General features: G+C 45.0%; 4 protein-coding genes across 17 annotated transcripts; all 4 read right to left on the reverse strand.

Annotated features, from left to right (window-relative positions):
* Positions 1 to 26,657: 26,657 nt before the first annotated feature.
* On the reverse strand, positions 26,658 to 59,148 carry DDN (dendrin). Of its 5 annotated transcripts, none has more exons than XM_075591236.1 (6): positions 58,994 to 59,148; positions 54,986 to 55,142; positions 48,294 to 48,442; positions 46,258 to 46,453; positions 28,991 to 32,898; positions 26,658 to 28,561 (listed from the first exon to the last, which is right to left on the reverse strand). In XM_075591236.1, exons 4-6 carry the CDS (start codon positions 46,443 to 46,445, stop codon positions 28,527 to 28,529), a joined length of 4,131 nt encoding a protein of 1,376 aa, XP_075447351.1. In that variant the 5' UTR covers positions 46,446 to 46,453; positions 48,294 to 48,442; positions 54,986 to 55,142; positions 58,994 to 59,148; the 3' UTR covers positions 26,658 to 28,526. The 5 variants fall into 5 exon arrangements, with proteins under 5 accessions (XP_075447351.1, XP_075447347.1, XP_075447348.1 ...); XM_075591232.1 differs by lacking the exon at positions 26,658 to 28,561 and adding an exon at positions 28,571 to 28,768; XM_075591233.1 differs by lacking the exon at positions 26,658 to 28,561 and adding an exon at positions 28,571 to 28,768 and having other exon boundaries at positions 54,906 to 55,142.
* Positions 59,149 to 60,806: 1,658 nt separating this feature from the next.
* PRKAG1 (protein kinase AMP-activated non-catalytic subunit gamma 1) lies at positions 60,807 to 75,019 on the reverse strand. 2 transcript variants are annotated; one of them, XM_075591239.1, is made up of 13 exons: positions 74,931 to 75,019; positions 71,346 to 71,400; positions 71,138 to 71,247; positions 70,870 to 70,951; positions 70,731 to 70,789; positions 70,270 to 70,315; positions 69,888 to 69,942; positions 69,540 to 69,666; positions 69,286 to 69,451; positions 68,887 to 68,924; positions 68,646 to 68,792; positions 61,880 to 61,973; positions 60,807 to 61,780 (listed from the first exon to the last, which is right to left on the reverse strand). In XM_075591239.1, the coding sequence occupies exons 1-13, from the start codon at positions 74,937 to 74,939 to the stop codon at positions 61,764 to 61,766; spliced, it is 1,005 nt and encodes a 334-aa protein (XP_075447354.1). In that variant the 5' UTR covers positions 74,940 to 75,019; the 3' UTR covers positions 60,807 to 61,763. The 2 variants fall into 2 exon arrangements, with proteins under 2 accessions (XP_075447354.1, XP_075447352.1); XM_075591237.1 differs by lacking the exon at positions 74,931 to 75,019 and adding an exon at positions 74,525 to 74,814.
* A 187-nt stretch (positions 75,020 to 75,206) lies between these two features.
* KMT2D (lysine methyltransferase 2D) lies at positions 75,207 to 155,695 on the reverse strand. Of its 9 annotated transcripts, XM_075591241.1 has the most exons (56): positions 155,124 to 155,695; positions 138,831 to 138,988; positions 135,903 to 135,989; positions 134,890 to 135,004; positions 133,815 to 134,026; positions 133,518 to 133,627; positions 133,278 to 133,440; positions 131,160 to 131,325; positions 129,216 to 129,330; positions 127,519 to 127,700; positions 126,798 to 126,961; positions 126,530 to 126,613; positions 125,555 to 126,417; positions 124,829 to 124,948; positions 123,035 to 123,148; positions 122,813 to 122,917; positions 121,543 to 121,724; positions 120,882 to 121,046; positions 120,656 to 120,765; positions 118,299 to 118,343; positions 117,550 to 117,804; positions 117,265 to 117,411; positions 117,027 to 117,143; positions 115,693 to 115,817; positions 113,535 to 113,688; positions 112,005 to 112,082; positions 111,210 to 111,329; positions 109,826 to 109,978; positions 109,468 to 109,531; positions 108,954 to 109,186; positions 108,547 to 108,620; positions 108,380 to 108,430; positions 105,554 to 107,323; positions 105,206 to 105,379; positions 104,461 to 104,609; positions 101,550 to 103,519; positions 99,907 to 100,030; positions 96,868 to 96,955; positions 96,463 to 96,532; positions 94,799 to 95,031; positions 89,496 to 94,331; positions 89,146 to 89,283; positions 88,486 to 88,653; positions 88,148 to 88,304; positions 87,610 to 87,682; positions 86,838 to 87,013; positions 86,246 to 86,400; positions 85,945 to 86,080; positions 85,145 to 85,278; positions 83,856 to 85,053; positions 82,499 to 82,635; positions 82,126 to 82,256; positions 79,124 to 79,409; positions 78,315 to 78,388; positions 78,106 to 78,214; positions 75,207 to 78,011 (listed from the first exon to the last, which is right to left on the reverse strand). In XM_075591241.1, exons 3-56 carry the CDS (start codon positions 135,949 to 135,951, stop codon positions 77,919 to 77,921), a joined length of 17,214 nt encoding a protein of 5,737 aa, XP_075447356.1. In that variant the 5' UTR covers positions 135,952 to 135,989; positions 138,831 to 138,988; positions 155,124 to 155,695; the 3' UTR covers positions 75,207 to 77,918. The 9 variants fall into 9 exon arrangements, with proteins under 9 accessions (XP_075447356.1, XP_075447358.1, XP_075447357.1 ...); XM_075591243.1 differs by lacking the exon at positions 138,831 to 138,988 and having other exon boundaries at positions 117,550 to 117,759; XM_075591242.1 differs by lacking the exon at positions 138,831 to 138,988 and having other exon boundaries at positions 112,005 to 112,079.
* Positions 155,696 to 211,218: 55,523 nt separating this feature from the next.
* RHEBL1 (RHEB like 1) lies at positions 211,219 to 216,027 on the reverse strand. Its single transcript, XM_075593403.1, has 8 exons — positions 215,764 to 216,027; positions 214,314 to 214,385; positions 214,160 to 214,227; positions 213,855 to 213,937; positions 213,563 to 213,619; positions 213,069 to 213,116; positions 212,891 to 212,975; positions 211,219 to 212,416 (listed from the first exon to the last, which is right to left on the reverse strand). Exons 1-8 carry the CDS (start codon positions 215,813 to 215,815, stop codon positions 212,327 to 212,329), a joined length of 555 nt encoding a protein of 184 aa, XP_075449518.1. The 5' UTR covers positions 215,816 to 216,027; the 3' UTR covers positions 211,219 to 212,326.
* Between the last annotated feature and the right edge of the window lie 72,331 nt (positions 216,028 to 288,358).

The raw sequence follows: 288,358 nt of genomic DNA on the forward strand, positions 1-288,358 counted from the left end.
TGACAGAATAACGTAATAAAAGGTGGCACCAGGTGAATGGATAAATTAAGTAGAGAAATGAACAATTCTGGTTTAGTGGCTTACACTTCAGGTCCACTTTTCCACACCAGCATGGTATTCTGCATTGTACTGGAGGAGTTATTATATCTAGTACAATGAAAATGAGGCCAGTTGGATGGGGGAGTCGGTGAGTCATTATGAGCTCCAGCCGCAATTAAAACCTTCTCCTGGGCTCCTGCTTTCTCATTATGGAGCGGCTCAGTGAGTAACGACACTGACTGGCACTGAGAGTTTGAAGCAGGGGAGCCTGGTTCAGCTCCCGGTGTTGGCTCCTTGTGACCTTGGGCAAGTCCCTTTATCTCCCTGTGCCTCAGGCACCAAAAACATAGATTGTAAGCTCCACGGGGCAGGGACCTGTGCCTGCAAAAATGTCTCTGTAAAGTGCTGCGTACAACTAGCAGCGCTATACAAGAACATGCTATTATTGCTATTATTATTATTATGTCACAGATGACACATGGTAATTGCTGCTGTGGTCGTGATAATGATTTGCAGATGCTATTTGTGATGTAATGAAATCCAGTAAATAAAAAGTAATGGTTCACAGTAGCAGCAAATTATATCTTATGTCGTTATGGGACTCGTTATGTATCGGTATCCCTTCATTATTGGTTAAGTCTATAACATGAAAAATACGGCGGGGAAACACACCAAATAGGGCATTTTGGACTGCAGAGGCCACCGTACCCACTCCACCAGGAACCAGAGCGGCTGACGCGAGACTGATGCAAGGCAACCCGGGATGCGAGTGAGAGACACAGAAAGGGGAAGCCGTGCACTCATGTACGCACACAGCAAGGAGCCGAGTCTGGAGTAGGCTTGGAGTGCGCCCAAAGTCACTCTCTGCTTTTGACCAGCGGGGAAAGTGTGAGTTGTCCTTTTCCTCCCTGTGTTGTTTGTCAATGAAAGTAAAATGTTAACGCACCATATTGCATGTATCTGTGGTTTCTTTTCTACATGAGGTTTTTCAAGGAGGAACCACTTCGGAGGATCATGTTCCATGGAGGTGCAGTATAAGTGATAGCAGTGTCTATTTCTATTCACTGGGATTATTGCACATTTATATTGCACTGTTTATATTCACATTCATTTTGCGCCACGAACACCGGTCTGTTTAGTTTAGTGTGTTTTGCGGTCTGGGTTACTGCAGGTGTTTAGGCTGCATCTGAGTTTGCTCACAAAATATAAATTTTATTTGTTTGCGCCTTACTTTGTTCTCTTTAGAGCAGTTTTTCCCTATCCCGGTAGCTTCCGATTTAACACGTTTAAGTGAGAAGTTATATCCACCATGAAATAGAATTTCTGTAACCAGTGAGGATCTGTTATCTCTGCATATTCAAGGCCTTTACCTTGCAGGAAAACCTTCACTTCCTCCAGACATCAGCACTTTACCTCTGGAAAGCCGTCGTACCTTGTTATGCAAGAGAAGATCAGCATACTGGCTGTTAACTTCTTGAAGAAACTCGCAAAACTGCCGATGATTGAGACCTCTTGCCATTGTCAACAAAATAATCTTCACAACTAAATCCATTACTTTTGATATCTCCTCCGGAAAGCTTTGTGCACAGAGTGCGTCTGGGTGTATTATGCAGCGAAATTAAATTACATCGTGCTCCATACATTTTTGAAGTAAAGAAACTAAACCCGTGTGTGTGTGTGTGCTCCCTTCATGCTCGGTGCCCCATCTGTAGCAATAGAAATGAAGCTGTTGATGTCAATTTCTTTTTGTTTCAAGCATTCAGTAACAGCAGATGCAATGTCTTCCCTCCGAGTTTGTCCTCTGAGAGGCAATAATGCCATCAATTCTTCTTGCGGTCCTTGAGAGTTAACATATCTGCCGAGGATGGCAACCTGTACAATGTCGTCCTCATCGCATGACTCATCGCAGGCAATAGAAAATCCTGGTGCTGAATTCATGTACAGTAATTAACCTGCTGGCTGCTTACACCTGTGGCCAGCTTCAGAGTTCTGCCTCTTACAGTCTTCGCACATACGGACATCTCTCTTATTATTTCATTTATTTATTTTTTAACTATTTCATTTTTGTTTATAAAATCGCTGAAAAGTTGCCTCCGATGTTTTAATGAAACATTCTTTCCGGTATTCTCCATGTAAATTCCTATCCGTATTCTCTGACGTCGTTGCGTGAGAATACCCTGCTGCCAACTCGAGATGACTTCACCCTCCGGGGGCTTTAACCCACTCTTAAAGCACTGATGATCTGGGAAAACAAAATGGTGGACGAGCTCGGAGGAAAGCAGTAATTGAGTGAGACAGTGAAGCTTTGTCAAAAACTGTTCTCCTGTTTATTGAAGGGTATACAGCCAGTTTATATAGCAAACTTGAGCATAGAAAAAAACACACATATGAGAACATACTTCCCCTTTTAATTTACAGTCTGTCTATCTCAGCAAAATAACAGTTAGACAGCATAGACAGTTTATAGTCTGGGAAGGGGCCTTAATACCGAACTTGGAGGCAGTTAAAGGAAATGTCAGTCTTTAGGACAGTATGTTGTGTAATGCATTCTTATGTAACTCATGCTCAATATGGCTGGGAACAAGTTCCTGTTTCTACAGGGCAAAAAATAAGTCTGAACAAATACAGTTCAGCTAGTGATAAGTGGGTGAGAGGTCATTTTCTCAGATCTGCCTAGAAGACACAATTACGTATGGCATATGTGGTTAGTTCCTGAGACTTAAATGTTAGTACAGAATGGTTATAGAAAAATGGTTATCTAGCAATCAAAATGGAGTCCCCCCTTATATGCACATTTTCAATCCCCCCTTTTGTCATGACAATGACAATTAACCTCTAGGATATGGGGGTCTCGTATTGGATTTGAATATTATCATAATCAAAGGTATCGGGACTCTAGTGGTAGTAGGTCCAGAGTCATGTATCATATTTGGGAAACTGTGAATGGGGGCATTAACGTTCAGTGATGCATATGTGTGATCAACTGACTTACCAAAAGGCATAATCATTTTACATAAAGATAAACACATTAATTTGCAACATGAAATAATAACAACTAATACTACAAATATGCAAACGATAAATATCAGTCCCATAACAATTCTCTTTCCCTCATTTTGTCATGGGTCCATAACCTAACAACTATTATATTGTTTTTGATATTGTTGATATACTTTGTCGTACTGAAATAGTGGTGCAGGTTTTGGGGGTCCGAAGAAAATAAAAATGTGATTGATGATGGAAAACTCTGCATTTTTGCACATATCTTGCAATGATACTGACAACAAATCTATATTACCTATGGGGTCATTAAATGCAATCATTGCAAGATATGAACAAAAATTAGTTCAATGCAGATTTTTACATCATCAATCACAAGAGAAACCCACGAGATTAAGACATTCATAAACTGTAATTCAACTTTCATCATCATCTAGTTGTTAACATGGGGCTGCGGGCAACAGTATGTCGGCAGGACCACCAGGTGTGTGAAAGTTAGAATCATGGAACACCTTCGGCTTATTGCAAAAAAGGACCAGAATCACCCTGTTCCAAAGCATGTTCAGCCTGCCCCAGGGGTAGCTAGATCTCTTTAAATTCCAGGGAATTGAGCAGGTCCCCTCCCTACCTGGAGGAGGTGACAGAACAAATGCATTAGATAGGCACAAAGCCTTTTGGATCTTTACCCTTAGAACCCTTACACCATTAGGGATAAATATTGATTGGGACCTAAGCCATTTTCTCTAATGTGGTTTTTGTTTCTTATAATACTTGATAGTCTGTGGACATGGTATAATGTTTCTGATTCCATTTAGGAATATGCTATTCTATTTCACCTTTTTGGGATTATATATGCACTATTGTTATTAACGTATGCATAAATATGTTTATCCCTCCTGATGTCCTGACTGTATATCATGCAATTTGTTTCCATGTGGTTTCTATTCTCATATTTCTATGTGATCCACTTTATAATTTTAACTGAGGTCACATTTATATCTACTATGTTCTGTGTATCATACACCAGTATACATAATGTAGAAATTATAATTAAATATCATGGGTTCATATTATCTGTACTATTTATATTACTTTCTTATTGAAAGAGTTCTATATTGTATAATGGTCTATGGTTAAAATGAAATTAAGGTTAGAACTATCCCGTCTTCTCTATAGATAACGTTATACAATTAGTATACGTAGAAGTTATCTTGTTTTTATATGTATACATTTAGATTAGACACCCTAATGAAAGTCCATGTATTCTGTTGGATTAATAAGTGGTGTATTTCATCACTTGTTGTTACCATACTCATATTAATGTATCATTATATGACTGTTATCTGTAGTATTTATACAGGGGGTTTGCATATTATTTACATAATTGCTTTTATATTCGTTTATTTGTTCATTATCTGCAGTTGCTTTTGTCTCTGTTTTCCAATGATTTTATGATTAAAGTTTGTTTTATTCTAAATTCATACCACCTGATCCGCTGGGCCAATGAGGATGCACGTTGCGTGGGCGTGACCCGTTTTGCAGTCGCACGCTGATGATGTCATGCTCTGCATCGCGGGGGAACAGGCAGGTATGTATAAAAATGCAAGCAGTTTACTTTTCCTTACACCATGATATAGTGCTCCGGCATGAAACGCGTAGTTGCGCTCATTTAGTCCTATTGCTGCTGAGCCTGCAATAAACTGATCTGCTTATTTGGAGTGTGTTTTTTCACTTTTACCAAGTTTGACTGTTGTTTGGCTGTGCTCTGCTACAAACTACATCTCTGGATTCTCACAACAACAGACTGCACGCCGTGGACGCTATCTGGATGCTCATGGATGTTGGCAGGTAATGGGCCATAGTGCCTGTATATATATATATATATATATATATCCTGTCAACAGATTCAATTTGCTTTACACATATACAAGCTTATATACCCGGTGTTGCCCGGGATTTCATGTCCAGGTGTACTGACGCAGTCGTGACGCAGGATGGAGATTCAAACCTGCACGGGTATGTAAGGGGGTTTGTGTGTTGCTGCTCACGCGGTGTGTGTCCCTCCTGCCCCTGGTACCGGTGGCTGGCTGCCCGCGCAGGGCGGGAGGTGGTAGCGGGGGGGGTTTCTTCCCAAGTGTCCCCATGGCTGGCTGCCGTGTTCCTGTAGCTGAGGGAATCCCCGGGATAAGGTGGGTACCCCAGCTAGTGCCAAAGCAGCCAGAGGATGCCCAGATGTGTGAATAGCAGTTGCTCAGCGGGGAAAGGCGGAGTACCAGGTCCGGAGATCAATGGCAGTCCTCTGGGATGCCACTTGTTCTGCCAGACCTGGTGGAGCCTGCCCAGGTGGCATTGAGATAGCCAGGGAATGGGGTGGCAGGCCTGCGCATGTCTCTTGGATATTTCGGACTTCCTGCTGACCCGGCTTTTCTAGTCGGCTTGGCTCTGATTGGTTGCTTGGGAAAGTTCCCACGCGTTGATTGGCTGCTCAGTTTTGTGAATGAAACTGAAAATACTATAAGAACCTGTGAGCCAATCAGATTTGGAGTTCCCAGTAGTAAGAGCGTAGGCGGGCTTTTCAAAGTTGCTTCTGTGTGTATAGCAGAGCAACCGGCTTCGATTTTGTGCCTGAAAAGCCTGCCCGCCAGAGTCTAAGTGCAGCTTTTTGGCACTAAGATCTCAGAAACGAACATAGCGGTCGCAGCTGGGATTTCATGCTGATTTGGGTTCCAGGAGATTTCGGGCCAAGTCCCGGTCAGGGTAAAACTCTCCCATAGAGTTCCCTGCACCTAGGAAAGTCTAGTTTTCAACCCCAGACCCCAAGTAAGTGTCTTTTTGTCTGTATTTTGTGTTCCATTTTGTGTAAGCGAATTTATGCCGAATAAATTTCAATTTATTTCATTACCTTGTTTTGCTCAATGAATGATCCCACTAAAAAGGTGTAAATAACCTGGTCTCCCGTGACAAACGCCCCCTCTTATAATATGTTGTGAAGTAACTAAGCAGGGGTATAGTCTCGTCCTTCTTCTGGAAGATGCAGAGCTGGTCATCTGGTCCAGGGTGACTCAGCACAGGTTAAGCTCCACCATTTTGTGCCTGGAGACAGTGACAATAGGCTAGGTATAAATAGGAGGGGGAAACGTCTAGATCCCTGGAGGAGAAACAGAGGAGGGGCCTCACTGGTAAATAGTGAGTACATAGTGATGTAAATAGGTATGATAGGGTAGGTGTCCCTTTTTCTTGTTTTGAAAGTAGGGAGGTGCCCTTATAGAGCCAGGCTGCTTAGTATGGGAGGGAGGAGAAGTACAGGCTCCCAGAAGGAAGCGAGCATTACAGAGGGCACAGGAGAAAGGGAGAGAGGTTGACTGGGGATGGGTATGAGGTTAGAGGGGTTTACACCACGATCAGTACAAGTTGCCTGTGGGAGGCAAGGACAGAGCATGTAGAAATACGACGGGGATCAGGATTGGGAGAAATCTTCCCAGTAGCAAAGGCAGAGAAGTATGGAAACAAAGCGGATGTGGGAGAAGGGGTGTGTTTTAGTGCAGGTTGTATAGCGGAGTGGCGTCAAAGGCACAGATAGGAAAGGAGTTCATGTGAGCAGAGAAGTGGAGAAGGAAGGAGAGATGGAGATATATGAATTTAGTAGAGTAATAATGAGAATGGCAGAAATAAAAGTATAGTTTGGAAAGAAGTGGGTATAGCAAATATAAATAGTAGAGGAGGTATGGCAGTGGTAGTAGTGCTAGTTTGGTGTTGAGAGCTGGGCACTGAAAATGACATAAGGAAAGGGTACATATACAATTTATGAATGGTGGTGCTCTAGAATGTTGATTGAAGTGTGCTGTGTCTTTAATAGAATATGTCCTACTTTATAATACAACACTCTGTTCAGCTCCAGAATCCAAGGCCAATAGGTGTGCTGTTGTCTATTTATTGTTCCACTTCATATTGTATGCCACAAAACAATTATTATATATACATACACACGCAGTGTGTGTGTGTGTGTGTGTGTGTGTGTGTGTGTGTGTGTGTGTGTGTGTGTGTGTGTGTGTGTGTATACTGTATACACAAACTGTCTTCTTACATACCACATCTTACTTGTGTCTCCTGTTTGTCTAGGTTACTGTCATAACAAATAGCAGCCTATTAAGCCTTATTTGTTCATTTTCATACAAGCCTGACATCATCCACTCTGTTATGTTGTCTCACTTCCCCTCCATATCCAAGGTAGTTAGATGCCATCTCTCTGCAATACAGTGTAGCCCCCTTTCCCTATGACTAAGGGAACTACGCATGCTGATTACCTGTGGCTCACAGAAGGCCTAAGCCTCCGCTGCTGGGAGCCTGGGGTGAGCTCTCGCCCTTCTCGGTACAGTGCCTCCACCTGATGAGAGATCCTAATATTGCAGCATAACCCCTCTCAGGAACCCATACAGTGATGAGTATTACACACACACAGTTAATAATAATAATAATAATAACAACAATACAATGTCCCCCAACACAATACCCACACAGTATTCACCACCCCAGTGGGGTTCCCCCAAAGTACTGAGGGTGCCCTGGGCACCTAAACACCCCGGTGTCCACAGAACAATGTCCACCCCAAAGTAGGTGGAGTAGCGCTACCCCTGTGTGAGCTCCAGCCGGAGTGGCTCCCTTAATATCTATTGTGTGGTCGCTGGTGAGGTCCCAGACCGCAGATCACCACAAAGCGTCCGTCCGACGTCACTACAGTACTAAGGGGAGGATCCCTACCTAGGGCCTTCCCTACAACACTGTTCTTTTTGTGGGGATGGGGACCTAACGGTCCTGCAGGGGAAGTCTGGCCTACTTCAGGAGCCACTGGCACCCGGACACTACCTTCTTCCTTGCCATCCCTGTCACGACTGAGCGCACGCTGTCTTCGCGCCAAAACCCCTTCTATCTCTCCTAAGGGATTCTGGGACTTTTAGTCCCTTGCGGAGCCGTTTCCTAAGATGGCCACCGCAAGAACTGACTGCGCATGCGCACGGACCTCACTGCGCATGCGCGAGCCCTAAGATGGCGGCATCCGCACACCGGGTACGCCGCGGAGTTCCGGCAGCATACGACCACCCAGCAGCCTCCCTCCCCACACCGGAGGTATGCGGGGAGCTCAGCTACAACTGTATTTAGTTCTCCCATACCCGATGAAGAACCCTGCAAGGTTCGAAAGCTTGTAACTTATCAACTATTTGTGGATATAAATCAAAGCTATCATACCCTTTATTGCCCTCTCCCACTTTCATTATTTTACTGTTATCAAATCTGAAGTCAATGATTGCCCTCTAGTGGCAGACTGATAAAACTGCATCCTCCTAAATGTGAGCATCATACAGTATGGGATTCCCAGGGCTGAACATCAATTTCCTTTGTTTCGTGAACTCTGGCCCCAAATCAACCTTAATTTCCTTATGAAACCAGGGGGGGGGGGAGTGAGGGGGGCACATTTCTTGTTATTTCTCTTGCACAATTTCAAGGATGTAAAGCTCTTTTTTTTTTTTAATACATTTTGGAGCTGGCACCTAAGGGTTTTTTACATTTGAACATAAATCTTCCTTTCCTGATGCAGACTGAGCATGCTGCAAATTGATAAGCCTGGAGCAGAGACTGAGACTTCCAAGGAGCTAGAATGTCATTTTGATTTGGTTTGATATGAATCATGTTTATGTATTATGACCTAGGGCTAAATCCTTCTTACTCCCGTGGCACAATTTACATTGAAGGTACCATTCTTGTATGCTTTCCAGAGGTCACACACAAGGTTGCAGTGGCATTAAAGCAGCAGACTGTGCTGCTCCCCCCTGTTCAAACACTTTTCTCTTTCACATTCATTATTTAAACGGGTGGTGTCCACAGTGGCAGAACAATAGCTAGTGGGGCTTGTGGTCATATAGTCAACCAATTTTTTTCTGTGAACGGGTTGGGGGGACATGGGTCTAAACCTATGCCTGCCCATGCCTAGTTCCACCTCTGTGTCTTGAATGCATAGACCCAGGAACCTCCCAGTTCAGGAGCTATTGCCTACAGAACTTTGTCTACCTAAGGACGGGTGATAAAAATGGGTTCCCACCTTCAGGTTGTCTGGCAGGCATACTGGGGGGGAAGAAATCCTGCTGCAGCAGTACAATAGGAAACCAACTACCTCACATTGAGCTGGGTTATTCCCTACAAATCTAGGACATTCTAATGAAAACTGGTTGGGAACGTGAGAGGTCCTGAATTGGAGGGTAGCTTCACTTTCCATGCTTTTACCAGAGTTCACCCATATGGAAGTTTATCATCAAAATGCTATTTTACTGCCCAGACCACCCCCCCAAATCTCACGGATTCCGCTCCTTGGAGGTTGACGTTTCTGGGTGGAAAGAGGGGGAATGAGAAAAAAGCCATAGATAAAGGAAAGCAGGTATCTTGGTCATTGTTACTTTATAAAAAGGTTACCTAGGAAAAAGTGAAGTAGTTGCTTATGCTCGCTGTGTAAGCCCCAGGCAGATTGCGTATCACAATTGATGCCATCAGAGGTGTCCATTCTTCACATTTGTAAGTCGGTAACCCTAATTCACATACTTGGTGCTTTAAAGCAGCGGTCGGTCCACGATGCTTATTTTTTTTCATATTATCTTAACTGGCGGGTCCCTCTGAGTTTATCTATGGTCCCCGGTTTCTAAGATTATCGGTTTTATACATCAGGATAAAAAATACTTGTCAGATGGACACGGGGTCAGCCCGGCCCAGTGGCCGGCAGCAAGCTGCTGCAGCATCCTCCGTCTTCGTCTATTGGGGGTCCTGCAGAATTGGAGGTTTCTGTCTCTCACGCTGGCACAAAAACATTAAAATATCTCAGAAATATTTGGGTGGGGCCCATTCAAAAGAAAAAAATACTGTGAAGTGGAGCCTGCCGCTTTAAGGGAGCATTGTTTGCGGCAGACTTGTGAACCAGTGAAAGGACTGAGACTTTGTGCAGTGATAGAGCGGTCTCTACATAGAATTCTACCGGGCAACAAGTATCAAATGCGGGTTCACATGTGCTCAATAACATCTGCAACCAAAATGTGTGTAATAAGGAAAGCAAAGAGTTATGGGAATGTGCATTTTATTTGCACGGTAGTGTACTTATTTAAAACAACTTTTATTAAACTTAGAGGTGTGTGTAATTATATATATATCCAAACAAGAGTGACCTAGGCACAAGTAAAAACAAGAAAAACAAACATAGGGTAATACGTTCAAACAATTTGTCTACTAGAGGGTACGATATGCACTTACAGCAGGTAGAATAAAATCAGGCCTTGTATCCACTCTGGGATCAGGAACAATGAATGAAGATCTGGAACAGCCAGCAGCAACTCATCTACAGGAACCGTATCCTCGTGTGAAGTATCACATATAGGAAGAGAAGTGGGACACATACATAGTGTAACACAGTTTATTGTAAAAATTAATAAAAAGACAATAAGTAAAATACTCACACTTTGTGAGTTTGGGTAAAAGCGTTTGAGAATTTAGAGCTTCTCACACTCATCAGGGGTAAGTATCCGTGGACTTATACACAGCTCCAGTAAACTCCTTACACAATGTCCTTAGAACCACATGTAATATTATTGCCAAACTTCCAGGGGTATGGAGTCATTTGTTTAGTCACTCCCAATGTTGTACAGAGCCTCTGAGAGCGGGGTACTATTACGGTTGTTGCAAAAACCCGTAGTTAAGGGCCTTGTGTCTCTATGACCGCACCTAATGTGCTGGTAGTACTCACGCTACTCCAGGGGTATGGTGGGGCGTTTTACCCCTTGATCGCTATCCGTCTTGTTGGTCTGTGGATCTCCCCGCATTCACTCACTGCTCCTCTCCTCCCTGGCCGTCCGCCTGCACGCGGCTGCGTGCTGACGTCACGTCTTCTCGCAAGATTACGTCTCCAAATCTCCCGGTCACTGTGTATGTCTGCGTCCTATACCAACTGATTAAAGACTTGTACCGAGCAGGTACACCGATAAAAATCACTGCCAGACAGCTAGAAATTGCTGGCTAGTCTCCCCAATGTCCTGTGTTCACTCTCACTGCTTCAAAAACCACGCCCTACGCGTTTCTCCTTTCGGCTTCGTCAGGGGCTGATCTCACTGTGTGTCCCTATTCCTGTGTAGATATACCCTCCTCCATTACGTGATTGGCTATCTAGTTGATTAGAAATTACAAAAAGCACCTCTCAATTGAAATTGTTAATTACATTGTACAGAAAAAAGTTTTCTATTGAGGAAAGGATTATGATCTGGAGTCATTAAGACTCTTGGGAGATACGGTAACATACAAACCATTGGAAAGTAATCCAACTGAGAAGTTCCAGATAGAACTGTTAGGATTACTAAATAGAGGTCTTAAAGATGGTATACTAAACAAAAGTGAGTGGGAATTTCTGTATATAGAATCTCCCAGAATTCCTATATTCTATTACTTGCCAAAGCTCCACAAGGATCCCATCCACCCACCAGGTCGTCCCATAGTGTCGGGAATTAAGGCCCTTACATCGAATCTATCTGGTTATATTGACCACTTCCTAAAGGAACCTGTAAGTAAGTTGAAATCATATCTAAAGGACACAATTCAGGTTCTCAATATTTTACAAGATATTGAGTGGAAGGATAATTATGTCTTAGTAACATGTGATGTGTGTTCGCTCTATACAGTAATCGACCATTTACAAGGGTGCACTGCTGTTAGAAATAATTTGACGAACAGTAAAATTCTGGAATCATCACAGGTAGATTTCATTGTAGACTGCATCGGTTTCATCTTGAGTCACAACTACATCTGGAATGATGACAAGTTCTATCTCCAGGTGAGGGGCACTGCCATGGGTACCAAGTTTGCGCCAAATTATGCAAATATCTTTATGGGTATGTGGGAGGACCAGTATATTTGGTTCAATCACGAGTTTGGCGCAAACTTGGTATCATGGCATCGTTATATAGACGATATCCTCCTGATTTGGGAGGGTAGCATAGATCTTTTGGAGGTGTTTCTAGCTGGATTAAATAATAATCCATATAATCTGAAGTTCACGACTAAGTACAGTAACAAACAGATCGAATTCCTAGATCTGCTTATCTACATAGAGGATGGACAGATCGAAACGAAAACATATATCAAAAGTGTTGACACCAATAACTTTTTATTGGGTAATAGCGGACATTCCGAAAAATGGATAAATAACATCCCATTGGGTCAGATGCAAAGAATTAGACGTAATTGCTCAAAAAAGCATGTATTTGACGAACAGGCGAAAGATCTAATGGTTAAGTTTGATGAAAGAAACTACAAAAAAGATACAGTAGAGGATGCATATAGAAAAGTCTCTTTGATGGATAGGGCAGAACTAATACAATATAAAACTAGAGATACAAAGAGGGGAGAAGAGGGTAAAACATCAATTCCATTTGTAACGAGATATAGTAACTCTGCTAGTGATATTAGGAGGATTGTTCACAAACATTGGGGCATTTTACATAAAGACCCTATGTTACAGCAGATTCTACCATCCAAACCGGAGATTATCTTTACTAGGGCAAGCAATATAAAACAAAGATTAGCACCCAGTTGTTTAAAAAAGGACAATGTGAAACCTGTCACTATAACTACAGGGTTTTTTAAATGTCAAATGTGTAAAGGTTGCAAACTTCATCCAAACTCATTAAAGAGTTACAAATCGATTAAGTCAGAAGTCACAAATGACACTTATGACATAAAAGACATGATCGATTGTAACTCAAGCTTTGTAGTTTATTTGTTGCAATGTCCTTGCAACAAACAATATATTGGGAGAACTACGAGAAAACTGAAAATCCGCATAGCGGAACATGTAAGAAACATAGAAAAGGGGTTACAACAACACAGTCTGTCAAAACACTTTAAAGATTTCCACGGCCAGGACCCTAAGGGTCTAAAATTTGTAGGTATTGAGAAAATTAGACCTAGCTGGAGAGGGGGTAACCCTGTGAACAAAATATCTAGACAGGAAACATACTGGATCTATGCCCTCAAAACACTAACTCCGCTAGGTCTCAATATTGACATAGACCTGGGATCTTTTCTAAGAGATTAAATAATATCTGCGTTAGATAATATCTGTGTTAAATATATGTCTTATATTGAGTACAGCATTCAAATCAGTAAAAAACAAAGTGGATTATAGTATGATAAAATTATCCCTCTCCCAAATATAAGATTATGATATGTAATCATACAACTATAAAGATGTGGTTAAACAACTTTTGGAAAATTAAAATTTTTAACTTGTGTGTAAGGTTTTTTATGTATTAGCAAGATAAATTCATATATGCATTGCCCTGAATAGAATATCTCCATTATATATGCCATGTAATAAATAAATTGCCTATCACCAGTTGGCAAATATGCAACCATTTGTAGATTCTGTTATAATACATATGTCATCATTATGTCAATATATTAAAAAAAAAAAAAAAAACGTCATTGTATTAAGGTTTGGTCTCAATCAAATACATTGGGCCTAAACGAAGTAACCCAAAGGTATCAAATTAATGAATGAATGTACGTTTATATTATCCTATTGGAAATGCCATTACAATGTACAGTAGTTACAATTAACGTAACGAGGTTTAAATTTACACCACCCCCCTATAAGTAACATATTGGAAATAAGTGGAATAATATATCCCATTTATAAATACTTATACAAAATTGACCAACATAAAGTATGAAAATGTAATATGGTATACAAATATATAGCCTCTCTAATGGAGGTATTTCTAAAAAATACTTAACTATAGTGAGTCCATCCAAACTGAAGGACCAAAATGGTTAATTAAATATACTTAATATCTATTGCTCCTTATCAAGTTCGAATTCAGATGTTTATGTATAATTGTAATGAAAGTAAATGTATATAGACTAACGCAATAATTGCTTTATTCATCAGTTGGTAACATACCTCAATGCATTTAAATTGCTGACAATAGTAAACGAATTAAACCTCAATAGAAAACTTTTTTCTGTACAATGTAATTAACAATTTCAATTGAGAGGTGCTTTTTGTAATTTCTAATCAACTAGATAGCCAATCACGTAATGGAGGAGGGTATATCTACACAGGAATAGGGACACACAGTGAGATCAGCCCCTGACGAAGCCGAAAGGAGAAACGCGTAGGGCGTGGTTTTTGAAGCAGTGAGAGTGAACACAGGACATTGGGGAGACTAGCCAGCAATTTCTAGCTGTCTGGCAGTGATTTTTATCGGTGTACCTGCTCGGTACAAGTCTTTAATCAGTTGGTATAGGACGCAGACATACACAGTGACCGGGAGATTTGGAGACGTAATCTCGCGAGAAGACGTGACGTCACCACGCAGCCGCGTGCAGGCGGATGGCCAGGGAGGAGAGGAGCAGTGAGTGAATGCGGGGAGATCCACAGACCAACAAGACGGATAGCGATCAAGGGGTAAAACGCCCCACCATACCCCTGGAGTAGCGTGAGTACTACCAGCACATTAGGTGCGGTCATAGAGACACAAGGCCCTTAACTACGGGTTTTTGCAACAACTGTAATAGTACCCCGCTCTCAGAGGCTCTGTACAACATTGGGAGTGACTAAACAAATGACTCCATACCCCTGGAAGTTTGGCAATAACATTACATGTGGTTCTAAGGACATTGTGTAAGGAGTTTACTGGAGCTGTGTATAAGTCCACGGATACTTACCCCTGATGAGTGTGAGAAGCTCTAAATTCTCAAACGCTTTTACCCAAACTCACAAAGTGTGAGTATTTTACTTATTGTCTTTTTATTAATTTTACAATAAACTGTGTTACACTATGTATGTGTCCCACTTCTCTTCCTATATGTGATACTTCACACGAGGATACGGTTCCTGTAGATGAGTTGCTGCTGGCTGTTCCAGATCTTCATTCATTGTTCCTGATCCCAGAGTGGATACAAGGCCTGATTTTATTCTACCTGCTGTAAGTGCATATCGTACCCTCTAGTAGACAAATTGTTTGAACGTATTACCCTATGTTTGTTTTTCTTGTTTTTACTTGCGCCTAGGTCACTCTTGTTTGGATATTCCTCTATACCAGCCCGTGGAGCGGTAGACCTTTTGGCTGCAGACTTAATCAGGGAAAGTTAGATTGTGAGGTAGTATACCCTCCTATATATGTGGTAAATATCAATATTAGTCTAATTGTGATTGCGCTTATTGTAGTTTTCTGTTTTTATATATATATATATATATATATATATAAATATCTGACCCCATACATAAAGAGGAGGGCATCACATGAAGAAATAGCAACTCCATATATAACCAATTCAACCTGTATAGTTCACTAGAAAATTATTTTTACTGTATTTCCCTCAATTATTCTCATATCAATGTATATCATATCTACACCCCACCCAGGGCACTCTACCCCAGCAGTGCGCAAACTGGGCGGCGTGAGATTGTCTGCAGGGGGGCGCAGGGTTTACAGAGGCCCAGCGCGCTTCCCGAAGGCACTTAATGTAAATGCCGGGGAAGCGGCAAAGGCCTCTGTAAACTGCCATGGCCACGTGACGTCATGTCGCCGGAGGTAAGAGGGTGGGGGGGGGGGGGGGGGGAGCATGGAGAGAGGGAAACAGCCGGCAGGGGGAGCGCAGGGAAAAAAAGATTGCGCTCCCCTGCACTACACTGCCTAAGCACTTAGTGATGACATTATGCATTTCCCTCCCTGCCCGGCTATAAGGGACTTTACATAGATGTCTGTGGTGTTGGCTTCTCCGGGTGCATTACCTTTGTATGGGGTACTGGTCAACGCAGGCTGAGCATATTTTCAGATGGTAAAGATGTGCGCCAGGAACGTTGTAGTTATTATACAAAAGAGTCAAAACAGTCTTTATTCACACCAAAATAAGTACAATTCTTCCTCAGATACATCAGTGCAATCCTGAGAAGGCACATTGCTTTTATATATTGCACGAGTCATGGATAACCATGCTTCTTGTAATAGCTTTAATCTCTATCTTTCCAGGATGCCAACAAGGGGTCCCCTTCCTCATTATGGTAAGATAGAGGGTCATTACTCTGTATCTTACTCTGCTCCCCATACATACAGGACTCGATTCTGGGGTAGCAGGTGGTGATTCCTTATACTTGCACTTAATTCTTTCAGGATCCAGCTGAAAGTACTGTCCTTGGTCATAACTCTTGTTGATCCTGACTTGAAGTTAGTCTCAGGGATACAGAGAGGACAACCCCTAAGGCAGGGGCGCACAAACTGAGGGGTGCAAGATTTTCTATGGGAGGGCATGGAGGTTGCAGAGGCCCCGCACTCTTCCCCAAGGCATTTAAATTAAATGCCGGGGGATCGTGTGAGGCCTCTGCAACTTCCCTTGCCTGGTCTTCGGCGATGCGTCACCATGGCAACACAGCGTCACATGACCCCGCGGCGTCATTTGATGCCAGACACAAGGTAAGGAGGGGGGGGCGCAGACAGAAAAGTGTGTGTACCCCTGCCCTAAGGGACCCTGATCCCCTCTTGGTTGAAAACTGTATTAGTCCAGCTTATTTTACCTTAATTATATACAATTGAGATCCTTCACTGTCCTGTCTCCACAGGATTTCACAGCTGGAATCCTCTTCCTCTCCTATTTATCACCTCTCGTTCACCCCCTGTCTCTGGGCAAGAAAGGGGCGGAGCTAAGTATCTGGCTGGTCATTGGTGAACACCTTACCTAGAGGGGCAGGTGTTTAGTATCCAACACCTTTTAACCCATATAGAATCCCCAACACAGGGGGGTTACACATAGATGCACAACTGACGCACATTTTGCGCACACAAAGCTGCCTCGAGTTGAAGCTGTGTGTGAGCGAAACACGTTGGGGGCGTGTCTATGTGTGCCCTTTATCAAGATGGCCAATGGGCAGCATTCTGCCTCATAGATCACCGCTACTAATCAGCTCACTGGCAGTTTCCAGTCTGGGTCCATTTTGCTAGTCACCACAGTTACATATCTCTTTAATTGTAGTCACCTAGAGGTAAGGCAGCAGCGACTGTGCACTGGGAGATCCCCAGATTAGACTATGTAATGCACAAATTAATTCACCACCACCCATTCCTCTAACGCTCCTCCTAATTGTTCTTTTCAACTTCACTCCATTTATCTATTTGATCTGGTATATACCCTGAACTTGAACCTCTCTTCTCCTAAACCTGACAATCTTGTCAAATCGTATGACTCTATGCTCTCCTCCTCACTAAATATATATATATATATATATATATATATATATATATGTAACGGGTATTCCACCCCACCCAATCGCATATATAGTGTGGGTGAGTAGAACATGCGGTGTTACCGGTGTGGTGCGTATACCTGCAGGCTCACAGGAGGTCTGAGCCTCCGCTAGTGAGAGCCTGGGGTGAATCCTCTGGAACGTATCTTCTTTCAGCGCCTCCACCTATGTAGGATTCTAGGGAAGTGTAGAATGACCCTACATAGGAACCCACTCAGAAACCACACACACAGTGATTATATAACTAATGACTTTACTAACAAATAATAATAACCTGTGTCCCTCTCACTAGGAGACACTAACAGTGACGTCTCGCAGGACTATCCCCCAACACTAGGTGATCCCACCCAGTGTCCCAAGAACCCCACCCAATGTCCCGTACTCCTACAGAGATAGTCAATGGGTGACTGCGCAGTCACTAAGAACCTCTAGGCCTGTTGGTGCACATATGATGGTATAATACCTGCCGAGCACTCCGGTGCTCGGGTCAGCAACAATCTTCTCAAACGTCTTCATCACACGTCTGATCCTCCAACCGAACTCCTTGCACTTGCGAACCGCCAGGGGCGATCCTATTCGTACGAAAGTCTCTGTGGACCCCAACGTGGGTCCAACCGCTCCACAGGAACAGCAGCAGCCGCTGTGTCCCTATCTATATAAGTGGTACTAACGTGACAGGAACCCTAACCTAGGGCCTGTCCCTGTAGTACAGCAACCTGTAGTGGCTTGGGGAACTCCTATGGCCGGCAGGGGGTAATGACCTTCCCACTCCCCTAACTACCCAAGTCCCTTCAGCCTCACTACTTTCTAACTAGTCCCAGCGCCTACAGCAGCAAGCTGTAGCTCACTGGAGGCTGCAGCCAACGTGCTGCGCAACAAGGTGCCTGCCTGTCAGACCTCACAGCACTGCCCGCTGTGACTCTGACAAGGCAGCACTCCAAACTAGGGTCCGCGTCCCTCTCTAGGACCTCCCTAAGCAGTTACCCACCCAACTAGTGGGGAGTTGGGGCCTACCTGGAGTGTAGGTACCTATATGGGGCAGAAGCTGCACTCGCTCCCCGCACCCTTCCTTCCCTACAGCTCCCTGACTCCAACTCTCTTAACTGCAGACTTCGTTTTCCAGCTCCCACTAATGTAAGTGGCAGGGTCCCTAACCTGAGGGCTGCCCCTGGCAACACTCACCTTACTGGGGAGCTGAGCTATCTCGGACCAAGGGGGTGCTGGCCTAATACAGGGGAGTCCCTCTCTCCTGCACCCTACCTCCTTCCCTTGTCTGTTCCTTCCTCTGACTGACTAACGTGCTCTTCTGCCCGCGAAATGTATCCACTTGCTTTCCTGGCAGTCCTGCAGCCCTATTGGCTTCTATGAAGCACCTGATGTGCTTGGCCCTAAGCCTCATGGGAATTGTAGTCCCGTGGAGGCTGTACTTACATTGGGGCCGCGTGCGCGCCTTTCCTGCACCTACACTAACCCCTAATGGCCGCCACAACCTCTCACTATCTATCCCTACTCTCGCGCGACTCTCCTGCGCCTTCCCTGCCCTCACGCAACTGTTCCCTGCCCTCGCGCGATCTTCTGCGCATGCGCGACTATCTCGGGCCGCCGGGGACACACTGCGCATGCGCGACACGGCGCAACATGGCGGCGCCCTATTCGCCCGGCTCCAGGAGCGCCGGGAGCCCTGAGACGCGCGTGCGGCCTTGGCAACCGGCCGCATGCATCCCCGGCAACCCCCGAGCCGGGACCTGACCGCCCTCTCCCCTGCCATCGCCGGACGGAGCCGCCATTGGACGCGGCGGCCCCCGCGATCGGCAGTCAGGTGAGGGGGGTGCTGGAGTGCTGGGGAGACCTGGCTACATATATATATATATATATATATATATATATATATGTAGAAGAAACACACAGCGCAAATCTAGACCGTTTGTTCCTGTGGGGAAAAATATACACACCACTATATAAAGCCAATGTTAAGAATGGGGTACATACCCTGGTTCACCTCTAACCCTACACACTGCAGCTAGTTTAGGTCTGCGGCTCCACAATCGCCGCCTTGGAGATCTGTAGAAGAGTGACCTAAGCGCAATTGGGACAAAGAGAGGAGAAAACACAAAAAGGGGGGATCATAGGGCAGTATATCTATAAATGCATAAATATTAGGGTGGTAAGATATATGCTTACACTGATCGGATAAGTAAGAGCCTGTAGTCCTCTCAGGGACTCACGAACGTAGCTGTATGCTGCTTGTCTGCAAACTGCTGGATCATCCGAAGTTTTTCTTTACAGGTAATCAGCTGCAGATACCTCAGATGCTCCTCGTCTCAGGAACTCAAGTCGCACTATGGGAGAATCTCACAAGAGGGGGGGGTGGGAGAAGGAGGGGGGGGGTGGGGAGGAAATAATGGAAGGGAACAAGATAGTGTAAAACCTTTTTTTAATCTAAAAGGACTATTAAAATTAGGTAATCAACTCACATTCTGTGAGACAATAACAGGCAGTAGAGAGTGTTTAGCGAGTCTCTCACACTCGTGTAGATTAGCCGGTTCCCAGTCCTCTCTGCAGTCTCTGCCACTTCCGTACCACGTGATCGAGCGTGGCGTGTGACGCTGCATGTGACGCGGCCCGGCTCTCGCGATATTACAGTCTGTCTATGCAGGGAATCAAATGCCGGAACTCCTCGTTCATTCAAACAGGCTCCTCGGCGTCTCTCTTTCACTGCTGCTAATCCAAGCTGGCCCTACGCGTTTCTCCCAGCGGGCTTCGTCAGGGGCTGCATAGACAAACTGTAATATCGCGAGAGCCGGGCCGCGTCACATGCAGCGTCACACGCCACGCTCGATCACGTGGTACGGAAGTGGCAGAGACTGCAGAGAGGACTGGGAACCAGCTAATCTACACGAGTGTGAGAGACTCGCTAAACACTCTCTACTGCCTGTTATTGTCTCACAGAATGTGAGTTGATTACCTAATTTTAATAGTCCTTTTAGATTAAAAAAAGGTTTTACACTATCTTGTTCCCTTCCATTATTTCCTCCCCTCCCCACCCCCCCCTCCTTCTCCCACCCCCCCCTCTTGTGAGATTCTCCCATAGTGCGACTTGAGTTCCTGAGACGAGGAGCATCTGAGGTATCTGCAGCTGATTACCTGTAAAGAAAAACTTCGGATGATCCAGCAGTTTGCAGACAAGCAGCTTACAGCTACGTTCGTGAGTCCCTGAGAGGACTACAGGCTCTTACTTATCCGATCAGTGTAAGCATATATCTTACCACCCTAATATTTATGCATTTATAGATATACTGCCCTATGATCCCCCCTTTTTGTGTTTTCTCTCCTCCTTGTCCCAATTGCGCTTAGGTCACTCTTCTACATATATATATATATAAAAAATATATAGAACAGCGCTAAAATGAACAAAATCTAATAAAAATTACTATTAAAGGACTTAAATATAACAGAAGGAACCTATAACACCCTAATCTTGTAAATAGAGAATTACCTGAACACAATAAAATATACTCAGTCCTTGTATAAAGTCCAAGCAAGAAATACAAAATAAATGTTCCAAAGTGGAGATTTGGGAGTTCGTGGCAGTGAAACTGATCCCAGAGATAATCTGTAAAAAGATAAATGGGAAGGGAAAAGAGAGGCGCGCTCTCCTAGTGTAATATTGCTTGGACAATTTATTACACTAATAAAATCAATTGTGGTTCAACTCACAAACAACGGCTGATAGCTCACAGCTTTGAGTATAATACTCAGACAGCCCCCAGCTCGCCTCAGTATACTCCTCACTGTCTCTCCGCATGTAGTTCGTGTTGTGCGTCTTCCGCTTTGCCAATGACCCGGAAGTGATGTCAATTCACACCCGGCGCAGTCCCAGGCACCGCTGTGGGTGGGATCGTGGCTGTAGCACTCAGATCACTCTCTCCAATCCACAGCCAGTCAAAAGGGTGATTCTGTATTGAATCTTGCGACACACGGTAATGCAGTGAGAGACGCCGCACTTCTGGAGACTTGGTCCATTTATCTATTTGATCTGGTATATACCCTGAACTTGAACCTCTCCTTCTCCTAAACCGGACAATCTTGTCAAATCGTATAACTCTATGCTCTCCTCCTCACTAAATATATATATATATTTATATATACAAGGTATCCCCTTGTATCCCCCTGAGGAAGGTCCCATTTTGGAGGACCGAAATGTTGGGTTTCTTGATGTACCACTATTTTCACCAAAACACTTTGTTAAGTTTTCTACAATTGAGTGCTGTCTCTTGCTTTACCAGACCTTGGAACGGTAACGTATGTCTATATATATATATATATACTATATATTTGTGAAAGTGTCCTATGTGTCCGGGTCTGTATGTGTCTCCCTGTGTCCCTCCCTGTGTCCCTAGCGGCAATCTCATTGGCTCCCTTGGCCCGCCCCCGCACACCTCTCATTGGCCGGACACACACATACACTCACACAGAGATACACACACACACACACACACACACACACGGAGACACACACAGGCAGGACACTGAGACACACACAAAGATACACACACACTGAGACACACACAGATACACACACACACACACACACACACACACACACACTGAGATACACAGACAGGACACACATATACAGACAGGACACACACACACACAAAGATACACACACACACACACACACACACACACACACACACACACACACACACACACACTGAGATACACAGACAGGACACAGATAGACAGACAGGACACACACACACACACCCACACACACACACCCTTCCCCCCCCCCTCTGTCCCCCCCCCCCCCCCATCACGTGCGCCGCCCTGCACCGGCTCCAGACGGAGGGGAAGCGCGGCCCTCCAACCCCAGCCGCTCCCTTACCTCCCCGGCGCTACCTCCCACTCAGGTAAGTCACTGCGCGTCCCGCCTCAGCCTCAGGTAAGTCACTGCGCGTCCCACCTCAGCCTCAGGTAAGGCACACCACTGCCAGTAACTCTCCTATTTCAGACGCGGGCCTCGCGCCTCAGGCCCACACAGGGCGCTTCCTGCCGCCGCCTGCACACGCCTCACTCAGCACATCGGGGGAAAGCGGGCGCCGGGGGGGGGGGGGGGGGAGCGCGAGTCACGGGTAACGGGGGGTGGGGCGAGTCACGGGGAACGAGGGAGCGACCACCCGCCGAACCAGCGGGGGGACGGACGCCCGGAGGGGGGGGCATGCACATACATAAATTATGACAATACATATGCCCACTGCTCTCCACCCCCTCCCCCACTCCCCTTTCTCCCCCCCCCACTCCCCTTTCTCCCCCCCACTCCCCTTTCTCCCCCCCCACTCCCCTTTCTCCCCCCCCACTCCCCTTTCTCCCCCCCCACTCCCCTTTCTCCCCCCCCACTCCCCTTTCTCCCCCCCCACTCCCCTTTCTCCCCCCCCACTCCCCTTTCTCCCCCCCCCACTCCCCTTTCTCCCCCCCCCACTCCCCTTTCTCCCCCCCCCACTCCCCTTTCTCCCCCCCCCACTCCCCTTTCTCCCCCCCCCACTCCCCTTTCTCCCACTCCCCTTTCTCCCCCCCCCACTCCCCTTTCTCCCCCCCCCCCTCCCCTTTCTCCCCCCCCCGCTCCCCTTTCTCCCCCCCCCGCTCCCCTTTCTCCCCCCCCCCGCTCCCCTTTCTCCCCCCCCCCGCTCCCCTTTCTCCCCCCCCCCGCTCCCCTTTCTCCCCCCCCCCGCTCCCCTTTCTCCCCCCCCCCGCTCCCCTTTCTCCCCCCCCCCGCTCCCCTTTCTCCCCCCCCCCGCTCCCCTTTCTCCCCCCCCCCGCTCCCCTTTCTCCCCCCCCCGCTCCCCTTTCTCCCCCCCCCCGCTCCCCTTTCTCCCCCCCCCCGCTCCCCTTTCTCCCCCCCCCCGCTCCCCTTTCTCCCCCCCCCCGCTCCCCTTTCTCCCCCCCCCGCTCCCCTTTCTCCCCCCCCCCGCTCCCCTTTCTCCCCCCCCCCGCTCCCCTTTCTCCCCCCCCCCGCTCCCCTTTCTCCCCCCCTCCGCTCCCCTTTCTCCCCCCCCCCGCTCCCCTTTCTCCCCCCCCCGCTCCCCTTTCTCCCCCCCCCGCTCCCCTTTCTCCCCCCCCCGCTCCCCTTTCTCCCCCCCCCGCTCCCCTTTCTCCCCCCCCCCGCTCCCCTTTCTCCCCCCCCCCGCTCCCCTTTCTCCCCCCCCCGCTCCCCTTTCTCCCCCCCCGCTCCCCTTTCTCCCCCCCCGCTCCCCTTTCTCCCCCCCCGCTCCCCTTTCTCCTCCCCCGCTCCCCTTTCCCCCCCCCCCGCTCCCCTTTCCCCCCCCCCGCTCCCCTTTCCCCCCCCCCCGCTCCCCTTTTCCCCCCGCCCTCCGCACCCTTTTTCCCCCGCCCTCCGCTCCCCTTTTTCCCCCGCCCTCCGCTCCCCTTTTTCCCCCACCCTCCGCTCCCCTTTTTCCCCCACCCTCCGCTCCCCTTTCCCCCCACCCTCCGCTCCCCTTTCCCCCCACCCTCCGCTCCCCTTTCCCCCCCCCTCCGCTCCCCTTTCCTGCCCCCCTCTGCTCCCCTTTCCTCCCCCCCTCCGCTCCCCTTTCCTCCCCCCCTCCGCTCCCCTTTCCTCCCCCCCTCCGCTCCCCTTTCCTTCCCCCCTCCGCTCCCCTTTCCTTCCCCCCCTCCGCTCCCCTTTCCCTCCCCCCCTCCGCTCCCCTTTCCCTCCCCCCCTCCGCTCCCCTTTCCCTCCCCCCTCCGCTCCCCTTTCCCTCCCCCCCTCCGCTCCCCTTTCCCCCCCCCTCCGCTCCCCTTTCCCCCCCCCCTCCGCTCCCCTTTCCCTCCCCCCTCCGCTCCCCTTTCCCCCCCCCACCCCCCTTCCCCCCTCCTCCCCCCCCTTCCCCACTCCCACCCCCCTCTCACCCCCTTCCCCCCTTCCCCCTCCCACCCCCTTCCCCCCTCCCAACCCCTTCCCCCCCCCTTCCCCCCCTCCCAACCCCTGCCTTCCCGCCTCTGCTTTCGCGCCCGCCCGCCTCTGCCTTTCACCCACCCTTACTCCGCCCACCTCTGCCTTTCACCCGCCGCCTCACAGCCGCTGCACGCACTCAACAGACACCCGCCACACTCGACACATACATGCCGCCACACACACCTGCTGCCTCCCGCCCCTACGCACCGACATCACTGACCCACCGCCTCACCCTAGCAGGACCCCCACTCACAGACAGCACTCACAACCCACGCGCCACCCGCCGCCTCACACCCTAGCAGGACCCCCACTCACAGACAGCACTCACAACCCACGCGCCACCCGCCGCCTCACACCCTAGCAGGACACACGCCTCACATTTTTACATCTGTTATGTCACCAAAATATACATTGTACTGTGGTGTTTACAATAAACCATTTTTAAACATCGTATTACATTTTCTTCCATCTTTCTTTTCAACATTATTATCCAACCTTTACAACAAATAGTCATCTATTGTTCCACGATTTATAAATAATACTACCTATTACGGATTTACATCCCGGGCAACGCCGGGTCTCTCAGCTAGTACATATATATATGCTCCTTGGTAACGTCACACCTGTGGTCTCTAACCTGTGGCCTTGGCTAAATTCACAAACACTTGCACGCACTCCTCCGAACATTTCTGCAGGAAATCTGATTTCTGATTTTAAACACTACACATTTTTTCTCTCCTATTTTAACTCTGCTCTCTAATGCCAAACACTACTTCTCCTTGCAAATCAACACTCACAAAACCAATCTTCCCTGTCCTTGCTCTGTGTCTGACCTGCCTTTTGCCTCAAAACTACTAGAACGTCTCATCTTTTCTTGTATGATCAACTTTTTAAATCCCCACGTCCTTCTAGACCCTCTGCAATCTGGCTTTCATACAGCTCACTCAACTGGGACTGCCCTCACTAAAGTAGCCAATTATCTCCATGAAGCAAAATCCCACGGTCATGTTCCCCTGCTTACCCTACTGTACTTGATCTCTCTGCTGCTTTACATACTGTTGATCACTCTTCTTCTTCAGAGTCTACACTCTCTTGGTACCAAAACAAAGATTTATCCTGGTTCTCCTACCACCTCTCCAACTGCTCCTTTTGCTGAACTGCCTTCGTCCCCTGTTGATGTTTCTCAGGGCTCTGTTCTAGGACCAGTTCTTTTCTCTCTCTCTCTCTACACATCCTATCACTTAGTTACTTCATCAAGTACTTAGGCTTTCGTATCACATCTGGGTAGATGATGCCCAGATATATCTAGCCACCCCCAACCTCATACCTGCAATCCAGTCCCAAGTCTCCGATTGCCTCCTGGCTATATCCTTGTGGATGGTGCTTTGCCATCTGAAAATGAATATGTCTAAAACCAAGCACCTCATATATTTCCACCTAAACCTGGCCCAATATCATTTTTTACCATCACAGTAAACGGAACCATCATCTATCCTGTCACTAAAGCATGTTGCATTGGTGTAGCATTTGACTCCTCCCTTGCACTAAAACCTGTCACTTCTTTCTCCGTAACATTGCCAAGAACTGCTCTTCCCTCTGTCACCTTGCTGCTGAAACACTAATGCATGTCCGTATCCTCCTGTCTGGATTATTGTAACCTAGTCCTAACATGTTTCCCTGCCTCACAACTTTCTCCTTTGCAATCTATCCAAAATGTTGCAGCTAGAATAGTTTCACATTCCCCCAGAACAGTCCCTGCTCATCTCCTCCACAAGTCCCTCTCCTGGCCCTCCCAACAAGTTCCGGATCACCTACAAAGTTCCCTTTCTTACATTCAACTCTCCACTCGTCTGCTCCTTCCTACATATCAGCTTTGATCTCTCGCTATGCCCACTGCACAGAACTGTCTCCTTTCATCTCTACTGCTGTCTGTCGCCTTTGTTTTTCAAGCACCTTCTCTCCCCACCTCTAAATCAAACCAAAAAACACGCCTTCTGAATGAAGCATTTCAATAGCCTGGACTCCTCACTGCTGCTTCAACCCCACAGTTGCACTTACCTGCAGTTCTCCTCTACCTGCTGTCTCTATGTCTCCTAACATATCACTTTAGCACTTAGATTGTAAACTCTGCGGGGAAGGGATTTTCTTTTTTAATATCTGATTTTGTTTGGTGCACTTCTTGTATTATACTTCTCTGTATTGTAAGTCTGTATTGTAAGTCATACATAGTTTGCAGAGACGCTATCTAAATAAAACTATACACACATACTGTACAAACACACACACACCCACACAAATGAAGAGACGTAAAGAACTAGTTTGAACTAATGCTGTTACATTTATTTGCGTCTACACATTTTTAGACTGTGCCATTACTGTTAAAATAAGGGATACGCAAATATTTAAAGATTTCTGGTAAAGGTCATTACTCTTACGTGGAAACCGGCCTATAAAATATTGGCAACACCTGACAATTACATCAGTTACTAATCTAATGTCAATTCCTTTCAGTTTAATCCACATGAACAATTAGTGACTGTGTCCTTACTGGGGAAAATTTTTTTTTTTTGTGATAAGGAAACATTAAAGGGCATGAACAATTGTTAACTTATTTGCATGTGATTGCTAAATATTTGCATTAATATGAAGTTTGTGTGTGGTCTTCTAATGTTTAATGTTATGTTTTCCCAATAGGAACTTTTGTGAGGTTTGCTACTTGTTGATTATTTTATTATTTTTTTAATTATGAGGTGACAGTGCTTACTATATGGGTTACATAGGGGTTATATAGGGATGGGGAGGGTGCAGTTTGGAACTAGGGCTATCACGAAAATTGGAGTTTTTCTTGGGAGCTTTATAATAATAATAATAATAATAGCATGTTCTTGTATAGCGCTGCTAATTGTACGCAGCGCTTTACAGAGACATTTTGCAGGCACAGGTCCCTGCCCCGTAGAGCTTACAATCTATATTTGTGGTGCCTGAGGCACAGGGAGATAAAGTGACTTGCCCAAGGTCACATGGAGCCAACACTGGGAATTGAACCAGGCTCCCCTGCAGCAATCTCAGTATCAGTCAGTGTCTGCTTTATCCAAGATAAGAGTCCAATGGCTGCCTCAAGACTCACACTTGACAGACCTGGGCAGGGAAGCGATTTTAGGGTTGTAGCCCTGTCTGACAGCCACCTTTGGTTGGAAATACCAGCCACTGAAAGTCTTTGTACAGCAAGTTAATTTGCTTCTTGGGCAGTTAGAAAAGCAGTGAGCAGGATGGGAACTCAGAAACCACCATGCTGGAACCTGGGCTCTGTAGCTAGGGCAGTGACACGCATGGGATTCCAAAGGTAATGTTACAATGTGGGCAACTTTAAGTGACAATAAAATACAATAAATCGGATGAAAATAAATACACCAAGGGGTGAACAACAGACATAAGGCACAAATCTAGCAGAGGCCAGGATAAATGCAATACTCTCAGGAATTTTAGGTTAAGCCCTTAACCTCCATTAACCACATTGGTCTTTTACAAACTTTTGTAGTGTCAAATGTGTTTAAAATGGCAACAAAGCATGCATTATTAAAGGGACCCATGTTATTCAATGGCCAGGAAAATGTGTTCTGTCACAGCCAACCGCAGGCTGTTTTAGCTTTTTGAAAAAAGTTAAAAAAATGAAAGCTTGAGTTTCAAATTGAGTACCAAAGTCTCAGCGTTTTCTCCTTCATTGATCAAATAAAAATCCCAAAGCATTGGGAATTATACCTATATAAGTGATTATTAAACACTATAATTATCTTACCACACAGTGTAAGTTATAGAAATCCCTATGAATGTAAGGAATAACAAAATATTCTAGTTATCAAAAGCTGCAAGGTTTCCCGTCAGTCCGGGAGGAATGCATCAGCGACAGACAGACCCCACTGTACTAAAGCGTACTAATGCTTACTAGGTTACATCTAAGCAGATGTTTGCTAGCGGTCTTATTTAGTCTGTATAGTAAAGTCAGGTGAGAAACCGCCAGCTTTATCAGTAGGGAATGAGAGCACAGTTCTTCCAGAGGTGCACACACTTCAACCAAATCCGTGAAGAAGATTGATACAGGGAGCAGATATTGTTCCATCATTAGAGGACGAGGTTCCTTCCAATCAGAGGAGTGTACAGTCACTGGGATGAGTGGGGACAGCAGTCTTTCAGTCAAACTACTACTCACCGTCGTTCTGACAGCAGAGACTCGTTGTAATCTAAAATTAAGCCAACATTCAGTTGATGCATTTGTAAAGCTATATGTAGAGAGAATGAGATTAGAGCATGTTACATCTACTGCTAGGTTACCCAAAATTCATTTCCCTCTCACCTCCTTTCTTCTGTCTCCTACTTGGGTCACGCAAGTGGTTTCTGGGTACTTAAATCAAAATCATTTTTTGCAGGGTAGTATTGGAAGTAATGATCTGCACATTAGACACAATCTGAATATTACAGCCAAACAGATTTGGAGTTTTAAAATAGTACTATTAGAAAAAACATCTCTGGCACAATCGTGTAGGCAGAGAATAACTGCCCTTTTTGCAATCCTGTCTAGAACCCTACTTCCCACGCTTTAATTTGTGTCCCTAGATAACCCCCTTTTGTAAACCTTGGGTACCTCTCTTATGTAAGTTAGTTCTCCTTACCTGCTGGGGCATCTAGAGTGTTGGTAATCATAGATGATATGATACCATCATTACTTGATGGGAAGAATTCTTGTTCTGTTCGGCTCAGCTCCTGAAGTATTTCATCAATACAGCTGTTCAAATCCAAGCTTCCTTCTTCCTGACGGTTTTCAAGGAGTTGGGCATTTCTGGACTGATCTACAATCTCATCAGGTTCTGAGGCGCCCACTGGGGATTCCTCAAGCACAAAGACCTGAGTGGTTCCTGCTACATCGCTTAGCCCATTCTCAACCTCAGCAGCTACCTGAAGACAGTGATGGTCCTCAGACATGGACATCTGCTCTTTTTTCTCACCCCTACATAGTATCACAGAGACCTCAGAGTCTGATGTGTCACAGCTACTAGAGGTCACGGCTTCCTCTTCCACACTCACTCCATGTCCTCCTGAACCAAGGTCAGACAAAGGCTTCTTTAGTTCATCCTCGTCTGTATCTGAGTCGGGGGCAGTATGGCGTCTAATACGGGAGACCGCCTCACGCAGGTCCTTGGCAAAGTAGTTGTGCCTCCTCATATATGATCTTACAGGGACCCCTGGTGAATTTGTCTGATCTGTTGGGGGGATCAGCACAGGCCTTCTTTGGGTACTGGGTGCCATGCAAGGAAGCTCAGACTCAAGGTGTTCAGTCAGATGTACAGATTTCTGACAATGTTCTGCACACTTGCTGCTGTTCATCTGCCCAGAATTTACCAGGAGATGGTCTCCATTCCCTTTAATTGCTCTGGCTTTATTCTCCTGATGGTAATCCAGCTTCTTCTCCTTGCCATTGTCATTGGAAATATTGGACTCTGTATCTTCCTCAGAAACACATGTTTGTCCTGCAATCTCTTCCCAAGGACAATCCTTTAGCTCTAACCTCTCAATGAGATGTACCCCAGATATTTGGTTGGTTGTTTCCCTGATACTTTCAGCGGCACTAGTAGGTATAGATGTTGTGTCTTCCAGCAGTTGCTCATTCATTGGTTGATGTTTCTTACAACCAGAATCATATCTTTCACATTGTGATTTTGTTGTCTCAGAGTTATTGCCCTTGCTTTCACTCTCCTTTGCCAGACATGCCTCTCCATCCCTCTTTGATGCAGTGAAGTCATTTGTATCCTGAACACTCCCAGAAAGGTTCTTCATGGTCCTATTTATTGCTATGAGTTCTAAACGTTCCCTCTCCATACTGGAGCTGTCATGGTCCTTTCCCTCACTAGTTACTTCTTCTACGGGAGAAAATATCATATTTTGTTCTGATTTCGAGTCATATTGATTTTCAGGCGGGTTGCTAACTAATGGAGTTAGGTTTCTTGGCTCCCTGTCACCTTCTGATAATGAGTACACTGCAGGTAAATCTTTATTTTCTAACATATTGCAAGAGGCTTCCTTACAGTTCTTGGGTTTATCTCCCCTGCAACCATTATAAGCCTCCATTAGTAAGTCTGCCTCCTTCTCCTGGGTCCAAAGCATCTGAGCTCCATTTACAGCTCCAGTGAATAATGTCTCGATCATCTCATGTTGCCCCTGAACTTCATTTAGTGAATCCAGTTCTGTTACAGAAAGCCCTAAAATACGCACTGCTCTTTCCTTCTGATTGGGAGCCTCTCGCTCAGTGGGCAGATGGGCACAATCCTGGGCTATGGAGCCATATCTTATCCTAGGGGGGCTCTTAGTCATTGTGTTTCTTAGGATAGACTTTGTTTGAGAAGAATGAAGGGATGTGTTCCTGTCTCTGACATTATTCTCATAATGCTCTGGAGTGGACGGCATATCCTCTTTAGTTAGTCCCTGTAGGGCTTGTGGATCAGATAAAAATGTAACATGCTCCATCCTTGGTGGAAAAATATACTCTGCCCTAACAACCACACAGGTTGCATCAATTACAAACATGCCCTCACTCTCTGTGGATGATGGCTGACATTTCTTTTGAGTTGTTTCTGTAAACTGGTCCTTTCTGGGAGCTGCATCATCCCATATTTTAGAAGGCTCCGGTATGCTGTATTTCACGCTTGGCTTCAGGCCAGCATGATGCCTCCAGTGACTTTGGTCATGGCCCCTGCCTTGTAATTTGCTAGCTTTCCCAGGCTCTCTCCACTTGGGGAAGATAGTGCCCTGTTGAGATGTTCTTTGTTTGGTAGAAATGACAGGCAGGGTTGTTTTCATTTGCAGATGTCTACCAGCCTTGAGAGTTTCCTGCGGAGCTATTCTGATCTGGTCACGTGGACCCTTTTTCCAGGGTAGTGTTTGGCTATAACTATCATGCCCCCCCTTACGTGAGATGGGGGCAGATTGGCTTTGGACTCTTGCATCTTTAGTAGAAATAACTCTTGGTGGTCTTCTCCATTCAATACCCTGCTCATCATTGTCAGGCTCTTCAGAATTTGTATACTCTGCCCGCATCTTTTTACCTGTGTATTGGAACTGGCCACTTGTATAGCTGAAACCCAACTCATGTGGCAGCTTTACCCCATGTGATACAATTGGGGAATGCAAAACATCAGAGGGGGAACAATATGGTTGGTCACCATTTGCGATATTCTTGTTCCTCTTGGTCATCTTTATTACTTCATTTCCTCCCTGGAGGCCTTTCTGACCTGTCCTAGGCAAAGTGTAACTATTCTGTGTCGCTGGGTCTCTCTGTTGAGGAATAGAGAAGGTCCCGTAAGTCAATTCACCTGTGTGGAAGTCTGAAGCTGCATGATCTTCCTGCCACAGTACGCCAGGCAGATTAGAGGTGATGGGAGGACTTCCTCCCTCTACAATATCATATATATGATCAAGGTATTTATCAGCTTCATGGACTTGTTGATGCCCCTGCCACTGGGAATGTAATCCTCCCCATGTGCTATATGCCCGAGAAAGATTTCTGTCCTGCCTTATGTTTTGGTAGGTTTGGAGATCATATATCTGCCTTTCCTCCCCTCCTTCTCTATCGTCTTTCAGATTAATGGCAGATGACAGGGTTAATTTGGAATTTCCTATGTGTTGCCAAGAAGATGGAGAGGAATTATCAAGATGCAGTCTGTATTTTTCATTGTCAGTCAATGGTACAACTTCACTTATGAACCTTTTGTTGGATCCTCTAAGGTGCATGTGTTTATCCCTTTTGATAGGGATGATACGATGTAGCGAGTTGTAAGGAGGGGGTGGAATGTAAGGTGGGGGTCCCCTTCTTTTCCTCTGTTGTGGCTCATTCTCCTTTGTTCCTTGCTGTTTGTGAACTCGATAACTTGTCAAGCTTTGCTCCACATTGATCTTGGTGGACCCCTCCTGAGGGTCCCGTATAGCCGCCACATCAGACACTCCCGGCTTGAGGTATTTCTGACTCTTGAACCACCATCTCCTCTTCTCTTGGGCTGGAGCTCCAATATTGATTTCTGCCGGCTTTGCTTTGGCTTGTTGTGGCTGTAACTGATTCAAGAGTGCCTTTGGTGTCTCTGACACTAGTTGAGCTTGCAATGCCTTAGGTGGCCGAGCCAAAGGTTCCCAGGCATCATGTTTTGCAACTTTCATTTTTTGTTCCCATGCATAGTCAGGCTCCCATCCTCCATACACCGTATCAGCTTCCATGTGCTTCCCTTTTCCCCGCTGCTTCCAGTTCCCAGAAGGGGAGAAGTTCACCAATTCTGCTTCTCTGAGCAACTTACGTCTTTTCCTTTCCTGCTCGCCAACATTTTTCCGTGTTCTCTCCTTTGTCCCCTCATAATTCCCTGCCTCAACTCTTGTATCAGTGCTCTGATCCATTCTCACCATCGTGTGACCTCTATCTCCATGTGGTTTGGAGGGGGTCCTGTTAGTAGAATCCTGCAGAACCAAACTCTGGGGAAGTCTGGAGCTAGACAGCAGTCTGTAGGGTGATAGGTCTCTGCTGGGCCCTCTGTCAACAAACCTAAAAAAACAAACAAATAAACTCTACTTAGGTTTCCGCCCTTTATTATGCAGGAACATATATATGGAGAACACAGATTTCCTCGGTTTATTTCTTGTGAACCTTTTACTTCTCATCTATATGGTTTCCCATCCTGTAAATTCCCTGTCACCGTTATTCTCCTACCACAGGACTTCCTTTCATCCTGCACTTAAAACAAATAAAAGTATAATAGCACCGTGCGTGCGGGATACCAGAAATCTGTATTTCTTTGTTCATAGTTAAAAAGGTTTATGCAATAAGAAAAAAAATATTATTTATTTTCAAAAGAAATCATTCCTACGGTTTACCCTCTTGTCTGCCAGAGACGTTAAGGGGTAAAGAGACTCTTTAAACTATAAGAAGGGCAGCCAAAGGGTTAACTGGTTCTACAGGCTATAAGAAGAAACTAAGACAAAATCACACCAATGTCAGTATACAAATATATATAGAAAGTACAGGAGGGCCCCGCTCGTACGGCGGGTTCCGTTCCAGGCCGCCGCCGTAAAGCGGAAATCGCCGTAAAGCGGAGCCCTCCTGTACTGTATTGTACCTTTGAAAACAGAGATGCAGAGCTGCAAACCGACTGTTTCACTGACAAATGGCATCTGACAAGGAGTTGCGCACGCGCTAAAACTGTTCCTTAGTGACAGCCGGATACTTTGTTGCTGTGCACGTCATGCCGAACTTAATGAATATGGGTATACATTGGGAACGCCGTATGAGCGGAACGCCGTAAAGCGGGGCCCTACAGCACAAACAATTCAAAAAAAATTTTTTAAACTAGTGTACAAGTTTAAAACTTACACTAATTTAAAAAAAAAAAATACATTTTTAAAGCGGACTCCAACCACGATCCGCAAACGGAAAGAAGATTCCGCTGTTGAAAGGCTATAAAAAGAAGAACTGGTATTACTGGTATTACTCCATAAAATCCAGTATCACACTTCAGCTACTAAATGAATGCTGGACTAGTCTGCCTACTTTGCCCGCACGTACTGTATGCACCTTCATCTTACAACTGCATGACCTGCTTGTGAGCAGAGTTAGAGCAAAGAGACAAATTCTGGTTCCAAGTTAACTATAGACAATGCCGAGTATAGGTATTCACACAAAACGTATATACATCTTCCTACTATTCTCACAGCTCGTAGAGCTGCAGTGCCACTTAGCAAATATCAGAGCTGCAATAAAGTGACCGCATTCAAACAAGATTTGATCAACAATGTAAGATATATATTATATATATGTGTGTGTAGATATATATATGTGTGTGTGTGTGTGTGTGTGCGTGTATATATGTGTGTGCGTTAAAAGGAGTGCAACTGGGCATGACCAAATGTATACAACAAAAGACAGAAAAGCCCAAAGCTACTTCCAATGTGACAAAAATACACAGTGAAATACTTATATATTCTCTTGAATAAGTGTAATTTAGTTAAACCCTTTGGCCAAAGCGTTATAAGCCTGCAGCCACATCAAGGCATGACCGTTAGCAGGTCCTAACACTGCCTGTGTAAATTCTTGCTGGTCATGGCTTCATGTGGCTCGCAGGCTTATAACGCTTTGGCCAAAGGGTTTAACTAAATTACCCTTATTCAAGAGAATATATAAGTATTTCACTGTGTATATTTGTCATTTTGGATGTAGCATTGGGCTTCTCTGTCTTTTGTTGAGGATATCGTAAACAAAGTAAATAAGGCCACTCTCCACTAGACTTGGTAAAAAAAACAGGACACATTTAATTCAAAACCAAATGTTTCGGCCCTAATATCAACATAAATGTATCTTGGTCAAGGTCCAATATTGGAGCCGAAACATCGATTTTGTATTAAATTTGTTCTGTTTCTTTAACCAAGTCCAGTGGAGTGCCTGCCGCCGTATACACAGTATATAGGCCTAATGCTAGCCTGGGGTAGGTGATGAAAATTGGAATCATCTTTCGGCAGTAGCCAGGTGTCTCCGGGTACTGGTGTACAGAGAATAGCAGGTGAATATGTAACTAGCCATGAATACCTCATTTGCCCACGCCGTGTTAAAACTAAAGCTGACATATTGCCACTGTAAAAAGCCCCTTACTCCTGCTTCAGCGATGGCGATGGCGAGATAAGGCTCTGGTGAATAGGTCAATAAATAAAATTGGCATTAAACACCGATAACATCAGCTTTTTCGTTTACCGACCTTTATTGAATGTAGGCTCATGAAAGGGAAGGCTGGTTGCACATGGGCTAACAGGATAATCAGCCCAGAATCTACACTTCTCCAGGACAAATAGGGCCAATAAAATATATTCTCATCCATTCAAATGTTTTACATGTAAAATATCACCGGGTGGGGGGGAAGGGGGGCAATTGCCCATTTATAGGTGCATAAGCCCCCCCCAAAAAAATTACCTATCTTGAAAGTGAGCCCAATGAGATAAAGATTATTGATTTTATTTTTATGATTTATTTTCCTAGTTTTTTACATTTTTATTTCCATTTTTTATTTAAAAAAAGGTCCAAAGCCTGCAGTGTGTGTGTGTTCAAATGGCCACTCCGGCTGTTAATTTCAACTTGCTCACCCCGTGTAGCAGCACAGGGTCGTTTTCCAGGGCCGCGTCAGAAAAGATGTCATCTTAATCTTCTCCAATAAAGTTCTGCGAGGTCTACTAATGTCACTAAATAAAGGATGTTAGCAGCCATGTTAAGTTAGATTTTGAACTCATTTTTTAGGAAAAAACACAATTTAGAAATTTTTTTACTGGGCATGGCAAAAAAGTAGAAGTGAAACTAGAGATGAAATCAGATTCAATATTGCATTACGCAGTGAAGCCAAGGGATGAGGTGTGTATGGTCGAATGCCAGGGGATGAGGGTGTGTATGGGAGTATAACTGGCCAGGGGGTGGGAGTATAACTGGCCAGGGGGTGGGAGTATAACTGGCCAGGGGGTGGGAGTATAACTGGCCAGGGGGTGGGAGTATAACTGGCCAGGGGGTGGGAGTATAACTGGCCAGGGGGTGGGAGTATAACTGGCCAGGGGGTGGGAGTATAACTGGCCAGGGGGTGGGAGTATAACTGGCCAGGGGGTGGGAGTATAACTGGCCAGGGGGTGGGAGTATAACTGACCAGTGGGTGGGAGTATAACTGGCCAGGGGGTGGGAGTATAACTGGCCAGGGGGTGAGGGTGTAACTGGCCAGGGGGTGGGGGTGTAACTGGCCAAGGGGTGGGGGTGTAACTGACCAGGGGGTGTAACTTTGCCAAGGGGTGGTGGTGTAACTGGCCAGGGACTGGGGGCGTAACTGGCCAGGGACTGGGGGCGTAACTGGCCAGGGACTGGGGGTGTAACTGGCCAGGAAGTGGGGGCGTAACTGGCCAGGAAGTGGGGGTGTAACTGGCCAGGAAGTGGGGGCGTAACTGGCCAGGAAGTGGGGGCGTAACTACAGGGAGGTAAGTGTTTTACTCGCCAGAGGGTAAATGTGTAAATGACCAGTGTCAGGGGTGAGTGTGTAAATGACCAGTGTCAGGGGTGAGTGTGTAAATGACCAGTGTCAGGGGTGAGTGTGTAAATGACCAGTGTCAGGGGTGAGTGTGTAAATGGCATGTGCCAGGGGTGAGTGTGTAAATGGCATGTGCCAGGGGTGAGTGTGTAAATGGCATGTGCCAGGGGGTGAGAGTTTGAAAGCCCCATTGTAAAGGTGGTGGTGGGTGGTGTGTAAATGGCCAGTGCCAGGGAATGTGTGTAAATGGCCAGTGCCAGGGAATGTGTGTAAATGGCCAGTGCCAGGAAATGTGTGTAAATGGCCAGTGCCAGGGAATGTGTGTAAATGGCCAGTGCCAGGGAATGTGTGTAAATGGCCAGTGCCAGGGGATGTTTAAGTGGCTAGTGGCAGGGGGTGGGTGTGCAAGTTGCGAGTGCCAGGGGGTGAGTGTTTAAATAGCAGTGCCATGGGGACTAAATGGCTGTGCCAGGGTGTGTAAATAGCCAGTTCCAGAGGGTGAGTGTGTAAATGACCAGTGCCATGGGGATGGGGATGTGTAAGTGGCTAGTGGCAGGGGGTGGGTGTGTAAGTTTTCAGTGCCAGGGGGGGGGGGTGTAAATGGCCAGTGCCAGGGGTTGAGTGTATAAATGACCAGTGCCAGGGTCTGTGTAACAGTTCAATGCCAGTGCGAGGGGGAAGTGTGTAAATAGCCCGTGACGGGGTAAGAATGTTTATAGCCTGTGCCAGGGGATGAACCCGTAAATGACCGGTGCCAGGGGATGAACCTGTAAATGACCGGTGCCAGGGGATGAACCTGTAAATGACCGGTGCCAGGGGATGAACCTGTAAATGACCGGTGCCAGGGGATGAACCTGTAAATGACCGGTGCCAGGGGATGAACCTGTAAATGACCGGTGCCAGGGGATGAACCTGTAAATGACCGGTGCCAGGGGGTGGATGTGGGAAGGTGTCAGTGCCGAGGTGCGTGAAAATGTCAGGGGAGGTGTAAATAGCATTACCACTAGGGTGGGTGTGTAAATGGCAGTGCCAGGGGGTGGCAGTAGTAGTGCAAGTGGTTGTAAATGGCAACAAATAAGTGTCAAAGGGAGTAAGTGGCAGTGCCAGGGGGAGTGTGTAAATGGCAGTACCAGTGGCGAGTCTGTACATGGGGGTGAGAGTGTACATGGCAGTGCCAGGTGGTGAGTGGGTACATGGGGGTGAGTGTGTACATGGCAGTGCCAGGTGGTGAGTGGGTACATGGGGGTGAGAGTGTACATGGCAGTGCCAGGTGGTGAGTGGGTACATGGGGGTGAGTGTGTACATGGGGGTGAGTGTGTACATGGCAGTGCCAGGTGGTGAGTGGGTACATGGGGCGAGTGTGTAACTGACAGTGCTAGAGAGTGAATGTGTGAATAATGCAAGGGATGTGGGAGGGATCAGTTGAGCAGCTACAGGTGTATCATATGATCACAGCTTAGGACTTTATTCCCACAATAGAAGTAGCAGTTAATGAGCTATAACCACACTGCAGTATTTTGGAAGCAGGCCCATAGTGTACCCTATTGGGGGAGCGGAAATATGGTATCCCAATGTTTATTTTAATTCTCACCTTCTGGTCTGTAGGTTTTTCTCCTCTCCTGAAGGAAGGTGAAAGTGACTTTCAGACCAGCTCTCATTCTATCCCTCCACCCAGTAAGAAATGCGTTTGATCTTTACTTCAAAAGGTGCAAACACATTAAAGTTTGCAAGTCCCACTTAATATGATACATCAGCATAGCAGTAAAGTGAAAGCACTCACCCATAAAATGCATTTTAACTAAAGATGCAGTCATTCCTGTGACCAGAATGGAGCGTTCAAAGGGTAAAATCACTGCGATTTTTTTAAAGTAAATAAGAAGCTGATAAAAAAATACTTATGTTTTTTGAAGGATATTGATTTTTATAGTATAAAATATGATGGCCATAGAGATAACCACCTTGGGCTATTCTGAATATCTTTACCATGTATTCCAAGAGATGCCTTGGGGAGTAGTGACGCGTTGGTGATATGTTTGAGGGTCTAAGGTCCCCGTACACTAAGCGCAGGAAATCCCTGGTGGGTCCGTGCATCAGATGGGCTCTCAAGTTCCAGACTGGTCAAGTCTCGTGGGGATGACAAGGCGACTCCTGAAACCCGTAAGTATCTGGCTGAAACTCCCACGGCAGTCTGTCTGTGTGAGTGGGGCTGCAGGGAGTCAGCCTGCTCTCTGTTTATCTTTTTGTAGCTATCCAAGTCAGTTTGCTCTGCAATTACTATATGAACACTAAGGCCTCGGGCATGGTCAGCGCTTAGGCGCTGACCCGTGCTGAGGTGCGCTGCTGCTCGGCACCTAGCCCCTGCAGCCGCAATGAGAGCGGCTTTAGCAGGGGCTCGCGCACGCGTCCGCACGCCTGCGGAAGCGTGTGTCTTAAGAAATCTTTCGTTTCTTCGCTTGCCCAATGAGGGCGAAACAGCTCAGTGACGTCACTGGCCCGCCCCCGGACACGCCCACGGACGGCGCGCGCTCTAAGGCCAGGGAAAGCACCGCTTTCCGTCAGCCTCAGCGCGCCTCCGCACGGCTTCAGTCTCTACGGACTAAGCCTTAGATTGTAAGCTCAAAGGGGCAGGGATTCCCATGTTTCTGATGTTATGTTTGTGGCTCGTATTGTATTATCATTTCCTTTATTGTGTTGTTTGTTTTCTAAAGGTCTGCGTATATTGTTGGTGCTATGTACATGTGAAAAAATGATATACAAAAATATGTACATACCAATGTATGAATAAGTGCATGCATGTATTTGCAAGGGTTTGAATTCACAGAAAGGTCTACCCTGTTTAAAATAAAACACAAACAAAATAAAGCAAAAACAAAAGCAAGGATGAGACACAAGCTTTGACTCCATTTCTCCTGGATTCAAGTCCGTGACGTTCAGTTTGGAACCTGCACATCCTTAGTATATACGGGTCGTGAAGCCCTTAAACATGTCTCTGTGAAGGTGACTCCGAAATCCCCTTTCGGAATGCATACTGTAGTTAAAATGGGTCTGAATCTGTGTAATTTATGCTTTATTTACCCTTTACTGCCAGGGGGCCAGCAACAAATTGCAGTTTTGTATATAGCTTGTGTAAGTCTGTCACTGCTAAACATTTATACAAGTTCACATTCGCTATTCAATTTTTTTTAATATATATATATATATCATTAAGTTATGGTGGGTAAAAAAAGTGACAAAAACCCTCCACTGCAAAGCATATAGCAAATGGAAATATTACTGTATGCTCATCTGCATGTGTTAGACAGGTCTGCAACCCCACCTTTCACTATTATCACCCAGCACACAGCACTTCCACTGCAGCAAGGGATTCTGGGAAATTACATGCAAATGAACTGCAAATGAGCACACAGTATACTTAACCAAGTATGGTAAAAACTATCCCTTGCTTAATTTTTGCATAGCCAGTATAACCAACCTCACACTGAGGAGACCCATTAAGGTCGAGACAGTCTGTCTGTGGGTGTGTTTGCTGGCTATGCATCTTAACCCTGGATGTGCTCAAAGCTATGACCATGCAGTTAGCTTAAGCCTATAGGGAACCATGTTTATGGTTTTGAAGCAAAAGGTGGCACTGTGTGCTCATTTGCATGTCATTTCCCAGAATCCAATGCTGCAGTGGAAGTATATATATTTTTTTCTTTTTAGCTTTTGAACTGAAATCTCCACAATTGGTGGGAAAATAACAACAAATCACAGCTAGTATTATAATCTACAGGCTATGCTCTCAACAAGCATATATTATTTGTCTAGGTTTACATTAACCCCTTCAGGGGTTTTGCCACCAATGTCACAAGGAGAACTGACACTAGGCTAAGAATCAGGTACACACTACAAAGGCACTGGCGTTACCACTGTCCTCCTCCTCTAGAAATGATTAAAGTACGCAGTTCCCTGTTTTGGTTTCTCTGAAATGAAGAGAAAATTAATTGTCAATCAAGTGTTTTACACAACCTCTAGCCCACCCCAGACCCTGTTTACACAACCTCTAGCCCACCCCAGACCCTGTTTACACAACCTCTAGCCCATCCCCGACTCTGTTAGGCATCATAGGGATATCACTAGAAATGTGCAAATTATTCACAGGCATTCGATTTGGTGCGAATGTCTGCATTAGGAGCCATTTATGTGTGTGAAACATTCGCAACCGAACTGAATCTTCGTTTTAACATCCGCCTATCGAATGTTATGGCATTTGGAAGAAAGAAAAAAAAAACGGGAGGGCAAAGCGAATAGGGTACAGGCCAATATTGGGTACATTCAGCCAAATGTTTCCATGCCACATTCAGGGTCGAATATTCGACTATGAATTGAATTCCGTTTAAGACACCACAAATCATTTTACACATTTGCCCACATATAGATTTCAATCAAAACTGAGTGAGGAACGTACACAGCACTACCATATCTTAGCTAAACTTCTCCATTAAAGAAATGCAGCTCTGTGTAAAATGTGTTAAACACCCAGATTTTACCCGTTTAACATGTCTCAATACCCTCCCCAAATTTATTTTAATTTTTTAATTCAACTCTCAATGCCATTTTAATGAGTTTTAATACACTGAGCATCTTTGTAACACTTTCCTGTTTGTGATCATTTATTGCCAATATTCCCAGCCGTTTAAGCTGCAAACTATAACAATAGATAATGTTACCGTAGTAATATAAGGATACATTGTAGCTGCTGAGTTACACTGACTAAAGGATTGATTGAAACTGAAAGGCAGCCATTTAGTGAACCCTGGAAAGCAAGTTATCAGATCACGGGATAACGAATCGATCGGCAGCTTAGGTAATTAGTTTTCATTAAAGGAAATCAAAGGCTGCATATATTAAAATAAAAATATATATATTATTTCTTTAGTGCCGCTTGGATCGCCTCTCTAAAACTATATGTATCTAGATGTACATATTTCATCGTGTCCATGTGTGTGAGACCCAAAAAGTGCTCCACGGCCTGTGTCCCACTGGCTGAAGCTCAGAACCGACAGCCGATTACAGCATTCTGTAGATCAATGACTGATTTGATAATTGATCAGTGGGGTATAACTTATGGGGAATGCATCACCACTTCCATTTTATGTATATAGGGAATTTATCACCACTTCCATTTTATGTATATAGGGAATGTATCACCACTTCCATTTTATGTATATAGGGAATGTATCACCACTTCCATTTTATGTATATAGGGAATGTATCACCACTTCCATTTTATGTATATATTTGCGTATACAAATAAATCCAGAAATAAAAGGCTTTCATTACGGAAATGACCGTTGCATATAATAAATTGCATGTGTTGCGGTGACATCATAGCAGGCGATCACTTACTCCTGTACCCCGCAGTGGCTGAGGAAGTAAAGAGTACCTACTGTAGTTCTGTGCGCTCAGTGTTGTAGGGTCTGTGTATCTGGCAGTTGTGCGTTTTGGTCCGGGGGTCAGAGGGAGGCACCTTTAAGATGCATTTAATACATTTACACATTTATAGACAGACCCCAAACGGGGCATAAAACAAAGAAAAATACAACACTATTTAAAATGCATTTTACCTTTAGTCAGGACACCTAGCTAAGGAGTAATTCATGTAGTAACCACAGATGACCAATAAATGAGTTATTTGCACATGTACAACTGCAGTGTTAGCTGGCATTTTTATTAGCCCCGGGAAATTAGATTTTATAAACCATATAACTGGGATTTAAAACCTAAAAAAAAAAAAAAAAGGGAAAAGTTCATTTGAATATAAGTGCTCCCGGAGATACTACCTTAAAAAAAAAAAGGAAACAACAGCAGGCCCCTCCACTCACGACTACATGTCCAAGTGGGCGGCAGCGGAACTAAGTATAGACATAGATAGAAAAGACTGGGAGGATATATGGGACGCAGCTTCAGGAACTTCCATCTGTACCACAACAAAAGAGAATATCTACAAAATCATGTTCCACTGGTATCTTACCCCAGTTAGATTGAAGCAAATCTACCCCCTGGTCTCAGATCTATGTTGGAGAGGCTGTGGACAGAGAGGAGACATGGCCCACATTTGGTGGTCATGCCCAAAAATCCAAAAATTTTGGCTTTCTATCCAAACTTTAATCCAAGAGGTAACTAGCCTCACATTAGCCCCAGATCCACTGACCTTCCTCCTGGGCAGGCCAATAGAGGAAATTGACCGCCCAGTAGGAAAATTAATCTCCTCCATTCTTACCGCGGCTAGGTGTGCTGTGGCATTCTCCTGGAAAAAGATCTCTCCCCCCTCCATTCAGGCGGTTAAGAGAAGAATAGACGACGTAATGCTTATGGAACGTCTGACGGCGTTTCTCAAAAGCAAGACTGCAAGTCACTACAAAATCTGGGAACCCTGGGAGATTCACTGACGCCCAAGAGAATCCGATAGGAGAAACTATGACCACCCAGACCACAGCCTGAAGGACGCCAGGGTCAGTGGCGCGGGGGAGGCTCACCCCCCCCCCCCCCTCCATCTCCATACCCACCCCTCCCCCCCTCTATCTGCCCCCCCCTCTCTTTTTCAGACCTCTCGCTCCCCTGGTCACCCGGTGACCCAGAGGTCGCGCCACTCTTGGCGGTACACTCCCCTCCAACATGGAAAATTTGAAAATCAAAGTGTATGAGGATACTGTGATGTGATATTTGCCTGTAAATTTGCCTGTTTCCTAATAAAAATGTTAAAAAAAAAAAAAAGGAAACTTTCTTTGTAATTATAATAAATATGGCATTTTGTGAATAATAGTTTTTCATATGGAATTAATGCAGCTGACTTTTGTCCACTGTAGCTCTTCAAACTACCATGTTATGTCAGATCTTTGTCGCCTGCCGACCAAAGCAGCATGTGTCTTCCCGGTTCCCCAATTCACGGCCTCCCTTCACAAAATAGGACATGGCTGTACCTTTCATTACTGAGATACTGCGCCCCTCATTATGTAACGGTCCTTAGCCTAATCACTCCTGTGTTACAAGTGCTAATGATCCTGTAACTTTTGAGGAACCGTTTGCAACACTAACATTTTGTCGTCAAAATGGCAGACAGAATCTATTGTATCAGCAAAATGATTTAAGGCGCAGAAAGGCAGTATGTGCGCAGAATGGCAGTATGTGCGCAGAAAGGCAGTATGTGCGCAGAAAGGCAGTACGTGCGCAGAATGGCAGTACGTGCGCAGAATGGCAGTACGTGCGCAGAATGGCAGTACGTGCGCAGAATGGCAGTATGTGCGCAAAATGGCAGTATGTGCGCAGAAAGGCAGTATGTGCGCAGAATGGCAGTACGTGCGCAGAATGGCAGTACGTGCGCAGAATGGCAGTACGTGTGCAGAATGGCAGTATGTGCGCAGAAAGGCAGTATGTGCGGAGAATGGCAGTATGTGCGCAGAAAGGCAGTATGTGCACAGAATGGCAGTACGTGCGCAGAAAGGTAGTATGTGCGCAGAATGGCAGTATGTGTGCAGAAAGGCAGTACGTGCGCAGAATGGCAGTACGTGCGCAGAAAGGCAGTATGTGCGCAGAATGGCAGTATGTGCGCAAAATGGCAGTATGTGCGCAGAAAGGCAGTATGTGCGCAGAATGGCAGTACGTGCGCAGAATGGCAGTACGTGCGCAGAATGGCAGTACGTGTGCAGAATGGCAGTATGTGCGCAGAAAGGCAGTACGTGCGCAGAAAGGCAGTATGTGCGCAGAATGGCAGTACGTGCGCAGAATGGCAGTACGTGCGCAGAAAGGCAGTATGTGCGCAGAATGGCAGTACGTGCGCAGAATGGCAGTACGTGCGCAGAAAGGCAGTATGTGCGCGGAATGGCAGTACGTGCGCAGAATGGCAGTACGTGCGCAGAAAGGCAGTATGTGCGCAGAATGGCAGTACGTGCGCAGAATGGCAGTACGTGCGCAGAAAGGCAGTATGTGCGCAGAATGGCAGTACGTGCGCAGAATGGCAGTACGTGCACAGAAAGGCAGTATGTGCGCAGAATGGCAGTACGTGCGCAGAATGGCAGTATGTGCGCAGAATGGCAGTATGTGCGCAGAAAGGCAGTATGTGCGCAGAAAGGCAGTACGTGCGCAGAATGGCAGTACGTGCGCAGAAAGGCAGTATGTGCGCAGAATGGCAGTACGTGCGCAGAATGGCATTACGTGCGCAGAAAGGCAGTATGTGCGCAGAATGGCAGTATGTGCGCAGAATGGCAGTACGTGCGCAGAATGGCAGTATGTGCGCAGAATGGCAGTATGTGCGCAGAAAGGCAGTATGTGCGCAGAAAGGCAGTATGTGCGCAGAATGGCAGTATGTGCGCAGAAAGGCAGTATGGCAGTATGTGCGCAGAATGGCAGTATGTGCGCAGAATGGTAGTATGTGCGCAGAATGGTAGTATGTGCGCAGAATGGCAGTATGTGCGCAGGTGGCAGTACGTGCGCAGAATGGCAGTACGTGCGCAGAATGGCAGTACGTGCGCAGAATGGCAGTACGTGCGCAGAATGGCAGTACGTGCGCAGAATGGCAGTACGTGCGCAGAATGGCAGTATGTGCGCAGAATGGCAGTACGTGCGCAGAATGGCAGTACGTGCGCAGAATGGCAGTACGCGCGCAGGATGGCAGTATGTGCGCAGAATGGCAGTACGTGCGCAGAATGGCAGTACGTGCGCAGAATGGCAGTACGTGCGCAAAATTGACAGCGACTCACAACAAAGCATTTTCACAAAATAGTTTTCGGAAACTTTTCACGTCATTCTGTTGACAAAATATTTTTGTGAAGCTTTTGTTGTAGACAGAATACTGCAGCATACTAACTATCTTGCTCCGGTTACATTATTACTATTATTACAGAACTCAAGTGGTAACTGCCCTGTGCCTGCCACGCCTGGATTACACGGCCTCCGCATCATGCAACGGATTTGTGTGGTAGAGCAGAAATGGTATATTGCTATTCACACAAGAACTGAAGGTCTAAACAACCATTCCTATATCTGTTTGCAATTAAGTTGAAGGTAATAATTACAGAACAGCAGAGTTAACGCAGCCGTTCTCACTGTACAGTTTATTATCTTTAACCTCGCTTTTATTTCTTTTTACAGGGTTGGGAATCAAGAAGTTTCCAGAGCTGAAATGCACTACAGGTGAAGGTGGCGCGTTGCAGTCTGCTTCAGGGGAAACAAAATGGCGTGTTTAAATGTGCAACGTTGCACAGGTCAATAGGGAGCCACTAAGTCATCCATTTTGACTTCAAATAGGGGGATTTCAATACCAAGAAGTACCAGCATGACCTTCACCAGTAAGTATCTTGGGAACCAGTGGTTAACTGGAGTTAAATTAGCACGGTTCAGCTCCGGGGCCCCCTACTTCCCAAATTGGTGATAAAAAAAAAAAATGGAGGGAGGATTGTGGCTTTAAGTGAAGCTGCTGCTTAAAGAAACCTGGCTACTGATTCACATAAACACATTCACCATTCTAAGTGACATATCATGTTTTGCAACTATCACTTTTGTATTAAAAGGTGTCCTTACAGTATACACTGTATAAATCAGTCCTATAATACATGGACTCCTCACCCTATAACTATCCTGTACCAACCTCTCAGAGTACACCAGAGAACCTCTTTCCCTGTAAACTGATCTACTCCTATGATGCTTATAATACAGGACCCCTCAACCAGTAGCTGTGCTGTATTTATCCCTCTTGTATCTCCTTGTGGCTATACTGTTTCTATCACTCCTGTATTAGAGAGACTCGTCCCTCACCTTATAACTTTCACTCTCCACATTTCTCCTAAAAACCCATAATAACCCCTATAGGATTCTACACTTACCTCCCAGGGACTGTGCCATACATCCCTCTCTCATCAGCCGGCCTCCTGGAAATATCCATGTACTTTCTGTAGGTTTCATAGTCTCTCCCTGGCAAAGTGCGATACTTAAGACGGGTGTCTGGGTTTCTCCTGGGAGCAGTGCTATACACCCACTCACCATCCAAGTCCATCCATCTGCGACTGTCCATCCCAATACCTGAAAAGAAAAGAAGAGACCAAATTCTGCAAGCTGTGCTGCACACACACGCTATGAACACGTCAACATCTCGCTACGGACGGGATTCACTGTAGACAATATTCTTCATGAGGAAAAACAACTACAACACAATACAGGCATACCCTGCATTAATGTACGCAATGGGACCGGAGCATGTATGTAAAGCGAAAATGTACTTAAAGTGAAGCACTACCTTTTCCCCACTTATTGATGCATGTACTGTACTGCAATCGTCATATCCGTGCATAACTGATGTAAATAACGCATTTGTAACAGGATCTATAGTCTCCCCGCTTGCACACAGAGTGTCCTTAAACCGGGGTAGTGTTGTTGCTTTTGGGACCAATTCAGTGAGAGGTTCATATGTGAGTGTTTGGCGATAATGGAGGAGACCCGCAGTACTCACTCCCCCAAAATAAAAATGCAATTAGAAATCTGTGCTACCACAGGATAGTGCGATAATCATTGTTTCTTTGATGCCAGAGAGGCTGGCAACGCATTACAAATCAACGGCTTGAAGGTGCAGTACCAAATGCAAAATAAAGCACAAACCCGCCCCCTCTCCCCCCTCCCAACAATAAACATAAATAAAAAATCATTCATATGTTTGCAACCATACAGTGTTTTACCACAGTAAGCACTTAGCAGCCCAAGTGACCAGTTAGGAATTGTAAACCAATAGTTAGCTGGCCCCTAAGCTCTATAAAAGAGTTAATGCAGCCCCTACTCTAACATGCTTCACACCAGGGGTGGCCAACTCCAATCCTCAGGAGATACCAACAGGTCAGGTTTTAAGGATATCCCTTCTGCAGCACAGGGGGCTCAATCAGTGGCTCAGTCATTTTGACTGCACCACGTGTGCTGAAGCAGGGATATCCTGAAAACCTGACCTGTTAGTAGCTCTGGAGGACTGGAGTTGGCTACACCTGCCTTACACTGACTCGCATGAACACCTCATAGGGACTTGTTAACCATGTCCCCAGGCAGTATAGCCAGAGTGCCAGTACCTGAACACGTCCCCCAGAGGAATTTGGGGAGAAACCAAAATGAGGTCTTTCCAGCTTCCATTGCATTGTTTAGAGGAGGAGAGAAATGAGAAACATGATGTCATTTTAGCCAACACAATTGACAGCAGATAAGGATCACTTTGCCCGCCAAGTCTGCACATTTGACATTCATGTTGCAAAGCCTTCATTTAGCATCCTTCATTACCATCCCTAATCTTATTAATACCCTTGATGTATTTGATCAGTTTCTTATCCTCTCTGCCCCCTATCTTCTCAAGGTGAACATGTTGAGATCTTTGAGTAATCCTTGATACCGACCACGTCCCATTTTCGACATCATAATAACAATATCAATAACACTATCACAAGGCAAAGGGTTTCAAGTATTACCAAGTATATCTCTGCCTCTCCTGGTGAATGATCCGTCACCTGCTTATTGCCTTCTGAGAGTGAACATTACACACACATGATCCATACATACTTTGCAGCAAACATGTGCATCTCCCTGCAATGTGTGATATGTGCTTCCCATGGGGGTGCCCCTGAACCTCATTCCCTGTTACACACAGCACATCCCACACGTCACCAACCTGCCAACTAACTCCAGGTGTTATAATTATCCAGTCCAGGTTTGGTAGTCCCATTTGCTTATAATAATAATAATAATAATAATAATAATAATAATAAAAGAGGAAGCCTGAGCTGGATCCCCATCACACTGGTGACCTGTGGATAGTTGACAGGTATGCCATGACCCCAGATGTGTGTGTAACACATCACATAGACTGACACGACCTACTGACTGCGCTCACCTTAGTTTTTGGATGCAGCCTGGGTTACTTTGTCAAGGTCGGACATGCAGTTTGGTGCACACCTCGTCACTGAGTCCACAGTATTATTCAGCCTCTGGTTATATCTGAGCTGTTGACCCTCCTCCGAGCTCAGGAATCCCAATTATTGCCTGTAAGATGAGAAAGGCAAACAACCAGGGTACTGCCTTCATTACACAGGTCAGCTGAGCACAAAGGCTCCTCCACATACACTAATGAGAAGTAGTGAGAGTATGTAAAAGGGGTATGAAAGATATTAACGTGAGACTATGGAGTCTGAAGAGATTTAAAATAAAAGGTTACATAGGCACTCCTTAAAAATAGTATGCACCAGCCACCATCATCGTCTTGCATGTCCTTGTTGTCTCATACAGTTTAAAGGTATGTTGTTCAAAGTTCCAGTAGCCCTGGTTGTCCTGGAGAAGCAGGTTTGTTGTAGGTTGTGACACCTTTAGCAAAGCAACATTAGGAGTTCTTCATAGATTCAATTGTAGTGTGAAGGTTTTTCGACAATCTCATTGGTTTCTTCTACAAACTCTGTTCACTATAATTTCATCTATGAAGAATTCTAATGTCGGTCCACTAAAAGGTATCACGACCTGCAACGAATCTACACCATAAAGGTATCAACTTTTTGAAAGTCAAAATAGTTACATAGTAGATGAGGTTGAAAAAAGACATACGTCCATCAAGTTCAACCTACAGTATGCTAAATTTAGACGACAGCTACTCTATCCTATATCCCTACTTACAGTATATTGATCCAGAGGAAGGCAAACAAAAACCCCAGTGACATATCATCCAATGATATCTCATAAAGGGAAAAATAAATTCCTTCCTAACTCCAAGAATTGGCAATCAGATAACCCCCTGGATCAACATCCTTCTCATGTTTATTTATTTGGTATATCCCTGTATACCTTTCCTTTCTAAAAAAAGATGTCCAACTTTTTTTTTTTAAACAAATCTATTGTATCTGTTATCACAGTCTCCATGGGTAATGAATTCCACATTTTAACTGCCCTTACTGTAAAGAACCCTTTCCTTTGTTGCTGGTGAAATCTACTTTTCTCCAACCTTAAAGGATGAATAGTTCTTTTGAAAGCTCCTTGTATTGTCCCCGAATATATGTGTATATAGTTATATCGTTTTACAATATAGATATCATATAGTTATACCCTATTAGACGCCTCTTTTCCAATGTAAACAAATTAATTTAGTTAGTCTCTCCTCATAAATCAGATTATCCATCCCCTTCATTCATTCTGTGGCTCTTCTCTGCACTCTCTCTAGTACAGCTCAACCCCCTTATAACGCTGTGCTTGGGGTCCAAAGAATCACATTGCGCTATATGCGGATCGCGTTAGGAATAATGTACAATTGTATGCATTGTACAAATAAAGTATTTAAGATACCAATAATCGTGTTGTAAAGTATTCATAAATACGAAAATTGGGAGCCACGCTTGCATCGCGTTATAAGCGGATTCGTGTTGTAACGGATCACGTTATAACGGGGTTGAGCTGTACCATAATGTCTTTTTTTTTTCTTTCAAACAATTTTTATTTCTTTTTTTGGATAACATGGGGGAAGGGTGTGGGTACAGAAAAAAAGAAGGATGAGGCGGGGAAGGGGGGTGCAGCCCCCACCATAATCAAAACAATAAAAAGTGATAATATCTTTAGTATAGTTTTAAGAACCGTAATAGTTATAGTCAGAAAGGAGAAATAATAAAAACAGACAACCACGGTGGGAGTGGGGGGAGGTCTGGGGGGTGTGATTGACAAGAGGTACCTTTGGTAATAGTCTTTTTATTTTTCCTGATTCATTGATTTTTGATATGGTTTAGTTTATAACTCTGACAACTTATCCATTATTCGCATACATTTTTTTTTATTATTACTTTTAGTATTTTCCAAATAGTTTAAATTTGTAAGTCTTGTAGTGACGCTGTGTTTTCTGGAAAAGCACTTAACTAGGGATTCCAGATTTTTTTTCCCCCAAATGTGTCCGTAGTATTATTCATAAATGCCGTCAATTTTTCCATTTCTAAAACATGTCGCACCTTCTCTTGGAAAACTTGATATGATGGTGTATTAATTTGCTTCCATTGAAGTGCTACTGTGCATCTGGCTGCTGTCAACAGGTGTGCGATAGATTTGTTTGTGGCATACGACACATTGGGCACTGGTTTCCCTGGGATCAATATTACGGGGTCCATTGGTACCAAACATATCAAACACCCTGGTGATCTTTCTTATAATTTTCCTCCAGAAGAGAACAACCTTTGGGCAGGTCGAGAATATATGAAATATTGTGCCTCTACAGCCACAATTTCTCCAGCACGTCGCACTCGCTCCCTGATAAATATGTGCAATCCTATCCGGTGTTAAATACCATCTCATCACCTATTTTCTTTGATAATGGGGCAAAGAGATGAGCTCGCCGCTGCCTCCCAGACCTCTGCCCAATCTTCTTTAGAAATCTCTGCTCCTATATCTTTTTCCCATTGAGTCATATAGGAGTGTTTTTCATTTTTGTCTCGAGAACAGAGTCTAGAATAGCGGTGCACAAACTGGGGGGCGCGACCCCCAGGGGGGCACGAGATTACCGGCGGGGGGGCGCAGGGTTTACAGAGGCCCTGCGCGCTTCCCGAAAGCACTTAAATTAAGTGCCGGGGGAGCTGCAGGGCGTCTGTAAACAATACTTACCTTGATTCAGCCGGCATCTGGAGACGCTTCGCCATGGCAATGCGACGGAGTCATGTGACGTCACGTTGCTATGGCAAAGTGACGTCATGATGCCCAGACGCCGTGAATCAGGTAAGAGGGAGGGGGGCGCACAGAGAGGAGGACATCTGGCAGGGGGGAGCAGGGATAAAAGTTTGCGCCCCCCTGGTCTAGAATACATATTTTATATCAACCCTCTTTGCTGCGTTTGTACTGTGCACCCTTCTTCAAATTTGGTTAATTGTGTATCCCCTTGCGGGAAAGATTTTGAGATGATAAAATGCCTGATTTGTGTGTATCTGAAACACTCAGAGTGGAATATTATATTTCTTTCGGATTTCTTCAAATGTATATATTTTTCCCTGAAACATAACATCTTTAATCCTAAGTATTCCTCTTAAGATCCAAATATTATTCCTACCCGGTATACATCCTGGGGGAAATTCCTCATTCCTCCATAGAGGGGTCATAAGTGAGGGTCGTCCCTTTAATCCCTTTCTTTTCTCCCAATTATCCCAAATATATAATGTAAATGTAATAAGCGGGTGACTGTATACCTCTTAAGGTCTATTCTTTTTATGGATCCACAGTAATGAATCTATATTCTGCGTCGGGATCTCATTTGCCTCAATTTCCAACCATTTAACCTCCTGGATGGGTCTATGCCAGACCGGTAAGTGTCTTAATTGTGCTGCGATAAAATATTTATTTAATACCGGCAAAGCTAGTCCACCTTCTGACCTTAAAGAACTAAGCACGGTTCTTTTTATTCTCGTTTTTTTCTTTCCCCAGTTAAAAGTATACATTTTACTTTGCATATCATTTAAAATTTTGGTTGGAATAGGGACTGGAAGGCTATGAAACAGATACAGTAATTTAGGAAGAGAATTAATCTTTACTGATATTATTCTGCCAATCCATGATATACAGTACTTATTCCACTCTTCCAGATCTCTCGTTATTGTCTGAAACAGTTTTGGGTAGTTGGCCTTATAAAGTTCTGAATGTCTAGCAGTCAGATACACCCCCAGATATTTGATACTATTTTCTACCCATTTAAATTGGAATATAGTTTTAGTAATTTTAATGTCCCTGTCTCTACTCCTAATGTCAGTGCCTCTGATATTGTGTGTTTAGCATATAATTTGAGAAAAAAATTGAATGTTAAAATCTCCTCAAATAGATTAGGAAGTGATGTCAGTGGTTTGGAAGTGTTAGTAAAATATCATCTGCGTAAAGAGCTATTTTATATTCTTTAGATTGTTTTGTCAGTCCTTTGATATTTGTATTAATAGAAATTTTATTTGCTAACGGTTCTAGACTCAGTGCAAATAATAACAGAGAGAATGGACAATCTTGTCTGGTCCCATTATTTATATTAATTACACCAGAGCTGGTCCCGGCCATCTTTAACGTTGCTCCTGGTTGGTTATAGAGCGCTTTAATACCATTTAGTATATTTCCCCTGATTCCATATTTCTCTAGGGTTGTAAACATATACGACCAGTCCACTCGGTCAAATGCTTTCTCGGCATCCAGTGAGATTAGTAGCGTAGGTATTTTTGATATATTTGCTAAATGTGTGAGATTTATTACTCTCCTTATATTATCGTCTGCTTGTCTCCCTAAAATAAATCCCACCTGATCTGGGTTGATTATTCTAGGTCAGTGGTGCGCAAACTAGGGGGTGCTAGATTTTCTGGCGGGTAGGGGGGGGCGCAGCAGTTATAGAGGTCCCACGCTCTCCCACCAGGCATTTAAATTAAATGCCAGGGGACCGCGTGAGGCTTCTATAACACGCTTAGCTTCCAGCACCGCGTCATCATGGTAACCTGGCGTCAGCGGGGTCATGTGATGTCACGTTACCATGGCAACATGACCCCGCATGTCATTTGACGCCGGTGCCAAGCAGGGGGGGGGGGGGGGTGGGGCGCAAGGCGTCGAGGAGAGCAGGCAGGGGTGCGCATGGGGAAAAGTTTGTGCACCCCTGCCCTAGGTAACAGTTTATTTAATCTTATTGCAATAATTTTACTATAAGTTTTAATATCGGTATTGATCAGTGAGATAGGTCTATAATTACTACAGCAATTATGATCCCTACCTGGTTTTGGAATCACAGAAATTTGTGCGCTCAACATTGAGGGAGGAATTTCTTTACCCTTCATGAAAGAGTTAAAAAGTTTTCCCAAAGAGGTTACTAAAAGTGCTTTGAATGTTTTATAATAATTATTTGAGAGTCCGCCTGGGCCAGGAGTCTTTGTATTTTTGAGTTCCTTAATCACTGCCAGTATCTCCTCTTGTGAAATCTCTGCATTTAATAAAAACACTATCCTCATCTCTCAGAGTTGGTAACTGACATGAGTCTAAATAAATGTCTAATTGTTGTTTAAATATACCTGGGTTTTGTTTATGTTTATTTTGTAAAATATACAAAGATGAGTAGTATGCTATAAATTCCTCCTCTATTACTTTTGGGTCAAATGACATTTCTCCATTTCTCATTTTAATTGATTTAATATTGGAGGAAATTTGGATCTCTCTCAGTTTCTGAGCCAATAGTCTGTCTGCTTTAATTACCTTTTTGGTAGAACAATTGTTTGGTCCATGTTAAAGCTTTTTCGGCTTTGTTAATTTGCAGAATTCTCAGATCACCACTTATTTTAAGTAATTGATCATTTGTACCTGTGGGGTTCTTTTTATAAATATCATCAGCCCTCTCTAGGTCTATTGAACATTTAATCAGTTTATACTCCATTTCCCTTCTTCTTCAAAGAAGCAATGGCAATAAACTTTCCCCTCGTACATGCTTTTTGTGCTTCCCAAATTGTTGAGAGCCATTTCCAGTGTATTGTTAATAGACAACAATTCTATTAAATGTGAGTTTATTTAGTTAATTACACCAAGATCTCTCAGAAGGGAGTCGTTAAGCTTCCACACGTCTCCCCCGCGTAGGATTGATATCTTTTCGTGCGCATGTTACAAGTGCGTGATCAGACCAGGTAATTGGATTGATCTTTCACTTCTTCACAGCTGGGATTAGGGGGTGTTCTATAAAAAAAGAATCTAACCTTGAGAATACTAGATGGGGTGCAGAGTTAAATGGATAGTCTCTATCCTTAGGGTATTGAATCCTCCATATATCCCAATAATACTATATATTGTATACATATCCTGGAACCAGGGTCACGTGTAGTGTATGAATGGCTCCAGTTAGCTTTAATTCATGTCTTCCCTCTTCCAAAGCACAAGTCCTTTTGTCTTTCTTAACTTTATTGAAGGAAAGTCATAGGATGAAAGGTACTTGCAGATGTAGTGTGGGTAGAGAGTGCTTCTCTGTCTGAAGTGCTGTGTATCAAGGTAAGACAGTGTAAAAACAGAAAGGCCTTGCCAAGGGTGTTAGCAGGCAGGTACTGTACTCACTCAGTGTCCTGGGTGGAAAGGAAGTACAGTATATGGCTTTCTGGGAACAGGTATAGTCTGAGGATGAGACTGTGAATACAGACAGGAGAGTAAGGGAAACTCAACTAAACCAGGGGGATTAAGGGGGTTGCCAAGACAACTGGAAGCCCAAATGCAACAAATGTATCGGTTCCACAGGAACTGTGTGTTTTCAGAGAAAATATACATGCAGCTGAAATAAGGAGCTGACAGGCAGAAGCTGCAAAGAGGGGGGGGGGGGGGGGGTAACAGAAATATGATTGCTAAATCTGTATCTTTAGGATTATGTATTTTCAGAGTCGTTTGGGGGGGGGGGGTTTGATTTATCTAGCTTTATATCGTAAACTACATTGAAATCTCCTGCCATAATTATTTTCCCTTCCGCAAACATTGATAATCTAGGGAAGACTGTCTCATAAAAATCTACCTGTTTCTCATTGGGGGTGTAAATATTAGCCTGTGTGACCATTGTGTTTCCCAATTTGCCCCCGAGGAACAAAAAACGACCTTCTTTGTCGGCGTGACTTTCCTCAAGAGCAAAATGGTACGACTTTCTGACCAGTACAGCCACTCCTCTCTTCTTCACCCGCGCCGATGCAAAGAAACTCGAAGAGAAGACTCGGTCGAAAAATCTGGGTTGATCCTGTTTCCTGAAATGAGTTTCCTGTATAAAAACAACATCCAACATTTGCTTATTAAAATCTTGCAAAGGTAACTTCCTTTTTCTGGGATTGTTTAAACCTTTAACATTTAGCGTACCTAGTTTTAACATATTAAAATTAAAACATATTTCCTAGCCATTTTTTGTTATTTTGTATGTGCACAGGGATTTTAATCTATTGTGCGAGTAGGCTCTGTCTTGCCTCGGGTGTATGAGGGAAGGGGTGGGGTAAGAGAAGAAAGTGGAAAAACAAAAACATATACTTATATATAACCACATTTACTTACATTTTTAAACTTACATAACCTAACCTACCCCTGTGGGAGTTTCGGAGAATAAAGTACAGTAATTTAGCCCTCAGAGATTGAATGAGGGCAGGGTTTCCCTTTTCTCTCTGTTCTCCAAAAAAGAAAGAGACGGAGGAGGTAAGAAGGGGTACGGATTGGGGCCCCGAATTAAAAAAAAAAAAAACACCACCAGGAAGTAACTTTTAGGGAGCTTCCAGAGCCCTTTTCTTCCCCGGATCAGGGTATTGGATGAGTTGCAGCTGGGGTTCGGCTCCGACGTCACTTAGCACGGAGGCCAGCTGGCCTTCCTCGTCTCCCGGCAAGGGAGGAAAAAAGATCCCGCGTGGGATCAGATATCTAGTCCTTTTCTTCATTCTTCGGGTGAATTCTTCTGTCTGGTAACACCTTTGGTGACGGGCCAGTGGTCATTTTTCAGATACTTTGTGGATACTCTCTCGGTCCTTTTGCTTGCTTCCTTTCTGGGTCCTCCCCTGTATCCAGACGGGTATCCGGGTAGATTTGCTGGGTGACTCCGCAGCCGGAGGCGATTTAGATCTTTGTATTAGACCCAATTTGATCAGTACTTTTTCTCCTTCCGGATCCTTCGCCATTATTGTTGAACCATTATACAAGATCACTAGCTTAAATGGGAAACTCCATTTATATCTGATAATTTATCTTTGATTGGTTATGTAGGGGTAAATGCACCTTTGCTGTTGCCATAGTGTATTCCCAAAAATCTGCATGTCTGGGAGGGAAGGAGACCCTTTTTTTAAATTTATCAACAATCCATGTTGAGATAATATATGAATGGCTAATGACATTATTTATTTATAAAATATTTTACCAGGAAGTAATACATTGAGAGTTACCTCTCGTTTTCAAGTATGTCCTGGGCACAGAGTAAACAAAATAATACATGGTTACAAATACAGTTACATAAATGAACAGGGTATACATTATATACAAGACATTGCATGCACAGTTAAAGAAAATATATATTATGAGCGTATGAAACAGTTACAGACCAGATTAAAGTGTGAGACAGCCTTAGATTTGAAAGAACTTAAGCTGGTGGTGGATATGAGAGTCTCTGGTAGGTTGTTCCAGTTTTGGGGTGCACGGAAGGAGAAGGAGGAACGTCCGGATACTTTGTTGAGTCTTGGGACCATGAATAGTCTTGTGGAGTCTGATCTCAGGTGATAGGTATGACATGTACTGGGGTGGGCTGGCCAGGGGGGAAATTGCCCCCTACTCCCGGGCCGGTCCTATTTCCAGCACAGCGGGCCGCTTGACTTTCATGCCTGCTGAAGGCCCGGCACGCGGCTGACAGCAGCCTCAGCCTGCAGCAGGAACGGAGTGAGCTGGGGCGGAGCTATATTGACAGCGTGCACAGGCAAACATACAGAGACAGCTAAGGACTTGGGGAGAGGTGGTCAGCCAGGGTTTGGGGACAAAGGTAAGAATGCAGATGGCGCAGGAGGGCTAAGGTAAGAAGCTTTGCCCTTGATGGGGGGGGGGATTAGACGTTTTTGGCACTTTTTTAAAAGTAGTCGGGACACCAGGACACAATGCCAAAAACCCGTACAATCCCGGAAAAAAACAGGACGTCTGGTCACCCTAGTATATAATAGGATGCAGCACACCAGGTCTTGGAGGAAAAAATATCAAAAGGTTTTTAAACATATCAACGTTTCAGCTCACTCTGGAGCTTTTTTCAAGACAGAAAGTCTCCAGAGTGAGTAGAAACGTTAATGTTTAAATATATTTGTTGTTCTTTTCTCCAAGCCCTGGTGTGCCAGCTTCCTATTACCCTTTTATACTTCCCTTTGCTGCAGTCTGCACCCCGGCAGTTCATTTAATTTTAGTGGAGGCCCACTACTACTTGCAAAATATGGCCTTAAGGGGTTAAATGTGTGAGCTCACACAGAGTAAAGCCCCTTCCCCATCACATGGTACTGGGGTGGCACAGCAGAAGTTAAACCCTGCCCCCTTCTGCCTGAATACAGTAGCATGTTAGACTATAAAGAGAGGGGGGGGGGGGGGAAGCTTCTGGAAGGCAGATCCCAGAGGGAGCTAAAAAAAAAAAACAAAGAGGGATAAATTAAGCAATCCCCATGTATAGGATCGGCTCTCCATCCCTTTTAATATCTTCAGTTAGGGAAAGTACCCCGTTTATCTAGATGTCCCATCAAGATGGTCTGGCATTACTACCAAGATATCCTTAGAGTCAGACTACGTCCAGAGATAGCTTCCCAAGCCGCGGCCCCCAAGTATAGTTGGAGCCACCCCACCAGTGGGTCCCTGACTGTCTCTCACCCAGCCCACATAGGTGGCAGGCAACCCTGAAATGAGGGGGGCTGACCACAGAGGGCGTAGTACTAGGCCCATAGGGGCCCCATGGATAGGGAGCACTACCAGTGCTATAGAGCTGAAGGATTCTATAGGCAGATCAAGGGATACAAAGCCTCAGCACCTTCCTAGCGGGCTGAGATGGGGGCAGCTTGGGAAGCCGCGCACACAGCACAGGCCAAAGACACTTTACTAGAAATACAAGAGGACCTCTGTATATTACATGGGACTGCACCTACCAGATAATAAACTGCTGTTTGAATTAATAAAGATCCTTGCACCCATCATTGTGTACCAACGCCCAGCCTGCACCCCGAGTAAGGTAATGCATCCTGAGCAGCACTAACACTGACACAAGGAGCCGGCAGGGAGGGTTACATACAGTATATACATGACGAATAGCAATACTTTTCAGAGCATAAAGCTTTTGAAAGTTTGTACTGTGTAATCATAAATCAGAGCATGGCACAAAATGTAGTAACGGTCAGTATACGCAGGGTAGTATTTTGGCGGTTGAAAGTGTGTAGATCTACTCCGTATCATTAGACAGAGCAACATGACTCCCACCTAAGTGTGGCTGCTCAAGAAGGCTTTGAAAGGGGACAATTCAGCACCTCATGCAGAGACATAGCCACCAACCGTACCTATTTAGGATGTACACGTTTAGGGTCCTGTAAGACTCATTGTACCTATTTAAACAGAACAGTGTGTGTGTGTGTGTGTGTGTGTGTGTGTGTGTGTGTGTGTGTGTGTGTGTGTGTGTGTGTGTGTGTGTGTGTGTGTGTGTGTGTGTCAAGCTGCAGGTTAGGGGACTTGAAAAATAATGGCTTGGAAGTTCCTCTATTAAGCAGCAATAGAGGAACTACAGTGGTATCAATATTTGTATGTGCATAGAGATGCAAGGTGATTTAGGGACCCAAAAGTATCGGGGGCATTTGCATACAAGAAGACTATTCTCATTACATTTACTTGCTGAGGGATACATTTACCTGCCCTAAGAGTGTGTGTGTGTGTGTCTAAATGTAAACATGTGGAGTGAGAAAGTGGCAAAGGAACCTGATAATAGCACGTAAAGCTCGCACCCTCCTCCCCCCCAGAAAGTAGAACCACCACTAGCCTGCAACCAGCAAAAATAGAGCGATAGAGGATCGAAAGTACAGTGATGAGCACCGACGCTCAGAAATGGGTCTCCTGAACACCTGCATATCATCTCACCTGCACACAGAGCTTTCAGATCACTGCTGCCAGCTCACTTAGATATGCTCCTCTCAACCACACTGTGTGTCTCACAGCTTTGCATGGGTCTCCACGCTGCTCTGGGTCTGTCCTCTTGTTGCTGCTCAGGACACTTCCCTCTTTTTACAAAATGCACTGAGCAGAACAAACAGGGATTTGGTAGCACAACAGCGGCTCATACTCAGCGAAATTCTGCTGACCCCTCACCCTAGCATAGCACAGAAAACAACTCCCATCTAATGTAATAGAAAGTGAGGGAAGGAGTGTGCTTGGAGTCAGAATGACTTAATATTTTCGTGTGAATATATATATATATATATATATATATATATACAGTTTTTTTTTTAGGGAAATAATAATTCAGCTTTATATCTATTTGTGGTAGAAAAGCATTATCCACGCCTAATTCGTATTCAAGCCCCATTCCCAATATGGAGTTTGAGAATCCGTTATAAAAAAAGGGGCAGAACTAAGTCATTGCACCCCCCCTCCACGCAATAACTATGTATTCACACATACACACCTGCACACATTTACACACAAGAAAAATACATATCTAGGCGTCAAAAAGACCTGGTAATACAGAATTTTGGTGATCAGTGGATTTGATTACAGGAGCTTGATATGCCGCTATTCAAAGTATAAACCCACCCATGCTGAATCCAACCCAAAACATCAGTCTTGCTTCTATACTTCTGGGATCTAAATCAGGTTCCAACATAATATTCCACTTCATGGAATCGCAATACCTTTCACATAACCTTTACTTAGCCAGGATCATAAAGACTAGTGGATCTGGTTCTCCGTTGGTCAGCATCATCATTTTCACACCCTTTTTTAAATCCCACCACTTAACTGGCTATAATACAGAGACTGAGGCAGACTCATTTAGTTTTACAAGGAAGATCGATTTGTTATATTCTTTGCAACCCTGTTATTCTGTTCCGAGTTCCTTCGCCGATTTGCGATGCGTTGCAGGAAGAGAAAGCGGTTTACACAAACCTATTCTGGGTTTATTCCAGTTCTCTTTTCCGTTCTGGGTGAGATCCGCAGCTTCATCACACGTCTTCTATACCTAGAACTATTTGATGTGAAATGTCCATCTTGCATAAACCAACAAGGAAGTCTCAAAAAGCAATTTGTGTATGGATTTCATTTTTGTGATCGAATGCCCAGATATCGGAAGCTATTTGCATTCCGGTCTATTTATTTTGCTGAGATTTTTGCATAAATGTTTGTTGATGTATCCTAGTATCTACCAACACTTTGTCTAGGGTTCTCAAATCACTCTAAACATAGATGTATAAATACATGTTTATAAAATATTTAACCAGGAAAAAATAAATTGAGACCCCTCATCCTGAATATGTGTGTATGTGTGTGTGTGTGTGTACACACACAGTGTATATTATATAAATATCTACACACAAATGCTTACATATCCAACCATGGTACACTGTCCTGTTCGCAAAGACACACTGGTTGTCGTGCATGTGGTAATTCAACGGGGACACAGGGCATAGGCCCAATTCAGTTAACTATTTGTTGCTGTAGGGGCAAAATAATTACTCATCCCACATGTGACCGATATCGGCTCTGCAAGATCTTCTTGTGAGGTGTTCCAAAAGGGGAGAGGAAATGCATGTTTCTTAGACCCGACCTTGGTTTCTTCAACACCCCATGTTGTTTACTTGTATATCAATCAGTATTGGAATTGCATGCACATTTTCCTATATCTGCAATACTTTACATCGCCAGCACAATATAGAATATAAATAACGTTCAAACTCAATGTAAGAAATGTGAGTTTTATTAATTTTACACAATTAGTTCACAAATTATGTCCCTTCCTTGTGAATCTGATAGACACGAGTAGTAAGTCAAATTCCTAGCTGCGTTGTGCCTCCGGTCACAGGAAATGGGGGTACGGTGAGAGGAATGGGACCAGAACTGCCCCACAACAGACAGTATCATATATATTAAAAAATAAAACTGGTATAAAAGTGACACGTGATACTTCAGTCGGCTCAGTGCAAAACACCCACACGGAAAATGTGTCGGGAGAAGGGATATGCCCCTGAGCCCAAACCTTAAACATGCAATGGGGCCTGTGCAGGAGGCACACAGAATTCCCACCTAACTAACAGAACAAGGCAGGAGAGGAGTAAAGACGAAGGCTGGGAACAGCCAGACTCATAGGCTGCATCATTCTTTCTGCCTCCTCTTGGCAATTCAAGCCCTTTCTTCTAGGGATGCTGGGAACCACTGCTGAAGCAGAGATGGTTTCAATGGTGCAATGTGCTGCGGAGCTTTAAAAGGTTTCTAGAGACCTAGATAAGCCCCCCAATGCTGAAGGCTTGGTCCTCTGAGGCTTGTTCCTCCCCTCCTCCTTTACTTGAATACAAAAGTCCCCACACTATATTTTTCAACTATTGTAGATCTCTCCCAGGATGCCTTAGTTTTGCAGGCAGTCTCTGGGGATGTTTTTGCTGAAGATTGTTTAGGGCGTTTCTCAATATTGCTAACGTTTCTGTAGGGATGTCTCTCTCTAGTGTAATACGTTTCGTGATCTCTATTGTCAGAAGACTTGGAGGATTTTGTTTCCTGTATTGCTGAAAGCATCGTGTGGTATCTCCATCTCTGAAGGTCTCTTGGGTGTCTTTGTAATGCTCAAGGTCTTGGTACAGTATGTTTCTCAGTATTGCAAGTAAGATGAGGTTTTGCAGTGATCTTGTGCAGCTTAAACCAGTCACAGACCCTTTTCATCTGGGGAAAAAATAAGTGGAAAAAAAACACCTATTCACTGAAATTGATTCTTCACAAAGACACCTCTAACTTCCCCCACCACAATAAGCCAACTCTCACCTCCACTAGTCATAACCAGCGCCTGCAGGATGTCTGAAAGGGAAACGATTCCTTTCGCTACATTATTCTCATCCACCACAACCAACCTGTGCACCTACAGAGAGAAGGAGAGAAACGTACGTCAGTTATACAAAAGGCTTTGGACAATTGTGTACTTCACTAAAGGTACTTCTTAACGAAGCCATAGTATCCCATGTCATCTTCAGAGGAGCCCATGACAACTTGTGCAAAATAAATATAAATATATATACACCCACCCACACCCACTACACACGGGGGGGGGGGGGTCTGGGTGCTAGGTTTCAGTCACAGATAACATTACTACAGTATATATGCACTGTTTGAGTTTCACCTTGCTGCTTTATTCAATGTACGATTGCCGGAAGAAGAGATCAGTGTATCTCGAAAGCTCGCACAAATTAAAGCATTTTGTTAGCCACAGAACGGTATCGTCTGTTCGTTTTTGATTATTAAAGCTCGGCTAACATGGTACCGATACCTCTACATACATACACGCACACACACAAATTATACATACATACATACATACATATATATCTATATATATACATACATATATATACACACACACACACACACACACACACACACACACACATATTATCAAATGATTGACCTGTCGACCAGAATATGGTTGATTTGCAGATTACGTTTGAATTGTTTTTTTTAATTCAGCCTCTAAATATACAATACGTGTTCACCTATGCACATAGGCAGCTATATACAGTTAGGTCCGGAAATAATTGGACAATGACACAATTTTCAAAATTTTGGTTCTGTACGCCAGTACAATAGATTTGAAATGAAACAACGAGATGCTATAGAAGTGCAGACTTTCAGCTTTAAATCCAGGGGTTGAACAAAAATATTGTATGAAACGTTTAGGAATTGGAACCATTTTCATACACAGTCCCCTTATTTCAGGGACTCAAATGTAATTGGACAAATTAACACGATCATAAATAAAATGTTCATTTTTAATACTTTGTCGAGAATCCTTTGCAGGCAATGACTGCTTGAAGTCTGGAACGCATGGACATCACCAAACACTGGGTTTCCTCCTTCGTGATGCTTTGCCAGGCCGTTACTGCAGCTGTCCTCAGTTGTTGTTTGTTCGTGGGTCTTTCTGCCTTAAGTTTTGTCTTCAGCAAGTGAAATGCATGCTCGATCGGGTTGAGATCAGGTGATTGACTCGGCCATTGCAGAATATTCCACTTCTTTGCCTTAAAAAACTGCTGGGTTCCTTTTGCAGTATGTTTTGGGTCATTGTCCATCTGTAAACTGAAGCGCCGTCCAATCAACTTCGCTGAATTTGGCTGAATCTGAGCAGACAATATATCCCTCTACACTTCAGAATTCATCCGGCTGCTTCTGTCTTCTGTCACATCATAACTAAACACTAGTGACCCAGTGCCATTGTAAGCCATGCATGCCCATGCCATCACACTGCCTCCACCGTATTTTACAGATGATGTGGTATGCTTAGGATCATGAGCCGTTCCAAGCCTTCTCCATACTTTTTTCTTCCCATCATTCTGATACAGATTGATCTTAGTTTCATCTGTCCAAAGAATGCTGTTCCAGAACTGGGCTGGCTTTTTTAGATATTGTTTGGCAAAGTCTAATCTGGCCTTTCTATCCTTGAGGCTTATGAATGGTTTGCACCTTGTGGTGAACCCTCTGTATTTGCACTCGTGAAGTCTTCTCTTTACGGTAGACTTGGATAATGATATGCCTACCTCCTGGAGAGTGTTCTTCACTTGGCTGGATGTTGTGAAGGGGTTTTTCTTTACCATGGAAAGGATCCTACGATTATCCACCACTGTTGTCTTCGTGAACGTCCAGGCCTTTTTGTGTTGCAGAGCTCACCAGTGTTTTCTTTTTTTCTCAGAATGTACCAAACTGTTGATTTGGCCACTCTTAATGTTCCTGCTTTCTCTCTGATGGATTTTCTTTTTTTTTTGCAGCCTAAGGATGCCCTGTTTCACTTGCATTGAGAGCTCCTTTGACCGCATGTTGTGGGTTCACAGCAACAGCTTCAAAATGCGAATGCCACACCTGGAATCAACTCCAGACCTTTTAGCTGCTTAATTAATGATGAAATAACAAAGGAATAGCCCACACCTGTCCATGAAACAGCTTTTGAGTCAATTGTCCAATTACTTTTGGTCCCTTGAAAAAGAGGGGGCTACATATTAAAGAGATGTAATTCCTAAACCCTTTCTCCAATTTGGATGTGAATACCCTCAAATTAAAGCTGATAGACCGCACTTTAAGCCCACATTCATTATTTAACTGTAACTTGACTTTATTTTGGTACACAGCCGAAATAACAAAACTTGTATCAGTGTCCAATTATTTCCGGACCTAACTGGATATTGCTAAATAGCTTACATAATATGCTATGGAGGTATGACATGCATAACAAATACCATACATCCTTATTCTATCATAGTCGGTCATTTGTGACACTACAGAGCATCTTCTTTCATTGCTCAATTTTTCTTCTATGTCCTGTATCTCTATGCACATGACAAATACACCTCCCGCAGACCTGTCACTCAGTCTAGTCGTGGGTCTTTAAATGCATCTCAGCAGTAGCCTTGGATATCTCTCATTAAACACAATGTCCTATTTGGGAGTTCTCACATCTCCACCAACGCCAAGACCCGCTGCACTTCCCCTATTAGTCATGAGCACTACCATCTATCTTGAAGCTTGAAGTCTATGTATTACATTCAACTCCTCCCTCTCCACTCATTTACTACATGATGTGGTACACTCCAAAAAACATGAGCTACCCCCCAATATAAATCTTTTAATTGGACTCCATGAATCACAACTTTCTCCAATACAACGTATTCAAAATACAACAACAAAAAACCCTCCAATGAAGCATTCAAACAGCCAGAATGATTACAAGGACTACTCTGCCGAAAGCACCTTATAGACCCCTCTTGGCCATGCACTGTAGATCCAATATGTTTACATTTATATAGAAGTCTTCTTTTTACATGGGGGAGGGATTGCATTTTCACCATGTGTATCATTCACACCGGATGCCCCTCTCTCTGTACTGTAGAACCATTTTCCACACAAGCAAAGCACAGCTGAACAGCATTATGGGCAGCTAAGTACAAGGGAAAATGGTCTCCTGTAAATATGATGTAGATCAGCGGTGCGCAAACTGGGGGGCGCAAGATTGTTTAGGGGGGGCACAGGCAGCCGACAGCGATTTTGCCAGGAGCAAAGAAAAAAAAGCCGTCTCTAGCGGCAATTTCTCTTTCGGCCATTAGGTGGCGCTGTGCTACACAGCTCCTGCAGCACCTCCTTGTTGCATCAGCGTGGTGAGAGTGTGACATGGGGAGGGGGGTGGGTGAGTGTGAGAGACATGGGCAGGGGGGTGTGAGAGTGGGACATGGTGAGGAGGGGTGAGTGTGAGTGGGACATGGGGAGGGGGGTGAGTGTGGGGGGGGTGAGTGTGTGACATGGGGAGGGGGGTGAGAGTGGGGGGTGAGAATGTGACATGGGGAGGGGTGTGAGTGACATGAGGAGGGGGGGGTGAAAGTGTGAGATGGGGGGTGAGAGTGTGACAGTGTGACATGGGGAGGGGGGTGAAAGAGCTACATAGGGGGGTGAAAGAGACATGGGGAGAGGGGCTGAAAGAGCTACATGGGGGAGTGAAAGACATGGGGAGAGGGGCTGAAAGAGATACATGGGGGGGTGAAAGACATGGGGAGAGGGGGTGAAAGAGAGACACTGGCGGGAGGGAGAGCGAGACACTGGCGGGAGGGAGAGCGAGACACTGGCGGGAGGGAGAGCGAGGCACTGGCGGGAGGGAGAGCGAGGCACTGGCGGGAGGGAGAGCGAGGCACTGGCGGGAGGGAGAGCGAGGCACTGGCGGGAGGGAGAGCGAGGCACTGGCGGGAGGGAGAGCGAGGCACTGGCGGGAGGGAGAGCGAGACACTGGCGGGAGGGAGAGCGAGACACTGGCGGGAGGGAGAGCGAGACACTGGCGGGAGGGAGAGCGAGACACTGGCGGGAGGGAGAGAGACACTGGCGGGAGGGAGAGAGACACTGGCGGGAGGGAGAGAGACACTGGCGGGAGGGAGAGAGACACTGGCGGGAGGGAGAGAGACACTGGCGGGAGGGAGACACTGGCGGGAGGGAGACACTGGCGGGAGGGAGAGAGACACTGGCAGGAGGGAGAGAGAGACACTGGCAGGAGGGAGAGAGAGACACTGGCGGGAGGGAGAGAGAGACACTGGAGGGAGGGAGAGAGACACACTGGCGGGAGACACAATGGCTGGATGGAGAGACAATGGCTGGAGGGAGAGACACAATGGCTGGAGGGAGAGTGTGAGAGAGACACTGGGGGGAGGGAGAGACACTAGGGGAGGGAGATAGAGAGAGACACACACTGGGGGGAGGGAAATCGAGAGTGGGGGGGGGAGGAGGGGGGCGAGACACTGAGGGGAGGTATAGAGGGACACTGGAGGGGGAGTGAGAAATACTGGGGGAGGGAGAGACTGGGAGAGGAGTGCGAGACTGTGGAAGAGGGGAGAGAGGTCCTAATGTGGCGGGAAGAGAGAGATTAATAATACAGCATAATTGGGGACGCTATTAGACAAATATCATAATATTTATTTTTAAGTGATGTAATTTGTGTTATAAATACTTTTTTTGTAGACACGTGGTGGGGACGTCACAAAGCTGGTTCGCCCTCATTGGCTGAACCAGCTCACGTGCGCTCACGTCATGTGATTTTGATTACATCAGGCAGGGGGGGCCCCGAGAAATTTCATGGATGAAAAGGGGGGCCCCTGCATAAAAAGTTTGCTCACCCCTGATGTAGATCATGCTTATTTTATGCTGGCAGAATTCAGTTCTCACCTCAATCAGAAGATCAAGAAAGAGATAGAGAAGGATACCCCCATCCTAAAGTGCACTCTGAATGTCCAACAACATAGCGCCTGAGAGCAGCTTAATGTAGCTTGGAGTTACCGAATACTACTGGTTATAACATTAAAATAGAACTTAAATACTTTTAAGAAGACGATAAAACACAATAACTATATCCAAGCTAAAAATGGGTGTGGGGTGGAACTAAATGCAATTGTTTGGCTTAGATGAGAATTGCACATTTACATGAAATGTATCTGAAAGTAACAATTCACTGATGGTGGTGATTATAGTTGGAAAAATGACCATGAATATAGCATTAGAGTTGTGATTTTTTGCTACTTTGAATCTCAGTGAGCAATGATCAACGACTCAGTGGTTATTCAGATGTACATGTATTATTCATGCTCAGATGTTCCCTGACATGCATGGGTTAATATCCGAATAGCATAGTGGGAGACTCGGCATTCTCTATAGTTTTTCTGCGGCTGTTTACAGAGCGTATATTAGATAATATCCATAGCTGTTTGCTGAACGCTGTGCAGCGAGATTAGATGTTATACCCGAAATGTAGCACCTGTCCGTGCAGCTTAAGCTCCGGGAACCCCCTACTTCCTGAGATACTTGCCTCCGAAGAAGGTGCCGGTAGCTGCTCTGGCTCAGCAAGCAGGGCTTTAACGTTTGAAGCTCTAGCATCTGTGACGGTACCAGTTCCTATTGACCCACAGGCGGGGAAATATCTGAAGATCGGACATATTGTGAACCCTGCTAGCTGAGAGCGGCTACCAGCACCTAATTCTCATGTAAGAATCTCCGGAAGCAGGGTGTCCCCCGGAGCAGAAATTAACAGGTTTAGCGCCGGAGACCCTGTTTCCACCCTATATATAAAAAACGTAATACGCAAAAAAATCCGCCGCCTTCAATTGCCTCTTAAACACGCAGGCAATTTCACACTTTCAAAAGAATAGAAGGACTGTATCCTTGAGGAATATAGTTCCAGAATTGAAAACAATAAGAATCGTATTTGATAATATGCAACTGCCTGGTAAGAGTTCTCACGCACAACTCAACTGCAGTTTCAAAGCTTGTGTTGCATTGATTATCTGATCTAATCTTTATTCTATGCACCAAAACGTTGTACACCTCATCGCTGTCTGATGGGGTCCTATCCAGTGGGACTATGCCCTTGCTAGAATGCCTTTTATGTCTCAGACTCATGATGTCATGTGATATTCATCTTGATTAAAAGTTGCAGTCTGTGCCTACTGACAATTGTTTTTGCATTTTCTATATATTTTTTTATTTTTTTTCCGAAATCTCTTGACCTTTTGAAGGCCATTTTTAGTTTTAAAATCTGATGCTTCGTTCAGAAGACATATATGCGTTCGAAATACTGTTCGAAGTGTCCGGGAAGTTAAAATATAGTTCAGGGGGCAAGATACTAACATTAAAGCAGTTAAACTCATCGGCTTCTCGAGAGGAATGCCAATTTAACTGAATAAATGCACAACAAGCGTTGAAACGGCATGTTAGATGTACGTGACTTCTTTGGATTTACATATGATGTGCTGGAGATTTCTGGATTCTCCATTTCTGATTGCATCTTAATTATTTTGTCTTGCTCAAACCTTCATTTTTTTGTGTCGTTGACAACATTGTTTTTGGTTGCTATGTGCAACCCTATATTTTTTTTCCTTTAACATAACATGCCTGCAACTTGCTAGGATTTGAAGTTGTACCACAAAATGCGTTGGGTTATAGCTGTGCTGCAAGTATGGAACTTGCAGACCGTACATGGAACAGCAATACATCTATCATTGTGTGAAGGTCACCTTCCCCATACCTCTGCTTCCACTAGCCGGTTGATAATGGTTTCAAGTGTTTCATGCTGGTAACATTTCAGCACACCTTCGAAGTAGTGAGAGCGATGGCCCAGAGCTTTAGTTACTGTGATATCCAAATTATTATAGGTCTTCTCAGCTGCTAAATTCTAAAAAAAAAAAACAACAAAGAAAAAGATGAATAAGATCTCCTGGCTTCTCATAATCCTCTGCAGAAGTGATGTAGACTAGACAAGTACTCACAATGACGTCAAACTTGGAGTAGATATCAACCACCCGCCCTGCAATGAGAAAGGGAAAATTGTGATAAAATGGGCGGGCGGGGGGGGGGGGGGGGTTGGAGTCTTCAAACTTACAACAAGGTCAAACTTTTCTGAAAGAAAAAAAGTGAAGGAGACAGAGAGACCGAGAGAAGGGTGGCACTGGGGCTCAGGCATGGCTTCTTGTATGTAGTAGGGCTGCCAACCGGATCTGAAAGTATAGAAAGGCCTCTTGGAATTGGGATGGTCAAAGAGCCACTTGTAGAGTAAATGCAGGATCATGTCTAAGGCTCCTGACAAGGGTTGGTCCCATCTTTGGGCAGGTGTCAGGAGGCAAAGTAGGACGCTGTGAATGCAGAAGGGAAGGGGCAGTGCTCCTCACCTGATTCATCCACAACCGGCAAAGCAGACACACCACGCTGTACAAAGGTGCCCAAGGCTACGTAGACCGGCGTGTTGGTATGAACCAGAGCGATGTTCTCATAAGTCCCGATGCCCAGCTCCTTTAGGGTTTGAGACACAAATTCTGGCTTGTCCAGCTCTGACATCTACAGACACACCAAGGAAAAGGGAGATAAGAGACTGTGGGTGAAATCAATGAGGGTGAAGGAGGCTGGAGGAGCATGCAAAACTCACAAAAAGTTTAAGGAACTTGAGGATGCGTTTGTGTGTCAAGATGTAAAGGGTGTTCCCGGAGTCTGGAGCGATAACCGGCAGACGGTGAATTCGGTTCTTAATCAATGAGGAGACTGCATCAAACAGACTGTGGGGGAAAAGAGCAACAGTATTTAAAAAAATAATTAATGGTTCAAAGTATCTTCTGGTTTACAAAGTAAAGAGTAGGACGGTAGAAGAAAGGATGGCAGATGGAGGTGACGGTAGCAGAAAGGATGGCTGATGGAGGTGACGGTAGCAGAAAGGATGGCTGATGGAGGTATGGTCACATAAAGTGCGCAGTTCACCGTATACAAGACCAGTTCTCACCTTGCACAAGGGGAAATGCTGACCAGTGGCTTAAAGGAATCCTGCAAGTAGAGCTCTAAAGGAAATGGAGACAAAACATTTACAGAGTTGGACATCTTAGACATCTTGGATCTAACACAACTACCCTCACATACTGAAATCATGCAACACCTCTCTAAAAACTGTGGTTCACAGGTCACATTCAGCACACATCCCATCTCACTCTTCTGCAACCTCCAACTCAAAAATTGACACAACATTACCTTTTTCTCCAAGTTCCCCCAAACATCCACTGTACTCTACATGCATATACATAATGAAGTGGTCAAAATGACTAATTCCCTTATACACACGCGCACGTTTATATTCAGCTAACATTATCACCCATCTTGGGAACACTCACCTCTCCACGTCTCAATCTTATGTTCCTCCAGTTCATAGATCTGCACCTGTTAGCACACAACAGGTAGATCAGGGATCAAAGTACCACAATTCAGCCACAACATAGTACTACAGGAGGTATTATCAGCCACTCCCACATGTAAAACTATTAACCCAGGCTTTTGAGAGGTTACCGATACAGGCCTCCACCATGGTTCTCTTATCAGAGACCAAAGTAACTAACTTCCTCTTAGAAATCATAGGGTCAGCCACTTGTGCCGAGTCATGTCAAGGTTTCTGTCTGTTTAACCAAAGCTGCGGGCTTTGTCACCCCAACTTTTTGGGTTTACGGTTGTCACTCGTTTGGCCTGGATGTCAATATTCCCACTTCTCTTATGAAGAGATCTCCCCGTCCCCAGCTCCATTCCATCACACCAGGGGATCATCCCAGTCCCCCACAGACTCAGAAGTAGACGCACTCACCATTGAAGACTTGTAGTAGCGATGGAGAATATTAATAAAGTCTGTAATGGTCAGCATGCCTAAAACAGAGGAGCAAAAAGGTCAAGATTAGAAAGAAAAGAAAAAACATCATTATTGATCTGCTCACCAGATAACGTACCTACAAAGCTTTGCGTCTTGCTATCCCAGAGTGGGGCTGCCCGTACACCATTACTGACCAGAGCAAAGAAAGCTTTCTTTACCTGGGAAGGAAAGCAGGTCCACAAAGAAATCAGATTTGAAGGATTAAACTATCTGGCGTAGGAAACGGCGAAAATATTTTAATTCAGTGCAGATGACTACAGCACAGGAGGATTAAGAGGTGTAGGGAGTATGGGGAGGGGCGTTGCTGGCTGCTCCGGCAGCAAAATGCTTAAGGAGCTACTGACCTGCAGGGAGGTATCAAATACAACAAGCTTGGAGCTGATAGGAATGAGATCGTAGCATTTGTGGCTCTTCATGAACTGTGTGTAAACGCCACCACCGTCTGACTCCAGCACTAGGGATGAGGAGGGGACAAAGGAGAGTTGGCAGAATCTCCAAATTAACCCCCAAAAACAAAACCAATGACTTCTAGACTGCGCGCGCCCCCCTTACCTTCTGAAGGAGCCACATATTTTTCCTCGACATTTGTCTCGATCACGACAGAACCCTAAAACATAAGAGGAGGTTACACTACAACCACCAGGTGAAGGAGGGGGGGGGGGGGGGAGGGGGGGGGAGGGGGGGGAGGGGGGAGAAAACTTTGCGCACTCTGGATAATTTGGCTAATCATGAGGGTTTCAAATACGGTGTCACCCTCAACTCTGGCACAGACCTAATTGAAACACAGTAACTTGTTAGAAACAGAGGGGGACCTACAAACTTGATAGAAATAGCAGACAAGAGGTGCACACAGCTCTTCAAATCCCATTCAAGTGTTCTCTCCACCCATTGTTTCACAGATCTAACAGTATGAATGGATTCGAACAAATAAAACAAACAAAAAAATCAATCAAAAAGTTTCAGACAAAGTCGCACATTAAATCTAAACTGCATAACTTCTATTGGCGCACTGTACGTATCAGACCAAATGCAAGAATTCAACCAAATGCATAATTTCAGCAAATCTTTAACTTATTCCGTAAACTTCCGCTTCTAATGCAAGTCTTATTTCTGCCTGTTTATTTCCCATTCCTTCTCTACCTCGGACTGTTATCTTGGATGTTATTTCTGTGTTAAAGCTACAGAACAGGTTACATTGCAGTGTAAATGTTTTTGTTCTTTTTGTTACAGGTTTGAAGCAGTGGTTTCTGGAGCTGAACTGTGTTCTTTTCAGCTCCAGGGTCCCCCAGCTCCCAAAGACGCTCACCTCCGTAGCAGTGTTGGTATCCCTGTGCAGTTTAAATGTCCCGCTCACTCTCGCCAATAGAAAGCAACAACGAATGACATCGTGGCTTCCTATTGGCCCACGTGACATGGGACATTTAAAGCCGCCATTATGTTAGGCGCACACACTCCCTGGCTGCGGAGATACCGGCACCGCTACGGAGGTCTCTCTCAAAGCAGGGGGATCCCGGAGCTGAAATTAACAGTAATATTCTAGTCTTACTATTTTCGGGCGCCGAAAACAAAGGAATAAGGCTGCGGGGTCCCTGCTTCTGAATAGGACCCGGTAGCGTTAATCCATCAGAGCCATCAGTGTTGAAGCCAAACAGTGTGGAGGAGCTGTGCAGAGACCCAGTGCAGCTCAGAACTGGGAGGTAAGAAGCGGTCTCCGTGCAAGGACGCAACACATATAAAAACTGCCCAACCCCCATGATAATGTAGATAACTGAATATGGGTATCTACGTCATGAGGGAGGGGAATACTATAGGACCTTATCCGGTCATCAAGGGGGTTGGACAGTTTTAAATGTCCTTAACCCAGGCACGAAGAAGCAGTCTCCTTGCAAGGGTTAAAAACATTTGAAACTGTCCAACTCCCTTGATGATCATGATGGCCGAATAGGGTCCTATAGTTCAGGGGTGCGCAAACTTCCTGTGCTGCGCTCCCCCCAATGCCTGCTCTCCCCCTGGGTCGCACCCCCCCATATCTTTAATGCGGCATCAAATGACGCTGCGGCACCATTTGACGCCAGTCGCCATGGAGATGCGTGGACCGAAGCCTGGTAAATGAGTTTACAGAGGCCTCGCGCTGACGAGTGCGGGGCCTCTGTAACTGCCGCACCCCCCCAAAAAACTCTCAACTCCCCGCCCCCCCCCCCCCCTCATGACGTAGATACCGATATTCAGTTACCTACATTATCATGGGGGTTGGGCAGTTTTCATATGTGCTTCGTCCTTGCACGGAGACTGCTTCTTACCTCCCAGTTCTGAGCTGCGCTGGGTCTCTGCACAGCTCCTCCACACTGTTTGACTAGTCAGATCAAGCAAAGGATCAACACTGCAGGGGGTAACATTCAGAAGTATTGCCCCCCCCCCCCCTCCCCAGAGCATTAATCCTACCGGGCCACAATCTACTTTTGCTTGTGTGTCGGCAGTGCCAGGGACAGCAAGTTTGGCTACATCCTATAGTTCTGGTTTTCCTCTATACTTCCGCCATAGGTATTCTGGATTTGTGTTCCTTTTTGTAAGGTCTGTTCCTGTGAAGTGCAGAGCACATGGCTGTGCTATACAAGCCAAAAAGAAATAATTTGTGTTACCCCCACACAAATGGAAGGCGATGGCACAAGGAGGGATGGTGTACAGGCATCTTTATTTACAATCCTACACGTCTTCCACACAGAATCTAGATTTTTTAAACACTGACTTACTTTAATAAATATTGTATAAATCTTTGTGAAATAAGCTTTCCCTAATGTTTCTAAATATGGGATTTAAAGCGCGTATTTAAGTACCACTACTTTGACCACTGCTGCCATGTCTATTGAATCCCCATAAAGGAAGATCTATTTAATGTCAAATCTGAAGAATAGAAGCAAAATTGGTTCGGATTTGGAGACATGATATTGAAGGCCTTTTTGTCCTGTAGACCGCTTAAAGCATGTGTGGAATGTTTAAAGCTGCCCTCCCACCAGGACCAAATTGAACTGACGGCACTGAAATGTTTATTGGGTTGGGTGTTAACAAAAATAAAAACCAAATCAGTTTGCATGATGTCTTAGAACGTGTATCTTTTGCTTTGTTTTCATTTACAGCAGCTATGTGAATGTCCCCCTCTGCCAGAAGATCGCTAGAAAAGCACAGAATAAGGCAGAAAACGGGACAATTGAATCCAAACAAGCCTTTGACAAACAGAAAAGGCCCTGCAACACATTTTATACAATATTAATATGTTACGTTTGCAGACTTTACCAGCATAACATTTCAAAATCCTTTTACGGATTTTTCCACCAGCCTTATCTCATCTTCCTAGCACTCAACCTAATCCACATGGCAATATGCAACCTCTGCCAGAGGAGGCAGTAACATTACCAAAGCAATAGATTGCTATCCCCTAATAAAAAGGTTAATTAGGAGTGTTAAAAAAAACAACTCATAACACAAGGTCACAGCAGGAAATGGATAACCAGGATGACCCACAATAAAACAAATGATGACTAATACAAGGCTGCCCAGGCCTTGAGATCAGATAGCAGGGCAGGTTTTCAGGCAGCACATAAATAAAACACGTGATAATTTATGCTAGGTTAAGTAAGCAAGTATGACTGACATCTTCATAGGGGCTGTCACTGTGGGTGCGTGGGGTGATTAAACTCCCTCCCCCCCCTCTGGGTTTACATTATGATACGTACGATTGATTTCCTATGTTCAGCACCCCTGCCCAAAAACATCCTGTTCCTTCACTCATGGAAATCTTTAAAGTCCTTGCCTGCTGGCGGCTCTGTGTGCTGAACATGGGGAGACCTGTCACTGGCAGGGCGGGAGAGGAAGCACCACACATCTCGTGTCTAGTCACATCATGCTCGTCTGGGGGTGCCCCGCAGACTACGCGGGGCCTCTGCACAAGCATCAAATAGACGGAGGCAGAAACAGGCCACGGATCCCTTCCCACCCTCAGGGTCCTGACACAGCGCAGCCCCCACTTCTCCCTTATGATCTGCCACGCTATAGGTGGCAGTACAGCGTTAAGAACTGTGCAGCAGCACATCTCGCCGCCTATAGATATTGCGATATTATAACACATCCCCCGCCTCTCACCGGCTCCATAGCTGCCTCTTCATCAAAACGAACTGCAACTCCCTTCCGCCCTTACCGGTATATACTTCCGCCCTCAGTACATCACTTCCAGAGGACATGCCTCCTTGATTCCACGTGCTTCCTGGGTTAGGTTTTTTTTTTTGCGCCATCTTGCATGAGGCACTGTACATTCCATATAATAACATTACATTGGATCTCTCTTCCCCCCCCCCCCAACCAGATCAAGGTACAAGCAGCAATCCAATGCAAAAAAAAATGTGTCCAATTCAAAAGGTCTCAAAGTATTTAAAATGCATTTTTATTTGTCCTTTAAAAACAAACCAAAAGAAGCAAACAGGCTCTCCCCACTTGCCTCTTTCACATAAATTATATACATTTCAAAATTATATTCAATACAAAACATGCCACGTACAAGTTTTTATTTTCATTTTTAAAAAAAGGAATAATTTTATGTTTTCTACGAAGGACAATCTTCTGTACAGAATCCTGACCGCACAAATTACAGCTCCTCATGGAATCGTTTGTAAATACAAAAAAAAAAAAAAAGGAAATATGGAAAGGGCGAGGAAGGAAAAAAACAAAGCAATATTATGCAAATGGCGACCAAAATTAAAATCAATAACACAGCAACTGAAAGTGTTTATACAAGCAAAGAAAAAAAAATCAAGTCTTTCAAGCTTGGGTCTGGATTATATCATATAAAAAAAATAAAAACTGTATAGGGTTTACCTAAAATCTAAATGACTGTATTTTATAACTATCTAATATCACACGTCCGACAGTGCTGGTCTGTCAGCGCCCAGTGGAGAGCCGGATGCACTTCCCAATTAATCGTTAGAGAAACAGGAAAATAAAGAGAAGGAAAGGGTAAATTTTATTGTAATATTCAGGCTCTTCATAGTGTCTCCAGTGGTTTCTTGCTAAAATGGTGCCCGACTATACACAACATTCGTCTTTTTTTTTTTTTCCATTTTATAGTTTTATATTTTTATTTACACTTACCTTTCCTTTCATTTGTACAAGTTTGCAGCTTTTAAACAGTTGTGGAAGCAGCTTGTGTTAAAAAGCAACAGCACTTAATCTCTCTCGCTCATATTCACACTTGCCTTGAGTTTAAATGCCCCTGGGCTCAATCACCGTTAATTGTTGTTTTTTTGTGGGGGATGGGGGGTGGGTTTGTGCACTTTGAAACATAATTACCGTGTCTGCTCGCTAGGGAAGGGGACAGCCACAGAATGTCGTGAGTGGGGGAAAGACGCTGAAAAGTTCACACTGCCCTGGTACAGGAAAACAATTTCTTGCAACTAAAGCGGCATATGTGGAAGCCAAAGGATTGTGACCTTGTCGTCTTAAAACCACAGTTCAGAAACTGACCACACATCTTAGGACTTCATTCGTGCTCCATCTGTCCTCCTGTACCCATATAATAGACTTGAAATTGATCACAAAGCAGCTGGTATATGCTTAGTCCTAGGATACCATGCCCGTCATAGAAAGTGACCCTGTACTTTCCTCACATGAGGCTGGAATACATAAATATAATTACATGCATAAATAAATAACTCGCCTTCACCTTTTTCACCTCCCCAAGCACTTTGCTAAAATCAGGATGTGGAGGTTAAAGTCTTAAGAGAAAAGCAGCAGCTTTAGAATAATGTAAATGAGTGAGACGTAGGAGGTTGGGTGGGAGCGAGACAGCGGTAATGTTCAGATTTTTTTTGTTTTGTTTTTTAAACATCCACTCCAAAAATATATACCAACATCACTAACTTCCCATAACTTTTTTTGTGGGGTTTACAGAGATACTAGATCGGGGGAAATTGTGATGCACGCAGAACTGCTAAAAGATTATAAACCAAGGGGAACCTACAAAATCTCTCACACACGCGCCCACACACACACACACACACACACACACACACACCTGCCATACAAGCCTTTCCTCTACCCCATTACAAAGCAGGTCCACCACTTCCCTTTCATTGTCCATGTATAGAGAAGGATGAGGACTTCAGGCACAGAATGGGGGGAGGAAATAGGGTGCTAAGGAACAGACCAAAAGCAGGCAGTTTGCAGAAAATACGCTCCTTAGTGCCCTCCTGCCTGCTCAAAGCCCATTTTATAGGCCAAGAGACAGGCCACCAAGCTTCAGAAAGGGTACAAAACAGTTCAACCCTGACCCTTCAATGTGGGTGGAAGAAGTTTCCATTACACGACTCCCACCAGATAAGCTGTGTCATTGTTTGTTTATGAGGTGCTCTCGATTTCAGCTTGCCGTGGGAGTGTCACATATACATATTAATGTCCAACAGGCAGATGAGGTAGGTGCTGGCAGGTGCCTCCGGGACTGGGTAGCTGTGACAGGTAAGTCACTGGGACTGTCTCTAGCGCTCATTGAAAGCATCTCCTGTGCTCTTTGTCTGCAGTCTCATGTGCTCTCTCTCGCGCTCTGAGGGTCCTGTAGATTTAGGATTGTCAAACTGCTTTGTTAAACTAATGAGTGATTTTTTTTCTCTCCTTTAAATATCTTTGTTTTTTTGCTTACAATTTTTTCTTCTTTGAGCAGTCAGAGCAAAATATCTTGATTTCCAAAAAAAATAAAAAAAATAAAAAAGTTCCTTCCCACTGAGCATCCCAGACATGACTTGCTGCTTTAGGGAAGGAAGGGATGCTACACATGTATACGTCCGGTGGTTCAGTGTGCAGTGAACATCTGTCCTCTACAGCAAAGCTTTTCCGTGAAGTTTATCCCTTGAGCCACGGGAGAGACCTTCAGACTGGTTGCTGGGCTCTCCTGACACCATTCAAGTGAGATGCAGAGGTTTGCCTGGGTTCTGCTGAATTATCTGCAGCCATGTCTCCGGGAAGGTTTGAACACCAGATGTAGCGGTGAGGCGATGGCAAAGGGACACAAGCTAGTGTCCTGCGTTCTCTCCCCGAGGTTTATGCTCAAGGATGATGGGAGGCAGGTGAACTTCACCGTTTTGCTCAGTTCATCCACTTCCGACAGTTCCAGGCGCCGCAGTGACACGGGATCTTGTGCTGATCATCCTCAAAGTCAAACTGGTAATCATACGTTAGCTGGATGGGTAAGAGAAAGAGGGGTAAATACCAATAGCTCCTGTCCTCCAGGTGCAAATTAAACTCAACCCTTCCACTTGAATCCCAAACTCACTTCCTCTCCTCTTGGGATCCTGCGGCTAGAGATGATTATAATCTTGTCCTCCTTGTCAAAAGTAACAACCTCAGCCACACAGTTGGGGGCGCAGGAATGGTTAATGTACCTTGAAGAAAAGGAGGAGACCATGAAACAAAGAAGCGTTCTTCCTTCCCAAACACTGCAAATCTACAGACTCCACCATACCAGTACCAGGCCTATCTTACCTGGCTGGCCCACCAGTCAGAGTGGCATCAATCACATGCTCATTATTTATTCGAAACATGTAAATTCCTCGGTTCTGAAAAATGGAATCAATGGTAAGGAATAATATAGTATGTGGTAATGAAAGCACCCAGAGCAGCCAACGTGTGTGCGCACACACACACACACACACACACACACACACACACACACACACACACACACACACACACACACACTTTTAACAGTGATAGAAGATGCAAAACTATATAGCCCAGACGAGTTTGCGCTATATCATTTTTTCATCAACTATTTCAACGGTTGTAGAGACCATATATATTAGCTGAATCTAGTCTCACAGGTAACTTATATAGTTATACAAGGTTATTCATTGTGTGAACACATACACTAATAATTTTATATTAAGTAGTGTTTGTCTGGTTTGCGCTCTTGGCTTCTCGTGTTCTTACACTGATACACAAGCATCATTTTTTTTTTTTTTAAATGTTGTCCCAGTCACTACAACCATGAAGGTCTCAACAAAATTTTATTATAAATTAAAAAAAATATATGACATGATGCACCAGATTCACTCAAGCCTCTCCAAGACCAATTTGCTTTATTTAAGTACATTATAAAGTATATATAAAACATGCAAATACCTTCTTTCCCTCCTCTGAAAAAAGGAACTTAAAAGATGCACCATTATTTGTAACACCACTACATTTTAAAAAGGGGGTGTAAAAATCCAGACCCGTACCAGTATGTTACATGAAAATACTTTAATCTGCCCTTACGTTTTACTCAGTCTCACTCCTCCCTCTCAGATTACCTGCTCCTCGTAGATCTTTTCACGACGGTTTGCCACCTCATTCCGAATGATGGTGCCAATGTATTCTATCACCATGGTGTGTTTCTCCAGGTCCTTGGATGCGTAAAGCCCCAGGCCCTGGATCCGCGAACGCGCCAGGTACACGTTGTTCTTCCACTCAGTCTTCAGCCGGCGATATTGGGATGACTTGGAGTGCACAAACTGCTTGCTGTAAGGGGTGTTGGTCTCCCCAGTGAATGTGCTCTGGTAGGCTTTGGACATGCTAGTGCTGTTCAGAGTGTGAGGCCTGCAGAGAAGAGAGGGACACACATACCTGCTTAGACATGCTCCGGCCTACCTTGTGTAGTGCAGAGTTGTAGAGGCCATCCCCCTTTACAGGTCTGTCATAGCATTACTGCATGATGCCAATATATACAAACACTAGGTCTGTTGAGTATAACTTTTCTACATCTATTGCACTTGCACTATTTGGATTAAAACCTTCCCAAAACTGGAGAGCACACAGTAACGATGTTCATATTTTATTATGCAGCACTAATCTCTGTATTGAAGTTTTAAAGAGATATACTGGCAGTCTTTGCAATGCATACTTCAATAGGCAGTCAAAGCGTTAATACATACAAATCAGTGATATTTTTGTACGGCCTCTATTTTTAGGGATCAACAAGAAACTATGAAAATATTAGAGATGGGGATGAAATACAGACAGTGACAATCTATATTAAAAGCGGAATCGTATATTATAGTTTAGATATACATTTTTCTTAGTTTAGGGTTCTGCCACCTTTATCCCTACGGTAAACACACAGTATACATAAAACAGAGTTTGCTTTTCTGAGGGTTTGTGTTTTTTGCTACCTACATATATTTCCCCAAAGAATGAAAGCAGAGTCCAGCACTATACTATAATAGGTGTTACTATACTATACTGCCATGTTAAACCTGCATGAATATTTCAAGCTCATTAGGGAGTACCTATTAATAAGCAACTCACAGATCTGTCAAGTATGGTAGAAAGATTGGACTATAGGGACAAGATAATAAAGTACAGGATCATGCACACAGATCGCTTGCAGTCCCAACTGGTTTAAGTGCGTTCTAAACTACACTCAGACGAGTCCCTTCGCAGATTCTGTGGTAATGGCTGCACTGCATCAAAATCACATTTTTTAGGGCGGCATTTTTCTACATAGTATGTAAAAAAAATAAAATGTATAACAAAAGAATTAGGCCAGGGCACTCAAAATAATATGATAGATTATAGGTTAAAGCTACAAAATTCCAGGCATTACTGAAATCCCTGCCCTCTGATTGGTTAAAATTCCAGGCATTCATTCAGTAATGCCCGGAATTTTTGCAGTTTGAAAGGTGTTTATTTCAATGTGTTTATTTCCAGCCAATCAGCTTTTCTTTTTTTGTCAGAGACAGGGCATGGGGATTGGTCCATAGGCAGGAACAGCTCTGAGAAAGGGCAGGGGATTGGTCCGTAGGAAGCAGGCAGTGACTCCTCCCCCTCCGGAACAGAGCTGACAGATTCAGTGAGGAGGGAGTTTGTTTGTGGCTACAGTTTGTGTGTGTTTGTCAGTCAGTGTGTCTGCAGCAGTGTGTGTGTGTGTGTGTGTCAGCAGCAGCACAGTGTTTGTGTGTCAGTAGCATTTGTGTGTTTGTGTCAGTGTGTCAGTAGCAGCGTTTGTGTGTCAATGTGTCAGTAGTGTGTGTGTGGTGTGCAGTTGTGTTGTATGTGTGTGTGTAGCAGCAGAGTTTGTATGTAGCAGCAGTTTGTTTTGTGTAGAGCTGCTGTGTATGTGTGTAGAGCTGCTGTGTATGTGCGTAGAGCTGCTGTGTATGTGTGTGTGTAGAGCAGCAGTGCGTCTGCGTGTGTCAGTAGCAGCGTTTGTCGGTGAGTGTGGTGTGCTGTTGTGTTTTATGGGTGTAGTAGCAGAGTTTGCGTGTAGTAGCAGTTTGTGTGTGTGTAGACCTGCTGTGTTGTGTGTGGAGCTGCAGTGTGTGTGTGTGTGTGTGTGTGTGTGTGTGTGTGTGTGTGGCAGGGGGGGGCAGTGTGTGGATATAGATAGCTGAGGGGGCGGCAGTGTGTGGATATAGATAGCTGCCGTGTAAGTGTTTATAGAGGTGCTTTAATGTATTTACCATTTGATTTTAATAAAAAAAATCTATATAACTATACAAAAGTGTCTATTTATGAAAAAGCCTACATTTAGCCTATAATAGTAATAATCCCCGAAGAACAGGGCATTACTAGCCAATAATGCCCTGGCTGTGTTAAAGTCCCTCGGGCCTTCAACTCTTCCAGCCAGGGCATTATTGGCTAGTAATGCCATGTTCTTCGGGGATTATTACTTAATGATTCACTTCGTTCATATGGGCGCACATAGATACGTTTCCAACCACCTCAAGCGACCAGGAACAGATACCAACAAAATGAAAAACAACCGTGACAAAGAGCCATGGCTGCCCAAAATGTCGCACGATTGTTCTCATGTGTAGTTTGATGGTTTGAATATAATTTACTCTTAATAGTCTAGTCTAGAGTGCTGTGGTCAAATCCAATGTTGATATACATATAGACATACACAGCAAAAATGGAACGGCACTCTCAGGTCTTGTGTAAAAATGAAAGAAGTTTGAGTCAGCGTTTCGGTCCTGGCCAGGCTCTCACCAGACCGGTGAGAGAGTACCGTTCCATGTGTGCAATTGCTGGGATTTCCGTCTGGCTCCGGCCTCCCATGCACGATGTCGTCATCGTCGTGTGGTCTGATCTATACATACATACTAAAGAAGTATAAAAAAGTGTTCCAATATACAGTGTTGCAACAGTGTCACCTTGCAAGAAACATTTTAATGATTTAAAAAAAAAAAAATGTTCATGCTCTGGAGAGATCAGCCAGTGTCATTGTAGATGGAGTGGGCCAAAAATGATGTCTGCAATGCACTCCATGGGGAATTGCCCTATTCTATAGCAAACAGGCCTGGGTAGGACTCACCGTTTGTAGTGGGTCATGATCTTGGGCTCAGACCTGGCACAGCCGGTCGGGTTGATCATTAGAGGCAGCTCCATTAAAGGATGTCGGCCATATCGGAAGAGATAGTTCTGACAGTTCTCCACCCCAGGCAACTAAAAAAAAAGGGGGGGGGGGGGGGGGGGGATAAAGACAGAAACGCAGATCAGCAGGAGACCAGGATTCAAACCGATTTCTGGAGGGTGAAAGGATTGAGAAGTGGCGAGGAGTAGATAAAAGTAGTGCCACAAATGGTGTACAGAACTGTGTACAGTATTCCAAAAAAAGAAGGTTTAAGGCCAGTTAGTGTGTGTAAACAAATGGGTAGAAGTAGATTTTTTTATGGCCTACTACTTACAGACTCAGCGATGCGCAGCACCGCATGCAATGTCAGCCCAAACATCTCTTCTCCTTTTAAATACTCTGGGAAAAGGCGTAGCATACCAGTCTCTCTCCTCATACGTGCTACAGGCTCCACAATCCGATTCCAGAGGGCTGGGAGATGGAGGACATTGGTCAGTCCCTATGAACCTGCTAAAAGGCCTTGCACACACACTTCAGTAGGTATGCTGCTGCTCGACTTCACAGCATTAGGCAGGACCTTGCAAACCCAGTATTACGGTAGCATATTGTAGGGTACGGTTGATTAGGCAGTTTCCATATGTTAGTCATAAAAGTTCATTTTTACTTAAAGCTGCAGTTCAGTCAATATCCTGCATGTGTGTTTTTTTTTAATAAATCAGTTCTGTAGTGAGAAAAAATACTTTTAGCATTTTCTGTTTTTAAAAAAACAACTCTGAAAGACCAATTTTCTTGTATTCTATTTTAACAGCCATTTGCTAAGGCACTGCCCCTTCATGTCCTGTCACAAGCCCTGGCACACCCCTTTGTCAGCCCTGCCCTCCCTCTAGCACATGTCAGTGCAGGAGTGCTCGTGAATATTCATGAGCTTCCACTGACAGACAAGCAGAATATAAACAGATCCCTTCACTAATTATGTCACCAAATTTTGACCTATCAATACATGGAAAACGAATTGACTGGCAGCTATACAGTTCTTTAGGTAATTAGAGATTGCACACATAAAACTATTGAAGTAAAAAAATACATAAAAAAAAAAAAACACTGAACTGCAGCTTTAAGTTAGATACCTTAAGGCCCATTCAGTTAGATGAGCTGTATGGTGCCCAATGTATGGTGTCCTATGACTTTTCAATGCTTAGTAAATATGGCCCCCATAGCTTCAAATTCAAGAATCACAGAGGCTAAGAATCCATGGACTACGAAAGGTAATTAGTGACCTTACAGAATCATTTCACAATTTATTGCCAATTAGTGACTACTTGAACTCCAGAACAGCAAGTCACGCTCCCCAAGAATCTAGCTCAGACTGCAACAGCAAGTCTGTGACCTCAATGAAGATACAAACTAGATCAGTATAATCCATTTATTACCTCTTGTAACTATCTAAAACGAAGCAGAGCAGTCAAATAAACATGCTCTTCACATCCAGCACAGGGCAGGTAAAGTATTCAGTGACCTCTTCCGAAGCCCAAGAAGATGATCTTACAGAGCAGTCCGTGACCATCCTTGGTCTCTGTTTCAAGCACAAACATAACATACCTTCTAGCCCCAGAGAGTTTCTTCTATGCGTGTCCCTACCAAACCCCCCTACGCTCCATGACAATTTTATTACCTTCAGCCCAGTCACTCACCTTGTGGGGAGGAGTCCGTCAGCACCACATCCTCATAGCCATATTCAATGACCTGCACGGCAAACTCTGGCCGCCCGTTGTTGTCACAAACACGGCAGCGGTAAGAGCACCGCCGGTGACTGTGCCGCATGCTCCAGTAGATCCGCGTTGCCTCGTAGCCCACAGGGTACAGGGCAGTCACGCTGTGGAAGTCCTGCATCTGGTATGGGAGTAGTTGGCCAATTGCATGGAACACCAGCCCCCCAACCCTGAACATATGAATGCGGTCCCCCCGCTGGATGATACTGGCAATCTGACAGACCTCGTCACGCTCAATGTACACTCTGCGGAAGACTGTGAAGCAGCTTAGCTCCTGCTCGCACAGCCCCTTTAGCTTGTGCATGGGGCACAACATAGTCTTGTCTTTGAAGAACATGCACTTGGCACGGATGGCGCAGGCAAAGTGATACACGTTGGGGCAGCGCTGGCGGTTGCAGCTATTGGTGGCACCTGTTTTCTGGCATAGGGTACACTTTGTGAGCAGACCTCGGTGCAGCGCTACCTCCACGTTGATCAGGGCGCCACCTTGTGTCTCATACACCTCTGAGGACCACAAGGCACAGTTAAGGTGCACCCAGAGATCAAGGTCCAGGTTCAGAAGACGAGCTGGTCCATCGGTGGCCCCATCACCCTCCTCATGGCAGAAGCAGCACTTGCGTAGGTCGGGGGGCAATGTGTCAGGCCTCAAAGTGGTGCCCAGCCTTTCAATCACCTCACAGACCTCTTTCTCGCAATGACGCGAGCCGACCGTCTGGAAAGTGATCAGGATGTGCAGCCGCTTCCAGCGAACCCCTTTCCACTTTTTTATCCGTGGCCGGGGCTCCTCCACACCTTCCTCAGAGGGGCGTACACGTTGCTTCACTTTTGCCGCTTCCATCAAGTCTTCCTTGTCGGGGGATTGGGGTGGAGGTGGGGGCGATGGTGGTGGGGGCGATGGTGCAGGGGGTGATGGTGCAGGGGGTGATGGTGCAGGAGGTGACGGTGCAGGAGGTGGTGGGGGATCCGGCTCAGCATTGGGAGGCTCTCTGGGGCTAGGGGGGGCAAAAGGGGATGGAGGAGGGGACGATTCTTCGGGTAACACAGGAAGTTGGCGCACATCCAGATTGGAGACATTGTTGACGTAACAATGATGTACAGCCTTTTCTATCACTGTGTCCTCCTTAAATGAAAGAAGTCAAATAATAATGAAAAAAGGTTTTGAAGTGAAGAGCCACATTTTAGTGTAAAGTAGTTAATACAACAACACAGACCTGTGCCAGAAGTGCAAGGATGTCAAGCTCATTCTTTAGGGTGTATCCAGGAAGAACAGCATCAAGTTGCTTCAGCCAGTCAGTGCTGTTCTCGAGCTTTCCTGGTTGATGCTTGTCCTTCTCGCTGCCTTCACCTACAGCAAAGATCAGGGGAAAGGAGGAGATTGACCAGGGGTAGGATGAAAACTTGTATGCTTTCTTCAATAGTTGTGACCATTATCCTCTTCAAGTGGCAGTTTGCTGAATATTTATCTGGTTTGAAATGTAATATACCCTTTCCAATATTTAATTCTACTTGCACAACAACCTAATGCCTACCCGGGACCTTTCAGACTCCTTAACTTGTTCAAAATGGAGAAATCCCCTCCCTACACACACCTTTTTTCAATAAACTTAACACTACTTAATTTCCAATGCATTATATTAAGAAATGCAGACATTCACCTAGGCAAACCATAACCCCAAATCACCACCCTCAAATCAACTAAATGCTCTATTTAAAATAAATGAAAAACTAATTGGTCAAGCTTTTATCCTCTTCACCTCTGCAAACCAAATACACATGTAATAACCACATTAAACTCACCCTTGAGGGGGGGAAAAGGCAGCTCTAAACAAACTTAATCTTGTGTTACTGTGCAGCTTATACATCTTACACATCTTCAAAACAAATTCGATCAATTGTCTCATGTTGAGTGGACACAATGTTTCCTACATCACAGACTATAACTTTATGGTAAAGCCAAGAGTGCATCAACCGGAACATGGATGAAAGGGGTTAAGATGAGGGGTTTACGTACCGTCTGTGGGAGGGTCTGCAGGTTTCTTTACTTCCACGCTGCTTTTGATGCCACTATCTGGGAAAAGCACTTCATATGAGCTTGGTAACTTGATGCTCAGCAAACCAGCTACAGCAGCAACTACTCCATTCAAGTTCTAAAGGTGAGAACAGGAAGTGGCAAAAATGAACAGCACCATGTGAGAAAACGGAGAGAATAAAAGGTGTGCGACGTAAGGCAGCTTTTCAGAACGACATATTTCTTCCCTTATTAGGGAGCATAACCTCTTTGGCATCTACCCACAGATACCACTTTCTCCTACCTTAGCTGCCGCGGTGGATACAGTAAGCATCACAGAGACTTCGCTACCCTTTGCTTTCTCCCAGGACACCGTTCCTCCTGCAGTAGTCATAAGCATCTTCCCAGCATGCTCTGGTAAAGCAGGCAGACTCTCTGCAGGCTTTACATCTGGGAACACTGTTGGAGAGACAGTCATCAGTGGCCATCACTTGCCCTATCAGTAGCCAAACTGCCTTAAGATTAAAAAAAAAGCCTGAGCCTGATTTCAAGATATTCCACACGTTACACTGGTGAAAATGTGAATGTCATTTTAGGGTTTCTACAGTATTCATGCTACAAGACAAAGTCTTTGTAATTAAAAACTAAATATTTTTTTTTTTTAAAACTATTAAAAACAGTAGAAATGGTACTAGTAAGCCAATAAGTAGTGTTACTCTGCAACCCAGAGTACTTTCAACTCTGATTTTTATGTGCGCCTTCTGCACCACGTTTATAACCAACTATCAACTACCGTACAGTGACACCAACTGTTTAGAGGCCATGCAGTTGTTTTATTCATTATGTACCATGGGGATGCTACGTCCCTCATAAGCAGCATGTGCATGTACACTAACCTGGTATGGCGCACCGGGGAATGAGCGGTATGACAGGCGACAAAGATCTTTCCTCCTGCTCCTCCTTCACATCACACAAAGGGGGGAACCGTGGTGTCTCCTCCCCAAGGACACTCTCTGGGGAGGACGCTGGAACAATGCTATCTGGAGAATCACTTTCCTCATCACTCTCCATCCTGCAAAGAGCATTGGCAAAGAGCAGTCAACAGCCACATTCAGAAGCCTGACAAACTTCCTAGGAGGTGGAAATCATTGCCCCCAACTTTCCAGTCAATCTTGCAACCGACCTTCACCAGCCATAACCCTATAGAGCATCTTCCCCGAATCACCACTAGAAAGCATCAGACAAATTAGCATCTTGCTCAATACCACCCACCTGAATATTACATTTGAATTACTCATCCCAGCTTAAGATCTGAAAAACGCTCTTCCCATTCCCTTTTAGATATCCATTGTCAATACTATGCTCCTATTCCCTAATCATATACGGTGAGGGTGCAACTTAAAAGTTAGCCTCATACTGTATATCTGCTAGAGCAGTGGATCCCTACTCAAATCGTAAAGGACCAACTAACAGGCCAAGTTTTACGGCTATCCCTACTTGGGCACAGGTAGTTCAGTCAATTATTGAACCACTTGTGCGCATGTGAGGATAGCAATAAAACCTGCGCTGTTAGGTGTCCTTGAGGACTAGAGCTTGGAACCTCTTTGCTAGCGTATAAACCCCAAACCACCACCCTAATTACTTATCCGACAACCACAATCTCCTTACCGGACATCCTCACTCTGGTTGTGTGGGGGAGTAGGCAATGCAGCCAACAGGTCGAGGCTCCGCTCAACTGTACCTAGAGGCAGGGACAGTTTTACACAGAGTACCCAGTGATGGCAAAGTAAGTACTTTCTTTGCCTTTTAAATCAATTTCAATACATTTGGCCCTGCATAAAAAGTACATAATGCAAATAATTTCTGAAACCCCCATTAAAACTGTGCAATATGTAACCAGCAAACAGAGCACTGGATGGGCTAGTCAAACTCAGCACCGTGTACTGGATTTGGTAATGCATAAACGCAAACATCACTATTACCCATAATTACAGCTTTATAGAAATGGATAAATGGCCGTTCAGTTTAATTCCCCATTATCTTACATATTTTTAACTTTGAGGCTTGTTGATAAACTGTAACCCCCATGTTTCACATAACATCTGATGCTCCTAACGCAACTACTACATCTGCCCTGATATATTACAGGCAAAGGGGATGTGCTGAAGGGTAGAGATGGACACCCAGTTGGGCAGGCTGTGCTCACCTTTCTTAACTTCTGCTTCTGTGCTGCTCTCCGTTTCTTTCTTTGCTTCACTCAGGTCATCAGCAGCAGTCACACCATTCACCATTTTGTGCTGCACGGAGGGAGGGGGCGTGGGGGGCAGTGAGGAGGGGGGTGTAGGCGGGTTACTGAGGTTGTTCTGGAAACAAAGCCAAAAGAAACCTTATTAAAATACATTAAATTCAAGCTTTTGGGTGGGGGTGAGGCAGTACAATCCACTCTGCATATTCCCACTTTCATTTTTTATTTTTTTTAGGATATACATGATCGCATCTCCAGTTTTCCCATCATTAGTCCACACACATTCAACTACCACTTACCTTGCTGAGCAGCTGTGTGTAATAGTCTGGCACGCTGTCCAGGGCCCCGCTGCCGAAGGATCCCTTAAGGGTGCTTTTCCCATTAACAGGACTGCTGCTTCCAAATGGGGCAAAGAGGTTGAAGTTGGCTGTGATTGAAGGTTCCATCAGCGGCAGCAGCGACAGCTCCTGTGAAGAATATAAAAAGGTATGTTCATTAGTACATGACAAGCCTCCTGCCCCGGGTAAGACGGTGCTCTGCTTTTCTGGGATTTATCTGTGTGTTGTTGATACAGATTTAAATACATTTGACTATTTTTGATGGGTCTTTACCTCTACCTTCGGTCAAACCCTTCACTAAAACCAATTTTTGCACCGCGCTCACAGCGTTTTGTCATTTTTATTAGTTTTATTTATTTATTATTTATTTGTGCGAGTGATCTATTAAAAAAAATTAAATTAAAAAAAAAAAAAACAACAAGCCTTCGCCTGCCTGCATCAAGCCCTCACAAAACTAGATGTGTGTGCGGCCATATTGCTCTCCAAAAAACCTCTGTGCAACTATGGAATATACTTCTCCCTCACAACCAAACACTCCCTCCTCCAGTCCCACTTCTCTAACTCCAATTTCCACATGCACATGTGTCAGCACAAGGTTGGGAGTGCACCAGGAAGAGGCACCTGCTTCAGCTGTTTCATGATGGCATCGGGAGATTTCAGACTTTCCTCTCTACGAATTTTCTTGCGGGAGTTGGGGACCCTCTCACTGGCCTTCTGTGTCCTTTTTGGCTTTGGCAGAGCTTTCTTTGCACAAATATCCTGCAAATGACGGTAAGCACTGTCACCTCAGGTAGCAACCACCTCTTTAGTCAGTCAACCTGCTCCCCCATAATGCCACTAAAACCCCACCCCACGAAAAACAAAGCTCAGCCCTAGTGTAAGAGTCTTTGGACATTCATCTATTCACTGGCCAAAAGACTTCCTTATGCGTGTTAACTGCTGCAGCAGATTTATTAGCACTGGACACTCACCTCCTTGTTCCGAGGAGCAGCCTGCAGTTTCTGCTCAAGAACAGTCAATTTGCTGTTGATGTGACCGTTTATGTCTGCATGAAGAGCATCTGAAGAGCGTTGGGATGCAAGCTGTACAGTCTTGGCACGCAGCAGTTTCTGCAGGAGGAGGTGCCCAGCCTCTGTTTTGGCCCCAAGGGTCATAGGGTCACCGTTGGTTTCACTCTTGCAGTCCTGGCTGCCAGATATGCTATCCTCAACAGACTCCTGTTTGAGGAGCCTGAGCACGTCATGTTTTGCACCATTCTCTAGAGGTGTACTTGGATTTGAAGATGGATTCATGTTGTTCTGTCCAGTCTGGGTCTCTGCTATCTCCCCCACTTCCTTAGATGACATGTGCAGCTGCTGATCTCCAGTTTCAGCAGCTCCAGATTGACTGTTCAAGTCATTGGGTGATTCAGACTCTTTGGTCTTCTCTGTAGAGGCCTGGGAATCCAATAATGCAGTATGTTTTATGTCTAAGGTGTGGGTAGTATGGGTAGCAGACCCAGACTGTGTTGTAGGGACAGCTTCGGAAGAGAATGGGTCTGGGTTTAGGCTGTCAGTCGACTGTTGACACAAGTTATTAGGACTAGATTTGGCCATGGGAAGTTCTCCAGACTGATGTAATGACTTGATGTAATCATCTGGTGGTCTGTTCTGATTGTGTGGCTGTGACATTGGCACAGGTCCAGAACTTATAGCAGCAGGCTCTGGCGACTCTTTCTTTGGTTCTTGGGGACTCTTTACTTGCGACTGGGCCTGCTGCTGACGCAACTGCTGGAAGTGCATCTGGAGTTGCTGATGTAGCTGCATCTGTTTTTGTGGTGGTTGATTAAGCATTTGCTGCTTCAACTGCAGAATCTGCTGCACTTGCTGAAGCTGATGTGGCTGCAGTTGCTGCATCTGTTTCGGATTCTGTTTCAACTGTTGTATATGCTGTGTTTGAATTTGATGTGACTGCTGCGTTTGCGGTGGTGGTTGTTGCTGCTGCATCTGATGCTGTATTTGCTGCACCTGTATCAGGTTTTGCTGCATTTGATGCTTTATTTGGTGGGATTGCTGCTGCATTGGCATCTGCTGTGATGGCTGCTGCAATTGCTGCGACTGTTGAAGCTGCTGCTGCAATTGCTGCGACTGTTGAAGCTGCTGCAATTGCTGCGACTGTTGAAGCTGCGGCTGCTGCAATTGCTGCGACTGTTGAAGCTGCGGCAAGTGCTGCGACTGTTGAAGCTGCGGTTGCTGCAAATGCTGCGACTGTTGAAGCTGCGGCGACTGTTGAAGCTGCGGCTGCTGCAATTGCTGTGACTGTTGAAGCTGCGGCTGCTGCAATTGCTGTGACTGTTGAAGCTGCGGCTGTTGCAATTGCTGCGACTGTTGAAGTTGCGACTGTTGCAATTGCTGCGACTGTTGAAGCTGCGGCTGTTGCAATTGCTGCATCTGCTGAGTTTGCTGCTGCATTTGATGTTTCAACTGAAGCTGCTGCATCTGATGCTGTGAATGTCCCATCTGTTGCTGTGCCTGCAGTGGTATTTGTGGTGGCATCTGGTGATGTAGCAATTGCTGTACTTGCTGATTTTGCTGCTGCTGCTGCAACTGGTGCTGTTGAAACTGCCGAGGATGCAACTGTGTTTTGTTCTGATGCTGCAATTGCTGCAACTGTTGAGGCTGCTGTATGTGCTGTTGCAACTGCTGAATCTGTTGTATTTGGTGCGGCATCTGTTGCTGTAATTGCTGCAACACCTGAGGGGCTTGATTCTGGATCTGTTGCAACATTTGCTGTTGGTGCACCTGTTGTGTCTGAGATGGTTGCATCTGCAGCGGCTGCTGCATTTGTTGCGTTTGAGGCTGTAGTACTGGCTGCTGTTGCTGCACCTGCTGTGTTTGTTGAGCCTGTTGAATGGACTGCTGCTGCAAATGTGGCATCTGCTGTGCTTGCTGTAATAGCGGTTGTGAATGCTGCACCTGTTGCAAAAGCTGTTGTGGTTGATGTTTCATCTGTTGTGCCAACATTGGATGCGATGGTAATGACTGTTGTATCTGTGGTGTCTGCTGATGCACCTGATGCAGCTGTACCTGTTGAGTCTGTGGTATCTGATGGTGTTGCGTTTGCTGCACCTGTTCAGTTTGCTGCGTCTGCTGCATCGGATGGTGCTGTACTTGCTGCATCTGTTCCGTTTGTTGCGACTCCTGCATCTGATTCGCTTGCTGCATCGGTTCTGTTTGTTGTTGCTGCTGCTGAATCATTTGTTGTTGCACCTGTTCTGTTGGTTGTGGCAACTGATGTTGATGTAACGGTGGTGACTGCTGCGTTAAGTGCTGTTGTACTTCATGTTGCTGAACTGGTTCCATTTGTTGCGACTGTTGCACTTGCTGTGTTTGTTGTAATTGCATTTGATGCTGCTGCACTAGCTGCTGTGTTTGCTGCTGCACCTGGTGCTGCTGTACTTGTTGAAGCTGCATTTGGTGCTGCTGTACCTGTTGAATTTGTTGTGCCTGCTGCAACTGATGCTGTTGTATTTGTTGCATCTGTGTTTGTTGCACCTGCTGCATCTGATGCTGTTGTATTTGTTGCATTTGTGGCTGCTGCATCTGATGCTGTTGTACTTGTGACTGCTGTGGCTGCTGCAACTGATGCTGCTGTACTTGTTGTGGCTGTTGCAGCTGCTGCTGCTGCACTTGTTGCCTTTGTTGTGGCTGCTGCAGCTGCTGCTGCTGTACCTGCTGCTGCCTTTGGTACTGCTGTAACTGTTGCGGCTGTAGATGCATTGATAGTATTTGCTGAGGCTGCATCTGGGGCATTCTATATTGAGGTGGTGGTTGATGTTGCACATGTCTCAAGCTTGCTATGCCCTGAGAATGTGGACCAGACGCAGTGTCTTGAGACTGAACGGCAGAATATCTTGTCACTCCTGGAGACTTCAACATGGAGTTTTGCCCCAGCTCAGCCACCTGTTGCGTTCCCACTGGGTGTTCTGTTGTCACTTTCTGTATATTCACAGGGTGCGTTTCCTCAGTGTAACTTGGTTGTACCTGGTCGGGGACAGCGGATCCAAATTGCTGGACCTGGAAAATTCCTCTGGATGGCGTCTGCCCCCCAGATGTGCCATTTGAGACTGCCACATGTGGAGGAGCAAGCTGTAATGCAGGATCTTGGAACGGGGCTTGCCTCAGAGCTTGGCTCTGTTGGTGCCGCTGAATAAGGATAGCCTGTAACTGTTGTTGTTGCTGCGGGGTCAGGTGTCGCAAATGTGGATTCTTTGCAATGATGCCCTGGAGCTGAGCTCTAATCTGACTCATGAGCGGCGTGTTTTGTTGAGCCATGAAGCTGGCTGCATGGGGGGTCTGCTGACCACTCAAAGCTGGTCTCTGCTGTCCGACAGGATGTGGCAGGTGCTGTCCAACAATACCCTTGGCCTGTTGCTCATTTCCTTGTGGCTGTGTCTGATTGGGGCCTACAATCCTCTGTCCCTGTATCATGCTTGCCTGTTGATCTCCCATGATGCCCTGCTGTGACACTGTAAGAGGAAGATGTTGCGTCTCCTGTGCAAGGTGATGTTGAGGAGTTGCCTGAAGCTGATCTGACCTCACCTGTGCCCCATGATTTTGCAGACTTTGCTGTGGGGACTGGAGAGTCAAGTTCTGCTGCCTCATAGGCTGCTGCATTGGACTTGTTACACCAAACTGAGTCTGCGCCTGATCCTGATGTTGATTTGGCAGCTGCACATCTTCCACTGGTCCAGGAGGTTGCTGAACTTGTTCTTGATTTGAGGCAGTAGAACTATGATTCAGTTGCTCCTGAGCCACCTGTTGCTCTCCAGAGTCCTGGCTGACTGGACTGCAGGTAGATGTCTGTTGCAGAACACCATGTTGCTGCTGTCCTTGAGTCTCTGAACCTTCTTGAAGCAGAGAGCTCTCTGATAGAGAAGAATCCTTGCTATTCAAGATTGCCCCCTGAGGTGTATGAATGTTTTGCTGGTGGCCAGATGTGCTTTGGGTTGTGGGTTGCATTTGTCCTATGAGTGGATGCTGTGCTAGCGTATTGCTCGTTTGACCTAATCCAGCTTGCTGTTGCATGTGAGACAGACTTACCACACTCTGTTGTGGTTGTGACAAAATTATCCTTTGTCCCATCATGCCTTGTGGTTGAGCTATTGGTGCTGACCCCAGAGCCCGCTGCTGAGCAAGTACAATTGGTCTTTGCTGAGTGGGGTGGTGCTGTAATACAGATCCCTGAGGATGACCCACAAGGGCCTGCTGTGGCTGGGAGGCCTGCTGTGCCACTAACCCGTGGGAATTTCCTATCAGCCCATGCTGCTTGGCCAACATCGGTTGAGACAGGCTGCTCTGCTGTGGCAATGGGAAGCCCTGATGCTGTTGCTGTAGTTTTTGTGCAAGCTGCATCCTCTGCTGTTGCAGTTGCCTCTCTTGCATCATCCTTTGTTCAGCCGTGAGGCTATGGAGAGTTGGTGCTGTTGGGTAAAAACCACCAGACGTCCCAGGAACGGCTGTGCTGCTGCCCTGAGTTTGGTGTTGTTGGGGCATTGGCTTAACATATGAGGCACTTTGCTGGGTCTGCATGGGTATCGCAGACTGCAGACCACGCAGGTTCCCGGCTTGTGCGACTAACGGGTTGTGCTGCATAGAGCCTGCTTGCGGCATACTGTGTCCCGCAAGGAGCTGACCTGGGGCCTTTGTGAGCACACGGGAGTTCTGTGTGGGACTCAGAGGCAGAACACCACAACTTTGCTGCTGTTGCTGCTGCTTGTTTCGATATTCAGCCATGAGGTTTGTATGCTCCTTCTGCTGCTTACGAACCTGGGGGACAGAACATCATTATGATTAGTAGACATACCAACACCTTGCACTGGAGAAGAAAAACAACAACAAAAAGCAGTTATCCGACCAAAAGTAACAGACCTAAAAGTTCTGCACTAACTCATAGCTTTATGTCATAAAAGGAGTCCTTAATTCTGTTGCACAGTGTGCTCAAATAGTCTTCAAAAAGGGATCATTTCTAATGATAAAGAGAAATGAAGTGATCACAAATGCCAAGCCCAGCTTTGCTGGCTGCTATTACATTGTAACCTCAGGAAAATACAAGACATTGCATTGTAAAAAGTTCGGTGCCATACCCAATTCCCTTTCTTCAATTAGGTCAACAGAGAAAAGATTCAATACTTTCAGTGCCTTATTCCCGTACTTTATTATTACCAGGCCAACATAACACAGCTTGCAAGCGGCAAACCAAATAAGGATTCCCTGTCAAATTATTTATCACACACCTGGTCCAGCTGTTTCTGGATCTTGCTTTGCTGTTCTGTGACTAGTTTCAGCTTCTCTGCGTCCCCCTCAGGGAATTCACGTCCAGCTTTCTTGGCGGTTCGCTGCTTGGCACACAGTGCTTTGCGGGACTTCCGGTGCACCCCAATTTGCTCCTCCAGCACCTTCAGCTGCATCTGCAGGAGCTGCTGCGTATGGAAGAGCCACTCTTCATATTGACGTTGATCTGCTTCATCTGCAAGGGAGGGAGACCCAAATTCTCTAACCAACAGGGAATGTGGATGAAAGCAGCAGAAATGTGTCTGATCAACAGAACACTATTAACACATACGCACAAGTCTGTCCTGACAACAGTGGACATCAGCATTTAAACCAAGTTATGATTCCCACTACATTTATGGTAAGATGGGTCAGAATTGGTCACACAAAGATACACAATGCATCTATGGTGTGTATATGATACATATGTGGTATGTGTATGGTGTGTACAGCAAGTATGATACATATGGGTATATGATACATATATGTGTATATCATACACACATGCGCGTGTGTATATATATATATATATATATATATATATATATATACATACAGTGTGCGACAAACCTATACATTTGCTCGCCCCGGGCGAGTGGATTTAACATCGTAGCGAGCTGTGTGTGTGTGTGTGTGTGTGTGTGTGTGTGTGTATATATATATATATATATATATATATATATATGACACGCACGTGTGGAGATATATACACGTGTGCATGTATATGTGTGTGTGTGTGCGCGCGCGTATATATATGTGTGCGTATATATATATATATATATATGTGTGCATGTGTGTATATATGTGTGCGTGTGTATATATGTGCGTGTGCGCGTATGTGTGCGCGTATGTGTGCGCGTGCGCGTATGTGTGCGTGTATGTGTGCGCGTGCGTGTGCGCGTATGTGTGCGTGTGCGCGTATGTGTGCGTGTGCGCGTATGTGTGCGTGTGCGCGTATGTGTGCGTGTACGCGTATGTGTGCGTGTGCGCGTGTGCGTGTATGTGTGCGTGTGCGCGTGCGCGTATGTGTGCGTATGTGTGCATGGGCGCGTATGTGCGTGTGCGCGTATGTGTGCGTGTATGTGTGCGTGTGCGTGTATGTGTGCGTGTGCGCGTATGTGTGAGTGTGCTCGTATGTGTGCGTGTATGTGTGCGTGTGCGCGTATGTGTGCGCGTGCGCGTATGTGTGTGCGCGTATATGTGTGCGTGTCTGAAAGGCAGTACTGTGCAGTAAAAGTTAAGTTTGTTTATAGAGTCATTGACATCACACCAATCCTATGGTGTAGCAGCTAGAGAATTGCTACTCGTGTATTAAGGGTCATGGGTTCGATTCCTTCATGGTATGGTAAAATTATTAGCGTAGGGGGGAGGTGTGTGTATTTATGTGTGCCCTTCAGCAATAAAGCATTGAATGTTATAATAAAAAAAATAAAAAACAAAAAGGAGGTGTTTTGTAAATCGGGAGCCACGCTCAGACTGCGTTATGTGCATGTGTGAATGGCGATATGTGCAAATGCCTCAGCACAAAATTTGCCAGCTAGCCAACCCCTACTCAGGTTTTATTTTAACGCTCTAAAATTGTGCATTGTAGTAGTGTTATTTTTTAATACAAAATACAGATGCTCACTGATCACTCCTTGCACAAATACGGGTGGGTTGGGGCGAGGTTGTGTTGGGTCTATGCTGCTGGTCCTCTCCTGGAAAAAACAAACACAAAACTGGTCAGACCACAATATTTGCCATTTCTCCTCTTCCTATATGAAACTTACTGAATATAAAATGTATAATGAATGTCAAAAACATTAAAGGATTATTCTTTACCATATAAAATATATGAAGTATGCTGCTCAATTATCAACTTCTCTACCAAACTGACCCTCTCTCCACTATTGATTGTCCAACCAAAAGTGCTGCTCAGCCTCTTTCCAATAAACACACTACAGTATTAGAGATTTGCCAAGCATCCCTTCATTACCCATTTCCTACTACAGAACATTAGAGAATGTCTCCGTTTTCACTCATATCCGCTCACCTGTGCAGTTCCAGCTGGTGCTTGACTGGTAGCCTCTTTTACTCCTGGAGCTCCTGCCAAGCGTTGAGCAAGTAGGGACACCTGTTGCCTTTAGAAAGAGTATTTATTTATCAAAATGTTTTATCAGGAAAAAAATACATGGAGCGTTAACTTTGGTTTTCACGTATGTCCTTGGCACAGAGTTCTGATAACAATAGATGGTTACATGAAATGAACAGAGGTTATACGTTATATTTACAGACATTTTATTGATCGAGACAATATATTTTATGGGCATATATAAAAGTTACAGACAAGATTAAAATGTGAGACAGCTGAAGTCTTGAAATGAGTTATACTGGAGGTGGCTTTGAGAGTCTCCGGTAGATTGCTCCAGGTGCGCTGTAAGCGTAGGAGCAGCCGAATACTTTGTTAAACCTTGGGACTGTGATCAGTGTTTTAGAGTCCGATCTCAGGTGATAAGTGCTGCATGTGGTAGGGGTGAGGAGCTTCTTCAGGTAATGGGTAGCTTGTCCAGAAAGTATTTGAAGGCAAGACAGGAAAAAATTACTTTACGCCTGGACTCAAAGGGATAGCTAATCTAGTTCTTTGAGTATTTCGCGGTTATGGGTGTTGTAGTTACATTGTAGTACAAAGCGGCATCTTAAGTTGTAAAGAGTGTCTAGTTCGCCACGGTTAGTTAGGGGTGCTGTACCATATACTATGTCCCCATAGACTATCATTTGCATTAGCATCTGTTCTGTGATGCGCTTTCTGCGGGCTTAGGGAGTATTTCTTTCTATAAAGTACACCTAGTTTGGCATAGGTTTTGGATGTCAGAGTATTAATATGCAAACCAAATGTTAAATGGAAGTAAAGCCATATGACCAGATATTTAAAAGTAGTGACTGGAGTTAGAATGGTGTTCAAGTTGGTTTTGATCTCTAATTATCATTGGTAGCTTTAAAAACTTAGCCTTTATACCCAAATGCCATTGTTACAGTCTTGAAAAATCAGATTGAAATAGGTGTTGAAGGTCAGAAAGACTAGGGCTGTGTGGTTATAAGACTGTGTCACCCACATACATGTGCATTGAAGCAGCCTTACAAGCCGTAGGTAGATTAATGAAGACAAAGCCTTACGGGGCCCCAGAGGTGACATCCAAGAGGTTGGAGTTAGCGTCTGAGAGACAATCTACCCAATAAGTAGGAGTGAAACCAGTTTAAAGCGTGTTCCCCTATTCCAGAGCACTGAAGCTTGTTTACCAAGTTAACATGATCAACAGTATCAAAATCTAGGAATATTGCACCAGTAAATTGTCCCAGTTCCATTCCAAACTGGATCTAATTGCAAACTTTTAGGAGGATAGTTACCATGGAGTGTTTTGGGCAAAAGCCAAATTGGAGTTGGCCAAGAAAATATGTGTCTTGGTATAGTAATCCCTTAATTGGGAGTGAACACATTTTTCCATGACTTGGGATAGTATTGGGAGAAGAGAGATTGGTCTGTAGTTGGAGACAATGTTTTTGTCCCCACTTTCGAAGACTGGGACAACTCTAGCAGTTTTCCAGGTCTGTGGGATAAAGCCTGAAAACAAAACAGACTTGATTAGGGAGGCAAGCAGTATAGCTATGATCTGAGCACAGAGTCGTGGGAACTTTAATTGCACTAGGTCAGATTCACATTGGCTGCTTAGTTTTAATGTTAGGAGCGCCTGTGTAATCTTCTCTTCAGATACGGGGACAAATTGAAAATTGTAAGCATTGTTGGGGGAGGGTGGGGCTATGGGTGTTCACCCAAATTGAGCTTCATAGCAGTACCCACAAAGTATTAATTGAATGCGTTTGCAAGATCAGTGGGATTTGTCAGTGTAGAATCATACTTTATGAATTAGATGGTTGTTAATAGGTAGAAGGCTGAAATATATTGTGGATAACCTTCCAGAAGTTTGCTGGATTTGATGCGTTTTGATAAAAGATTGTCAGAGTAATATAGGGCTTTTTGCTAGTCTTGTGCATTTATTCCACAGGCTTCGTAGTTAAGATCATTGGTAGTGCCAGTTACTTTATGTCTTTTCCACAAAGTATACCTAAAATGGTATTGTGCAAAAAATAAATAAAAAGGCAGTTGTAACCCACGGAAGGTGGGCCCCTGTACTCTTATTCTGCAAAGCATGGGTGTCAGGGTTTTAAGAACTCTATTTGGAAATAATCAAGCGCAGAATCGTGATCGGATAGTTTGACTTTCTTTATAAAATACTATGGCCACTGAAAAGATCAGGAAGGATACCAGATGATTGGATTCTGTTGATACAAGAAGATAACACCAATCTAGCAAGATTTTAGGTCTGCCCATGTGTGTTGGGAAATTAGTTGGGTTAAATGTATTGACTTTAATTCTGTACAGATCTTGTTGCTTTTAGGGTCAAGTCAATTGAGGTTGAAATCACCAAGAACGAACAGCTCACACTTCCCATTCAGAGAGGAGATGGTGCCAAATCAGCCAGGGATTGTAGTGGGGCTTTAGGCAGCGGTAGATGCCAGCAATAAGAATAGGCTTAGAGAAGGGGGAAGCAAATTTGACCAACTAGGGTTTAAAAAAAAAAAAAAAAAAAAAAAGAGGATGTTTTGGGGGGCAAATTAGCAGTGTAAACCATAACTAGTCTTCGAAATTAAAAAAAAAAAACCAAAAAAAAAAAACCAAAAAAACAAAACACCCCATCTCTACTTTTTGACCTATCTTTCCTAAAAATGGAGCATCCGTGAATGGAGATAGATACATCAAGGGTTTTAATCAACATTAAACCAGAATGTTCAATGCCAAAATAGGGCCTTTTGTATCACACAAACATACGAGAGACTAAAGGATCTCCACACGTCAAGTTTGTGGAATAATCCACAACCTTGCATTTGGGGGAGGGAAGAAAAAAAAAATATATATATATATATATCTTACTGAATATAGGGCCTCTGAAGGGAATCTTCTTGCGAGAGGGGTATCCTCTTCTCGAATATTATTAAATGAGAAACACAAACAAGAAGCCCCCACACTGCTTTGTACCTGTTCATGGCAGGAGTGACTCCGATGCTCCCCTGAGCCATCACCTTCTTTATTCCCTTCAGAGCAACCATCTTGGCCTTGGCAATGGGGTCTATGATGTCATCAGCTGCAAACTTATCGAGATCTGCAATGACGCCAAAACAATAGCGAACTTAAAGCTGCAGTCCGCTCAGGTTTCCGATTTTACTTTGCATTTTATTTTACCAATTTGGACTGCATCCATGGCGTCACGCTCGCCTGTTGCTGGACCGTTTACATGGCCTGTTGGATTGCGCGATAGGGAGGACGTGCCGGGAGGCGTTCCTGTGACGTCATGTGAGCGGTTCGCCCTCATTGGCTGAACCGCGCACGTGACCCAGCCGTCGTGCGGCAAAATCAAATAGATTTGATTCTTCGTGTGCCGCGTGCCCCATCGCGCTGTGATCATTGCCTTACGGCATTTTGCTCGCGTGGTCGGACCATGGACACGGCCTAAGATATCATCATGCCTGTTTTTATTTATTTTTATCTGATACTCTGTTCAAGAAATAAGTGTTTGAAATACCAAGAGTTTGGGGCGTTAAGAAGGATCTCCCCCCAGAGCCCAGTGTAGTCTTAAAGGTTGCCATAGTAACCCTAAACGGCAGAAAATAACATGCTGATTTTGACACTAAATAAACAAAAACGAGCAGGACGTCCTCTGTAAACAAAATACCAACATATGAGAAACTGTGTGCGTTCTGGAGGGAATTGCTCTTTCAAAAGCAGTAGTCACCCTAAAAGCCAACCCTTTACATTTTTTTTTTTTTTTTTTTTTAAATAAAACTTTCTAAAGCATTTATGAACATTTCAAAATAAGTAGATCATAGAGCTGCCGTGTAGCTACTTTGGTGATGTACCTTATTGTACTGGAGGTTAAAAGCATCATAAGACGTCAGTTTAATTTCACATAACTTTGCATGTTCCTGTAATCTGTGGATAGTTGAATGTAATGTGACCTTCTGACAGCAGAGAGATGCAAAACTCTGCACATGGCGGCACCGAGGAAATATAGGAGGTGGTTTACTTGGTATAACATTTCTTAATTGAGGTGTAGCCTGGCTTTAAATAACTTTCGTTACCCTCCAGAGCTGCAGGCAAGACAACCATAACAATCCCCAATGCCCCCAAAAAGGCCAGTCAAACCCAAAAGACCCAGAACTAGGAGGACTGGAGCTTATGTACATATTTACACCTCCGATTACTGGACGTCTGGGGACCCGCTGATCGAGCAGCGGGCAGAATATGTTCCCACCAGACACAATGCAGGCAGGGTCAGTTCTTACAACGGCAGCAAATAGAAAAGCCACTGCTGCAGTTTTCTATTCGTCAGCCCGCAGCCATGTTTGCAGTTTGGCTGCCATAGTTGTACGTTTCTGTGTGCCAAAACCAGAACAAAACACATACAAATATCTGGGAACCAGGGGCTCCCCCAATGTCAGGGAACCATAGGAGGAGCTAGACGAAAGGGGAGAGGAAGCTTTAAGATTTTATTTGAACAAGCATTAATCTGCTTCTATTGCCAACAAACGAAGACAACACAAGTTTAAGAACAGAGTGACATCAACAGTACTCAATGCAACGAAGTTGGAGGAAATAAATAGTTTATGATTTTTGCTATGTACCTGTGTCGGGGAAGAAGCTGTTTGTCAATTGTTGCTGCTGCATAACAAGCTGCTGTGGTTTCATTCCCATCTGTTGTCCCATTATAGGCTTGGGAGGGAGGCCTTGCTGTTGAGGACCAGCAGACTGTACTAGGTGTTGACCGCCTAGCAAGTGACTTTGACCAGGAGCAACAGCAAGGGGAGACCCTAGGGTAGCGTTCGTCTGTGTCCCAACAAGCCTCTGCTGCATCTGTTGCTGCTGAGTGAGAAGCTGGGGTGTAGAGCCCAAGCCCTGGTGTCTGGACACTAGTCCAAGCCCCACCATGCCAGCTTGTTGGGTATCCTGATGCTGCTGAATATGGGACCCCTGCTGAGCTGACATAGCCGAGTGGGTTATCATGGTGTGCTGCTGTACACCCTCTGGATGCTGCCCTGACATAAGCTGTTTTTTCTGCTGTTCCTTCTTTTCGTGCTCCAAAAGGTCCTCTATAAGCAGCGGAAGCTCACTAGCTACTAGAGAGCTCTCCATCTTATCCAGATCATCAGCTGGAGAGTGCCGAGGGCCTTGCAGACCCAGAGTCCCTTCATCCATCTCAAACTTTCCTAGCATTAGGCTACTCTGGTTGGTCATTACAGGTGTTACAGTAGTTTCTTTGCTTGGGAAGTGGGATCCACCGAGGTCTGTTGCTCGGACAGTATGTCCACTGAGAGTCTGGTGCCCGGGTCCCTTCTTTAACAAACCTAACCCTAGAAAAGCATGGTTAGGGCTGAGGGGAGATTCTGTTTTAATGGATACTGGATTGTTGGCAGAAAACTGGCAGGTGCTCATCTTTAGGCCACCATCTTCTAACTTTGGTTTCAAATTACCAGCATAAGGCGACTGCTTTGCTTCCACTGTGGAAGGAATCTGGGCTGCCTTCTCCTCTCCACTGTGAGAGCAAGGGCCCAACTTCAATCCCAAATCTCCTGCTAGTCTGTCTTTGGTAGTGTCCAGGTTTGAGCTTGTTGGCAGCTCTTGCTTGGCCTTGTTGGGAAGGCTCTCAGTTTGCGTCTCTCCCACCTCAGGCTCCATCTTGAGCAGCGCCTCTTCTGCCTTCTCATTGGCAGATTCTACCAGCCGCAGGTGCTCATTGAAAATGTCCTTTTTGTCTCCTGTGTCTAGCTCAGGATCAGTGTATGCTAGGAGGTCAAATTCTTCCCCATTTAACAGATCATCAAGGTGGGGGTCATTTGTCTCAAGGTTATCTAGATTCCCCAAATCATCATCTGCTTTAGCCACGTCCGGATCAAGGCTCAAATTTGCCAGGTCGTCATCCTCCAAGTCTTTGTGCGTGTCAAAATCTACATCTAGTTCGGGGGGATCCTCGCAAGGGACTCGTCCTCCCCCTAAACCAGTGGCTGACCCATCCTTCAAACCCTCAGGCTGGGGTGTGCTGGATGTTGGCGGAGGGAGTTGGTCACTTGCTTGTTGCTGTGACAATCGTGGGGGAATCTCAACTTTGGTTTGAACAGGCTGCTGGATGCTGACCATGTCTCCTACCTGAGGATGGGTCACAGGAGTGGGAGCCAGGACTTTCTGAGGCTGCAGAAGTGGATTCCTCATCACTGGCATTTGCAAGGAGTTCCCATCCCCTCTCATCGCCCCTGGCAGGAGGGGAGGACCAGCCCCGTCCCCTTGCAAATAAAAGCGGGGTCTGCTTTGGAGGCTAGATGGTGGAAAGGCAGCCCCGAGTGGCAACTTCTGTCCATGATGGCGCAACTCGATGTAAGGTGCACCTCCCACCGTGACTGCAGAGGAGACCTGCTCCCCAGAAAATGGTAACCGAATCGTCCCTCCGCCGGCCACTGCAGAAGTCAGTGCAGGTCGGCTCACGTCCTGGAAGTGGGAGGGTCCCGGGGTCCTGTGTGATGCAACTTGGGATTGCCACACTTGCTGCTGGTCAGAAAAAGATCCCCGAGGATAAAACGCTTGAGGTCCTTCTAAGGAGTGCCTGAATGAGAGAAAGGCAGAGTGATCAGTTTATAGTTACAAGTGATAGAGGAAGGCATAGGCTAGGAGGTTAGCAATTAATTGTTAGGTCATGCAAATACAAGTAGTAGTATAATGGACCGGACCTCAAAAATGAATAAACGATTACATTTATGCAAAAAAAAATGTTTTAATCTAAACCAAGAATCAATTTGAATACAAAAAGTAGCATAAAAAAAAAGTTAGAACAGCAAATAATTACTTCATCCTGCATAGCAAGTCAGTGTGTATCAACAGCAATAACTCCATCAAAAAGTATAGCATAGCAAGTCAAAAGGCCTGAGAAAAGAGCAAGGGGCTTTCAAACGCTAGAATTGCTACAATTCAATATGCTACACTTCTGCCTTGCTATGCTATACTTTTTTTGATGGAGTAATTGCTATGACTTGCCATGCAGGAGAGAGTAATTATTTGCTATTCTAAAAAAAAAATGATACTACTTTTTGTATTTAAATTGTTTCTTTGTTTAGATTAAAAAATAAAAAAAATGTTGGCATAAATGTAATTGTTCATTCATTTTTGAGTGCCGGTCCATTATACAGTACTTTTTGACATTTTCTGCACCCAAAAAAGGTGGTGTTGCGGGACCTGTGCACCAAATGAAAACACAGCTTTCTAAAAACAGGCGAGTGCGTGTTCCAAATAATAAAAAATAAAAAAAATCAGTCATGAAAATACTGCAGAATTGATGCTATACGTGCAAGAAACATGTTAAATGAGGAACAGTAGACAATATTCATGACCCAAGTTGAACTAAGTGCTTCATGATTACATAGCTTTCCTCCTTGTCTTGACATTGGGTCTCTATAATGGTCCAGTGTTGTCCTATAAAGCTGCACACAACTTTCTGCTGAAGTAGTGTTACTAAACTTGCACAGAGACTTTGCACCCCACATACAGTACCTTCCAGAAATGTCAACAGGCCCTTGAGATGTAGTAGGCAACGGTGTGTTCAACCGATCATCCTGGGGAAATGACAGTGGAACGACCACTTGACCAGGAAGCTTACCAGCCCCAGGGGAGGCAGAATTCACCCCAAGACTGGTCTTCTCCTGAAATGGATACAAAGGGTATTTTTTTTTTTTAGCATGTTCTTGTATAGCGCTGCTAGTTTTACATAGTGCTTTACAGAGACATTTTGCAGGCACAGGTCACAATCTATGTTTTTGGTGCCTGGGGCACAGGGAGATAAAATGACTTGCCCAAGGTCACAAGGAGCCGACACTGGGAATTGAACCAGGTTCCCCTGCCTCAAACTCAGTGCCAGAGTCAGTGGTCTTTACTCACCGAGTCACTCCTCAATAGATGTGTATTTGTTGCCTTGGAGAAAGCAGCAACAACACTTCTAAATACCTCCAAGAGCTTGCACCAAAACACAGAAGTGATCAGAACTGGTGTTAGCAAAGTCACGTTCATAATAGGGTCAAGTCTTCTTTACAGTCTAATGCCATTTTGTTGAGGACTATGTGCAAACCACTGAAGTCTGAAAATATATATTTCCACAGAATCTGCTGTATATAACAAGTGGCAAAAGCGGTTTGTGAGGGAGTTGTAAGCCACATCTCATGAACATGGCAATATCCACCAACACCGCTTCATGGTTGCAGCAGATAAAATAATCTAATTGAACACACACACAATATCTGACCTGTCCTGAAGGATACATCACAACGCGCCCCATTGCATCGTAGCCTTGCCCACTGGGCTCTGCATTCCACGCTGCATGAGATGAGCTCAGGGCCGCTGCAGCAGCCTCCTTTTCTTGCCGCAGGGTATTCCGCTGGATCTGCTGTTTGATTAGGAGTTCTCGCAGTCTCTGTCGCTGGGAGATTGATATGGAAAGAAACTACATTAGACCAAAGCAAAACATAGAATAAGCCACCATAGCGAGACTTTGACCATAATTTTTTTTTGTTTTTTTTATACCCCAAACTATCAAGTCTAATCACCACACCTTCCAATGAACAAGAGGCATATTAAAAGGTTACAGGTATACCTGTCTCTGTTTCTCCAGTTCTGTCTGACTCAGGTTACTTAGTGCAACATCAGGCGTCCCCTGCATCTCTGTCACTTCCCTGGCAGTATTGCTGAGGGAATTGGACATCCCAGACATCTCTTCTCGCTGCTTGTCTGCAGGCGACGCAAGGCCTGACCGTGGGCCAGTGACGGGGGACTGGTAGGGCACTTCTTGAGGCAGCACTGAAGGAGGACGCAGTGGGGATTGAGCATATACCTCAGCAGCACTACCATTCCCAGATGAGTGGGGGCTGCCGGAAGGGTGGAAGGCCGGAGCCGTGTTGCTGTTGGGGGAGGTGTAACTTTGAGGTTTGCTTGGTGGAAAATGGCTGTTCATTGAATGGGAGGGAGGGAAGCTGGGTTGGTGTGAGGGAGAACTTTTCACACCATCCCCAGGTGAATGAGGAAATGTGAAACATAGCTGGGTTTGAGAGTTGGGGTATACACTGGCTCCAGGAGAGCGAGCAAACATCGAAGACTGCTGCTGGCTCGCCTGTGCTTTGGAGTGGGCCTCAATGGATGGCTGGTAGCCCGAATTGGCAGGGGAGGTGTGAGAAAGCTGGACAGCAGGTTTGAAGCCAGCTTCTGCCACCTGGGGTCGAGGAGGTTTATGCAGTGGGGCAAAAGGATCCCGTGAGTGGGGGCGGGAGGGTGGACGAGAGTATGGGTCTGGGGACTGAAAGCGTGGCGTGACTGGCGATTGGCAAAATGCCTCTGTAGACAGTGGCCGAGGGGTTAGTGGGGAATGAGAACTGCTCTGTGACTGTGGGCTTGTGGGGACTCTAGTGAAGGGATCGGAGGTCAGAGGTCGAGGGGTTAAGGCACAGCCACCTTCTGATGGCTGGGGCCGAGGAGTTAGAGGGGGCTGGGAGTAGGGGTCAGTGTATGGGACAGTGGAGGACTGCCTGTATATGTCCGAGAGGTGCTGAGGGGATGCCACTTGTGCCTGCATGTGAGAGTCTCTGTGTGAGGATGCAGGGCTGTGAGGCTCCATCTGAGACATCCGTGGCGTTAAAGGTGCTTTAAACACATCACATTTCATATCTGCTGTTGCATCAGAAGACCCTGCACTGTGCGGGTAACCAGGGGACCCAACATCTTCCTTTTTTATTTGAAGGAGAATTCCATCTGGCTGTCTTCTGTGATCCCCATAACGAGAGGGGGACAGCATAGGCTCAGCAGGTTTACTGGAGCTTTCAGATGACTGGGAAAGCCTTGAGCCCGGGCTCCCCACCAAAAGAAGGTTATCAAGGGAGCCGGTGGGGTAACGTGGCTTAATAAAAGGTTCCGAGGTGACGGGGTGACAAGGCTGGTAATCCATGCTCTGAGCTGCGTGCTGTGCATTGGGTGCAGACGGGGTCTCTACCCCGGTTAGAGTCTGAAAGCCCCCACCGGATGCTGGAGCCTGTCCCAAGGAAGACTGGAATCGAGGGTCCAACGAGTAAGCAGGAGAGCTGGGAAAATGCTCCTGAGATGGAGACTGAGGAGGCAGCTTGAAGAAAAGGTCACTGGGAGATTCTGCCCCTGTTGTGCCAGCTGATGAGGGCTTGAGGAACAAGTCTGAGGAGGTAGACATTACTGAGCCACCAGACATGTAATGATCCTGCCCCGCTGGGACTCCAGTCATAAAATCAGGGTTGCCGCTCGGCTGAGACCCTGGCTGGGCTGGGATCTGGAGTTGAAGCATTGGACGCTCTGCTTTCCGTACGCCTTCTACTTTGGACTGCTTGCTGATCTGATTTTCTGCCTGCTGTACAAGAAAACACACAGAAGAATCAACGCTACTGAACACACAAGCTATAGGAGTTATTCACGAAACTGTGATTGCTATTAGAAATCGTAAACGGGCATTCAGGTTTACGGAATAACCCCCAACACCTGTTACAAGTATCCATTCACTGTAGTGCGAGACTATACATGACGAGCACACAGAACTGTAGCAAAACATCCATTTACTGTGCACACACTAATTAAAATGCTTCAAGTTTCTGTCCACTGTGGGACCGAAACAATGTGTGAGGTGAGGGAGTGCTGCTGTTCGAGGGATTAAATGTGTTGAAATAGCAAAAACTAGTATCTGAAAGTCGTGTTTGTAAAGTCTTGGTAATGTATATCAAGAAATATCCCATTTCATGTTGTAAGATTTTGATGGATACCATTACAGAGTAGTACTTTTTGTGGATGCGTCTGCGAGACAAATATTGTACATCAAGAAACACACCTTATGAATTTTATGCAATATAATGATTTTAGGTACATCTATTCCTGATGTGGTTTCTTTCTGGGTGCCGACTTATGCCTTTCACACAAACACAGCAACAAACATGTTCACATACAGTTATCACACAAGCAGAACTAGAATCCAGCGCACCAAATAACACCAGAAAATGGAAACGTGGTGATCTAGATCATTGAAATTGCTTGGACATCCAGAGATATAAAGCATATTTAAACATCTGACACACTGATATTAGTGTTTACGCTTTATACTACACCATTGATACAGTTTATGTCAAATACAGATGTAAAGGTGCACTCACGGTACCAGGTTACAAAATGCCACGGGTGCGCAGCAACAATATTCCCGCTGGAAGCAGAACCACCGGTATCAAAAGGAACAGAAATAGAGGCACTGCACTGGTTATCCAAAGGTTAGAAATGTATTGCACACGGGGCAATGTGATCCTTGTGCAATAAATGTATAACCTCTGGAAGACCAGTGGAGTGCCTCTATTTCTAAAATACAGATTTACAACAGCCCTGTAACCCAGAGCATGCTGCACATTTCAAATGCTCAGACATTTACCTTCTGAACCTTGTTGATGCGATGTGCTGCACGGTTGTCTTTGGCCTTTTGCTGCAGAAAATAAAGTGAACAGAAAAATTAAGTCAGGAGTTCTAAACCCTGTATACCAAATTCAATTTAACCAACCGCTGCCCAAAAAGATGCTCTATAAAATCGAGCAGACTCACCAAGTAGGGAGCTTTGTCCGGGGCTGGGATTTTCCTCCACAGCTTCATGATCTGCTTGCACCGACTGGACCAATCTAACATGAGAAATAGACAGGGCAATATCAGTCTAAAGGTCACAGAGGAAAGGTCAAGTAACTCGAACCAGAGTCTCCATTACCAACATGCCAACTCACCATACACTTTCTTCTATACGGTGTTGCAGACCAGCAGCCCTAACCTCAAAGTTATACATTTTCATATGCTAGATCTCCTCCATACACTTGTAAAACTTTGACAGAAGATCTTATTGGCCATTGTGAGACAGGATGGAGTAGGGAAAAGGATTATCATGATTGGGGGTGGAGATTATTTAACTACCATACTGCCAAAGAGACCTCGGAGGAAGGCCCGGGATGTATATTTCTCACCTGGGTAGTCCTGCCTGAGGTTAGGGAAGTTCTTGTTCGCATAGAGGACAGGGGAAATGGTTGAGAGCTCCCCTAACTCCTCATCTTTCTCCCAGCGCTGAAGGCTGCGCTGGTTGTAGGACAGGCTCAGGCTTTCGCTTTCCCCCTCTGTGGTTGGCGTGGTAGGGGTGGAGGCTGTTGTCCAAGAGCTATCGGTGTCACAGTGCTCAGGACTGAACAAGCCGCTTCTGTCCCTATTAAGAGAATGCATTTTTGACGTGTCACCATTTTAAAATAGATTGAATATGGGCACAGTAAAATATGGGGGAGGAAAAAAAAACCTATCATTCTAGACAAGCGTATTGGTGTCAACATGCACCTTTTCTTCTGCTACAGTATGTGCTACACATTACCGAGCAATACCGTGCAGTTCGGTTTGTACAGCAATCTCAGGGATTACAATGTGCAGCCCTTAATCATGGAAATCTAAACACCCCCAACACAAAAGTGAGAGAAAGACAAAGCCCACTCTTACCTGTTGTCCATGAACCCAGGCTGGGGATAGGATTCTATGTGAAGAGCAGGTGGAAGGGACACACCTGAAAACATAAGCACTAGAATTAGAAAGCCCCAATACCCACCACTGCACTCCTAAATCACATTCTCAGCCCTACTGCACCAGATAACATGGGCCACTCTCCAGACCACTGTTCCATTTCCCCCACGCTAACATAACTTCTCCCCTTTCTGCTGCCAAGAAGTTCCCATCGTTCATTCATCAATCTTTTTTCAGATTATTAGTTTTCCGTATTATTATACCCATAAAATGCTGGAAGATTCATCCTCCTCTCCACTAGAGGAAGGACAACAAGGACCTTATCAATCGGGCATACCTTGAAGAAAGGGCCTCTGGTGCTGTCCAACTGCTCCGGCAGCTGATCCGTCCATCCGTCCAGAGGAGCAGTTTAGAGTCTGTTCCCGCTCAGACGAGCCAAGCACATCCTTCAGCAGTTGCTGGATGTCTGTGCTCTCCATCTTAGGGAGCTCTGCATTTAAAAGGAGAGAGAAGTGGCAGCGCTTTTAGGCATGGCGACAATGATGGCTTGGAGACACCACAATCATACAGAGGAAAAGTGGGACATGGGCAGTGCACATCCAACCTATGAATTGTGTCATACATAAAGCAGGGGAAGATTAAAGCCCTCCAAATTGTTATGCAGCAATAGTGAACTATAGGAGACTGGGCAACCATCAGAAAATTATGTGCTAGCCAGCCACAAAAGATGTAAGCTGTAAGCACTCTCCAATTTGCAAATACAGGAGGGGTAGCTGCCATGGCAGAAATTAATAGCTTTTTAAACATCACTATTTAGCTTTCTCACTCCCCACCAGTCAACCCTGCAAAGAGAAGGCAGTGGAAAGAGGAAGCGCAGAGGGACAAGGAACAGTAGTATTGCATTCAGCGAAGATGCGATTGAACAGATATCCAAGATAGAAAGTTGGTTAGAATAAATCATTGGCAAACCCCCATTGGCCAGTCACAGCCTACGTGGGGCGAGCGAGTGTTTAAACCCTTCAAACTCCTGGGATCCCAAAAATGCACTGCACGCACACTTCCCATTAAGTTATTCAATCTCGTACGTGCTTTATGGATGGACTAAAGTTCTTAACCCAATAACCCCTTCACTTTCAATGGGACCTGCAACGCATTGCTTTGCTAATTAGAAGTGAAAGGGCTAACCAGGAAAGGTGCAGGTGAAAATTCCCTCCTTCACCGAGGGCACTGCTAGGTGCTGCAAAGGAGTTAATTTCATTACATTTACTGCCAAGCAGGAAAAAGTGTTAACATCATGAAGTAGAGACAAGATCTTGGACGTGCAGAGAGAACAAGAGATGGTGAATGCAATGGCAGACAAGGTAGCAGATTACCGAGAGGCGAGCAAACACACGCACGTCATCAGTAATGAAGAACCGAGAAATACAACAACCCCTGCAACAGACAAAAACACAGACATCTCCAACACAGTATGAGTGACACATCTAGGAAAAGGTTATGGCACTCAGGCCACTTGACAAGGGAGCATCACACCCAGACAAAACAAGGCCACACTGCAAGACAGCATAGACCGGACGCAGCATCACATTACAGGTTGGAAAGGGGATGTGGCTGAAGTGCAGCATGGAGAGCTTTGAGACATCCGATGCAGAGGGATAGTCTCCCATCGCTGCCATATCCAACACACCACAGAAAAGGAAGGGGAAATGGGAGAGACCAACCCTCCGTTGCGATTTTATCCAGATCCGAGCCGAGGGCTCCCTCGGGGAGCGGCACCACAATTCTTTCTCCGGTGGGGGGAGCAGCAGCAACATTCAGGACCTCTGTTTCAGACGCATCCTCTGCGGGGAGGGGAGGGGCAGGTAAATCACTACGGCCGCTACTCGGGAAGAGGCGGCAGGTGGAGGAAAGGAGGTATCCAATCCAAAAACAAAAATTAGATCTCAGAAGCAGGACACCCTATTAAATGCTGCCTGCATTATTTATTTATTTTTTAAATATATATTATTTGAAATAGGGGTCCCCAAATCAATGAAATATTTCATTTGTAATCACACAGAAAAAAAAAGAAACCGGTCCGGGGAGGAACAACATGCCCACATGGGTCAGCTTCACTCTGGCGCCCAACAGAAAGCCGATATGTCATCAAGATATGGCTTCCCATCGAGTCATCCCACAGCCACGGTTATTATGCCAGTCTGCTGGCACTAAAAGAATAATTTAATAAGAAATGGTTCGTGGAGCACAGAGTGCCGTAGTTCAGCTCCAGGAGACCCCCTTGGTTCACGTAAGGTTTAAAAAATAAAAATAAGCTTGGTATTAGGGGGTGGGGTGAATTGCTGCTTTAAGCTCAATCACAGAAAGGGCTGCCACATCGCACAGTCAACCAGATGCAAATGGTTAAATATCTGTTCTGACAATTTGTAATCTTACAATTACCATCATCACGCTCACATTCCTCCTTCCTCACCCCCTCCCCCCCCAACAACACTCCTCCCTAGACAAGCTCTTCCAACCTGGATTTTCTGTCTTTGTTTCATTGCTGTCAGAGTCCTCGTGTGGCATTGTAGGGATGAGGGCAGCTCCTGTGTCTGCTATCAAAAGAAATTAAAATGTTAATGAGACCCCAGATTTTGGCTGTACATACGATAATCTTTCATATGATCATTACCTGTAAATAGATATTTAAGTTCACTGCGGCCATACCAACATTGGTGAATGGAATACACTATAGACTTCCTATACCATTTAGAAACAGGATGTTTAAATTGTTTCAACTCCTTCACAGTCACTACCTGAATTTCTAATCCATCCAGGCTTTCTATATAATGAAAACAATATGCTATGTTGTAAGCACAAGCTGAGCTTTCCACTAGTGCTTGTCCCATGTAGATATTTGCTCAAGTGATCATGACAAAACAAGAATGCAAAACATATGTATTCCTCCTTCACGGTCAAGCGCGATACCAGACATTTCAAAACTAAAATAGGAGTTGCCTGGTTATTACAGCTCAACCCCGTTATAAAACTCTATGCAAGCGTGGCTCCCAATTTTCGTATTTATGAATACTTTACAAAACGATTATTGATATCTTAAATACTTTATTGTACAATGTATACATTTGTACATTATTTCTAACGCGATCCGCTTATAACACAATGCGATTCTTTGGACCCCAAGCACAGCGTTATAAGGGGGTTGAGCTGTATGTTGTAAGCAGCATATTAAACAGATGATCGCTAAAGTCATCTTATCAGTTTTTTCACTGTCTTTACCTTGTTAAAGAAAATAGTTTTTTCACCATCTTACCAAACAGAAGGAAAGCATTTCTAACAAAAAGATTAACTGCACAGCTCCACCCTCATCATCCTCCCCCTCCCCCCCCCTGCAAACTATTTTTTGGTAAAGTTATGAAATATCAATGCTGGTTTGCAATTCTGTACAAAAAAGGTGAAAGAAACCCTGCACGCAGCATAAAATTATGGTTTAAAAACTCCCAAGCATGTGTGAGCATCATATTACTCTTTTAGAGTAGCCCAATATTCCACGTCATGTATTGCTGGCTCAGGCAAACCTGCCCCAGCTGAGCCTTGCACAAATCTGGTCACTTTAATTCTCCTTGGTCTAAAAAGAAACAATGACTGTTTTTCCATGCAGTCATGTGATGCATGGCCAACACGCTTTGAAGCGCAGCCATTTGTTTTATTTAAACGTAAAACAGGTCAGTCTACAAATAAACTTACATTTGACAGAACACTTTAGTCAGATACCTTCCCCCCAACATCATCAGGAGTTACTATTATTAGCCACTGCATTTGTCTGCATATCAATTCTTTCGGCTGCTCTATGTACACGGCCAACGCTATGTTTATGTACACGTTAATTCTACGTGGACTCGTGGTCCCACAATTATGGGACAACCGGAGTGTCCAAAAATCATTAAGGCCGGATTTGAACCAGACATCCCTCCCAGCTCATGGATCGTTCTGAGTAAGAATGCAGCCTTCAAATGAGTGAAAACTGTCAGTGCTCCGTGTCTCCTCACCTGTGCTTTGCAGTGGCGTCTGGGATGTTTGCCCCATTGCACCCAGTGCTGTGAAAGGGACAGCAGGCAGAGGCTTTACCTTCTGAGCTACTGGGCGCGCGGCTAGGAGAGCCCGTTTGCTCAGATCCATCAAGTCCTTCCCAAAAAACGCTTCCTGTGTGCGAGAGCAACGGAGCATTAAAACTGCACATCTGCCATCACAAAATCTGCAGATCCCCGAGAAGACTGATCAAAATGATTTAACAGCAGCACAGTGTTTAATAGGCAGAAACAACAAATAAAATAAACCAGACAAGTCATTTGAAAAACATTTTTAATATTTTCATTACAGTATTTATAAACCCTAATGTAAAGATAATGGTGGGATTTCCAGTTGGTTATCTGACATACTGTGATAATGAATCTGACGACTTTATTGATTCAGCAATACATTGCATCTTCAGATTATTCCATAGTGTTTAAAAAAAAAAAAATTTTTAAATAATGTAATGCTAACATTTTCAGATTTTAAATATAAAAAAAATAAAAAAATTATTCTTTTAAGAAAAAGGAGCCAATAATTTCCATTGAACAATTAAATATGCCATGTCATTTTGATGCCCCTCTAAAATGGACAGTCCGTCTTACGACCAATAATTTATTTGAACCTATTAAACATTGGTTCAATTTGTTCCTATGTGGGACTGCAGCTTTAACTTTCAGTGTCGGAGGACCCGAGATGGTACTTCCAAGGATTGCGAGCATGTGATCGATTGGGATAGCAATCACGCGGTCCCAACCGCCCCCCAGTGTCACAGACACTTCCATTCCGGTTGCGTTCACCACCCCACATATCTGCCCTTTGGGAAACAAGCATGATGTTCAGGGACCATCGTCCAGCTCTCCAAGGGTTAAACGTGCAGAGAAACCTGGCCCACATAAAACAGTCGTGTATAAGAGGTGAAAACAAGCTGGTTAAGGATTATTAAAAAAAATACCCAGGCATTTATAAATAATGAAAGTTCATCTTGGAAATGTTTGGAAATATTGCGGGTTACGGTCAGTTTTAAATCCCGTAACGCAGGATTTCCCTCCCCCTCTTCGGTCCTCATCCCAAATGGTTTTCTGCAGGGAACGGACATGCAGAAATGTGAGCGACATTTACCTCGCCGCTGCATTGTTACTCGGAAGCTAGAGGGTGGGGGAGGCGCCGGGGGGAAATGTACAGGAGGACTACTTCACGGAAAAGCCATCCCAAAACATACAAGAAAGCCATGTATCAGATAGGGGCTGATGTTCCAAAACAGGTGGGCCAAGTTGTACTTATAGATGCAAACAATTTGACGGCAGATCTATTTCCATTCGGAGGCCCCGTTGAAAGTGGAACTTTTTCCAAATCTTCAAAAGCGATTGAGAAATACTGGTATGGTTTTTTTTTTGTTTTGTTTTTTTAAAAGAATCAATATCACATTTTACGGCTTTTACTGGTGTGTGCAACAGGTTAAACTAAGCAGGACTATTTTAAAATCGATTCTATGTGGCACTGCACCCACAAACTCTATGCCATTGTAGGGGCTAGCAACATGTCTGTGCATAGCAACCAAAGCCTCTAGTAGTGTCTGGACAGAAATGAGGCGCCTTTTAAACGTATCCAGCATCGGGAATATTGTGCAAAAGGTGTAAACTCAAATAAATCCCTCAAGTATTTAAAATATAACTTTTACCATCTGTTTTACATGAAGACATTCATTTGCTGAGGCACACGGAGCTATAAGCATACATCTTTACCAGAGCACTTTAATACTCTACCGATTGATGGACTCACATTGCCCAACCAACAGGTGCAACCCACGCTCATCTTTTATTACTAGTGCCAGAGTTTCTGCATAGCAAAAGTATGATCACAGGTGTGTGCCATCAAAAAATACAGTGTCATTCATCGCCGTGGTGCCATAGGTCTTGCAGAACAATACAAAGCAGTGTGTAGCAGGCCCACTGATAGTTGAGGGATTGAAGTCTATATGTAAAATGTGAAATATAGTAAACTGAAACATTGGATCATTTCTATAAATATTTCAAATGTAATGAAGTTGCAGTTCACCTAAACTCTGTAGTTTAAGTATTTTCATCGTTCATTACCCAGACAACAGGCTTTCCCAGGCCTGACCCAGCCCCTCACCTGCAGGTATGCTGGGAACATATCCTCCAACTTGCTCTTCTTTCTGCCTCTTCGTTTCTTTTTCTCATCTCCCTCTGCGGCCCCTGTCTCTACACCGCCCTCTGTAGGAGTCTCAGGAGGGGCAGCTGCAGGAAAAAGACAACATGCTGGACAGTTAACCTCTCTGGCCAGTACTTTGCAGACAAGGAAATGGCTCCATGCTTTGTACTACTAAAGGGTTTAACAAACCTCAGTGTGCTATGCAAAGACCACTCTACGACCTAAAAGATGTATGTAGGGAACAAAATTAAACTTAAAGTACTTTATATTCAGCTCTACACCCAATTCACGAAATGGGATGGGAAACATAAAGGTCACACTGCAGGCTGAGAAGGGGATTTTTTTTCAAATACTATTCCTCTAGGGAGATAATGGTGGTTTTGCCGGACATTAAGTGCATAAGTAGTGATGTTACTTGAACAGGACATACTTGAAAACGAGAGGTAACTCTCAATGTATTACTTCCTGGAACAATATTTTATAAATAAATGTTTGTGTATGGGGAAAAAGGTACCAGAATCCCAAGCAAAAAAAGGTTTTTATTTATATCTCAACTAAAATACATAATAGTTAAAGAAGTGTGACAGGAAAAAAAAAAAAAAAAAAAAACATTGATCCAAACACGGCTAATATTCCTGTCTTATTTATATTTTACAAATTCCTCTATGGAATGCCTTGTTGATGCTTAAAAATAAAAAATATATAAAAAAAAAATTGTGCTGAAACAGTTTCCTTCTATTCCCTCAAAATATATCCCTTTTTATGAGAAAACTACAACAGAAATGCATGGGGTGTATTTATTGTTATTCACCCTAAGGCTGCGTCCATGGAAGGACAGGCAGCGCTGAGCCGTGCGGACGCTCCGCGCTGAGCCCCGGCATCCTCAATGAGGATGTCTTAAGAGGGGGCTCACGCGAGCGTCCGCAGGCGTGCTGAGGAGTTGGGTTTTTCAGCCGACAGCCAATGCTGTTTTTCAGCGCGCTGTCGGTTGATAACCTCCAATCACAGCAAAGCAGCATCGATGCATTGGCCCAGCGATGTCACTGCCCCGCCTCCCTCCGATCGCGCACGCTGGCTCGTCTGCCAGTCCATGGGATCGCTGCTGACCAGGCAGGCGAGCCTCAGCGTCAACGTGGAGGAGCGCGGGCTGAGGCTCTATGGACACAGCCCAAAATGTCTTGGGAAGCAACACACTTGTAAGTAACCAGTGAAAGCCCATTACCCAGGGTATAACGTTCGGTCACTAGTGGACATTAGGATTGTGTGAGGGTTGTTTGTTTTGCACCGTATCATACCCTCATCTGTGTGCATCTCTTGATTCTGGCTCTCACGGCAGGCCTCCAATAGAGCTGCATTCCCCTTCTTTGAGCGTGTATGAGTTTTTCGTTGTCTGATCATAAAACCACCAATACCTAGAAGGAAATTGTATAGACCATGTTGACAGCACTGCTGTTTGTAAATAGCATTAACCAAAAAAAGAAAGGCATATCTCCTTGCATATACACGGTCACACGGTGGCCCATTGAAATGTACCTGGTCGATAGGGTTTTCTTTTCCTTTTCTTCAACTCTTCTGCGTCTTCCATTCCTTTTCCTGCCTCAATGTCTCCGCCCGCTTCGCGCTCTGGGCTGCCAAGAGGCTCGGTCTTGATATCACATTCCATTGGCTCCACGTTGCAACCTGACAATGAAGAGAAAATGCATTCAGAGTGATCTATTGAGAGAGAGACTTCAAAGTGATTGTAAAGGGGAAAAGTAACCATCACTCCCAGAAGCTTCAGACCTTCGTCTCCAAAAGCCAGGTTACAATGGCACTCACCATCCGCTTTCAGATCCTCACACTCTGCTTCCCCTTCCTTTCTTTCCTCCGTGCTCCCGTGCTCCGGGCAATCCAAGAAAATCTCCCCTCCTGTACATAACCGTGATCGCCGAGGCTTCTTCTTCTGGATGGGGGACAGGGTGAGACTTCGCAGTACCGCCATGCCCGCCTCTGTCAGCCAAACCCCCTCAAAACGGAAGTACTGGGGTTCTGCCAGAGACGGAGACAAGTATGGTAAGTGGTCTGGATACATTACTGTGGGATGAAAAGCAGAAGGATGCTATGAACATATATTTTTTTCTTTCTTTCTTTATTTTAAACCCTCATAATGCCATTAGTAAGTGATTAAGGTAGAACTTACAAATCATGTTTGACTCCAGATAATACATATCTGAAGGAAAGGTGTGATTTGCACAGGTCAGCCAAATCACACGCCAACATTATGACTGCTTCCAAAATAAGTCTTGCATGTCATTGCCAGTTCTGACACGTGTGAACACTTCCACTTTAGACCCATTTGGTGTATATGCTTTGTGCAGCCTAGAAGTATTAACACGAATGATAAATTCCTGAGAATAAGCCCTAATGAAAAGTCCTCATTAGCTGGGCGCAAACCCTTCCCCCCCCCAAAAAAAACAGGACACAGAACTATGTAGCTGAAACCTTTAAAGACTGGATAAATAGCAACTTGAAAAACTGGTAGAAATTAGCAAATCCATATAAAGCCAAAATAAAAGTAACAAATTTACCTGGTTCCTTAATCTTTACTGGGCTCTCTGGAAGGATGACCGGCACTGAGGGACGAGGGGGGAACATTACGTTTAAAAAGGTTGACACTCAAGGAACAACATTCTTTAAAAACTTAGTAGGAAATCCCACTCTAAAGCAGATTTCCTCCACTGTAAATTCCTACTCCTCCTATAACACTGCCCTTTCCCTTGTCAAGCAAACCTACTTTTCTTCTCATACTTGCTTTGTCCTCTAACCCTAAAGACCTATTTGCCACCTTTAACTCCCTTCTCTGCCCAATTGCACCTTTGCCCCCTACTATCCTCACAGCCCAAAACCTTGCCACCTACTTCACAGATAAGATGTAGTCTATCAGACAAGACATCTTCATCACACACACACGAACACACACACACACACACACACACACACGTCTGAAGAGGTCGTCTCCGTGCTGCTCTTCACACCCAACAACTTGCCCCCTTGATCTTATTCCCCCATATCTCCTCTGCACTAAACTTCACCCTAACCTACCTTTTTAACCCGTCATCTCTGGTACATTCCCATCTTCCTTCCAACATGCCCTCATCACACCCATTCTAAAGAAACCCTCTGGACCCAACCACACTCTCTAAATTATCACCCTCTCTTCTCCCATTTGCCTCAAAGCTACTTGAGCAGCTTGTATACAACCGCTTGACTCCCTTTCTCTCCTCCAAATCCCTACAATCTGGTTTTCATCCTCTACACTCCACGAGACAGCACTAACAAAAAAGTGGCCAATTACATACCTCATAGCCAAGTGTAAGGGTACTTTCTCCTTCCTAATTCTAGTGGATCTCTTTTGCTGCCTTCAACACTGTCGATCACCAATTTCTCCTGCACTTCATTCACCTGTGATGCAGCCCTCTCCTGGTTCACATCATACCTATCCAATCACTCTTAATGTTGCCTTCTCTGGTGTCTCCTTCTCACTCCCACTGTCAGGCTTCCACAAGGCTCTGCTCTTCTCACTCTACACCTCTTCTCTTGGTGAACTAGTACAATATTTTGGCTTTCAGTCTCAGCTCTATGCTGATGACACCCCAAATCTACCTCTCTTCCCCTGATCTCTCCCCATCTCTTGTCCCGTGCCACCAACTATCTATCCGTAATCTCCTTCTGGATGGCCCACCATTACCTGAACCGTAACATGTCAAAAACTAAATTGATAATCTTTCCTCCATCCACTGCCAGTCCTACCCCCAAACTCTTCTTCAATGTCAATAATACCATAATCTCCGTTAACACACCAAATCCGCTGCCAAGGTGTCATCTTTGAGTCTGCCTTCTTTCATTCCTGACATTGAAGCCGTCACCAAGTCCTGCCACCTCCACAATATCGTTATGATATGCCCTTTTCTCACTCATGACAACAAAAATCATAACACACGTATCCTGTCCTGCCTTGACTACTGCATTAATTTCCTAGTTACATTCCCCTCATTCACCTGTCCAAACTCCAATCAATCCAAAATGATGCTGCCAGACGCATACTTCCCTCACCGCTCTACTATGCAAATCCCTACGCTGGCCTCCCATATCTTCTAGAATTAAATTTAAAATCCTAACTCTGATTTACAAAGCTCCCGATGATGCTAACCACCACCCCCCACCCCCTTTCATCTCAGCCATCATCTTAAAATATTACCCTAAATGCCATCTCCATTCTGCCCATGACCTCCCCCTCCAACGTCTTTATTACCCCCCCCCCCCCTCACTCCTGCCTACAAGACTTGTCCCGTTCTGCCCCCTCACTCTGGAATTTCCTACCATCAGAAACAAAAACTCTAAAACTCACCCTTTTAAGAAAGCCCGTCTGGCATACTCTTAACATCCACCTCCTCCCTCTCGCCCAACCTTATTGATACAAGCTGTGCGGCTGGACCAAACTCCATGCTAACACATCCTAACAGATACACTCCTAAACCTCAATAGATCCAGCTGTGCGGCTGGACCATACTCCATCCCGAGACATACGCCATCCCACAATGAGCAGCCACTTTACCTCCTTGTTTTATTATGGCCCCTTATTCCCTCTGGTCTAGATTGTAAACTCCCACGATCAGGATTAGCTACTGTATCTGTTTGCGCTAGTTTGTCCGTATGTTTATGTAATTGATATCACCCTGTACCCTCATTATCCCACGCTGCAGACTAAATCGGCGCTTTACAAATAAACAATAATAAGCTTAACCTCAATGGCAATTTAGGCCCAACTCTATCATGACTACTAAATAGGTCCAAAGCAGTTCCAGAAATAAAGATATATGTATACATATAAATGTATTATGTATCAGCTCTCACACCTAATAAAACCGCTACATTCTCCACTTACCAACTGGCTTTGGGATGAATGGTTGACAGGAGGTGCAGTCAAAGCCATCATCAGCCGCCTGCTCAACCTCCTCTTCGGTGAACAAATTCTCACACACAGCATGGAGCCACCTACGGGGAAAGCGGACAAGAAGAATTTTGAATTAAAAAGGATGCATCTTTCAAACGAGAAAAGGGAGATAACCCTACTAGCCCAGAGTGATAACAGAAAGGAGGGTGATAATTACCTGTCGCAGTGGCGACACTGGATAAGAAGATCGCCCTCCAAGTACTTGAGGTGGCAGATGGGACAGTTTACCAGACTGGCACAGGACGCGCAGTGTGTGTAGTTATTTTGCCACTCTGCGTGGAAGCCCGGAGTGGCTGCCCCACACTGCATACAGCACACACACCTGCAGGAGCAGACAGGATTCAGCATTTGGAGCCCGAGAGCAAGTTGTGAAAAGTGACTGCTTTCACAACACATTGTTAAAATCAACTTTCTAGCAGATTGTCCTCTTCTTTACCGAACGGGTGAAATAAAGAATATCACATTTTTCTATTTAAAACAGTGGACTGGTGGCATCAGCAGCAATTCAGGCAATGTTGTCATTTTCCTGTGGTGAAGAGGCAGATCATGTTACAAAAATGAACCTATAATGTAGGATTGCTATGCTTACAGCATATCCATTTCATGTCTTTAATGGGCCCTTGAAGATCGATTCCCTATATATGCTTACTACACGATAAAGAATACAGGTCAGTCACAAGGTTTGTAACACCATATAGGGCCAGAGAAAACCCTAATGGCAACCATATGTTTCATAGGTTAAAGCTAGGTGTGTAACACCCCCCAAAAAATGACACTTTTTTTAAAATCCGTTTTGCCGCAAAAGCCTGAAAACTCACCATTTGCATTTCCAGCCACCCTTGGGTACTGTGTGCAGAGGAGGGTCCAGACAGTATGTGTGGTAACTGATGTCACAGTCATCACAGAGTAGCAAGCGAGAGGGGTCCGAGGCTTTGCCACACACTTCGCAGACGATGCACTCCACACACCGCCAGCCTTTTAGAAGCATCACCTTGGTAATCTGAAGACAGAGAAGCCACCATAACTAATCCCCTATTAGGCATTTCAAAAATGTTGAAATCAAACAGTATAGAGTGAAAAAAACACAACAGTCCTTCCCCCACTCTTTAAATAAAACATTGGAAAGTATTAAACAATTATTCACCAAGCACCCTTTCCTCTTATTAGTATGAGGGGGTGCATCAATTTACAGGAAATTAATATCAGAAATCTCTAGATTAATACAAATATTTAAGCATCAAAAGGGCTGAATAAAGCCAAACATTTTTATTTAGAAGTAGCATTTAGAGATTTTAATTTGTATTTATTTTTTTCCCTTCAATAAGCATTCCCAGTATTATCTGGGCTAAAAACATCCCAAGTAATAGGAGGGACTGGTCTTGGCTTCAAATGCTTCCTCTGAAGATTAATACAGCATTATATTGCCACCAAATGCAAGAGATTTGTCGAGTAGCCTAGTAGTTTCAAACTTTTTTTTGGTTAAGGAATCCGATAATTATATTGTAAGGAACCCAAACCCGCTCTCTAATAATAATAATATGTTTGTTCTTGGATAGCGCTGCTAGTTTTATGTAGCGTTTTACAGAGAGATTTTGCAGGCACAGGTCCCTGCCCCGTGGAGCTTACAATCTATGTTTTTGGTGCCTGAGGCACAGGGAGATAAGGCGACCAAGGTCACAAGGTTCCCCTGCTTCAAACTCAGTGCCAGTCAGTGTCTTTACTCACTGAGCCACTCCCTCTCTAATAGTGTGCCTGAGATCAGATGCATTGTAAGGAACCCCAAACCTCTCTAATAGTGCGCCTGAGATCAGATGCATTGTAAGGAACCCCAACCCTCTCTAATAGCGCACCTGAGATCAGATGCAGTGTAATGAACCCCAACCCTCTCTAATAGCGCGTCTGAGATCAGATGCATTGTAAATTCTTCTGTATTTGGTACAATTTTCAAGTTACATGAAAATTGCAGGGAACCATTTAGGGATGCTCGGGGAATCCAAAAGGATCATAGGAACCCCGGTACAAATACACTGGTGTAGGCAATTGAGAAAGTGATTGCATAGCTCTGTATTTGCCCTTCCCCCTCCTTACCTTGCTGTTCACACAGTATGGATGATAGCACTGAGAACACTGGGAACACGCCAATAGATGCCCCTCTGATCCACGGCCGAAGCTGCCACACACCACACACATGTCCTGGGAGAGACCGGATCATTAAAGAGGGAATCTATGACCCACCACTATATCCTAAAATCCACTGTAATCCTAGTGGAAGACAGCAAAGCATGAGCCCTCCACGACAGCGCCGCTCACCTGCATGAGCACAAACTTGTCTGTGTTGGAGAAGAGCACCACTGTGTTTTGCATGGTATCATCCTCCTCTTCCTCCTCCTCCTCTTTACCTGGAGAGCTTTCAACATCCGCCATCTGTGACAAAGGGAGGCCAAACATGAGATCAGCTAGAGATGGCCAATGAGTGGACGAGGAGAGGATGGCGCATGCAGTGTGCAGGGGGTGGGAAGGTGACTGCGTGAGATTGAAGTGAAAGACAGGCAACAATGAAATCATAATAATACGAAGACAAAGTGTACATTAAGTGGGAGCCAGAAACATGAAATAAAGAATGCACTGTAAGGAGAGGCAGAGAATGCGAGTGCACTCACAACCAAGGAAAGATCATAAGGGATACACATCAGTGACCGATACGCGGAGTGCAGAAAATCAGACATCAAGAAAAACCAAGGTCATTACAATCTTGTACATCTGGCTTAAAAAATAAATAATTTAAAAAAAATGGGGGGTGGGGGTTGGGGGGGGTTTAAATCCATCATTAAGTGTTTGGCTTCCTACAATATCCTATTATCTTTACTCCATAAAACTACAAATAAAAACCCTGAGTAACAGCAAATACAGAAAAGAAAAAAAACTATTCCAGGAGAATTTTTTTTTTTTACCTAAAATAAATTGAATTGAAATACGTAGAAGTAGTTTACAATAATGTTTACTAATGGCCAAATGCTCTCTTTTTATGATTTAATGTCATTGAAACATTAAAAACTCAACTATTGAAACATTTTGAAAAGGAGATAGTCGTATACATATGTAAAGCTTTATTTGAATGGTGCCATCCATGTACATAGTGCTTTAACCCATTATACACACTAACTAACATTACTGCGCTTTGGTGCTAGGAGGGAATGCCTCTTTCAATGTTTTATTATTTATTTTCTTTAGAAATAGGAGCTGTTATTCAACATACATCCGCCAAGAAACAAGCATGAATATAACCAAGTAAATGAAATATTATTGGTTTTGACGGTGTCAAAAGTTTGGAAATGTAGAATTATGGTATCGACCCCCAACGTTGTCTCATCATTAAGGCACAAATTGCATCAGAAATAGATTTATTTTACAACATCAATTAAGTGAAATTGATGGATGAAAATGTATTTTAAAAAGGTGTCACTTATGGAATTCCAAAGCAGGTGTTGGTGCTCAAATCTGATTTTATGGTAAGCCCAGAAGAGGGGGAATTATAGGGTTACACACATTCTAATGTAAGCTAGCCATCCACATTACAAGGTTTAAAGTTTACAGATTACCCATATATGATTTCGCAATTACAAAATCATACCACAAATGGTTGCAATAACTCAAGAGGGCAGGGTTATAGACCAACTGTCGCAAAATACTTTCTGCACACTTCAATTTCATCGCTTTCCCCAATGTGTACAGCAGACAAACCTCAAGTATAGATATTTTTACACTTTTTCAAAGGTGCCTGCCTTAATGTCCCAAGTCAAAAATGAACAGACGTATGATAGAAATGGAAAAAAATAAAGCTTTCCACAGATGGTACATGCTGTAGAATCCACAAAACCTTCTACTCACAATTTACATTTGCTGAGCACATCACAGTGGCCAATAATACCAGACAAATTAATGGTTCAGAAGTTGTGAATCTCAATTGACCAATTATTGTGTCTGCGAGGCTGCAAAAGCATTAACAATATATTTCTTCAGACTCACATTTACATGAGTCCTGACAGTTCAACCACTTCACTGCTATGATAGAGGTGGAAGTTGTTGCAGTTTCAGAGGTCTTACCGGTAGAGTCTCTATAGAGGAGGTTGTAGATTTTAATCGCGATCTTCCTCTACCTCGGCTGTTACCCGTACCACTGCCTCCCCGGGGGCGTCTCCTTCCAGGGAAACTGCTACTCCGGCCCTGTGAAAAAAATAAATTAAAAAAAAAGGGATGTAGAGGAGATGACAATAGTATAATCCATAAATGTTAACTCGATGCTTGTCCACAGCCGTGTACTCTTCAAAGTCCTAGCACACAGTAACACAAGTTCTTCATAGACTGACAGCTTTCAGAAACTCACAACTTCATATGTGCACCTGAGAAAAAGACTGAGGTTTCAAAAGCTTATACATACAACCATCAATAACTTTCCCCTTGTAACAGGAGTTATTAGGAAAGCGGACATACTCTTACTTCAGACTTATTTTGACTGTCACTACCGCCATAACGTATAGAATGACTCTGTCCCATCTTGTGTGACCAATTCACTCTCCAGTGGAAAGGACCCCACATTATGTTAAAGGCTTGTCTTGTTTTATTAGTGTAAAGGGATAGGTTCTTCCACCTATCTCACACGGTCAATAAGGAAAAGGAATAATGAATCAATTTATGTCTCAGAATTTCTAAGTCACCCTGTAGCAGAAAGAACAGACTCAGACATTGGGTTCCTTCTATAATAGAACTTAAAGATAAAAAAAAGTCTTCCCAAAAATAAGTTGGCCCAATCAGCCCATCATCCACACTCACATGTTTGACCCTTGAGCGCCCTGGAGAGCTCTTCCGGCGTGACTTATCCCCATCGGACTTCCCCCCAGAGGGATCATATAGCAGGGAATCGTCAGTCTCTGGCATAGAGTCTGTGCACAGCCGCAAGGATCCATCCTCTTTGTGCAGACACATCTCCATAGAGAGGGACCCGCCCTCAGGGTCTGGGGAACCTAGTGCATCCGAGCCATGGAAGCTACCTGTAGTATCACCCTGACTCAGATTGGAGATCTCATTTACTATGTCCGATTTGATGAGAGCAGGCCTGATATGAACTGCCATCTTTCGAGTGGGTGAATCTCCAACTTCTTGACCTAACCTATTGTCTGTATTGTTTTCTGCATCGGGCTGACATGCAGTCTCTTCAGAGTCTAACATTTCCGAATCTGAAACAGATGGCTGCTGACAGCAGCTATTTGATGGATCCTCCATTGCCCTTAGAGGACTTGGGCATGGTCCCCCATCTATGCTCCTTGGGTCCATGGGGGGCATAGTGTCCTCACTTATAGAGGCATCTGCCTGTGTCCTATCAGAGATGGAAAGAGGAGAGGCTGCAGTCTGCAGATCTGAGCTAAGTAGAGCCAGAGACACAATCTCTTGCTGCTCCTCTTGCATGGCCTCAGTGCCTCCTTCCTCCACTTCCATCTCTTCCTCTTCCATTGTTACTAGCACTGGAGCATCCTCAAGCAAAGGGGAGGTATCTGACATTACTCCCTGATGCGGTGGTTCTGCTTCCAGTGGGGGTGGGCTCCTGATTTCATTTGGCTGGGATGGGTCAACAGGGAGGGCCTCAGCAGCTTCATTGTCTGAGGAGGAGAGATCATCTGCGCCTGATGTTACAAGGTCTGAAGACAAAAAAATAGGAGCAGTCAGTGCCAACAAATGTAGGTGCCCTCTGTGCTGTAATTGTTTTTTCAGTTACCCCAATGTGGCAGCTGAATGATCCCACCTACTTACCTATCATCATTCTGTCTGAAGGGGGCAGCGGCAAGTCTGGCATAACTTTTTCCTGTGTGGTGTCCAGATCCATAGCCGACATCCCTACAAACAAGGGACCCACACCACTTTATGCTACCTTCCCGTAACCCACTAAACACTTATTTCCCTGCCCCAAATATGTCCATCCCCAACCCAGAAACCATACCGTATGTTAGAGCTCTGCAGCACTCATCCCCACCCTATCCCTTTAATACTTCCTGCCCTCCCACCAAATCCTGTAACATACCTAGTGGTTTGGCTTCACATTCTGACAGTGCTGTGTTGGGGATCTCACGCTCCTTGTCCTGCTCCTCTTTTTCCTGTGTGAGCGGCTGCCGTTTGCTGCAAGAGGGACTGCACCTGCTGGATGCCGGCGAGTCAGCGACTTGAACACAAAGTGCGTGAAAGAACCTGGAATGGTAAAGAACGATGACTGGCAAAATCCTCAAAAGAGACTTACTTACTCTGAACAGCATGGGAACGTATGCTTCATTCCCATCATGAACATACAACAAAACAAGAACAAAAAGGTTTGTAGGGGGAAATCCCTGATCACCTTAGGTCCCCTGCCTATAAACCTTTTAAAATGTGTTAAAATCCAATGATTATACGCATGATTTTTATTTTATTTCGCGACAATTGTTATCCCCTCTACATTTTGCGGTCCAATCATTTTTACATGCATTTCCAAATTAAAAAGATACGCTTTTCAAGTTCTGGCTGCAAAGACTAGCTCTGATCAGCACAAGACAAAGATGAGAGAACAAGGGTTATAGGTCGCTTTCCTTAGGGTCTTACAATTAGCTGACAAAAGACACAAGCCTACATAAAGAGCACATACATGTGTATGTTTGTGGTTATATAAAATTAACACACAGTTACCATGGCATCCAAGTTAAGCAGAACTGTCCTGCTGGTGCACTCTACCAGTGCTGTGCAGACACAGTAAGGAGTGAAATTGAACTTACTTGGAGCAATTAGGACACCGCTGCATGTTCTCTGGTGTCCCAGGCTGATTACACTGGACACAGGTCTCGGCTCGACATCGCTGCTCTTGGCATTTCTCACACACTGAGTAGTTCTCATACCACTGACAGCCAGGCTCTAACTGTGGTGTCCGAGAGCCACACACACGACAAACACGGCATGTCTGAGAGGAAACCGAAGTTACTCAGGTGAGACAATATATACACCGCTCTCATTCTTAAAGGTAAAGGCTTCAGTCTTCCCTACAACACATTCTTATCCGGTAATATGATGTCAAAGCATACATAGTAAGCCTGGCTCAATGAACCATTAGGTCATTTGTGCAGGGAGGATAAACAAGTGTGTGATGGATGGCCAAGGGAGCTGGTCCCTCTAAACACTCGGGCACAAAAATGGCTCGATGGCCGAGAAATCTTTCTGCCAATAACATGAGGATTATAGTGCACTGCACCATACAAATAACTGACTTTATTATTGTTAGTTGAAATAAAAGAGCCTCATTGGCAATACATTGAAGGGGTGGCATATGGCACTTTAAATTGTGCATTCACCATCAGTTGAGGCAAACTTTTTTTTCTTCATGAAACAAAATGATCTATCTTGTCAATTTCAATCATAATATAACAATGAAAAAAAAGTGATCTAAAATAAAAATCAGAGACAATGAATTGCTGTGCTCTTCAACCTTTTACTGGCTGAAATTAGAACAATACAGTAGAAAGTGAGTGGGATTTCCACAACCAACTTTGAGGTTGTGGAACTGACAAAGCATAGTGATATATTGAATAAAACATTACATTCAGCAGTCATAGAATGAGCACAACAATCTATCTCAAAACCAGAAGAGTGAATGCCCATTTAATAAAAGGAACGGAGGCATGCAGAGACTTTAATAAGCTTACACACCTCTATGCACAATATCCAACACAGACACACACTTAGGCCAGGTCCCAGCTGGCTACTGCAGCGCCCGCTGTGGCGGACGTTGCAGGGACAAGAGCCGCCCCACAATGGGCCCAGGCCCGCTGCGAGGGGGGGCCGCCGCGCTGCGCCTACAGAAACTCCTGCTCAAGAAAATGTAGAGCAGGACTAGCAACTAGCAACTGAGCGCTAAGCCACGCCCCCGGCGGGTCAGCCAATGAGAGCAAACCTGCCGGATGACGTCACGGCCGCGACCAGGGGGGGGGGCGTGACCAAAACGAGTCGGGTGGGCGGGGTGTCATGACGTCAGGGGCGGGGCCATTACACACAGGCACACACATGGAAACCCCTCTGCCGTGTTGCTTCTCTGCCTTCTCCTCCCCCCCCCCCCCCCCCCACTGCACCACCACCAAATATGCTGCTGCTGCTGCCTCTGCCTCCCCGGGAAGAAGACGAACTCAGCAGCAGCTGGCCGCAACCTTCCCAGTGAAACGGGCACCGGAGGGAGGGGCGGGCAGGGGGGGAGGGATGTTGCCATACATTTTGAACCACACAAACCCCCGTAGCTGGAGACAACTCCCCTCCTCCCTGCAGCACCACGTGACGCGTCGCCGCTTGGGATCACGATCCTCGTCACAGTGTGCAGCGAGCCTTGCAGCATGGAGGCACTCGGGCAGGCTCGGGAGGAACACAGGTCTCGTGAGTGACGCGAACGCGGCCGCGCGCTCCGCCGGATGCAGCGGGACCCAGGCCTTACCTTGCACTTCCACGAGTCAGTGGGCAGGCTTTCGATGGCTGGCTTCAGACAGAAGGTATGATATCCCTTATCACAGGCGTCACAGACTAGCATCATGGAGTCCTCACCTGGCTGCCTGCAGAGGTACGCATGAAATGGGATGCAGTATTACTAGCAGTACAGAGGTAGATGACATTTAGAATAACAACCCATACCATGCTGCAGGCATTTTCCTTTCACTTCTTATAATCAGTACAAACATAGGATGGCTTCTGGGGTCAGAGTGAATTAAAGATGCAACCCCTCCTAGGAGCAATGTGTACTAACTGCAGTGAACTGTTTAAGGGGTAAATCTTGATGGCTCTCAACCTTTTATCAAAATCCAAAACACCTATAAGAATTTTAAAGTGATGTTGTAAAGTTCATTTGTAAACATGACGAGCCGAGACTTGGGAGGGGTTCGATTTCCTCTGGCTGCTCCCCTTTGTCTGATGACATGGTATTCACAGAATTTGCACACACAAAGCTCCCACCCCCTCATTATTATTGGCTCTCTGAAAAGTACAGGGTGGGATAAGGGTAGAGGAAACACTTGATTGACAAACCCTTCCCCGTGCAGAAGCTCTGAAAGAAGTGTGTGTTTATATTCCAAAGAAACAAAAACAACAGCCAATGTGTTGTTTAATGCATTGTATTAGGAAGACAATAAGATGGTTACATTTCTTGCACAATGGTTTAGTCCTGGGGTGCGCAAACTGGGGGACGTGAGATTTTCTAGGGGAGTAAGGCGGGTCGGCACTTTCAGAGGCCCCGCGCTCTTTCCCAGAGCATTTAAATTAAAATGCCGGGGGAGCGCGCACGAGGCCTCTAACCGGCGGCTTGTGGCGACATGTCGCCTTAGCAACGCGGCGTCAAATGACGCAGCGGGTCACGACATTGCGTTGCCATTACATGCCGTCAGAAAACGCCGGCGGTCAGGTAAGGGGGTGCAGACTGAAAAGTTTGCTCCCCCTTGGTTTAAACAACCAGGGATTGTACCTTTAAACAAGAAACAAAAATAAAGCTATACAGGTTTACAGACACAGATATAGAAATGGACAAGCCCTTACTTGATCCCAATATACATATTTTTAACAAGCCTCTCCTTATGTTTCAGATCTTGGCGCTTTCCATCCATTTTTACAAAGTAGAAACCTAGAGATTTTAATCTGCAGATTCAGAGACTACTTGTCACTTTAAAAACAAACAAAAAAAATTCCGTCATTGACTCTTGGGCTGCGTCCCCGCTGGCGCTGAGCGTGCCGCCTTTACTTACATAAATCTATATGTGGATGTCCCCGTTCACGCAGTGGGCACGGGCACGCACGCTCACTCAAGCTTGGCGCTTGAGTAAACAAAAAAAAATTAACTTTCAAGTGCGCTCAACTTGCCCGCAACGCCCCCCTCCCCTCCGCGCTTGCGAAATAGGCAGGACACCCAGCGCGCATGCTTGGAGAGTTGGTGATGTCACCGCTCTCAAGCATGTGCGCGCTCAGCGCCAGCGGGGACGCAGCCTTCTGGAATGGAAATGATGGGCCTGTAAGATTAAATATTTACTTTACAAAATACTAGTGAGAATTTGAAACAAAGGTGCTCATTTGTGAGGGACATGGGTGCTATGTTCAAAGAAAAAATTGGTGACGGCAATTTAGTGCTTTGAATAGTGATTAGTAAGGAGAGCGCAGGAATCAACTGATGGAAACCAAACAATGCCGGTTTGAAAGTAGATGGGATCACATTTGGAGCAATGGTGTCCATGCTTCATGTCATATGAACCTCGACACTGATGTACAATAATTGTGAAGCCTGTGCCACCTTGTATACAAGGTTTACCAATTCTAACCAACCGTGACCAGATTGATCTGATATTACAGGGGTATAAAGTGTAATGTGCTGATGAGCGCCCCCCGCTGTCCTTGCTCTTACCTGCAGGTTTGGCACACTTTACACTCGGGACACTGCCAGCCTGAGCGCTTCAGCGGCGTGACCGTGATCTCCAGGCAGGAGCCGTGATAGTGCAGCCCGCAACTGGTGCAGAACAGAAGGTCTGTGAGGTCCCCCGGCCGGTCACACAGCACGCAGCGAGAGTCATCTGCGAGACAAGGGAGGTGTGAGGCAGAGGCACGGCCGTGGGCAATTTAAGGGACGAACAAGGAAAGGCACAATGTATTCAAAAGGAAGATAGACATTTCCATAAGATCCCCAAAATAATTTTCTTACGACATGGATTGTAAATGTAAAAAGCAACTTATCCTTGCAAACCACAGAATGAACAATAAAGATTATTATTTGGGCACAATGGTTTTATGGCTAATAAAAATTCCCAATTAGTTGAACGAAAATGAATGATCCCCGTTTCCCCAGAGATTGTAATTGCTAGGCCATGGGAAATCCCATACAAAGCTACAATGCTAAATTCTTGGGACACTGGGCAAAGCAATTTAATCTCACAGAGTGTATGTCTAAACCAGTGGTTTTCAACCTTTTTTCTCCAGGGGCACACCTAACCAGTGCTCAGTTACTTAGGCAGCCCTACCATAGGACAGAGAGACTGTCACGGGGAGTCAGAGGGCGTAGGGAGTCACAAACACACAGTAGGCTCCTGACACCTCCTCCTGATTGGCTGCATAACCCAGCAGCAGCAGCCAATCAGGAGAGAGGAAACTTCCCTGCTCTCTCCCTACTCCGGGAGATTGGGCAAATCCCTCGGCACCCTTTTGTTCCTCTCACGAAACCCCAGGGTGCTGCAGAATCCCGTTTGGGAAACACTGGTCTAAACCAATTTAGGGGATGGAAGGTCTCACGAGGAAAAGCTGTACAAATGGTTTACTTTGAAAGAGAGGCATCTAAGGCTGGGGCAATGGTACTGCAGACCTGAGCGAACAGACAGCCATCAGGCAGTGTTCGCGTCCATGCGGCGTGTGGAAGCGGGAGGGGGCGCGCGTTGCACAAGAAATCAGTTCAAACTGATTTCTTGGCGCGACAGGTCGGTCACGTGAGCTGGTTCGCCCAATGAGGGCGAACCAGCTCGGTGACGTCACTGGCACACCCATGGACACGGACAGCGAGCGTACCATGACCAAAAACCGCATCCGCTTCAAGCGGTTGACGTCAAGTCTGCGCATGCCTCCGCACGGGCGATGGCACCATGGCCCAAGCCCAAAAGGGGATATGATTACTATTTACAAAATCTATTCAAGGTGAATGCAAGGAACCTTTCATCCCAAAACAAAATAGAAATGATTCAAGGTAATCCCATGAGATTGCAGGAAAGGTGATTTCACCTGCAGCAAAGTAAGCCGACTACCCATGGTGACGGACGGCAGATACCTTAAAAAAAAAAACAAGTCTCCACCTCTTTTTAGAAAGAAAAGGTATATACGGATATGCCAAAAAAAGTTAAACGTCGGGAGAATTTTGATCCAGGCAGATATCCGATTGCGGTTATTGGAATCAGGAAGGGATTTATTTCCCCTTGTGAAACCTCATTGGCAAAATGTTTCTGTGGGATTTTTGTTGGACTTCCTTTGGATCAATATAACCATCTGGCCAGTTAGAATTGAACAAAGTGGAACACGAGAGGCAAATGAATTTTTTTTCAACCTAATGTACCATGTATAATTATACTGTCTTACCCCGCATTAACGTATGCAATTGGTCCAGAGCATGTATGTAAAGCAAACATGTACTTAAAGTCAAGCGCTACCTTTTCCCACTTATCGATGCATGTACGGTACAGCAATCGTCATATACGTGCAAAACTGATGTAAATAACGCATATGTAACAGGCTCTATAGTCTCCCCGCTTGCGCACAGCTTCGGTACAGGTAGGGAGCCGTATTGCTGTTCAGGACATGCTGACAGGCGCATGCGCGAGCTGCCGTTTGCCTTTTGGCGATATGTCCTTACTCGCGAGTGTACTTAAAGTGAGTGTCCTTAAACCGGGCTATGCCTGTATATGAAAATACAAAATTACCTATACACCTTCACAGGACAGTGCGCAAAAAATAGATGCATAAATAACACTCATCATATGAAACCAACCCATTGCAACAGCTTCGCCAATATGTTCTGGGCACAGCAGTTTTAAGGTCTTCATGGACTGGAAGGTTCCACTCGCAGCGGCGCAGGGGAAGTGATATCGGCGCAGACACCCTGTCGAGCGGCACTGAATGGTAGCACCCATCCGATTACAGTATTCACATTTCTGTAGGAGACACAGACAAGTTACAGACAAGTTTGGATAAATCTCTAATGCACATTGATCTGCATAACAACACTCACCTGTGATATCCCTGAGAATACAGCTATGTCCACATTAGTCAGTCCGGTACCTTCCGCATGCTGGACACCAGCTGACCAGGAGGCGCACCAGTGATGAACCCAACAGTGTCCTGTGGATAATGAGAGGTAGAGAAAAGGGCGTTACTGGTGCAGAAAGAATGGAAAGTTTCTGATAAATACAGACCGTAGCTTGGGATGCTTTGTTGAAAGGACTTCAAAACAATTCTAAATTTGTGGGAAGCAAAAATAAGGCACCTTGGCCAATCCTATTGCCCCCTCAACTCTTGCCCTTCTAACCTGTGGGTTCAAAGAGCTCCTCGGGTGACACACACTCTGCAAACCCAACTGTGGAAGGGTCTGGGTGCGGTGTGTCCGCCTCTTGTGCACAAACGGAGCCGGGTGTCAGCTGCGGGCAGCCCGGCGAAGGATCGAAGCGCAGGAGTTCACGCTGCCCCTGGGGGCTCCACTCTCCACAGTTGCAGAGGCCACAGCGCCTGGCCTTGGAGCCACTGGGAATGAGTAACGGCAATGGTGTTATCACAAGGAATCTACGTACGACCGCTGACTAATGCTTTCGGCTCTTATAAAAAGGTCCGGACTACGTGCGATTTTATTTATTTTAACTTGTAACAACACATTCAACATCCTCCACAAAAACACATTCTGGGATAATGTAGGAACTCTCCTGGCCTATATTTAAAAAAAAAAAAAAATGTTAACGGCTGGCAGGCCACTTCTAGGTGACCACGGCATTAACTCTGCACTCCCCTGAACCAACTGTGTGGGGATTAGGTCACTGTAAATCTTAAACACCCTACAATATTTATTCTGCCCTGGGCAGGCTGCCTGCCAGGAATTTCACAGCTTGACATGAAAAAAAAGCACCTTGGGCCTAGTAAGTGGGCCTGGACCCTTCATCCACGCCCACTTAAAGGAACAATACTCCCTAACCTTTTTTGTGCGCTTGGTTTTTTACATGATGGGAACCAGGAATCCCCCAGAGCTGAACTGCACGGTTTTCAGCTCCGGCGACCTCCCAGGTCAAGACACTTACTGGTGAAGTGATCAGTAATATTTCCTGTTCTTTAAAGGGGATTGAATGGCTGGCTATCCAATAGGACGTCACAACTGATGTTGCTGCTTCCTATTAACCCCAGACGTGGCAGTCATTTTTTTGCCCGCGAAAGATAATTAAATCCATTAATTTCACAGGCAAGTATCTTGAGAACCAGGTGGTTCCCCGAGCTGTATATAGTGTGTAGCTCAGGGGGGCACTTGTAAAAAAAATGGGGGCTTAAAATAAAGGGGGGGGGGGGTGGAAGAGAAACAGTAGGAAGAAGTGATCCTTTAAACCTTTGTGCTATTCCAGTACCTGCTGCACGATGGCTCAGGAGGAGCCACATCTCCTGCCACAGGGTCCGATTGCGTTGAATTGTTGGGCTCATCCTCCTCTGCTTCACAGGCCCCAGCGGACACGCTTCCATCAGCTGACAAAAGGACACAAGAAATAGAATCAACCTTAATCTAGACACCACGACAATCGTATCACATTCCACTATTATAGACAGACTTAAGAAATCAGTTGTCATCCATATGGCCACTATATGCTAAATACAAGTTTAGGTTTTTTTTTGAACCACTCACTGCACACCCCACTTTGGGGTCATACCTGTAATGTGTGACTGTATTAACTCAATATATAAAAGGAGCCTAAATATTATATATACACACACCCATCTATACATATCTATATATCTCTATCTCGCACTTTATGATCATAATTAATATGACAGCTGTTTCTCTTTAACCGAGAATAAACAAACGGGACTTCCAAGCGGTAAGTAAATCATCCTCCTTTCAGTGGCTTATTTCTTCCTCCTGGCTTTTCCCAACAAACTAATTGTATATCATTTTAGTTTGCTCTTAAACCAACTGAAGTATTGTGTTGCTCAAATAAATGACGACAATGGTGGCTACTGTGAGATGGGGGTGCTGGTCAATCAATAGCTTCTTCTGCCCCTATCACATAATATAGTATCCAAAGAAATGAATCCCCCTATCTCTTTCTACAAAATTACTTACAATATTTCAAATACAACATTTCAGATTTCTGTCAATATCATAGATGGGCGGTTTCATTTTATTATACTAAAAAAATATTTTATTGCTAGGTCGCTTACAAATTGTTTTTCAGTGAGCCACGTGTGACTGGCAATTTAATAGAACCTGTGTCTGTAAGGCACATAGAATAATCAGAATGCAAAGAGTGTGGTTGTGGAGCCCGTGGACAATAGTGGGACTTTGCCCATATGTTGTAAGAACAAGTGTGAAACAAGGCATACAGCTGAAGCCATGCGCACGATTACAAATCAGCAATGCACCAACCTGATGCCTCTGAATCCTTGTCCTCGCTGGATGGCTTCTGATCATCCATCCCTGTCCCAAAATTGTGACCGTCCCTCTAAGGGAGACCTGAAGAGCAGAAAACAAAACCAACCATTAGTGTGTGTGTGTGGGCGTGTGTGGGCGTGTGTGGGCGTGTGTGTGGGCGTGTGGGCGTTACTCTGTCCACTTTTGCAATATTTTACAGATCACGTTCGAAAACATTAAAAAAAAAAGGGGGGGGGGGATTTACCTACTGATATTTCAGTTTGTTCTAGTCCCTTCATGTCAGCCATGATTAAAGATTTTTCCATAGAGGGACGCAGAAGAAAAGTATACTTGGAGGTGGTAAACTACATAAGGGCAGGGTTGTTTTCCTTCAGTAGAAATTTTGGCCCGACTCGTTAAAATGTGCTGATCCAGTTACCTTCCAACTTTTCCGAACAAAATAGCCTAATCCCAGTCAGTTGAATCATCATAGTGCCGCCGCACGGATCGATATATCATTTGTTAACTTTATTTAAGAGATCCTTTCCATGGTGTTTGAAATATTAAGTGTCCGGGAGGTTAAAATGAATCTCAATCTCTGTGTGTGTGTGTGTGTGTGTGTGTGTGTGTGTGTGTGTGTGTGTGTGTGTGTGTGTGTGTGTGTGTGTGTGTGTGTGTGTGTGTGTGTGTGTGTGTGTGTGTGTGTGTGTGTGTGTGTGAGAGAGAGAGAGAGAGAGAGAGAGAGAGAGAGAGAGAGAGAGAGAGAGAGAGAGAGAGAGAGAGAGAGAGAGAGAGAGAGAGAGAGAGGTATTGCTGCCTTAATGTGTACAATTTTACATACTTCAACAGTTTATGCATACATTTGACAGAATCATTTATAAGTGGGGCTTGAAAAGGCCATAAACAACCATTGAGATCATATTTTTACGAATATTAAAAGCAGTCATTTATGATTCTAATAACCACATACATATTTGCTTTTCCATGTGGAAAAACAACTGCACAATTTTTTTTCTTAAAATTCTTAAAAACACGTTTAAAGCAACATGCAGAAACACAAGGAACGCGAATAAAGCATAAAAAGGCCTGCTCACAATATGGCCTCATTGATTGCTGCTTTAGGCCTGGGACCCGCTGCGCTCGTTGGCGCGGGCGGCAATGTAGCGAGTTCCCCACCAGCAGGGGAATCCTTGCGAGCCGGTCCCGGTCCCCACTGGCTGCACAGCTGATCACACGCTGTGGCGCGTCAGCTGCTAGGAGACACAACAGAATGGTGTTTCCTAGCGTTGACGCGTCACGTGGTGTGGCTGTGAGCCAATGGGGAGGGGAGGCTGCGGGAGGAGGAGAGGCTTCGGGGAGCGGGGAGGAGTGTGGAGTGAAAGCAGCGTGAGTGCCTGTCTGTGTGTGTGTCTGAGTGCGTGAGTGCCTGCCTGTGTGTGTGTGTGTGCCTGTCTGTGTGCGTGCCTGTCTCTGTCTGTGTGTGTGTGTGTATGAGTGCGTGCGTGCCTGTCTCTGTGTGTGTGTGTGTGTGTGTGTGTGTGTGTGTGTGTGTGTGTGTGTGTGTGTGTGTGTGTGTGTGTGTATGTATGTATGTATGTATGAGTGCCTGTGGAGGGAGGGGGGGGAAGAGTAGCGGGTCCCTCCGCTCAAGCCACGCCCCCCCCTCCCTGTCAATCCTCCCACTCCCGCCCACCTCCCGCTCCGGCCCCTCACGTCATGGCCGCGCCCCCTCACATCATGGCCGCGCCCCCCCCCCCCCCCGGTCCGAGAAAAGTATCCTGTAGACCGCAGATCGCGGTACAGCGAGTTGCACGCGCCGCCGGCAAGCAAGCCAGCCGTGCGGACGCGTGCAACGGGACCTTAGCCTTAGGTAGGATTACAGTCTTGGATTTGGTTTACTGGCTATGCTCTTCTTTAACCCAGGCGCTGCTGGAAAAGTGCTCATTTGCATGTCATTACCCAGAATCCCTGGCTGCAGTGGAAGATTTGCATGCTAATGTGCACACAAGTGGTATTTTTATTTGCTGCCCACCGAGTTACTGTAAGCTATCCAGATTGGGAGACTGCTTACAAAAAGGGACTGCAGCTTTAAAATGACAAGAATGTTTGTCTTTCGGGATAATTTGGCCATATTTACGTCTGGAACCTGCTGGAGTTATTTGGCAGTGATGTACACAATTAGAACATATACAACATGAAGGGAACAGTCTAAGGGCCTCATGCAGAGAGCAGCGAATTTTAAAAATGGCGAATTTCATAAAAAGGAGCTTTTTTGGAGAGTTTTAATCTCCATATGCAGAAAAGTGCGAATTCTGCTATGTTTAACATGGATGCGTCTGGCGAGTTTAAATTGGCGAGATGCGCGCTTCGGAAACATGTAAAAACAAATTCGCGCCTTTTTTTTTCCCTTTGCAATGGCCGCGAGCGCCAGTTTTTTTTGGCGAGGCAAAACGGAGACAATCGCGCCATTTTATTGGCGCGAACAGCCGCTAGATGCCGTTCGCGCCTCTCTGCATACGGATATATTTTAAACTGGCGAGATTGCGGTTCTCGCCAGCCGCGAGGCGAGTTTTACAAATAGAAATGAAAAATTGGCGCGATTTTCGGAAATCTCCATTTTCTGCTGTTTTCTGCGCGATTATCTCCAAAAAATGGCGAATTTCGAAAATTCGCTGCTCTCTGCATAGGCCCCTATGTGAGATGTTTTATCAAAATGGGTGCTGCCAATGCATTAATCCTTCCAGAAACACAATCAAGCAACACACACACAAATTTTTCAAAGGTGCTTTTGTACATACGCTAAAATCTCTTCCATTCTCACATTAGACATGTCCTCTTCTCAATGCATTTCTATCTTGCACAAGTACACCTTTTAATATAGAACCTTTTAAAAACCAGACACCTCCCCGGCTTCCTGACACTGACTGAACATCAGCTGCTTACCTCAACTCATTTTGAACACTGAGCATTCATTAACCCTTAGAGTGCCGGTAGTACGGCTGCACTAGAGTGCCACCAGGTCATGTGGTCACTCCAGAAGCAATCGCATGACGCGACCAGACTCGGGTGCAGGAAACTGAAGCAGTCAGCCCGATCAGCCCCTAGGAAAACAAGCAAGTGCCCATGATGTACCTAGTACGTATTGCATCAAACTGCATTCCTTTATACCCGACACAATGCATTTTTAATTATTTCATCTAATTGTCTTCCATAAACAAATGTAATTCTGTTTAAAGCACAGATCTGGCTGCTTTTTTTCACGTTTAAAAGGTTTTTCCTTTTTAAAAAAAAATCTGTGTCTCTAAACAAAAAGAGATTGTCAAATCAATTGTTTCCTTAACCAACCCTTTCCTTGTCAGAGCCAATAAAAAAAATGGAAGGTCTGGACCTGCCCCTACTGTTCCTTTAACCCAGGTTTTTTTGTTTATGTTTATTTGCCATAATAAATATACTCTGAAAATGGTGATAAACAAATGCAAAAATAAAAGATAAATAAAAAAAAGGGAGAGGAGTTGGGGGTTTTGCTGAACACACATCATACAAAAAACATCAGTTATTAAAGTAACCTCAAACACGGTTGACATGTTTTTGCCCTACAAGGCACCGTTCTTTTAAAAGGGAAAATAAAAAACTATTAAAGTTATATTACATGCCTGTGCTGTTTTCTTTGGTTATCAGTTTGTCCCCTGCTGGCTATGATCAGGTCAACAAAGTTACTTTTTACAAACAAGTGTGAAGAGAATTGCAAGGCAGGAAGCCCCTTATACAAGCTGACTGATGCAGATATACATGTCCTGGACAGGCACACAGAGATGCACATGTGCTCTTTAACATGGGAGACGTCCCATGTAATCTATAAAGAGGTCGATAAGAGCAGACAGAACGGTTCTCTTCCTGAAACCAGCATGTTCCCCTCAAGTGTCACGTGACCAGGGAGCACAGCGGCTTCAGCAGAAGTTCTTCCTGCTTCCTCTCTCTCCTCTAGCCTGCCAGCAAGAGCCCATGAAATCAATGCCTCTGCAAACACTGCCAGGTCTTTCAAACACACTCTCAGGCAGCACAGAAGCTACACTGGTATTTACATGGAGGTATTACTGGAAAAATACACCAACATTTCACCAATAAGCCATTTAGCCAGCGAAAATCTACCTGCAACACACTTTAAAGTACATCTGAAGCAGCAATCTCTCCCAGAAACCTGTACGAGTTTAACACCTCTAATGTTAGAGGGCAAAATACTGAATGCTGATTATAAAAAAAAAATGTCTTGCTCTCGAGCTTCTGAGTTTACCATGTTAACCTTTACACAGCACTGAGCTCTGGGGATAACTCAATGTTATCCTCCCGGACACAACATTTTAACTGCTCATATCTTCTGAACAGAGCAGCAGATTTTAAAAATAAAAGCAGCATTGGATAGGGCAAGAGTGTAAAAATACATAAAACAATGCATTACTGTCTGTTGTACTCATGCACATGAATATAAATGTGCACTGTACTCTCTTCCCCAGCACCATTCCCCTTCTGTACCCTTCTCTCTTTCGCTCATAGCTCTGCATCCACTTTTTTCAACTAGCCTTTTACCTCCCTCACCGGCCTAGAACAACACTACACTTACAGGCATTTTTTGTGTGTGTTTAGTCCCAAAATTCAGCTTAGAAGACATAGTTAAAAAAAACAACAAAAAAACCCACAAGATTAGAAGTTAGGACTTGGCTGATCTGGGGTTACCGTGGTGTGGTGAGCCAGCTGATCATACTTTGGCCAGAATATGCAACTTAAAGCCCAATTTAAGAGAAATATGAAGAATTAAAGATGTGCAGGCTTTAATGCAGCATGACAATAGGAACGTGTTAATAATGATGAAATGATGGGGTTTTAGTAAATGTGGATGTGTGCTGCTATAGCTTTTTTGGTCACTCTTCAACAGCGCTCCAGTAAAAAAAAAAAATAATAATAATAATAAGACATTGCAAGTACTACCTGTACTGGATGAACAGACGTAACACATGGAACCAAAATATGCGTAGAAGTTAATACAAGTAGGAAACAATCTAAGAAAGATCCCGCCCGGCGTGGCAGAGAGGCGCCCACGTGCCAGCAATGTGCTGCGGGTCCCTTCAGCAGGGGCTTTACTTTAACAGGACACAACAAGGAAAGATCTTTACACCACCAGCCCATGAAAGTGCAATCCATCCTTAACCTGCAAGAACAAGGTATTCCGGTCCCTGCTCGTTTCCCAAGATCTTATGTAATTAAAGCAGCAGCCTTTCCTAGGACCAAAGAGGACTACTAAACGCGGCGTGTTTTACTTACATGTAGTAGGCTTCTGGGGCCAACTGAAGGAAATAAAATCAACTTGCATTTAACCTATTTACTGCCAAAATATCGGTTAGACATGCCCCAGATTCCTGCATCGACTACCATGAGAGAGAGCAAGTGCAGCTTTCCCATTGTAAGAAAGGCAAAGGACACTAACGTTTATTAAAAGATGCTTACCAATTGCTTCTTTAAGGCTGCGTCCATAGAAGGGCAGACCGCGTCCATAGAAGGGCAGACTGACCAAAGGCAGTGATCGCGTCTATACAGCGTGCGGGCGCGGGCAGAAGCGGGCGCGCGATGCGGTGAAATCAGTCAAAACTGATTTTTCGCATGATCGGGCGGTCACGTGAGCGGTTCACCCAATGAGGGTGAACCAGCTCCGTGAAGTCACAGGCCCGCCCATAGACACGCCCCCGGACGGCGCGCGAACGAAGGCCAGGGAAAGCACCCGCTTTCTCTCGGCCTCCGCACGGCTGCTGTGTCTATGGACGCAACCTAAGACTGTCATGGTAATACCACAGTAAAATCTTTCCAAACACCTTGTGGGCCAACTGGACATTTTACATAAAATCTACATTTTCGGGAGCTTATTATATTTAAGAGAGAAATGATCAACGTCAGATATTTCTAACTTGGGAGGGCAAATAAGATAGTGATCTGGTCATATCATGCAACCATGATAATTAATATATAAACTAAATTATAGTATTCCTTCAAGCAACTCCTCCCTACCTTCTACAAGAGCCACACCCCAAGCTCCTACCTGATGCAAGCAGAACTAATTGACTCACAGCACTTTGATACATTGATGCAATCAAAATGACAATAGTAATCATATTTGGTAGAGTTGAGAGAAGCAATTGTCGCCGCAGATTTGTGTGGACTTTCTAGGAGACAAAAAAAACGAGAGATAGCCCAAATTGTTCAAAACTCGCTGTTTGGTGGCCAAACAGTATTGCCAAAACAATGGGAGTTTTTTTCCCCCCTTCAAAGTAAATTAAACCCTAAATCGAACATGCAATGTTTATTGACAAAGCAGTAAAATGTTAAATATTGTGGTTTTTTAAATAAGGTCACTTTTTAGTATTAGTGACCATTTTTTTTGTTTTGTTTTTATTCAACGCAATAATTTTTTTAAAAAAGTTTTAATATACTGAGCACCCTTTGATTCCTATAGCAGGCTTTAGCACACCTCCCCAGCAGTGCAAGATCTTTGCAACACTTTCCTGTTTGTGATCATTTGTTGTTGATGTTCCCAGCAGTTTGAGCTGCAAACTGTAACAATAGATAATGTTACCTTAGTAACAGAAGGATACATTGTAGCTGCTAAGTTACACGGACTTAAGGATTGATTGAAACTGAAAGGTTGCCATTATGTTAGGCACACAAATCAGGATGTTTTCAGATTTATAACATAACAGGAGCAGTAAACATTTGCCAGCTTAGGTAAGACTGTAGAATATATACATTGTCATATGCTTTACATATAAAAAGAAGAAAAAAAATTGGAAGTAGTATTGCTGCTTTAACGTGAAGCAAACTTTCGCCAAACATTTCTAAGGCTGAGTTCAGGGTAGGAACTACAGCCACGAGCGGCTGTGCGCGCCTCCGACGCGCGCTCCTGCAGCCCAGTGATCTGTGCCATGGCTGCAGGAGCTGGGTCACGGCATTTGGGGGCATGGCGAACGTGTCACGGAGCTGGTTCGCTGAACCAGTTCACGTGACGCGAATGCAGCCCGAAAAATCATTTTGGGTTGCAGCGGAAAAAGTAGCAGCGTCAACACTGTACTTTGCCGCCGGTGGAGTTTTCAGTTTGAAAACTCCCACCGAACCCGAAATGGCAACGGACGTGCGCAAACAAGCGCGCGTAGCATCCACCCTGAACTCGGCCTAATATTTGCAGCAAGGCCCCAGTAGGATATACTTTGATACATATGCCCCAAGGACCGTTTATGGGAGGGGCGCGGGGGGGGGGGGGGGGAATGGACTTTATAAGTGTTACAGTAGCTTTTTATGAAGTTTGTTTTTATTTTCAGATTATGCAAGAAAAATACGATTTACAAAAAAGGAAAAAAGTTTCAAAAGGTTAAAGTGGAAAAAAAGGGGTTTTACTTTTTACATTTAAAGTTTTAAATGGTTAGTAGATTTACAGGAAGAAAGAGGAACAGCGTGGGCACAACGGTCTTCAATGCAAAAATGTGTTTAATAAGCCATAAAGTCTTTTATGGCTTATTAAACACCTTTTTGCATTGAAGACCGTTGTGCCCACGCTGTTCCTCTTTTTATATTACTTGGGACCCTGCAGCATGTCCCTCTTTCAGCGAGGAGCACCGGGTGCATCATACATTCATGCGACACTGATGTGTGCCTGCGTAACTCCACTTTCTGCTGCTACATTTACAGGCTCATTTTAGAAGAAAAAGAAATAAATAAAATGTTGTTTGAAATGATAGCAAACGTTAGTTTCCAATATGAATCAAATGGATTTAGATCCCACATTGCCGGGTCTGACATGGTGCCTCACCATCTAAACCCATTGCCGGGATAAGCCAGCAATGTATTGTGTGGCAGGTACCTTTGGCAGCAACATGGTTAAAGCTCTCCAACCTGGAGGCATGACAAGTGTCTCAGCGCTCGGGTGGTGTGTGTGTTGGTATTTGGAGGGATATCTGGTGCACAAGGAGAGCACAGTAATTGTCAGACACTATAATCATTTGATTTCCATGACTTAAGATTTGGTTTGACAGTACTTTTCATTGCAGATTTCCAGAGTAAATACGTTTTATTGCCTCCTGGCGATCACTGCGGACAGGCCAAGCGTATAAGTGACGTGGCTGGCAGTATTTCATGACGTTACATACATTTTAAAGTCATAAGAAGAAATTAGGCATGTCAGTGAGTTTTAGGGCTGCATACTTTACGGTAATTAGCTGTGCGATATAATTGGAGGGACGCAGGCGCAGCTGAAGCCTCTACACTGCTGGATAATAACAGAGCTATAGATCCACACACGTAATTTTTCTGTATTTTGCGGCGTTTAATACTTGAAACAAACAAGCCGTGTGTTAAAAACACCCATTCAGTACTATAACAAAAGACAGAAAGCCACAGTGCTACATCCAATATGACAAATCATATAGTTAAATACTTATCTCTTATTCCTCTCATAAGTGAGGGTCATTTAGTTAAATTCTTGGGCCAAAGCATTTTAAGCTTGCAAACCACGCCACAGTGTCCCCTCTTTTACAGGTCCTAATACTTTCTGCACCTGCAAAAAAACTCCTAACCTCTCTAATGGAAGAACTGTCTTAATAAACTGGTCCTTCCCAAGCTCAAAACAAGGACTGACATTTAAAAGTGGGATGGGCAAGCTTAAAACCAGGAGAGGTCACAAACCTCCACACAATTGAAAAAACACACACACACACACACACACACACACACACACACACACACACACACACGTTGTGTGTCCACTTAGTACCAAAGGATTTAGAAGACAGGTTATTTTGCCTTCGGCTTTATATTATAAAAGTAATAATTACGTTTACAGTGAATTGGGTTAGTCCTTTAACCACTTTTTTTTCCCCTTACCGAAAAAAATGGGAGAAACACTGAACAACAAGATCCATAACTAGACAATGTGGGTTAGTAGAATGTATATGTGCTTATTTTCATAGTATAGGGAGGGCTTGAGGACCACTTCTAGCAAACAGTTTCAACACCCTGCAGTGTTTGCGACCCACCAGTCTGTCCTTTGTCTGTGTTAAGGAAACAATAGGATTGATTTCATGCAATTCACCAAGCAAGAATAAGTTAAAGCAGCAATTCACCCAAACTACATTTCTTTAACAGCGCCTGAAGTAGATATTCTTCCAGTGCACAACCGCCTCCCATCCATATGACACAGACATCCAGTTCCAGTCAATATGTGCCCAACCAATAAAGAAAAGAAAGAAAGGCACTCCACTTATTCATTGGCTTGGCTGACCGCGATAAGGACATATCCCCTGATCCCGGGGTCTAGTGAATGAAACATGCTCAGGAAAAGCTTGTCACAGTAAGAATGGGTAAATCCAAGTAACACAAATCGCCGCTTTAACCTCTGCTCCCCCACTGTGAAGAGGGGAAACCGACGGCAAGACAGACTCCGGTCATACAATTATCACATGTACATCAAGTACCTCTTCCCCCGACACCCATTGCCAAACCTGAAGAACCCTGCGAGGGTCGAAATCTTGTACACTGCAAACTATTGTTGGTCCGATAAAAGCTATTAAATCTACATTTACATCCATTTGACCCCTCACCATAAAGATTGCAGAAGGGAAGAAAAAGTTAATACATGAAACCACTGGCTATACATAAAACATCTTTCCACGTTTAACACTGGTTTAGTTATAGCAAACATATTTCCTTGGTAATTTGAAAGGAAATAAGGGAGTTAAACAGGTATAACTTTTACAAATATTACTAAAAATTTAGATTTTTGGGTGCCCTTTGTTTACTGTTACAATGCCTTTTATTGTGGAAGGGGAAGACCACCATTGAGAGGATAAATGATCAAAACATGATTTTGACGTCATTAGATTTGTCCGATATAAAATGAGAAGTACTCTGTCATAAGAGCCCACTAGAGCTCATTCAAGTCAATAATCTGTGGTGTGTCCGCCACTTCCAGGAGGGTGTTATGGCAGAAGACTGCTTAGTAAGGATGGGCCTGTATCTTTAAACAACCAGACTATCCAGGGAAAGATCTACATTTACAGCAGGAACATTAAAAGAGAATATGAACTGAACATCAAGTCCTGCAACTGAAATGTGGTTATTTGAGAAGAATGATGAAGGGACTCCAGAACTTTTGCTTCTCACAGACAACTTGAATGCTAATCACGTGGAGGATCACTTTATGCACTTACATGACAAATATAAAAAAACACAACTTCTAGATTTCCCAAAAATGATTGGGCCACCGTCTAACGAAGCATGTCAAAAAACAACCTTTAACATTAATCAGTGGCAGAAATGCCAGAGGCTACAGGTAATATGTACCTGAAATGTTCTTCAAGGGTTTTAGGGACCACCCAAGTCAGGGAGCACAAATGTTTGGCAGAATTTTAACCGGGATGTCACCAGAAGCTAAACCATTTTATATTTAGCTCCAGTGAGGCCCTCCTCTCCCCCTCACCCACCTCTCCGAGATACTTACCGTTTTAGTTGCTGATTTACTTCATTTATTATCAAAGATGGCACATGGAGTGCTCTAATAGGAAGCATCACACCTTTCCCCCACAATCTTATTGCAGATTCCTATTGGACCAACAAAGTTGGGCAGCCATTTTGATTTCCAGAATCAGAGCTGAAACCCTGGAAGCTAAAACCATGTCTTGGAAATCAGCGGGGACTCCAGAGCTAAAAATAGCATGGTTCACCTCTGGAGGACCCCCGGTTTAAAATCCTGTAAAAAATATATAACAATTAGACTGGCTTGCCGCTTTAAAGAGGTAGTCCCTCCAAGTTGTACTGATGGCAGGGACATATTTAAGGAATTACATCTGTGAGATTGCGTCCTTTTAATTTTTTTTACCAGAAGTTGACCAAGTATTTTTTAAATCATTTTTTTATTATTATTTTGCAAACTGTGGGCAGAGACCTAAAATGGGGTTTGATCTTTTCGGATCTCCCGGTGTTCAACACGAGTTTGCACAGAAAAACACTGCTACCAGAATCACTCTACTCTTTCCTAGATCTGTCTCCGCGTCTCCCCTGATGAAATCCCTCTCCTGGCTTCCTATCAAATCCTGTATCACACTCAATTCTCCTCGTCACTTTTAAAGCTTTACACTCTTCTGCCCCTCCTTACATCTCAGCCCTAATTTCTCGCTATGCAACATCTCGACTCTTGCGTTCTGCTCAAGGATGCCTTCTCTCTACCCCTTTTGTATCTAAAGCCCTCTCCCGCCTTAAACCTTTCTCATTCACTGCCCCACACCTCTGGAATGCCCTTTCCCCTCAATACGCGACTAGCACCCTCTCTATCCACCTTTAAGACCCACCTTAAGACACACTTGCTTAAAGAAGCATATGAGTAGCACCATGGCTACGATACATTAACCTTGGCCCCCTGCAGATGCACATACCAGAATGCCCTCCTACTGTCTCTGTACGTTGACCCTACCAATTAGATTGTAAGCTCTTCGGAGCAGGGACTAGTCTTCCTAAATGTTACTTTTATGTCTGAAGCACTTATTCCCACGATCTGTTATTTGTATTATTTGTTATTTATACGATTGTCACGTTTATTACTACTGTGAAGCGCTATATAAATAAAGACATACATACCACTCCCTCTATCCAGATTGGCTCTTTGATACAGATGGGATAAAAGTAAATCAAAACAATTGACAAACACATCCCCATTTACAGGGTCCTAAGAAATGTGATTTTGTCATTAATTTCCAGAGAAAGGTTTGCTATTAGAATTGTTACATTTGTTTTAGGCATTTAAAGTACATGGTTTAAAATAAATAAAGTTGCTTGTAAAGAAGTTGCTCCTAAAGTCAGAAACACTAATCAAGTCATCAATTTCTAACACTGCCTCAACATGTAAGAATTAAAGAACCTAAGCCTGCAAGCCAAAATGTTGAAAGACATTAAAAAGATAGAGATTACACAATAGAAAGGAAATAGTAGGGACCCCATACCCTAGCAAGGGAAAATGCAGAGTTTAGGGCTGACTTCTACAGCAGCTTTTAGAAAACATCAAAGTTAGCCGAGCTGGAGGATAGAACAAATGACTGCATGTATCATGATTACAGATGGGCAAAGAGTAAGGACATTTCACAGACGTAAAAATCAATTTTAGACAAAAGCACAACAAACTTTTTACGGCAATAGGTGCAATGTTCCTTAAAAAAGGTAGGAGAAAAGCTAAAAAAAAAAAACTAAAAAAAAAAATCAACAACTTTTTTCACGTGCCAAAAACAAACAAGTCACAATCATGAAGAAGCAAAAACAGTATCTTTCTCTTCCCCCCCCCCCCGAGGATTTTTCATAGATTATACCTAGTGTGCAGCTGTAAGGTACGTCACAGGAAACCGACAATAGCCTATCATATAGGATATGTCAATATGAAAAGGTCACTACAGTATATGAAAAAGCAACACCTGGATCCGCTTCTCCCTCCAGTGCGTAAACCACTGCGATAAACTGTAGGGCCATGCATGGTCCTTGATGAAAGAGTTAAACAGGATGCTGACATGTCTGTCAGCAGCCAGGATGCACAAGCATAGAGATAGCGCAGAAAAACGTATGCACAAAGGCATCCACCATTTATGGAGTAAGGAAGTTCATTAAGCGAAAAAGGTCAGATAAGTTAATGAAATCCCTCCCCCAGACAAGCCTGTAATCCTGTGCAAATTCCAGCCACCCGACCGGAGACTAAATGCTTTCTTCATATGAAAATACGCAAGAGACAAAAAAACGTTAAAACTAACAGGGAAGAGAAGCAGACACCTGTATGCTGGAAATTAAACAGACATTTCTCAAATACCTCTGTTAAATGGTGCTATTACACTCAGCTATAGTCATTAAAAAAGGTACCACTTCTAACTCACGTTTGAAGGACTAATGGTTAAAACGGGTGCAAGTTTTCAGGACCATTAAGGTGCCCTTTTCAGGCACAATCTCACCAGTCACTTCAGAATTATTTTAACACACACAAACTATTTTGGAGAGTTGTAGAATAACTTTTTAGAAGATTCCCAATGGTAGACTATTTTAAGAACTACTTTCTAGCTCCTGTTTCTTTTCTTACTGCAACTGCTAGAAGTAGTGTCTATTATACATGCGGTGGTGTTTGTTCTTGTGCTGTTTGGAGCTAGGCTTTCAGGCCCCGACTTGGAAAACTATTAAAGATATCCTTCATTATGAAACAAACACTATGAATTGCTGAGAACTGCCACCACAATATATCTTGCCTAGTTAAACTGCACCTTTAATAATGAAACGTTAGCCCATTTTCGGCTCACAATACGAAGTAATGGATGCCATCCAGCAGAATTACAGATAGGGCTCTAAAGTAATCTATTCTGGTTTGGTAGAGGCCAGCAAAGGTAAAAGCCTGTCCAGTGCTGCATAGTTTCTTTTTAAATGGCCATGCTGTAAGCCAGGGGTTTCTTAACTACAGTACTCAAGATCCCCCTCACCCCCCAACAGGTCAGGTTTTCAGACTATCCCTGCTTCAGAAAAGTAACAAAGGATGGGCTGGACTGCGAACTCTATGAAAGCACTCAACAACTCACAGGGGTCGTATGAAAATAAAAAATATTTTTTTTTATTAGACTACATGATTAAAACAAAAAACATAATAGGTCAAAAACAGAGTATCTCCTTGAGAAAGCGCTGTTTAAGCGTGATACGCGTGATACGCGTGGGAGTGCTTTCCCCCTGTTTTTGTCCCATTATGTATTTTGTTTTAATCATGTAGTCTAATAAACTTTTTTTTATTTTCATACGACCCCGGTGAGTGGTTGAGTGCTTTCATAGGAGAACACAGTCCTCCTCCGTTACTTTTTTTGTATCCCGAGTTCGGATTGGCGTGACGCACAGCAGCCATGCAGGCTTCGACATACGGGACTTACGCATACCTTGTTTCGGGGAGACGTGCTACATTCAGAGTCGCCACTCTCTGCACCGCGATAACGGAGGATACAGAATAAGAACGCTAACTCGGACCGGGGCTTCAGAGGTAATTTACTTTTTCCTCTGTTGTGCATAACCCCCTACCAAGTGTTCACAGTAAGCCTATTACTAATTCCGGAATACATCCCTGTCAATCCTTATCTCCCATATCCTAAACATTGGATTCAACAAGTCCCCATTATACTTCATTTACCTACATGCTGCAACTGCTGCTAAGACTGACTATATATCTGAGATACACTATCACATTGTGGGACTTATGTAAATTCTATTCTATGTCCAGCTACTCTTAGAGCTATGAATGGCTAATTTGTTTTGTGTTTATCCCTGCTACAGCACAAGTCGAAGACTGAGCCACCTGTGCTGAAGCATGGATATCCTGAAAAATCTGACTGTTGGGGAGGGGGTCTTGAGGACTTCAGTTGAGAACCCATTCTGTAAGCTATACTCATTGCGAAAAATGGGGTCAACATTTTAAAATATTTTCTGAACCAGGCATCTCCCCAAGACAAGGCCAGGGTGGAACTTCTCCTGTTGATACAATGGGAAAACAGCAATAAAATACAAGAGAAACTTCAAGCTGCTCAGTTTGCGCTACTTTCATTGCAAAATAAGATGCCAGTAGAACCTCTGTGGGGGGTGATGTCCAGGTTATTGCATGGAGCAATGCACCAGTAACACACAAACCAGAATCCCTTATAAGTCTGATAACATCACTTTATTGGCGCCGATTTAACAGAGCTCAGTGCGCATCTGGGTCCCAGTGTCCCTGCTAAACACTGCTCGTCAAAGAACAAGGAGAGTGATAAAAAGAATACTATGATTGGCTAATTGATGGCCCTGGAGAAGTAACTTCCTTGTAACAGACTCCTGAAGAAGGAACAGAAATGATCCTGAAAATTGAATTTTTCCAGTTATCCAATAAAAGTATAATTTCAATCCCATGTTTTATTTTTCTATTGCAATCAGTGTTTCTTCTATGGGCCAGATCAGTATCATTTTCCAACTGCAACAAGTAATACAAGCAGCATACCAAAAGTAGTCACAAATCACAAGTAATGTCTTCATTACGAACATGGTATCCATCAGCATGTCTGACTGATACAGTCACTTATACACAGGCTAAACAACTTTAGAAATCCAGACCGTCTTTTAAAACAATTATCCCGTTTCCCTCAAGTGCCCAATGTTATTATATTTGCAACAAATTCCTTTGTTGAGGCGTCTCCAAGGATTCCTGTTATAATATTTTCTTCTATAGCGCTGCTAGTTTAATGTAGCGCTTTACAGAGACATTTTGCAGACACAGTCCCTGTCCCGTGGAGCTTACAATCTATGGGGGGGGGGGAGGGTTCTGCATGAGGCACACAGGGAGATAAAGTGACTTGTCCAAGGAGTCGACACCGGGAATTGAACCAGGTTCCCCTGCTTCAAACTCCGTGCCAGCCATCGTCTTTACTCACTGAGCCACTTCTTCCCAAGTCGCAACATCTGCATGTTAATACTCACTTATGCGATCTGTATTATAAGATAGATAGATAGATAACACTACTGATATTCCCTGTAGAGCAGCTTCAATGGTTTTGATTTAAACATGAATTTACAATACAATGAAGTGACTAATTTTGCATTTGTATACAAATGTGGATCGTCTCTAACCTTCAAGGACAGAGCCTATAAAAAAAAACTAAAAAAAAGTCTGAGCTCCCCAAGAAAAAAAAAAGTTAAACCAAAGATAATGTTCAGATAACTGATTGATTATTTCTGTATTTGGGCTCCAAGTATTAATCAGCACATTTCAAGGGAAATTGCAGTAGATAGCCATTATTTTGAAGCAAGTGCTAATAGTCTGAATAATGATGAAGTCTGCCTGTTTCTCCAACTATTCTTACCAAATATGTGGCAATGAACTACTTTTAATAGCAATGTGAACAGCAATACTCTGAAACTCTCTCACTAGCAGCTTCACTACCTTGTGGAGGGTAACATGAATGATGTACCAAACATGCTGTATTGCCACAAACTTCATCATTATTCAGACCATTAGCACTTGCTTCAAAATAGAAAACACTTTCTCTACTTTCACATATTTGCCAAACATTTCTTACGCAAACGAAGGACACTTTGCTCAGACCTGTAGATTTAATCATTGCTTCAAAGGAGGAAATTACATTATCATATGTAAATCTCCCCCTAACACTTGTGTCATACAATCACTCTTCATGTCATCTGCTGATGCAAGTTGGGCAGAACTGATACCTTGTATCCTGTGGCACACTAACAGGTACAGTCTATATGACTGTCAATTGCATTTTCAAACCAAAGTAGGGGAGCACGCACTGATAGGCCCAGATCCAATAAAGCTCCATCATCCATTAAAGTGACGTTAACCCAAATTAGTGTAATAGCAATGCTTATACACTCAAGTAATGTTAGCCCAGTTATAATTGTTTAAATACAAGGAGGTGTTTACCCCAACATTGTATATCAACTGAAGTCTGTTAAGGTTAACACAGGGACTTGGGAATAACACCAAGTTTTGGTAACACCCACCTAGACCCCAGCACAGGGCTTTTTCTGAAGGAGAGTCTACTTTAGTAGGGTCCTCGTTGACTTTTACACCGCCCAAAACACTACTCTATACAACACAGGGAAAGACACTCGATACCTGGGAAATAAGCCATTTGACTAGGTAAAAGTATATTCAAATATAAATTAGCATATTCCCCAGGTATCTCCGGTGTGTTCACAGGTATGTCTACAACTGTTGTATAGGAATGTTTTGTGAGAAATAAAAAAAGTCAGTGAAAACTCTCCTCACAGAGCCCCATCTCTGGGTCTGGCTGGGAGTAACGTCACACTGACAGATCATGCAATGTTGTGTGCTAGAATAACGTGATGCGAGAACGTATCCCAGACATTTTGTATAGAATTAGCTTTGTGGATGCGCGTTAACATCCAGGAAAATAAAGTTTACGGTTTAAGCCGACCACTTTATTTGCCGCGATTTAAACAGGCCCCAGTGTATCTGGGCCCTAATGTCCTTGTGAATACGCAATATCCTAAAACAGCCTTTAATCACAACAAAAGGGATAATGCTCCATGTAACCACGCCACAAACTCTTTGGCCGAGACCAGCAGGACAAACCAAAATAATTGTAATTTTTCAAATAAATGTTAAGAGGCATATTTGACATGAACCAACAACATACTAACTAACAACAACAACAACCCGCCTGTCATACTCCTTTAATATACCACCTCATATGCATGAGGAGATGGACAGCAGGTCACCGGAAGTAGCACACTTCAGGAATCCTATGAGGTTTTGAAAGCTTTGTACAGTGTACACAGTTAATCTATTAAGAAACTTCATGTGGATCAAATAAAAGATATCACAACCTACAAGAAAGCTACTGGAACTACGAACTTCCTAAGGAAAATCAAAAGATGTGCTAGGCAACAAATGACAAGCTGAGGGACTGATTTAAGGAATAAGAGCACAGTGCAATAATCTGACCGAAGGGACAGATCCAAATAAAATCTATGCAGAGAAAAGGAGGTAGGTCTCCCAACCCACAAAAAATGTTTATAAAAATAACAGCACTACACTGTAATGTGTGTGAAAAGATAAGGTAGCAATCATTTAAAAAAATTAATATCTTTGTTTTTTGGGGGGATGAATGCACAAAGAGGGCCTGAATGTGAAGCATGATGCATTACAGTTCTCCTATATTAAGGCAAGGGCAGCTGAAGGACCAATCCCTTGCAGGTTACCTTCCTCCAAACAGGAGCACACTGGACCGAGATGGCCAAAGAACATATGGGGGAATCGAGACGGCACTTCCCACGTTGACATCAGAAATATGAATCAGAATGTAATCTACACGTTCCATCCCAACAGATGCAGCGTGAAGAAAAGAAAAAAAAAGTTGCATGAAAATAAATTGTCCCCTTGCGTTTTTCGCCCAATAGCTTATGCCGCATAAACAAAATCACCCTGCCGCTGCTATACCCAACAGAGACCTGTGCCACTATCCAATATACAGAAAATTGCATCCAAAAATGACTTGCTATATGGAACTCAATGGCTCACCACTGTGGGATCCACAGATAAAAACACAAGCAAGGTCACTTGTAATGTATCACACATTCACAAGGCGTCTTACAAATCAGACTTCTTGTTCCATATTTGCAACTTCTGATGGGATCCGACAAGGTAGTGAAGTGTGGTAGCACGTGCACCAAAGAAAGGGAGAAGGTCAATAATACAAAGAATTATCCGATAGGGCCATTAAGTATATACTCCATCACAGGGGCTACCTCAAATCGTGTTTAGGATGCCTCGATAACAGCCAGACAGTCACTGATGCACAGAGGTGCAACCAGACATGGTAGACAGCAAGCTTTATTGGGGGTTACTACGGTATTTAAAAGTTACTTTGCAGTAAAAGCAAAGCAACACGGTCTCACAATTAGTACAACAAACACGACGCAGTCACATAATGACCTAGAGCAAATCAAAAAGCACAAGTTAACTATGTAATGAAAGCACATGGCAGGACTGGGATGCAAACAAAGATCTGAAACGTCCATTATACAAGGCAATTGCTGTGCAATTTCAGGCCTGTTTTGCAGCCAAAGGCTCAGTAACACACACATTGTGCAACTGTCTTCCAGCATCCCACAGGCACTTTGCCCTGAACCTGTCCCCATTGAAAAAAAACACCATAATAGGAGGGATGCTTAGCGCTGCCACCTCAGAGGTCCCCACTCTCCTAATTTGCTGTTGTCCCCTGTCTTGGTCTCTGCAGCTTATTCCCAGCACTGTCACAGGCCAGAGCTGCCACTTAACAACCCCTTCTTCTGTCTGCCTGGGCCTACCATAGCCCATAATGATAGGGGGTACTTTCCCACCACTGACCAACCCTCCACTGGTTAACTGCACCAAGCAGCAGGGCAATGATTGTACCATAGTGTGTTGCAGAGAAGCACACACACTTCACAACACACTCACTCCAGACCCACAACAAAATGTACACACACACAAACCACAACAGACATCATTCCACAGGCCCCAAATTACACACTCACTCCAGACCCACAACAAAATGTATATACACAAACACACAAACTACAACAGACCCACTGCTCCCAGCCTCCCACAGGCCCCACATTACACACGATGGTGTCCCACCCACTACCTCTCACCTTCACAGTGGCCGGGACAGGCAAACCCCCCACCGGGGCAGCATCTCACCCCGTCACCCGGGACACAACGCAGTGACCGGGGAGGGGGTAACCGGGACACCCCACTCCTCCAGTCCCCGAGCAGCGGCGGCTCCGGGCTTCCCGGCCTCCGTCACTCCATGCCCCGGCTCGGCCGGCGGCCCTGCTTGTAACCTCTCCCCTCCGCCTGCTTCACCTCGGATCTCCCCCACCGTATCACGGCCGCCGCTCCCCGGGTCTCAGGCCGCGGCGCGGCTCGGGGCGGCCATTTTCCCAGCCCGGAGATAAAGTAGTCCAGCGAGCCGGGGAGAACTCAGGCCGCGGGTCCCGGAGGCGTGTTGAGGGGTAGAAGGCCGTAGCGAGCGGCTCGGGCTCTGGGCGAGGATCCCGTTTCGGGGCCTTATTACGGGTAAATCACCCCCCCTCTCCCCTAACAACACCGGGGCTTTATTATTAGGGAAGCTGCTGGTGCGGCGGCGGAGAAGGAGGAGGGATATGCGCGACCGCTCGGGATGTGACTCTGCAGTGACGCGGCTCCGCACAGGATGCTTCCGCCGAGGGGTTAACTGTTCCCTTGCCGGGCAGGAGTAGGAGAGGCACGTGGGAGCTGAAGGGGAGGTGAGCAGAGGGGACCCCGTGATGGGAGGTGCTCAGTGATAACGCTGCAAAGGTAGTGAGGCTGTGCCTAATTTCATTTATATATATTTTTTAATATATATATATATATATATATATATATATATATATATATATAGCATATTTACCATGCTATATATTTAATAATGCTCCAATATATATATATATAATCAAAAAAATAAATAGACGATACCGTTCTGTGGCTAACGAAATGCTTTTATTTGTGCGAGCTTTCGAGATACACTGATCTCTTCTTCCTGCGATGTTACAATGAATGAAGCAAAAGGTAAACTTAAAAACAGTGTCTCTTGGAATGTTATCTGTGCTGTTCCTTCCCCCGGTGTGGATGTGTTTTATGGCTAGAGGTGTTAAATGGTTACTGAAAGCAAGTGAAGAAAGAGTGTGTATGTGTATCAGTGTGAATAAAAATGAATGGAGAGCCCACAGTATATACAGTGCTTTACACAAGGTGTGTGTGGAGTGGGACTGGATATAAATGGTGTGGGTGGGTGTGGAAATGTGAGAGTTAGTAGCACAACTAAAAGTGTGTGTGGATACTTAGTGGTCCCTATTGGTGTATAGGGATGGAAAAACAAGGAGTATTAGTGTGTGAGAGACAGCTGTGTGTGCATACATACTACATAGGTGAGACAGGGCAGGGGCTAAACAAGAGAATGAACCTGCATCGCCACAGCATCACACGCGGTACAAGAGACAGTCCTGTTGGCGAACATTTCTCTGACTCTGGCCATAAGATGAACGATCTGAGGGTTGCCATACTCTAAGGTAATCTTAAAACACCGAAAGAGAGACGGTTGCATGAATACAAATTTATGCAACTGTTCGGGACACTTAGCAGTGGCCTAAACAGAGATCGAAATTTTATGAGTCATTACTGACAGTAGTGAACTCTCGTCCCATAAGCGCTAAAGGCCATGTCTGTACATACTGTGCTATATGTATGGACACACAGCTGTCTCTCACACATACTAATACTCCTTGTTTTTCCATCCCTATACACCAATAGGGACCACTAAGTATCTACACACACTTTTAGTTGTGCTACTAACTCTCACATTTCCACACCCACCCACACCATTTATATCCAGTCATAAAACACATCCACACAGGACAAGCACAGATAACATTCCAAGAGACACTGTTTTTAAGTTTACCTTTTGCTTCATTCATTGTAACACCGCCGGAAGAAGAGATCAGTGTATCTCGAAAGCTCGCACAAATAAAAGCATTTCGTTAGCCACAGAACGGTATCATCTATTTATTTTTTTATTTTTTTGATTATTGAAGCTCGGCTAACACGGTACTGATACCTCTACATGTGTGTATATATATATATATATATATATATATATATATATATATATATATATATATATATATATATATATATATATATATATATATATAGTGGAACATTATTAAATATATATAGCATGTTAAATATGCCAGTTGTATTTAACGTGTTCTACAAATATTCAATATTCACCCATGTTTAATATCCGAAGGCACCACGTTTCACAACATTTTACAAAATGGTTCAAATCTAATCTCCAAAAATAGGATTTTGTGTATGTGTGGGTTTTTTTCCAACACCCAGAGTATTATTACTTTGTATTTTTTGTTATTTACACATATATAATGACGCAGTGGTTCCGTGAGTGGAGACGGTGATTGAATAACGACACTAACACAGGGGAGACTGGTTCAGTTCCTGGTGTCGGCTCCTTGTGACCTTGGTAACCAAGTCACTATCTCCCTGTGTTTCAGGCATCAAAATCATAGAGTGTAAGCTCCTCTGCCGTTGTTTACAGATGGTGTCTTTACTCACTGAACCAGTCCTTCTCCCTGTACATCTATATACCAAGTTCAGTCTATTTCTGTACGCCCCAAACATAATGTTTGATGCTATGAAAACCTGGCACCAGGGCCGCCAACCGGGAGGTCTGCCACAGTTGGCGTCAGGGCCGCCAAGAGGGAGGGACAAAAGATAATGGCTTCCGGTCGCAGCCGGGCACCGGCTCTGCATCAGATGCAGGCCTTCCTGTCCCAGCCTCTGACGTCAGCACGCCTCAGCTTCCGGTACGCGCTGACTGGAAGCTCGGCGTGGGACACAGAGTGAGGAGGCCTGCATATGATGGCTGGTCGCCACCGGTCCCAACCATCCCCAAGGTATGTCTACTTTTTATATATATGTATTGGGGGGGGTCTTTTTATATGTATTGGGGGGGGGTCTTTTATATGTATTGGGGGGGGGTCTTTTTATATGTATTGGGGAGGTGGGGGTCTTTTTTATATGTATTTGGGGTTGTTTTTTTTTGTATATATGTATTGGTGGCTTGGGGGTATTTTTTATATGTATTGGGGGTTTGGGGTATTTTTATATGTATTGGGGTGCTTGGGGGAATTTTTATATGGGTTGGGGTATTTTTTATATGTATTGGGGAGGGTTGTTTTTATATTATGTATTTATGGGGGGATTATATGTATTGTTTATTATATATATATATATATATATATATATATGTATATGTGTGTGTGTGTGTGTGTGTGTGTGTGTATATATATATATATATATATATATATATATATATATATATATATATATATATATATATATATATATATATATATATATGTATGTATGTATATATGTATGTATGTATGTATGTATGTATGTATTGGGTAGGTGGGTGAAGGTGAGACGGAAGGGAGATAAATATATGGGAAAAGGGGGGGAAAGAGAGGGGGCTCGTGAAGTGTGAAATGGGGGGGGGGGGGCAGGGGGGCTCGTAATACCGCCGACAAGGGTGAGGGGCCTGCTTAAAATGTTTGCCCTGGGCCCAACGATTTCTGTTGGCGACCCTGCCTGGCACCCTTTGAGTACCCCAAGACGTTGCCACTACATCATGGGGTCCGACACTCCAGACGCCACTTTGTGCAGAGTGCTAGTTTTCTAGGGGGGAGCACGTCGGGCACGCAGGATGCAATCTGTTCAGTAGGGACACGGAAGAGGAAGATTCCTTTTACATTTCTGGATTACGGGATGCAGCGGCCCCTCCAACACTTAAAGCAATCAATGATTGAGCCACCTGTGCTGAAGCAGAAATATTCTTACAACTTGACCTGTTGGTGGCCCTTGAGGACTGGAGTTGGCCACACCTACCCTAAAGGGTTAAAACCGTTGTACAAGTACGGTTGTCAACAGAGTCCAATGTTTTTTTTTTGCAATCCACGAATCCTAAAATGAGTGGTAGATCATGCTCATTACTTTGAGAAATCACGTCTTGTACGACTTGGATGTGGTCCATTGTGTTGTTGTATCCACTGTGAATTCCCACTTGTTCTCTGGGCTGGGCAAAGTCTAGGTTCTGTTGCCGCCGATTAGTGAGTATCTTCGTAAAAATCTTGTAAGTGATTGGAAGTAGATTGATTGGTCTGTAATTCTTGAGGTCTTTTGTCTAATTATTTATAAATGTAAGGATAAATATGGCATTACTCCGTTGTTCTGGAATTTTCTTGTTCTTCCAGCAACATTTAAAGTAGCACTCCTGGAGACTTCTTTTTTTGTTGTTTATTTGTTTGTTTTTAATAGGTTTGAAGCAGGGGGTCTCCGGAGCTAAACCACGTTGATTTCAGCTACGGGAATTACCCTACTTGTCTTAGAAATGGCTGCAGGTAGCATCTCCAGCTGGGCTAGTTTGGGCTAACACAATGGCAATTTAAGTGTCCCGTGTCTTGAGGGGCCAATAGGAAGCCGTGATGTCATCTCTTGCTGCTTCCTATTGGCCCACGTGACGTGGGACATTTATACAGCAGTGAGAATACCGACGCTCATTACGGAGATAAGTATCTTGGGAAGCAGGTGGTCCCCAGAGCTGAAAACAATGCGGTTCCCCTGCTTGAAACCTGTTAAAAAGAGAAAAAAACATTAAATGTCCCCAGGAGATGCGATGCTTTAAAGAATTTTGCAAGCGTTTTCTCTACTTCCCAAGCTTTTTTCAGATTTCAGTTGTAATTCTATCTTCTCCACAGGTCTTCCAATTCTTCATGGGTTTTATTGCCTTTGCTTCTTCGGAAAGGACGCATGGTACATCATTGTGGTATATCATTGGTGGTTTATTCTCGCGTTTCCTCTGGATAATGCACTGTGTTATTCATGTTCTTTTACAATTTCTTGAAGAAGTCCTCTACTCTCTTTTGTAAGTGCACTTTTTTTAAAATTATTATTATTATTGTTGATCCACCGTCTTTGTATGAGTGCAACGATTTGCTTCTTCCCAACCATAAGTCGCTGCTTCATCTTCTTCTTCTTTCACCTTTTGTTATCTTTAATAGACTTCTTCTCCATATCGCAGTTACATTCTATGACATCTTCAGTTACACGCTTGCGGTATCGTCTTGCACTGCTCTAGATATTCCATTTGTGTTCTTGCGTCTTGAGATTTGCTTCATTCTTCTTGTTTCCTTAGTAACTGCTTTGTCTCAACTCATAGTTTCTTATCCTGTTTTTTTTTTGTTAGCGATTCCTCCCAGTTTTTCTTTCCCTGGCTTTCAACTGCAATTTTCATAAGTTTTTTCAAGACATTGGATTGGGAAGAAAAAAGGAATCAAAATCAACAGTGAACAATTGTCACTTATGATTTGTAGATGGCATTCTTATTTGTTATGAGTCCAGAAGATCTTCAGCATCAAATTAGATGACTTACCAAAGCATGTAAGACGATGGACCTCCATATGAATCTCAGCAAGACCAAAGTGATGTATAACATGTCAACTCTACAAAGATCGAAATAAATTAAATAGATCTAGAGGAAGTTGAAAACTATGTCTACCTTGGCCGGCAAGTATCAATGGATGGGAACGTTTTGAATTAAATCAATAGGAGGAGGAAGATCGTATCGAGCGCATTTGGAAGAAACAAGAAAATCTTTTATGGGAACCTTCCACTACCCCTTAAGCGGAAAGTGTTTTGACCAGTGTATTATGCACATGCTCATGTATAGATGTGAAATTTGGATCCTAAATGTAAAGATAATTCAGAATCTTTAGACCACAAAGTATGGAGAGATGTATGCTGGGTATTACGTAAAGAAAAACAATGAATGGATTCAGAAGCAAACGAAGATCTGTGACTTCACAGTGTGAAAACGTAAAAATGGCAGCTGGCCGGACCTATCGCAAGATGAAATGACCATCATTGGACATAGATGGTACTCAACTGTATTCCAAAGGAGACCAAGACAATCACCAAAAGTAAGATGGGAAGATAAAATTAGAACATTTGTTGGAGCAACATGGAGAAGAGAGGCTTGCAACCGTAGTACCTGGAAGATCATTTGAGAGGCCTTCATCCAGCAGTGCATCAACAAGGTCTGATAATGGTGTGTGTGTGTGTGTGTGTGTGTGTGTGTGTGTGTGTGTGTGTGTGTGTGTGTGTGTGTGTGTGTGTGTGTGTGTGTGTGTGTGATTTCTGTGTGTTTTTTCTCTATACAGAATACCAATATACAGTGGTTGAAATGGCTTGAATATAGAACTAAAAATCCTGCTTGATACAGCTAAAGAATGTGTATTTTTTTTTGCTTAGTTCTGAGTATTTATATCTCTTTAATGTATTCCTGGCAATGGTATGTTTTTACTACACATCTAAGAGTCATAAAAAATAAAGAGCAACCACTGGGATATCCAATCATTTCGGGTATTAATTCACTTACCACCAACCTCCAGCAAATGGTAATTGCATTAAAATCATATTTAAGAGATTCTATACAACTTATTAAAAAAAAATTAGAGAATGTAAGATGGGAAGATTACTTTTTATGGATCTCATGCGACGTCAACTCTCTCTGTGTGTGTGTGTGTGTGTGTGTGTGTGTGTGTGTGTGTGTGTGTGTGTGTGTGTGGAAAACACTACCACAGGGAATAAAAGTGCTTTATACAAAAAATATAGCTCTCATCTGGAAGAGGTTACACACAATACATAATATACACGCCAAAATGAGCCTCACACAGGCGGCCATTACACACGGTATTGGGGCAGCCAGACGGGCTTCACCTTTTATTATGTGAGGCTGGCTATCCCCCTACCATGACAGCAATAATTTATTGTGAATTCCATTTTATTCATCTTCTCCAATAGATTTTTTGTATCCAAAGATGGGACTTGTCAATGGGTACCAAATTTGACCCCTCATATGCTAATCTTTCTATGGGGTTCTGGGAGGAAAATAAGATGCGGCAGAATAACCCATACCATGACCACTTTATGGACACGTTTAATCAGTGATATTTTAATTATTTGGAAGGGTGAAAGAGATTTTAGATACATTTTATATATATATTAATAATTATGACCTAGATTAGACCTTGCTTTTACCAGTGAGATAACTGTAGAGAAAATTGCCTTTTTAGATTTAGAACTTTTTAATGAAGGATGTGGACCTGTTTACACAAAGATCTACCGAAAACCGGTAGTCTGTAATGGATGCCTAAATGCCATCAATATTGGCTGAAAAAAATATACGTTCAGGTCAATTTTGGAGATTAAGGAGAAACTGCACAAGACTTAGATGTCCATAGGGAAACAGAGATTCTGGCAAAAAAAGATTCCATGAAAATAATTATGACAGTAGTTTGGTAGCTGATGCTCAAGAGCAAGTGGGCAAGTTGGACAGAAACAACCTTTTAAATAAATAATAACAAAATATTTAAGAAGCACTGGGAGATCTTGAAAGAAGATGATGTCCTTAACCAAATCCAGTAAATCCTACTGTTATATAGAGTTGGAGTGGCCAACTCCAATCCTTAGGCCGCGCGTATAGAGCCTGCGACAGGCGACGGGACGGGTGATGTCACCCGTCGCCGCTAGCGAAAGTTATGTCGCTTTGCGGCGGCGCGGGCTTCCGGGCATTTGATTTGTTCAGGGGCTGTCACATGAGGCGACAGCCCTTGAAAAATCAAATATTCCCGGCTTCCAAAGTCCGCAACGTTCCATCGCATTGCCGCCATCGCGCTTACTATAAGCGCACGCGGCGGCAATGTATTTGTTTTTGGGCAGCGTCGCCCGTTGCACGGCCTTGAGGTACACCAACAGGCCAGGTATTGGGGATATTATTCTGACTGAGCCACTGAATGAAGCAAGGATATCCTTACAACCTGAACTGTTGGTGGCCCTTGCAGTTGTCGGAGTGGCAGATCTGGGTTGGCTTGTTGGATCGGGGTGCACGGCGTACAGCTGGCGGGCGGGAGGTCAGGCGCAGGAACAGACATCGCAGCAAAATTTACCGCAGAGAAAGTGTCCTGGCAGCGGAACGCCGGTGACGTTTTGGTTGCGACCAAACGTCCCATTCCTATATCCTAGGGGTTGGAGCTAGAACCAGAGAGACACATGTTGGGACCTACCTGATAGGCGTGAAGCCAGTTTAAAGCATGTTCCCCTATTCCAAAGCACTGGAGCTTGTTTAGCAAGATAACATGATCAACAGTATCAAAAGCCTTTGCAAAATCTAGGAATATTGCACCAGTAAGTTGTCCCAGTTCCATTCCACACTGGATCTCATTAAAAACTTTTAGGAGGGTAGTTACCATGGAGTGTTTTTGGGGCGAAAGCCAGATTGGAGTTGGCTAAGAAAGTTTGTCTTGGTATAGTAATCGCTTAATTGGAAGTGGACACATTTGGACTTTGGATAGTATTGGGAGATGAGGGTTTTTGTCCCTACTTTTGAAGATTGGGACAACTCTGGCAGTTTTCCAGGTCTTAGGGATATGGCCTGAAGACAAAATAGAGTTGATTAGGGAAGCATGCGATTTAGCAATGACTGGGGCACCAAGTCGTATGAACTTTGATTGCAGTAGGTCAGGTCCACATTGGCTGCTTCGTTTTAATTTGAGGAGCACTTGTGTAATCTCCTCTTCAGATACTGGGACAAATTGAAAATTATGGACACTGTTGGGAGATGGTGGGAATATAGGTGTATTTCCAGGCTGAGTTTCAGGACTGTATTTAGGGTTTCACTTAGATAGTAGGGAAGTAGCACAAATATATATATTATATACCCCACATTAACGTATGCAATGGGTCCAGAGCATGTATGTAAAGCGAAAATGTACTTACTGTGAAGAACTACCTTTTTTACCCACTTATCAATGCTTCAGTACAGGTAGGGAGCCGGTATTGCTGTTCAGGACGTGCTGACAGGCGCATGCGAGAGCTGCCGTTTGCCTATTGGGTGAATCAGCGCGTCACTACTACTACGGTCTGTAGGGCAGAATAAGTGTCCGTACTCGCGAAGCGAGCGTATGGACACAGGGTTATGGGGCTATTGAAAATATGTCCTTGCGAGTGTACTTAAAGTGAGTGTCCTTAAACCGTGGTGTGTGTGTGTGTGTGTGTGTGTGTGTGTGTGTATATGTATATATGTGTATGTGTACACACTCCTTGAGAAAGCCCTCAGCATGAAACGTGTGGGAGGAGAATCCCTTTTTTTGTCCCCAATATGTTCTTTGTTTTTTACCATGTAGTTTAATGAACTTTTTTATATTTTTGTATTTACCCTGTGAGGTGCTAAATGCTTTTTCCTCGGTCCGCTGTCCCACCAATCCTCCGCTTGTTCACTGTCTTCCGATTGGAGTGACGCGCAGTAGCTTTGCAGGCTTTGTCATACGGGATTCACATTGCCAGGTTATACGGAGCCGCCGCTTCATACGGAGCCGCCATACTCCTCACCGGGACATCAGAGAGACTGAGGAGGAACTTCTACATGGAATGGGACTTCAGAGGTAATTCACTTCTCATCTGCAGTGCATAACTCTACCAGTTGTTCTCTGAGCCTCCCAGGCTCATTCCGTGTAACACTCTATTAGTCTTTATCGCCAATATTAACCGCCGGGTATATACTTGCCTTTTCAGACTACTGATAGCACCCAGAATATACAACTACTGAATATACTATCGTACGGACTTCTGTCAGTCCTAGTATTTTTTTTTGTGCTGTTCATTGAGCTATGAGTGCCTGTTATTTGCATACCTACATTGGTTTGTGAATAAAATAAAAATGGGTTGTAATGGTGATGTTCATGGTACTTACTGAGATGTATTTCAACGGTAATGCATCTTATTGAATTTGTATAGTGGGCTTTTAAATAAAGGTATTAATAAAAAAAAATACTCTTTCACATATAAAGAAGTTTTTTTTTTTTATCTGGATTGGGTTTCAGTGAAACTGAATTACTGTCAGAATGTGTTGAACTCAGTGGAATCTTGCATCAGGCTTCTCCCCCTTTGGACAAGATCATGGCACTGCAATCAGAAAATGCCCAAATTACAAAAGTAGAGATTATCTGTGGATTGTTTACTAATGTAAACCTCCAGCTTGCAACTTTTGGACCATACATTGAGATTTTGGCCATTTCAGTCAGGGGTGGAGGTTTCTTATTTACCCCCTTAATTAACATCACGCTAATAGTGAAGATGCAATCAAAACTTGAGGCATGACATTTTGAAAACAAAATAGCTATAAATGTGATTTCACCTTCAATATACCCAAACACATATTGTACAGAAAAATGAATTGTAATGATATTTCACCAAGAAAAAATGGTTTGCTGTTATATTGGCCAACGCTTCCTAAAAAAATAGAACACTCCCTCATAATTAGCTGCAAATTTATTTAAAAAATGTTTTACATTCCCTTTCTTACCAAATCTCCTTGAAAACAGTTTTCATATGTATTGTATTGTATGTATTGTATGTCTTTATTTATATAGCGCCATAAATGTACATAGCGCTTCACAGTAGTAATACATATCATATAAATAACAAATAATATAAATAACAGGTCATGGGAATAAGTGCTTCAGACATAAAAGTAACATTAAGGAAGAGGAGTCCCTGCTCCGAGGAGCTTACAGTCTAATTGGTAGGTAGGGAGAACGTACAGAGACAGCAGGAGGGAATTCTAGTAAGCGCGTCTGCAGGGGGCCAAGCTTTATGTATCATGTGTCCAGGATTATCCATATGCTATTCATATGCTTCTTTAAGCAGATGTGTCTTAAAGGTGGAATGGGCAACATATTTTTGACAAGTGTTAGAGTGGCAGGTTATTATAATGCATCATCTTTTTTAATTGATTTTAAAGCAGCAGTTCAAGCAATATCCTACATGTGTGTTTTTTTTTAATTTAATAAATCAGTTCTGTACTATGAGAAAATACTTGTAGCATTTAAAAAAAAAAGATGTTTTAAAGATATTTTTAATGTTTCTAATGTAGGAAGCATTTCAAAAGTGACAGCCTCCTTCCTCTTCTGATAGGCTCTGGCTCTTGAGCCCCGTCCTCTCTCAATTGTATCTAGTAACTAGCAAACAAAAGAAAAATTTGTGCGCCTGGTGATCTGTTCCTGAAACCACTCACCGTAAAATGGATTATTAAATAAATCCAAGAGTGATTAAAAAAAAAAAAAAAAAAAAGGGGGGGGGGGGGGGGAAATTTTAAATAATAAATTGAATGGAAACGAAAATACACCTTGATGATGTGAGTAGTTAAATCCTATGAATACATATACTTTTATACCATTAATAGGTTATGTGACATGAACCATTAGGAGTGAGAGGGGTTAATTGTGGTTATAGCACAAAAAATGGCAGACGGAACCAAAATGATCCAAACACATAAGCAGCTTCCAATGCAAGGTACCCAAACCTTGCTGAATAAGGACAATAAAGAAAACAACCAGGGAAGCGCTATATTAGTTGGGATCAGGCTCAGCAGCCAATTTTATGTATAAACCACATATAAAACAATAGCATAAAATAGCATGAATGAATACACAAAAATATAATATATAAAATGAGTAACACAAGTCTCTGCCAGTTGGAGATTGTCCAGGTGATGTAAGTGCAAGTTAATGCCCCTGTCTGATGTGACAGACTCGGGCAAGAGTGACCTTTGAGAGGTATAAATCCAGAGTGGTAGCTGGGATGGAAAGCGCTACCAACTGTGCAGGTAATGAAGTGTGTAGAAATGGGAAGGTGCCGTAGGCATCAAATATGGAAAAAGCTCACCCAGACTTCAAACTCTTTGCGCTGGTGGCTCCTTTTGTTTCCTCCTTCACAGCCTCGCTGCAGAAACTCCGCTGCACAGCTCTCCTGGGCTTGCACACCAGGGATGGAACTACTCACAGGGCGCCGGGTTTCCGGGTATGACGTCACGGCCGGACGTGACGCACCAACCCTTCCCGGCTGTGCCTGGAGCTGCCGCAGCACACGGGCTGAGAGCCGAATTTCACACACCTCACACAGCTTCAAAGTTCCACAGCCTCCGCAGTACACTCTCCAAGGGACTCCACGTTAGACCACCAGGACTGGGGCAATGAGACAGGGATGCACAAGAGCTGCAACCCCTCTAGACTCCTCCTCCTACGCGTTTCAGCACGTGACGTGCTTTCATCAGGGATACCATGGGGGTGTTTAGAGTGGACTATAAATACCCATCTAGACAGCGGTCATCAATTAGCCTAATTGGCTTCCAATGACAATCTCACACCCTCAGTACAACAGTGCATCTCAGCACAACCCCTATGTAATGGTTCATGTCACAAAAAAACAAGGTGTATAAAGAAAAATTACAATACAACAACATAACATTTGAATGAATTGATACATTATTATTAAACATTACAAAGTCCCACTGTTTATACTACATAACAAATATGCAAACACTAAACAACACATAAAGAGTAAATGTAAATCCTGAATTCATTAACTCAATTTAACATTTCAACATTACATCTTGGGATATTCCTCAAATTTGCCACAAGTATATAAATCAATAAATGGCATATAATAAAAATGTGCTAAAAATACTATACAACACTCCAAGAGTACACTTAAATGATGAACTCCCTTACTTAATTGGATACCCAATCGGTGAGTCCTGTGATGTTCAACAGATTAGCCTTAAATGCATGATTAAATTGCATCCCATACAAGAAGAGTATGGATCACCTGGGTAGAAAAAAAAAAAAAAAAAAAAAAAAAACACACATTACACTAAAATAACATTTGGAGAACCTAGATGGAGGGGGACGTATTGGATTAATAAAAACATATGTTAAAAATATAAATATAGTTTTAAAAATCTGTGTTTAAAACTATATTATAAGATATATAAAAACCCCACACCTTCATTGAAAGGCAAGGAGATCTAAGTCCTCATTTAGACCTTTGGGGCTTAGTGTCTGTAGTTTAAAAATCCAATACGTCTCTTGTTTTCTCAATTTTAAAAGTCTATCCCCTCTCATATTTGTTTTTCCAATGTGTTCTATACCCGTGACTGTTAAACCTTCTGTACACATATTGTGTTTAATTAAAAAATGGCGTGAAACTCCATGACCTGTGAAGCCTTTTAGGATGTTTCGTCTATGTTCAGTGAACCTTTCTTTAAGACTTCGCTTGGTTCTTCCTATATAGTGGAGACCACAGGGGCAGGTAAGCAAGTAAATAATAAAATCTGTATTGCAGTTGATAAAATGCTTAATTTTAAAAACTTCTCCTGTGGTCTTTGATTTAAATTCGATACTTTTATTAGTTATGTGTTTGCAGGTCAAGCAGTTATTTCTTCCACATTTGTAACATCCTTGGGGGGGTGCTGGTAACCACATATTTGTATTTGGTATTGGGGTTTCCCTCATGTCTGGTTCTAATTTCCTTAAAATTGTTGGAGCTAGGACGTTTTTCAGGTTCCTTGCCCGCCTGAACACGATCTCTGGTTTGTTTTTCAGGACTTTACCTAAAATTGGATCATTTTGTAAAATCCCCCAATGCTTAGTTAAAATCTTTTTTATTTCATTTGATGCCCTATTAAATCTTGTAATAAATGAACAGCTGCCTACATTACGTGGATCAATATTTACATCCTCACTTTTTTTGGATTTTCCTGTAATCAATGCATTTTGATTATATTCCTTTACCTTGGATACTAGTGCTTCTAATTTGTCTTTTTGGTAACCTTTCGCTAGAAATTTGTTAACAAGAACAGTGGATTGTTCTTCAAAATCTGAATTCCTTGTACAATTTCTGCGCACTCTCAATAGCTGCCCGTAGGGGATGTTATTTAGCCAGGTCTTTGAATGATTACTTTTTTGATCTAAATAGCTATTGGAGTCCACCGTCTTAAAAAAGGTTTTTGTTAAGATTTTGTCCCCTTCATTAAATAAGGTTAAATCCAAAAAATTGATTCTGGAAGGGTTATGCTCATGGGTGAACTGTAGATTGACACTGTTATCATTAATATACTTATAAAATTGTAAAAGCTCCACTTCTAGTAACTGCCCAGTCAATCATATTCCAGGACTACATTGCCCAGAATGCTGTGCAAGAACTGAATGAAATAACCCGGAGCAAGCGATCGATTACAGGAGAACGGATCGACCTGCAGCTTAGCTAATCACTTGTCAGTGTGCAGATTGTATTGATGCACATATTGAATGGGGGAAAATATATATATATATATTTCTTTTTTTAAACGGCAGCTTGAACTGCAGCTTTAATTTGCCGCCTTTTGCTCCTGAAATTGTAATAGATTCCTGGTCCTCCCCGAGACCCTTCCGCTTTGTTCTCCCAAATCTAAATATGTTTCAGGCTTTTTCGGTGATATTCATAGTAAAAGTGTTCAAGATCATTACAAAAAAACGACACTCTTAACCTCAAACCTAGCAGATTTTTTTTTTTTTTTTTTTTTACGAATGAAAGAAAAACATTATATAGAGTTGCTGGTTTTCATATATCCCATGGAGTATTGCTGACCTGAGGAAGAGAGTAGAACTGTTAATAGCTTGTCCTTAGTAAAATAAAAAAAAGGTATCACTTAATACTGAAGTGCAACTGGACTAACACAGCTATTTCTAGTTAATTCCTATATCCCATTATGATATGTGCTTTGTGCAAATCTATTATTCCTGCTATAGACTTTGCTCCCATAACAAGCCCATAGGGTAAGAATTGGAGCAATGAGATACATTGTGAATATGCCGCTCTTTGCTCAGGTTTGACTCTGTAAATGCCTTAACATATAGGACCCAGATCCATCACATTTCCATAACCTAAAAAGGTGTTATTATAGCCCAAAAATAAGTAAAAATGTAGCTCCTAGCATGCAGTATTATTGCATCGCAAGAAATAAGTTCATTTTTATTTCGTGCGATTAACCTATAGCACACATAGTCAAAATTGTCCTAATTGCGCATATTTTAGTAAATAAATATCGAAACGGGGTGAACTGACCATTTTTTGTAAATTAGTCATCACCTAGTTTAATCTGGCGTTACCTCTGTCTTTCCTATGTATATTGGGCATTATATACATGGGCCAGATAAGATAAAACAACCTGAAATAGCTGATATAATAGTTATTCAAATACATTACAGTACATATTAGCCCCTTAGTAGCCCACGGGTCAAATAGTCATGGGTTTCCATGACCAGCCGACTACAAAGGAGTTAATATTGGCATATAACTACACTACATAACCCCGTTGGCTACCCTAGTGGCTAGAAAAGCATTGCCATTCAAGGCCACCTCATCAATCCATTGGGTTAGTGCCAATTATATAGATCCTGGCAAGTGGGGAAATGCTTTCTACATGTAGGAGTATTATCCTACTATCCTTCACCACAAAATAGTACAGTCTTTTTAGGCATAGTGACAGAGGTGTTAAGAAACCATGGGCCATATTTACTAAATAGTGCTAAGCCATAAGCCTATTCAAATGAATGTCCAATGAGGTGTCTTATGACCCTGCAAGGTGGCTTAGCAAACGGATCTCTTTGGCCTAATGGGTGCCTGTGAGAATCCCTGTGCTCTTGTCCATTACTATAATAAGAGTGTGACCGCTGCACTGGTTACCATAGCTCCTTTTCATATATTACCCCCTACACGCCTTGGTTTTACAGGGAATTGAAGAAGAGGGGTTGCATGGTGGAGGATAAGCGTAAACTTATCAACTATATAACGAAATACTTGTCCTCATCCGCTCATAATAAGTCAGAGTTTGTGCCAGCACAAAAAGGCCATCTCTTCTGCATACGTGAAAGACTTTACAGGTCAGCGTGTCTGCAGTCTGGTATAGCCTTTTCCCAGTTACATTTTGATGAGTTTTCTCTCTTCGCTGATAAGGTGTCTCCATCTGTGTCGGGATACCGACAGTGCTGCCTAATAAGTATTGGGGTTGCAGACGTGAACGTGGATTCATGGACTAGCTTTGACCATCTAGATATGGAAGACCTTTATGCAAACTACCCAGGTGTTGTTCCCCAGTACCTGTAATTTGTATCCAGGCACAACATCCCTTCTTATAGGGTGTGTTGATTAAATCGTCCAGTATTTGCCAAAATTATTCAGTTCTCTGTACATGGGGATCTTTCCAGAAATGCTGAAGGAAGCAGTCGTCAGATAGGTAGCCTTGAACAATCCTGGTGTAAATTATGGGTTACCCCATAGGGAAATCATGCTGAGTTCTTGGAGTAGATTTTGTATCTGAGCTGAAGTCTGTCCCACAAGGACAGAGAGGTCTTAATGGTTGGAAATGATCGGGAGTTGGCCGATCCATCACTGTGGGAGAGCCACATCAAAGAGTCCACATTAGATGGGGAACACATGGGGTCATGAATGTATAACCAAGCTCTCGTACTCAATCCTGAGTTACATAACATAATTTGGCCTAGCCTAGAAGCATGGTAGTATTTTAAGAGATTGGGGATTGCGAGCCCTCCGAGACTGGAAGGTCTTTACAGTTCTGACCCACTGACCTATGGGGTTTGGCACCCTATATAAAAAGTGTGAAATAGATAATTGTAGGTCCTTGTTCAGGATCGAAAAAGGGAGAGCCCTAAACAGATGCATTATTCTGGGCAGGAGATACATCTTTACCGAGATGATATGCAATACTTGCCTCAGGATCCCTGGTCTTTTAAGGCTCTTAATTAGTCGTGGGTAGTTAAATCTGTAAAGGGTGTTGTAGCAGGGGGAATAGCCTGTCTGATAATGTCAGGATCGGGCCTAGGTCCCGCCCCCGTGACGCATATGGTGATGTCAGGAAGGAAAACACCGCAGGAACCGTCTCCAGGCTTCGCCTCCGTGACGACACGGGCAACCACCGGTGACCTCACACACTTCACTAAGGAATTTCGCAGGGTATTTGATACACCTGGACGCACAGTAACTGCCGCCTCTTCCCTTTTGAATATTTCTCAAGGTAACTGTCCTGTGGCCCGGTACACAGTCTAATTCCAGACCATAGCCGCCAAGATCGGCTGAAACGACGAGGCCTTGACTGCGGCCTTCTGGCAAGGCTTGTCCAACAGACTCAAGGACGAACTTGCGGCACAGGAACGCCCCACTGAACTGGAGGACCTCGTCGCACTTTGTATCCAGATGGACCAAAGGCTCCAGGAGAGGAGAACCGAAAGAAACTGGCGCCAACAAGGTACGCAGCCTCTTCTTACGCAATCCACAGGAGTCATTAACCTTCCTCCCCGGCTTTGGAGGAACCTATGCAGATTGGAGGTAACAGACTGTCCGCTGGCGAGAAACGGAGCAGTCGGAGCCTCTACTTTAGTAACTCTGGTAATTGCCTGTCCTCTCAAATCGGGAAACGCCAAAATCCCAGTGAGAGACGGGAGGGTCACACTGGGAACCATATCTTCTTTTCCTCCCAAAATTTCAACTAGAATCTTCTTTCCCATCACACTACTCGGGGACAACTTCAGGACCACCACATGTGTCTTCCTGTTCTCTGGGTCAGGTGGGAACTTCATTGATCAAGGGTTCGCCGAGAGAAACAAGATCCCTTTGATATACAAGGACCGTCCCATAGAAGCCATCGATGGTCGTCCCCTGCAACCCGCCTTTATATCTCTGCACACCATTCATTTTCTGTTACAGGCTGGAGAAAGTCACACTGAGAAATTCAACTGGATGCCATTCACACGGAGAAAGCACAACACTTGGGTGGGAGGACTGTTCCCTATTGAACACCTTTTTATATATGTTCCAATAAAGCCTTTTTTCAGTTCCTGAATACCTAGTTGCCCTATCTTTCTCTTCAATCCATCTGTGGATAGCATGTGAGTGCCCCGATTTCTTCTACATCTCTAGCCTTCTAAAATTCTATCTGGGGTATCAGTACCGGAATAGGTAGACCTTCAATTGCCTGACATCTACGCAGAATTTCGAGATGTATTCGACAAGGCCCAAGCCGAGGAACTGCCATCTCACCGGGCATTCGACTGTCCCATCGATCTACTGCCTGGTGCTAGTCCCCTGTATGGATGTTCCTATCCGTTGTCACCTCCAGAACCAGGGCCATGAAAGAGTACATCCAGGAGAATTTACAGAGGGGATTAATTCGTATATCTTCATCACCCACAGGTGCGGGCTTCTTCTTCGTGGAAAAAAAATGTATGGATCGCTCAGACCTGTATCGATTATTGAGGACTCAATAAGGTTACGATCAAGAGTCGGTATCCGTTAGCGCTGATTTCCGAGCTCTTCGACAGACTACAGGGGTCCACCATTTTTACCAAGTTAGATTTACAAGGAGCATACAACCTGGTAAGAATTCGTCAGGGGGATCAGTGGAAGACAGCCTTTAACACTCGGTACGGACATTATGAGTACCTTGTAATGCCTTTCGGACTTTGCCATGCACCCGCAGTGTTCGAGGACTTTGTAAATGAACATTTTTAGAGATCTCCTCGATCAATTCGTGATTGTCTATCTAGACGACATCTTGATTTTCTCCAAGACCGTACAGCAACATTCGAGACACGTTAAACAGGTGCTTCAAAGATTACGGGAAAACCACCTATTCGCCAAATTGGAAAAATGCCAGTTCCATCAGACCACAACGTCTTTTTTGGGATACATCTGACACTGGTCTTGCCATAGATCCAGCCAAAGTGAAGGCGGTGGATTGGCCTCGCCCCATGACTCTCAAAGCCATGCAACGGTTCCTGGGTTTTGCTAACTATTATCAGAGATTCATTCAAAACTTTTCATCCGTGGTAGCACCCATTACTGCGTTGACACAAAGGAGCCGATCCAGCGCTTTGGTCCCACGCAGTCATTCAGGCATTCGAGAGACTAAAGAAGCCTTTCGTGTCAGCTCCCGTACTCGTGCATCCCGATCCAGGATTGCCTTTCACACTCTAGGTGGATGCTTCTGATGTCGGGGCCGGAGTGGTATTGTCTCAAAGAAAGACTCCTCAGGCCAGACTTCATCCTTGCACTTCTTTCTCCAAAACAATTTCATCCACCGAACAGAATTACGATGTTGGCAATCGTGAACTCCAGGCCATCAAGATGGCCTTAGAAGAGTGGAGGCATTTGCTCGAAGGTATGGAAAATCCTGTCACCATATTGACAGATCACAAAAATCTATTATACATTGAAGTTGCGCGTCGCTTGGGGTCACAAGCGCGGTGGTCATTATTTTTCTCTCGATTTCAATATCATCATTTCATACCTACCTGGCTCAAAGAATATAAAAACAGATGCCCTCTCCCATCAATTTTTGGTAGAGGACAAGGCGGATGATCGTCAGGAGACCATACTTCCTTCTGCGTGTATACGCTCAGCTAACGCGTTTGACTCATTACAAGACATCACGCAAGCTCAATCTCATATTCCAGAGGGTCTCAACGTGCCAGAAGGACGTTTATTCACGGCGCCAACATGTTGTAGGAAGGTACTGGAATGGGGTAATTCGTCCAGGAGCTCCGGCCATCCAGGTACTAGGAGGATGATCGATCTTTTGGAACAGACCTTCTGGTAACCAGGGATGAGCAAATACATAAAGGACTTTGTCACTGCATGTGCTACTTGTGCCCAAAATAAGATGCCTCGTAACAGACCATCAGTGTTGCTTCAACCTCTTTCAATCCCGGATCGCCCATGGACTTCTCTCCATGGACTTCATTGTGGCGTTACCAGTGTCCAAAGGGAAGAATACCATCTTGGTGGTGGTCGACCGCTTCTCAAAACAAGCTCATTTCATTTAGCTTAAAGGTCTACCTAAAGCTCTCAAGCTATCTGAAGTCTTCATCAAATACATTTTTTGCTTGCATGGAACACCCCAAGTCATTGTGTCAGATCGTGGCTCCCAATTCATTTCTAAATTCTGGCTGGCTTTTTGCCAAGAACTAGGCATTTCCCTCCACTTCTCTTCCGACTACCATCCTCAGACAAATGGCCATGCCGATCGAACCAACCAATCCCTCGAGCAATTCATTCGATGCTTTGTCTCAGACACCCAGGACAATTGGACAGACCTCCTGCCGTGGGCTGAGTTCTCCCACAACAACCTAAGAAACTAGTCAACACAGGAATCACCTTTATTCATCAACTACGGATTCCATCCCTCAGCTCTCCCTACTACAGGCCACAGATCTGCGATACCGGCAGCGGAGAACAGGATTCAGATACTTCAGCAGTCCTCGGGAAGGATTCAGGAGAACCCCAAACTGCAGTATCCATGCAAAAGAAGCAGGCAGATCGGCATCGTCGCGATACTCCTACTTATAATCCAGGCCAAAAAATATGGCATTCTACTAAGAATATCCACCTGAAGGTCCCCACCGCAAAATTGGCACCTAGGTTCATTGGCCCGTACGTTATCACAGAAAAAGTCAATCCAGTTGTCTAAAGTTGCAAGCGTCCATGAGGATCCCTTCCGTTTTTCACATATCCCTGCTCAAACCCTTCATCCAAGATTCTCAGTTTCCTGCTTCAACGTCTCCTCTTAAGCCTCTCCTGATTGCAAAATTCTTATTGGCCTTCAATCGGTTCTGGATTCCAAAATTACCAGGGGTAGACTCAACTACCTGGTCTATTGGAGGGGCTTCAGTCCCGAGGAACGCTCATTGATTCCCCCCGACCTATTAAACACCTCTAGGTTAGTTCAGGCCTTTCATCGGAAGTACCCCCCTAAGTAATTCCTGGGACGCTCGGAGGTCGCCCATGAAGTGGGGGGGGGGGGGTACTGTCTGGATTGGGCTTAGGCCCCGCCCCTGTGATGCATCTTGCGACGTCATGAGTGATGCGCGTCAGCCACAACCTGAGTGCAGATGCCACGCTGCCAGGAAGGAAAACAAAGCAGAACATTCTCCAGGCTCTGCCTCCATGACGACGGGCAACCTACGACGCACGCCAGCTACACGCAGACGCCGCACGGACACAAGCAAACAAGGGGTTAATTCTCTCAATTATTCCTCAGCTGCTATGCACTCCGCCCCTGCCTATCAGTGGACAGCCTATGTCTGATTGCTCATTACCCTGCAGCTGTATGCTGTCCTGCAGTCGTTACCTTGCACCTGTGTGCTGCCTTTCCATTGGCTGCCTGCCCTTTAAATACTCAGCCAGCCCTCCTACAACTGGCTGAGCATAAACTCTGTTCTTGTGACTTGTGCTTACCTCTAGCTTCTTGCTGTCCTGCCTTTGCCTTGTCTTGCTCCCTGTATTTTGACCTCAGCTTACACCCGGACTCCTGCCTTCTCTGACCCCTGGACCACGGCTACGGACACGACTATTCTACATTCTGGACCCCGGCACCGTACAACGACAATCCGATCTCTCCACTCCTAGACCAAGGCAAGTACCTCAACCAATCTGACTTCTCCTACCCTGACCCAGCTACACGACTACCACTCTGCATTCTGGACGCGGCTGCTCGGTTGTAGGTCGGGGGCTACAAACATCTCCACCTCAGCCTTGCGGTCCCGCCTTGTCCCGCCTTGTTTGTGGTGAGCACTCATTACAGATATCTATGCATGGGAAACGTATCTGTAGCTGCTGACTCCAGTAGAGCAATAGTTAAACCGTGCAAGCAGATTTAATTGGCAAGGTCACAGCTGTATCGTTAGCCCTTTGAAAAGGACAGCATAGCTCACTATGGACTGTCCCTGCAGCTGTCCTGCGACCTAAGGCCTGGTCTAAACTGAAACTGCTACTAAAGGTCTGTTTTACCCCCTAAACGAATGTCACTAATACTAGGGGATCAATGGTGTGAAATCTCCCTTGTCCTTTAAAAGGGTTGCAGGAACTTTATATGACAAAAGGTGCATTCCTCCTATGGATTGATTATTTTTTTTTTAAATTCTGCCTTATGCTGCTTTAAAGCTGGTTTTATTTTGTGAATTTCATCCTGGGTTAACCAAATAAAAGTATTCTTTGTACCCTTATCGGATACCTGAAATATCTGGGCTTGCACTAATTTGTGTTGCTAGGGGTTCAATGGTACAAAGCAAAGAGGAGGGGGGAGAGCAGGCACCCCTGTCTTGTGCCATTCACAATCCTATTGACTCCGAAAGAAGTGACAAGAATAAATGACTGTTGTACTACAAAAGTTCCTGGCGCCCATTATTCCACACCCTTCTTACCTCATCGCCCAGCCTTCTGAATCAAGGTAACCATTGCGGATTAGACATATAATATATCCCAATGTAATCTCCCTAGAAGCCGGGCAGGAAGAGTTACACAGGTTTGCCCTGGCTTTTCAGACATGCACACGAAGACTCTGATTATTCTGTAAAATGTGAGATAAACACCCGAGTCTACACAAGATGTCTTCCTGTAATTCCAAGAAACCTTCCTAGATCAGGGGTGGCCAACTGGAGTCCTCAAGGGCCCCCAGCAGCCAAGGTTTTAAGGATATTCCTGCTTCAGCACAGGTGGCTAAATCAGTGGCTCAGTCATTGACTGAAGTAGGAATATCCTGTAAACCTGACCTGTTGGTGGCCCTTTACTGGAGTTGGCAAGTCCTGACATAGATAAGCTGCGGCAACTGACGTGGGCTTTTCAACAAACTGAATATATTTTTAGGATCAACGTTTGGGTCTCTTACTTGCATCTTTTCCTTTGAGGGCACAGCTGAATGTGGAGTCCACTGGGGATTTTACAAAGTACTTAAAGGAGCAGTTCCGCCTAGTCTGTCTTTATTTATTTTTTGTACAGATAGGAAGCAGGAGGTCCCCGGAGCTTAACCGTGTTAAATTCCACTGCCGGGTGTAGCTGACTGCAGGACAGGATACAGACCCGCAGGCAGAGGTAGGGAGTAGGTACACCGACCATGGCGTGGGATCTGAAGCCTGGGATGCAGGACAAGACGGGTCTGTTTCCGGGGAAGATGCAGGCACAGGCAAGGGGAAGGCTCAGGACTAAGGAACAAACAAGCACTGAGGAACCAGACTGAAACATGGCAGGAGGTACTGGACTGGAACATGGCAGGAGGTACTGGACTGGAACAAGGCAGCGGGTACTGGACTAGAACAAGGCAGGGGGTACTGAACTGGAACAAGGGAGGAGGTAATCCGGTCCAGGCACGTGTCAAGACAAACAGGATCAAAGGTAGAGCAAGACATAGAGTACTTTGCACGAGCAACGTCCGGTAGCAACTGCCTGCTATTTAAAGGCCAGTGGCAGCTGCTGGCAATAAGAGTCAGAGTGAGGCTTACTTCCTGTCAGGGGTGTAAGGGGAAGATTTTTCAGGAAGTAAGATGGCCACGCTTGCTTCAGTGGGGATGAAGTCATTTCCTGTCGGCAACTGAGGGCAGGATTTGCCAGGAAGCAAGATGGTCCCAATTTGCTTCTGTGAGGATGATGTCACTTCATGGCAGCAGCAATCTTGGGTATCGAACAGATCCCTAATACCGGGACCGCCAGCTTCCCGAGATACATACCAGTGAAGGTTCCGCCGGTACAGTCCACTCCAGGGAAAACAAAAGGGAGGATTAAATCTCCTGCATCACGTGGGCAAATAGGAAGCCCCGTTATCTGTTGTGGCTTCCCATTGGTCCGCGAGATGCATGGGTTTTAAACCTCCATGAAATACCGGCAGCACCTTCTCCTGTAATATCAGCAGAGAGTACTCAGAGCTGAAATAAATGCGGTTTAGCTCCGGAGACCCTATGCTCCCCACCTTTTTTTAAAAATGGGGGTGGGGGGAGCTGGAACGGCTCCTTTAATAGACCAATTAAAGCTTGCATAGTTGATGTGATATACATTGAGTTACAAGTGATTTCTTGGCATATTTATAAACGTGGTTATGTTCAAGTAAAAATACTTTTTTAAATGTTTCAAGTTGCGCAGCAATCCATTGTATGCCCATCTAGTAGCGAGGGTGTTAAATGTATCCCATTTGTGTGATGTCACTGTGCTGGGAGCCGGACCTATCACAAACCCCCAGATTTGTTTACACAGATTTCTGGGTCATGAAGGCCCCTCTAACTTCGCCTTTGGACCCCAATCGCAACACGAGACAAAAATTGGTCCTTGACACATTGATACTAAAATGGGCAAAATGAAAATGATCCTACTTACTAGTAGGTTCATTTGAAAAATGCTGCCTTAGTACACAGACTCCGAAATATTTTCATTAAAGATGATTGTGTTTATTTAAGGAAGCCATTTATATAGTTTAGTTTTTTTTTTTTTTTTTTTCAAAATATATTTTTGTGAGGCAAGTGGAATGGGCCATTTACATGAGTTTCTGAACACAGATTTGAGCTACGAAATTGGAAAGCAGCAGACACAAAGGAACCTGGACAAAGTACTACTTTATAAAGGATGGCGTTCGGGTGAGATAGATGTCAGAAATTTACACCCATCCTAGGATTCTGTAATTGAGTGAAATTACATGATAGACAACTATTGCACCCTTCCCCTTTAGAAAGAGCTGTTCTTAACGCACATTATTTGATGATGGCCATCTACTACAGAGCTAAAAGGTTATACTTGTCAGTGGCTGATATTTAAAAATCTGCATGTATTGTTAAAAAAATGTGTTCTTTTTGAATACACATCAAAACAGTGATACAGCAATGGAACAATTAAAACACAGTGGCTTGCCTGCCTTTATGAGTTGATCAGAAACTGAAAATGTTTATAGCTGTGTGAGACCTCCAGGAGTGGTAAAGGAAGCCACAAAACCTCCGGCACAGCAGAGCCACATGCGAGGGATTATGGGAAAAGACAGGATTACAGGGGCACCATCTGTCACTGTTAGATTGTCACGGCATCAGTGGTTAAAAGGAGGAAGGAACACAGAGAGAGAGAGTGGTTTCACCTTCACAACAGACTGTGTGCCCCCATATGCTGACAAGCCTTAGTTTAGACACACATAATGCATATCTATCCAAATATCTAATCATTATAATACAAAGCTGCTCACAATAGTGGTTCATCATTCACCCTCAAGAAAAATCTAATAACATTTCTGAAGTACCTGGTGATAACATATTTTGGACATTCAAAATCACATAATCTGTGCCAGAGACACGCAGAGTATCAGTCTTTGTAGGATACAACTGCTTTTAATGGAAAAATATGTTTTTATTGATGACACATTCGAATAAAATGTTAAGAAAGACAGGTTGAGGTGCTTTAAAACATGTATTGGTATTGTGCCTGATTCAAAAATAAAAAAAATAAACTTTGTAACCATTGAAGCAAAGCTATTTGGACCGTATTTAAAAAAAAGTTTGTACATTAATGTTTAAGGCTGTAATATAACAGAACGATAGCCCCTATCGCAGCATCCAGAACTGTAAAGTCGCGCTTATAGTCCTTGTGATGTCGCCGTTATAGCAGTGATTTTTGCTTATAGTGTTAGAGACGAGACGGCGACCGGGGGGGCATGGACATGAGTGGTTCGCCCTCTTTGGCTGAACCGCTCATGTGGCCGCTGACATCACGCTGCGGCCACTGAAAAAAATAAATTTTCATTGACTTTCAGTGATCACGACCAAGCCAACGCTCCGTCGCATCGCTCCTACTATAGGCGCACGCTATGGATTCCATACATTTGTTTTGACACAACGAAAAAGACTGAACAAGTATGGTTTGTTTGGAAGGGTTGTTTTCTCACGATCCAGGGGGAGCATGGGGGATACAAACACACGGAAAAAAAAAACAATCTAAGAGCAGATGTAACAAATATAAATGGATAATCCCTGTTGAATCTTGGCCCCGATGTACAGCCTACTCACAAGAAGGTAACGATATTCAAGCAGAGGTAACAAAGGGTAGACTGTGGACATCGATAATGCAGAGCAGCTCCCAAGCAAATAGAGAGGCACTCGATGATAAACCTATAACACCCCTATAAATTGTTTGAACCATATGATCTGTGCTATGTGCGTACTTTTCTTTCTTGCTGAGGTCGCATTCCCCAAGTGACGGAGCTGCTCTGCATTATCGATGTCCACAGTCTACCCTTTATTACCTCTGCTTGAATATCGTTACCTTCTTGTGAGTAGGCTGTACATCGGGGCCAAGATTCACCAGGGATTATCCATTTTTATTTGTTACATCTGCACTTAGATTTTTTTTTTTTTTCCGTGTGTTTGTATCCCCCATGCTCCCCATGGATCGTGAGAAAACAGTTCTACATTTTGGGGACGAGTGAAGACAACCCCACCGGAGGGTAGAAGCAGGGGGTAACACCTTTTATATTGAATTTGTACTTGTTAATATTTGCACCATTTTCACTATTTGATTAGGATTAGTAAGCACTGTTTAGGGTGTTAGCGCCTTTATATTCACCATATATTGCACATTGTTTGGAAGGGTTGCCAGCTGAAAAGCCTCTTCTCTCTAAAAAGAACATGGCAACACCGCTTAGGTTTGCAAAATTGCATCTGAATGAACCACAAGACTTCTGGAACAATGTCCTTTGGACAGACGAGACCAAAGTGGAGATGTTAGGCCATAATGTACAGCGCCACGTTTGGCAAAACCAAACACAGCATATCAGCACAAACACCTCATACTCACTGTCAAGCACGGTGGTGATGGGGTGATGATTTGAGCTTGTTTTGCAGCCACAGGACCTGGGAACCTTGCAGTCATTGAGTCGACCATGAACTCCTCTGTATACCAAAGTATTCTAGAGTCAAATGTGAGGCCATCTGTCCGACAGCTAAAGCTTGGCCGAAATTGGGTCATGCAACATGACAATGATCCCAAGCACAACAGCAAATCTACAACAGAATGGCTGAAAAAGAAAAGAATCAAGGTGTTTAATGGCCCAGTCAAAGTCCAGACCTCAACCCGATTGAAATGCTGTGGCTGGACCCTAAGAGAGCTGTGCATAAACAAATGCCCACAAACCTCAATGAACTGAAGCAACGTTGTAAAGAAATGTAGTTGGTGGGTGGTCACAGCAACAGGAACTCAGCCGGATACATGAATGAATAAAAAACAGCTTTATTGCACTGTAGTGCTGCACATCACATCACGGAGAACACCTCTGACGCGTTTCGTTACGTTCAGGAACTTTATCAAACGAACGGAACGAAACGCGTCAGAGGTGTTCTCCGTGATGTGATGTGCAGCACTACAGTGCAATAAAGCTGTTTTTTATTCATTCATGTATCCGGCTGAGTTCCTGTTGCTGTGACCACCCACCAACTACATTTCACGTTACTGCGACTACCGGTGTGGAGCACGCAAGCTACTACGCAGAGCTGGGAGCTGACCTTCAAGATTCCCCTCCTGATGAGCACACTGCAATTATCCCCTACGCCTGCCTAAGGAGATACAAGACCACTGAGACGCAGTGCTTTCTCCACAATCATCCGCAGCATAGCTGTCGGCCCTCGGGGATGACGTCACACGCCAGCGCGACGCCCGAGGAGATGAGACCAGCCAGGCACAGGCATTGAAGAGACCGGGTTGGGTAAGGGCAGCAGGCGTTTCCAGCGTGAGTACACGAGAGGGGTAGCCTGTGGTTGCCTCTTTTCTTGTCTCGGATTTCCCCTGTGTACTAGCCCCCCACCCAGGTTGTATTTCATACCGTTACCTGTCAGAGCCTGGCTGTTGTTCCCCTCTACACAGGATTTTCAGGCCTGCCTAGTAGCCGTCAATTTCTTCATACATGCATCAGAGACTGTCTACACACCATAAAAACCAGTCCTATTGTGGACATTTGGAGCACCGGACACTTGGGGTTCATTCTCCCACATACCACAAACGTTGTAAAGAAGAGTGGGCCAAAATTCCTCCACAACGATGTGAGAGACTGATAGTCATACAGAAAATGATTACTTCAAGTTATTGCTACTAAAGGTGGTTCTACAAGCTATTAAATCATAAGGTATACTTAGTTTTTCACACATGGCTTCTCCATTTTGGCTTTATTTTTGTTAAATCATGACATGGTGTAGTATGTAATGTGTTGTTGTTCATCTGAGGTTGTATTTACCTAATATAAAGACCTGCTAAGGAACAGATGATTGTTATTATGTCCTGATATGTAAGTAAAACCATAGAATTCCTAGAGGGTGTACTTTCTTTTTCACACCACTGTATATATATGTATATACCTCTCCTGATGAAATCACTTTATGTGAAGAAACGCGTAGAGAAGAGCGTTTTTTAGCTGCTGTCACACCGGGATATACATTTTGACTCTATCCTCACTGCCCACCTCATTACGGACTGCCTTTGGGAGTGCAGAGAGACTTCTCTGATCAGCCCCTGCATCGCGGGGTCACGGACTGCAGACCTCATATCCGGATACACTAACATTGTGGAGGACTTCCGGGTCACATTGTGGTGAGCTTTTTCCTGTATCCCCTGCTGGATGTCAGTTCAGCAGAGCTGAGAAAACCCAGACAGAGAGAGGGCGCGCCATCCAAGGCACAACGTGGGCGGTTGGCGAATGAGTATACTCATTATATGCATTTATTTATCCTGTGTTTGTGAGTTCGCATTTGTTGGTTTTATTCATATTCATTTTTATTAAATTGTATTTTTTCATGCTGCACTAGGATCGGGCGCTTTCTTTTCTTGTTGTTCATATATATATATATATATATATATATATATATATATATATATATATATATATGTATGAATCGGAACCTCCTGACAGGTGAAAAATGCCTTCCAAATTTAGAAAAATGTTGCTCACAAGAAGTTCTCGACCTCAAGAACCAGGAAGCGACAAAGCACAGCAAGGCACCCAGCTAAGGCCTCGGCCATGTTACTTGCTTGCTGGCGGAAGCGCGCTGAGGCGCGCTCCCGCTCAGCACTGAGCCCCTACAGCCGCAATTAGAGCGGCTTTAGTAGGGGCTCACCTGCGCTTCCGCGCGCTTGCGGAAGCGCAGGTCTTGGGGGAATTTAAAATTCCCCCGCTTGCCGGCGAGACAGGCCGGTCACGTGAGCGGTTCGCCCAATGAGGGCGAACCAGCTCCGTGACGTCACTGGCCCGCCCCCGGCCAGTGACGCGCCCGCCCCCGGACCGCCCCCTGACGGCTGCTGAGAGCGCTTGCGGTAAGCAACCGCAAGGCCAGGGAAAGCACCCGCTTTCCCTGCGCCTCAGCGCGCCTCAGCACGCCAGCAGGGACCGTGGACTCGGCCTAAGTGCAGCATATACCTGTGTGCAGGAAAAGGTAAAGGCAACACATACATCTTAAAACCAGGATCAATAAGCAAAAAGACAAAGAAACAAAAAAAAAAACTCTGGCCCCAGAGCCACAATCGCCAGATAGATCTGAAAGAGTTAATACACCACCGATATCCCAAGAACAGGAAAGGACTTCGGCGGAGGCCATAGAGGTGCTGAAGCTGATCTCCCCTCTCTTCGAGGAAAAAATATCGGAGCTTAAAAATGTAATACAGGAGACGCTGGCACAGCTGGGCTCGCACGGGCAAAGACTGGAAGGATTGGAGAGCAGAACCATGGTTTGTGAGACAGAAGTACAGCAGCTGCAAAGCAAGCTAGAGGCACAATCTAAAACCATAGTATCTATACAGGAAAAACTGGATGACCTAGAAAATAGAAGCCGTAGAAACAACCTGCGCATAATAGGGATTCCAGAAACTGTGAGGGGGACAGGTCTGACCCAGATGCTATCTAAATGGCTGCCCCAGGAGCTGGAAATGCCAGGCCCAGCAGAAGATCTGAAGATTGAGAGAGCTCACAGACTAGGACCAGAAAAAAACCAAGACAAAGCCAGACCAAGACCGGTCATCATGAGGTTCCTAAACTACACAGACAGAGCAAACAAAGGAAAAGGTCCGATCTGCCCTACAAAGGCGGCAAACTACTAATCTTTCAAGACTTCTCGGCCCAGGTATCACAAAAAAGGAGAGAGTTTTCCCCACTATGCAAAGAGCTATATCAGAAAGGGAAACAATTCGCATTAATCTACCCGGCCAAACTGAGAGTCACGGAAGGCTCCAAGACCTTTCTATTTGAGTCACCAGAAAGAGCGCATGCGCACTTTAAAGAGGGACCATATTCACCACCAAACGATTCATGAACAAAACAAAAGGCAATCTTGGCAAACCTAGGCCACCAAAAGTCAACTAAGTCAGCCTGGTTGATGAGAACCCACAGGAATTGACACACAAAGCCCACAGACACAGCCTGTTGCTGCTTGTTAAGCTGGACCAGATACGACATGAGAGGAAAAGTCCACCAAAAACTCAACCAAAATCAAATCTTCTTCCTACTCCAAAACACCAAAAACCTGGAGGGGGTTGCTCGCTGGGACGGCTCATCTCCAATGGAAAGCAAACAAAACAAAGATTATAACCCCACAGAAGGAATTGGATAGATGCAGCCTCAAAACGAAGCTAAAGTAGAAACCGAGGATTCCCAAATCCGGATAGACAACCTCAAGATGGTCTCCTGGAATGTCGGGGGCCTGAATTCACCAGCAAAAAAAAGGAAGATACTCTCCCACATCAAAAGATCCAAAGCGCGGGTGACGCTCCTCCAAGAGACACACCTCCTGAAGGAAGATACTAAAAGCTCCATGGATCCAAGAAATAATCGTGGCACCATACATTGGAAAGCAAAGAGGAACTGCAATACTAATAAACAAAAATGTTAACTACACCATCCATAAAACTCTAAAAGATCCGGGAGGCAGATATCTCATGGTCGACAACATCATAGAAGACTTGAGACTGTTGTTGGTTAATGTATATGCTCCGAACTTGCCTAACCATTTGTTTTTCACAAATCTCTACCAAAGAATTTTGGAGTGTGACGCAGAGACCGTGGTTGTAGGAGGCGACTTCAATGTAGTAGAAGACTTGACAGATCAGGAAACAAAAGGGTACCGCACCACCCACATGCACAATGGGGGACTTTAAAATCCTTTAGGGAGAACCTAACACTGGTTGACCCCTGGAGAATTTTAAACCCGCTAGAAAAAGATTTCACGTTTTTTTCACACGCACACATTATGTTCTCAAAAATAGACCGTTTCCTAATCTCAACCAGCTTAATGCAGAGAATAAACTCGGCTAAAATAGAAAATATAATAATTTCAGACCATGCACCAATATGGATCAACTTAAGACTCAGTAAACCCAAAAATATCTCACGAAGCTGGCGCATGCCCACGTATCTAGCTGACTCAAGAGTTCAAAGCGTATCTACAAAACTAGTGGTCCAATTATTCCAATTATGAGACGGACAACCAGCAGCATATTGTAGAACCCATTCTGTACTGGGAAGCATCCAAAGCAGTACTTAGAGGCCATATAATTGCTTACAGCATTAGGAAAAAGAAAACCCTAAACACCAAACTGAACAACCTAAACACACAGCTAACACAGGCATTCCAAATATACAAGGCAGATAACACGGAACAAAATAAGAAGCAGTATTTAGAAACCAAAGAGTTGTACGAGGCACTGCTGACTGAAAGAGCACAAATCCAACTTATGTATCAAAAAAATAGCTATTTTAGATGGGGCAATAAACTGGGGAAATTGTTGGCCAATCTAACAAAAGAAACCAAAAGTACTAATCAAATAGTGTCCATTAGCACCAAGGAGGGTGACAGAAAAACAAACGCCAAATAAATTTGTGCAACATTCCTGAATTACTATCAACTCTACACAACAATCCTAGATGAAATATAATTAGGAGGAAAAGTTATACAAGAAGGAAACCTTCCTCAGATCTCCCAAGCAAATAGAGAGGCACTCGATAAACCTATAACACCCCTAGAAGTACAGGAACTATCAACACACTTAAAAGTAACAAATTACCAGGACCAGATGGCCTTTGCGCAGAATACTACAAATTATTAAACCCCGAAATAGCAATATCACTAACCAACCTATACAACCATATAAGGGAGTTGAAACAAATGCCGCAAAATTTTAATCTAGCAAAAATAATTGTCATCCCAAAACCAGGCAGAAATCTGGAACAACCATCGTCATACAGACCCATTTCCCTGTTAAACCAAGATTTTAAAATTCTAACAAAAATTTACACAAACCGCCTAAAAAATATACTCCCCAATATTATATCCCCAGAGCAAACAGGTTTTGTCCCCAGGAGACAGTCAGTTACGAGTATAAGATCTGCTGTGGCCGCTCTGGTGGGAGCAGGACAGTCCAAAGGCAACAACATAATGGTAAATCTCGAGGCTGAAAAGGCATTTGACAAAATTACATGGGCACACATTACCAGGACTCTCCAGGCACAAAACTTTGGGGAGAATTTTACAATATTAATCCAAATTATATACAATTCCCCCAAAGCCTATATCACAGCTAATGCACTGAACTCCGAACTTTTCACCTTAAAACAGGGAACAAGGCAGGGCTGTCCCCTATCCCCAATGTTATTTGATATAGCACTAGACTCCTTCATACGACTCCTAAAACAGATAGAGGAATTCAAGGTCATTCAAATAGGTGACAAATAACAAAAAATCGCAGCATTTGCAGACGATATTCTCCTTTTCATTTCAAATCCTCAAAAGGCAATACCCGCTATTATAGAAGCAATACAAATGTATGGCAAAGTCTCGGGTTTAACCATCAGCTATGAAAAATCAGAGGCACTAGCTCTAGACTGCAATCAAAACATAGAGTGGAAGGACCCCTTCCCATTTAAATGGGCAAAGAAACACATCAAATTTCTGGGGGTATTCATCCTGAGTGATATCCATCAATTATATAATATTAATGTTAGACCACTGATAGATAACATCACACAAACGCTCCGAAAATGGCAAAACTTAAGCGTAACATTTCTGGGGAGATGCCATCTGGTGAAGATGACAATCTTCCCAAAAATCCTAGCTGTTGCCAATTATAATAAGAGACAAAGACAAAAAAGCTCTAAACAAAGTATTTCAAATTTTTATAAGGAAAAACAAAAAGCCCAGAATTAGTATGGCAAAACTACAGCAACATAAAAGAAATGGAGGTGTAAACCTCCCCTCACTTAAAATGTACAACTTGGCCGCTCTCTTGAGATATGCGGGAGACTAGATAAACCATGCAAACTACTTCACAATATATGAAATTGACCAACAAATGTGCCCAGATATAAACTGGGCATATTTGTTACACATGCCTTCTCACGAGGTCCCAAAAGCCATAAAAGACAACCCATTATTATTCAGCACATATAAAGCGTGGTATAGAGCCAGGAAAAGACTCTCTTTACAAAGGAACAAGTTGCTATTTCTACCGTTCACTAAGTACCTGCGGTTTCAGGAAGGGAAGGCAAATTACCCTTTTGAGGCCTGGGAAAAGAAGGGAATCCTTGGAATAGGGCAGCTCCTGCATAAACTAAATCACATAATTTACTCATTCCAGGAACTGAAAGATACATACGCACTACCTAACACACAATTCTTCACATATTTACAGGCCAGGCATTATGCATTGACATCACTAAACGATTTACCAACAGTAGATAGAGACAATCAACTTGATGCTCTCTTCCATAGGGCAAAATATGGGAAAATCTCAATATCAAATTTTTATCAATGTCTGAAGAAAACATTACATTTTGATAACCACACACCGGGAATTGGAGCTTGGTGAACAGACTGCCCAAATCTAAATATGGAGACTATCATGAGACAGTTTGGGAAATCGTTGAAAATCATCCCATCCACAGTATACCAAGAAATGCACTACAACATTTTACATAGGACATATACTACACCCAAATTCAGATACAAAGCAAAACTACCACTGGACAGTAAATGTACAAAGTGCACAGCCCCAGAGGCAGATCTTATGCACTGCCTATGGAACTGCCCAGTGGTCCAAGAGTTCTGGTCACGAATAGGCAAGTACTGCAAAGATTCCCTGAATGCAACAATCCATATAGATCCTGAATATGCGATTTTTAATATCATAAACCTAAACGCTGAAGGGGCAGCAGGTTACCAAAATGACAACGGCAAACTCAAACAAATTATAGCTATGGCCGCAAGGAAAGTGATGTTACAACAATGGATACATAACACTCCCCCATCTCTGCAGCTGTGAAGAGAAAACATGTTTGGAATATTCACATTAGACTGGGTAGAAGCCACGACGGACAAAGAAAAAAAAGCGGAACGATTCCTCCAAATCTGGGAAAGCTTCATTGCCGCACAGTCGGACGAGACAAAGACAAAAATCGAAGAAAACTTTAAATACACAACATGGTATGCAACACGGACACTAACCAGGAATCCCCCAATAAGATTCTGAACACTACACCATTTAAAAAAACAAAAAAACAAGAGACCTGGGGGGTAGAAAGTTCCCTAACAGGACTACGGACCATAAGACTAGTGAAATAAATACTTCAAGATATCAGACAGAGGTGCATGGGTTGCACAGGAGAGGTGAAGAGAGTATTAACATACTGTAGGATTGAAGAGTCCTTATATGAACGACTTAGTTAGTCTGACAGAGGTCCAAAACAGATGAAGCAAAGGCTGGGGTATACTACCAAGAGGGAAGAAGTTGAAGGTAAAATGAAATAACGGATTGACATAGTACAGCTAAATGTTTACAAGTTGAGTGGAAGGTTCAAGTGTTACTGTAACAGGGGAGTTATCCCTGTTCAGGTAATGTGCCTCTAATCCAGCAGTGTCGTGGTTAACTGCTGGTAGTCAATTAACAAACACCACCTGCCTGATTAGATTGTTTAGAAAAGCCTGTCTTTTGAGACAGGAAGTGAGACTCCTTAGCTCACACCTGAACTGAACTTGGAGACAGAGCAGAGATTGTCCTTGACTCTCACAACTTGTCTTGAGCCCTGCCAGAAGAAACAGCAGAGCTGCTTCCAAGACAAAGGGGACAAGATTCTAACCTGGAGCCTGATATTTCCTGTGCACACAAGGGTGCGGTTCCAAGAGAGCAGAGAAGCTTCCCCTACAGCAGCCCAGCTAACAGATAAGACTTTCATTTACAAGACTTTTTATATCTGTTCATTTCATGCTATATGTTTGGGGCTGGGAGACATGCTTATCTAAAGGGAGTGGTGGATTGCATAGTATTTCACTAGAAATACTCCCAAGTGAATAGAAGCTTTGCTTACCCCTTGTTTGGATGGTTTCCTGATGTTAAGGAAACAGGCGCAATAAAAGCCTTATTTAATTTCACTATAACCAGACTTCCTTGCATACCTCTGTGAGCGTCCGCCTACAGTTACCATATTAAAAATAAAAAGGAAATAATGCAAAACGAATATTGTACGGAACATAAAGAGATACCTGTATAAGAATCTGCTACATTATGCATGTTAAAAATATACTGTATGTACAAGTATGCAGAATTTCCAATAAAAAAGATTTTACAAAAAAAAAAAAAAAGAACCAGGAAACGTACACGGAGGTAGAAGAAAATGACAGCTCATTACGTCTCCGAAGTACAATCGAATCAACTCACAGAAGAAATGCGCACCCCTGATCTAGATAGAGCACACAGATCCCTGAGACCGAAACGTCGGCCGGGAGAGAGCCTCTGAGATTGTGACGATTCAGGGGATTCCTTCTCCATCCTTTCCCTCTGTCCCATCTCCTGCCAAACCCTCTACCCTTTCCCACTCCTGTCCCGTTCCGTCTACCTCTCTCCCACTACCTCAGCGCATGCCCCGCAGGTCTTGCGCGCCCGCGCGGTCCCCGAGCCCCTGCAGTGTCGCTCCCCGTTCCCTTACCCCTCCTGTGCCCGCGGCCAGCACCTTACCTTCCCTGGCTGCTCCGTCCGCTCCTCTACCTTCCTCCAGCGGGGTGCCCGCGGCGCGGAACTCTGCGCTCCTGGTGACGCGGCCTGGGCGCCCACCCCCTCAGCACACGGAGGGCACACGCTCCTCTGGGCTCTGTCGCCCTTCTGCTCCCCCCTCTCTGTCCCTGCGGTCCATCTCTCTGTCACAGCCTGTGTGCGCGCACCCTCATCTTACAGAGGGTGCGCGCACACGCTCCTCTTACCTAGCCTGTCACGATCCTGACTCCTCCTCCCAATCCCTACAGGTCATTCCCCTGACTGCCCCTTCTGTCTCCTCCTCTTCTCTCCCTGACCTATCTCTGTTGTCTCCCACTTCTCTCTCTGCTCCTCCCCTCTCTCCTATTGGTGTGCCTTCCTTTATAATCCCTGTCTGTCCTCTTCTTCCTCGCTCTGCATAGTTCCTGTTTCCCTGTGTGCTGACCTATGCTGTGCTCCCTCTGTGTCTCTGCTGTATCCTGCTCCTGTGTTTACCTTGGATTCCCCTGGCTTATGACCCCTGCTTGTCCTGGACTACTCTGCTCTCTGGTATCCCTTTGAACCCTGCTTGAACTCTACCTCGCTTACCTCTGGCATCCTTGGACCTGGCTTTGTACCCTGACGACTCTACCCTCTGGACCCCTGGACATTGGCACACGGACACGACCATTCTTACTCTTATACCAACTGGCGTTGCAAGTATAACTAACAACTCTCTCTACAGGCCCAGCAACGCTATACCACACTCCGGGCTCGCTCCCACTGCTGTGGGTGTGTGGTGTAATACCATTCCCACCTCAGTACTGGGGTCTTGCCAGGTCTGCGGGCATACAGGCGTGACAGAGATGTAATCCTAAAATGTCATAATTACAAAATGAAAACCGGATCTATTAAAAGCTGCAAGACTGGATAAGTCTTTAGTATTTGAAGACAGCTCGCTTCGGATATTCTCAGACCTCTCCCCAACAACTGTAGCTCGCCGGAGGGATCTTAAGACAATAACCGGAAAGCTAAGAGAGAGGAACGTAAAGTATAAATTGGAATTCCCAATGTCATCTGGTGGTACAGCTCAACGACAAACAACACCACGTCAAGTCTGTATCGGAAAGTGAGGTCCTCTTGGAGAAGCTAGACTTGCAGCATCACTCACCAAGTGGCTCTCCTCCGAGAGCAATGCACCAGCCTCTTCACAAGGTCGAGACTTAAGTTGTGACGAGTTAGCACCGGTGGAGGCCCCAGCAGCTCAGCAAATAAACAGGTATAACTTGGTAAGAGATGTTACTCTCATGGACACTACAAAATGTTATTGGGAACATTCACTCTGTTTTAGAAGACTGTCTTGTCTGTTAGTGCTCACATCCTGCACCTCAATCATTAGTCACAGAAAAAATCTACAAGTGTGTTAGACCGGCACTCAAAAAATAAGATCAACAAGTAAATTTATGCAAAAGTGAAAAGTTTAATCTAAAATCAAATAATTAAATAAAAAAATAGCATTATAGAAAAAAGGTAAATTGACACACAGTTCCTACAGCAAAATAGCATTGCAACGCTGGCATTTCAAGACCCCTGGCTCTTCAGGCTTAGTACGCTAGTAAATACTGGAAGGTTTAAATAGACTGCCTGTCCACACTTAATCATTTCCCTGTATGTGTTTTCTCTCGCCAATGACCAGCTTTGGCTACACATGACATCATGTACATGAAGGATTTTGGGGTCCACGGTGCAGATACTTCTTCCTCGAGAGGAATTAAAGTATCATTAATAGTTTTTTCATTTCCCTGCTTTGGTTGTGAGTTAAATGTGTATATATACACTTTATTCGGTCAGTATAAGCCTTTATCTGATGTATGCGCTATTGGTTACATGCACTTTTCCCCGGTCTCCCTGATCCCAAAGGAGAGGCACCCTGGGATTTAATTGTTGCATCCCTCATGATTCATTGTTAATACAAAATATAGTAGCCATTAAATAAAGTAAAAAACTAACCAAAAAAAGGCGCCTTTCATGTGTGCTTTGAGATGCCAAGGCTCCTGCTAATCTATGTAAACTGCTCTTAACGAAGGCAATCCGTTAACCTACGCCCAGTTTCTTCATAGAAAACACCACAAGTTTGAATTGTTACACTTCTAGTGCTCTTTCGTTATAATATTGCGGGAAGACAGTAAAGGTCCAGTAAAGCCGCACGCCTGTGTTTGCGTTACCCCGTTGTCTGTGGCCTGCGCATGTTTCACTCCCTAGCAACATCAAAGATAAAGCGCGAATGCTGCGCAAAACGCGTTAGAGGGGTTTTGTTCCCTTGCTGTTTTTTTTTAATGTGTCAATAAAGCAATTTTTGTACGTGAGTATAGCAGCCAAGTCTTATTTATCCCCGGAGCAGTTGCACCACCTACAGCCTTTTCTACATTGATTCCAATTCGGTAGGAGCCCGCTGACAGCACCATGAGGACACACACGGAAAGGAGTGAGTACTTTTTCATTCAACAATACACTCGCTTTCATCATGCTTGCACATATGCAGAGTTCACATTGTTTGCCCTCGAGATAGGGCTAGTTAACCTGCTAGCAATGTTGTGGATCATCATACACTTTGTGATCTCAGGTATTGATTACTGACACCGTGGGACATTGCCTTTAAAGTTTCACTATACTGTCATTGGGAACTTATTGTATACAGAGACGGAGTTTAACGTATACCTTATCTGGATTGTCCTCAGGGAAGCATCGCAAGGGGGTTTATTACTCCCACCACCTGTGTCTTTCATCATATGGATGAGTCCAAATCTGTCATCTCTTATGCAGATTTTACAATGAACACGCTCCGAGTTCCAGAAGGTGTGGCAGCCCTGGTGGATTTTATGAAAACCTCCAATCCCAAGGTCGTCCAGCTCTCGGCCAAACCAATATTCTCCTCTATGAAACCCAAAGATTCCATCCCTTGGGATGTCTTCCCATAGTCCTCTAGTGGTTGACACCATAACCTAAAATGGACATCACGAGTATGCCCATCAATACACAACACTGTGGTATGCATATCAGGTGAACCCCTTATAGCCACCAGGGGGCAGCGTGTGTACATAAATGTATACTATTGGGTGTTACATAGGCATAGAAATACTTTATACTGATTGGAACCTTACTGCAAGGTGCAAGGCATGGCCTATAATGTTTTCTAATGTTATGAGGGCACACATCTAAGCATGTCACAAGCATTATTTAGCTAAATACGCAACACATATATGTTTGACTGCACTGCAAATACAGTAATCGTAGTTCTGATCTTCAAAGTTGTGTAAAAAGTGACGTATACATGTTGATATACTGTATATTCTATAAAGTGTGTGTGTGTATGTGTATATAATATATATATATACATACATACACATACACACACACACACACACACACACTGTGTATTGTGTTGTATTTTCACTTACCAGGTCGATCCCTCTCAAGATCCTCTGTATTTACCAGTCCTGGTAGTGCCGCATCCTGGAAGGTTGAAATCACCTCCATTAATGCTACTCTATGGGCGTGAAGTCAAGGTGAGCCGGTGGTCCCTACCCTCTACTCCTAGTGTGTGTGTATGTATATATGTATGTAGTCATTGGTATGGCAGTTAGCACTCATGTTTATGTAGAAGGCAGATGCTTGTCCCATAGCGTAGAAATAAGTATGTAGAAACCAGGGGGATCCTGATAACAAATTGAGACAGCACAATGCAGATGTAGAAAATAAAGTGTATTAAGAACACAAGGCAGCCAACGTTTCGGTCCTCGTTGAGGGACCTTCCTCAGAGCCCCTGAGGAAGGTCCCTCAACGAGGACCGAATCGTTTATTTCTTTTTTAAAACATTAATTTCTTTCAAAAGAACTGCAAGGTATTAAATATAGTGTTACGCCGAGTCGGTAAATAAACATGAGGTGGTACTCCGAATCTCCTAGTGCTCCCACACTTTCGCCATTCCACACAATGGACAGTGCTAGAATAGTGCAGTGTTTCCCAACTCCAGTCCTCAGGGAACCCCAAAAAGTCAGGTCTTAAGGATATCCCTGCTCCAGCACAGGTGGCTCAGTCAAAATGACTGAGCCGCTGATTGACCCACCTGTGCTGGAGCAGGGATATCCTTGAGACCTGACCTGTTGGGGTTCCCTGAGGTCTGGAGTTGGGAAACACTGGAATAGAGGCTGGCTCCGGACAAGGCAAGATGTTTTCCTCCCTTTACCTTAATATCAAGGTGACAGAAAATCAATCATTCTGAACACTAATGAACAAAAACTCCATATTTCCACATATAATTCCCCTTTCTTTTCAAATTTATGGGGATTTATTTTAGAAAGCATTTGCACTTCTTTTGCCGCATAAATACTGCCTAAATCTTTCTAAAATACAAAGAGTCACAATGTTTTATATCACTTTTATTAAGCCACATAGATTACTGACCATAACCCTTTCAAAAACATACATCCTAACACAGGGGGGCGCAAACTTTTTTCCCTGCGCCCCCCTGACGGCTGTCCCCTCACTCCCGCGCCCCCCCCCAACCCCAACTTACCCGCGCTCCGGCGTAATGACGTCACGTTGCCATAGCAACGTGACGTCACATGACCTTGCAGCGTCATTTTGACGCCGCGTTGCCATGGCGCCGCAGGGAGGAAGCCGCCGGAGCCACGGTAAGTTAGGTTTACAGAGGCCCTGCAGCTCCCCCGGCACTTAATTTAAGTGCCTTCGGGAAGCGCGCGGGGCCTCTGTAAACCCCGCGCCCCCCGTCGGCAGTGTCGCGCCCCCCCTGGGGGTCGCGCCCCACAGTTTGCGCACCGCTGTCCTAGCACACAATTATAATTTTAGTCCAATTTAAAAGTAACACAGCCTGTAAGAAATATTATATCTGGCTAAGGCAATAGTGCTAAAGAACTGTCGATTTACAAAATGCGACTAGAACCCCCATACTGCTCTCGATGCATTGCCTGGGAGAGAAGGTGTTATACAAGTACATTATGTCTTTCCAGAACGGCAAAACAGGGGTACTAAAATGCACCAGCGAAATCAAAGGAAACAAATAATATTGGAAGCAGAGAGATTTCTTTTTCAACCATCATTTTATTGCGGTTTGCAATGTTGTCATGAACAAACAGCGTAGTAATCGTAAAACATAAAGAATATAAAAAGAAGTTTAAAATAACAGCAAAGTAAATATACCTTTTGCATTTCTTTGCAAGAAGCAGGTAAATACACGTTCAAGTGTTTTTGTATATACAGGCATACCCCGCATTAACGTACGCAATGGGTCCAGGGCATGTATGTAAAGCAAAAATGTACTTAAAGTGAAGCACTACCTTTTCCCCACTTATCGCTGCATGTACTGTACTGCAATCGTCATATACGTGCATAACTGATGTAAATAAGGCCTTTGTAACAGACTCTATAGTCTCCCCGCTTGCGCACAGCTTCAGTACAGGTAGGGAGCCGGTATTGCTGTTCAGGACGTGCTGACAGGCGCATGCGCGAGCTGCCGTTTGCCTATTGGGCGATATGTCCTTACTCGCGAGTGTACTTAAAGTGAGTGTCCTTAAACCGGGGTATGCCTGTATAATAGTTGTTGATCCTCTTAGAGTTAATCCAAAAGATAGAAGCAAAAAGGTAAGTCGAGTCAAACTGTCCTTAGTTGATATAACTCAAACGGGGACGTTACAGCATTTTCCTACAGAAGAATTATACTGACATAAAACAAAGCCAAACAATGGCTCGCATGCAACAAATATAAATCATATCAAACATTGTTCAGGTGCCTAATTTATATCTTGTAGTACATCCTAATCTGTTTTTTATTTTTTTGTTTCCCAGTACGGTGCAAGTTATGTTGTCAATTTAAATGTTCCCTTTATTATTTCCACCAACATTGAACGGAGTGAGATTTTAAGACTGTCTATCCTTTGATTGTCAACGGTTCCAAGTATATTTCACAAATTTTAGCCCCATTTTTTTTTTGTCCTGCTGAAAAGGTATCAAAAAGAAATCCCATTTTTGGAGAGAAAAAAAATGTTTCTGTATTATGTTCCTTTTATGTAAAAGTACACAGAGGCTGAGACACGCACTCAATATCAAGGGTAATAGAGGTGGGGTACTTAGCTGCCGGTGCGCTGGTCCTGGGGAGCTCCTGTAGTCCCAAATGTTCCAGTGCAAAGAAGAAGAAGCAGGCACACGGTCTTACTCAAAAGGAGGTTTAATATGCCATAAAGTTCAAAAAGAGAAAAGAAAAATGTTTCTGTATTATGTTCCTTTTATGTAAAAGGACATCACCATAGACAATGTTTCGAGACTGCTTTTGGGGTAGAGCATTTTGGACACACATTTGTTACCTTTTTGACTCCTGAAAGTTAATATCAACAGCATAATAAGCCCTATGCATCCACTTGAATTACATTTGCCTCCAAGCTTTAAATACTATGATTTTCTTCGTGTCAAGTAGGCCTTCTAGCATAGCGTCAAGATCCTTCATTTCCGCTCAATCTTTCTGCCACTTAAAAAAAGAGCCATGCAAGACTTTTTTTTTTAATCATTTATTTATTTTTTTCCATGCAGACCTGAAGCAGGGGTCTCCAGAGCTGAACCCCATTCATTTCAGCTCCAAAGACCCCTGACTCAATCCTGTATTTAAAAAAAAAATGGGGGTAAAAACGGCTTGGATTGCCTCTTTAACGAAAACATTTTTAACAAGTTTTCATATGCACTCTGATAAAATGACAAGTCTAACATAGAATATCTTATTGAGCATTGTTTTGTAAAAAAAAATGTTGTTATCATTTGTAAGACTGTTACAGTAGTTAATTATTTGCAAATAGAAGAAAAGCGTGAACAAGATAGATTCCTCTTTTCCCTCATCTCTTCAAATGTCTAAGGGCCGTTCTATACAGCATGCGACACTTTCCGTGTATATAGAGCCGGGAGCTGCAGGTAAGTGTATGTGCGTGTATATGCGTGTATGTGTGTGTATATGTTGTGTAAGTGTAAGGGGAGTGTAAGCAAGATTTTTTTACATTAAAAAAAAAGTTTAATAATTTTTTTGTGTGTGTGTGCATTTATTTACCCCCCCCCCACACACACACACACATCCATACAAACACGCATACATACATACATACATACACACCAATACATACATTTCTTCATCTTCGCCGCTGTCTGTCGGCTCCCCTCTCCCTGCCGTGCGCGCGCGCGGCACATCTATAGAAAGGCTGACTAGGGCTGCTGTCCCAGTAACTGCCACAGCACACGGCGCGGCGTGCGCTGTGCATGTAAGCACCGCCCCTCAATGGGGCTGGGCCCAGTAGTCACCTTCACGCTGAAGGTGCAGCCGCGCCGTACTGCAAGGTTTTTTACAACTCAATTAAATTGAGTTTAAACATTGCGACGGAGGCGTGGCCACGCCCCCACCGGCGGTTCACCCAATGAGGGCGAACCAGCCGCGTGATGTAATGGCCACGCCCCCGCAAATCCCCTACCACGCCCCCTCCCGTCGCAAGCTTCCCTCTCTCCTGGAGACCGCAGATCGCGGTTAGCCCCCCCCCCCCCCCGCCGGGCGCGCGTGTCACAGTCATGACTGGGACCGCAGCCTAACGTCAGCCAACTAAAAATCCGCGCGCCCGGCACTATAGACCGTGCCTTAATCCACATATTGCAGGAAGTTCTGCACTCATCAAATCAATCTCCTGGTTCTTTCAACGGAAATGTATTGCATGGTGTTGGTAAGGCGAGAAGCAGGGACCTGCTGCGGAAAATCGCATACATAAAGCCCCGGCTCTCCTCCTCCGCACACAGTACGAACGTGTATCCAACACAACTAATGCAAGTAGTAGTTGCTTTTAATTGCAGCGCTGTATAAAGATCACATACCGTTTCCGGAGTAAGCCTTTCGTCAGGTATACTAACATAGTAGTGAAAATAAGACCCTTTTATACCCCATCAGAGTGTTAAAAAAAACATTTCATTCAAACTTTGCACAAAACGGGCTGCAGCCAATTAGCCATTATGTTAGCTACTTTTTATGAATGAAAGCCTGCTCCCAGTGGTCACTATGATGAACTACACTTAACAGAATAGTGAAATAGGTGGGCGTCTTTAGGTGCGTGGAGTAAAACAAATTACATACAGTAGAAGAGTGGAAACATATGGTGTAATCACAGTTGAATGCAGAATTAATTCATAACATTGTTGAGGTACAGTACACTTAACTTGACTGTAGTAACTTATTCTAGGATGTTCTTTATATTTCACAGTCTGTCCAGGTTGTATAATGATCTACTGCATCTTAGTAAGAAGATAGAAGAAGATATATAGCATAATAACATTTATTGAAATGTGAAAAATGTAATGTGACTTTAAACTCACAAAGTTTTTTTTTAAATCAGGCATCCGAATATATTGCTTTGCAGCACACTGGTATCAGCTCGTCCTATCTTTGTAGTGACGCTGGGATCCTTTTACTTAAAAAGTGAGGTGGGGGTGATCTTAAATCCTGGGAGGAGGGGCCACTAACCTCCACCCAACTGATAGCAGTTGAAAAGTTAAATGAACAAACCCACCCCACTTTTTAAGTAGCAGGTTTTCCCATGTACCTGTGCAGGACAGGTTCACTGAGACCATTCTCCCTCCACTGCAGAGGTAAATGAGAATGTTCACAGGTAGTGTTAGGACCTGCATACTGGTCATGCCGTGACGTGGCTGCAGGGTTATAATGCTTTGGCCAAAGGGTTTAACTAAATGACCCTTGCTGATGAGAATACTAACACTGAAGCATTTAACTATGTATTTTGTCACATTGGATGTGGCATTGGGTATTTTTGTCTTTTGTTCTATACATTTGGTCACACTCCTTTTGATACAAATATATATATGATGTGGAGGGGGGTGGGGGAGAGAGACTGGGGAGATGGGGGAGAGGGAGAGAGACTGGGGGAGCGGGTAGAGAGACAGGGTAGGGGGGAGAGATGGGGAGGAGGGAAAGATGGGGGAGGAGGGAGAGAAATAAAGAATGTGTGTGTGTTTCTATTTATACAGCTGGGAGGAGAGACACATTGGGGGGAGGGAGATACACTGGGAGGAGAGAGAGACACTGGGGGGAGAGACACGGGGAGGAGAGAGACACGGGGGTGGTAGAGACAGAAACACTGGGGGAGAGAGAAACTGTGGGGAGAGAGAGCGAGACACGGTGGGAGAGAGACGAGGAGGGGGACAGAAACTGGGAGAAGGGGAAAGACTGGGGGGAGAGGAGAGATAAAGATACTGGGAGGAGACACACTGGTGAAAGAAGAGAGACTGGGGAAGGAGAGAGAAACTGGGGGGATAAAGAGACAGACACTGGTGCGAGGAAGAAAAAGATATTGGGGGGAGACACTGGGGTGAGGGAGAGATACTGGGGGAAGAAGAGAACGACACACTAGTGGGAAAGAAACACTGTAGGAGAAAGGGAGAGAGACATTGGGGAGGGGGGGAGAAAAACCTGGGGCAGGGAGAGAGACGTAGAGGGAGAGATTGACTGGGGGGAGGGAGAGAGATTAGAGGGGTGAGAGAGACTGGGGAGAGGGAGGGAGAGATTGTTGGAGGGTGATAGAGACCTGTGGGGGGAGAGAGCGAAACTGGGGGGAGTGAAAGAGAGAGGCAGAATTGGGAAGGTGGGAGAGATTGGGCGGGCGGGAGGAGAGAAAGAGAGACTGGGGAAGTGAGACTGGAGTTAGGAGAGAGACTAGGGGGTGAAAGAGATTGAGGGAGGGTGATAGAGACCTGTGGGGGGAGAGAGACTGGGGGAAGGGGAGAGAGAGAGACTGTGAGGAGGGAGAAAGTGTCTGGGGGAGGGGGAGAGAGACTGGGAGAGGAGATATTGGGGGGGGAGAGAGACTGGGGAGTGAGAATTAATAATACAGCATAAATGGGGATGCTATTAGACACATACCATTATAATATTTATTTTTAAGTGATGTATTTTGTTTTATAAAAATGTTTCTATTGTGTCCCGATTTTAACCTTTTAAGATCTAGTCACCCTACAACTAGCAGGCTGGGTGGGATTTACTCTACGCTGAAATGGCCCCTGGCCTCATGGGAGATTCTAATTCCCACCACCCCAAGGCCTGAACTTGGACTCCTCTGTGCGCTCCTACAGATCTACAGGAAGTATTGTGGGAGGGAATCTTGACACCGATGCATGTAACCCCTTAATCTTCCTATTGTCCAAAAGATAATTACCACTCCCCTGGTATGACTTTTGAATTTTCTTTAATAGGTAGGAATGTAGATACACTAAAGGGCAAACAAAGATGTTTTTCCTTAACCAATTTCCATGTCACAATCGTATCTCTTTATAGTGGATTCTCCCTGGTCACAATCGTATCTCTTTATAGTGGATTCTCCCTGGTCACAATCGTATCTCTTTATAGTGGATTCTCCCTGGTCACAATCGTATCTCTTTATAGTGGATTCTCCCTGGTCACAATCGTATCTCTTTATAGTGGATTCTCCCTGGTAACAATCGTATCTCTTTATAGTGGATTCTCCCTGGTCACAATCGTATCTCTTTATAGTGGATTCTCCCTGGTCACAATCGTATCTCTTTATAGTGGATTTTCCCTGATATGCGATGAAATGGAAACCCATTTTATATGTTGTATCTCTTTCAAAGTAAGAGAATAAATAAACCATTTGCTTTTAAATGCCTAAATATGAATATAAATGTTTACCTAAAATCTGGTCGGTCGCCTATATCAGGGGTGCGCAAACTGTGGGGTGCAAAAATTTTTGGGTTGGGGCGCGGCGCTTACAGAGGCCATGCACTCTTCCCCACAACATTTAAATGCAATTCCAGTGGAGTGCGCGAGGCCTCTGCAACTCCCTCTGACCTTGTCTCCGGTGGCTTCTGGCGATGTATCGCCATGGCAACACAGCGGTCAAATGGCCATCGGTTGCTATGGCAACGTGACATCACATGACATTGTGGCGTCAGATGATGCCGGAGAACAGGTAAGGGGGTACGGACAAAAAAGGTTTGCGCACCCCTGGCCTGTATGTATGTCTCAATGTACAGTCTATGTTGTATTTCCTTATATCTGGGAGGTAGGTGCCACCGAAGTCTCTAGCGAGAAATGGTTCTTTTGTAGCGATTGTACTTCTACCCCTGTTCCAGATATGTCGCTATTACTCTATTCAGATCCTTAATATCTCGGTGCTTGATGAATAGACGCATCGTCGGTTAACTAACAGTATTTAGCAAAACTCACCATTCTAACTACAGGGCATCTCCCAGAGGAAGATAAGCTGAGGCTTTCCCTCGATTCATGTTCGTCAGTTAATGATATGATAATGTGCTTCTAAATATTTGACTGATTTTTACTAGATCTGGTACAATAAATATTCCTAGATATTTTAGTGGCTTCTTTGTACAGTTTAGGGGACACTCGTTGCCCCACTTAACATTGTTTTTCTCTGATGACACAAATGTTAGTTTTTGATAAATATATTCTAAATCCGTAGAACTTGCCAAAATCTTTTAATACTTGGATTTATCCTTTAAAGCTTCCTCAGGGTTATAAACAAACAATAGCAGGTCATCTACACATTTTTTTTATTCTATATCACCAATTTGATTACCCTTTTAAACCTTTTAATTGTCTCAGGTATATTAGTATTGTGCCCCTGTATAATTTAAATTCAGAAGACAGCCATCCATCCACAAGTATCTGAGCTGTAGCCTCACAGTACAATGCTTGAATTACATTTAATAAAGTGCCAGATATTCCAACCAACTATAAGATATTAAACAGATAATCCTAGTTAGTTGAAATGCTTTTTCAGCATCAATTGAACCACCCAAAAAATTATTGTCCTCCGGACTAATCTTTGACCAGTTTATTGCAAAACACATGTTCTATATATGTTTGGACAACCATCAATCTGAGAGCATGTTGTGGACATTCCCCTTTTGTTCTAGGGAGTTTGAGTTGTGGAGCAGGGTAGATGGTTTGTCTGATAGCTTTCCATGGGAAACGTATTTGTAGCTGCTGGCCCATTCTCGCAGCGGAGAGACATACGCGAGAGCTGTCCCCATGCTCCACCTGTGGGAAGCATGGTCACCGACAACTAGAGTGCCCATAAATGGATTGATCCTTTGGCAGGACCATCGCCACAGCCATCCCCTAGGAGAAACAAAATCCATGGCTGTACAGATACCAGATGGCCGCTTAAGAGAAGAGCTCTGCTGACCCTGGGCACAAAAAAGCAAGTTTACAAAACATAAACCCCTCGGATCTGTACAAAAACTGGACCTGCTCTCTACCAAACACGCCAGCGTCATGAGATCGGTCAAAAAAACGAATAAGCAGCCTGTGAAAAGAGGAGCTGAGTTCTTTAAAAAAACGGGACCAGCGGGAGCAGGCAAAGCCAGAAAATGGCGGCACCACGAGGATGCAGGCTGAATCCGAATCAGAAGCGGAGGAAAGAGTCATGCCCACTACAAAAGGTGACTTAAAGGACCTCTTCAAAAACATTACGCAATTAGTGGAGAACAGTGCAGAAAACAATTGCAGAACTAAGACATGATATCTAGGGTCTGGGAGAGAGGACTGACTGTCCAGAAAGCAAGGTAGATGAGATCATCTCAGCCCAAAATGTTACAGACCATGAGATAAGGAGCTTGAAATAGAAAATCGAATCTTTAACTAAAGCCCCGCAGGATATGGAAAACCGCTCTAGACGGAATAACCTAAGATTGAGAAACATCCCTGAGACTATCCTTCCAGAGGCTCTGGAGAGGTTCACCCAGTAACTCTTTAAATCCCTTGTCCCAGAAATATCGGAAGACAAATTGATGCTGGATAGTGTGCACGGAGCTCTAGGGCCGAAACAAGTAGGCCCTAAGAAAGCAAGAGACGTGACCAGATCCAAACTCTGGGTATCATATCAGAGACACCAAATCCAGATCTACAGTGATCTAGTGCAGCAACTTTACCAAAAAGAAAAGACCTGAGCTTGATTACAAAAAGTCTAAGAGACAATCAGATCAGGTACAAATGGGAATTCCCATTCAAGCGAATAATTTGGCATAACGGAACCACGCTTAAAGTAAAAACCCTGTCACAGAAGAGGGGGAGAAAGCCCCAAGGGACTTGGATGTTAAAAACAGAACAAACTCCCCCTAACCGCTAAGAGCCTGAATCCTACCTCTCTGGATCCAATTCGGATGACTAAAACGACTTTAAGAGGGCACCAGACAAAGAGAGCAAGCGTGAGCCAAATAAACTCTGGTAATTGACAGCTGGATGACAAAAACACAGAATCCCAGAAGCAGCGGTCGGGAAAATGAAGATTACATTGAAACAGGTGTTTAATGGACTTTATTAATTCCCTGCCCAGGAAAAGTAGGGGGCCTATTTGCATCGCTGATTGAGAGATCTTGGATGGGACGTTCGCAGCATTCCCACACTTCATCCTGCATCGGAGAGAAGACATCCTGCATCGGAGAGAAGATGACAAAAACCCCACGATACTTGCAATTTAAGTGTCGTGCTGATTTTGTTTTTTAGGTCATTTCCCACCCCTAGTTACCCCATTTCTTATAGATAAAATGGATCCGCCGCCCATAGACGGTGTTATCTCCCCTCACCGGGTCATTCTAGTCCACCTATCTGCAAGGATCCTACGCGGGACTGTTACCCCTTGTTATTCATGGTTTTTTTCCCCCACTGCACCCCTTGTTGGGACAAGTACAATAATGATAGAAAAGATATTCCCCCCCCCAAAAAGATGTTCTACACAGGTTGTTATGTTTACTAAGCAGATTCGCTAATATAAGATGCTTAAGGTATCTATGCTAAATGTGATGGGGCGTAATAACCCCAAGAAACTCAGAATGGCCTTTAAAGATTTAAAAAGTAGAATTTCAGAGGTCGAGATCAGTCAAGATTCTCTGACAGGGTCTTTCTAACTGCCTTCTATGCGTCAGCAGCTGTTAAAAAGAGTAGCCATCTTAATTTGCAAGTCCGTTCCATTCCTCCTAAATGAGAGTGCTTCAGATAAAGAGGAACGTTATCTGTTTCTGAAAGTTAATATTAGCTCCACATGGATAACATTAGCAAATATATACTCACCCAACAATAGACAATAAATACCAATTCTTTAAAAAAAAAAAAATATATATATATATATATATATATATATATATATTTCCCTTGCTGGCAGAATTAGTGTAGGGAAAGATCACCCTAGCAGGAGATTTCAATGATGTTTGTGACTTGGTGTTGGATAGATCAAAAACACAACGAAAACCACAGGAAATACAGGGCCCCCAAACACCCACAGAATTAGCCAAATTTGTTCAAGACGTCATTATATGACAGCTGGAGACTAAAAGACCCAGAGAAAGAAGACTACATGTTTTACTCAGCTCCTCATAAAGTATATTCCAAAATTGATGATATATTCATAGATTCTTCCCGGATACCTGCGATAATCTCTTCCTCTATCATTCTGATCCCATGGTCAGATCATGCATCCTTAACCTGCTCATTTAAAAAAAATTGCCCCCACAACAGTAAGACCCCTCTGCAAATTAAATGATTCGTTATTAAATAACCACCCAGTACCAGATGTTTTATCTTTAATGATACAGCAGAGATGTCCGTGCCCATGTTGTGGGAAACACACAAGGCATACCTGCGGGTTAAGATTATTGTGATCAACACCCTAAAGAAAAAGCAGGGGGGAGGGGATACCATATCTCTAAATGTCTAGACAAATTAGAAACGCTACACAAAGAAAACCCTTCCAAAAAGAACTCTCAAAAGGTACTTAAATACAGAGGCGACTAACAAATTCTCCTAACACAGAGAAAGCTTTAACAAGGACAAAACAGTTATTCTACCCAAAAAGCAACAGGGCAAATAAATTGCTGGGCCATACGTTGCGTGAAACCACAGGCAACGGCCTCTATTAAAGCATTAAGGTTGAGTGACGGAGAAATGTCATTTGACGCAAAAACCATCGAAAAAGAGCTGGCACGTTTTTCTACCTCCCCGTACAATCTTAAGTGTAAGATGCAAAATGAAGCAAAGTGGGACTCCAGTGGTCTATCACAATAAATAGAATTTATTGGCAGTGATCGACGTGTCGGTCCCCTTGCGAACCTTTATCAAGATACTGTGCACTAAAAATAATGCGCTATATATAACCTCTTTGGGCGCCACACAGAAAAAAGGTGCCAAACCTACTTAACGTTACTGCTGCAAAGTGTGCCGAGGAGAGCAGGCAGTGGTGTACATGGGGAAAAGTTTGCGCATCCCTGCCCTAGATGATCAAAATATGAAAGAATGGAGCACGTTAGAGAAGTGATACATGGAAATAAATGCCATTAGAGGACTAGTGTAGAAACATCACATATTTGGACCTCATATCATAGGAATGAACAATACATGCCTCGTCAAGATATTAATGTTACTGTGTACAAACGATGGCATAGTATAAGTAAAATCATCCATAATAAGTCACCTAAGTGCTAAAACATGACACGACACAGGCAATAAGACATAATAAACCAAGGAATAACAAAACACTATGTCCAATTGTTGAATAACATGATGGCATGTGTAACAACACCATTTTTACTGTATAGCTCTAAACTAGGATATTACTCTTGTTTAACATCTGTGGTCCTTGTTTCTTATCACCCCTCAAACTATACCGATTTAGATCTATAGATATACATATGAAGGGGTTTATGTCTCTGCTGGATGTTTTTTTTTTTTTTTACTTTTCTTCTGCATTCCATCATGACTATTGCTGACGTTCCCTGTCACGTGTTTGTTATTTATATTTTTAATTTTCCATTGTGATACATCTTATTGTGTGTATTATGTAATCATGTGTTCAGATACTCTGACAATGTTGTTTTTATTGTACATTTGTATCACTTTACGACACACTGTCGACGTTATGGTTACACTGCTTTACAGCAGTAACGTTAAGGAGATTTGGCACCTTTATCCTGTTTGGCGCCCAAAGAAGCTATATATAGCACATTATGTTTAGTGCACAGTATCTTGCCAACAAGTGGACCTGAAAAGTCTATCACTGTGAAAGACCACTGGAGTGCCACCTTGCATCTTGGATTGTAGGCGGCTTCTGCCGTTGCTGAGCACCATGCCAGTTATCTGTAATACAGTGAGTACACCACCCTCTGGACAACTAGTCTTAGGCCTTGAATATAGTGCAGACGCTCGCGCGCCGGACCGCATGGAGTTGTGCGCTCCTGTCGCCTCAGTGATCTGCGTACTCAGGATTCACCCGAGGCGTGGCCGTGACGTCATTTGCCCTCATTGGCTGAACCGCTCATGTGATGCAAAAAAACCCAAAATAATTTGTCTCGTCAAAATTCTGTCGCAGTCGCTCTTCCTCACGAGTGCTGTCGCACGCACTATGGTCGGCCTGTATCAGGTACTGTATTTTGTTGGCCTTGGGCAACTATGCTTGCAGCCTTAGTGCGTGCGACGGCAAGGTCACCCATCGCCACCCGCGAAAGTTATCATTTAACTTTCGGCAACGTCGCTGGCGACCTGGCCAGTGATTAGCTCAGAGGCTGTCACATGTGGCGACAGCTTCTGAAAGATCAAATTTTATCGGCTTGCAAATTTTTGGTCACCGCCGTCGCGTCGCGCTTACTATAAGCGCTTGCGACGGCGGCAATGCTTTTGTTTTCGACGGCGACATCGCCGTCGCCATGAGCTCAGCCGTAAATGTAACTTTTTCTTCAGCGGCTTCAGGGAGTTTTTCAGGCTAAACTAGGGAAAGATTTAGACCCTTGGTAGAGAAGACAGGGAATTATTGGATAAACAATTTCTCATGAAGAGATACAATTCCAAAGCACCCGGCCCGACGGTCTCTCCAATATTTATTATGACCTTTAAGTCACAAGTGATGCTTTTTATGACCAAATTGATCAACTCTTAATTGGAGGGAGAGATATACCCCCCCCCCCCCCCCCCGAAGGTCTTAAATCTTGGTGATTCCAAAACCTGGTAGAGACCCCGTTTATTGCAGAAATTACTGCCCCATTTCCCTCATTAACTCAAATGTGAAGATTTTTAGAAAAATGTTAGCAATTGGATTAATCAATTCAGACCAGGTGGGGTTTAATATTACCCACGTAGCAAACACCTCTAAAAAAAAAAAAAAACACGTTATTAATCTTATTGGATGCGGAAAAGGCCTTTGATAGGGTTGATTGGGATTATATGTTAACAATGCTTGAAAAATGTGGAATACAGGGTCCCTTTCTTAGAGGCATCAAAGCCTCGTACAATCAACTACAGTTGGGACCGGAAATAATTGGACACTGACACAATTTTCATAATTTGGGCTCTGTATGCCACCACAATGGATTTCAAATGAAACAACCGAGATGCAATAGAAGTGCAGACTTTCAGCTTTAATTCAAGGGGTTGAACAAAAATATTGTATGAAACGTTTAGGAATTGCAACCATTTTCATACACAGTCCCCTTATTTCAGGGGCTCAAATGTAATTGGACAAATTAATACAATGATAAAAAAAATGTTTATTTGTAATACTTTGTCGAGAATCCTTTGCAGGCAATGACTGCTTGAAGTCTGGAACGCATGGGCATCACCAAACGCTACGTTTCCTCCTTTGTGATGCTTTGCCAGGCCTTTACTGCAGCTGTCTTCAGTTGTTGTTTGTTCGTGGGTCTTTCTGCCTTAAGTTTTGTCTTCAGCAAGTGAAATGCATGCTAGATCTGGTGATTAACTCGGCCATTGCAGAATATTCCACTTCTTTGCCTTAAAAAAAACTCCTGGGTTGCTTTCGCAGTATGTTTTGGGTCATTGTCCACCTGTAAAGTGAAGCGCCGTCCAATCAACTTTGCTGAATTTGGCTGAATCTGAGCAGACAATATATCCCTATATACACTTCAGAATTCATCCGGTTGCTTCTATCTTCTGTCACCAATAAACTCTAGTGACCCAGTGCCATTGGAGGCCATGCACGCCCAAGCCATCATACTGCCTCCATCGTGTTTTACAGATGATGTGGTATGCTTCGGATCATGAGCCGTTCTAAGCCTTCTCCATACTTTTTTCTTCCCATCATTCTGATACAAGTTGATCTTAGTTTAATCTATCCAAAGAATGCTGTTCCAGAACTGGGCTGTTTTTTTAGATATTGTTTGTCAAAGTCTAATCTGGCCTTTCTATTCTTGAGGCTTATGAATGGTTTGCACCTTGTGTTGAACCCTCTGTATTTGCTCTCGTGAAGTCTTCTGTTTATGGTACACTTGGATAATGATATGCCTACCTCGTGGAGTGTTCTTCACTTAGCTGGATGTTGTGAAGGGGTTTTTCTTTACCCTGGAAATGATCCCTTGATCACCCACCACTGTTGTCTTCTGTGGACGTCCAGGCCTTTTTGTGTTGCATAGCTCACCAGTGCGTTCTTTTTTTCTCAGAATGTACCAAACTGTTGATTTGGCCACTCCTAATGTTCCTGCTTTCTCTCTGATGGATTTTTTTTTTTTGTAGCCTAAGGATGCCCTGTTTCACTTGCATTGAGAGCTCCTTTGACCGCATGTTGTGGGTTCACAGCAACAGCTTCCAAATGTGAATGCCACACCTGGAGTCAGCTCCAGATCTTTTACCTGCTTAATTGATGACATAACAAAAGGAATAGCCCACACCTGTCCATGAAACAGCTTTTGAGTCAATTGTCCAATGACTTTTGGTCCCTTGAAAAAGAGGGGGCTACATATTAAAGATGCAATTCCTAAACCCTTCCTCCAATTTGGATGTACCCTTCCTCCAATTTGGATGTGCATGCCCTCAAAATTAAAGCTGTAACTTGAATTTATTTTAGTACACAGCCAAAATATATTCACCCAAAAAAAAAAAAAAAACAGCACTGCAACCGGACCAAAAACAGGAACCATATTTGAAAAATAAAGGCTTTATTCAAATGGAGGATTTGTTTGGTTTTTGAACCTGTTTGAATAAAGCCTTTATTTTTCAAATCGGGCCCCAGAGTTGCAACACAACCAACCCATTTACAAACATGGCACAGGTCACCGGGAGAGATACGGTGGGTGGAAATTGAATCTGCAGAGGTACCACTGCTGAGTATCGACGCACTATTACAGATCCCTACACAGAAAAGAGCCTACACAGAAAAGAGCCAGGGAGGTGTTCACACACCCAGCCATCAAAATTTTCTTTAGGGATATCTGTAAGAAATGCAAACATTTGGCGAATGGGAAATGTACCTTCTCTCTCCTATGTGGAGAAACCGTTTATTCCAGGTATTAACATTGAGATCTAAAAATGTTTACCAAGAATAAATGTTTTTCAACGTAGAACCTTTGAAGAAGTTCAAGAATACAATATACCTGACTGAGCTGACTTAAGCACCCCCCAAAAAAAAAAATTTGCTCACGACTTTAAATTAAGCTCACACAGGCATGCATAAGAATCTCCTTGTCATGGGGATTTGTCCACTATTGTATAATTTTTTTCGTTTTATGGTTGCATCCCATATCGGAAAACATCTCATCTTCATTAACACAGGGTCGTGACCAATCTGTATTTTAAGTGCCTATATCTATTTTTATTGAAAAATGGTAACACTGGAGTAATTTTGGACACATCATGGGTTTGGATATATTCTTATTAATTGTTCATAAATCTCTATACAAGAGCAAATCTAGGATCAATCTGATTATATGGCCAAGTTGTTGGTCATGATCAAGACTTTATGCTTTAAAAGTCCAGAGAATATTTCTCCACCTAATATAAAACTGCTACCACTACGCATTGTACAATATTGCAACACTTTTCAAAAAGTAGGCAGGTGTTTTGGATGCTAATACAGAGGTTCCCAGGAGAGAGGTGCAGTGAAACAGTTTGTCACTGTGACAGATACAAAAGGGAGGTGTGATTTAGGTGCAGTGTTGATATCCTTGAGCCAACCAGGTTAGGAACCATGCTTGCAATCACCATAGAGGCTGCATGTACATCTACAGATGCTCAAACCTAGTAGCAAGGTGGAATACCAAAGCACTCATCTGTAATATTGTGAATTTACATAGAAGCTGCAATGACACAAAAAAAAAACCCTAACCCATATAAATAATTGATTAGAGCACATGTTGAGTTAAGAAAACAGGAATCTAAACTGATCATGCAAACTGTTGATATTAAACTTTCATGTTTTACAGAGGATGAGAAAACACCCCAACTCCTCCTCCTCCTCCTCCTCTTTTCCTTCCTTCCCCCCCCCCCCCCTCCCGGTGAGAAACCAACACACCACCCCCCCCAGAATAAAAGAGAAACTTCAAATGTAATGTGCCGTAGCTTTATTAAAGTGATTTCATGATCTGTATTGCTTTTATACATTTGGGAACAAAAAAAAAAAGTTTTCAAAAGTATACATTCTTTATAAAGGGGGTTAGGATGGGAGGAAAAAAAAAAAAAAAACTTGCATGTCAGGAATGAATCAAATGTATTTACATTACCAAAATATGCATAATACTTACTGAAACAGATCAAAAGTATACATAGTCCCTGGCTTCCCATGGCAGACAACTCAAATTACATATATTTATAATTAAAAAGAAAAAAAGCCATGTGCCTGAAAATACTACATTAAAAGTATATTCTCTCTTCTAGGGGTTGTTATATCACTGGCTAGGGTGATCAAAAGGCACATGCATCATGTAACCCAAGTCTCACCACTAATCAGAGATTAGTCCGTTCAGCACTTAGGGACCCAGAACAATGCAAGCCCACTAGTGCTGAAGGTGTAAACAAAGTAACCTGCCCTACCATCACCATGAAAAGGGCAGAGAAACAACAGCAGCATTTACAGGGTTAACAGACAGGTACAAATTTGAAGCATCAACATTCTGGGGGCAATTCCCTCCCCCAACTCATTCCTAACAGAACTACAACTGCACTTTCCTGTTACTTATAGGACAGACGGGGCATGAATATTACATAAATAGGCACAGTTTCATTCCCAACCCCCCAAAAAACACTTTGTAAAAAAAAGTACAACTAAACATAAATAGATACTGTAACAGATTTTACAGTTTACAAAAAAAAACAAAAAAAAATCATGTGCAGTAACACCGCATTACTGCCAATTTGTGCAAATGGTGATAGACCCATCCATAAGGCCAACAAATCCTAAAAAGCAGCAAGTGTTGTGGTCCACGTGCACCTATGTAACGCAGCACACACTTGCAGAGCGGGAGAGTCAGACCAGTTCAGTCCCCGGCAGTAAAGGGAGTAAAGAAACATGGTCTTTAGTGAGGATATTGTCACATAGGTAAGGGAGACAGACAACTGATGACTAACGTCCAAAAAGAATTGCATTGATCTGTGCATAAGTATTGTTCAGACAATGGTTGGTGGCTGATCGGATTACAAACAGCCACGTATACCTCTGCTGCACTGCCGGTCAGGTGTTCACATGACCTGGCATTTTCGGTCATCACAGAAGGAACTCTCAACGCGGTCAATTTCCTCGATGATTTTGGTGAAGATCACATGACTCTTCTACAAAAAAGGGGGGGGGGGGGTTGAGGAATGCAATTTCAAACGAAAACACTATCAAGACCAAAGAATTCCAGTTTCTGATAGCATTTTGGGTAAATGGAGACAAACCCATAAACAGGTCAATTAGATTAGTTACAGAACAGAAGAAATTGTGTTAGGCGGAGTCACCTGACATTCACAAGGGGATGGATAGCTGCCATTGTCATACATATATAGGAGCACAGCACACATGTGCTCCTACCACCAGATCACAGACCATTGAAGTGCTCGAGCTATTTTAGGCATGCTGTGCACCCTGTACTTAAAAATCTCTATGAATGCAAGTTAAATGAATAGCTAGGTCGTCAACCTGGTCTGCATCATTTTCAAATACAACATGAATAGGGGTCCAAAAATAAATATAAAATTAAATCAACTGATTTATGTAGCTTGATATAGACAGACAAGCACCCAATTGTTTCTGTAAGATTGTACCTCCGGGTCTTTGGCAGAAGCCTCCATAAATGCAGCACCCCAGGAATCTGCCAGCTTCTTGCCATCTTCAGTCTTTACTTCACGGCTGCAGAAAGAACACAAAGACTTTGAATGCCATGGTCTAGATAAACAGAGCGGTATAACACAAGATAGACAGGAGAAACAAAAACACCCTTACCTCTGGGCTGGGAGGTCGTTCTTATTTCCAACCAGGACAATGGGCATTCTGCAAGAGACAAATAAACAGTTCAATCATGTTGAAAGTACCCAGCACAAATATTTACATTAATTTAACAGTGTGATATTTGCATTTTAAAAGCACATAAAAAGCCTAGTCACGCTGTAAATCGGAGGGTTAAGGATACTGCCTATCAACATATTGCAGTTGCAACAGAATACTCAACCATAATGGCACAGTTTACTATTTTACAACTTAAAAGTTGACCAACCCTTAAAATACTCAAGTTGCATAAAATATGACAGAATATATATATGATTCATATACAAGCAATCCCAAAACCGAATGTTACATTTCCCCCCCCCCCGATGGCAGACATACATACTAGGACACGTTAGATTAATGAGGGGGGCACTTTATTTATATTTAAAAATAAATTCTGTGTATGATAGTTGTGGTCTAAGCCAGGAGACAAAAATGAGTTGGATACTTACAAGGACTTCCCTCGCCTGTCCTGGAGCTTTGTGTGAATGCCGTTGGCTATCTGAAAGCTATGAGAAATAGGATATTAAGACAAAGATCTATACATTCCCACACAAGCAAACAGTGTTGTGAAAAGACATGCAAAACTAAAAAAAAGTCAATGCAATCATTTTATGCATTTAGAACTAGGTGTTCTGCCATTCAATTGCATGGCAAAAAGTTAGGGATAATGTTGCCTTTTCCTAGAGCCATCAGCAGATGGAGCAGCAGGATCAGACCATGAGCTATTCTCTAGGAATTTACCTTTTCAAGGAAGTCACAGAGTAAACTAGCACGTATCCATGGATACCGAGAACAAATGAGTGAGGCAGCAGGGAATATTCATCCTAAAAAGAAGAAATAAATTAGGGAGACATTTAACACATGCCACTCCCTCACCCACCTTGGTTTTCAGGATATCCAAGCTTTGCACAGGTGGCTCAGACAAAGACTGACCATCTGTACTGATGCAAGGATATCATGAAAACATGACGGGGGTGGCACCTTGAGTTTAGCACCCCTGCACACACCATTCCCAAACAGAGAGAGCACCCACAAGAGTCACTCACCTGCCCGGCTGTATCTACCAGCTGCAGATCAAACTCGTCAGTCCCTAGAACCAAACTTTTGCTCCAAGCTATAAAAGGAGAAAATACAATTCAGTATGTGCTGGTTGGTATCAGTTTCACTTTGCACCCCACCAGCCAAAAGCAAGACACTTACTGTTCTCAATGGTAGGGTCATACTCCTCCGGGAAATCCCCTTTGACAAATTGGAGAGCCAGGGAAGATTTACCTATTGGGGAGATCACATCATTAGAAAACTAGCACTAAACCTATGTGTGTGCACACACACACACACACACACACACACAGTGTGATTAAGCCATATATAGTATTATGATCTGCTTCTCAACGGCCAGATGGGTGTTTCATTGATTTTCTTAGGACGAGTTCTCGGGTGCAGTTTGAAGACTCGGGAAACCCAACCATTTGTACTGTGTATAAACAGAAACTAGACCCTCCCCCCGACCACCACAGCATGGCAGCCAACACATCCCCTCCCCCACAGAAGCACGACCCCTCCCAGTGAATAATACCACCACCTCCCCCCTCGGCAGCTCAGAGAACAGTCCCCTACAATCACAACATACAACCACGCCCCAAACTACAACACACACACAGAGCCACCACATCCCCCGCAACAACCCATACACAGGAAGTCATCCCCTTCCTCGCAACGTACACACCCCCCCCCCCCCCTCCCCCAGGCACTACACAGCTTAAATCACCTACTACCCGACCAAAACATTCAATCTCACTGCATTTTGTTTGGGTGCTGGTCTTAAAAATAAAATTACCGTACACACATTAATGTGGTTCCAAGAATAAAGTATTCACCCCAACGGCAGCATCGTGGTGAAATGCAAATGCCTTCATTTCAAATAACAGGGCAATATGTACAAAACGTTTCAGGCCAAAAAAGGTCCTTTCACCCGGGGAGGAGAATACACATTATTTCACCTGGGGTGGTGGGGGGGTATACACATATTTCACCCAGGGGGGGGGGGGGGAAAGTATACACACACGCGGCTGTCTGGAGTTCGCCGTTGTTGTGTTGACTGACCGACCACACACACACACACACACACACACACACACACACACACACACACACACACACACACACACACACACACACACACACACACACACACACACACACACACACACACACACACACACACACACACACACACACACACACACACACACACACACACACACACACACACACACACACCGCAGTCGTGTACAAAGTGGCGGTACTATAAATCTAGAGTCCCAATATCGGTTATACGCAAAGAGAGATTCATTACAATAAAAGAAAAAAACCAAGATGAGTAAATACACCCCACCCGATACTGAGATGCACCGCAGCACCGATATGTTGCACGGTGTTTGAGGCACACACAAAGGAGACTGCCCCGTGTGTGTGCGTGTACGCTTTGTGCCCCGCTACACGTGGGGAGCCCGATTGCAGAGTGTCCGCTCTGCACAACCTCCTCCCACACAGACCCGTCTACATCCCACCCCCGGGCAGCGCCTCACACCGCTACACGCGGCACATGGAAAGCAGGCACGCGGCCAGACCCGGGATCCATTGAACTCACCGACCGAGCGGTATCCGAGGATCACCACCTTGCGAAACTTGGGCATCGGCATGATGCTGGGGGGAACGAAAAAGGCGGGCGCGGCAAACAGGATGATAAAGATAGTTTACAAACAAAAGAACAGGCTGCCCCCGTCGGTCCCGGTGATCCAAGCTCAGCGCGCACTCTGCCCCCTAATGTGACCACAATGACCCTCCACCGCAGAACTGTAACCAGAGACCCGCGAACACTGGGTCAAATACACAGGTCGTGTCCCGCAGGCTCCACCCACCTCCGCCGGGCTGGCTAATGAGCGTGTCTGGAGGAGGAGACGGGCGGCCCGGATTGGTCGGCGTGGCAAAGACTAGCCAATGAGCGGCGAGGGGAGCCATACGGTGCGTTCATTCATTGTTTGGGTTTTGGGAAGGCGGGTGGGGCCGGCCTTGTGATTGGCTGTTCATGCATTTGAGTGGGCGGGGTTGGCAGGATGGGCGGATGGAAACAAACACATGTGCGCCCGATGAGCACCTTGTCCCATAGAAATGTACCGCGTGGGGTAGGGGTCTAGTTATATTAAACCTACCGTGTGATGGGGGTCTAGTTATATTAAACCCATCGTGTGATAGGGGTCTAGTTATATTAAACCCATCGGTATAGTCTGTTCGTTACTGATTATTAAACTCATCCACATACAAGGAATAGGCGCCTCTATTTTACCTATCCTGATATATATGATCACATATGTCGATTCTCACTGTTATCTGTGTCTCACTAGTGAGGGAGTATATTTTTTATAATAGTTCAATAAAATGTTGCTGGTAAATGTTGCTATTATTGAGGATGAAGGGAAGGGGGTTGAGAGGATGAAGAGAGGGGATGAGAGAGGATGAGGGGAGGGGGGTGAGAGGGGGACAGAGAGATGATGATGAGGGGTGCAGTATTGCTCGCTATGGGCCAGTATGACTGCAGGTTAGTTATTTATAAATGATCTGACCAATACGTAATTTGTTCTAAATTTCACTCCAAACATGCATCAATTTGCACTATTTCATATTCTATTTCCTAACAAAAATCCTCGGAAGGGCACTCCTTCCCAAGACCCCTCCCTAGATTTTTTACTAAACAGAACATAAAGTGGTGCAAATTGGTGAATACTTGGAGTGAAATTTAGAAAAAAATGACATAACAGTCAGGTCATTTATAAATAACATTCTTCCTCACCAACGAATCTCGCACATGTTGCACCTTTCACCATTTTGTCCTATATTTTTTGACAAACCACCTGGCAACCCTAGGTCTGTAACTTTACATACGCCTATAATATATATTATCTTTAACTGTGCATGCAATGTCTTGTATATAATGCAGCGGTGCGCAAAATGGGGTGCTTTTATGGGGGGGGAGGGGCGGTGGTTACGCTATTCATTATATATATATATATACAGTGTTCGACAAACCTATACATTTGCACGCCCCGGGCGAGTGGATTTAACATCGTGGCGAGCTCCTATTGGCCCAAGCAGCACGTGTGGTACTAGGTGGCGAGTAGATTTTTTTGTTCGGCGAGTAGATTTTTTGGTGATTTGTTGACCACTGTGTGTATATATATATATATATATATATATATATATATATATATATATATATATATATATATATATATATATATATATATATATATATATATATATGGTTCAATACAACAGATATCACTTAACCGTGTAAGTGGTTTATTGGCTCCATCTTGCAAATAGATTAACATGATTTTCACTCCGTCCGCACTGTCTGCTTCTATTATTATTCCCCACAAATACCCTTTAAGTAGAGTGTTTCCTATCTCCTTGCCAACAGCAGTACACATGTGAATGCTTGTCCACAAAGAGAGCTAATCAAAATAAACTAATATAACTACCCAGCAAACTTGTTTACCCAGAACACCGAGGAATAACAGCAGTCAGCATTAAAGCAGCAGTGGTTTTTTTAAAATATATAACCTTAACTGGCAAATGAGTGATCCCGCAAGGCTGATCCATGAACCCCCAACCTCCAGGACTCCCCAGCTCCTAAAATACTTGGGGGGGTGGGGGTTGTTTTTATTTTGCATCAAACACACAAAAACAAACAAACTTGGATCCGGTTCACTAATAGATAGTTGCAGCTTTCTATAGGCTCTGGTGCGAGCCTGACCCCGCAGCCGTGCTGTGTCTACTGGGAAAACCAGTTCTATTTCAGGAACTGGCTCAGGTAGTATAAAAAAAACAGCCCCTTCCAACAACAAAAAAGATAGAAAGACAGACCAAGTAGCTCGGACTTGACGAGTCTTAAGAAGATCACAAAAACTAAGTTCTCATCTAAATAATGGATCACCGATTCTATTTTTAGATCAGCTTATCTCCATTGGAGCATATAAACCGGTCCCCCGAGTCTACCAGAAATTAGTTTGCTTTACAACATTAATGTACGGGGTTGTGCTTGTTTGCTGGGCATATGTTTGGAGAGAAAAAAATTGGTTGAGAAATTCACACACAAAAGTGAGCGAGTGTGCAAATTTCTATCATAAATTCTCAATGCTATGATACCTTGTTGCTCGTTTAATGTAATTGTACGGCAGGTGGTCTAAGGCTGAGTCCATACAGGGGCAGACCGCGTGGATGCGTCCGCACGCCGAGCGATCAGACTTCCTAAAAGCAGTGATCGCGTCTATAGAGCGTGTGGGCGCGTGCGCGCGTGGAAGTCAAATCTGATTCCTCGAGCGATCGGGCGGTCACGTGAGCGGTTCGCCCAATGAGGGCGAAGCAGCTCCGCGACGTCACTGGCCCACCCATAAACACGCCCCCGGACGGCGCGCGTACTAAGGCCAGGGAAAGCACCAGCTTTCCCTCAGCCTCCGCGCGCCTCCGCACGGCTGCAGTGTCTATGGACGCAGCCTTACATGACCTTCTCTAAGCTCGTCTGTCGCTTTGCAAAAACCTCCCAACTTAGCAGAAGTGGGTCGCAAAACCTCCCTGCCCCACAATTCCTGCGCCTTTTTGGCCGAAATGTAATGGCCAAGTAGGATTGCGCGTCTGAGTGATTGTGGCTGAACTTAGACATGTTTGCAACTATCTCAGGACATGAATGTGCTATTTTTGGCAATAAATCGATAAAATATATGTACATATTGTACCAAGAAGAGCAGTTTCTCTGTTACCATACTATCTTAAAGAAGCAATCCGTGGTGACCGTTTGTTTTTGTTTTGTGACGGGAAAGGGAGTTTTCTCCCCCGACAGTGGGACACCCCCAGTTCCTGAGATATTTCAGTTTTTTAGTGTCATGTGTGACAAAAGAAAAATACAAATATAGCTACAAGTTCACCAATTGACAGCCGCAACGTCATCGGGGGTTGGAGAGAGAGAGAGAATATTTCCTCCCAGACAGAAAATATCCTCTTTGTCATGCTCGATCTAGGGCAGACATTTTGACCTGATGTGGCCATATTTGCAGTTGTTTTTGTGTGTCAAACACCAGCACAGAAAACAACAAAATATCTAGGAGGGGCGAATCCCCGGACGTAGGGAACAGGGATGAGCGCCCAAAATAGTTTTAGCGGGTGATTGCTGCTAAGTGGAGGTAATGTTTTCTGAGTGCTATATATCTGTGGTTTCCAACCTTTTTTTGGTTAAGGAACCCTAACCCAACCATCTCTAATAGCAACTCTGTGATCAGATGCACTGTCAATTCTTCTGTATTTGATACAATTTTCAAATGACCAGAAAATTGCAGGGAACCTTTTAGGGATACCCGGGGAACCCTGGTTGAAAAACACTGCCATATATTCTAAAATATATCATATGTTTCCATAGCTGCAGTGCAGGTAAACACAACAATGCCCCGTGCTTGTGTTTCTTGTGACACTCACAGGAGAGAGCTTATCATTTGGAGAACTTTGTTTTCCAAGATAGATCCCCTCTCATGTTTGGATGAGGAAACACTTATATTAACAAAGTGTTGTAAATAGGATAATGAGATTTGTAGACTGACTGATATGTGGAAACCCAAACTCACATGACCTCACACACAAACAGCTACAATGTTCCTATCTGCCCTGGAGCATGGCAGGGTACTGTGGGTTTGAAATTGCTATCTAGGTGGGGTGGGGAGAGTAAATACAGATACAGAAACTGTGACTGGTCCCTAAACATCTTATATTTAATTTGAGATAGTGGCTTTTCTCTGTTACTTAACGCCTTTGTTTCAGAAGGGCTTGGACAGGAGTCAAAGTTTATCACAAACAAATTAACTGGTGGTGTTGTGTCTGATTTGACATTATTTACCTCCAAACTTAGCAGATCAGATGCATTGTAAGGAACCCCAACCCTCTCTAATAGCACGTTTGAGATCAGATGCATTGTAAGGAACCCCAACCCTCTCTAATAGCGTGTCTGAGATCAGATGCATTGTAAGGAACCCCAACCCTCTCTAATAGCGCGTTTGAGATCAGATGCATTGTAAGGAACCCCAACCCTCTCTAATAGCGTGTCTGAGATCAGATGCATTGTAAGGAACCCCAACCCTCTCTAATAGCGTGCCTGAGATCAGATGCATTGTAAGGAACCCCAACCCTCTCTAATAGCGCATTTGAGATCAGATGCATTGTAAGGAACTCCACCCCTCTCTAATAGCACATTTGAGATCAGATGCATTGTAAGGAACCCCAACCCTCTCTAATAGCGCGTTTGAGATCCGATTTGTCTTGAAAATTACAGCAGAGCTATAAATTAATAATATTTTTTAAAACAAGCAGGAGCTGCACATATTGGCTTTTTGAAAGAAAATGTCTTATGGGCCCACATGGAAAACAACACTGACACTTATCTAAACATTTGTAACGTTTGGTTACCATGGCTCATACAGTATCTACCATCCTGAGGGAGTCTAATCATACACAGCAACACTTCACTGTAACTATCCATGAAGTCAGACAGGGCAGATATTTTGTATGCACAATTGTTAACACCTTCTTTGCCAGAGAGATCAGTAATGCAATGCAGGGAAGCAAAGGGGTTAAGGCTGCGGCCATGCTGCCGCTACATGCGCTTGGCGCGCTCACTTTAATGAAAGCAAATCAGCATGGCCATGCTGACGCTGCGCCCGCGCACTTACGCTTAACAAAGCTAGGCACTTGGGGAGACAGGGAAAATTGATTTTCAAGCGCGTTGAAGGGTCACATGACCCGTCAGCAACCAATCAGCACCAGTCAATGCACACAGCACACAACCACAGACATAGCACCGATCCAGTCAATGACATGCCCCCCCCTTACCCCCTCCCCCCCGATCGCACTGGCAAAATTCAGCAGGACAGCTGAGCGCTCGTGCTTGGAGAGTTGGTGGCTCACCACTCTCAAGCATGAGCATGCTCAGCGGCAGCGTGGCTGCAGCCTAAGGTTTGGTGCCCTGGTGCCTTCGCCCCTGCGGAGGCGTGCGCGGCCGTGACATCCCCCACTTGGAGCGGGTGCGTTTTTCAGCCATGGTATGCGCACCATCCGTGGACGTGTCTAGGGTCGTGCCAGTGACGTCACAGAGTTGGTTCGCCCTCATTGGGCAAACCGCTCACGTGACCGACCTGTCGCGCCAAGAAATCAGTTTGAACTGATTCCTCGTGCAACGTGCACCTCCTCCCGCTTCCGCCCGCACGCCGCATGGATGCAAACACTGCCTCAAGGCAGTCTGTTCGCTCAGGTCTGCGGAACCATGGTCCCAGCCTAAGGCCTGGGTCCCGCTGCTTCCGACGGCGCGCGAGGCCTCTGTAAGATTTCAGACGGATTCATTTGAATGGAGCTGAAATGTAACCAAGCAAAGGGAAGGTGGTTTCATAGTATACTGAATAGAGGCCATAGGAAAGTCACGTATTTATAGAAAGAGCAGACTTGATGAACTACCATACTTTCTCTGTCTCTTCTGTCTCATTTTGTCCTTCTGTGAATTTCCAGTCTATGAAGCTGTCAATTCTGAACATTTTGCTATCCCGTCCAACTCAAAGTGGGGCATTACCTATTCATTTTGAACAACCGCACACCCACTAAATGTTGAGCAGTTGGCAACCTTAATTATAAGGACTTTTTTGCTTAAATGGCTCTAGATGCCTCACAATTGCTCGGCAGTGAGAAACGTGTGATAAATATATAAGTTGTTAGATGCCTGGCTGGTTTAACTTATTGCAGATCCACTACAGGTTGCTAGTTAGAGGGGTTGGAACTTGTATGTATGTATATCTTTATGTGTATAGCACCATCCATGTACATAGCTCTTTAGAGCAGTAACATACATGACCCGGTAGGAATAAGCGCTCCATACGTAAAAGTAACATTAGAAAAAGGAGTCCCTGCCCCGAAGAGCTTACACTCTAAGTAGGGAAAACTTACAGAGACAGTAGAAGGGTGTTCTGGTCAGTGTGTATTAGATGTATAGTATCAGCCAGCAGAGCTACTCAAATGCTAAAGGCTGCGGTCCCAGTCATGTATGTGACACGCGCGCCCGGCGGCGGGGGGGGGGGGCGGCGCGTGCACAGCGCTAACCGTGATCTGCGGTCTGAGGGGAGAGAGGGAGCTTGCGACGGGAGGGGGCGTGGTCGGGGATTTGCGGGGGTGTGGCCATTGCGTCACGCGGCTGGTTCGCCCTCATTGGGTGAAATGCCGGTGGGGGCGTGGCCACGCCTCCATCGCAAGGTTTGAACTCAATTTGATTGAGTTGGAAAAATCCTTGCAGCGCGGCTGCACCTTCAGCGTGACGGCCCAGCCCCATTGAGGGGCGGTGCTTACACGCACAGCGCACGCCACGCCGTGCGCACAGGCTGTTACTGGGACCGCAGCCTTACTTATAATGTGATGCTTGCAGCGCTTAGTAGAGAGAGGTTTAAGGTACTGAGGGAATAAAGGTATCACATAACATTCTTTATATGTCCAATTAGAGGAGGGCTTCTGGAGGGGTGTTTTAGTTTTGCAAATGGAACTGGGAGAAAGAAAACAAAAACTGGCTTCCCCACATTTCTCCCCAGCTGCTTTGGGTAACACTTTTTTTTTGCCTTTTGGTTCCCTTTTGTCTCCTGGTGTAATGGAGGTGATAAGGAACACAGCAGGGAAGGGATTAGAACCCCCCAAAGACACTGCCCAAGGATATCCAGAGCTGTTAACAGAGACTCTGAAAGACAAAGACATCCATCACCCCCCACGGTGACACCACCAACAGTGCTGAATATGCTATCTGCATGGGGTCACATGGAGAGCCACAGTTGCAATCAGTGTGGCTTCCAAATGGTAGGCATCCCCTTACAACACCAGAAACCCCCCTCAAACCGTCATCTTTAAATAGATATGAAATCCCAGATATGCCTCTGCTCATTCTTTGATGTCTTGCCTTAAACTCTTACCTTAGCTCACACTGTGACATCCCTTCCCACCCATATACATGCAGTGATCTAGGTACAAGCACAGACAAAAGGGGCGTTTTAACCCCTTTGCTGCCAGAGGGGGGTGCATTACAATGACCTACGGGTCACTTTGGTGTAAAATAGCAAATGGCGTGTTAAAAGAGTGAGGGATGGGCGGACTGGAACAACCTACAGTACCAGACATTCAAAGCCGCCTCCAGTTGAAGTCATTTCAAGGCTTCAGCTGTCTTGCATTTTAATCTGTAACTGTTACATACACCCATAATCATGTTATCTCTAACTGTCCATGAGATGTCTGTACATATAATGTATAACCCTGTTCATTTAATGTAACCATGTATTGTTATCCTAGCTCTGTGACCTGGACATACTTGAAAAGGAGAGGTAACCCTCAATGTACTATTTCCTGGTAACACATTTTATAAATAAATAAAGTCTGAGGGCCTTAAGTATCAAGATCCTTTTGTAGCTAATTTGATGTAAATCAATGCATGTTTATTCTTTGTCTCTTAGCAGCAGTGTATCAAGGTACTTTGCTTCAAGGGAGGTTGACAATGATAAGAAGGACAGGCTGTGAGATACAGAATGTGGATAAGGTAAAGAAGGACACAGGGGGACAAAAAGATAGAGGAGTGTAGATAGATTGTTGGAAAAAAGTAAAAGACAGTGACAAAGTGAAAGAAAGCAGTTTCACTCCATCTATTACCTAGTTAATATATGTCATTAAATACAAATAACCTATTGCGTACGATTCAATTTTTTATTTGGTTGGAACAACTTCCAAATCTCAAAAGAATAAGGGATTCCAAAGACAAGATGAATAGTTTTGAGGGTCCAGTGTAAAAATGTTGGTAACTGTTCCATTACACCAGTGGTTCTCAAACCTCTCCTTTGGGACCAGTGGCAACACCAAGCTTTGGGAATAACCAATGCACTTGCACATAGGTGAATTCACCTTATTTGTATATGGATAGGATGTTAGGCGGCTGCCTCGGAAACCTGGTTTGGCTCAGGGTTATGAGGAGATGTTTAAGAACCATTGCTGGATTATGCCCTATGTCACGTGCATCTGTTTCAGATTCTGAGATTGGTAATACAACAGGTTAGGGAGATGGTTTTTCTGACCCACAAAAGTTAGAATATGATGTAATAAGTTCTGAGTTTTAGTTTGTCGACACATTTTGTCTTTCTTTTTCTTTCTTCTATGTCACATGTTCCACCAGCCATGGACTAGCTTAAACATCTCCTGTTCATCAATCTGCACCAAATATAAGGTTCATAAAGTGGACGGTCAGTGCCTTTGATGCATGGTCCTCTATTCGATATGGTGGCAAGTGGAATTATTTACTGTTAACAACGTGTTAACGAATAAGTGGAACTTAGTGTATCTTTAACTGTGCGTTACCCCATTTCTCACCATGTAGCAGGGCTCCCCAAGTTTAGTCCAAAAGAGAAACTCACAGGCCAGACGTTTACTATGTCTTTAATTGACAGTTATGTAACCAATTAACCGTGCTCAAATTATCACTAGGAGAACTTGCTTAGTTTTGCATTCATGAGAAGGAGCGGCTCACTGAGTAAAGACACTGACTGGCACTGAGTTTGAAGTAGGGGAGTCTGGTTCAATTCCCGGTGTCGGCTCCTTGTGACCTTGGGCAAATCACTTTATCTCCCTGTGCCTCAGGCACCAAAAACATAGATGGTAAGCTCCACGGGGCAGGGACCTGTGCCTGCAAAAATGTCTCTGTAAAGCGCTACGTAAAACTAGCAGCGCTATACAAGAACATATTATTATTATTCTGCTTCAGAGACTGAATTTGGAAAACACTGCCATATAGGGGGTAGATAATGTGTGAATGGCTGAAAAGTGAAAAGTGAACTGAAACCTGAAACTGTGTCCATGGAAAATACAAAAACAATAATTACTATTCCACCATAAACTCTTTGAGTGCGGCATAGGTCTCTCAGGCAAACAACCTCCGAATCCTTTCTTTAGCTCAGATCAAGTTAAGAAAAAAGAACACCTTTTGCATCCAAAAGTTCAACCTAATAAAAATAAATCAGCTAACTTTGCAGCTTTAAAGAAACTGCAAAGGATACATTGTTAGTTCAACATTCTCATTGCTGGATTGGCCCTGAATAAGTGTAGGTTTGTTGTAAATTGTGATATCTTTTAATAGATCAACATTGGAGTTCTGCAAAGATTAACATTGTCTAGTGTCCACAACTTTCACATACTTTCTGTGTACACATGAAGAAGAGACCTGTGAGGTTTTCAAAGTTCTGTACCCAATAATGTCATTAAAACGATCTGCAACAAATGTATTATGATGTGTAACACACCGTTGTACATTGGTCAACTATCCCTACCAAGGAGACTCCCTGAAATGTAGCTGAAAATGGGTCAGATTTCCATGTGCCCCAAGATAAAAGTTGTGGGACTCCAGTGCAAGTCAATAGAACATTGGGAGATCTTCCTTATTGACCTCTTTGAATTTCCCCCCGAGATGAGATTTCACATGCAGCAGAGCGGAGGTGGGGGCTTGAGTTCCTATTATTTAAGGACGTGTTGGGTCTTCCTCAGGTCACACATGGTCATGGCCAGCCCAGGAAATGTCATCTGTTGCGTCATTACTGCTAAGCTGTAAACTCTGCTCAGTAGATCTGAGTTGAAAAGTTTGTAGTACATCCTTTCCACTAAGGCTGCGGTCCCAGTCACTGCTACAGCGCACACCTCGGCGTGCGCTGTGCGTGTAAGCACCGCCCCTCAATGGGGAAGGGCCCAGTATTCACCGCGCCGTACTGCAAGGTTTTACCTTGCGACGGAGGCGTGGCCACGCCCCCCACCGAATGAAGGCGAACCTGCCGCGTGACGTGATGGCCACGCCCCGCAAATCCCCGACCACGCCCCCTCCCATCGCAAGCTCCCTCTCTCCTGGAGACCGCAGATCGCGGTTAGCGCTGTGCATGCGGCACCCCCCTCCCCTCCCCCGCCGGGCGCGTGTGTCACAGCCATGACTGGGACAGCAGCCTTAAACACAAGCCATTTTCTTGTTCTTTAGAGTGCATTATGAAACTTACCAACATAAATCTGGTACCAAATTCAAACACACGCTCAGTAGGTATTATTTATTTGTATTTTTTTCAAACATCGTACTAAACTGACCTATCAAAGTCATCTATTTGCATTGTCAGAACATCTGTGTTATGTCAGCTACTCCAAGAGAATATATAAGTATTTTACTGTGTATTTTTGTCATTGGATGTAGCATTGGGCTTCTCTGTTGCTTGTTATGTCAGCTACTGCCATCTGTTTATTTAGGCGGCAGCCCTCTGGACGGCTATAGGTTCATTTGTTCACTAGCTTTCAAAGGAAGCAGATGAACTACTGCAACTTGCATAACCAACTAGTGCCAACTTTATTAGTAATAGGTGTACTTTACCCAGGGATTGCGGCATTATCTCTATTCGACAGTGTTAGAGTTTATGTAAAGGTTGGCAAAAAAAAAAAAACAGAACGGATACAAAAAATGATGTATTTACTGGTGGTGTGACTTTTTATGCAGATAATACAATCGATAAATGTTCCACTTGTTACAGTCAGAAAAGTAACTGATGCCAGGAGTGAGTGAGACTTAATTCCAGTGAAGAAGACTCATTGAATATTAATGATACATGACACTGTTTAATATGTGCCAAGGCCAGAACCCAGAATCTACTTGTGAGAGATGTGATACAGAAGATAATTGTGTAATGGAAATTATGTTTATATATACTTGAACATTGTATCATTAGATTTCTTTATTTATATGTCCAAGCACAGTAGTGTATGGATAAAGAAGGTTGGGTAGTCGTATTGTTCCTTTACTTTTGTAGTAAAGTAGCAGTGGAGCGAGAATACCAATAAAATACGTTGATAAGTCATACCTAAGGCCCGTAATATCGTGGGCGCGCTTGCTGCGCCGTGCACACGCGGCAGTTATAGTTGGCTGTGGTTAGCCAGCCATTGTATGCTAGGGCCGCGCGTGCGCACGGCAGTGAGTGTGGAGCCGGGCGATAGTGGGGAAGACTCCGAAAAGTAAGTATTCACGCCGCTACCGCAATGTATGTATGCAAGTGTGTATGTATGCAAGTGTGTATGTGTGTATGTGTGTATGTGTGTGTGTATGCATGTGTGTATGTGTGTACAACATTAATAAATAATTTATTCTCACAGCATGTCTTTTTTTTTAATTTTTAATATATACACACACAGACACACACATATACATACACACACACACAGCTTCCCCAGTGACACACAAACACACAGTGACACACACACACACACACACACACACACACACACACACACACACACACACACACACACACACACACACATACATACATACACACACACACAGCTTCCCCAGTGACACACAAACACACAGTGACACACACACACACACAGTGCCACACACACACACAGTACCTTCCAAGCCTGTCTCTCACAGCAGCACGGACCGTACACACAAAAAGTGTGCGTCACGTGCACGAGCGTTCGCACAGGCGCGCGCGCCCACTATATTAGGGGCCTAATGAAGAACTCCAAGAGGTTCGAAAGCTTGCAACTTATCAACTGTCTGTTGGTCCAATAAAAGGTATGTTACTACAGACTCCTTCTCCTTCCTTTGCTACTTTACTACACAATACTGTTTGGCAAAAACAAACCAAGAATATAACAAATTAGAACCACGACACTATCACAAACTGACACAATTGTTAAAAAGTTCTATTTTTTTGTTTTGAAACTTCATTTATTATGCAGTGAATCTTTACAACAAGATCATGACAATACATAAATAATTCTTCAAAAGAAAACAAAAACTGCGACGTGAACAACGGCGCAGTGCACAACCCTCACATCTCTCGTACATTTATTTTTATGAATGTTTTCCCAAAAGTAAAAAAAAAACCTGTGCCATGCAGAACGGCGCAGTGAATTACCTATATATATATATGTCATGCATTTAGTTCCAATACAAGTCATACATACATATTCTCAAACTTTATTTGCACAGAAAAAAACTTTTGGGGGGAGGGTGTTTAGTCCTCCTCAGGCCCGTCAATGATGGAATAGTCTTTGAGCATGCTGTGAATCAACCTGCGACAGTCCTGTACCGACACCCTCTTCTGCCCCTTGGTCAAACGTTCCCTGGCGAATAGCAAAACGTCCTTGAAAAAACACATTAGACGCCAACCGGTTTCGATTGCGTCCTCTGTGTGTGTTCCCAAGAAAAGTCCATGGAACACCGAATAGTATGTAAGGTACCTCCTTGGTATACAGTCTCTTAGTTCAGCATCCAAAACTTGCATCAAGGCGCGCGCAAAACAGTTTCCTCCAAGGGGTTGCACCTGGGACAGCGCCTCACGGGCCTAAGCCTGCTTTCGTACTTGTCGGCCCTCACAGGGAGTCCTCCGTGTAATTGCCCGCCATGCAATGTCTTTATGCTTGTTCGTTGGTCTTTTCGATGCCACATTCCTCCACACCGTTTCAAAAGTGTTGGGGTGGAGTCCTGGGACCGACTCTATGATGTCGTTTGCCCTGAACATTTTGTAAATGACATTGGGCTTCCAGAGATTTGGTTTTACTCCCTGCAGTTTGTTCTGCCTCACAAACTCCCTCACGTTCTTGTAGAACCAGGGCATGTGCCAATTGTAAGGGATGGAGCTGTCCCACTTGTCCCACCCCAGTGCTCTCCAGAGCGGCAGGAGTAGGAAGCTGGACATGGAGCAGCCAGAAGAGTCCTTGTCACAGTCTCTCAGGGTGATCCGCACGCAGTTGCTTGCAAAGAAAGCACCTAGCATAGTAGGGATGTCAGGGATTCCTTTACCCCCCTGGAGCGGCTTCACGCTTGCCTCTTTCCATCTTGGCTCCCCAGATGAAGCGGATCACTGCCATGGAGATTGCCTGACAGGTCCTGCTTGAAGGTAGTCACGCCTGGGCCACATACTGCAGAACAGCAGCGGCTCCATTAACACCGGCGCCACCCCCCCCCCCCCGCCCCGCGTGTACAGCGGACTGAAAAAAACTTTGGGACATTTGTATTTGCACTGGTTGCGCTTAGGGACATTTGTATTGCACTGTTCCCCCCTGATCTCTCCCCCTCCCCCCCACACAGTCCTGTTCAACTGAATAAAACATGTTTTTGTTTCACGTATCCATGAAATCTGTGTGTGCAAACATTTATTGTATTGTATTGGTTCCCTCTGGTCTCTCTCCCCCCCCTTGGTCTCTCCCCCCCCTCCCCATCTGCCTCTCTTCCCCCTCCTTTGTCTCTCTCTGCCCCCCTCCCTGGTCTCTCTTCCCCTCCCCCCCTCCCGTCTCTCTAACCACCCTGGCCTCTCTTCCCCCCCTGTTTCTCTCCCCCCATCCTGGTCTCTCCCCCCCCCCCATGTGTTTCTCCCCCAATCCTGGTCTCTCTCTCTCCCACCCCCCTGGTCTCTCTTCCCCCCCCCCTGGTCTCTCTTCCCCCTCCCCCTGGAATCTCTTCCCCTTCCATGGTCTCTCTCCCCCCCCCTGTCCTGTTTTCAACTGACTAAAAAGATAACAGAAACGTGTGTGCAAAAATATTTAGGGACATTTGTATTGAATTGAGGACAGTGAACTTTCTTTATTTGTTTTCCATTAAACAGACACTACAGGAACCAACTTTTTTAAACAAGTGTTTACAACAAAAAAGGATATTTACACACAAAATGTTTTATTACAGTAAAATTTGGAATATTGGTTTCTCCGCCCCCAGTCTCTCTCTCCTCCCCCCCCCCTCTGCTAAAATGTTTGAACCCCACCACTGAGTAGAGGTCCTGGTAGAATTCCTTCACGACTCTCGTGACTTCCTCCTTCCCCTGCTGTACATTGCCGTCTTTGGCTGCGTCCAGGGTTGCAGCAGCCGTACGGAGGCGCGTCGTGGGCGTGTCGGGGGGCGGGCCAGTGACGTCACGGAGCTGGTTCGCCCTCATTGGGCGAACTGCTCACGTGACCGGCCCTCCGTGGGCGTGTCGGGGGGCGGGCCAGTGACGTCACGGAGCTGGTTCGCCCTCATTGGGCGAACTGCTCACGTGACCGGCCCTGCGCTCCCAATGAGCGCGAAATCTAAAATTTGGATAAGACCTACGCTTCCGCGCGCTTGCGGAAGCGTAGGCGAGCCCTTACTAAAGCCGCTCTCATTGCAGCTGCAGGGGCTCACTGGTAAGCACCAGCGCGCCTCAGCACGGCGCTGACCATACCCGAGGCCTTTGTCACGCAGCTCCTTCAGAGGCGTGTGGGCGGAGGGGTAAAAAGTTCTATGCTCCAAGGAGCTTACAGTTTAGAAAGATGAAGGGGGAAAGAAAGGGACACAAGTGGTATTCTAGTGGGGTTTATGGTCCACATCTGCTTTCCCAAGTTTCAAGCAGATGTGTTTTTTTCTGGGTAATTTAATGATGCTTGTGCCCTTTAAGCTCAGATCAGAGTTTGACTTGTGCTTCACCTCAAACTCAGTACAGGCATACCCGCATTAACGTACGCAATGGGACCGGAGCATGTATGTAAAGCGAAAATGTACATAAAGTGAAGCACTCCCTTTTCCCCACTTATCGATGCACGTACTGTACTGCAATCATTATATACGTGCATAACTGATGTAAATAACGCATGTGTAACAGACTCTATAGTCTCCCCGTTTGCGCATAGTTTCGGTACAGGTACAGGGAGTCGGTATTGCTGTTCAGGACGTGCTGACAGGCGCATGCGTGAGCTTCCGTTTGCCTATTGGGCGATATGTCCTTACTCGCGAGTGTACTTAAAGTGAGTGTACTTAAACCGGGGTATGTCTTTACAGTGCATCTTCTGCTCAGATACTGTGAATAACTCCTTAGTGAGTAAATGTGTTTACATGTGTCTGTCACTGGCTGTTTCTATGCTAACTAGCTGCACCAGTGTCATGTTAATGGCATATTGTGGGGCAGAAAGACAAGAATCCTCAGGAACAGGAATGTAAATTGAAGGGGGTTGGGAGAAGCAGGGACACATTCCAGGTAACTTCAGGGTTATAGAAGGATGTCTTGTTAACTCCTTCACTGACAGGGGGACTTGCAACACATTGCAACTAATTTGCTGTTTGAAAGGGAAACAACATCTCTTAAATAAAGCATTTCAATAGCCTAGATTACAGGGGTGCGCAAACTTTTTAGGTTGCGCCCCACTGCCTGCTCTCCCTCCCTGCTAACGCCCTCCGGCCTGCTCCTCTCTTACCTTTTGTCCGGCGTCTTCTGACGTCACGACGCCATGGCAGTGCAGTATCATGTGACTCCGCTGCATTATTTAACGCCGCGTTGCCATTGCGACGCGTCACCAGAGGCCGCCGGAGGCCAGGTAAGTAAGTTACAGGGGCCTCGATCCCCTGGCATTTCATTTAAATACTTTGGAGAAGAGAGCGGGGCTTCTGTAAGCGCCGCGCCCCCCCCCCCCCCCAAAAAAAAAATCTTGCGCCCCCCAGTTTGCGCACCACTGGCCTAGACTCATGGCTACCGTCCCACACTCACTCCTACCAACCATTGTGCCAAGCACTGCCATCTACTACACTTATACCCTCACCTGCTGTCTCAGTCTCCCAACATACCACTTAGATTGTAAGCTCTCCGGGGCAGGGATTTCCTTTCCCAATGACTGATTTTGTTTGTTGCCCTTATTGTATTATAATTCCATGTACTGTACTATCTCTTTTGTAAAGCGCTGAATACACTGTGGGCTCTTTATAAATAAAGATACATACAACACATTGCATGCCTGAAAGTCATTAAGCCCTGATTAGCACTCCAGTGTTTGTTCTACGCATTTCCGATAATAGCCATCGGCGGAGTAAAATGCGCCACGGATTAAAGAGCCTAAACAGCAACAGGCTTAGCACCCATCTCCCAACTATCTCCAGGATGCCAGCACTCCGTTCAGCGTTTTACACTCCCAGCAACTCAACCAACTGCAATAATCTGTGGAGGTGGCATTGGATAAATGTAACAATTGACTCAAAAAGAAGACCCATAGACAAAGCATTTTCCAAAAAATAAAAATAAAGATCCATTTTAGTTAAACATATTAGAAATAAGCCTAGGACGAGGTCACGCTACATCTAACCATTTTCAGCGACCTATGTGCTTTTGTCACGGGTCAGCTGCTACTCGGCTGCAGACAGCAGGTGAATGTGTTGCGCTCTCCTCTAGATAGTAGTTCTAGTGGTTCTAGAGTTTTAACCGTCACCCTTAGGCTTAGGTCCCTCTGGCTGCGGCTGTGCGCACGCCGCACACAAAGCACAGCCCTTTATGGGACAGGCCCCAGTCGGCTTGTGTGCGTGCGCGCACAAGCCGCGATGCGCGACCGCCTTTGTGAAAAGACAAGATTTTTGTGTTTTGGCGCGGCGGCCGAGCATTGGCCACATCACGGTAGTGGTTCAACCAATGAGGGCGAACCAGCCGCGTGGCGTCATGGCCGTGCATCCAACCCACCACCATCGCAATCTCCTGCTCTTCACCTCAGAGCAGAGGTCGCATCTCACACTGGTGCACGCGCCACAAGGCGCTCCGACGCACGCAGTGGCTGGGGCCGTAGCCTTAGTCACTGCACTGATGTGTCCCGAGTACATCGTAGGAGAGAGAGTTCCTCTTTAATATTTCATCCTATTTTCCCTTTCTTCACTAACATACTAGCTTAAGGGTTCCATGTAAAATGGATTTAAGGCAAAAGGTGACACGGTGTGCTCATTTGCATGTCATTTCCCAGAATCCCTTGCTGCAGTGGAAGCACTGGCTAGGTCAGGGGTGGGCAAAGTCTTGACCCTGCACGTGGCTTGCACGTTTAGTTGGTAGGCTGCAAGCAGTGACGCGTGCGGTTAGGGGGCGTGACTCTGACATCACAACGTTAGGCCGCACTGTGATTGGTTCGTGGCGTGGCAGAGCGCGAAAATACAATTTTATTGTAATTTCCCTGGTCTGCTGCGCCACCGCTCACGGTCGTGCGCATGTGTCCCTAGTGTAGAAACGTCTGGCTAACACAGCAAATTATAATTGCACGCGTACGCACTATATTACAAGCCTAAGACATGTGAATGTGCTCCCAAGGATATTTTTATTTGCTATATGCTATACGGTTGAGGGTGTTTTGTCACCTTTTTCACGCACCATAATTTAGATAAATATCTGGATGCTTGATATATATCAAATAACTGAGAGCAACCAAACATCCTGGATTATGCAAAAAAATCCCCATTTTTGCGTCAAGATAGGAAGCATAAAATACTCTTTAAAATCACACTACATCTGTCAAATAAACAATTCTATTTTAAGTGCTGCCCCCAGTTCCATCTCTAACATATTACTGGCTCATATAAATACTCCCCCATTGTGCCATCCATAAATGTGGCATCTTTTAAAATAAATGTGCATGGAGCATATGGAAAAGTAGATGCACTGACTGGCAGGTCTCACAGAGATGTTTCCATGATTGTTTTGAACCGACTTTTGAAGTACTAAAAATGAAAGCTGACTTGTGTATTGCCAAGATGGCTGGTCAAACAGCCGAGGAGTTAAGTGACACAAAAGGTAATGAAGTGAATATGGGGTGCAGAGATCTTTTACAGAAGTGTATTTAGCATATGTATGTAAGAGTGACTACTTGTTAACTGCTCTATTTTTCATGGAACAATACAGGCAACACAATTAACGACTGCACTGTCTGTAAACAAATGGCTTTCTTCCAACCTCCCTTAACTCACTTCCTACCAGAGGGGGGGGGGGGGGAGGTGTGAGTGGTTTACTTTTGTCTTCATAGTTCTCTCTGGGTGTGTTGGCCTGAGGGGGTTCAGAAGGTGGGGTGGAATAGCATTGGCTCTACGCTGATCGTGTTATCTGTAGGGCAATCTCTAAGTGATTTGGAGGGGATGGGCATGGTGGAGACTTGGAAGGAGTATTTATGATGTAATTTCAAGAATTCAAGAACAAGTAGAATTCTCCACAATGCTAATCAGTGCTGTCAGACTGGTCTGAGAGCTTTAATGGTAGATAAGGTATAAATAAGCGTCAATCAACTGATCAGAAACACCCCTTGGCAAAAAGTATTAGACTGTCTATCACTAACAGAATTGCCAATCAAACGCCATATCGTCATGAGAGCTTAGTCCTGTCTGTTTCTTCCAGCTATGATCTCAATGCATTTAGGTTCTCAAACGTCTGGTGGTTCCATGGACAATGGAGATGCAGAATGGTATCACACTTTCAGGATGAAATGGAGCCAGACTGGCAATACTGCACATATTCTTATTCATCTGTTATGGCTATTATTCGCACCTTAGGCCTTAAGTCCCTGCTAGCGCTGAGCTATATGTAAGTCCCCACTCATGCGATGTGCCCGTACGCGGGCACACACGCTAACCCGCGATCGGCGCGTTCAACTACCCGCAATACCCGCGTTCAACTACTCTTCAAGCATGAGCGCGCTCAGTGCCAGCGGCGACTCAGCCTTAGACGAGGTGACTTGCATATATATATATATATATATATATATATATGCAAGTCTCCGCTCACGCGATGCGCATATGCGCGGGCACACGCTCACCGGTGCTCGGCGCTTAGATAAACAAATGTTTTAAACTTTCTAGCGCGCTCAGCTTCCCCTGCAGCTGCAATTTTAAGGACACCCGGCGCTCATGCTTGGAGGGCTCTCCAAGCATGAGCGCGCTCAGCGCCAACGGGGACAAAGCCTGACTCTTGGTCAGACAGATATGTTCAGCCAGCCCAGGTTTTGAGGTTGTGATGGTTGAGGTGTTATAACACTGTATTAAAACTTTCACAGTCACGGGAGCCTGAAAAGCATGACAGCGAATGGCTTAAAATCCAAGTTTCATTTAAACAACACCGTTTATTACACAAATAAATGGTCCTTTTTATGAATATCACATATTTTTGTTGAATATTCTACTGGATTTCTGGTTTGGAGAAATGTTGAAATAAAATATTTTTGTGCTGCTCCTTTAAACTTGTGTTTTTTAACCATCAGTTTTACAACTTTACAACCTAAGCAGTATTTACCCCTCTTTATATATATATATTTTTTTAATAACTACCGGGTTGCATTTTGGTTATAAGCTAACAATTATTGAAAGCGCGACACAATGCACATTTTGGGGTCTCAATTTGCAAATCTCCTAAAACGTGCCAAATTAAAAAATGTAAAAAAATAAAGAAGGTGTTAAATAAATCTAAAACGGCTTTCATTGGGCTGTAAATCCACTGCCTGTGCTGAAGTCTGACTGGGGCTTAAGAAAAAATATTCAGTTAAGTTTGGCTAAGGGGCCTCTTTGGACCAAAGTGAACTAATTCCAGTGACATGTTTAAGGGGTGTCATCTAGGTCAGGGGTGCACAAACTGGGGTGGCGCACCCTACAAGGGGGGTGTGAGATTTTATGGGGGGGGTGTGGCGCTTAGGCTACGCTTATAATGCCGGTGACGGCAGGCTGTGGTTGCTGGAAAAATCAAATAGAGATGACTTCCAGCGATCGCGACCAAACCGTCGCTCCATCGCGTCGCGCTTCCTATAAGCGCACGCGACAGCAGCAATGCATTTGTTTTGACGCGCCGTCGCTGGCACTATAAGCGCAGCCTTAGGCCGAGTCCATAGAAGGACAGGCCGCGCTGAGCCGTGCGGACGCTCCGCGTTGAGCCCCTGCGTCCTCAATGAGGATGCCTTGAGAGGGGGCTCACGCGAGCGTCCGCAGGCGTGCTGAGGCGCTGGATTTTTCAGCCGACAGCCAAGCTGTTTTTCAGAGCGCTGTCGGCTGAAAACATCCAATCAGCGCGGAGCAGCGTCACGGCGCCGTGACGTCGGCGCCGTGACGTTGATGTCGGTGCGTCGCGGGCGATTGGCCCAGCGACATCACTGCCCCGCCTCCCCCAGTCTCCCCCCTCCCCCTCCGATCGCACCCACTGGCTCGCCTGCATGGGCATGAAATCGCGCAGATTTCAGCAGGCGAGCCTCAGCGTCAGCGCGCCTCAGCCCTGCTACCCCCTCTATGCCCCGGCCTTACAGAGACCCCGCGCTCTTTCCCCAAAGCATTTAAATGGGTAGCGCATGCAAGGCCTCTGTAACTCACTTACCTGGTCTCCGGCGGCTTCTGGCGACGCGAAGTCATGGCAACGCGATTTTATGACGTCAGAAGAGGCCGGACAAGAGGTAAGGAGGGGGCGCGAGCAGAGGGGGGGAGCAGGTATGGGGGCGCAGACTGAAAAGCTTGTGCACCCCGGATCTAGCAAACTGTTGCCTTTTTTTAGCCAAATGTGACACCTATAACTGTTTTTTTAAAGTTAGACTTGGGAGGGGTTTGATTTCCTCTGGCTGCTCCCTTTGTGTGATCAGCAAGAGTTTGTACAGAAGAGTCCCCCCTCCTCGTCTCCACTTATCTGTATTGACTCCCTCATAAGCATAGAGTGGGATAAGGGTAAAGAAAACAAGTTGGAGGGATGGCGCAATGCAGAGTCTTTGTTCGGGGGCGTTTTATTACACACTTCCACACTGGAGCACTGCGTGTTTCACAGAGCACTAAGGCAGGGGAGCGCTAACTTCTGGTGCTGCGCCCCCTCCCCCCCCTGCTCGCGCCCCGCCCTTAGTGCCGACGTCATTTGATGCCGCGTTGCCATTGCGATGGGCTTCAAATGATGCCGCGTGGTCATGTGACGTCACATGACCCAGCGGCTTCATTTGACACCACGTTGCCATGGTGACGCGTTGCCCGAAGCCGGCTGAATCACGGTAAGTGAGTTACAGAGTCCTTGCGCGGTCCCCCGGCATTTTATTTAAATGCCTTGGGGAAGAGTGCAGTACCTCTGTAAACGCCAAGCCCCCCCCCAAAAAAAAATCTGCCCCTCCAGTTTGCACACCGCCTTTTGTCCTTAACCCTTTTGACCAGTTTGTATATGTATTTGGGGAGTGAGGGTCTTTGTATATGCATTGGGGGAGTAGGGGTCCTTTTATATGTATTGGGGGAGTGGGGATCTTTTCATATATATTGGGGGAATGGGGGTCTTTTTATATGTATTGGGGGGTGGGGTCTTTTTACTATGTATTGGGGGGTGGGTGGGGGTCTTTTTACTATGTATTGGGGGGTGGGTGGGGGTCTTTTTAGAATGTATTGGGCGTGGAGTGGTTTTTTTGGTATGTTTTTGTGGGGGGGATTGAGTGAGTGTGGGGTTATTGACAGAAGGTGGGGGAGAGTGAGGGGGAGAGGAGGTGAGGGAGTGACTGAGGAAAAGAGGGAGTAAGAGTGAGACGCAGAGGAGATAAATACATGCGAGGTGGGAAGGGCGGTGAGAGAGGAAGAGGGAGTGAGACGGAGGGGAGAGAAATACACCTGAACAGGGGTTAAATAGAGGGGGCTCATGAGCTGTGAAATGAGGGGGGGTTCATAATAGCGCCGACACGGGTGGGAGAAGGGCACTCGGACCTAACTCTAGTGCTGGGCCCTGGGTACTTTTGAGTAATTTCAGGAGAGACTGTTCAAAGGGCGTTCTTCCTTGATCCCCATTTTTGCTAAAACAACAGAAACTAGTGGTCATTTTTAAAGCAAATCCATTTAGTATTTAAAAATAAGTAATAGGGTAGGTGTACCCTTCAACATCATCATCATCATCATCCTTTATTTTTGTAAGTAAATACAGGCCTCCAATAAAGGGGGCATCACAATACTTTACAGTCAGTTTGAGAACAGCTGCGCATTAAATACAATTATTGTGTTACACAAGAGACATAGGCAGAGCCTGAGTTATAATGATACATGGTTGCATTAAATGACATTACATTACATTCAGTTTACAGACATTTCATTGACAGTCAGAGAGATGATTATGGGCATAAGTAACATTTACAGACAGGATTACAATCGTGTTGGAAGAGGTAGGATAGTGTGTTAGAAGAGGCCCTGCCTCAATGAGCTTACAATCTATAGGCAGAGTAAATTGACATTGGATACAGGGGATGAGAGGGTTGGTGAGTTTCAGAAGCAATAGAGCAGCTGTAACATTACCAAACAGCAGCAAATGGCAGCAAACAGTGGACACCCCTCACTGCCGTCAAAGGCTGTCCGCCTTTGGGGAAAAACTGATGTAGTAGAAGGGGTTCTGAATGAATTCACTTCGCCTTTGAAATTCCTTCTCCAGTCATAAAAACTGCAGGGGCTGGGGTTGAGGAAACATACAGCATCAAGAAAGCCCAGATGTTAACCCATAACACGCTGGTTCTGTGCAGAGGGGAGCAGTTCTTGGAGATCCCTTTCAGATGTCCGCCTTTAGGGTGACACAGATGTAGACTGAAGGGGTTCTAAATGACTTCATCTGGGCTTTGAAATTCCTTTGTCCAACAAAATGACTTTAGGCATTTTACAGAATCTGCTTTGTTGACAAAATGAAAGCCATTCTGTGGACAAAATGTAATGTTACAAACAGTAATACTCTTCTCGTCCCTTGTGCTCTGCTTATAACTATCGCGTTTCCACCCCTGCCACCTTCACAGCTCTCTCTCTCGCCTTAAATCTTTTCCCCTCACTGCCCTTACCTGTGGAACTCCCTCACACACAGTATATGCCAAGCACTTTCTCTCTCCACCTTTAAGTCAAACCTAAAAACTAAACTCCTAAATGAAGCATCTCAGTAGCCAGGACTCATGGCTACTGTCCCACAGTCACACTCAATCCTACCAATGATTGTGGCCAAGCACTGCCATCTACTGCACTTATTCCCTCACCTGCTGTCTCTGTAAATATCCCAATATACCACTTAGATTGTAAGCTCTCGAGGGCAGGGATTTCCTTCCCTTTAATCAGATTTATCGATGTCCACTCCATGTTTGAGCCTCAATAAAACACGGTACTGATTTTTTTTTTTTTACTTATATTTTTATTATTTTTTTCACACATAAATAAAAAGGGATGGGGGGGGAAACAAACATTTTGTATCAAATTTCTTACAAACAACAACAGTCACATTACATATCATACAACATTTGATAAACACCATATTTTACGTTCAGCGCTCCCATATCCACTCTCCTTCTGGGAGCACACCCCTATCCAGCATCCCAAGGATCCCAAACCCTATCATACTTCCTAGTGGTATGATTCAGAAATGAGTTAAGTTTCTCCATTAATTGGACGTTATTGACCCTTCTAATAACCTCTCTTCTGGAGGGCGGGAAAGTCTTTTTCCACGCCACGGCTACAGCGCATCTAGCCGCCGTTAGAATATGCCGGATCAATTTTTGTGTATGATGGTTCACATCTTCCATGGGTTTAGCCAGATTAATTAGGATTGGATCTAGCGGGATTTTGATATCAGTCACATCTTTTATTCATTTCAAAACTTTCCTCCAGTAAGTCTGCATTACTGGGCAATACCACCATATACTGTATGTGCCAAATCTCCTAATTGTCCACAGCTCCGCCAACATCTATCCGAGGTCCCCGGGAACATCTGCTTTAATCTTTTGGGGGTATAGTACCAACGTAACAAAATGTTATATATATTCTCTTTTGTTACCGTACATATAGAGGTTTTACCCGCATTATCCCATATATCTGTCCAGTCCTCCCTTATTATTTTAGTCTGCAAATCAAGAGCCCACTGATCAATGTATTTATGGTTTGGGGTATCCTTTTTTAGGGTTAGCCCCTGGTACAGAGACGATATCAAAAACCTCTGATATTTTTTTTGTTTTACATAGATCTTCAAATCGTGTATATCTAGGACATTCCTCATCATGGAGGCCCTGACACACAAAGTGTCGGACCTGCATATACCTAAATAGCTCAGTTTGGGGCAGACCATACTCTCATCAATTCCTCACAAGGCATTAGCTTGTCTTTTTCTAATAAATCTCTTACCTCCAGATCAGATTTCCTCTATGTTTCCAAATGTCAAAACCCTGACCCCGAAAGCCTGGGGTAAACCCTGAATTACCGAACAGGGGCGCGAGCCTGGAAGGGGTCCCCATAACCTTATACTTCTTTTTTGCCATCTGCCACATTTTTCAAAGTAAATCCAATTATTGTCGGCTCCGCCTGTCTTCCGGGCCCCGTCCCAGAACCAGACCATAATAAATAATGCAATCCAACTGGGCATTTTAGCGAGCTCTCCAGATCCACCCAGGCATATACTCCTCTCGGGGAGTGCCAGTAAAACTATTTTTTTCATACGGGAGGCTATATAACATTTTAGAATATTTGGAACGGCCATACCACCTTCTTCCTTAGTGTCCAACATAATTGACCTAGCTATTCTCGGTTGTTTGTGTTACCAAATAAACTGCATAATTTGATTGGGAATTTCTTTTATATTTGAGTGCGTGACAGATATCGGTAATTGTCTGAAAATAGTACAGAAGTCTAGGGAGAATATTCATCTTAACTGCGGTTATAAGCCCTATCCAGGATATGTAATGAGAATTCCAGGCTTGTAGATCTTTTTTTATTTTGGAGAATAGGTTAGGGTAATTATATTTATATAATAAATTATAATCTCTGGTAAAATAAATTCCTAGATATTTCAAATGGGTCTTTTTCCATTTATAGTCAAAGTGCCGTTTAAGCACCTCAACCTCCTTTTCAGTTAACGTCAAATTTAAAGCTTCCGATTTTCCCATACTGTATTTACTTTATACGCAGAGAGCTCACCAAACCCCCGAAGGGTGGACTGCAGATTCGGAAGAGGTGTCAATGGTTTAGATATAGCACGAATAACATCACCTGCAAACAGCGATATTTTGTAGCACACATCTTTTATTTTAATCCCTTGTATATTTAGGGAGGCTCTAATGGTGGCCGCGAGAGGCTCGATTGTCAGAGCGAAAAGAAGGGGGGAAAGGGAGCACCCCTGCCTAGTCGCATTTTTAATTGTTATTAGGTTCCCCTCCCCGCCTGGAATCTTCAGGGTGGCTGTTGGCAACTGATAGAGAGCACAATCTCCCTGTAAAAATATCCCGAAAATCTGAATGCCTCTAGTGTTTTATCTAAGAAATCCCACCTTATCCTATCAAACGCTTTGTCCGTGTCTAGGCTTACCAGCATAGCTTTCAGTTTAGAGTTATGTGTCTGGTCAATAACATTAATAATTTTTCTTGTGTTGTCTGACGCCTGGCGTTCGCTCACAAACACACCTGATCATAGTGAATTTATCTTGGGAGTATTGGATTCAACCTGTTGGCTAAAATGTTGCTATAGATTTTCAAATCCGTGTTAAGCAATGAGATTGGCCTGTAGCTACCACAACATAAAGGATCCTTTCCCTCTTTAGGGATCACCACTATATTGGCCTTCGTCATCTGTGGGGGGGATTTGTTTTCCAATGAGAAAATCATTAAATAGATCCAACAGACAAGGCCCTAAAATTCCTATAACATTTTTATAATACAGGTTTGAAACACCATCTGGGCCCGATGCCTTCGATGATTTCAAAGAGCTGACCGCCTTCCCCAGCTCTACCCGAGTTATTTTTGCGTTTAAAATCTTATGATCTTCCTCCGTCATTTTCGGGAGGGCACAATCTCTCAGGTAATCCTCAATCTGGTTCAAGCCCGGGACTTTAGCATTCGGTGTTGAATTATCTAGATTGTAAAGTTCCGTATAAAATTTAGCAAATTTCTCTGAGAACCTTTAGGGGTTGTAAGTCACTCTTCCACTTTTTAAACTAATAGCGGGAACCGAGGCTCTCGCCCTGATCCCTCTAAATTTGTTTGCTAATAGGCGATCTGCCTTATCTCCCTTGTCATAATATGTCTGCTTAGCCACTTTAGGGCCTGCTCTACATCCTCCAATTGGAACCTCTTAAGTTCCTCCCTTACCTGGTCCAAAATGTTATATACTTTCCTCGACGGGTTTTTTATATGTGAGCTTTCCAACTTTATAATTTTTTCCGTTAAATAATTTTATCTTTCCATTTTTATTCTCTTTCTGTTTGATGCTATTGAAATAAGCTGTCCTCTAACCGTGGCATTATGTGCCTCCCATAATATTGCTGTTGATTCTACAGACCCCATTGTTAGACGGAAAATAATTTGTAAATGAGTCTCCAATTTGTGCGCTAATTTCTGGATAATTTAGTAAAGAATCATTCATCCTCCAATGAAATGATTGAATCTTAGCGAATGGTGGATCAATCAGCATAGCCACCAGGGCGTGGTCTGACCACGTGATAGGCCCTATATCTGAGTGGACCAACACTTCTAGGATATTTGGAGATACAAAAATATTATCGATTCTAGAATATGAATCATGTGGGGGCGAATAGAAGGAATAATCTCTCTGCCCTTTATGCGACCAACGCCAGGCATCCAACAGACCAAATTCTTTGATTAGCAATCTACATTTCTTTGCTACACTGTATGTCATTGCAGAGTGTGAATGCCTTGGATGTGTGGACTTGTCCACATCCGGGTTCAGGACCATATTAAAATCACCTCCTACAGTGTATAACTGTTCTCGGTTATCCCCCATTGACTCCAATGTTTCCCTTAGGAAATCAATTTGTCCCTCATTAGGCGCATATAAATTCACTAGTGTAATATGTAGACCTAAGAGAAGACCATGGACCACAAGTGACCTCCCTCCCTGGTCTCTTTTGACCTCCAGTGTCTGGAACGGGATATCTTGTTTTAACAAAATCGCAACCCCCCCTTTTCTTACTGGTTAAAGATGAATAAAATGCTATAGGGAATGTCCTGCTAAAGGTGTTTGGGGGTTCCTGGATATCGAAATGCCTCTCTTGCAGAAAGACAATGGGGGTCATGCAGTAAAGGTCGAAAAGGCACTCTCGGCAGGGGTTTGAAATTGCCATGTTTTTTGCGTGTTGCCCTCGCAGTATGCAGGAAGGCCCAAATCACTGCGAGAGCAACATTTCAAAACATGGTGAGTAGCCGGTGGCGATAAGCTCTGCCTGTCGAGAAGGGCTCCTCTGCCGAGATATGTCTGCAGCAGAGAGAGATTCACCTCTCTCTGCGCAAATCTCGGCAGAAAAAAATAATAATTTTATAACATTTGTATTCATAGTGTACATGTGCAGGGGGTCTCCGAAGCTGAACCGTGTTTGTTTCAGGTCTGGGGACCTCCTGCTTCCCGAGATACAGGCCCCGTTATGGGGTGCCGGTATCCCTCTGCATTTAAATGTCCCTATTACGTGACCGTGATATGTAAACAAAGCAGAGGGATACCGGCAACCCATAACGGGACCTGTATCTCGGGAAGCAGGGGATCCCTGGACCTCAAACCAACGCGATTCTGCTCCGGAGACCCCCTGCACATCTACACTAGTGACGAAACACTAGTATCAATAAACAATAATTCATTACCGTAGTGGCTATCCGCTATGGTAATAAAGCTGCTTTAATGTATTTTTATTAATATTGTGCGGGAGCAGGGGGTCCCCTGAGCTGAACCGCATTGATTTCAGCCTCAGGGACCCCCTGCTTCCGAGTTACAGGCCCCGTATGGGGCACCGGGTGCCGGTATCCCACTGTTTACATGTCACACGTCACGCGATGTGGACGCAATAAAGATGGCGGCGACACTGGCACCCGATGCCCCATACCGGGGCCTGTATCTCGGGAAGCAGGGGGTCCCTGAGCCAGAAATCAATGCGGTTCAGTTCAGGAGACCCCTGCTCCCGCACACTATTATAAAAAATACATTAAAGCTGCTTCATTACCTTAGCGGCTATTCGCTAAGGCAATGAAGGGGTTAAGGCACAATAGCATGTTTATTGGGGACAATTGCCCACAATAAACATTGCAATAGACAATACACACAGACCCTGTGCCCCCAACAACCGCTATACCCCCCTAACATACCTATAGTATCATTCCTAGCTTAATTTTGGGGGATGCGCAGGAATGATACTATAGGCCGGCGGTGGCCCTCAGGTGGTCCCACAGGTGTCCGGGTGTCCCTGCTTGCCTATAGTACCAATTATGTGCGTGTACTGTACCATGTACACCAAGTACCATGTGACTCCCTTTGGATGACGTCACATCCTTTCTCCCCCAAGCCTCTGTCACATGGTCTACTACAGCCAATCACAGATGGGATTTAGTTCCCACGTTCTGATTGGCTCAAGTACCATGTGAAGGTGGCCATCTTGCTTTGGATGACGTCATCTTAAAGGCAAATGAAGCACAGCCATTCTGATTGGCTGACTTTATTCCCTTTAAATGACGTCACCCAAAAAAAAAAAAAACATTGAAAATCACATGGTTTTCACGGCCCAATCAGGACCGTGGGAACCATATGACGAAAATGTGACGTCATAGGCCTATAAAAGCCTATGTCGTCTCATTTTTGAGCCAGACGGCGAGGAGGGAGGACTTCCTCCTCCAAGAAGAGGACCAGAGCGTGCCGGAAGAAGGTAAAGAAGATCAACTCATCGCAACTCATTTCCCAACCCACACGGATAAACCTGAAATCGCACAACCATTCCTTGCTAGACTGGATTCTCTCCTCAAACCCCAGCAGAATCCAATCCTCTGGCATCCTTCCTGATATTTTCAGTGACCATGCAATAGTGTACTGTGTAAGGAAAATTAAACCGCCCCATTCAAGCCCTAAAGTTCTCCTCACTAGAACATTATTTTTTTTTAACCCACAACAGTTTCTGGATGACCTTACCAACTGCCCATGGCACAGAATCGATTTAATTCCCGACCCTGATTCTGCGCTCAACTATTTCCAATCCGAGTTCTTAAAACTCTACGATACCCATGCTCCACTACGCAAAATAAGGGTACGGGGGGCCCACCTTCCATGGGTTACACCTGACCTTATAGTACTCTACCAGCTCAGGGATGCCTTGTGGAAAAGCTACAAAGTAACTGGCACCACCAAGGATCTCAATCACTACAGATGCATGCGGAACATGTGCACAAGGCAAACAAGGCACGCAAAAGCACAATATTACTCTGACAATCTCCACCAGAATACATCAAACCCAGCTAACTTCTGGAAGGTTATCAACAATATATTCCAGCCTCCTAACCATCAACAACCAAGTAATATCACTAAGAGGGATATTACTCTGACAAACCCCACTGACATTGCAAATGCATTCAATGATTACTTTGTGGGGTGTGCCACTAACTTATTAGCGAAACGCAGCCCAAACCACAAACCTGAATCTCATCCTGGGAGTACCCCTACAGTCCCACCCTCTCCCAACACTGCCCACAATTTTCAATTTGGCCCAGTATCTGAAGAGGAGATTATACAAGCGCTCCTCAAACTAAAACTAAGCAGCCAATGTGGACCCGACTTACTACAATCTAGGTTCCTACGACTTGGTGCCCCAGCCATTGCCAAACCAATTGCGTCCATAGTCAACTCTATCCTGTCTGCAGGCCATATCCCAAAGACCTGGAAAACTGCCAGAGTTGTCCCAATCTTCAAAAGTGGGACAAAAACACTGTCTCAAACTACAGGCCAATCTCACTTCTCCCAATTCTATCCAAAGTCATGGAAAAATGTGTCCTCTCCCAATTAACCGATTTCTATACCAAGACAAATTTCCCTAGCCAATTCCAATCTGGGTTTCGTCCCAAACACTCCACCGTAACTACCCTGCTAAAAGTTTGCAATGAAATCCAGTGTGGAATGGAACGGGGACAACTCACTGGTGCAGTATTCCTAGATTTTGCAAAGGCTTTTGACACAGTTGATCATGCTATCCTGCTTAACAAACTCCAGAGCTACGGAATAGGGAAGCATGCTTTAAACTGGTTTCAGTCCTACATATCAGGAAGATCCCAACATGTGTCCATCTCAGGCTCTAACTCCAACCCCCTGGATATCACCTGTGGTGTCCCGCAAGGCTCTGTTCTGGGGCCCCTACTCTTCTCAGTGTTCATTAATGATCTTCCCACAGCTTGTAAGGAAGCCTCAATACACATGTATGCAGATGACACAATCCTATATGCACACAGCCATAGCCTCTCTGACCTTCAACACATACTTCAGTCTGACTTTTTGAGACTCGAAAACTGGATTTCCCAAAACAAACTGTTTTTAAACACTGATAAGACTGTAACAATGGTATTTGGGACCAAAGACTAAATTTGTAAAGCTTCCAGTGACTGAGCTCCTGATTAGAACCAACGCTAACACCACCCTAACACCTGTCACTAGTTTTAAATACCTGGGCTTATGGTTTGACTCCCACTTATCATTCGGGATGCACATTGATACCCTGACAACCAAGACCTATGCCAAACTAGGGGTACTTTACAGGAACAAATCCTCCCTAAGTCTCCTGGTCAGAAAGCGTATCGCACAGCAGATGCTAATGCCAATTATTGACTATGGAGACATAGTACAGCTAAACCCCGTTATAACGCGCCTCGTTATACCGCGATTCGGTTATAACGCGGTTTTCCCGTGGCTCCCGTTTTTTTTTCATTTTTTTTTTTGCACACTGCACACACTGCACACACTGCACACACTCACTGCACACACACTGCTCATTGCTCACACTGCCACACTGCACACACACTGCACACTGCATACACACTGCTCATTGCTCACACTGACACACTGCACACACACTGCACACTGCACACTGCACACACACTGCTCATTGCTCACACTGCACACACTGACACACTGCACGCACACTGCACACTGCACACACACTGCTCATTGGACACACTGCACACACACTGCACACACACTGCACACTGCACACACACTGCTCATTGCTCACACTGCACACACTGACACACTGCACACACGCTGCTCATTGGACACACTGCACACACACTGCACACTGCACACACACTGCTCATTGGACACACTGCACACACACTGCACACTGCACACACACTGCTCATTGCTCACACTGCACACACTGACACACTGCACACACACTGCTCATTGGACACACTGCACACACACTGCTCATTGCTCACACTGCACACACTGACACACTGCACACACACTGCTCATTGCTCACACTGCACACACTGACACACTGCACACACACTGTACACTGCACATTGCTCACACTGCACACACTGACACACTGCACACACACTGCACACTGCACACACACTGCTCATTGCTCACACTGCACACACTGACACACTGCACACACACTGTACACTGCACACACACTCCTCATTGCTCACACTGCACACACACTCACACACACTTACAGACACTCACAGACACTCACACACACACACTCACACACACTCCCACGCACACTTACGCACACTTACGCACACTCACGCACACTCACAGACACTCACACACACTTACACACACTTACACACACTTAGACACTCACAGACACTCACAGACACTCACACACACTTACACACACTTACACACACTTAGACACTCACAGACACTCACACACACTTACACACACTTACACACACTTACACACACTTACACACACTTACACACACTTACACACACTTACACACTCACAGACACTCACACACACTTACACACACTTACACACACTTACACACACTTACACACACACTCAGACACTTACACACACTCACACCCACATACACACACCCATATACACACACACACTTTCTCTCCCATATATACATACACACACACACTCTCTCACTCTACACAGACGGGGGGTGGGGTCGGAGCAGAGGAAAGGCCGCGACCAGCACCACCACCCGCTCCCCCCCCTCCTCCCGCGCAGGCAGCGGGAGCGCCAGGGACAGCGGTGGGGAGAAGAAACCCCCCGCTACCACCTCCGTGCAGGCAGCGGGATCTGAGGTAAGCGGCGACCTGAGGGACATCCCCGCTCCCATCTCCTGCCCCGCGGCCTGTCACACGGTGACAGGGGGAAGCGGGGACAGGAGGGACATCCCCGCTCCCATCTCCTGCCCCGCGGCCTGTCCCGCGGTGACAGGGGGAAGCGGGGACAGGAGGGACATCCCCGCTCCCATCTCCTGCCCCGCGGCCTGTCCCGCGGTGACAGGGGGAAGCGGGGAGCGGAGGGACATGCCCGCTCCCATCTCCTGTCCCGCGGGATGAATATGCGCTAAAGCGCGGCGGCCATTTTTTTTTCTCGCGACCCCGTTAGTAACGCGGTGGTCTCGGGGTGGACCCAGAGACCCGCGTTATAACGGGGTTTAGCTGTATATGGCTCGGCTCCTCAAACCCACCTTAGCAAACTTGACACCCTCTACAATTCAATTTGTCGTTTTGTTCTCCAATGCAACTACAACACACATCACTGCGAAATGCTCAAAGAACTAGATTGGTCATCACTCGAGTCTAGGCGCAAATTTCACCTTTCCTGTCTTGCCTTTAAATTCTTCATGGGCAAGCTACCCAGCTACCAGAACAAGCTCCTCACCCCTACCACTTGCAGCACTTATCACCTGAGATCAGACTCCAAAAGACTATTCATGGTCCCAAGGCTCAACAAAGTATCCGGACGTTCCTCCTTCTCCTTCCGTGCACCCCAAAACTGGAACAATCTACCAGAGAATCTCACATCCACCACCAGTTTAAGTTCTTTCAAATCTAAGGCTGTCTCACATTTTAACCTGGTCTGTAACTGTTTCATACGCTCATAATATATATTTTCTTTAACTGTGCATGCAATGTCTTGTATATAATGTATACCCTGTTCATTTATGTAACTGTACTTGAAACCATGTATTATTTGTTTTACTCTGTGCCCAGGACATACTTGAAAACGAGAGGTAACTCTCAATGTATTACTTCCTGGTAAAATATTTTATAAATAAATAAAATAAATAAATAAATAAGAAGATAGAGATGAAGACCCCAGAAGAGACAGAAGACCCCCGAGAGTGACGGTATGGATTACAAATAGAAAAAAAGAAGAAAAATCTTGTTTTGGGGGTGGGGGGGGGGGGTTACCTGTTTCTGTTGCGTGGATTAGTTTGAGAGCATGCAGGGTGTCCCCGGGATTCGGTGAGTGAGGTCATCTAAAGGTAAGGAAACAAAATAAATGTATTTTATTTAACTTTTACAGGTTTAATTTTTTTTTTTTAATGTGATATATATTTTTTTATGTCCATTTAATGCCCCTGTATGTATGTATGTCCCTATGGATATACATACATACAGGGACACTCGATGGTTGTATTGTATTTTAATTTTTGATGTAATTGAATTGTTTTTTATGTCCATTTCTTGTCCCTGTTTGTATGTATGTCTCTATAGATATAAATACATACACCGATAATGTATCTTGTTTTGTATGTTTATTTTGAATGTAATTTAATTTGTTTTTATGCTCATTTATTGCCCATGTATGCATGTATGTCTATATGGATAGACATACAGGGATAATATGTGTAGTTATGGGGCATGAGTCCCAAATACAGTGCTCAATCTAAGTCAGAACTAGAACATATAATAAAGTCCATGAACTTATGGGAAGTCAGCCTTTTTGCATAGTAAGATATTGGACCCAGTGCTTGATAAATACATCCACAATGACGTTATCATTGGAACAAATAAGTAAGGGTTGACATACCGTTAGTTTGTAGGATTGCGCCATACATGACCCTTTTGCTGCTTGCACTGTTACCGGTCATCAAGTCTCAAAGAGACATGCAATACTCACATAGGACTGCTTCCCTGGGTGCGTGCATCCACGCTCAGTGTACAAATGGTAGTAGAGGAGATCCAAGGATTCCAGCGGTGCACAGCTCGTAGAAATGGGAGACCAGCAGGGTGTTGTTTAAAAAGAAATTTTTATTAGGACAACATGGTATGGGGGACACGCTCTGACGCGTTTCGGACTAGCATAGTCCTTAATCATAGAGCTCTATGATTAAGGACTATGCTAGTCCGAAACGCGTCAGAGCGTGTCCCCCATACCATGTTGTCCTAATAAAAATTTATTTTTAAACAACACCCTGCTGGTCTCCCATTTCTACGAGCTGTGCACCGCTGGAATCCTTGGATCTCCTCTACTACCATTTATACAGGGATAATACATGCTTGTTTTGCAAACGTTTGTTTAGCTTCTGTTGATGTATTTAAAATGTATTTTGCTGCTTTGTTTAGAAATGTGTGTGTAATGTAATTTTCATTTAGTTAGATGAAATTTTTGGTGGTGTTTGCTATAGTTTATTTCAGGGGGGGTGCTTGCTTTTTAATAGTGGCTTATTTTTGGTAGTTAGATTTTGGATGATGGCGGTTACTTTGAACTTGAAATGTTTTCACAGTGCTTTGGTTTTAGGAATTGAATAGTGAATTGTGTAATTGATTTGGATTGGATTGTAATTGATTTTTGATTGGATTAATTGATTCATGATAATTTTTTTCGGTTTACTTCTTGCTTTGTTTTTATTTGTTTGGATGGCATTGTATTTTGTTTATAATTGTTTCTTTTATTTTGAATATTGATTTGGCATAGTGTTACATGATGCACAGATTAATTGCATCATGTACACACTCTGCAATTCAATTGTTTGATTAGCATTTTATATATTTATTTGTCTAGGTGCTGTGTTTTCTTGGGAGATTACATTTATTTTCTTTTGCAATGTGCTGTTTTAATTTTGAGATGCAATGTGCTGTTTTAATTTTGAAATGCAATGTGATTTGATATTGAGATGTGCTGTTTTTGTTTGTGTATTGTTTGGTAATCTTTAACCATTTATTAATATATTGGTTAATCATGCCCATATATTATATATATATATATATATATATATATATATATATATATATATATATATATATATATATATATATATATATATATATATATAATCAAAAAAATAAATAGATGATACCGTTCTGTGGCTAACGAAATGCTTTTATTTGTGCGAGCTTTCGAGATACACTGATCTCTTCTTCCGGCGATGTTACAATGAATGAAGCAAAAGGTAAACTTAAAAACAGTGTCTCTTGGAATGTTATCTGTGCTGTTCCTTCCCCTGGTGTGGATGTGTTTTATGGCTAGAGGTGTCAAAAGGTTACTGTGAAAGCAAGTTAAGAAAGAGTGTGTATGTGTATCAGTGTGAATAAAAATGAATGGAGAGACCACAGTATATACAGTGCTTTACACAAGGTGTGTGTGGAGTGGGACTGGATATAAATGGTGTGGGTGGGTGTGGAAATGTGAGAGTTAGTAGCACAACTAAAAGTGTGTGTGGATACTTAGTGGTCCCTATTGGTCCCTTTTTAAGTTTACCTTTTGCTTCATTCATTGTAACATCGCCGGAAGAAGAGATCAGTGTATCTCGAAAGCTCGCACAAATAAAAGCATTTCGTTAGCCACAGAACGGTATCATCTATTTATTTTTTTGATTATTGAAGTGTCCCACTCCACACACACCTTGTGTAAAGCACTGTATATACTGTGGTCTCTCCATTTATTTTTATTCACACTGATACACATACACACTCTTTCTTAACTTGCTTTCACAGTAACCTTTTGACACCTCTAGCCATAAAACACATCCACACCAGGGGAAGGAACAGCACAGATAACATTCCAAGAGACACTGTTTTTAAGTTTACCTTTTGCTTCATTCATTGTAACATCGCCGGAAGAAGAGATCAGTGTATCTCGAAAGCTCGCACAAATAAAAGCATTTCGTTAGCCACAGAACGGTATCATCTATTTATTTTTTTGATTATTGAAGCTCGGCTAACACGGTACTGATACCTCTACACATATATATATATATATATATATATATATATATATATATATATATATATATATATATATATATATATCAATCATACATACATACACATACAGTTAGGTCCGGAAATAATTGGACACTGATACAAGTTTTGTTATTTCGGCTGTGTACCAAAATAAATTCAAGTTTCAGTTAAATAATGAATATGGGCTTAAAGTGTGGTCTACCAGCTTTAATTTGAGGGTATTCACATCCAAATTGGAGAAAGGGTTTAGGAATTACATCTCTTTAATATATAGCCACCTCTTTTTCAAGGGACCAAAAGTAATTGGACAATTGATTCAAAAGCTGTTTCATGGACAGGTGTGGGCTATTCCTTCGTTATTTCATCATCAATTAAGCAGGTAAAAGGTCTGGAGTTGATTCCAGGTGTGACATTCGCATTTGGAAGCTGTTGCTGTGAACCCACAACATGCGGTCAAAGGAGCTCTGAATGCAAGTGAAATAGGGCATCCTTAGGCTGCAAAAAAAAAGGAAATCCATCAGAGAGATAGCAGGAACATTAGGAGTGGCCAAATCAACAGTTTGGTACATTCTGAGGAAAAAAAGAACGCACTGGTGAGCTCTGCAACACAAAAAGGCCTGGACGTCCACGGAAGACAACAGTGGTGGATGATCGTAGGATCCTTTCCATGGTAAAGAAAAACCCCTTCACAACATCCAGCCAAGTGAAGAACACTCTCCAGGAGGTAGGCATATCATTATCCAAGTCTCCCATAAAGAGAAGACTTCACGAGAGCAAATACAGAGGGTTCACCACAAGCTGCAAACCATTCATAAGCATCAAGAATAGAAAGGCCAGATTAGACTTTGCCAAACAATATCTAAAAAAGCCAGCCCAGTTAGGAACAGCATTCTTTGGACATATGAAACTAAGATCAACCTGTACCAGAATGAAGGGAAGAAAAAAGTATGGAGAAGGCTTGGAACGGCTCGTGATCCGAAGCATACCACATCATCTGTAAAACACGGTGAAGGCAGTGTGATGGCATGGGCATGCATGGCTTACAATGGCACTGGGTCACTAGAGTTTATTGATGATGTGACAGAAGACAGAAGCAGCCGGATGAATTCTGAAGTGTAGAGGGATATATTGTCTGCTCAGATTCAGCCAAATTCAGTGAAGTTGATTGGACGGCGCTTCACTTTACAGATGGACAATGACCCAAAGCATACTGCGAAAGCAACCCAGGAGTTTTTTAAGGCAAAGAAGTGGAATATTCTGCAATGGCCGAGTCAATCACCTGATCTCAACCCAATCGAGCATGCATTTCACTTGCTGAAGACAAAACTTAAGGCAGAAAGACCCACAAACAAACAACAACTGAAACAGCTGCAGTAAAGGCTGGCAAAGCATCACAAAGGAGGAAACCCAGCGTTTGGTGATGTCCATGCGTTCCAGACTTCAAGCAGTCATTGCCTGCAAATGATTCTCGACAAAGTATTAAAAATGAGCATTTTCTTTATGATTGTGTTAATTTGTCCAATTACATTTGAGCCCCTGAAATAAGGGGACTGTGTATGAAAATGGTTGCAATTCCTAAACGTTTCATACAATATTTTTGTTCAACCCCTTGAATTAAAGCTGAAAGTCTGCACTTCTATTGCATCTCGGTTGTTTCATTTGAAATCCGTTGTGGTGGCGTACAGAGCCAAAATTATGAAAATTGTGTCAGTGTCCAATTATCTCCGGACCTAACTGTATATACATATACACACACATGATGAAGCCACTGTACAAATGAATGGGTGAAGGGTGGGGGTACTTGCTTGGGGAGAGTGGTTAGGCCTTGTGGGTGGGTAGTGGTTGAAGGTTAACCCCTTAATTACTTTTGCGGTTATTAACTGCTAAGGTGATTAAGGGGTTAGGGGATATTAGAATATATTTGCTATGTATTTTCTGGCAATGGAGGACCTCTGGAGACCACCTGGGGACCCCCGGATGCCCAGGGGTACCACCTGCGGACCCACGGGGGACACCTGCGGGGAAGAACCGGGGGCCCCACAGACCCGCAAGGACCACCCGAGGGCCCCCAGACTCCCATGGGAACCACCCGAGGGCCTCAGACACCTGTGGGGCTGACCCGGGAACCCCCAGACACCCGCAGGCCCACCATTAGACCCCATTTGGGGCCCACGGGGACAAACTGGAGGCCCACGGCGCCTGGCGGGGACCACACGGAGACACTCAGACCCTGTGGGCACGCCCCTCTGGTGCACTGTGGCGCCTGAGGACACCTGTCGGGACCACAGGGGGCTTCCGTAGGTCTGGGGTATGAATCCTGTATGTAAAATAATAAATCATGTTTTTATGGGGGGGCACAGGGGGTGGGTTATGACTTAATGTTTATTAAATATAGTAATGTTTATTGTGGGGCTATTCTGTGTAGTGGTTTTATTGTGGGTAGTGGGGGAAGGGGGTTGTCCCCAAGGGTGGGTGGGTAGGCCTCCCGGGTGGGTAGTGGGGGAGGGTGGTTAGGCCTCCCGAGTGAGTAGTAGGGGGAGGGTTGGTTAACCCCTTAATTACTATAGCGGTTAATAACCGCTACAGTGATTAAGGGGTTAGGGGACATTAGATTGGCTCTTTTTATTCTTGTGTATATTTTCCAGCACCGGAGAGGGACATGGACGGTGATGAGGATGAGGGCGGCCTTCATTGTGGCAGCCGGGCAAGGGTGAGTGCAAGATGTATTTATTTTATTTATTGTGATTAATGTATTTGAAATGGGCAAATGTATTATTATCCATATGTGGATAATAGTAATTTTGCCCATTACTGTAGTGTATGTGTGTGTGGGGGGGGGGTGTATTAATTTAAAAGTATTGATGTATTTTTTTATTATTTTTGGGTGGCACAGAATTGGTACTGCCGGCAAGGGGGACCCCCGGGCACCTGAGGGACCACCCGAGGGCCACCGCCGGCCTATAGAATCATTCCTGTGCATCCCCCAAAAATTAAGCTAGGTTATGTATGTTAGGAGGGTATAGGGGTTGTTGGGGGCACAGGGGGTATGTGTGTTGTATATTGCAATGTTTATTGGGGGCAATTATCCCCAATAAATATGCTATTATGCCTTAACCCCTTCATTGCCTTAGCGAATATCCGCTATGGTAATGTAGCTGCTTTAATGTATTTTTAATAATAGTGTGCAGGAGCAGGGGGTTTCCTGAGCTGAACCGCATTGATTTCTGGCTCCGGGACCCCCTGCTTCCCAAGTTACAGGCCCCGGTAAGGGGCATCGAATGCCAGTGTCGCTGCCATTTTTATTGCGTCCACGTCGCAAGACGTGTGACATATAAACAATAGGATACCGGCACACGATGCCCCATACCGGGGCCTGTAACTTGGAAAGCAGGGGGTCCGTGAGCCAGAAATCAATGCGTTATGGGGTGCCGGTATCCCCCTGCAGAATTTAAATCCCCCGGTCACGGGACGCGGGAGCTTTAACAGTACAGGGGATACCGGCACCCCATAACGGGGCCTGTAGCTCGGGAAGCAGCGGGTCCCCGAGCCTGAAACCAATGCGGTTCAGCTCCGGAGACCCCCTGCACATCTACATTATTATTAAAATGAATATTTTTACTGTACGATCGCCTGTAACAGCCGTGCATGGAGATGCAGCAACTCCATGCAAATGCTACAGGCGGCTTTTTTTTCCTATCAGCTATCGCGCTTGAACTTTAGGCGCGATAGCAGGGGTGGGGGGGGGGAGAAAGCACACACGATCGGGCAGATTGGAGCTCGGCCGATCCAGAACGCGCTGAACTCCTTAGTGAATCGCGCCTCTGGCTTCAATTTTTTGCGGACGTGAAATTTTTTTCACGCCGGCGCAAAAGCTCACCGCTTAGTGCATAGCCCCCAATATATCTTAGCTAAGCCCATCAAATACGATCAATTATAACTAAACATTGGAATTTATCGAACTTTGATAAAGATTTGAAACCATTTACAATCAAAGGCCCCAAGTTCGTTTACAAAAAAGCCAAATCTTTGGCGTCTTATTTATCTCCACGTTATTTGAAGTCTCAATCTGACGAGGGCAATGGGCTTGGAAACCTGAAAGGTTTCTACACGTGTGGACACTGTAAAATATGCACATATGCCAAGCCCACCAAAATCCTTAGTGACAAGATTAGATAAAGACATTGAGTCATTCATAAATTGTAATGCCAACCACATAGTGCATTATCTAAAATGTTACTGTGACAAGGGATATGTGGGCAGAACAATAAGACGCCTTACACAACGAATAATGGAGCACGTTCGATCTATCAAAAAAAAAGCTGTGTGTGCTGTGCACGCGCATAGTAAGTGAAACTTCTTTGACTTTTGTCACAGAAATTGTATTTGTGTTTGTGATGTTTTAATTAAAAATCAAAATACAATTGCATTGACAAAACACAAATACATTTGGACTTAGAGCGTGCGTGCTCGGCACACATCCCCTGTATTTGCTATTTGCACTAAGCGTGAATTCCTCGTGTGTGTGTGCGTGTGACAGTGTGTGTGTGACGTATGTGCACCCCCCCTGCACCTCACATATCCCCCTGCTGCCTGCACCTCACATATCCCCCTGCTGCCTGCACCTCACATATCCCCCTGCTGCCTGCACCTCACATATCCCCCTGCTGCCTGCACTTCACATATCCCCCTGCTGCCTGCACCTCACATATCCCCCTGCTGCCTGCACCTCACATATCCCCCTGCACCTCACATATCCCCCTGCACCTCACATATCCCCCTGCACCTCACATATCCCCCTGCTGCCTGCACCTCACATATCCCCCTGCTGCCTGCACCTCACATATCCCCCTGCTGCCTGCACCTCACATATCCCCCTGCACCTCACATATCCGCCTGCACCTCACATACCCCCCGGCTGCCTGCACATCACATATCCCCCTGCACCTCACATATCCCCCTGCTGCCTGCCCCTCACATATCCCCCTGCTGCCTGCACCTCACATATCCCCCTGCACCTCACATATCCCCCTGCTGCCTGCACCTCACATATCCCCCTGCACCTCACATATCTCCCTGCTGCCTGCACCTCACATATCCCCCTGCTGCCTGCACCTCACATATCCCCCTGCTGCCTGCACCTCACATATCCCCCTGCTGCCTGCACCTCACATATCCTATTGCTGCCTGCACCTCACATATCCCCCTGCACCTCACATATCCCCCTGCTGCCTGCACCTCACATATCCCCCTGCTGCCTGCACCTCACATATCCCCCTGCTGCCTGCACCTCACATATCCCCCTGCACCTCACATATCTCCCTGCTGCCTGCACCTCACATATCCCCCTGCTGCCTGCACCTCACATATCCCCCTGCTGCCTGCACCTCACATATCCCCCTGCACCTCACATATCCCCCTGCTGCCTGCACCTCACATATCCCCCTGCACCTCACATATCCCCCTGCTGCCTGCACCTCACATATCCCCCTGCTGCCTGCACCTCACATATCCCCCTGCACCTCACATATCCCCCTGCTGCCTGCACCTCACATATCCCCCTGCACCTCACATATCTCCCTGCTGCCTGCACCTCACATATCCCCCTGCTGCCTGCACCTCACATATCCCCCTGCTGCCTGTACCTCACATATCCCCCTGCACCTCACATATCCCCCTGCACCTCACATATCCCCCTGCACCTCACATATCCCCCTGCTGCCTGCACCTCACATATCCCCCTGCACCTCACATATCCCCCTGCTGCCTGCACCTCACATATCCCCCTGCACCTCACATATCCCCCTGCTGCCTGCACCTCACATATCCCCCTGCTGCCTGCCCCTCACATATCCCCCTGCTGCCTGCACCTCACATATCCCCCTGCTGCCTGCCCCTCACATATCCCCCTGCTGCCTGCACCTCACATATCCCCCTGCACCTCACATATCCCCCTGCTGCCTGCATCTCACATATCCCCCTGCTGCCTGCACCTCACATATCCCCCTGCACCTCACATATCTCCCTGCTGCCTGCACCTCACATATACCCCTGCTGCCTGCACCTCACATATCCCCCTGCTGCCTGCACCTCACATATCCCCCTGCTGCCTGCACTTCACATATCCCCCTGCTGCCTGCACCTCACATATCCCCCTGCTGCCTGCACCTCACATATCCCTCTGCTGCCTGCACCTCACATATCCCCCTGCACCTCACATATCCCCCTGCTGCCTGCACCTCACATATCCCCCTGCTGCCTGCACCTCACATATCCCCCTGCTGCCTGCACCTCACATATCCCCCTGCTGCCTGCACCTCACATATCCCCCTGCTGCCTGCACCTCACATATCCCCCTGCTGCCTGCCCCTCACATATCCCCCTGCTGCCTGCACCTCACATATCCCCCTGCACCTCACATATCCCCCTGCTGCCTGCACCTCACATATCCCCCTGCACCTCACATATCTCCCTGCTGCCTGCACCTCACATATCCCCCTGCTGCCTGCACCTCATATATCCCCCTGCACCTCACATATCTCCCTGCTGCCTGCACCTCACATATCCCCCTGCTGCCTGCACCTCACATATCCCCCTGCTGCCTGCACCTCACATATCCCCCTGCACCTCACATATCCCCCTGCTGCCTGCACCTCACATATCCCCCTGCTGCCTGCACCTCACATATCCCCCTGCTGCCTGCACCTCACATATCCCCCTGCTGCCTGCACCTCACATATCCCCCTGCACCTCACATATCCCCCTGCTGCCTGTACCTCACATATCCCCCTGCACCTCACATATCCCCCTGCTGCCTGCACATCACATATCCCCCTGCACCTCACATATCCCCCTGCTGCCTGCACCTCACATATCCCCCTGCACCTCACATATTCCCCTGCTGCCTGCACCTCACATATCCCCCTGCACCTCACATACCCCCCTGCTGCCTGCACATCACATATCCCCCTGCACCTCACATATCCCCCTGCTGCCTGCACCTCACATCACCCCCCTACACCTCCCCTCACCCCCCTACACCTCCCCTCACCCCCCTACACCTCCCCTCACCCCCCTACACCTCACATCACCCCCTGCACCTCACCTCACCCCCTGCACCTCACCTCACCCCCTACACCTCCCCTCACCCCCTGCACCTCACCTCACCCCCTACACCTCCCCTCACCCCCTGCACCTCCCCTCACCCCCTGCACCTCACATCACCCCCTACAGCTCCCCTCACCCCCTACACCTCACATCACCCCCCTGCACCTCACCTCACCCCCTGCACCTCACCTCACCCCCTGCACCTCCCCTCACCCCCTGCACCTCACATCACCCCCTACAGCTCCCCTCACCCCCTACACCTCCCCTCACCCCCCTGCACCTCACCTCACCCCCTACACCTCCCCTCACCCCCTGCACCTCAGATCACGGCGGCAGAGCAGTGTGGTAGGAGGAGGGATGGGCACAGGTTGTGTTGCCCCGCAGTGCCGGGGATCAGGTCAGGGAGGACGGCGAGGAGGAGTCGTCATGCGTCTATCTGGTGGAGCTTTAGAGGTCAGAGGGAGGTCCCAATCGGGTTAGGAAAGGGGCGGGGTCCCAGTCAGGTTACGGGCGTGGTGTCCCGGGTCGGGCGGTCTCTGCTGTCCTAGCCGCACCGGCAGCTGCCTGTCATGTCTGTGCAGGTGCCAGCGGGTTGCTGTTTGTGGGTGGCGGGGTGCAGTGCGGCATGGCAGCGTGCGTGTCGGGGGGAACGGCACCGCTGCCAGCCGCTTCTGCGCATGTGTGGCATCTGTCAGCGGCGCCATCACAACTGCGCATGCGCGGCATGGCAGCGGGCGCGGGCGGGGAGCAGCAGTCGTTAGGAGCGGCGCCGGCGGCGATGCATGTGACAGAGGGAGTGTGTGGAGAGCGGCGGGCATTATATGACGTCACTTCCGTTTCATATTTTGTCTCCATCTCTCCAGTTTTGCTCCATCAGAACTAGGTGCCACTAAAGAAGTTTCACTTCAAAAAGAGACACCTCACACCCACTACCCAGACATTTCACGGAATGCCCTAGAGGCGGAAATAAATAAAACTTTCGTTTCCTCGGTATAGAACACATTCAGATGTCTATCAGAGGAGGGGATACACTTAATATACTAAATAAACGTGAAATGTACTGGATTTGTAAACTGCACCATTCCCTTTGATCTACCACACATCCTCTTTTCACTCCTCTTTTTTTCGTGTAAGAGTTTATTAATAAAGTGGGTAGGTTAATCTCTTTGCATATTCTTAAAGAAGTGTCAATGAAAGTATGCATGTCTTTATGATATATTGTTTCATCTATCACCATATCCATCAAAGAAGTATATATCAATATGTGCTATTGGGGAGAATTATCATTATACAACTGAATTTAGGATTCATAATACTGTATCTTCATAATTGTTTCCGTGTATACGAATCCTAATTTACATTGTTTGTTACAGCCACATCTTATGGGTCTGCTGTATGTTATGACTCAACTTATTGGATCAAGGGTCAGCATCATGAAGTCTTAATATAGACAACAAGAACCATGAAGATGATAAGAATGATAAATGAATACAAATGTCATGTCTGTAATATAAGTATGGATGTTATAATTATGACTGTCATACATGACGGTTAGATATATTCTATCACACCAGGTCCTAAAGTATTAATGAGTCATATGTTGTGATTATTTTACAGCTGACGTAGGTCTTTGCCTGTTTTTGCATTGACTTCCAGTGGTGACGTTCATTACTGTACTGCGTCTATGTACATGGCAGATCTGTTACTCATGATGGAATGGGAGATATTTCTCATTCCAAATTATATATGATTTTATATCATTTTTGGATTATTACTACACTGTATCTAACCAGTTTAATTAGTTATATATTTCGTTAATTTTTCGGCATGAATATCTAGTTATGCAATATATTCGTTTATTCTAATTCATAGTATATCGTTAGTTTTACAAATGATGTTTCATACTTTCTAACTACAATAATATTATATAGGAGAGATATACAAAAATACATCATAAGAGGATATCAATAAATCTTTAAATAGGTGGTGAATTATATGCCAAAATGAATGTATCCTTCCTTTGTATTCATGCTGGGTTTTTAAAATTTCAGTGACCACATTTTTACAAATGTTATGGTGAAGAGGTTATTATTTTAAATTTGTTACAATTTAGCGTTCGTTACTCCTCTTGTAATATGTATGCTAGGCAGTGTATGTATCCGCTGGCTTTTTTGGTAATGAAACACCTGTATTCATACACCCACGATTAACCCATCGGTTACCTCAGGGGGGCGCAAACTTTTTTCCCTGCGCCCCCCTGCCGGCTGTCCCCTCATTCCCGCGCCCCACCCAACCTCAACTTACCCGCGCTCCGGCGTAATGACGTCACGTTGTCATAGCAATGTGACGTCACATGACCTCGCAGCGTCATTTTGACGCCGCGTTGCCATGGCGACGCAGGGAGGAAGCCGCCGGAGCCAAGGTAAGTATGGTTTGCAGAGGCCCTGCAGCTCCCCCGGCACTTAATTTAAGTGCCTTCGGGAAGTGCGCGGGGCCTCTGTAAACCCTGCGCCCCCCCGTCGGCAGTCTCGCGCCCCCCAGTTTGTGCACCGCTGGGTTACCTCACCTCTCACCTGTGCGAGAGCATACTGATTATTTCAGTGGGAGGAGATTTCAGGTGCGGATGTATTACAAAAAGGGATGACGGACATTAGTAGACCTCTACTCTCTCTTTGATAAAGCGCCATCGGGTGCGAAACGTGTAAGAGTGTTTTTTTTTATCCTGTTCTAAAGTGCCAATACGTTTTTTCATTTCTTTATATACCAAGCCTTGGTGAATTTTTCGACTGTGTACCGCCATTTTCTTTTTCTACTTGGATATATATATCAGTAACAAATTACAATTAGATTGTAAGCACTTCAGTGCAGGGACTCCATTTCCTAAATGTTACTTTTCCTAAATGTTACTTTTATGCCTGAAGCACTTATGTGTTATTTGTATTAATTGTTTATATGATTATGTCACGTGTATTACTGCTGTGAAGTGCTATGTACATTAATGACGCTATATACAATAAGGTCCGGAAATAATTGGACACTGATACAAGTTTTGTTATTTCGGCTGTGTACCAAAATAAATTCAAGATACAGTTAAATAATGAATATTGGCTTAAAGTGCAGTCTATCAGCTTTAATTTGAGGGTATTCACATCCATATTGGAGGAAGGGTTTAGGAATCACATCTCTTTAATATGTAGCCCCCTCTTTTTCAAGGGACCAAAAGTAATTGGACAATTTACTCAAAAGCTGTTTCATGGACAGGTGTGGGCTATTCCTTTGTTATTTCATCATCTAATTAAGCAGGTAAAAGGTCTGGAGTTGATTCCAGGTGTGACATTCGCATTTGGAAGCTGTTGCTGTGAACCCACAACATGAGGTCAAAGGAGCTCTCAATGCAAGTGAAACAGGGCATCCTTAGGCTGCAAAAAAAAAGAAAATCCATCAGAGAGATAGCAGGAACATTAGGAGTGGCCAAATCAACAGTTTGTTACATTCTGAGAAAAAAAGAACGCACTGGTGAGCTCTGCAACAAAAAGGCCTGGACGTCCACCGAAGACAACAGTGGTGGATGATCATAGTATCCTTTCCATGGTAAAGAAAAACCGCTTCACAACATCTAGCTAAGTGAAGAACACTCTCCAGGAGGTAGGCATATCATTATCCAAGTCTACCATAAAGAAAAGACTTCACGAGAGCAAATACAGAGGGTTCACCACAAGGTGCAAACCATTCATAAGCCTCAAGAATAGAAAGGCCAGATTAGACTTTGCCAAACAATATCTGAAAAAGCCAGCCCAGTTCTGGAACAGCATTCTTTGGACAGATGAAACTATGATCAACCTGTACCAGAATGATGGGAAGAAAAAAGTATGGAGAAGGCTTGGAACGGCTCGTGATCCGAAGCATACCACATCATCTGTAAAACATGGTGGAGACAGTGTGATGGCATGGGCATGCATGGTCTCCAATGGCACTGGGTCACTAGTGTTTATTGATGATGTGACAGAAGACAGAAGCAGCCGGATGAATTCTGAAGTGTATAGGGATATATTGTCTGCTCAGATTCAGCCAAATTCAACAAGTTGATTGGACGGTGCTTCACTTTACAGATGGACAATGTCCCAAAACATACTGCGAAAGCAACCCAGGAGTTTTGTAAGGCAAATGGCCGAGTCAATCACCTGATCTGAACCCGATCGAGCATGCATTTCACTTGCTGAAGACAAAACTTAAGGCAGAAAGACCCACGAACAAACAACAACTGTCTGTCCTGATATCCTCCCCTGCTGTGTATTTAGTTCTATTTAGGTAAAAACATATTTCAAATTGTCTGGTCTCCAAATCATCCCCCTGCTGTCTTAATTTAATTCAGCTTTCACACTTGTGCAAGACAACACCCTTCTTAGAAAAAACATTTGCTTTAACATCCCTCACATGTACTAATTAAGTTTGTTGTGCCAGCCAGGTGACTTTGTAAAAGTATATAAGTAAACTCATAACAGCCATAGCTGCCTGCAGCCATGCTCTTAAGCAGATATGTTTCAAGTAGTTATGAAGTTTAAAAAGGAAGTTCAAAAAGAAGTGGAAAAGTGGACAACATCTACTGCTTCTGATTCCTGCATTTGATCTACGTTGGAAAGGAGGATATCATCTATCCCAGACTGAACATCTCAACACTTCACTATTGCTGTGATGCCGCCTTTCATTTTTATATTTGCTGTATTTTCAAATTATGCTCTTCCTTCCACCAGTCTCCTTATGTCTCTAACTCTATTCATATATCTCCATCTCTCCTTTCTTCTCCACTTCTCAGTTCACATGAACTCCTTTCTTACCTGCGCCCTCTGTCGCCACACAGCTATACACCCTGCACTAAAACACACCCCTATAAATCATCCTCACACATTCTCTTTCTTTCCATGCTTCTCCTTCTTGCTTCTGGGGATATCTCTCCCAATCCTGGTCCCTGCCTTATTTCTACTTGCTCTTGTCCTCGCCTCCCACATGCAACTTCTACTCCTTCTGGTGTTAACCCCTCCAACATCATACCCATCACCTGTCACCCTCCCTCCTCTCTCCCTTTCTCCTGTGCCCTTTGGAATGCCTGCTCCCTCTCTAACAAGTTCCTCTCTGTGCATGACTTCTTTCTCTCTCACTCCCTGCTTCTTTGCTATAACTGAGACCTGGCTCACTCAGTCTGACTCTGCTCTGGAAGCTGCCCTCTCCTACGGTGGCCTTTCCTTCTCCCACACTCCGCGCCCTGATGGGGCGCCTGCTCTCCTCTCTCTGTCGTTACCGAACCCTTCCTATTCCCCCCTCTCTTGCTTTTCCCTCCTTTGAGGTTCACACTGTCCAGATCTTCTCTCCTCTCCCTGTCCATGTGGGGGTCATCTATCGCCCACCTACCTCTACTCATCCCCCTTCTGCCTTTCTCTCTCACTTTGAATCCTGGCTCTCTTTCTTCCTCTCCTCAGACTCCCCTGTTCTTCTGCTTGGGGACTTCAATTGCCACATTGATGACCCCTCACTCCCTTGGGCTTCCCGCTTTCTTTCACTAACCTCTTCTTTTGGCCTTCAACAGTGGACTGCAGCCAGCACCCACAAGGATGGCCACTACTTAGACCTGGTTTTCACTAAAAACTTCTCTCTCTCTGATTTCTCCATTTCCCCTTTCCCTCTCTCTGACCATCACCTAATCTCATTCTCTTTATCTCGCTTCTCCCCCCCCATCTACCCCCCGGTTCTGCAGAAACCTGCGCTCTATTCACTTACCTGACTTTAAGTCCACATTACACTCCTCCCTCTCCTCTCTCAGCTCTGCTACAGACCCTGACAACCTGGTCAGGAACTACAACTCTGCCTTGTCCTCCTCTCTTTATCTACATGCCCCGCTTTCTCTCTGCCGCCCTCGCCCTTCTAACCCTAGACCCTGGCTAAATTCCCACACGCGCATCCTGCGTTCATCCACTCGTTCCTCTGAACGCTTCTGGAGGAAATCTCATACTCTCGCAGACTTCCTTCACTACAAATTTATGCTATCCTGTTTCAACTCTGCCCTCTCGCAAGCGAAACAAGCCTACTTTTCTTCACTAATCAACATGCACAAATCTAACCCACGCCGGCTGTTCTCTGTCTTTGATACTCTACTCAAACCACCCTCTGCTGCCTCTCCTTCCTCCATCTCCGCTCAGGACTTTGCTGACTATTTTAAGGAAAAGGTGGAATCCATATGTAGCCAGGTCCCCCTCTGCCCGTCGCCCTCCCTCAAGTGACTGGCGATCGCGGGTGCCACCGAGCCCAATGGCGGACCCGTCGGCGATTGCCAGGGTGAGGGGCAGACGGGAACCGGAGCGGAGGTTGCCGGGGACGCGAGCGGCTGGTGGTCAGGGCCGCGGGCGCGTTGCTAGGGCTCTGGCGGGTCCCGGTGCAGGGCGCCGCCATAGTAAATTGTGCGTGCATGCGCAGTGGGGATTTCGGCGCGGGGACTGGTAGGGAGGTTCGCGCATGCGCAGTGATAAGGCGCGAACAAGTCCCATGAGCCTCAGCAGCATCCCATGTGACGCCAGGGAGCCAATAGGGCTACAGGAGCTCCCTGCTTGCAGGGAATGGATACAATTCGCGGGGTTTTGCAGACAGTCAGTCAGCGCCAGGAGAAGCCAGGGGAAGGAGGTAGGGTGCAGGAGTCAGTGACACCCTGCACTAGGCCAGCAGCCCCCGAGGCCCGAGATAGCACTGAGCCACCCAGTAGAGTGAGTTGTGTCAGGGACAGGCCCAAGGTTAGGGACCCTGCCCCGTACTATTCAGAGTCATTTAGGGACCCAGCGGACGCAGTGCGTTCGTCCAGAGGTTTGGGTGCAGACCTTCACTGTTGCTGCCGCATTCATCCGGGTGGGATCGCCCCGGACGTTAGTTCCTGTGGTCAGCCGACATCAGGATCCTTTGTGAAATTCCGTGGCAGGCCCGGGCACCGGAGTGCCCGGCAGGTAACAATCAACAAGTGTACCAACGAGTCATATCACATTCACACGGGACATAGTGGCTGCGCAGTCACACATATTCATCTCACTTGAGGGAGGGGTGATACTGTGTGGGGTTACTGGACACTGGGTGGGAGCATCCAGTGAAGGTGGAGGTAGCGTCCTGCGAGACGCAGTAGTTAGTGTCTCCTCTAGGGAGGGACATCTGTTGATTGTATGCATGAGTATGGTTACACTAGTAAAGGTATTGGTTGTTTTACATACTGTGTGCTGAGTGATATATATTGTCCTGCGAGAAACCACTCCCCCTCTGGTGGAAGCCATCGCAGGTGAGTACGAGATTACTCATATTATACTTGCCCCAGGTTCCCCGTGGCGGAAGCTCAGCCCTCCTGTGAGCCTAACAGGTAACGCACCACACCTGGTAACCTTAGGTTCTCCGCACCTACACTCTATCTGCGATTGGGTGGGGGAATACCCGTTACACATACGTCAGAACATCCCCTCTGTTTCTTCCTCCCATCTTGACTCTTACATCTTGTAAGTAGTTAATTCATTAGAGCCAAGTCATTTGAAGGCTTTTTTCCACGTTGCCTTTTTTTGCTGCACTTAAATTTATTTTTGTTTCCTCCCCATGCTCCCCGTGGATTTTGTGTGTTTTGCTCTTCCTCCCATCCTACACCTCTTCCTAACTCTCCTCCTGCCTTCCTTGACTCTTTTTCCACGGTCTCAGAGGAGGATGTGTCGCCTCTTCCCCCTCTACCACTTGCCCTCTTGACCCCATTCCCTCCCATCTCCTAGAACCTCTTGCTCCTTCTATAATCCCTACACTCACACACATTTTTAACTCCTCTCTCTGCTCTGGAACCTTTCCATCCTCCTTCAAACATGCAACAGTCATACCATTACTGAAAAACAGCAAGCTTGACCCTACCTGTCTGTCTTTCTAACTATCGACCTGTCTTTCAGTGTCTCTTTTGCTAACACCTCCTCCTCTATCGATCTCTCTGTGGGCGTACCCCAGGGCTCTGTCCTGGGACCTCTTCTCTTTTCTCTGCACACACTTTCTCTAGGTGACCTAATCACATCTCTTGGGTTTAAATATCACCTCTATGCTGATGACACACAAATATACTTTTCAACAGTTGAAGCTCCAGACAAAGAACCAACTACCTCAAGTGCAGCGGACCCTGATGTGGGCCCGTGTGCCCTACAATGGCCAGTCCGGCCTACTACGATGGTACCATCGGTCCTAGGCTTGGGATCAGTACCTAACAACGACAAGGGTGAGTTGACTGCCCCAGGGGTGTCGGGTGTGAGCTTCCAGGTGACCGCGGAGCACAGTAGCTCCTTAAGTCTGGCCACCAGGGTGATTGCCTCCACTCGGCATCGCGTCCTGGCGGAGGTGTCCCCCTTGGAAGATTGCTTTCCAGTGGTGCGAGTGGACCAGTACCAACCGCCTATCGTCCAGGTGAAGAGGAAAGTCAGCCCCATCATGATGTCCAGTGCTGCCATAAGTATTACTATAACTGAACTGAGTGTGAGTCCGTGCGCTCCAACCCAAATGGTCCCAGGACTGGGATCCAACGCTCCCGAGTTTTAAGACAGTGAGTGGACTGCCCCAGAAGTGCCGGGGACAGGTCCCAAGACAGCCGAGGTGGGAACTGACAGCGTCCCCGAGGACCTGTTGGCCACCATGAATCACCACAGTGGTAAGGTATCAACCCTTTACCCCCTGCAGGATGTAACAAAGACTTTGACTACTGAGACATTGCTAATCGCTCTCTTCCCAGTGGAAGCCTCCCAAGTGCGTAGGGACAAGGACTGTGTTGTGAGTGATGCCGTGAAATTTGCCTCCTTTAAGCCCAAAAAGGAGCGCTCCATTCACCATGTGGTGGACCGCGGAAAGGGTCAAGGCCTCCTGGCCTACCGCATCCATGCCGCGGATGGTCGGGTAAAGGTCTGGCCAAGAGACACTGTGCTATTCCTTCCACCAGGGGGAGGAAGTAGTATGGAACCAGTGACTGTTGCACATGACCACAATCTGAAAGAGTCTACAGAGACTCCAGTATCGGTAACGGAGACTACCCAGGCGGAGGCTCACCAAAGTCAAAGTGAGGTACCCCCACATTATCAGTTAGGGGCACCCCACAATTGGTCTCAGCAAACAGCTAACACTCAGCTGGCCTCGGGTATTACTGTGTGTGATATGCCATGTACCAATAACGTTAAAGCACCTGTGATAAGTTGTATATACTATGCACTGCATTTTCATTATATAACTTTATTGTGCTGTGTGACGCTGTCCTCCAAGCGGGGACGTTGGTATTTCCACCAGGGGGAGATTGTAGCCAGGGTCCCTCTGGTCCCCCTGTCTGCAGGTTTCTTTCCCCCTTGCGTGTGTGCTGCTGCGGGGGCGAGCGCGTTCCCGGGGGCTCCCGGTGGCAGCTGTGGCAGGACGCCGCCCTGTTTAATGTGTTCGCACATGTGCGGAGGCTTGCACGTAAGCAGAGCAATCGCGGCGGCCATGTTGAGGTTGGCGCGGGAGTTCGCGCCTGTGCCGTGCAATGCACAGAGGTTGGCAAGCATAGAGGTGGCCATTACATGTGTGCAAGAGCTCTTGGAAGTTGTGCATGCTCAGTTAAGAGTAGCGGCGGCCATTACAGCTTCAGACATGCGCAGTAAAGATCGCGCACGCGGTCCCCATAGGAAAGAGCTGTACCAAGAACTACAATTCCCAGCAGCCTCTAGGAACTGCACTTTCACCCTGGTCACAGGCAGCATTGAAGCCAATAGAGCTGGCAGCTTCTCATGCTGCAAAGTTGCAACAATGTTGTGTGCAGACAGGGTTTTGTCAGTTGGATCCAGGAAGAGATTGGGGAAGGTAGTGTACACAGAGCAGGTCTCTGCTGTACTAGGCCAGAGAAACCCCAGGCCCCAGGTAGGCCCCACTCCCCACTAGGTTAGTGGGTATGTTCATAGGGAAGGCCCTTAGGTTAGGGACCCTGCCCTTAGGTGCGTGTGAGGTGCAGCCTTGTCAGTGTCACGGCTGTCAATGCTGTGAGTGCTGACAAGAAGGCATAGTGTGTGTGTGCAGCCGTTTGCTGCAGGTACCAAGCAGGTTGCAGTGCGTTGGTTGCAGTGCGTTTCTGCAGGTACAGTTACTGCAGTGGGTTGCTGCAGGTACTGGGAGTATTAGTTAGCAGTCAGGACCGGGAAGAGCTAGGGGAAGGAATTGGGCCAGTAACCCCCTAGGCCCCAGATAGGTCTTCACTCCCCAGTTTGTGGTGCTACATGGACAGGCCCTAGGTTAGGGGCCCTGTCACAGTAGTACTAGTGTTAGATAGGGACACAGAGGACGCTGCGCTCCCCGTGAAGAGACTGGGGCTCAAGTCTGTAGCCCCAGAGAAAGAGACTATCTCCAGGGTGGGATCGCCCCTGGCAGACCCATGCGAGGAAACATCGGATCAGACGGGATCACCAAGCGGCAGATCCTTTTTGAAGTTGCTTGCAGGCCCGAGTGCAGGAACGCTCGGCAGGTATCTTCCCATGTGCACCAACGTATCCTAACACATCACAACTACACATAGTGGCAGCGCTGACCACGGGACAAGGGGGTTGGGCTGTGGACACAGTGTGGGGATACACGGTGACTGTGGAGTTACTCCCTAGGGGGAATGTTATAAGTGTGTGTTATTGCCTGCATATATTAGTAAAGTGGTTATATACATTCCTGTGTATGTGGTTATTGTATATGCGGGTCCTGTGTAGGCAACCTTCTACATCCCTAGAATCCTACACAGGTGGAGGCGCTGACACCGAGAACGTTCCAGAGGATTCACCCCAGGCTCTCACTGGCGGAGGCTCAGACCTCCTGTGAGCCTGACAGGTATACTGCACCACACCTGGTAACACATAGGTTTCCACCCACACACACTGTATCTGTGATTGGGATAGAGGGAATACCCGTTACACAAATATTACAAATATTACATCTACCTAGAACAATAAGAATATCAAGTATTAAATGTTACTGTTATGTCTGAAGAACTTCTTCCCATTATGTGCTATTTGTATTATTTGTTATATGATTGTCACGTATATTACTGCTGTGAAGCGCTATGTACATTAATGGCGCTATATAAATAAAGACATACATACATACAATAACTGAAATAACAAAAATGGACAAACAAATTAACAAGATGTTATTGTTTCATTTCTAACTAACAATCAAATTAGAGTTGGGGAAAGTAAAAATGATACGATAGTAAGCACCACTTTTGTATTAGTTTAAATAAATTGTTGGATGAGATTCAAGAGAATAATTACGAGGTGTGTATTACTTCCTGGTAGAACATTTTATAAATAAATAATAATTATAAAAATATTTTAAAAAGACCAAACATTTGAGAAACAATTAGTCCTCCTGTTTATTATTAAATCAGTTTGTTTTTCACGATTGAAACATTTTCTGAACTTTATTTACCTCTTTCCTGCCAAAAGGAAGAACACAAAAAAAAAAAAAAAACAGTAGCAGTGGCAATTGTGGTATTTGCCCAATGTTTAACATTCACTGTTATATCTTCTAGATTTAAGAAAACAAACAAAAAATATGATATAAATTAAAATAAAAAATATCACAAAAAAATGTAAATAAAGTCAGGAGCAAAAATGAAAGCGCTGTTTATTTTTGTGGAAATTTCTCCTTAAAAAATCATACAATTCCAGGTGTGCTTTTTATTTGTGGATGTTCTTTCCTTTCTTGATTTTCTCTTACATGGTTACATAGTAGAAGTGGTTGAAAAAAGACATACGTCCATCGAGTTCAACCTATGTTACATTAAGAAGACATTTACTTAGCCTATATTTGTATTTACAGTTTAATGATCCAGAGGAAGGCAAACAAAAAACTCAAGTCAAACATACAATGTTGTCGCATAAGGGGAAAAAATAAATTCCCAATCAGATTTCTCCCTGGATCAACATCCTTCCCATGTTTACTTATTTGGTATATCCCTGTACAGTACACCTTTCCTTTCTAAAAAGATGTCCAACCTTTTTTTAAAAGATATCTATTGTATCTGCCATCACAGTCTCCATAGGTAATGAATTCCACATTTCAACTGCCCTTACTGTAAAGAACCCTTTCCTTTGTTGCTGGTGAAACCATAAGAAGGAATGACCCTGTGTCCTTTGTACTGCACTTGGGATGAATAGTTCTTTTGAAAGTTCCTTGTATTGACCTGAATATATTTGTATATAGTTATATCCTTTTTTAGATGCCTCTTTTCTAATGTAAAGAAATTTAATTTAGCTAGCCTTACCTCATTAGTCAGACCTTCCATCTCCTTTATTCAATTGGTGGATCTTCTCGGTACTTTTTCAAGTTCCATGATGTCTTTTTTATGGAGTGGTGGCCAAAATTGTACTCCCTATTCAAGGTGTAGTTTTACTAATGATTTGTACAGTGGCATAATTATTTTTTTCCCCCGTCCATCCATATCCTGTTTAATGCAATATAAGATCTTATTTGCCTTTGCAGCTACTGCCTGACATTGAGCACTACTGAATCATTCTCCATCAATGATTGACCTAATTCTGTACCATTTAATTTGTAATTCGCCTGTTTATTCTTGCTTCCCAAATGCATGACCTTACATGTATCTGTATTAAATTGACAAAACATATATGGTAATAAGTATAAAGGTGAAATACTTCAATAATAATTACTTGGTTATTTAGTTAAACCCTTTGGCCAAAGCGTTGTGAGCCTGCATTCCAAACGTCAAGGTATAATCAGTAATGCAGGTCCTACACTACACTGTGAACCCTTCCCTTTACCTCTGAAGGAGGGGAAAGAACCATAGTAGGTCCTGTTCTTGCAGCAAAGTGAAAAGACCTCCCAAGTTAAAAAGGTGAGGAGGAGTGAGCTTTGGGGGGAGGTGCCACCTACCTCTATACAACTGTTAACAGTCAGAAATTGATTAACACACATTCCCAGCTAGCTCAAACTCCCACACCCACCACATCATGAATATATATTTATGTGAAAAAAGAGTGCTACTGAGCGTGGGAAATGTATACAACAAAAGACAGGGGTGTCCAATGCTACATCCGCCAAAAAGCGGGGCGCCGAGAAGCGGGGCATTGCTGTATGTTGAATGTTGCATTATATCAATCTTGGAGATATATTTATTTTTGTTGTGATTGTATGTACAAAAGAAACATTAATACATGTAATTTGTTTTACCCACAATAACTTATTTAATGTGTGGTTCAAACCAGGGTCGGTGGAAGGGTATTTGGCATCCTAGGCGAACCTTCAGTCATGCGCCCCATCCCCCTCCAAAAAACCCCCCAACTTGTCCAACACAATTCTCTCTCCCCCATGCCCCTCTCTCTCCCCCTAACCCTTTATCTCTCTCTCTCCCTCTACCACTTTCTCTCTCCCCTACACCTCTCTCCCCCCTAACCCTCTCCCCCCCTTACCCTCTCCTTCCCTACCTCTCTATAGCCCCCCACCCCTCTATCTCAGCCCCCCTACCCCTCTCTCCCCCCTACCCCTCTCTCTCCCCCCCTACCCCTCTCTCCCCATACCCCTCCCTCATCCTACCCCTCTCTCTCCCCATCCCTCTCTCCACCTATCCCTCTAAATCCCCCCTACCCCTCTCTACCCCATCCCTCTCCCCACTAAATCCCCCCATCCCCCCCACCCCTCTCTTCCCCCCTACCCCTCCCTCTTTCTTTCCCCCTACCCCTCCCTCTTTCTTTCCCTCTACCCCTCCCTCTCTACCCCATTCCTCTCCCCACTAAATCCCCCCATCCCCCCACCCCTCTCTTCCCCCCCTACCCCTCCCTGTTTCTTTCCCCCTACCCCTCCCTCTCTCCCCCCCACCCCTCTATATCTCCCCTACCCCTCTTTCCCCCTACCCTTCTCCCTCCCCCCCACCTCTCTCCCGCCTACCACTCTCTCCCTCTACCCCACTCCTTTCTTTTCTCTCCTCCTACCCCTCTCTCTCTCCCCCACTCTCTCCCCTACCCCTCTCCCTCTCTACCCCGTCTCCTCCCTACCCACACCACCACTCTCCCCCTACACCTATCTCCCCCCTACACCTATCCCCTCTGTCTCTCTCTCCCCGTCTCTCTCCCCCTCTGTCTCTCTCTCCACCCCGTCTCTCCCCTCTCCTCTATATCTCCCCCTATCCCTCTCTCTCCCCCTACCCCTCTCTCCCCCCCCCACCCCTCTCACACTCTCACTCCCACCTACCCCTCTCTCCCTCTACCCCACCCCTTTCTTTTCTCCCCTCCTACCCCTCTATCTCTCCCCCTTTCTCTCCCCCTACCCCTCTCTACTCCACTCCCCCCTACCCACATCACCCCTCTCACCCCACCCTCTCTCCCTCCCACCCCTTTCTTCCCGTCTCTCCACCCACCCCTTTCTTCCCCTCTCTCCCCACACCTCTCTCTCCCCACCCTCTCTTCCCCTCCTCTTTCTCCCCCCCGTTCTCTCTCCCCACTCCATCTCTCCCTCTCTCCCCCACCACCCTCCTCTCCCACTCTCCCACCCCTCTCCTCTCCCTTCTCTTTCTCCCCACCACCTCTCCACCAACACCCCCTCCTCTCTCTCTCCACCACCACCCCCTCCTCTCCTCCCCCATGTCCCCTCCTCTCCCCCACCACCCCTGTCTCTCTTCCGCCACCCCCCATAACATGTTCCTCAGTTTGAGTTGATGTGGCCCAACATTGCTTTCACGGATATACCAGTGGCTTTACATATAAAATTATAGAAGTCCCTGATCTAGCCCAGGGGAGAGTAAACTTTTTATGCTGAGCCCCCCTTTTCATCCATGAAATTTCTCGGGCCCCCCCTGCCTGATGTAATCAATCACATAAAAAAAAAACCTTTATTAAACAGTATACAATGTAAATACAAATACATCTCAGCCCCGTTATAGCGCGGTCCTCAAGGGCCACCGATCCGACCGCCTTATAACCGGGGTTGCATTAAGTTAAAAAAAAAATGGCCTCTGCGCGCCCGATCGGGAGGAGGGAGGAGGGGAGAAGAGGTGAAAAAGTGGAGTGAGGCGCCGGCAGCCACCGTACTTCCCCCAGCAGCCACCGTACTTCCCCCAGCATTTCCCTTGCACTTCCCCCAGCAGCCTCACTTCTACCAGCACCGATTTCCCACCCCCCAGCCCGGCACCGATCCCCCCTGCCAGCAGCCCCGCAGCGATCCCCCCTGCCACCGCCCCCACCCCCCAGCCCGGCACCGATCCCCCCTGCCAGCAGCCCCGCAGCGATCCCCCCTGCCACCGCCCCCACCCCCCAGCCCGGCACCGATCCCCCTGCCAGCAGCCCCGCAGCGATCCCCCCTGCCACCGCCCCCACCCCCCAGCCCGGCACCGATCCCCCCTGCCAGCAGCCCCGCAGCGATCCCCCCTGCCACCGCCCCCACACCCCAGCCCGGCACCGATCCCCCCTGCCAGCAGCCCCACACCCCAGCCCGGCACCGATCCCCTCCGCCAGCAGCCCGGCACCAATCACCACCCCCCCCCAATCCCCGCAGGCAGCCCCACGATGCCCCAGCAGCAGACACCGGAGGTAGGGGGTGGGCTGTGAGTGTGTGCAGTGAAAGTGTGCAGTGTGTGCTGTGAGTGTGTGCAGTGTGCTGTGAGTAGTGTGCAGTGTGCAGTGAGTGTGTGCAGTGTGCTGTGAGTGTGTGCAGTGAGTGTGTGCAAAAAAACCACATACACTCAATCAATCACAACCACACACAGACACAACACACACACACACACTCAATCACAACACACACAATCACACCACACAGACAGACACAACACACAATCATAAGTCACAGACTTTCACCTGGGGGGGAGGGACTACTACTGTAAGCCTCCCTTCTCCTGTCCCCCATGCTGCTGAAAACTGAGACGGGTAAGGAGGGGATGTCTGTGTGCAGTGAAGGAAGGCCCCGCCCCCTCTGACACAGACACAGAGCAGAGAAGCAGCCTCAGCACGGAGCTTCTGGCCGCCCGTGCACTGCTCTGCCTGCCCCCTGGTTTCCCCGCATGCAGCCCGCGCCCCCCCTAAGGAATCTTGCGCCCCTCCAAGGCGCACCGCTGATCTAGCCAATCCAGTCATGGGAATTTCAAACTGTCCAATCAGAGCCGACCGGTACTTCTAGTACAGAGCTAATCAGAGCCGGAGGTATGACCTAGGCTAGGGGGATAGAAGTATGAACCGCCCAACGGGAGGGAGAGAGAGTAGCCCTAGCTACTGTACTGGTCACTTGTCAGCAGGAATGTCAGCTTCCCTCTGGCCGGGCATTGGCCTGTCACAGAGGGAGGATCCGAGCCAGCACTATTTACAGCACATAATATACTTAGACTGTAAGCTCTCCAGGGCAGCAATTTCCTTTCCTATTGTCGGATTTTGGTAAAAAACACTAGAAGGCGCTTTAAGGCCTCGGGCATGGTTAGCGCTTACGCGCTGAGCCGTGCTGAGGCGCGCTTGCACTTACCTGTGAGCCCCTACAGCCGCAATGAGAGCGGCTTTAGTAGGGGCTCGCCTACGCTTCCGCAAGCGCGCGGAAGCGTAGGTCTTAGGTAATTTTTAAAATCACGCGCTTGCCGGAGCGCAGGGCCGGTCACGTGAGGGCGAACCAGCTCCGTGACGTCACTGGCCCGCCCCCTGATGGCGCGCTGTCTAAGAGCCTCAGCGTGCCTCAGCACTCCCGCTGGAACCCTGGACGAGGCCTTATACTCTAAATTGTGCAAGGTAAAAAGGTATACACGATTTATCCAAAACAATAAAATTGGAGGCTTACAAGATCCCAATGGAATAACAGCATGGAAGGTAAGGTGATCTCAGAATCACATCACGCCGCCGCTGCCGCTGCAAGTCTCCGTTCAGCGTCTCTGCCAGGGGCCGATACGTCACTTCCGGTGTTTCAGCCGGTTGAAGGTGACGTCACGGAATTTTCCAGCAATCTCTCTCCCTCTCGATCGTAGGGTCACACTTTACGCGTTTCGCCGTTCTTAGTGACAGCTTCATCAGGTGTCTGAGAGGGAGAGAGACTGCTGGGAAATTCCGTGACGTCACCTTCAACCGGCTGAAACACCGGAAGTGACGTATCGGCCCCTGGCAGAGACGCTGAACGGAGACTTGCAGCGGCAGCAGCGGCGTGATGTGATTCTGAGATCACCTTACCTTCCATGCTGTTATTCCATTGGGATCTTGTAAGCCTCCAATTTTATTGATTTCGATAAATCGTGTATACCTTTTTACCTTTGCTCTGTGTCTTTCTCTTTTGAGATTGCACCTTTCTCTTTTGAGATTGCACCTCCTACTGGCTCCAGTTTGTGATCATCCACTGTAGTTGGATACTGCTTATTTATGTTTAGCATATTGTACCATCGCTCCCCTGGTTCTTCTTTGCCTATTGTCGGATTTTGTTTGCCGCACTTATTGTATTAGTTCCCTGTAAATGTGTTATCTCTTTTGTAAAGCACCGCGTACATTAGTGGCACTATATAAATAAAAAATATAAATACAGACAATATACATAATGAAGTGGACATTACATTCTTGATATAACCTTCTCTAAATGTCCAGTTAGTGGCAGTAACAAAGGAGGGAGAGGGAGTATGGGTATGATACCTTTTAATGCACCAACAAGTAGTTGATATATTACAAGCTTTTCGAACCTCTCAGGGTCCTTCATCAGGTATACAGAAACACAATATTATATACAGTGTATGTAAGAGGGAGATCTGGTTACAATGAATGTACACAGGAAGTGTGAACTAAGAGGAGGTAGAAACAGGCAGCCCGGTGTGAAAATTAACAGCAGAGACATGGAAGTATTTTCTCTTTTGAGATGTAAAGGCGGCCTAGAAAGTAAGGGGACACGAGGAGGAGTTGGGTGGGACAAGACAGGGAATGGGAACAAATATCTATCACTATAAAAACCACTAACTATTTTATGTCTGGTTATCAGGGAATAGTACAAATGAGCATGTGTACACCATACACATACATATATATAATGTATAATTGAACAAACTTTGTTCAAATGAAGTTAAGGTTTGCAAGCAAACCGTTCAAAAGTCTGGAAATGTTTAAGATAAGGTGATACACAACCTTAAACCCCCCCATGCTTTGCTGATGTCATCATACATGACATCACAAATGACATCACATATGATATGATCCCATCACATAAGAGAATGTGGAATGCAGCCCCAAAGAACCAGACTTCTCTGGTCCATTTCTTGCCCAGCCCACTCCTCAAACATCAGGCTTCTCTGATCCCTTACTCCTCTTAACCCACAAGCATTAGGTTTCTCAGGTGCCTGTCTCCACCTGCTGACCAGAAGCATGAGGCTAGTCCAATCCCTTTCTCTTCCTTACGTCAGGCTTCTCCGGTTTCTTTCTCACTCCACCCCCGCAGATGCGATCCTTGCATCCCCAGGCTTCTCAATATCCCCCCACCCACACTGATCCTCCATGTGATGTGTGCTGTGATAGCTTTGGAGGAATTAACCGTTTTCAGTGCTGGTCGGAGTGGAAATTGTCCACGGTGCTAGAGTTGTAGTCTTTAGTGTCAAAAAAGAAAGCGATACCGGCGCCTAATGTGTCCAATTAGGTATTAGTCCTGGATATCCAGATTAAAAAGTTCAAGTCCCAATGATGCAATCTTATAATCAAGGGATGAGCAGATGTGATATCCTCCGTTTGGTATGGAACATGGAATGAAAAAAACAGAATTTAGTGCAACACAGCTAACAAACAATCACAGACATAGACTCACAAACCAGCATAGACAAGACTCACAAACGCAAAGCTGAAAATAAAAATTGTTTAATTCAACTATAAAATAATAAAATGTGGGACGATGCAGCACTAATCGAGCCAATCCGGTAGAGTAAAACTGGAAAGCTACTCACAAGACGGCTATAGAACAGAGGCAATGAGCGCCGAATAGGCGAATGTAATCTGTCCTTCCTGGGCTGAGAAGTTGAATTAACCGCAACGTTCCTCCAAACACCGTGCTCCTCGAGACCGGAAGTGGCGTCACCGGATGCCAAATACCGGATACTCCGTCACAGGTAGGTGGGACTCTCGGCGGGATTTGGCATCCGGTGACGTCACGGGAACATGTCATTAGTGATGTCATGTATGATGACATAAGCAAAGCGGGGGGAGGGGGGATATTAAGGTTAAGTGCCACTTTACCATTTCCAGTATTTTGAAGGGTTTACTTGCAAATCTTAGCTAGACTTTAAGTTTTTTTCCAATGTAATATCTATGGTTTTATCCTATCTTTCAGTCATATATTTCACTATGAAATTGTTCATAGATACCTCGCAATGGCATGTTGCAAAATTGTATCAAACTTTTAGCACAAATTCGCCTGGCCGATCTGACCCGAAATCCAAAATTTCAGATGGATTGATGAAATTATGGGAGTTACTGTAAAAGGGAGGTAATAATGAAAGTCTCGTTCAAACCTGAACATCACACCCATAGTATCCCCCTCACACACTGTGTATATATATATATGTGTGTGCATATACCTGATATACTGATACATATATATATATATCCACACTGGGGGTAGGACTAGCACAGATAACATTCCAAGAGACACTGTTTTTAAGTATACTTTTTGCTTGCTTCATTCATTGTAACATCGCCGGAAGAAGAGATCAGTGTATCTCGAAAGCTCGCACAAATAAAAGCATTTCGTTAGCCACAGAACGATATCGTCTATTTATTTTTTTATTATTGAAGCTCGGCTACCACGCTACTGATACTTCTGCATATATATATATATACAGTGTTCGACAATCCTATACAGTTACACGCCCGGGGCGTGTGGATTTAACCCCCGTGCGAGTAAATATTGGCCCAAGCAGCACACGTGTTTTTTTTTTAAATTTCCCTGCTCGCGCTGAAATTTTCCCAGCTCGCGCTAAAAAAAACAAAAAAAACTCCCCCTACCTGACAGCTGATTGGCGCGCGCTCCCAGGCTTTGTGGGTGCACGGCCAGGCTCTATATGAGCCCGCCCCCAACGAGCGGCCATTCTTTTTGCCCGGACATCTGTTGGAGGGTAAGTACTCTCCATGCTGCGGCCCCTCTGCTCCTTCCCTGCGATCCCCCTGGTCCCCACATGGCTCCCTACTCCCCACCGCGGCAGCTCTCCTGTCCCCTGCTCCTTTCCCCTTCCCCTGCTCCTGTCCCCTTCCCCTCCTCCTGTCCCCTGCTCCTGTCCCCTTCCCCTCCTCCTGTCCCCGTCCCCTGCTCCTGTCCCCTTCCCCTCCTCCTGTCCCCTGCTCCTGTCCCCTTCCCCTGCTCCTGTCCCCTTCCCCTCCTCCTGTCCCCTGCTCCTGTCCCCTTCACCTCCTCCTGTCCCCATCCCCTGCTCCTGTCCCCTTCCCCTCCTCCTGTCCCCTGCTCCTGTCCCCTTCCCCTGCTCCTGTCCCCATCCCCTGCTCCTGTCCCCTTCCCCTCCTCCTGTCCCCTGCTCCTGTCCCCTTCCCCTCGATCCACCGATTGCTGCCCGGGGCGGGAGGTCCCCACTGCTGCAGCCCGGTTGGCGTGCGGGGGGGGGGGGGGGGGGCGGCCCTCACCCCTCACCACGTGCCTCCCATGCGCCAGCTAGCTTCATGACAGCGCAGCCGCCGCATGAGGTGGGGGGGATGTCGGCCTGCCCTTCCCCCCGACCGAACTTCATGCCGCAGCGGGCTGGGGGGAAGAAGCAGCCTGCAAAGCTGCTTGGCCGCGCACTGTGACGACATGCCGGCGAGGGGAGCAGGGCAGTGGCGGCCACGGCCACGGCGGGGCTGACTGTCCCCTGGGGCGCCCGCTGGGGGATACCTCGCCACGTGCCTCCCACCCACCCTACTGATTGGGGGTGGGATGTCGGCCTGCCCCCTCCCCACGAGCGGGAGATGGGCGCGGGTGGGGGAGGAGCGTGGTGCTGGTCGCGGCCTTTCCTCCTGTGTGTGTGTGTATGTGTGTGTGTGTGGGAGAATGTGTGTGTGTGTGAATGAATGTGTATGTGTGTATAGGAGTATGTGTATGTGTGTGACACCAGAGGTACCCCCCCAATCAGTAACCTCCCCCCAATTAGTAACCTCCCCCCCCAATCAGTAACCTCTCCCCCCCATCAGTAACCTCTCCCCCCCAATCAGTAACCTCTCCCCCCCAATCAGTAACCTCTCCCCCCCAGTCAGTCACCCCCCCCAATCAGTCACCCCCCCAATCAGTCACCCCCCCAATCAGTCACCCCCCCCCAGTCAGTCACCCCCCCAATCAGTCACCCCCCCCAATCAGTCACCCCCCCAGTCACCCCCCCAATCAGTCACCCCTCCTCAATCAGTCACCCCCCCCCCAATCAGTCACCCCCCCAATCAGTCACCCCCCCAATCAGTCACCCCCCCAATCAGTCACCCCCCCAATCAGTCACCCCCCCAATCAGTCACCCCCCAGTCAGTCACCCCCCCCCAGTCAGTCACCCCCCCCCCAGTCAGTCACCCCCCCCAGTCAGTCACCCCCCCCAGTCAGTCACCCCCCCCGTCAGTCACCCCCCCAGTCAGTCACCCCCCCAGTCAGTCACCCCCCCAGTCAGTCACCCCCCCCACTCTGTGTATCACCCACCGTTTCTCCCCTCTGTGTCTCCCCCCCACACTCTCTCCCACACACTCTCTCTCTCTCTCCCACACACTCTCTCTCTCTCCCCCACACTCTCTCTCCCCCACACTCTCTCTCTCCCCCACACACTCTCTCTCTCCCCCACACACTCTCTCTCTCCCCCACACACTCTCTCTCTCCCCCACACTCTCTCTCTCCCCCACTCTCTCTATCTCTCTCCCCCCCACTCTCTCTCTCTCCCCCCACTCTCTCTCTCCCCCCACTCTCTCTCTCCCCCCACTCTCTCTCCCCCACTCTCTCTCTCTCCCCCTCCCCCCACTCTCTCTCTCCCCCACTCTCTCTCTCCCCCACTCTCTCTCTCTCTCCCCCACTCTCTCTCTCCCCCACTCTCTCTCTTTCCCCCACTCTCTCTCTCTCCCCCCACTCTCTCTCTCTCCCCCCACTCTCTCTCTCTCTCCCCCTCTCTCTCTCCCCCCCACACTCTCTCCCCCCCCCACTCTCTCTCTCCCCCCACACTCTCTCTCTTCCCCCACACTCTCTCTCTTCCCCCCACACTCTCTCTCTTCCCCCCACACTCACTCTCTATCCCCCCACTTACTCTCTATCCCCCCACTCACTCTCTCTTCCCCTCACTCGCTCTCTTCCCCCCACACTCTCTCTCTCTTCCCCCACACTCTCTCTCTCTCCCCCCCACACTCTCTCTCCCCCCCCCCCCACACTCTCTCTCCCCCACACACTCTCTCTCTCCCCCCCCCCACACTCTCTCTCTCTCCCCCCCACACACTCTCTCTCTCTCTCTCTCTCCCCCCCCCACACTCTCTCTCTCTCTCCCCCCCACACTCTCTCTCTCTCCCCCCCCCCCCACACTCTCTCTCTCCCCCCCTCTCTTTCTCTCTCCCCCCCCCCCCCCACACTCTGGATCTCTTATTTACCCTATATATCTTACTTGCCCTATACTTCACCGAAATAACCTATACTGCTTTCTTCCAGATCTGACTCAAGCTTCACACGGAAGACATCGGAACCCCCCCTAACCCAGAAGACAGGTAGGGAACACCTCCCCAATGTATAACATTGCGGGAATGAGGGTACCTGGACATTGAGGGACTGCGGATCAGGTAAGATCCCTGGCGGGATTGCTGCTTTAGATATTGTGAAGCGGGGACGTCCAGACACTGGTTAAGGGATTCAGGAAACTAGTCATTCACACCGGGCTTTTATTTCTAGATCCCACACACACACACACACACACACACACACACACACACACACACACACACACACACACACACACACACACACACACACACACACACACACACACACACACACACACCAAGGACTAATTGTAGTCTAATGTAATACAATAAATACATTTATGTCAAAAACTAATGTTGTTCTGACTAGGAATTTATTAAATGTATTTTATTTATATATTTTATTTTAAAGTAGGGTTGGGGGGGCTGGACTAGGTGGCGAGTAGATTTTTTTGGTTGGGCGAGTAGATTTTTGGGTGATTTGTCAAACACAGTATATATATATATATATATATATATATATATATATATATATATTTCCCCTCACTCCCAGTATATATCAAGAATATTATAGTGTGTGTGTGTCTGTGTACAGAAGAAACCAAGGAACACACATCCCTGCTTCCCACCCAAAGCGATCCGTAGTGAGGCAGGGATTCTTATTCCTGGCGTCACCCCAGCTACCTGCAGAGGAGAGGCTGTGTGCCTTCCGGAGAGAGGGGGACCACAGCGTCTCACAGATAAGCTTGTTACCTGTGTATTCTTGTGTGCGCGTTTTTGTCTTTCCTGTAATCACTAAAACTGTACTATGTAGTACAGTCGGCACTATTGGTTTCTTCTGTTTTGCGCCTCCCTCACAGACTTTCAATCCAATTTCCTGGGAGTGGAGGGGCTCCCATCTGGAGGCAGCTATCGCTTGGAACCTAGGATTGAGGTGGCTTTTCCTCCCACTACAAAGGCTGGTATTTATACCAAATACAAGGACTGTTTACAATTGGGATTGTACCAGCTTGTTTGAACATTTCTATTGCTGCTTGTATTTCTGTGTATCTCCATGTGTGAGGGTGTTTTAAAGATGCCTGTCTTTTTTTCACATTTGGGGCATTCATTGCTAATGATTTTCTAATCAGTTTCCATTCTGTTATCTGAGCACTACACCCTACCCTTTTTTATTATCTACTTCAGTCCCATCTGGAGGCAGCAATCAGCTGGAACCTGGGATTGAGGTGGCTTTTCTACCACTACAAAGGCTGGTATTTATACCAAATACAAGGACTGTTTACAATTGAGATTGTATCAGATTGTTTTCATGTGGCGTGTATTTCTTTGTATGAGGGCGTTTTAATGTTCCCTGTTTTTTCTCATTTGAGGCATTAATTGCTAATGATTTTCTAGCTGATATTACCGTCTATCAGTTTCCATTCTGTTATCTGAGCGCCACACCCCACCCCTGTAAAAAAATATAGATATATATACCATATTTCCTCAATTCTAAGGCGCCATCGATTGTAAGACGCACCATTGATTTAATTAGAATTTTCGGGGGGGAATAGAAAACACTACAATATGATTAATACAGCGGTGCACAAACTGGGGGGCGCGAGATTTGTCTGGAGGGGGGCGCGGGCAGTTGCAGAAGTCCCGCGAAATTCCCTGAGGCATTTAAATGAAATGCCGGGGGAACGCGCGAGGCCTCTGCAACTTCTACTTACCGAGGTTCAGCCAGCTTCTAGACCCGTGACCATGGCAAAACCACGGTAACGTGGCGTCAAATGACGCTGCGGGTCACATTACCCCGCGGTGTCAAATAAGGAGGGGGGGGGGGGGCGACCGGCAGAGCAGGCAGGGGGGCGCAGCATAAAAAGTTAGCGCGCCCATGGATTAATACATGAACTAAAGCACCACGTGTGCTCCTGCAGGGATATCTACAAAACTAAATTAGAGGTCCTTAGAGAAGGGAGTTTGGAATCAATTCTTTACTTACGTACAAAGTGTATCTTTGTCTTTCAAGTCACATGTCAGTGTGCTGAATGCTATAGCTCAAACAGTCATAGATGAATCCAGTGAAGCTGGTGCTGTGTATGTGCTTCAGGAAAAAGAAACTTGACCGACCCAGGGGAAAACGATATATAAAGAGGAAAAACTAAAAAAAAACATATCATCAAGTACTAACGGGTCACAAATCCTTGTGATGGGGCAAAAGATCAGTGTAATAAATTGAGATGTGCAAAACTGTCCAAAGTTCCTTCGCAAAATGTTGAGCATTTTGCCCCAAAATGTGATTACATGTGAAATGTTTAGCCACGTCTCAAAGGGCTGCCAAATAAGTAAGTATTCATCTAAATCAGGCCTGCACAACTCCAGTCGTCCTCGAGGGCCGCAAACAGGCCTGGTTTTCAGGATATCCCTACTTCAGCACAGCTGGCTCAATTAGTGGCTCAGTCATACATAGCCACTAATTGAGTCAGCTGTGCTGAAGTAGGGATATCCTGAAAACCTGGCCTGTTTGCGGCCCTCGAGGACTGGAGTTGTGCAGGCCTGATCTAAATACAGCATCACCAGATATTGAGTAGAACATGGTGTTTGACTTTAAGGGAAGGACTGCTGAACAAAGAATTATATATACAGATCCAGCTAGACTTACTGTCCCTGCTGCCGGATAAAGCTATAGAAATTCTCCAGCAGCGCCCCCTTGCAGCGCCCCCTTGCAGCGCCCCCTTGCAGCGCCCCTTGCAGCCTCATTTTTTTTTCAATCGATTCTAAGACGCATCCCGACTTCAGACATGTTAAGATGTAAAAAAAAAAGGTGCGTCTTAGGCCGCGCTTATAGTGCTGGCGACGCGACCGATGACGACTGTCTCTAAAAAATCAAATAAACCCGGCTTCCAATTTTCCAGACGCGATGTCGCTCAGTGTATTACTGTAAGCGCTAGCAACGGAGTCAATTGTTTTGTTTTCGAGTGACGTCGCGGGCACTATAAGCGCAGCCTTAGAATCGAGGAAATACGGTATATATATGCACGTGCGTGCGTACACTTAGGCTGCGGCCCCGCTAGCGCTGAGCGGGCGGTGCTTTGCGAGGTGACTTGCATATATATATATATATGCAAGTCCCCGCTCACGCGATGCGCTTAGGTAAATAAAAAATTTATACTTTCCCACTCGCTCAATATTCGGCAATGCCGCCCCCCCCCCTTCCCTCCCCCTAACCCCGCACGTGAGCAGACGCAGGACACCCGACATGCATGCTTTGAGCGCCAGCTAGGATTAAACAGTGTATGACTATAGGGTGCTACACTATTGAAATATTAACAACAATTCCCAAAAATGGGAAAGAGACCCAAGTATATCTCTAATACGGTGCACACCAAATGATGAACACAATTGTAAAGTGTCTAGATACGTGAAAGTGGTTAAAACATAACATTTATTGTGTAAAATTAAAATAAGGCAACGAACACTGGGAGGGGAGAGACTGCGTTCAAATGATCTGGTAAAGGGATCAGATCACAATATAAACTCAGTGAGTGGGCAGGTGATATGTGCTACCAAATCCACTGAAACCTACAGTATTAGTAGTCCTCTATTACAACTTGATCATTTCTGTCCTATACCATATCTAGAAGTAGCAGCAACATGCAAGCATATCTACATGCAAAAGCACTGACAAGCCTCAGCTGTGTTACTATATTAAGTCAGTGCAATGTGTAGTGCCTCACTGCTGTTAGGCTAAGGCCCCGCTCCCTCAGTCACTGCGCCCGCACTTCATGCAGGCAGCGCGCTGAGAGGCAATTGACCGCTACCTGTCTGTAGGGAGCGGGGGGGGGGGGTGTGTGGTTTGAGCAGGGGGGGGGGTGTGTGGTTTGAGCAGGGGGGTGTGTGGTTTGAGCGGGGGGGGCGTGGTTTGAGCGGGGGCGTGGCGTGGTTTGAACGGAGGGCTCTCGTGCTGTCGTACCCCCCGCGTCGGTCCCTCTCTCACTCCCGGAGCCCCTTGCACTCTGAAGCCAGGAGTCCCAGGGGCGAACAGCACAGAGGGAAGGACACACACAGGCACTCACACACACACACACACAGGCACTCATACACACACAGGCAAATACACACGGGGGGTGAATCGGAACGGGGGGGGATCGGAGAAGGGGGGGAATCGGAAGGGGGATCGGAGGAGCAGAAGGGAGAAATCAGAGGGGGGGGGGGGAATCGAAGCAAAGGGGGGAATCGGATTGGCTGCTGGGATCCAATCCGTGATTGGTTCCCTTGCATGTCACGTGACGCGACACTCACCGAAACAACAAGCTCCTTGTAGCTCCGGCTGGCTGACGCGTCACAGCACGCAGTCAGCCACGCCGGAAGGAGCCAGCGGGGACCTCCAGACTGGAGGAAAGGGGCTGGTGGCCGCGTGTGCCGCCGGACGCAGCGGGACCAAAGCCTAAGTCTGCGGCCTCGCTAGCGCTGAGCGTGCTGACCGCATGGTGCTTGCCGAGTTTCGTTTTGGCAATTTAAATTATCCCGTCCCCGCTCGTGCGCGGGCACACACGCTCACCCACGCTTGGCGCTTATGCAACGCGCTGCAGCGGCCACTGTGGACCTGGCCTTAAACTTAACACCCCTATCATTGTAAGAGTACCACTAAAGATAGCAAAACCAATGCCAAGTGAGGTCAAAGGACAAAAAGTCCCCAGTGCTGCACTGTAACCTCCAGTGATACAAATGACAACAGGTCTTATTAAAGCTTCACTTCTTATAATACGTTTAAAATACTAGATCAATAAGGGACCTCCCCAGTGTTACATTCATATTAATGCACAAACGGCCGGAATAAAACTGGCAGCAATTGCAATGTGTCCGTTTGGTGCGTGTATTGCAATATATTATTCCCTCCCAGCGTTATCAGTTACAGCTCATGTGGCCCTGGCTCATACAGCCCCTCATACAATAGCACAGGGGGGCTCAACTCCAGTCCTCAAGCCCCTACAACAGGTCAGGTTTTCCGCATATCCCAGCTTCAGCAGGGGTGGCTCAATGAGAGTCTCAGTCAAAGACTTGCACCACCTGTGCTGAAGCAGGGACTGACTGAGCCACCTGTGCTGAAGCACCAATATCCTGAAAACCTGACCGGTTGAGGTGGGGGGGTTTGCTTGCGGGTTTGCTTGCGGCCTGGAGCTGAGAGCCCCTGCAATAGCATACCTGCTATTCCTGGTGTGATACAACCTCCCCTATTCTGCCTAAATGGAGTACAGAGGGGAAGAGAATGGGGATATGTACAGGGTAGCAGTGCGCAGGGAGGAATGAATAGAGTAGTAGATAGAACGGTAGCCAGACTGCTCTCCGATTAACCATTATAGTACATACTGCCTATTTCCTGTATTGTATTGTATGTCTTTATTTATATAGCGCCATTAATGTACATAGCGCTTCACAGTAGTAATACACGTGACAATCATATAAATAACAAATAATACAAATAACAGATCATGGGAATAAGTGCTTCAGACATAAACGTAACATTTAGGAAGAGGAGTCCCTGCCCCGAGGAGCTTACAGTCTAATTGTTAGATAGGGGAACATAGAGACAGTAGGAGGGAATTCTAGTAAGTGCGTCTGCAGGGGGCCAAGCTTTATGTATCATGTGTCTAGTAGTGTCTACGGTGCTACTCATATGCTTCTTTAAGCAAGTGTGTCTTAAGGTTAATTTCCTGCTCCCCATTAAGATAGAGTTGCCAGTGCTGAGTACGCTGCTGTAAAGGTGAAACAGTAGCTTGCAGGATTGTGTCCTGCCGGTATGCCAAGTCCTACCCCCAGGTGGAGTAGTCTACCTACAATTCTACCTCTAATCAGGGATTTCTCTGTATGCTTCGTTTAGTAATAAAGATTACTGGAGGGGAAAAGAGGAGCTATTTATTGTGTAAACTCTTGTCAAACACACTGTGATATCAGAGAACATGGATCAGCCAGAGGAAATCGAACCCCCCCCCCCCCCCGCGTCTCAGCTCAGCACGTTTTCATACACATTTTCATTATTTTAGCATTAAGTGTCAGATATTAGTAATAATAAAAATCAGTCACCCTAACGTCTACACATGTCACTGGCATTTGTACAATTTGGTCCTGGGAGGGACAGCCTCTTGCAATCCATGCAATATCCTACGTATGTTTATTTTTTATTTTTTAAATAAATCAGTTCTGTAGTATTAGACAATACTTACTGCGTTTAAAAAAAACGTATTCAACTCCTCTTAAATGCCATTTTTAATGAGTTTTAATATACTGAGCATCCTTTGATTTCTATAGCAGACTTTAGCCCACCTCCCCAGCAGTGCAAGATTTTTGTATGTATGTATGTCTTTATTTATATTGCGCCATTAATGTACATAGCGCTTCACAGCAGTAATACACGTGACAATCATATAAATAAGGACAGATAATGAGTGTATCTAGAGAGGTACACAGAATAGAATCCCTTTGTAGGCGCACCGCAGACCGTTATAGAATAAATGTGGTCAGGGGAAGAAATTGTGTTTAACAAAATAATAAATATTTTTAATCAAAATTGTGATTGTGTAATAAAAATAGCAAAAATTGGAAAGCTAGTATTTACTATATTAAAAGACACTAGTTATGTCACAACGGTGGGTCCAGAGGAACTACTCTGGGCCCATCAGCAGATG

The sequence above is a fragment of the Ascaphus truei genome, chromosome 3, assembly GCF_040206685.1.
Source record: "Ascaphus truei isolate aAscTru1 chromosome 3, aAscTru1.hap1, whole genome shotgun sequence".
Taxonomy (NCBI): domain Eukaryota; kingdom Metazoa; phylum Chordata; class Amphibia; order Anura; family Ascaphidae; genus Ascaphus; species Ascaphus truei.

Bases quoted from the DNA above. Each gene is read 5' to 3' on its own strand.
- RHEBL1 (XM_075593403.1), bottom strand. From the start codon at position 215,815: ATGCCGATGCCCAAGTTTCGCAAGGTGGTGATCCTCGGATACCGCTCG. The intron at 214,228-214,313 runs GTAAGTGTCTTG...CTCCTTTTATAG, and splicing joins TGACCCTACCATTGAGAACA to CTTGGAGCAAAAGTTTGGTT. The intron at 212,976-213,068 runs GTAAGGGTGTTT...TTCTTTCTGCAG, and splicing joins AACGACCTCCCAGCCCAGAG to CCGTGAAGTAAAGACTGAAG.
- KMT2D (XM_075591240.1), bottom strand. From the start codon at position 135,951: ATGGATGATCAGAAGCCATCCAGCGAGGACAAGGATTCAGAGGCATCA. The intron at 134,027-134,889 runs GTACTGGAATAG...ACTCATTCCCAG, and splicing joins CCTGAGCCATCGTGCAGCAG to TGGCTCCAAGGCCAGGCGCT. The intron at 78,012-78,105 runs GTGAGTTTGGGA...TTACCCATCCAG, and splicing joins GGATCCCAAGAGGAGAGGAA to CTAACGTATGATTACCAGTT.
- PRKAG1 (XM_075591237.1), bottom strand. From the start codon at position 74,563: ATGTTTTTGGGCAGGGGTGCTGAACATAGGAAATCAATC. The intron at 71,248-71,345 runs GTAAGGGGGGCG...CCTCATCCCTAG, and splicing joins ATATGTGGCTCCTTCAGAAG to TGCTGGAGTCAGACGGTGGT. The intron at 69,667-69,887 runs GTGAGAACTGGT...TTTCCCCCACAG, and splicing joins AGCATTTCCCCTTGTGCAAG to TCTGTTTGATGCAGTCTCCT.
- DDN (XM_075591234.1), bottom strand. From the start codon at position 46,445: ATGGACAGTCGCAGATGGATGGACTTGGATGGTGAGTGGGTGTATAGC. The intron at 32,899-46,257 runs GTAAGTGTAGAA...TTGTTTTTTTAG, and splicing joins TATGGCACAGTCCCTGGGAG to GTTTGTTGACAGAGGGCCCA. The intron at 28,769-28,990 runs GTAAGGAGAACT...TCTAATGTGCAG, and splicing joins CACTCTAGATGCCCCAGCAG to ATCATTACTTCCAATACTAC.